This window comes from Hippopotamus amphibius, chromosome 4 (assembly GCF_030028045.1).
Source record: "Hippopotamus amphibius kiboko isolate mHipAmp2 chromosome 4, mHipAmp2.hap2, whole genome shotgun sequence".
Taxonomy (NCBI): Eukaryota; Metazoa; Chordata; class Mammalia; order Artiodactyla; family Hippopotamidae; genus Hippopotamus; species Hippopotamus amphibius.
The window spans coordinates 167220061-167508418 of NC_080189.1; positions in this window are offsets into that span (position 1 = coordinate 167220061).

The following is a 288358-nucleotide window of genomic DNA, read 5'->3' on the forward strand; positions in this document are numbered from 1 at the left end:
CAAGTCATGGAATCAGCTGTTAAAGGAAGACCTGCTTCTGGCTGATGTATTGAGCCAATTTGTGTTCCGACTTGAGAACAATATGGCCACAAATGCCAGCGCATAAATTAGCCCCGAATGTAGGCGGGAACACTTTCTCACAAGCTGACAGAATATCACCCCAAAATACCTCTGATAGCTTATAAATAGAGAAGTCTGCTTTTCTTATCCAGCCGACAATCAAGCACAACAGAAGGAAGGGGCACTTTGCAGTCTCTCAGTCCAAACTGGGGTTAACACCCAGGGTTGCTATTTTTTGGGTGATCTATCACAAGTCAGTTCATTTCTGTGAACCTCAGTGTTTCTCATCTGAAATCTTAGAAGCTGGATAAAATTGGTTACCCTGCAGTTGTGGAAAATGGATAATGTTTGTAAATATTCGTTGTTACTGAATACTCATTCCTCTCCCACCCTGGGTATGTTGAGGGTTGTTTCTTGCAGAAGCCAGATTCTGGTTTGGTAAGGATTGGTATAAGAGAAGTTTAAGGATTATTTCAAAAACAATGCTCTTATAACTGCTATTTACCAAGTGTTTAGTTTATGCTATGCAATAAGCAACATTCCTAGCATATATGTATCCCTCACAAAACCCTATCATATGGCATCCCTGTTTTGTAGTAAAGAGTGTGCAGCCCTGAGTGGGTACAGTCCGATTCATTGCCAATTACTCAATAATTAAAAACTTATTCTCCAGATATTTGTGGAGCCTACTATGCATCAGACAATATGCTCCACGTTGAATACACTGATGAAAAAACCAGGAAACGTCAGAGCCGTAACATTCCTGCGGAGAAGAGAAACTGTGGAGAAACTGTGAACAAATGGTAATAAAGCCTATGGAAGAAACACAGCGGGCTGCTATGGAAGTGGGTAACAAACGCAGTAACGTGGAAGAGAAAATGGTAGAAGGTGGAGCGGGGCCCAGGCACCCGGACCTCTGTGAATTCCCCTGGGACCGAGCAAATGGCGGAAAGATTCAGGCAGCAACCCTATGACCAGCAGAGACGCTTCTTCAGGAAATCCTACCACTAAGGAAAGGAGTTTCCAGGAGAATACTGAAATCCCTGACTTTAATATAAAGATTGAAGTAAAGAGTCAGCTAGAGATAAATACAAAGGAATAAGCGCCTTTGTTAGGCCAGAGGTCAGAATGGCCCAGGGCTGCCCCAAAGGCACCTGGTTGAAGAGGGAAAGAGGAGGAGGTTCCAGACCTGAATTGGGCCCTAACTGGCTGGGATGCATTGAAAGATACCCTAAATCTCTGGGCCCCCCAGACTTTTAGGCATAGGCCGAATGTCTTTTCTATATTACGTGAACGATATGGTCATCACAGGGACACATAGTCTTATAGACCTGATTCATTGCTCCTTTGGTGCTACGAAATCCCAAACATTCAACTCACAATCAACGGTGCTTGTTTTCAAAGAGAGCATGGATTACTACTATTTCCATGCAAAGCACTTTTCACACAATATATAGGAGTTTGCCAGCTGGTTCTACACATTCTAATCTTGCCCCTGTTCTTGGATCTTGTCGTTTATCTTTTGTCTGGATTGCTGATCTTAAGAAAAAGTCATTTTCATTTTTGCAGACATGCTGTTCTGCCAGCAGATGCTGCCCTCCTGCACTAAACTGCAGAGCTGCTTGTCCTGCAGCCTGGGCTGTCATCCCTTCCCTGCTAAGCCAGCTGTGGAGGATGACAGATACATTCACGGGCACTTGAGGTTTTAAAGAGCAAAGTGCTACCAGAGGAGTCTTTCAGATTCTCAGATACATTTTGGCTTAAATGGTATGCTCTTGCTGGGAAATATTTAGAGTGAATCTCCTTAGTTTATTAGAGAATAACAGGTGGAGGAACACTAGATTCTCAGGCTTGGGATGGAATATAAATAAAACAATGCATGATCAGTCAGAAGAAAAACTCCACATGCACATGGATTCTGAACCACTTGACACTAATTTCAGGGGACAGAGAGACCTGCTTCTCCCAGAGTTGAGCTATGACTTTGGGCAAGTTACTTTGTAGTAAGTAACTTCACTCTTCATATTTCTTTTGAGAGTGAAACAAAATAATACATGTAAAAGTGTGAGCATAGTGACAGGTCAATAGTAATCACTCAATAATTTTAGTTGTTCACATTGTCCTTAATATTAATTATAATGATTACTATTATTAAAGTGTCAAGTGACAAGAAAAATGATGGCTTGAGATCATCATGAGGTCTTTGGATTACCCATATGGAAAGATTTTTGAGTATGTGTTTAATTTTCTAAATAGAGCACCAGAAATGATCTGGGAAAAGGTCTGTTTACTGTGCAGTCAGTTCTTATCCGACCTCTTAATCTCCCTTCCAAACTTAGTTTGTTTTTAGCACTACTTAGTGATTTTAGATTTGTAAATAAAGTACAGAAGTCAAGATCTGAATTCTGACAATAAGCTTCTTCCTAATTCTGAATAAACTGAATGGTTGTGGTCTCATCTCACTCTGCCACTCCTCAGTACGGTGGAAAATTGACCTTTTGGTTTCTCAGTTTCTAAATATTACAGAAAAAACAATTCCTGCCTGCCTCCAAGATTTAGAGAAAGAAAATGACACTTTTTAAGATAAGATTAAAAATGACAATGAATCTGAAGTTTTGCAGACAAATATAGTTTTAATTTAATAGCCTAAGAATGGGCTTAGTTTCTTTACCAAAAAATAATTTTCCTTCCTTAGGAATAAAAACAAAATGTCTACAAAGATGGTTAATTCATTAGTGCATAACTGGCATATAAAAGGCAACAAAACACTATCTTATTTTGTGATTTTTATTTCTCATAGTTTTCTTATATTCCCTTTTCTTTTAATTATTTGTTTTGACTATATTACTTTTTCTCACTATTTTTTCCCTCTATAGTTTGGAAATTATGCCTTCAATGCATATTTACTTAGAACTTATCATAAATTTTTTAGAGTTTATTTAACCTAAAGAGTTAAAAGTTAGTCTTCCAAAATAAAGATAATTTAACTACATTACCTCTCCTCCAACATGTACTCCATATTTTTAGTTCTAACATGTGTTGGTTTAACCCTTTAAATAAGACATTATAATTATTGTTGTCTACATTCAGTGGTTACTTCTATTTACTCACCTATCTTTTTTTTTTTTTTTTTTTTTGATCTGTTGTCTTTAAAGGTACATTCATCACAGTCTGGGTTACTTGCATATAACACTTCATGTGTGCTACTCATATATCATCACAATGGTTAGCTGTATATGTTTAGTTGTATATTTGCCTGTATCCTATGCTACTCCATAAGCTATTTAAAGGTATATCACGTGTAACTCATCTTATATACCCTGTACACCCTAAGTAACTATGTCTGTTACTTAGCTGTTATTTTTTGGTTGCATCAAATTATGAGACATTTTTTCTTAATAAAATATATAGACACCTAATCTCAGACATTAGTTTCCACTATATTTTATAAATTAATGATACATTTAATATTTTTATGATACAGTTGTTTCATTGGATATTTTGCTGCTGTGCAGAATCCTTGCTAGCTCTTATTCTAAACTTGTTCATTTGAGAATAATTATTACTAAGACCAGTGGGTCTTGAAATTTCTTAAGTTATGGACTTTAAGTGAAGAACCTGCTCAATATTCTGTAATAACCTAAATGGAAAAAGAATTTGAAAAAGAATAGATACATGTACATGTATAACTGAATCTCTTCGCTGTACACCTGAAACTAACATGACATTATTAATCAACTATACTCCAATATAAAATAAACATTTTTTAAAATAAAGTCATAAAAAATAAATCTGAAAAAAGGCAACAAAAATATTGCTTTGTAAATGGATGCTTTTACTTGATGATGAATTCCCTGAAAAGTGCTATTCTGGCATCTATAAATTTTAGTGCTAAGTGAGAGGGTATGGTTCATGTAGAGAAGTTGGCAGCTTGGGAATCCCTACAAAGAAACCCAAATAAATGTGTGTGGGAGATATATATATATATAATGTAATTATATATAATGTAACTATATATAAATTTACATATATATTATATATATGTGTATATATATAATGTAATTTTATCTTAGAAAAATTTAAAGCCTGGCTCTCTGGCAAATAGCAAATTCCTTTTCTAGACCTAGCATTTTGAGATGATATCTATTTACATCTGAGTGTGAGTGAGTCTCAGATTCTTTTACAATAGTAAGTTCAGTTGTGCATTGATTTGAAGGAAAAAGAGGAACATCATGAAAGACTAGTCTTTGAAGCAGTGAGAACAACCCTTTTAACTTTCCCAATATTAGATTCCCACCACGAAATAGAAAATGTAATTTTGAATTAAAGGAAAAATACCAGTAAAAGGTAGCTAAGGCAAGCCAGATATTTAGAAATGAATTACATTGTTTAGAGCCACAAAACCTGTCTACATAGGTTTCCAAATTAATGTTTGAGAGGGAAAACCATCATTTAAAATATAGTGCCTCCTAAATACAGTTTTTAAAAAATCTATCTCAACTTTAAAACAATATTAAGTTTAATTAAACTGACTTACATTTAAAATCAATAAGTACAAGTGCCAAACATATATATACTCACTCACACACATAATTATCTGAGATAAGAAAAAATATACATGGAGGAAAAGTCATAAGAGTGTTCAGACCCACAGAATATTTTTCTCCCTGAGTAAAATGAAAATAAATCTCTATTCAAACACCTTTCAGGCTCTGAAGGTCCCATCTCCAGTATCTACGGGGCAGTGATGGGTTGGGTGACTGCAGCACTTTTCGCATCCCATGAATAATTATCTCTGTCCTGAGTGCTTGCCAGCATGACGCATCTTCATTTCATTAAGGGAAAGAAGGACAGGTTGGAATTGCAATGGCAGAATTCATTTATCACATTTTAATGGAGAAGCAGCCCAGGAAGGGTGAGCCTAATGAGACAGTTCTAAAGAAATTAGCCAGTTTCTATTAAAGGACTATCTTCTCTCTACCCGTGCTAATGATGGATAGCAGGGGCAGGGTGCAGGGAGAGTTCCCACCCTTTCCTCTGCTTTGCTTTCGTTTTCCGAGGCACACGATTACTTCTGGATGATCTATCTTTCAAATGCTTGAATGAATCATAATCGCGAAGTTATACCAATTTTTAATATGGGGAAAAAGGGACCTGGTTTGATTTTTCTGAATTTAATTCACAGAGAGAGACATATCTGTAGACCCAGGCTTATCCCGACATTAATATTGCTAAAACTGCTCATGATTCAAGCTTGCAAAAATACAAATAGAAAAATTCTCACTCATTTTTGTTATTTTTCTTGTCATTATATCAATATACTCAGTTTGGAGTATATGCAACTAAAATTATTCTAACAGAATCCCCTTCCAAAATTTCTGACTATGACAAAACAAAAAACAAAAACCCTTTAATTGCATTTTGATTCAAACTCAATTTCGCAAGGTATAATATACATAGTACTTGTATCAGGTGGTATCCTAATCTTGCATTCTATGTTTTCCCCTATTATTGCTCCAATGTGACTAGCAATAAGAAATTCTCAAGTGCATCGTATAAATGTGAACGAGTAACTGATTGTGTGCCTGATTCACCACTGTTCTTCTATTGAGAAAGGAGTTTTATGCTGAGAGCCTGACATAGTAATTTACATAAAATCTGTGATAAAGAGCAGAAAATTAATACAGACTCCTTTCGCAAAGACTTAGAAAATATGATCGATTGTAGTCTGTGCTGAAAAGCAACAGACCAGACTTTTGGTGGTTTATTTACCCAACAAATATTTATCGAGCTTCTACTTTAGGCCAGAGACTATGCTAGACAATGGGAAGATATTAGTGATTAGACAAAGATTCTGCTCCTAATACACTTACATGCTCATGAAGAACACACACAACAAACAAACAAAAATAAGCTGTGTGTTGGCTAACTCATCTATAGAGTTCATTGGGTTGTTTACATATTAGATACACGAATGCTTTAAAAATCAAACATTGATAAATGTTGTTAGTATGGTCAATATTGAATCAAAAGTTTGACATCAGTATATTTTTTAGTACATGAACTTGAGAAGAAAACTGAGAATGTATATGAATTTAAGTGTGTACCTCAAAGTCAAAAAAGGCCCCATTCAACACTATGGATAGTTTCAAAGGCAAAAAAAAAAAAGACTAACATTTAGGAAAAATAAATTATAAATAAGGTCCTGGGACAAGAAATCAGAGAGACAGACACATTGGCAAGAAAGAGCAGTGATCTTGGCACAAATCTGTTGGATAGATTCAAATGAAAAGTGAACAGCTAGGAAACAGAAGGTTATAATAAGTAAAGCTGGAAACGTGTTGGGTATCAACTAAATGTTTGGCTTTCTGCCTTATCAGGTTTCCATCTGTTGTCCAAACTGCAGATTCTCAAAAAACCCTATGTCTTGATATCTTTCTCCTACAAAAGTATGTATTTTTCCTGGGTCACTATAGAGTCTGTAGGGGCTGTCCAACATGGTAGTTTCCAGCCGTGGGTGACTTTTAAAAATTTTTATACACAAATAAAAAGAGTGCTCTGAAGGACTGGGAGATGGTTTAATGTCTCTTTCACAGAGTGGAGCTTGGTGGACCTGTTAAATGGGTGTTGAATAAATGTAATATATACTGTTCAAACATCATCTCCTCAGAGATCAGACTGGAGCAGGTCCTATGCAGCATGTTCCTTTTCCCTGCTATATTTCTCCATATCATTTATAAAGTGTCATTAGTAATTGTTATTAATATGTAATGTCTGCCTCCCCCAAGTAATTGCATAAACTGTGACAACAAAAGTCCATTTCCTCCTTCTTGCACTCTTTCCTATGTCTTAACATTATGTGCTGCAAGGTTATGTTGTTTTAATGAATAAATTTTAAAAGTGATGCAGGAAGGGATGGCATATTCTTATGAAATTAGATATCAATGCACACAATTTTGTGTGCAGCTAATTATGTGCCACAGAAACACCTAAATCAGATGGGGGACTAGCAGGACTTACAAATGTGCAGGTTATCCCTCTTCCAGAGCTCTAACCCTATTTAGCAAGACCAAGGTCTTGCTAACGCATTGAGCTCCTCAGCGGAGGAGGTAGGAGTGGCTTGGACCTACTGTGGCATCCTGAACCACGATGAAGGATGACTAGCCAATGAGGAGAAACTGAATATACATTTTGTAGATACTAGTCTTTGGGAGGCAAATCTGAGCAACAAAGCATGTTCCCTGGTCCATGCAGTGACCACCGGTGCCAGGGAAGTGCCATCCTACATAATGACTACTCAGGAATAGACCGTGTCCCAACCTAGCACTACATCAAGTAGAAAAGTTTGCAGTCACACTTGCAAGAGTTCTGAGTTCTGACATGTTATTACTTATGGTCACAGGAGGGAGGCATTGAGGCCCTGGCTGAGGAGAATCAGTACAGCTGCGTTGTTGAGCATCACTTTGAAGAAGGGGGTAAATGTTCCTGTTTGTCAGAATAAACAAAAGGAGGGGATTCAGTGAAAGAACCTGACAACAAAGAAGTTACAGTCGATGGGGAAGTGTGGTCCTGTGCTGGCAGCAGGGGCATCTCTTGAGAATTGTTAGAAATGCAAAATTCATGACTATGGGGGTGTGGTCCAGCAGTGTGTGTTTGAACAAGTCCCTCGGTGATTCTGGGGAGCACTAAAGTTTGAGGACCACTCAGAGGACAGTGAAATGCTGCCACATCCCTGCCCCCACAGAGCTTGGGGATCAGAGCCCAGTGATGGAGGCTAGATCTGCTGCTCCTGCTCCCACAACATGCTGAAGGACCCATTTCTTAGTATATCCTTGAGGAGAGATCATTCCCTGGCATCAGTGCTAAGTGACTAGATCCTCAAGCCCTTGCAAGACTAAGCCTGGAGAGGAAAAGCTTCAGATGATGACGATTTCCCATATAGGGGAAGAGGGTTGCCAGGGCTCAAGTGGATGCCTGGAGCATTGGGTCAGGATTTATTCCAATACCTAGTACATTGAGGACTGAGGAACACTATCTTTCCTGTCTCCACAATAATCCTCTCAAGATAGAACAGCTTCTATTTTTCAAGTCCATAAACCCAAATATCCTGTAATATTGTCACTCTTTCTGAAAATCTCCCCTTTAGCTACTTTAAAGGATTTCAAAATGGCATTTTGTCCCTATCAGTCCTATGTAGTTAATAAGCTAGTCCTTTTGGAGTGAAAGAAGATGAAAAACCCAAACCAAACCCAAACAAAATTAAACATTACTCTTGGGTGTAATTTTCTTGTAGAAAAAAAAAAAAACTAAAATATTTGAACTCAAAAGAATGAACCTTTTCCTCCATCTTATTTTGATGTTCTTGAAAATTTGGCTATCACTTCCTCTTGACTATATCCAGAAAATAAAATTTTAGAACTTGCCATGGTTAGACATCTCAGTCAGTAAGTTAATTCAATCTAACCTAAATTCCTGACCCTAACAATTTCCCCCTCTATCTTCACAGTCAGGACTTAGCAGATAAAGGAAACAGCTGGCTAGCATCTTATATGTGATTGCCTTAGGCACTGACTTACTTCTGGCAACAGAGTTGTTTAATCATTGGCTGTGAGAGATGTTGTAGGGATGGGCACTATAGAAAATGACACCGGATCTCAATCAAAAAAAATTTCCTGGTAAATTTCAGTCAGTTCCCTGCTGGAAGAATGATTATAGTCTTTTGATCATGAGAATCAAATGGAAAGGTTATCATGACCACATTCTCACAGTGAGCTCCATCTGGAGGTAACCAATTCCTTTGAGAAAAACAGTATGGTAAACTCCATCAAGAGAACCTTCCACATCAAGGCAATTTCTTTCCAACTAGCATAAAGCATGATATCAAAATACTCCAATTTTCAAAATGTGATAACCTCTTACTGTAATGCAAAGAACAGAAAACAATAGTTCGATTTCTCTTTTGATACGCCTATGATGTCATTACTATTCATGGGTCAAATCCAACAGACTGTGTTTTGAAATTGTTGTAGGCTATAGGAAAGGGTCATTGTTTCAAAGCTACTTGAAACGGGATCCTTGTAACAGGACCTTTTAAATCATCTAAGTTTTCTTCTTTGTCACTGTATTAGTGTTCAAAGAAGAATAATGTTCAAAAGATGACCCCAGAGTTTATGAGATCCTTTAGTATCAAAGAAAGATTAAATTACCCTTATTGAACTGTATCTGTAAAGGAAAAAAGAGAGTTAGCAAAGTTTTAAGAGGTTTTCGAAAAAGGTTTAAGTAAAAATAAAGTGAGACAGTAGGATTATCAATGGTTACTAAAATTATTAGGTAAAATATTAGAAAATAGGATGGTCACGCAGTGTCAAAATATTATCCCATAGATGTCTTGACAGTTGCAAAAGGAAAAATATACCAGAGATATCTGGTGGTGGCCACCTTAACATCATCAAAGTTAGTATTACTGATAACAGCACAACCTGACAGTGCATGTCCTCCAATGTGATGTAACTCAAAGTTCACAGTATCTCCTATAAATTATTTTTCCCAAAAGTGTTTAGCCTAAATCTCATCAAGCCTTAAGACCTAATCTTTATTGTATAAGAGATATGGGACGTATAAGAACAAGTTACATGACACATTGAAGTAATAATTAGGCAAATCCAGAGTGTGGGGCATTCTATAAAACAACTGGCCGGATCTTTTCAAAGAATCAGTATCACCACACACTGTAGTAGGCTGAAAATGGCACCCTAAGATCTCCAGAAATTAAGATTAAGAAATCTGAGTCCTCAGCACCTGTGAATGTTACTTGATATGACAGAAGGCACTTTGCGTATGCAATTAAGGATCTTGAGATGGGAAGATCCGGGTTTATCTGAGTGGGCTATAAATGCATCACAAGTGCCTTGTCAGAGGAATGCAGAGGGAGATTTTACTACAGTAGAGAAAAGGTGATGTGTCAAAAGGAGCAGAGCTTAGAGTGATGTGGCCAGGAGCTAAGAAATGCTGGTAGCCTCAAGAAGTGAAAGATGTAATGAATGGACTCTCTAAGGAGCCAGTCCTGATGATACCTTGACTTTAGTCCATAAGACTCATTTTGGACTTCTGATCTCTAGAACCGTAAGAGAAGAAATTTTTAAGTCACTAAGTTTGTGGTAATTTGTTACAGTAGCAACCGGAAATACATATAGAAGGGAGAAAAAAAAAGACATGAAGGAGGTGGTGCATTTCTGGTTTAAAAGATTAAAGAGATATTAGCAGTTCCTAAATTTTGACTGGAATCCTAATTTATCTAAAGCAGCTATAAAATGCAATTTTTGAAATATTTGTGTATGGACTAGATATTAGATAACTATATAAAAATCATTGCCATTCTTTCCCTGTCTTAAGAGATACATTCTGAAATATTTTGGGACAAAGGCTCATAATTTTTGTATCTTAAATTTTTAAAAATTATATAAAAATATATACAGAGGGAAAAATTTTAAAGCAAATATGACAATATTGATAATTGTTGAAACAAAGTAATTGTGTGTGGCTTCACTACAAATCTTTAGTTTTTTTTATTTTTTTTATTTTTATTTTTTTTATTTTTTGGGGGGTACACCAGGTTCAATCATCTGTTTTTATACACATATCCCCATATTCCCTCCCTTCCTTGACTCCCCCCTCCTCGAGTCCCCCCCACCCTCCCTGCCCCAGTCCTCTAAGGCATCTTCCATCCTCGAGTTGGGCTCCCTTTGTTATACAACAACTTCTCACTGACTATTTTACAGTTGGTAGTATATATATGTCTGTGCTACTCTCTTGCTTTGTCTCAGCTTCCCCTTCACCCCCCGCCCCTCCCAAACCTCGAGTTCTCCAGTCCATTCTCTGTATCTGCGTCCCTGTTCTTGTCACTGAGTTCATCCCTACCATTTTTAGATTCCGTATATGTGTTAGCATACAATATTTGTCCTTCTCTGATTTACTTCACTATGTATGACAGACTGTAGTTCTATCCACCTCATTACATATAGCTCCATCTCATCCCTTTTTAGAGCTGAGTAATATTCCATTGTATATATATGCCACATCTTCTGTATCCATTCATTTGTTGATGGGCATTTAGGTTGCTTCCATGTCCTGGCTATTGTAAATAGTGCTGCAATAAACATTATGGTACATGTTTCTTTTGGGATTATGGTTTTCTTTGGGTATATGCCCAGGAGTGGGATTACTGGATCATATGGTAGTTCTATTTGTAGTTTTTTAAGGAACCTCCAAATTGTTTTCCATAGTGGCTGTACCCACTTACAATCCCATCAACAGTGCAGGAGAGTTCCCTTTTCTCCACACCCTCTCCAACATTTGTTGTTTCCAGATTTTGTGATCATGGCCATTCTGATTGGTGTGAGGTGATACCTCATTGTGGCTTTGACTTGCATTTCTCTGATGATGAGTGATGTTGAGCATCTTTTCATGTGTTTGTTGGCCATCTGTATGTCTTCTTTGGAGAAATGTCTATTTAGGTCTTCTGCCCATTTGTGGATTGGGTTATTTGCTTTTTTGGTATGAAGCTGCATGAGCTGCTTGTATATTTTGGAGGTTAATCCTTTGTCCGTTGTTTCATAGGCAATTATTTTTTCCCATTCTGAGGGTTGCCTTTTAGTCTTATTTATGGTTTCTTTTGCTGTGCAAAAGCTTTTAAGTTTCATGAGGTCCCATTTGTTTATTCTTGATTTGATTTCCATGATTCTAGGAGGTGGGTCAAAAAGGATGTTGCTTTGATGGATGTCATAGAGTGTTCTGCCTATGTTTTCCTCTAGGAGTTTTATAGTGTCTGGCCTTACATGTAGGTCTTTAATCCATTTGGAGTTGATTTTTGTGTATGGTGTTAGGAAGTGTTCTAATTTCATTCTTTTCCATGTTGCTGTCCAGTTTTCCCAGCACCACTTATTGAAGAGGCTGTCTTTTTTCCATTGTATCTTCGTGCCTCCTTTGTCAAAGATAAGGTGCCCATATGTGTTTGGGCTAACTTCTGAGTTCTCTATTCTATTCCATTGATCTTCCTTTCTATTTTTGTGCCAGTACCATACTGTCTTGATCACTATGGCCTTGTAGTATAGTTTGACATCAGGAAGCCTGATTCCACCAACTCCATTTTTCCTTCTCAAGATTGCTTTGGCTATTCGGGGTCTTTTGCGTTTCCATACAAATCGTAAGATTTCTTGCTCTAGTTCTGTGAAAAACGCCATTGGTAATTTGATCGGGATTGCATTGAATCTGTAAATTGCTTTGGGTAGTACAGTCATTTTCACGATGTTGATTCTTCCAATCCAGGAACATGGTATGTCCCTCCATCTGTTTGTGTTGTCTTTGATTTCTTTCATCAATGTCTTAAAGTTTTCTGCATACAGATCTTTTGCCTCCTTAGGCAGGTTTATTCCTAGGTATTTTATTCTTTTGGTTGCAATGGTGAATGGGAGAGTTTCCTTAATTTCTCTTTCTGCTCTTCCGTTATTCGTGTATAGGAATGCAAGAGATTTCTGTGCATTCATTTTGTATCCTGCTACTTTACTAAACTCATCAATGAGTGCTAGCAGTTTTCTGGTAGAGTCTTTAGGGTTTTCTATATATAATATCATGTCATCTGCAAAGAGTGACAATTTTACTTCTTCTTTTCCAATTTGGATTCCTTTTATTTCTTTTTCTTCTCTGATTGCTGTGGCTAAAACTTCCAAAACTATGTTGAATAATAATGGTGAGAATGGGCATCCTCATCTTGTTCCTGTTCTTAGAGGGAATTCTTCCAGTTTTTCCCCATTGAGAACGATGTTGGCTTTCGGTTTGTCATATATGGCTTTTATTATGTTGAGGTAATTTCCTTCTATGCCCATTTTCTGGAGAGCTTTTATCCTAAATGGATGTTGAACTTTGTCAAAAGCTTTTTCTGCATCTACTGAAATGATCATATGGTTTTTATCCTTCAAGTTGTTGATATGATGTATCATGTTGATTGGTTTGCGTATATTGAAGAATCCTTGCATCCCAGGGATAAACCCCACTTGATCATGGTGTATGATTTTTTTAATGTGCTGTTGGATTCTGTTAGCTAGTATCTTGTTGAGGATTTTTGCATCTATATTCATCAGTGATATTGGTCTGTAGTTTTCTTTTTTTGTGACATCTTTGCCTGGTTTTGGTATCAGGGTGATGGTAGCCTTGTAGAATGAGCTTGGGAGTGTTCCGCCTTCTGCAATATTTTGGAAGAGTTTGAGAAGGATAGGTGTTAGCTCTTCTTGAAATGTTTGATAAAATTCGCCTGTGAACCCATCTGGTCCTGGGCTTTTGTGTGTTGGGAGATTTTTAATCACTGCCTCAATTTCCATACTTGTGACTGGTCTGTTCATGGTTTCTATTTCTTCCTGGTTCAGTCTTAGAAGATTGTATTTTTCTAAGAATGTATCCATTTCTTCCAGGTTATCCAATTGATTGGCATATAGTTGCTTGTAGTAGTCTCTCATGATGTTTTGTATTTCTGAGGTGTCCGTTGTGACTTCTCCTTTTTCGTTTCTAATTCTGTTGATTTGCATCTTCTCCCTTTTTTTCTTGATGAGTCTGGCTAATGGTTTATCAATTTTGTTAATCTTCTCAAAGAACCAGCTTTTAGTTTCATTTATTTTTCTTATGGTTTCTTTCCTTTCTTTTTCATTTATTTCTGCTCTGATCTTCATGATTTCTTTCCTTCTGCTCACTTTGGGGTTTCTTTGTTCTTCTTTCTCTAGTTGTTTTAGGTGTAAGGTTAGGTTGTTTATTTGATAATTTTCTTGTTTTTTAAGGTAGGACTGTATTGCTATAAACTTCCCTCTTAGAACTGCTTTTGCTGCATCCCATAGGATTTGGGTTGTTGTGTTTTCATTGTTGTTTGTTTCTAGATATTTTTTGATTTCCTCTTTGATTTCTGTAGTGATTCCTTGGTTGTTTAAGAGTGAATTGTTTAGCCTCCATGTGTTTGTATTTTTTGCAGTTTTTTTCCTGTAATTGATATCTAGTCTCATGGCGTTGTGGTCTGAGAAGATGCTTGATATGATTTCAATTTTCTTGAATTTGCTGAGGTTTGATTTGTGACCCAAGATGTGATCTATCCTGGAAAATGTTCCGTGTGCACTTGAGAAGAAAGTGTAGTCTGTCGTTTTTGGATGGAATGTCCTATAAATATCCATGAAGTCGAGATGGTCTAATGTGTCATTTAAAGCTTGTGTGTCTTTATTTATTTTGTGTTTGGATGATCTGTCCATTGATGTAAGTGGGGTGTTCAAGTCTCCCACTATTATTGTGTTCCTGTCGATGTCCCCTTTTATAGCTGTTAGCATTTGCCTTATGTATGGGGGTGCTCCTATGTTGGGGGCATAGATATTTACCATTGTGATATGTTCTTCTTGAATGGATCCCTTGATCATTATGTAGTGTCCTTCCTTGTCTCTTTTAATAGTCTTTACTTTCAAGTCTAATTTGTCTGATATGAGTATTGCTACTCCAGCTTTCTTTTGACTTCCATTTGCATGGAATATCTTTTTCCATCCCTTTCCTTTCAGTCTATATGTATCCCTTGGTCTGAAGTGGGTTTCTTGTAGGCAGCATATAGAAGGGTCTTGTTTTTGTATCCATTCAGCCAGTCTGTGTCTTTTGGTTGGAGCATTTAATCCATTTACATTTAAGGTGATAACTGACATGTGTGTTCCAATGACCATTTTCTTCATTGTTTGGGGTTTGTATTTGTAGGTGTTTTCCTTTTCTTGTGTTTCCTACTTAGAGAAGATCCTTTAGCACTTGTTGTAAGGCTGGTTTGGTGGTGCTGAATTCTCTTAACTTTTGCTTGTCTGGAAAGCTTTTGATTTCTCCCTCAAATCTGAATGAGATTCTTGCTGGGTAGAGTATTCTTGGCTGTAGGTTTCTCTCTTTCAGGGCTTTCAGTATATCCTGCCATTCCCTTCTGGCCTGTAGAGTTTCTGTAGAAAGGTCAGCTGTTATCCTGATGGGTTTTCCCTTATATGTTGTTTGTTTCTTTTCTCTTGCTGCTTTTAATATTTTTTCTTTGTGTTTAATTGTCATTAGTTTGATTAATATGTGTCTTGGTGTATTTCTCCTTGGGTTTATTCTGTATGGGACTCTCTGTGCTTCTTGGACTTGGTGAATTATTTCCTTTCCCATGTTGGGGAAGTTTTCCACTAGAACCTCTTCAAATATTTTCTCAGACCCTTTCTTGTTTTCTTCTTCTTCTGGGATGCCTATAATTCGAATGTTGGTACGTTTAAGGTTATCACTGAGGTCTCTGAGACTGTCTTCTAATCTTTTTATTTTTTCTTTTTCCTGCTCTGTGGCAATTATTTCCCCCATTCTATCTTCCAACTCACTTATTCGTTCTTCTGCCTCAGTCATTCTGCTGGTTATAGCATCTAGAGTATTTTTAATTTCAGTTATTTTGTTATCCATTGCTGTTTGTTTTTCTGAGTTCTTATGAACTGTTTCTTGTACTTTCTCTATTTTGTTATCGAGATTTTGTATCATTTTTACTATCATTACTCTGAATTCTTTTTCAGTCATTTTTTCTATTTGCTCCTCATTTATTTGGTCTTGTGGGTTTTTTTCCTGCTCCTTTGCCTGCATGGTGTTTCTTTGTTTCCTCATGGTTGTCCAAACTTTTGGGGTTGCTTGTCCTGGCGATAGAGGTGTTTATAGAAGACTGTCCAAGCCTCACACTAATGTCCAAGTATTGGATTAAATGAATACTAAGTCTAGGAAACACATACATGTATAAGACACACAATTACTGAATCCGTTAGGACATAAGGCTCTAGAAAGACCTGACAGAACCCCAGTGTGCTATCAGATATTCAAAGAGAAACCCAACAGAAATTGACAACTGAAACAGAACAAATCAGAGACAAAAGCAAAAGCAAACAAACAAACAAATACCACCCTACACATACAAACATCAATCCAGGGAGATTTTGTAAGCTAGGATCAAATATAGAAAAGAGCTAGAGTACCACCAGAGAGAATGGAGATTCTCAGAATGAAATTAGACAACTGTACTAAGAACTAAGATAAAGACAAAAGCCTAATATTAAATACCAAGGCAGTGCGTCATCTGGAGAATAGAGCAAGGAGTCTGAGCAGATAGATAGTGTTGCTTATAAGTATGTTAAGATAAAATAAAGTTAAAATGGCTGGAAGAAAGGGGAACAGAAGAGCGTAATGTGGTTGGAAATATGCAAATAAAAAGAAAGGAATAGAAGTGTATAAAAGATAGGGATGAAAGGAAAGTATGAGAGATATATTGTCCATACTACCAAAAACTTAGCTAGATATAGAAGTGTATAAAAAGGCAAAAAAAAAAAAAAAATCATTAAAAAATTATGGTATAAAACTTGTAGATCCCTTAGGGCTAAGATCGTATTTAATAAAGAAAAAAAAATAGAGAAAAAGAAAAGAAAAAAAAAAAAATCCAGAACTGATCCCAGAATGGACGAGTTCAATAGGTATTGATACTACTATTTCTGTTTCCTTAGTGTCTCAGCTGTAAGTGTCCTTCTCCTTGCCTTGGGTTTTTTTTTTTTTTTTGCGTTATTCTGTGACCAGCAGAGGTTCCTTTATTGTTTGTCTGTAAGCGTCGGTGTGTGGGGAGGGAGAGGGTACAATAGTGGCTCCTTCTCCTGGGAGTGAGTGAGCAGTGGCGCACTGTTGTTTCAGTCAGGCTTGGAGGTGCCTGTTGCAGAGGGCGCTGGTGGCTCAGGCATAAACAGAAAGTCTTAGAGTTGGGCCTCTCTCGGGGTTTTTTTCTTTTTGATGCTGTTGTTGTTGTTGTTGTTGTTGTTGTTTTCTCTCAGCAGCCTCCCTGCTGCTGGCGTTGCAAGGGGTTTTAATCTAGCCCTGCCCGAGCGCCTGCGGATGCTTGTTATCCCTGAGCGCCTTAGGTGGCCCGCAGGGCGTCTCTCCACTGCCTGCTGCAGAGGCGCTGAAAGAGAGAGAGGCTATGTGCGCAGCTCCTCCCCCCCGCCCCGCCCGTGAGCCTGCAGCCTCCAGCCGCCATCATGGCCGGGCAGCTCTCAGGGACAGGCACTCCTCTCCGCGGACCTCCTCCCTCCTGTCCTCTCGGTCCGTCACCCTACCAGCAACAATGTTTCTCACCCTGAACCAGCTCTCCGGTTCCCACGCTCCTGCTCCCGGACCCTCCGTTCAGCCGCGGATCGATGTCTCGGTCCGGGAACGCTGAGCTGCGCTGCGGACCCTCCATGTGTTTCTCACTCCCTCCCGTCTGCCACAGCTCCGCGCTTCACCCTCTTTGAGCCCTCGTAGATGCCTCCCTACTGGCTATGTCGGGCTCCCCGCAGCCCTTTCTGGTGTCCGAGGCCATCTGCTGGTGTTCAGCTGGTTCTCTGTGGGAATTACTGCATCCCGTGCATTCCCAATGCATCTGTGCAGAGGGATGCACTCCACGTCTCTCTACTTCGCCGCCATCTTTTCTCCTCCCAAATCTTTAGTTTTTAGTGTAAGTTTGAAGCTTATTCTTAATTTAAAAAACAAATTTTTAAGATTGTTTTTGTGTATTTTTTGTGTATATTTTTATTAATCAGTTTAAAAAATATTAAATAGAATTTTTATTAATATATTATGTTTATATTTTGTGTACATTTTTATTAATCAGTTTAAAAAATATTAAACAGAATGTCATTGTATTAGGGTATCAATAGCTGAATAAAATGAAATTTCATTTCTCAACCATGTAACAGTCCAAAGTGGGCTTCTGGTTTGAAAGATATCCTGGGCAGTTTACCTGAAAGTGATGTCACAGGGTCCTTGGCACTTTCCACCTTATATTCCCGCCATTCTCCAGGATCCTTCACAGCTGGTGGCAGGGGACAGAATGGGAGGAGTCAAGGACTGCACAGGTAGTTGTCCATGGCCTGTCCTGGAAGTGTGGCCCACCACTTCATCCTATAGTCCATCAGCTATAACATAGCTCTATCATCAACTACATCCAACTGCACAGAATTTCAACTTTGTCATCACTAGTATCTTCAGGAAAAGGCTCTTGATAAGATTTAGCAGTCACTGCCCAAATCCCTTCTTTTTTATATGACAGTGTAGTACCATGATTTCCTCCAAGGATGCATGTTAGGAAAATCTAAACTGCCCACAGCATTTTATTGACCACTAAAGTAAAATCATTGAGAGAAGCCATAAAATAATCCTACTGGAAATTCTTTTTAATGTTTTATCTCCTATGTATTTCCTGAGAGTGAAAAAGTTATTGAATTAGGCTATTACTGAAACATTTTATAGACACATGTATGTACACGTACACACTCAAACTTTGCCAACAAAATGAAAAAAATGCGTTCTGGGATATTAACAAACATTTTTTTCTGAAATGATGTAAATGTCACCACATGTGACTAAAGACCTGTAGAACAATTGATAAGATCATTTTGCTCTGTGTTTCCCTTAGTCACACATTCTTCCTTGCATCTATTTTGCAGCTTGAACTGTAACCTCAAGCAATTGTTCCATTCTTCGTTCTTTCAAATATTTGTTAAGAATCTGCAGTTGATCAGTATGGTAGGAGCCCTGTGAGAAGAGGGACATTTCCATGTTCATTAAAAAAAAAAATAGTTGGAGGGAATATGGGCTATAAGAGTAAAGAGACAAACGTAATAACATTTTAAGGTGCTCTCATAGACACAAATGCAGAATGAAAATAAGAGTTGTCCATGCTATAGGAGTGGACTGAGGTCAAGAAACTTGCTAGAGGCAATGATGCTGAAGGGGAGTTTTTAAATAGCAATATGGTATTTTCTAGGCTAATCAATGAAGAAGTCATTTGGGGCAAAATTTTACCTGGCATGAAGTGTCTTCTATAGAGTGGTGCTAGTGATCCTTTCTTCTGGGAGATTTTTCTACTCATCATTTGGTAACTTTCTGAGCACTATCTGTATTTAGTATCACTGTTTTACAGTGAGGAAAACTAAGATGCAAGGTTAAGGGCAGGTAGCTATTAAATGTCAGAGAAGAATTTTGAATCTGCCTTCTTCCAGAAACTTTGCCCTTTTTACCATACATAGATGCATCTCCAATGATATATAAGTTCATTATGTGGATAAAAAGAGTAGAATATAGGCTCATTTGTTTAATAAATGACATGAAGTAAAACAGTTGTAACTTCACATGAATTGATTTATACTGTCTTGCAATTTATCTTGTAAACATAATCCGTCATTGCAAGCTGCTTCTTTGCTTTATCATTCCAATTTTGCAAAGCCTCGGGAATAGACTAATAAACTGAAGAGAAAATTATGAGGATGTGAGAAGGGGATCAAATTCACTGTGTTAAGAGAAAAGAAAACCTTAGTCCACCCAACATTTCTTGTTTTTAGTAAAGGTGAGACATACAGTGTAAACACTTAGCAACATTCTCTGACTTGTCTGAGCCCCTGAAATATGTCTGAAGATATCATTAACATGCATGCATAGACACACATTTCTCATAATGCTTCCTGTGATCCCGCTCTCCAAAATGCAGCATAATCTGTTACACACCATCATATCGAGGGTCAAACTTCACAACTTTATCTGAGGGTCACAGCTCTACCAGGAGTTTAACCACCATTGCTTATTTTCCAGTTTATGAATGGCATTTATAAATAAAAATATCTCTTTAATAATGAGGTTTCCTATTTTAATGAGATTTATGGCAACAGCTTTGTCTTTGGCATTTTAGGAATTCTAGCCTTGCTATAGAAACTTGTCCTAAAGGATGGCATGTCCAGATGAGGTTAATGAACCACAGTTAACAATTTTCATACTTGATTTGAGTCACTCTTATGTGCACTGAAGACCATGAGGGACTGGCTTGGCTAAAATCCAGTCATTTTACTCCATGAAACCTCTCTCCCATGGTCTGTCTTTTTCTACATCATTTATGATCTTTGTAATTCACTCTTTAGATTTAACTAAAATACAGATGTACTAAAGAAGTCAACATAAGCTATGTGCAAAGGTCTCCGTTGCAGAAGAGAATTGGGTGAATTTGATAAGCACTGACATTTTTACATAAGTGATCACACTCACAAGGACTGTTGGCCCAATTTCCAACCAAGAATAATGAACCAGGGACTCTTCAAACCTCAGATATTCAGTCTATGAAAGTGATACAGTGAATCACAATTATTGTGATAAAGATAGCTTTCAAAAGTATTAAAATCAAGAATGGAAATTTTAGGAAACAACTAATGAAAATACCCAATAAACATAATAACTGAACTCCTTTTTTAAAAATAATTTAACTTTCATATATTTGTCAATGTACTATCATAAATAAAAGTTTCTAATGAGCTCAATCCTTCTGCAGAAATTTTTATTCCATTTAGGCATTATTCATGTAAAAGGTATGGGAACTTCTGCAAGAGTCTTAAAACCAATTCTTTGTGTTCTTGGCTTGTGGTCAGAGAAAGTGTCAGTGAGGATGTAATGTGAATAAAAAGACTAACCTTAGATGCACTATAAATGATCACAAGTAAAAAACTGATGAAAGAGAAAAAAGTCATTATCAACTTTTTGTATTAAAAATGTATAAATAATCAAATGAGAAAGTACAGAATTCAGAGAAACAACTACCAGGTATCAGAACAATAAGTCAAGGTGTATACGATATATTTCTATAAAATCCATTTAAGGAATATATCACACCATTTCGAGCTATTTATTTATTGATAGGTACTGGTGAAACAAACTACCATTACTCTCTCATGCTTAATCTGAACTTTCAATTTTAAAACAAGTTTATATTTTGCCCTATTTTTTTCTGGAATCATTCCCATCAGCAAGTAAGTCCTCCCATGCAAAGGCATAGAAAATCCATTGTCATTTGTTTTCAGGCTACATTGATCTCAGTTTGAAACAAATTGTCTATACTCCGTTTTGTGCTGGAGGAAGTTTATTTTTCTCTACAGCTGATTAGTGTCTCTTTCTTATTTATTTTTCAAGGGTTACACTTTCTCCCAAAGTTTTGAAGTCATACTTATTAGAGACTAGACTGGCAATACAGTATTCTAGGACTCAAGGGGGAATTTCATTTTTTACCATTTTAGCTGTATAGAGTAGATATTATTTAACAAACAAAATTTTTGTAAGATTATGAAAAGCATAGAAGTGATAATTTCACAATAAATAGTTCCTAATTTGGAGCACCCTTGGCCTAAATCAATGCAGAGAAATCCTTGCCTTCAGTTCTTTGCCTAAATAAACATATAGGGCATTCGGTCACTTATTAGAAATAGTGATACCTGAAAGTAACTTTTGCAGGGAAGGGAAATGTTTTCTTCCTTAAAAATCACTTACTTGAGCTCTTGTGGGTTTTTTTACATCATCTACTACAAATGTGTGTTGAAAATATGTAAGCAAAAATTTATGAAAATAACTTGTCCCTTTTTTTCTTCAATACAATTAAACACTGTTATTGTTTCATATGATGTTGTGGAAAAACCCTACCTTATAGCCAGGAAAAAAAAAAAGTCTGCAAATGAGAAGATTTCTCTAGTTTTAAAGAAACAGCTGGAACTAAGAACTACCTATGTATCCACCCAGTAGCAGGATGGATAAATAAATTTGGGTTATATTCTCACCATGAAATACTACCCAGCAATGAAAATAAACACTAAAACTATATCCCACAATATAGATAGATTCTCACAGACAATGTTGAACAGCAGAAGACAGATCCAAAAGAAGACATATGCCTGACTCCGGTATAAAGCACAATAACTAAACCATGCTTTTAGATGTTAGGATAGTGGTTATTCTCGAGGAGTGGGTTATAACTTGAAAGGGGAAGAATAAAGTGAGACTCTGCAGTGCTGTTTGTTAACATTCTGTTTCATAATCTAGGTTTGGGTTATTCAGGTGTATCTAATGTGGGAAAGCGTGCCAGTTTTTACATGCATGTGAAATGCACTTTTTTTTCCATATATTATTTTAGACCAAAACTGGACACAAATGCTTTGTTCCTTCCCCCACAGAGGGTCAGTGTTTATTTTCCATCCTCCTGAGTGTGAGCTAGTCTTAGTGACTTAATCAACAGAATGCAGAATATGTGATATTCTGAAACCTTTAAGGGTGAGTCACAAAAAGACAGCAGCTTTTACCCAGGCCTGCTGGAAAACAATTCTTTGGAGTCCTGGGCCGTCCCGTACATCTGATCACCCTGAGGCTGCCATGCTGTGAGGGAACTCAGGTCACTTGGAGAACCCAAGTCACGTTTCTGGTTGACTGTTTTCCAGTCATCACCAGTAAGGCAAAGACATGTGAGCAAAGCAGTTTTAGATCCTCCAGACTAGACCATCTGTCCGCTGATTATCACGGAGTGACTGAGTTGATGTCATATAAAAAAGAATCACTTAGCTGATTGCTAAGCAAAATCCTGTCCCTCAAAATCATGATACATGAGAAAAAGCCTGTTGGTTTAAGCTAAGTTTTAAAGTAGAAGATAGTTTGATACACAGCAGTAGGTAACTGAAACATATACTTTTAATAAAGAGAATTTTTATCTCCAGAAAGTATTTTACAATCTTTTGGAAATGTAAATTGCCCCTATGACTGACAGAATGCTGCCAGTTTATAGGCTGTAGGAAAGCTTTCAACTGAAAGTGCATATAATCCACTGAAATTACTTTGAGACTAGGGCTTAGGTCTAGAGATTGTTTTTTCACAATATCACACTGTTGCCAGTTGCAGAAATAAAAGTTATTTAATCAATATTTTTGACAATAATTATAACAAAAGCCTAAATTCAATACATGTCCAATCACCTGAAATTTCACCACTGAAAATTAAATTAAATGTTAGCAATGGAGTTTTTATACAATCATACACCACAGACTTTGGGTGATTAAGCAACAGCTGATATGATTTTCCCATTTGGTATTTTGATTTTTTGTTACCTTAAAAAGGTTGGCATCATGTTATTTTGTCAAAAATATTCAATTTGAAAATGTTGATATAATCAACCCTCTGTTTCCTAAATTTATATTTTAAAAAATAGTGAACCTTAGAATTATTTTTTATAGTAACAGCATTTGAATTTTTTTTCCTATTGGTAAGTAAAATGAATGTTTTGGTCTTATCAATTAGCTAAATAATGATCTAAATAAACTATTTTGAAAATGATTAGCTAAGAACAGAAAAATCTCAAATTTAGCATGCTATTAAAAGGAAAAAAAAAGAAGTAGATTTATTATAAGCATTCCGTGCAAGTAATAATAGAATATAAATGACTTTTGAAGAATTATTCTAATACTTTTAGGGACTCAGAGATAGAATCGAAAGTGACCTTAAGGGAAATATTACCTGCTGGCAGTTACCCTGCTCTTTGGTCCACATGACCTATACTTTCAGGAGAGCTGGAATTGGTGCACTTGCAACATTGCAACAGAATGAAACTCCAGATGCTCACAGATGGTAAGCCTACAAACTTAATTAAAACTCGTGCTTTATTATCCCAAAACAGGAAAATTGAGAAAGCCTTGCCCAAAGAAAATGTTTATGTTTCCTCTGTCTCATTTCCAACCATCCAGAAAATTTTAGGGGTCATGGAAATGGAAAAAAAGTCAAAAAACAAAAAACAACCTTCTTGTTGCCAGGCAAGGGAGTAAATTAGAATTACAGGCCATTAACCTAAGTACTGCTTCAAATTCAAGTTCAACAAACAATTATGCATTGTGTACTATGTACCTAGCACTGTATTATTGATTTAATCAGGGTTTAATGAGAATATTATCAAAAGGAATTAAAGGACAAGCATCCATCAGCAAACATGTATTGAGGACATATTCTGGACACAATATATGTTTGTACATTTTTCTTATTGTTAAGGGCACAATATTACATTCTGTACAAAGATAATGAAATGAGATTAACTGACCATCCTATGTGTACTTATATGCACTTTAGACTCTTAGAAAGTTTTTTTCCCCTTTATATTGCAAACCCATATTGTTTTTACACAGGCTTGCATCTAGGTAAATAATAGTGAAATTTAAAGATTCTGTTCATTGGTAAATGCAGTTGCTTCTCTGTATGCTCACTGTGGATTTGACTGTCCTGTAGCCAGAAGAGTAGAAATACAGAAAGAATGGTCTCTCAGAGAACCACTTCTTTGACGGGTTTTATAGTCTGCTGGATCTTTCTTTAGTCAGTAAGGAAGAGGTGTGTCACTGGAAACAATATTACCCCTACTGAAAATAAATACTATGCTCGCCCTATTAACTCCATTAACTTTCCTCATAGAAATACAAAAAATCTAAATTGTTTTCTTTTTGTTGACAAGGTGCATATCATGTACTAACTATAATTTTTTTTTCTAAAAACGAACATCTATATTTGCAGGCATCAAGAAGAGCAGAATTCAAATTCCCTTATACCAATGATTCAACACTTTAATAAATAGAAGCTATTTATCTGAATATCCAGATTCTATTTTATCAAGTTATTCTAGTATATTTAAATCTATTGATTTTTTAAAGATTAATTTTGAAGACAGTCACATATTTAAACCATCTTATCTGCTCTGATCATTCCTTTTGGTCCATCTTTGACAACTTTTCCTGCTTTTTTTACGGTCAACTGTGATTTTTTTAATCTAGGATAGTTATTGTATTTTCTAGGCAGAATAGTTTATTTTAGGGGTTATTTGTTCATTTATGTTTCATTTTGTTTCAGCTCGAGAGTTTAATTCCTGGTAATGATCATGATTTTTGTCTTCATTTTCCCAATATTTCTGTATTTAATTTAGTTTTCTTGCCTTATGATGTGACTAACACTTCTAGAAAAACAGTAAATAGTGATGTTTCTAAACACATTTTTGTCTTTTCCTTATTGCAGTGTGAATGAATGCACTGCTTCACAATTTAAATGCTCATTGGCAGGCATATATTCAGCAGCAAAGAGTGCCTCGTGATCACAGATAGACTTTTAAGACTGTGTATGGTAGATTTATTTATAAGAATCCCAAGTTGGAAATACCATCAAAGATAGAATGGATTTTAAAAACTGTGGTATATTCATACAATTTAAAACTACACATCATACAGTACCGATATATACAACTGAATAGATAAATCTCAAATTAAAAAATAATATCAAGAAACCAGACACAAAGAAGAGATATTTTATAATTCCATTTATATGAAATTCAAGAATAGATAACAGTAATTGTTGGAGATAAAGGTTAGAATAATAGGGTGGAGGATATTATCTGAAACTGAAAGGGGTCTCTTGAGACCTTCTGTGATGCCAGAAATATTCAACAATTTCATATTTTGATCTGGAGGGGTAGTCACACAAATGCATAATTATGTAAGATGTAAGAGGGTGAGTCAAAAATTACCCGCACTTGGTTATATTAAAACTTCTGTTGGCCACACTTAGGATAATATTTGACTCACCCTCGTATTTAGCTCTGTAATTACAATTTATGCATTTTATTGTATATATTTTATCTCAAAAATGAGTAATACCAATGACAACAGCAGAAGAATAATACAGAAAAACTTTCCCTTTTAGCTGAGATGGAGTAGTTTGTGGTAGGTAAGTGATCCCACTTAAAAAAAAATAGACTATGTAAAATTAGAAAAATAAGGGCATTGGTGAGGCTTTCAAGGCAATTAAAAGTTGAGGAGCCAGGACCAGTACATTCTATTAGCCACTTTCTGTTAGTGGCAGTTGCAATTTATGGAAAATAAGAGGTGGAGAAATCCAGGCAGAGGGCCTTGGCTAAGAGGCAGGAAAGCCAGCAAAACTTTGAGGGATGGCATAAGTCTGAGTAAATCAAAACAGAAATTCAGGGCACCCAAGCAGCTAGGATTTAAAGGGACAAGAACATGGTGAGTCAATCTTAATTCAGTTTTCTCTTTATGGTATTTGCAGATTATTTGTTTCAAAGCAGGGACATAATGAGCTAAGCAGAAAATCATTAAAAAGTAGAGCAAGTTATCTTCAATCTTACAGAGCTTGTTACTCAACCAAACGTGGGTCCACTTGCCCGATGTGCAGCAAAGCCAATCTACTGATGCCCAGTTGTGGTGAAGGAAAGTACAGCATTTATTGCTGGGTCAAGCAAGGAAAATGGGCAGCTCACAGTTGAAAGATCCAAACTCCCTGAAGACTTTCAGGGAAGGGTTTTAAAAGACAGGGTTAGGGAAAGGGTCATGGAGTTCATGATCAATTCATGCTCAATTATCTGATTGGTTGATGGTGAGGTAACAGGATGATATTTCAGGAATCTCTCAATTGTCAACTGTTTGTTTCCAACTGGTTTGAGGTCTATGTGCTGGTGGTCAGCATGTAGTTAACTTTTACCTGATGGGGTTTTACTGTATGTAGAACAACTCAAAGATATGTCTCAGGATATTACTGATAGCCCTAAAGGAGGAACTAAAGGTTCTTGACTTTGTTTTATGGCCAAACTCTTATTATTTTGTCTTACTTGACTGTTTTCCTTTGTTTCTACATTTTCTTATTTCTCTGATTAAATTTGCTTTTTGGAACTCAGAGAAGGCTGAGGAGGCTAGAGCTTTCCTACAGACAAGAGGAAAGGGACATGGGAGGGTTTATCGCTAGGAAAGTACAAGGTCCTGTTTGGTTTCAAGGTGAAGAGACCAAAAAAAAAAAAAAAAGGCGGGGGTGGGGGGGGTAGGGAGAATACACAGACAATCAAATAAGAGAAGCCCTAGTTATCACCAGAGACATTCAGGTGGGGTCCCTGGAGAGCTACTTCTTAATAATACAAGAGTGCAAGATGTTGGTAAAACTGAGCCTCTAAATTAGGCCAGTCACTGGTTTAGTATCATCCCCTTCAAGCTACCTATCAGAGAATAGAATGGACTTTCTCTGGATAAAGAATATATCTTCCAGGATTTCCACAATTTTTCAAATATGATGGCTGATATTAAAAAATAACACCAAATATCCCAAGAAAAACAACTGAAAGAAAAAAAAATATTTTAGAGAAATTGACTCATAGAAGACCCATTATTGAAGTTATTGGACATAGATATTAACATAACTATGATTAGTAAGTTGAATAAAACAGATTCCAAGGTGCATTACACTGGGGTCCCAGAAAATATAATAAAATTCTAGAATGAAAATGGAATAATTAATGTATCAATAATGGTTCATTAATTGTGGTTAAGTGTACCACACTAAGGTAAGGTGTTAGCAACAGGGGAAACTGGATATAGGGTATATGGGAATTCTCAGTACTATTTTTGCAACTTTTCTGTAATTCTAAAACTACTCTTAAAAGTTTATTTAAAATGAAATAATTGAAATTATGAGCTCAAATGTGAGTTAAGAACAAATTTTATAGAGAAAAAGAAAGGATTTATCAAAGAATGACAAATCAGTAGAAAATACGTGGATTGAAAAATGAAGAACAAATGAATAGAAAAACCCAGAAAAGAATATAACTATGAAAAAAAGTGAAAAATTCTAACTTTTGTAATTTAAACCTCAGTAGCAGTGGAGAGAGAGAAACGGGTATAAACAATATTGGAAGGGATAATGGACAAGAATTTTCCAAAACTGAAGACATCAAACTACAGATTCAAAACTCTACAAAACAGTCAGGATACATATACAGAATATCACACCTGGGCACATTGATACATCACTCTTGAAAAGCAAACACAAAGAGAAAATCTTTACAGCATCTAGAAAATCAATACAACTTATACTTACTTCTCAACAAGAATGAAGAATAGAGGATAATAAATTAACATCTTTAAAATGCTAAAAAATAAAATCAGCCATCCTAAAATTCTACACTCAAGTGAAAGTGAAAATGAAAGAGGGACATTTCCATACAAACACAGTGAGAAATCTTCACCAGTACATTCCCCCAAAAAGTTTAAATGGAGTTCTTCAGGCAGAAGGAAAATCATACTAGATGGAAAAGTGAAAATAGAGAACACTAGAAAAAGTTTATATGTGACAACTGACGATATAAAATAGTAATATGAATATTAATGGTATAAAGTAATAAGTAGTACAATACAGGGCTTAAATATAAACCCATATATACCATACATATATATACACACATATACTATACATATATGTTTATGTGTATATATACATATATGTATAATTTAATAACAGCAACACGATAAAAGTTGGGATTGGGATTGTGGGTAAACGGAGTTAGCATTCTAAGATCCACACCTCGTCCACTGAGTGAAAAAGAAACTAAATTTAAGTATAATGAAATAATACCTGTCTACTGAGATATATATATGTGTTCCTTTTCATTTATCTTTTAATTTGTGTACACACAGACATATAAATCTTCTTTCTCTGTCTCTCCTCCTTTTCTCTCATCAATTTTTTTCGCTTTAAAGATTTAGGTTATTCAGGGATACGCTATTTTGTTTGGAGTGGATTCTTGATACAGAAATTGGAATATCTGTGAAAAATCCTGTGCTGTTCACAGCAAGGATACCTCCAATAAACATTTATCAGGCAACATGACATGTTTTTCTGTTGCTACTGATGCTGTCTCTATTCTATGATTTAAATAAAGACGTTAAGTCTGTGCTGGATAATTTGGCACCTTTCAAATGCATTACATTCACTTGAAAGGGGAACAAGAATTAATAAAAAGTAAGTTATATAAAAAAGTGATAACTCTGAGTTTAACTAGAACCAAAATAACTTTATGGCAACTGGTGTTTTGTCCCCCAACTTGACACAAATTTCCACACATATTTAGATATTTTTGCTAACTGGTACGTTTGAAGGTTGCAGTAGGCTTGTGATCATGTGAAAATCTGTAAGGATATATAATACAAAAGTAACAAGGTGGCAGTGACAGGGCAAAGGTATCTCATGATTCCAAGAGGATGGAATGATAAATTATCTGATTCGATGGTTCTAGGTGGCCCAGTTCTTAGAATTACCTATTTCCCATCTAGCACGGAGCTCTCATTGCCTTACAATGGGATTCTGATCTTGAAGAGAAAACAGGAGTCAGAAGAACTGAGTCCATCCTTATGCCCTATCTCTGCAATAATTTTAAACGATATATGTCTTTCAAATAATTCTGTTGGACTTGAAGGTGGCAACAAGAGGTCAGTAAATATATTTACGATAGAAGGAAGAGATAGAAATATACAAAGGGGAAAATCCCAAATCACAGCAATAAACCCCTCTCACAGAGATGAACATAGAAAGGAATACCTTCAGAGAAGCTTAAATCAGGAACCCTTGGAAATGCATAAACTTTGTTTGCATAGTTTTTTTTTTTTTTTTTTTAATCTAACATAAGAATCTTTGAAAGCTTGTCAGAAATCGTTTATTACTTCACAAAGTTCCACTTATTCAGTGCAATTCAAGCAAAGGTTTGGAGAGGCATGTTTATCTGGTGGTTTTGGCATCCCCTATACTTAGGGTGACTCATGACCTATGAGAATCGATGAATCTTTATTAAATACCTTCACAGCTTGCTGCCTCCGCTGCCTCTCCCAGCACCTTATGCGTACTTGGACCATGAGACTGACAATGCTTACTTCCACTGCACTCTGAGTTCCTTAAGGGCAAAGATTATTTCTCTAGCATCTAGCAGAGTACTGGCTCCAAGTAGAAATCAATAAATGTTTCCTAAAGAAATAAATGATTAAAGGAAATTTTAAGCTGTGGATGGAATGTGGTATATTGTTTCATCTCTTTTAATTTGTAAAGGAACACCTGATTTTGCACACAGATTTTCATAAACTTGTTTGTTTGGAATATCAAGAAAAATGAGGAGATGAGACTGGGAGTGAGACATAAAAGGCAGTGTTAGAAGATAGTAAGGGTTTTGAGGTCAACATTTATTAACTCAGGCATTTATTCCTGATTAATATGAACTATCAAATAATCAGGATTGGAAATTAGCTTAGTGAAAGATATTTACACAGTAGGGATAGAGTACTGAGGAAGGCAATCATTACAAAACATACCTTCTAGAGGAGGCAGATAAACCAGCAGCCTCTTGTCCGGACTTACACAGACAAGGAAATTAGATGCAAGTAAATGCTATGAAGAAGATAAAAGAGGTGAAGGGGGCACAGAGGCATCACAGCTAGTGTGGTCTGAGAAGTGCTTTCAGAAGAGGTGTGATTTGATTGGAGAAAGAAGCAGTCATATGGGGAAAAAGATTCTGAAATAGGAAGAACAGCAAATGGAAAGGCCTAATATTGGAAGAAGCTACATAGGTTCAAAATACAGGGGAACAAATGCCACTGTGGATGAGTTTGTTGAACAAGGGGTAGAGTGGGGAGATACTAAGTTGGAGAGAGAGACCTATAATAGGTCTTAGGGGGTTTCACACACAAGGCTACTATTCACTAGTACATATTTTAGGGTGCTAGCTGTTAAGGTGCTGAAATATTTCTATACTACCTGATAAATAGCCATCGGCCAAAACCCTCAAAATGCCTACTTTGATGACTTCAGTCCATACCTGGGACCCCACAGTCCTCCTCATAATTTGGTAACTGAAGGGGAGATGAGATCTACAACAGGCAGCCTCTATGGCCTCGCTTCAGCACTCCCACCTGAGTGCTCACCAGAGCATCACTTCTGATGATTTGGGGCAGTGGAGGGGGATAGAAGTAGATTTTATTCAAAGAGCAATGGGAAGCTATCGAAGGTTTTTACATAAAAGAGAACAGTGACCTCATTTAAACTTTAAAAAGATTACTCTGGCTACTATATGGAGGGTGTCTAACTCGTAGGAGGAACTAGAAATGAGAGCCCTGGCAAAAGTACATTATTTATAGGTGAGAGGTGATGGTGGCTTACATTGGAGTTGAAGCAGCAGAGATAACAAACGATCAGATTCAGGATATAATTTAGAGATAGAGTTGTTTATTTTTTAAAAGCAATGTCTGGGATATGGGATTGGAAAGACAGAGGAAAATAAAGAATGACTCAATTTATTAATTTGAGCAACAGGGTGTGTAGTAATGCATGTTACTGAGGTTGAAAAAAGCATGGGGAGTCTGGAACAAGTTTTTAGAGGGGGTAGGAATCTATAGTTATACTTTCACCAAGTTAGGTATGAAATACCCATTAGATATCCAACTGGAAATGTTGAGTTGGCAATTGGGTATTTAGGGCTAGGGTCAGGCAGCAGAGAAAGAAAATAAGTTCTGTGTATAAAGAATATACACATAGGGATTATGAAGATGGGATTAATAAATAAAACAGCGTTTGAAGCTATGGGGATTCATCTTCACTTATTCACCATAGATAGAGCACATGTGGATAGGAAAAAAGGAGAGCCAAGGACCTGTTCCTGGAAGAAGCCACCATTTACATATAAAGGAAAATCCAGTAAAGGGGACTGAGAAGGAGACATTAGTGAGGCAGGTGCGCAACCAGATAAGACAACCAGATAAAATGTCTTTGAATAAAATAAAATAAGAAGTAAATATCTAAATTATGAGATTACCTTGAACTTCAGAGTTTGATATTTTCCCCTAGTATTCATCCTCCTTAGTTTCAGTAACAGTGCCATCCCCACACAGTCTTAGCTGGGAGCATCACCACCTATCTAGAAACCACATTTCCTGGATCCCTTCTACCCAAGTGAAGCCATGGAACTAAGTCCTGGCCAGTGAAATGTGACCAGCGTGATGTGGGAATGTGTGCCATGTCTGGGTCAGATTCTTTAGGAAGTGCTTGCTCTCTGCACTCTCTCCCTTCCTCCGCTTGCTGGGAAATGGAGACCGCAGGTACGGCTGCTTTGAACCCAGACATGGAAACTCCATGTTGAGGAGGGCTGCACCACAACACTGGCTGAGGACTGCCAACTTATGGACTGTTATAGAGACGAAAAATAAATAATAAATTTCTGCTTCGTTTAAGCCTCTGTGGTTTCTTTTTCTTTTTCTTTTTTTTTTTACAGCAGTTCACCCATATGCTAGCTAATTCAAGAGGTAAGGTTGCTGGTGTTAATAATCTTACAGGACTATTGTTAGCAGACCTCTTACCTGGAAGGAGCTCTTCATTATACAAATATTTACTGACCTATGCATGAGGTTCCAGGAATCATTTTAATTGCTTGGGAGACAACATTGAACAAAACAGACAAAACCCTCAGCCCTCACTGAGCTCACATTGTAAGCAGCGTTTTCTTTCTGAGGTTAACTCTTTTAACCTATTCTTCTTAATCTTTTCCATCCTTCATTTGTGTTGGCTGCTGCTTCTTGCTGACAATAAAGATGTCCAAGCTACCTTTTCCTATTACTTACAGATACTAATTAAGTAAAGTCTACTCTGTGGAGAAAACTTCCCTTGAATTCCATTAAGCAAGTTATGCCCTCCAAGCTCGGAGCATTAATAATACTAACAGCACATCTTTTCTATTAATTTCCACACAATAATTGTATTCTGCCTTTCCATATCTGTGTAAACTACTAGATTTTTCATATACCTAGAGCAGGGGCTTATTTTTTTATATTCCGTGTACTTGTGTAACATGCTAAAAATACTCTAGTTGAATATATGATCCAAATTCTATCTTCAGCATCTCTTGTCATTTATCATTAATTTGTTGATTTATTCATCAAACAATTATTGTCAGCTATGGACATGTCTTAGGTCTGGTAGTTATGCATTCAGAGGGCGCACAGAGAAGGAAAGACAAGAAAGAAAAGTAAAAAGTTGAGTTCAAACCCTAACTATTTAGGTTTTTTATTGTTTTACTAAAGTTTCTTTTTAATATGTTAAATGATATATAGAGAATACTATCACTGCTGGCTGTTCAACCTGCCAACAACAGAGACCAGTGCTGAGCCTCCAATATGGCACCACTGCTTGAGAAGATGAACTGGGCACCTAATGGCAAGTTGATTATATAAGCATATTCCGAGAGCAGGGAGGGTCTCAGCCAGCACGGTACCCGAGGGCTTATGATGTGTTTGATCCACTGGCATGGGATCCCATAAAACACCACATCACACGAAGCAACTGACTTCACAGCAAATACAGTGCATGAAACAATGCACAATCGTGGTATCAGCGGAGCATATCTCATTCTGCACTCCCAAGAAGCTGTCTATCAAATAGAACATTGGAAAAGCCTGAAGAAGACAGAGACAAAGCTCCAGTTGGAGGAAATACTTTTCAGAAATAGGACACCATCCTCAGGACACAATGTGTACCTTGAATCAGTGAGCTAGCTTTATGTGCTACTTTTTCCCCAGAAGAAGGACTACACGTGTTTAAGATGTGCAAATGTTCCCACTCACTGTCACTTTCAATGGCTCACTTGGGGAATATGTGCTTCCTGTCCCTGAAACTCTGGATTGGGAAGGGTTAGATGTCCTGGTCCCCAGGACATGGCAGGGGTGTCACTGAATTGTAACCTTGACTTCTAGCAGGGCACTTTGGGCTCCTTGTGTTCAAGGACTTTCAGGGAAGAAGAGACATCATCATCTTGGGTTACTAAGCACTGATCATTGAAAAGACGGTGGGATTGTTGTTGTACAATAAAGGTAGGGATATACTGAGTATCCAAGCCATCCACTTGGTTTTTTATTGCCTTGCCCAGTTGTCATGGTAAATGGTCTCGTTCAGTAATCACTGCCTGTTATGGACTGAATTGTGTCCCTACCATATGTTGAAGCTCTAATCCCCATGTGACTTTAAGATAGGGCCTGTGACGAAGTGGTAAAAATTGATGGATGGAACTCCATTCTGATTGGATTGGTATACTTCTAAGACGATGAATAGACACCGGAGCTCTCACTCACTCATTCTCTCCACATGCACACAGAGAAGAGGCCAGGAGTCTGCTTCCCAGGGAACCCAAACCATGACATGCTATGAACGACATCACTGATACAAATTGTCATTTAGTCCAGACACTTTGAAATTATTTTTTTTAAGATTCCATAAGTAATGTTTCATGTAAAATAACCAGATTAAACACTTTTGTTAAAAAATCAGAATAAGGACATTTTTTATGTCTTTATTTTAAGGTTAGTACTGGAATTTATAATATATAATTAAAGTTTACATCTAATGATAGAATGATGTTTCTAACTATTAGATGAAAAACACCCAATTCACTCAAGTGGAAAACATTACAAAAACAAATTCATTTTTAAAAGAATTTAATTTTGAAGTTTTAAGTCATCTAACATGACACGTATAGAACTTACATTTTATACTTCTGAATCAATCTATTATCTTAATATTTTATTTGCAAAGAAAGGTAGTATTATATTAAAATAGACAAAGTAAGCCAAATTTTCATATAAATTCAAAATTAAGGTTCAATTTATGTTTTGGACCAAAGATCACATTCATTCCTTTATCTCAAATCTTTACTTAATTGCATCTTAATAGTTGTAGCAAAACCTCCCATATGGTGCTACCTGCATAATATATTTATGCAGAGGCAGTTTTTCATATATGAAATGTGTCAGTTTTCTAAGAACTTTCTTAATTACTATGCTTGTTCCTATTTGCTACTTCAGAAATTTCCTTCTCAATTCAAATCTACTGGGACATAGTTTTTCCATGCAAGGCAACAACTCTAAGCTTCAACACATATTTGCGTATGTGAAGTAGAACTCATGTTTGCACCCCACGCTTTTTATAGTTAGCTTGGTGGTCTTATGCAAATCCATTCACAAAGCAAGTTTTCATGTACATTTATGGAAACTGCAGGTACATGGTTAGAGTCTGCTTTTCTTTAGAGTATCTGTAGAGATTTATGAGGCCCTTGGCAAAGGTTACTATGCAGAGAGAGTCCATACAAAAACAATAAGGCATATGCCACATATTTGTTATACTTCAATGTGTAAATAGAACTGTCCCTCTTGGGATTTACCACATGTGTTGTTTGATTTTTCTTTTTCTCCATAACTAAGAAATATTCTCAGCGAGTTTGAACTTGTTTGAATGGATCATCTAGACTCTCGAACTCATTTCTTTGGTTTCATATTCAGAAGTGTGGTGGTGGTAAAAGAAAAAAGGTCAGGATATTATCAATCTGAATACAGATAGATATAATAGATATGAAATAGTTGAGCTCTCAGGGCATAGAGATTGCACATAGCCTGGGTCTCTACAAGCCAAATACCTCTAACTCCAGATAAATGACAGTATCCAGGTGTTGGAAAATAAAGTGCAAGGGAGTACATTCTCTCTAAGGGCAATCAAACACAATTTAAAAAATAGACTAATACTTATGCAAGTCTTAATGGGGCAACATTGATGACCCCTACTAGTCTACCCAAAATCATTTTTTTTACTGATGAGTTTTTTGTTTTTTTTTAATGATTTCTGAGTATGGTGATTGCAGAGACTATAATATTGAAAATGAATCTTTTCCTAAGGAATTTGAAGGGAATGGTCTGGAGATGGAATTAAAGTCTCCTGACAGCCAATTTGGAGTTGTTTCTCTCAGAGGTTAATGTCTTTGAGATTGAACAAAGTTTTCTGTCTTCAATTGGACATTCCCAATTTCCATTCAAGATTTAACAATTATTTTCAAATGCAACTGTGATGTATTAGATTGTATTACATTTACTACCATCTAAGCCTCTTAGAACTATAAGAAGATAGATATTCTTTCCCAGGAGTATCCGGATTGTGAGGCAAATATGATACATGATGTCAAAAAGAAATTCTGTTTATATATTTCCATTGGTGAAAAATAATTTCTGTTTGAGCAACTTTGTTAATTTTCCCATGTGGTGGTATTTTTAGTTTCTAAGTCAGGCATGTCAATGCACAAGGAAAAAAAAGCAATTTACAACTCTGCAAAGAAATACAGCCTCTTCCACTTCATTTGTGTTTCATCTTGATTATCAACACATTTGTCATCCCCCTGTAATTTATTCATTATTTTTACCAGAGGAATATGAAGAGAAAAAAGAAGATAAGTGCACTTGTCAAAATGTGAAACAGATGCTCTAACAATGATTGGAGACAATTAATGTTCTCAGGAAGAAGCAACAGGCTGGGTTTGGGTTTAGGTTCAGATTTTTACAGCAAAAAGACATGGGAAAATGCAAATGTGAAGTAAAGGTTTTATTTTCCAAGCAAAGGAAAACAGTATTCTCTGACTACATTGTTGTGCATTTCTGTTATGATCTGACAGTTTAGATCTTTTCTGCAAAATCATTAAGAACAATGGGAGTAAAATGCAAATGAGCAGCTTTGAAGAGTGATTCAATGACTTTTCCTTCTGAATCACCAAATTGAAAATGTCCTGCAATTGAAATGGCTGTGGGATGGCAGACTAACAAGCGGAATGAAGATAAATGTTTGTGTCTGATGACACTTTAATTCCAATTGGACACCACAAAGTAAGAGTGCCTCCACTCACCTTTGTGATATTTCCATTTGTTTTTTCTTTTACTGAAGAGATTTCAGTTCCACCACCTTTTGGACTCTGACACTAATTTCCTCCACATCATTTAGCAACCTACTCCTATAATCTTACTCTAGCCCTTGTAAGCAACATCATCTCATTCCCTGATCATTACCTCTTATCCTTATAGCTCACTTATACTTTCCACTCATTCCAGTACTTCCATTTTAACAATTTTCCAACCACATGGAATTTATTATTGCTGTAACCAATATCTGTTAATCCTCTGCTTTAAGATTTTTGGCAGGATCATACCACCCCCAGAATCAGGACTGGACTCTCTTCAAAGTTATAACCACAAATACCAATGTGCCCTCAACACTGACAACAAATCTGAACATGTTAGGATAGGTTAGGCTGTGCAGAAAATATACACGATGGCTCAACAGAAGTTTACTTCTTATTGGCATAACAGTCCAAGGTGAACCTTATGATTAGGTCATGAGACCTCCTAATCAGAGGAGACCTCAGAGGTCTCCTCTACTGGTGATCTAGGGACAGGGACTTCTTCCATCTTCTGGATTTGCCTCACCAGAGACCTAGTTGTTGTCTGCATCCAGCTGGCACAAAGAAAAGAGAGGGCATAGAAAGGGCCTCTCTTCTTGTCTGAAAGTAGCACATGCCCCTTCTGCCTACAGGCTGTTGGATAGTGCTCATGTTATAGCCACCATCTGAAAACTGCAGTCTAATGCTGTAAGCAGGAAGAAGAGGAAAAAAAGAAAACTACCTTGATGGTCAGCTGACAATCTCCACCACATATTTTACTGTAATTTCCTGAAATTGTATTTTTCTACTCTTAAAGGAAACTATTACTTCTCTCTCTTCAAATCGTAAACCTCCAAACATGATCTGACTTCACCGTAGATACACTCAGATGAGAATAGCCATCTTCTTCCCACCTTCTGAGCCCACATACTTGATCCTCCCTTACCTCATAACATAGTAAACATCCCTGTGTGATCTAAGGACATAGCTAAGTTTTGTTCCCTAGGTAGAATTTCCTCTATATTTTTCAAGGAATTTACCTCTGCAGTCATCTTTTCTCTAACCTCCAACATCAGTTTCTTCTGTTGGACTAACATCTGCAGTGTGCACACATGCCTAATATCACTCAGATTTATACAAGTAAGCAAAATAAAAACACTCCCAAAAACCCCTCCTTTACCCCACATCCCTCTCCAATTATTGCCTCATTTCTCTACTACCCTTAATAGAAAATTGGTAAAATATGCAAATACATTATTATTTCTACCCTTATACCTCACATCTTGATCACCCTTTAATAAGGATTTCATTCAAATCATCTCGATAAAACAGTACATATCAAAGTCACCAGTGATCTACATCTTGTTCATGTCAATGCCAATTATGTGTCCTTAGCCTACCTTTAATAATATAGGACATGCATCATCTAGCAAAATCAAGTTTAAGATGGTCCAGAGTAAGGAACACATCTATTTACCTTCTAAATCCATTGAGCATCTGAGCAGTATCTGCCTGAGGTTAATCTATATATGTTTTACTCACTTACATTCTGATATTAGGTAAACTTTATGATTTTCCAAAGGACAACCAATGTTTCTTTGGTAAGAAATGGCAGACACAACACTGGTATAATATTTTACAGACTTTGTTTCTAGGCACCTCTTAGAATCATTATGTGCATCATACCACATGAGTTGGGTGCTTCAGTCAGAACACTGTTCAAGTTAATGAGAGTGGTAACATTCTTTAATATAATGAACATGCATATGTACTCATCACTGCACTAGATGCTTCAGATATTATAACAATGATTAACTGAGCTCAAGGAAACTAACCTGAAGGAGAGAATAAACGTATATTCATTCTTACAAAAACTGAGAAAGTACTTCTTGTGAGACTGGTTCCCTGTAAGCTACGGCAGATTGTATTTCCTAAAGGCAGTTGCAAGTATGTCTGTCATCCTATGTGGTCTCCAACACATGATGTGTCTGTTTCTCTAACTCTTTGAAACTTGGTGGTCCCTGTGACCTCTTTAACCAACAGAAACTGCTGCTTTGAAAATTCTGGTTGTAGCTCTACCTACTTTGGGAGTTTCTGCTTCCCCTGCTTGACATTCTACTCTTGAAACGTCACTCTCGGTACCCAGCTACCATTCTGTTAGAAGCTCAAGGCAAATGAAGCAACCATGTGGAGACTCTTTGATAGAGAGCCTCCAATGAGATTCCAGCTGAGGTTTGGCATCAGTGGTCAGATGAGTGGGCCGTACTGAATGTTCACTCGTCAGATGATTCCAACAATAGCATCTGAGTGAACTGAATGAAAGCCCATGCGAGAAAATGCACAGATGAACCCAGTCAATCCACAGAATCATGAGGAAAAATAATAGTTTGTTGATTCAGCTCTTAGAGTTTTGGATGGTTTGTTTTGCAGATTGTGCTGAATAGATAACCTGAAGGTTAGGCCTGAGCAATGAAGGGCATTTAGGTATATTTTCTACACCTGGGAACCTACAGTATAATGTAAGACGTTGAGGAACCATTAAAATGTGAGGAAGTTGTGGTGATTAATATATGAGAGGTGTGATTACATGTGGATAGAACAGGAAAGTCTAGTTGAGTTATTTGAGTTAGGATTTGAAATGGGTGTGGAAATTTTCTAATTGCTGTTTGATAAGGCAGAAATTTATGGAATTCTACAAAGAGTAAACAGCTTGAGGAAAGAAAGGTATAGTGGCCAAAAGCTGAGTAATATTAGCTCGCATTAATTAAGTTGTTTCTAAGTTTGGGAACTTCACGTAAGTTACTTCTGGTCTTTATCAAAACAATCTAGCAAGAAAGGAATTAAATCAGGGTTCAAAGGTAGTGCTAGAAAACTAGACTCTTTCCAGGATGCTACCATGCCTCATGGAAGGTGGGAAGAAACATTTAAGTAGTAGCTTGGGGCATGGCGGTAGAGAAAGTTGAAGGTCCTGCAAGAGTTTGTCTTCAAGCAAAACGGACCCACTAAAGATTTCTCAGTAGAAGAAACTTGTGTTTTCATTAAAATATTTACATGATTTCCTTTTTCTAAACGTTATTAGTATTATTTTCTGGTTTGATTGTGTAGATTTTTAATGTCTAGGCAGTCTTCGGTTTCTTATTTGAGTAACAGAATTATATCTCAGTAATAATTTAGCTTTTCTTCAAAAGTTAGGGTAAGAGTCTCTTTGAACTTATTAAATGAGACAACTGACTAATATGACATGCATTTAAGTTAGTAAAATGAGGCATCTCTTCTAAATATTCATTTTATTAATGTAAACATTAAAACAATTAAGCATTATTAAATTTGGTGGGAGAGGTAAACTTTTTCTGGGTAACAAATTTAAATCTTTACACACCATCTTGGTTGATTTTAGACTATTAACATATACAAGAATTTCTATTTTATTCCTTTCATCTTTTAGGTAGGAATATTTAAGCTCAAATTGTGAAGGTTCATACAAATAAGCAACAACAATGATGGAAAAAACTAACTAGGAAACAAAAGAATAGTCCAGCTAATTTGACTTCCACTTGAGAGTCCTGCTATGTTAAACTCACTTATTTTTAAAGACTTCTCTTGAAGAAGTCATGTATTTGTCTCCTCCTGAATAAATAACAATATTAGAAACATCACATGTCTTTATTTGATTTTCAGAATGAATTTCTAGAAGATTGACAAAAGGCTCAACTATCATTATTTTAAATTACAAATATATAAGATGGAAAAAAAAAAAACCTTTAGTAAATCTTTACCAGCTCAAGGCCACATTTTGGAAGTATATTTAGGTGTTTAAACGATTCCCTCATATAATCTTTTTTCTCTCTCCCATTCTTTAGTGCAGTAGTTTAATTTTATGAAACTCTATTTGCATTTTTCTTTTGTAAGAAAAAAATACAATATTATTGACTATGAAAGTAAGGCATGAGTAATAGAAAACATGGAAAATGTGAAAGACTATAAAAAATAAAGAATTACATTTAACCTGTCCACCTGGGCATGATAGCTTCAAACAGTATTGTTTATTGCCTACTATTATCAACTGACATACCTTATTCCTTTCGCATCCAGAATTGTATCAGGTTGATTATCATGTCTCCAACACTACCACAGTTTCAGGTCTACAGTAGGAGCTCAAAGATATATTTTGAGTAGAAAATAATGGAATTCATTCCCTTGTTTCTGTCTAAAGATTTTTTAACAGTTGGGGTTATTCTGTATTAATGAACTTATGCCCACCCAACATCTTTCACACAACATAGCTCTATGTCATGTTATATATCATACGATTCCTTCATATGGATACATCAAATATTATCCAACTAATCCCCTCATTTTAATCACTTAGATGGGTTCTAACTGTTTGCTAGTATAAATCATTTGGTTTTCAAAAACCATAGATGGGGACTACTCTTTATCCTCCTAAATTCATTACTCACCTCCACCTTTATTTCCAATTGTAAGTGAGTTGTAATCGGGTGGTCATTCAGGGACTGCAATTTCCAGTCTCTCCTTTGCAGCAAGGTATACTCATGTAACTAAATTCTGGCTAACAAAATATGAATGAAAGTGTCCTGTGCTACTTTCAGAACAAGTCTATATTCAGGAGAGATAAGCAGCTTGGGTGTCTAAGTTTCCACAAGATGAACACTCATCTCTGATGATTATAAACAAGATATTCTTTGTTTTGTTTTTGTTTTTTGGCTGCCACACATCACGCGGGGATCCTAGTTCCTCAGCCAGGGATTGAACCTGTGCCCCCTGCAGTAAAAGTGCAAGAGTCCTAACCACTGGACCGGGACGAATTCCCCAGGAATTCTTTATTCTTGAACCAAAATTATTGTCGGGTCTTTTGCAAGAGAAGCTGATACAGTCACACACCCCATCACTAAATATGTTTCAATTGGCTCATCTGTTGTAATCTTGACTCACAAGTGTCCCTGTCTAAGTAGGAAACTATGTTTTCAAGAATCACTTCTGTGTTGCTTCAGGTTAGAGCTTACCGATAAAGGGACAATAGACCAGAGGTTGGGTTCCACTTGGAAATCTACAAAGTGTGCATATGCCTGACCATCTGCCTTGGTGGATCAGGCATACTGGAACAGTGGTTCTAAAATATTAGTGTGTTTCAGAATCACCCGGTGGGCTTAAAGTACAGATTGCTAAGCACACCCCCAGTGTCGCTAGTTCAGTAGATGTGGGGTGGATTCTGATAGCAGGTATTTTTAACATGTTCTCAGGTGATGCTGATGTTGCTGGTCCAAGATTGCACATTAAGAACCTCTGTTCTTGAAGAACCAGAGCTCAATTCTTTGCTAATGGCAAAAAGAGGGGGAAATAAAGTAAATAAACCCTTCCCAAGTTTATTTCTGTGAGTAGGTTTTAAAGAAACTTTATAATCAGCCTTTCTCCAAGTGGCAATAATTATTCAAGCTATTTCACTTGTCTTTGTATCTCTAAATAGGTGGCAAATACTTTGAACGCACAGTCTGATTGCTGCCTTTTGTTTTTTTCTTCCCTGAGGCAGCTCTAGTGAACACAGGGAGGAACACTGCTGAAATCAAATGATCTGCGTATCTACTGGATCACTGATCTGGAACAGAGTGCTTTTTTCCCTACTAGCTTGTTCCAACCATCAGATGGTTAGCTTATCACTGATGCTTAAAACTTCAAATGATCCACTTGTCAAGTAGGGCTATTAATCTTCATGGCTTAACAGAGGATTCTAGACATCAAAAAATGGGAGAAACATCTGACTGCTGAAACTACAGCACATTTCACTCCTGCATTTTGCCCATTTCATTGGCTTAGAGAACAGAAGTCCCAGTTCAGAGTGTGGGAAGGTAACATTCAGAGACCTATCTCAAGCCTACAAGGCATTCATTGCAAGAGCAGATGCCTTTCAGCAGATCCTTTCTCTGATGTTTTATATTGCCAGGCTACTTATGAAACTTTTAAAACATCTTGTCACTTTCCCATTCAGGAGACTACAATGTCACTCCTACTGTCCTCTGGATAAAAGTGAAATTTTTTGTCCTTATTCTGCCAAATCAGTATATGGTGATGGGGAGGGTATCTCATCTCAATCATCAATACCAGCTACCTCTACAATGCCTCATAACACTTATTAATAATACAAAACAGATATTGGTGCTTATTTTTAGTCCAGTTCTTTCTCTGCAGAAGATATGCCATAAGTAAAACAAATGATCATTGTTATATAATACCACACACTTCAGAAGATTAAAGAGTTACTTAAAAAAATGAACCAAAAATCTTTGTACTTTCTGATTAAGACTCACCTGTATTAGGTGTGACATTGCCAAGAAAGTTACTTGCCCTTTATAATACCATATGTAATTATATGCTCCATACTCTACAAGGGCCAATGCATGAAAAAGAAAACAGTGTTGGCAACTGTGAAACTTTTCTTGGACAAAAATCCTCAGAGAAGTAAATCATGGGTTTCTAATTCAGATCTTGTAATCACATAAATTTCACTTACTGACTCTTCATGCTGTTTATTCCTAATGTAAATTCACATTTGGTACTTGCCCTAAAAGTGAGGCAAAGTCACAGGCATCCTGTATTTCCAGGTCTAAAGAGAAATACCACAGGTCACTTGTATGACCAAGATAGATAATCATCTTAGCTTTGCTTTTAAAAAATTTAAATAGGTCACAGTAGTAGTGACAGTTATTGGCATTTGACATATTCCCTGGAGGCATCAAAAGAGTATCTGAGTATAAATGGCCTAAGGTACAGCAGCTGAATCAGGAATCTATGAGGCCAGCCTCAATGGTCCAGTAAACCTATGTCTAGATTGTTGGGTAATGACAAGTCTCACTGGGAGAGGTTCTCTAGCAGACACCACACCTAAATTCCCTGATTTGTGTCTTAAGTATATTATTTTTGGAGTATAAGATGAGATAATGAAGGAACCGCACATAGCAAGTGCCTAATGCAAGTTAGGTACTATGTAAATTTAGCCAATATTATTAGAACATGACTAATCTTTTTACCTAAATATGTGTAAGGCTACTTGAGGGAGACAGAACATGCCACTGACAAATATATCTTTCTCATTGAGCAATTGTTTATGCAATAATGTTGCTTTGGTTAGAGGAAATATCTCTGATTAATATGTAGATGCAACTGAAGATATAAAACTTCAGTTGGTATCAGTTATGTATCTCTTTAAGATAATTTTTGTCATAATTTCTGATAGAAGAATGAGCTAAGAACAAATGCTATTAAAGGGAAAGAAGCATCTTGAAACTATGTCTACAGGATGATTTGGTATATAGTGAAGCAAACCATTTTTCCTTTAGTCATTTATTCAGTACGTAATTGTTGAGCGACAGTTATGTGCTAGCCAAACAGACAAATCATCTAGGGTAAAACCATACATACTGCATGCTAATGACTGTCCTCATGGCATTTGCATTCTACTTCAAATCTTTTCCAAAGTGCTGTCCCCAGTTGAGTATGATACACTAATTTCCACTAAATCTGAATTGTGCATTTTCTGTTGTAATTATCAGACAGGCTTCACCTGGGACTTTTTGTTTTAAGGAAATTGAATGAACGCTCTTATTTATTTGATAAATGCTCAATATCGCCTAATCTCTGCTATTTTATAAATGTAAATGTAATATATTTTCATAGCAAACATATTAAATAGGTATTATGATTACCCGATTTTATAGATGGGAGACTGAATCACAGAAAGGTTAAGTAACTTGCCAAAAGTCACATAGCTAGAAAGTGGTAGGGCCAAGATTCAAATCCAGGGAAACTGATTCGATAATCTGGGATCAGAACCATTAAATTTGTTCAGGCAATGTTAAGCTTGATTCCACTGTGAACTAAAAATGTTGCTCTGAGAAAGGTGAATGACATTTGTTCAATGTCATTAGGAATCTCACCTTCACTTCTAGGAGCTTCTCTTGTTTTGACTGAATATACTCATTATTCTTTAGAAAAGTGCCACTGGCTGATACTATACTTCTTTTTTCTGCATTTCTTTTTCTTATTCCCCAAACAACCTCTATAGGACTATATGAGATTTGCTTCAGTGTTAACATGCATGTCGCTTTTAACATTATTTTTGACCTCTGCTTCTTATAAGTTGTTCCAAACTTTTCTTGTTTTGTTTCCCTTCTTGCAGCCCAAATGCCATTTGTGTTTCACTTGCATTACATGAAGAGACAGACTGATATGGTGGAATATTAACAGCTAATACACATGAGGACTTTTTTTAAGCTTATACTGACACTGGAATAAATGCTTGTTATATGTTATTTAATTCTCACAATAATTCACTAAGTTTGGATTTGCTTTTATCTACATTTTACAGGTTATAAAGCTGAGACTTTTAAAACAGAAATATGTAGACCAAAACATTCTATAAAGTTTTTGGCATACAGGATGGAATATGGACATGTCAGAATTTAAGTACAAGTTCACGAGATGCCAAAGTCCAAACTCTTAACCAATGATGATACTTAAAAAGCAAAGACCTGGCTTGACGTCTGAGTCCTAACTAGGCAGTGTGTTCCTACGTGAGTTACTCAGAGCATCTGCCCTTCAGTTTAGCTATCTTTAGTTCAAAGTACAAAGCATTCCTTTGTTGATTATACATTTATTCATAGTAACACTCTATGCCAAAACCTGTGATATGAATAGATGGTACAGCATGAATAAAATATCTTTCATTAATGACCTTGGAAGGTAATGGTAATACAGTATTTACATCATAGAGTTATGTAAAGACTGAATAAACCAACAGATAAGCTCTTCAGGATAAAATCCACATTATGATACACACGCATGCATTATTAATATATTGGTAAAGACTAAGGGCGGTAAATAACGTGTGTGTATGTGTAACAGCCTCATATAGACAATGTGTGTTTGCTTTCTTAGTATATATGGCAGAATTTCATGCCAAGGGGAATATTTTGAATGATATAGAAGGTCAGTTTTGAAAATGCTTTTCTCCATGGAATCTGCCATAAAGTCACATATCTACAAAAAAAATGACACTTGGCACTTCCCAACTACATTTCAGGGAGGATGTAATAAGATAGGTGGAAATGTATGCCAAGTTGAGTGTAGTCTATCTTCAGTTTGCGAGTCACATTTATAGCCTACACAAGTAACAGAGATTCTTAATAAAGAGACAAATATTTTTATGGTTTTTACAGTGTTAATAAGGATTTATGAATGATTAAGTAGCTATTATGTGTTTGGAGACATGTTAGCAACTGAGGACCACTTACTAGATATTATGGCATCATTAACAAAGAATACTAAACATTTGACAAAAAATGAAGATACCTGGATCATCTCTTCAGAGGCTTGAAATAATTATCTTAAGAACTGTTGCAGAGAAATCTAAGTAACTTACATGAATGACTAATGAGATTAAAGGAATTCTATGCAGACAGATACTAATATAAATATCATTTTCCTCAAGAAACACTTCACATAATTACATCACTATGTTAAATTTAGATAATTTTTGAGCTGTATTTACTAGTTCTAAATTGGCATTTCAAAACAGTTCTTAAAACTAACACTTTCTACATTACTATGAGGCAGTGTCACATGAGAATTACAAAGAAAGAAAGAATTGAAACATATTAAAAAAAGTAGCCATTGTTTTGATTTAAAAGAAGAATGGGTGACATTTTCCTCTGTGATCTGGCTTGTTTTGTTTTGTTTGGTAGCTGATTCTACTTCCTGTCATGTACTTGGTCTTACCCTTTGGACTTCATTCGCTTTCAGCTCATTGTTTAATTACAGGACATGGAATCCTCTGGGCTTCATCCTCAGCTTCTGCAGTTCCCCCCTCACTTGACCTCACTAGCTGACTCAGAGCTCCACTTTCTCATCTTGACCTTGACTTAGAGGGATTAGCAGCAGGAGCCAACTCCCTAGGGCTCAGCATCTCTTCAATTATGCTGCGAGTCTGGTCCTGTCTGCTGCCACCTCCTTCCTGATCCCTCTGATTCCAGGTCCTGTCCAGCTGAATCATCTGAGTCCTTTGTTTAAGCGGTATCAAGCAGGGCAATGCTTCTCGAACTTTATTTTGGTGCCACTCTCATGCTCTTTGCCATTCAGGTTCCACTTTTATTTTTATGAACTAGTACACTATTTTTAAATGAAATGAATTCACATTATTTCTTACTAACTTTTTTAAAACTCAAATTGGTTTGAAAAGTAAACCTCATATCCATCTGTTATATGGAAAAGAAATATTCCTTACCTTAAAAAAAAGAGTAACTACAGAATGAAATTTAATGAAGACAAAAATCATGTGATCAAAGTCTCTCCAAATATTGTTTCAGGTCTGAGGACTATTCTCTGCTTGATAATAATAGAGACTAGCAAGAGGTAGAGTGAAGTTGCTGAACATAGTGACAATAAACTGAGTTCTCTTCTTTCCACATCAGAATGACTAAAAGATAACCAAGATCCATTGATGGTGATAAACTAAGACAGCAATGCAGGATTTCCTTACCCTCAAATTCCTAACACAACTTTAAAAATCAGCAATAAATATTTAATATAATAACCACTCGCAACTAAATAAGGAAAGGGGCATGAGAACACAACCAACTTCCCAAATTAATGACAGAGGTTGGGGTGGGGCAGAAGATTCTAAAGCAGAGTAGAACAGTGCAGGAAAGTTTAGCTCCTTACCCTAACCCTGGCCCCCAGAAACCATAGTGATGGGATGATTTGCCTTACTTCCTGGTATGAATAGAAATGAAAAAAAAATAGATATTAAAAGAATTGTTCCATTTTTAAGGGAAAAATGATTCCTAGTTTATGACTATGTATGATATATTTTATGTAGGGTGTCCCGGTTAGCTTTCAGCATTTTTTTTTTTTTGCAATGCTACTTCATAAAACACAAAATATAAAAATTATTAAGGTAAGTCCTGATCATAAGAAAGGTTATGTACTGACCATTTCCATGATTAACTGAAAAGTCTTTATATTACAAAATGCTTGCCTATGTGGTCTCTGAAGTTCATTTTAATTTATATACCCTAAACTATGCTCAGGTTCAGTTACAGATTCCTTTAATAAAAAGAGTTGCCAAAACTTTACACTATTCAAAAGGAAGTCCTTCCAAGCTGAAATTTTACAAAGCACATCTTATAGGTGATGATATATTAAATAAAAGGTTACTTTAATAATAATTTTTTTGCCAGCACAGCTTCAATGCCATATAAATGTTTCCTATTCAATTACCAGCTCACATTTTTCATCCTCACTGATTTTGCAATGATCAGAATATTTCTCTTAAATCCCACTACATTAATCCATCAAAGTGCTTTTTTCATTAGGTGATGAAGTTTCCCACCCAGAATATTGCCAGGGAGGATGATGACATTTCCTATTGTTCCGCCTCTAGACTGTTACTTGTGAGGATATTTTTATTCCTCTAACCTCCCATTATTCAGGAAGCATAAGGGGTTTACTGTGCAAAAGGGAAAATCGGAAATGAACTAGAATCAGATTCCTTAAATCCTTCAAAGGAAGCTTTTCTGCCTATCCTCAGCCCCTTGCAGATTTACTTAATTAATCACCTTTTCATTGATTAATTACTCAGTGCATTTAGTAACTGGAATGTTCATTTAATGCAGAGTCAAGCTCAAAATTTAAAAAAAAGTCTGCATTATAGTAGGCATCAGAACATCAAGCAAAAAATGATATCAAATTTCCTCTAAGAAGGTTGATGGCTGAAAATGGTAAAGTCTCTTGAAAGACTGAACTCAGCAAGACATCCCCTTGTACCAGAGTGTGGGCAAAGAACATTCTTTTTTCTTTTTATTTTTTTAACTTCCATGTTGTTGGTTCCTTCTTTTGTTTATTAAGTTATCTTAATACTTTGATGACATAGAGTTCATTGGTTTGCCAGAAACAGCCACAGGTTCCATCAAAAGAAGGAATTATAAACAACTGCAGCAGAATGCTATTCTGAATTGGTACTGAGAACGATGGCCTCTGTATTGAATTGAGAGGAAATAAAAGATATCTCTGTTTCCAAAAATCTTTTCTTTTTACCTCCTAAAACTCCTATATTTGCATCATTCCCTCTTTAATATCTCAGTGAAAGTTTACACACCTTGACCTTTTGACAGACTGTGAGAGTACCTGATGGGGAGGCTGGGTCAGGTTTGACCCATCTGTTATTTGAAAAAGCAAGAAGGGTGGGAAGAGTAGGGTCACAGGAAATCTGAAGTACTGCATCATCTGTTTTCCAATTTAGCTTAGACTAGTTCTGTTGATGGAACAATTCCTCAAGTAATAGGTATATATTGAGTTCTGTATTGGAAAGTAGACTACTGAAGGAAGGAGCTTTCTTTTGCTACAAAAATACGTTAGCCAAGGGAATGCATAAATGAAATGTGATGTGCTGCAGAGTAAGATGGTAACTCTTCATTCACAAGAAGTTTTGAAAAAGGAAAGTTCAACGTGAGCTGAAGCAGGCAGAGACACTTCCTCGGAAGAGTAACAACTAACCAGAACTTGCAACACAGGCAGGATTTTCTAGGCAGGGATTGTGTTCTGGATGTCTTGAGTGGGAAGTAGAGAGGAGGGCAGAGTGAGAAAGCAAATAAGGGCATGGAATCTATAATAATGGCTACAAACGGGTAGAGCAATTCTTGCTTTCTCAAGTCTGGATTTAACTCCTAAAGCCCTGACTGAAGAATGGAAGGAATATAAGAAAAATTGGGCTTTAGACAGTTAATAAAAATGGCTGCTGACATTGCCCAGTTTTACTATTTATTAGGTGTGTGTTCATTTAGTTTATAATTGAATATAGATAGATATTCAAGACTTGATGGATGAAAGAGGACCAGAAATGGCCCAAAACTTTATGCTTGAGACACAGTAAATGGTCTACTGGAATACAGTAGATTGTCGCTCTGAACCTCAAACTCTCCTTAAACTTGGTAAGTCTTATGACAATTTCTATATATATTATTTTTCTGGGTTTCATTTTTTTCTTCTGGAGCTGCTTTCAATATTAGAAGCTGTTGTATTGAGTGCTGCTCAAGAAACTGAAAAGGAACTAGATTACATATGCAGATATTTGATACGAGAGAGAAACACAAACACACAGATCAAGCATAAGACTAGACGCACGTGCACCAAGAGGAGAACGACAAGGTCCCATAAGGCACATGAAAAATGATGAGTTTGCTATGAAGTATACATAAGGGCAAGTGTGCATTTTGTGTTTAACATTGGGGATTATTAACAGGATAAAGCTAGGGAGTAGTTCCTCCTCCCCTTATTTCACATTGTTTTGGCCTTTAGGAAGCTTTTCCTAATTCCCAATATAAAGTGTTAACCCTTAACTACCCCTCATGACACCCTCCATCCAAACCCACACCCCTCTCTAGCATATCTTCCTGAGATATTTCTACATGACAATATCACTGAAATGATTTCATTTACTGTCTTTCTTTCACAGTAGAATAAAACTCCATGAAGGCAGAGAATTTGATTGCCTTGATTATTGTATGTAGAATAGTGTCGGACACATTGTAGCTGTTTAATAAATATTTGAGTTAACAATCATATATCTCTTCTTGATCCCCTCTTTTAGAAAGAATGTGGAAAAATAATTGAATTAGTAGTAACAACTTCTTGATGGTTCTTTCCCATGAAAACAATATAGAAAAGTAAGCATAAAGACATAATCTCTGTTTTGAACAAAAGGAAGATGGATAATGATGAAATAGGCCCAGAGGGACTGAACAGCACGAAAAGGGAGACTGAAAACTGAGCCTGTCCCAGAGTAGAGGCTCGTTAAAAGCATAAAGGGCTTTATCATGTCTAATTTTAAAAGCTGTAGAGTGCCTTCCAATTGCCAGTTAGTTATATCACTTGTTGGACTGTTCTGGCCTTTAAAAAGTCCTTAAAATGTAAGAATATAGTACCCCAAGATTTATTACAACAACTTCCCTAATACAAAGAACGTACACTGTCTTATCAGGGACCACAACTATGAAGGGACTTTACCAGTCTCACTCACCACTGTTTCTTACGCGCTGAAAAGATTATCTGACACATTGAGGGACTCGATTTCAGTCAAATTAGTAAAACGTTAGTTATTCAGACTGTATACTTTGGTAAATTCAGTCTTGGGAGCAAATTTCCCAGTAGTTTGGGGGAAAAGAACCCAATAAATTAATTATATAACATCCTCTACATGCAAAAACTATGCGATTTAAATGTTTGCTTTTAAAATAGCATTATTACAATTTTAAAGACAGATCTTAAGAACATCATGCAATTATGGAGGTAGTACATTTAATTAGTTAGATTTGACCGGACTTTTAATCTTTGACCTTGAGACAAATAACTTCCAGGTAAAAAAAATTGTTTGCTTAAACAACTTTTGGTGACAATTTTTTTAGTTTATTGTTGTTTTTATTTTCCCCACTTTCATAGCCAATCTTAGGCTCTGGACAAACATCTCAAAATTTACAACTGAAATTTTACAGGAAGGCCTAATATTATAAGGTTTATCATTCAGTTTGTAAGATTTAAGTGTTGTGGACAGTTTGAATTAGGTTTTGCTAGAAAAGCATCAGTGAAAAAAATGAGATTTTCTTTTAAAAAAAGTGACTTTCCTCCTACCAATAAAACTTCTAAAAGTCAGTACATATGACTTTGTTTTCAAAAGCAGACATTAAAAATGGCAGATATAGGGCTTGTTCAGGCAAAGACTGAAAACAGAAGATAGAGGAAATTGGCTGAAATAGGAACATTTCTCCAGTAGAACTGGCAATGAAAGTGTCATAGGGTCAGGTCCAGGGAAATGGTCCATGCATCTAAGATTTGTGTGCAGGGGGATTTATTGGGGAGGGTCTCAGGAAGTTCTAAAGAAAGGGCTAAAGAAAGCAGGATTGGGTGAGGGAAGCTGAAGTGCAAAGTTATTGAAAAACAGGCCTCAGACAATCCCATAGGGAGTTCCAGACCTGGCATCACCCTTCAAAAGTTGTCCCAGTTTGGGGTCAAGGCCCAGGCCCTTAAACTGCTGCATGAAGCAGTATGAGATTAGGACTGCCCTTGTCGGGGGCATTATGGTGGGTCTGACTGAAGATAGGACTTGAAGAGGGACTCAACTCTAAGAACCATTAGCCACGCCACCACCAGCTAAGAGAATAAACAACTCAGTTTTGGCAAAGAATCTGGGCTGCACATCACAGGATCCTGACACAGAATATGATGTTATTGAAAATGATAATATTTACAAAATGCTTCTTTTGATTTTATTCAGGAAGTTCTAGCGCACACACACACACACAACACATAAAAAGAGGACATGTTGCCTCCTGAAAAGAAAAAAAAAAAAGAAGAGAAAAGAAAAAGCACAGCACAGTGAAAAGGAATTGCCTCAATGTGAGCTACTTGAGATAAAGGGCTCTACCTATCTATTGGTAGTTTACCACTTAAAAGTGTTTGAAAATAGTCTGACACATAAAAGTGTTCTAAACTTATTGTTTGACATAATAAATGCATCAATTATTCCTAGGCTCTTTTAAAATCAACGAAAACAGTTTTCCACTAAAACAATAGGCAGAAATTCTCCTTTGATTGCTTGGTTGGAACTTTTGTAGCCTCCTTTCTGTAATGAACTACTTTTTTCCCCATTAGAAACAACCCCAACCAATACAGTTGGCTCAGTGGTCTTCTCAGAAAGGAAAGAATCATCTAAAGGGATGATTGTGTGTTCTCTTTAGGCTCATGTTAACTTGCCCAGTGCTCTGAGTAGAAAAACTTTGTGTGTAGTATCTTTTTTAACTTTGCAGAGAGCTTCAGTTTCTAAAACAAGAAAACATTTGCAGCATTTAACAGAAGGCTAATATTTTAAATACATCAAAGCATTCTGTGAAATACTGAGGACAAGGCCAAGAACCCAATTAAAAACTGAGAAAAGGACATACAGATGTAGTTCCAAGAAAACAAAATATAAATGATATATTAAAATATGGCTAAGGTTCACTATAACGCATAATTTAAAAATAAAAATTGAAAAAATAATGTGATATGAGTTTTCACTTTTCAAAAAGCAAAATCTAAAAAAGGAAAAAGAAATTACAGCATATACGATACCAGTGAAGGTCCAGCGGTTCAGGTTCATGGTTGATAGAAGTGTAAATCAGTGTGATCTCATTGGAGAATAATTTAAAAATAGGTATTAAATATAAAGTAAACATATTTTTTACTCAGCAATTTAATCTCCAGGGATGTATACTACTGATAGATTTGTACCTGTATAAATATCTGTTGAAGCATTATTTGTAGCAGGAAAAGACCAAAAACAAGCTGTATTTACCTTAGGAAGGCATTCACTCAATAACAACATATATGTCATTATATATATGTACATACACACACATATATACATATATAGATTAATTTATGTTCTGAAAACACTAAGGAAGTTATATATATTGCTGTGGAAAGATGTCACAGTAAGTGGTTAAAAAATAAAATCAAGATATGGAAGACTAAAATATACTTGTTATGTAAATAACTATATAAGAATATCCATATTTGTAGACAAATCATATCGAAAATAAAAGAAATTGGAGGTTTATCTGCAAATATTTGCCTCTGAGAGAGGCAACTGGGGGGTTGAGATGAGAAAGAGACATACTTTTTCATTGTAAACACTTTATACAGCTTGATTTTTGAAGTATGTGTGCATTGTTTTTAAGTTTAACATGTAGTTACTAAAAATGAAAATTTCAGAGAGCACTTACCTAGTCTATCTCATTTAATGCTATATCACTATTACCTGGAGCTTAGCCTAGCACATAGTAAACATTCAATATTGTTGAATGAATCCGCGTTTAAAAATCACGAAGGAAATTTAGGATTCCTACTATATACCTCCAGCCCAGATTCTTCTCTTGAGTTCCAGAAATGCATTCCAACTTTGCTTCTGAAACCTCCACCCAAAGGTCCCATAGCTACTTCATGCTCAGCACATTCAAAACTTGGGTCCATAGTCACCTCTCCTCTAATACCTCCTCTTCATCTTTTAAACTCTATCTTAATGGTATTACCATCCATTGAAAACAGAAGCCAAGATTTTGATCCCTTTTATCACTCATGTTATTGACATTGCTTTAGTTCAGTTAAGCTATTGCAATAGAATCTTTCCTCTCTTCTTTGCAATATAGATTTATACAGCTGGAGGGAGATTTCTGAAGTGCAATTATCATCATATAACTCCTGAGTTTACAACACTTTCATGATCTCCCACTACCTGCAGGATAAAGCCCCAACTGTTGCATATGTCTTGTGTGGTGTTCCATGTTTGATGTCCTTACCACCTGTGCAGTCTTACCTATGAGCACTCCTACAAACACTGAACTACTTTTATTCTACTTGTGACATGTTATTTCATGCCTATGTGCCTGTAGACACTCTTCCCTTTGGCTACATTACCTACTCCCCGTTTTTATCCTAGAATATACTATCTCAACTCTTAATGTACAGCAGAGGTGTTGTGTCTTTTGAGAAGCCATTAGTCAGACCAGCTATTCTCATATTCCCAAATGGGCTTCCATTACTACACTTACAAAACAATGAGGTAACTCTGCATGTCTGGTTCTTCACTAGACTATCATTCAGGGGGTTGACTAATAATAGTACTGAGCTGAAAGAAAATAGGGAGATCACTGTAGATATCAGGTGGGCAAAATTGGAACTGATGGAATAAGAGCCAAAATTACAGAAAAGAACTAAAATTTATTATCTACTATATGCAAGTCATTGTGGCTTTCCTAAAACCTTCCCCAGTTTTTGTTAATAGTATCTTTATTAAACCCTCCTGAAATTACCCATTGTGAGGTAGCCATCTATTTTCTGCCAGCACCCTGAATGATATGCAGTCTCATTCCAAACTGATGACTGTGAGTTCATATTCACAGCAATTACTAAGCTGTGTTAAATTACTAATGTGTTTTTCCCAATAGTTCTTGTTAAAAATAAAGTAATTGAGAGTGTACCCTCAGTCACTTTGTTTCATATGAGAGATTCTGTAAGAACTAGTTTATAAGGCAATTCACACTTCCGAGGACAATTTTGTGAAAAGTTGTTACTCATATTCTTGTATGTAGGTTAAACCTTATGGAGAAACTATTTCATCTTACCCCTCACTTCTTACAGTCTCTGCCCTTTGTTCTTATCCTCTTCTCCTGCCCTCAAGAAACCCATGTCTTTATGTATCTATAAGCACAGAATTATTCATCAATTTATTCATTTAAAACTATTTCCCCATCTAATTTACATTATTAGCTATAAGGACCGAGATCCTTTATCAGAATTCAGAATCTCCTTTGTGTAAGTCTAATATCAAGAAAATTCTGAAAAGAAACAATTCATTCAAATTCAACATTTCTGTTAATGTTCAAAACCTGCTAATATCTGGTGAGAATTATTGATGTAGAAATGGAGAAGGAAAATTTTCATTTATATTGATTACTAGTCAAACTGTAAATATACAATCAATTTTAAACAAAGAACTTTTATTGTTCCTGTCAGTGCTAGGTGAAAGTAACTCTTTGATTTTGTGACTTATTTAGTTGATAATGTTGAAATATGGAAAACGAATGCTAAAATGATAACACTTTAAGTCAGCAAAACAGAATGAAAAAAAGAGAAACTATTCTATGTTATAAAAAGGACCAATTAGATTTGTATCTTTAATGGAAGAAAATTAATATCAGTTGAGCACATTACACTAGATATTGTTTAGTATTTTCATGTAATATTTCATTTAACCTCAACAATTTTCTGAGAAAGTATTACTATTTTTCTTTTGTTATGGAAGAAATGATGGCTCAGAGAGATTTGAACCTGGACAACCACAGTGAGCAGGTCAGTACTCCAATCTCAAACTCTAGATGTATTTGTTACCATAACATTACTCTCTGCTGTACTAACTCCCAAATCCTGATTTTTTTCCCCTTTTTTAAAAGACTGGGATATTTCTCTTTATCAACCTGTCTAGCTATTTTAACTAGTTATGTATGTATGTATGGAAAAGTGTCTGAAATGGTAATTGATCTGTTGCTAACCATGGATAGCTTAGATAGTAGGTCTCAAATGACTTTAAAAATACTGTTCTTTATTCTGATCAGTACTGATTCTTTAAAAACTGAGCAGGCATTACTTTTACAATTGCTTTTCCAAAGTAACTAAAGAACATACTGCTTCTACAAGTATTTAGAAGGTCCCAGCCTTAATCTTATGTCAAACCATGGATTTATCTATCCTATTGTGGGTTTTTTTTCCAGTTTTCTTGAGATGTATTTGACATATAACATTGTATCATCCAAGGTGCACAACACAATAATTTGATATATGTACATATTGCAAAATGATTACCACAGTAAGTTTAGTTAACATCCATTGCTTCAGGGTCATAAATTATTTTTCTTGTACAGTAAGTCCCCTACATATGAACCTTCAAGTTGCCAACTTTCAAAGATGCAAATGAGCATTACTAATGAAGACCTGATGGAATTGGAGGTCTAGAGAAAGGACGAAGAGAGCCAAGAGGAAGAAGAAGTAACTGAGGAACTGAAGAGATTCATGACACGGGAAATGGCAAGGGGATTTTCTTTATTTGAGGAGGCACTCGTAAGGCTGCAGCAGCCATTAAGAATGCAATCCAGTGCTACAGTGTCATCTGTGATGAGAAAAAAAAAGCTACTACCCAGACATCTCTGGATCATTTTTTCAAGGGGGTAGATAGAATTGAATCCAGCAAGAAGGGCTTCCCTGGTGGCACAGTGATTAAGAATCCGCCTGCCAATACAGGGGACACGGGTTCAATCCCTGGGCCGGGAAGATCCCACATGCTGTGGAGCAACTAAGCCCGTGCACCACAACTATTGAGCCTGCGCTTTAGAGCCCGTGAGCCACAACTACTCTGCAGCAAAAGAAGCCACCACAATGAGAAGCCTGTACACCACGATGAAGAGTAGCCCCCTGCTCTCCACAACTAGAGAAAGCCTGCAAGCAGCAAAGACCCAACACAGCCAATAAATGAATAAATAAGTTTATTTATTAAAAAAAAGCTTAATGAATCCAGCAAGGAACTAAAATCCATGCTACCTGGAGGGGAATGAATTGGGAGATTGGGATTGCCATATATACATTACTAATAAGAAAAAAATATCAAATTCTACACTAAATATATGCAGTTTATTTTATGTTAAATAAATAAAACGCTATTTCAGTCCAAAATAAAATAAAATAAAATCAGTGCCACCAACATCAGGTGTGAGTGAAACTGCAGTTTGTCCTCCGTCTCCTATTGCTGTCAATCCTTCAACTCTGCCATCTCCTACCCCCTCTCCCTCCTCCAGTCAGCAACTCTACTTGCCTGTTCACTTGATGCCAACCCCTGTATGCCAGCTGTTGTACTGTACTACTGTACTTTCAAAGGTACTGTACTGTATGATTAAAAATGTTTTCTTTTTTTGTGTGTGTTTTTTTTACATACTATTTGTGTGAAAAGTATTATAAACCTATTACAGTACAGTACTATATAGCTGATTGTGTTACTTGGGTACCTAGGCTAACTTTGTTGGACTTATGAACAAATTGGACTTATGACCGTGCTCTCAGAATGGAACTTGTTCATATGTAGGGGTCTTACTGTAATGAGTACTTTTAAGATTTACTTGATTATTAACTTTCAAATATGTGATACAATATTGTTAGCTATAGCCACCGTGCTGTACATTACAATCCCAGAACACATTCATCTTATAACTAGAAGTTTTTATCTTTTGACCACCTTCACGCATTTTATCCAACCCTACCCTCCACCTCTGACAACCATCAGTTTTCTGTATCTATGTTTGTTTTTTTTAGATTCCACATATAAATGAGATCATTACAGTATTTGTCTTTCTCTGTCTGACTTATTTCACTAGCATAATGCCTTTAAGGACCATCCATGCTGTCATGAATTGCAAGATTTTCTTCTTTTATGGCTGAATAATATTCCATTTTTATTCATATCTTTTTTCATCTATTCATCCATCAATGGACAATTCAGTTGTTTCCATATCTTGGCTATTGTGAATAATGCTGTAATAAACATGGGGTGCATACATCTTTTTGAGTTAATGTTTTTGTTTTCTTTGGATAAATACCCAGAAGTGGAGTTCCTGGATCATATGATAGTTTTATTTTTAATTTTTTGAGGATGCTCCATGTTGCTTTCTGTGGTAGTGGCACTAATTTACATTCACACCAACAGTGCACAAGGGTCCCTTTTCTTCATATCCTCACCAACACTGGTAACTTCTTTTTTTTTTGTTTTCAATAGTGTAAGAGCCAGTCTAACAAGTGTGGGTTTGCGTTTGCATTTCCCTGATTTAGTGATGCTGAGCACCCATACCTTTTGTCATCTGTATGTCTTCTTTGGAAAAATGTCTATTTAGATCCTCTGTCCATTTTTTAAATCATCTTTGTTGTTGTTTTGTTTGTTTGGTTTTTTGGTTTTTTTTTTTTTTGGCTGTTGAGTTGGGTGAGTTCTTTCTATATTTTGGATATTAACCCCTTAGATTATGATTTGCAACCTCATTCTGTAGGTTTCCTTACCATTTTGTTGATGGTTTCCTTTGCTGTGCAAATCATTTTTGCTTTTGTTTTCTTTGCTTTTGGTGTCAATGTCCAATCCTGGTAGTTTGACTATATTTTTTTGGCTTGCTCATAATATAAGTACAATTGGGGTGGGAGTGAGAACAAAAGCAAGCCTCTGCCCATTCCATGCAGTTATGCAAGAACCCAAAAGGGGGCTCTGCTGTATTTAACATGTGTCTACGAGGTCACCTAGGACATCAACATCAGTTGGCAAAAAGTGATGAGACAGAGATCGAAGGAGAGAGAGAAGGACCACATGAGAGGTTTTATGGGCCAGGCTTGGCATTGGTGCATATCAAACCCACATACTTTCTCTTGGCTAGAATTCAGTCATATGGTAATATTTAAATAAAAGAAGGCCTGAAAAATAAGTCTTGGTGTGTGCCCAATGGAAAAAGGAAATGGATGCCGTAAAAAACTTAGTTTCTGCTATAAAAAAATGGGATCTCTTTACTAAAATTCAATTATAATAGCCTCTCATCCTCTTATAGATTTATCAGTACTAACTTTCCCAATAAACCATCAATTAAGTTAACATTTACTAGGCCACATTTATATGACTGTACCAGAATTAGGATTTTTATTTCTTTTATTTTTTAATTTTTTTTCTCAGAGGGCCCGATTTTATTTATTTATTTTTTATTTTCTACTAACTTTCACTGGGATACAATTGACACACAGTAAACTGCATATATTTAAAGTGTACAATTTGATTTTTTTTTCTTATTAGTAATGTATATATGGCAATCCCAATCTCCCAATTCATTCCCCCCAGAATTAGGGTTTTTAAGAGTTTCCATGACTGCTTTATTTTTGGGGGAAGTCTCACTAATGAAATGGATCTGCTGCTGACCATCACATTAACTTCCTCTAAGGATGCAATAATGACTGACATCATTTCCAAGTTTATCTATTACTTGTACTTTTTCAATTAAATCTATGAGAAAGCTATCTAGGAAACTCTGACCTACTTCTATCCCAACCCTCAGCCTAAGAATTTAATGTGTCTTAAGTATTAAAAAGAGTTAATCATCCCCCTAACCTATTTCAACAGCTTACTAGAATGAATATGTTGGATAAAAATATCTTAATTGCTGTCTTTTTCACACTCCTCAGTATCTATCATGAAAATGGGATCACTGTTTTAAAAAACTAAAAAGCACTTGGCGAGTCCCTTTCAATGAAAAAACCAACAGCCTATAAATACACCTCTTAACTCATTTGTAATATAAACATACATTTTTACCACATGCGAAAAATATCAGATATAAAAATAATAATTGATTCACTGCAATTCTTGATCCTGCTAGCTTTAATAAAATTTTAAAGATATACTGGATATTTTCCATATGATATAAATAATAATGATTTAACTTTTTGACAAATTAATTTTCAAATATGTCCAGAAGAGAAAATATTCAGCAACAAATATTCTAGCACTGAGATTCACAACTTGAGCTTAGGATCTGAAAATGGATCCGGAATTAAACAGGTCTTAAGAAATTTGATTCAAAATTTCTGAAGTTAGCTTCTACAACATCTGGGGCTTTGGGTTTTTTCCTAGTAATAACTGATCACAGTAAATGTGGTTTGGTCGAACATCTGCTTGGTTAACCCCAGAACTGAATAGGCTTCATCTTACAGCCATCCTTTTCCAGTAGACGATAATAATAATGAATCAACATAAAAAACAAACTACCTGCTGTGTGTAATTTCCTAATCCCCAGAAAGCAGATATATAATTCTTCTTACAATTTTCTTATCTTAAATACATTTTTTTGGTAAGAGTTGCTTTTTATCAGCTTGCTGTGGTCCATATGATAGAAATACTTATTTCAAAGTCCATTTCAATGAAAGTGAAATATGAGTTCAAATCTTTGTAACCAAACTCTTAAAATCTGCTTTGAAGAATAAAAAATACAATAGGCAAGTTGCAACAACTACACAAATATCAGTTATCACACAGTTGAATATATGTGCAAATTTTACTTGGTTTACTTCAGCCTAGAGAAGCAGAAATTACTTCATCATGAATAGAATGATTTTCATAATAGAGCATTCATCACTTACACAATACAAGCCCTTTCAGAGCAGACTGAACACATTGTTACTGCCAACTGAAAGCTAAATTTCGAAAGGACTAAAACTGAAGGTCTTTTTTTGCCATTCTCATTTTCTAAGACTTCACAAAAGCACAGAAAATTTCTAGGCATTATTTTGTGCTATTATATATGTAGAAATTAAGTCAGAAAGCTAATGAATTCATCTGTCATATGAACTTCGCTCATTAATATTAATAAAATTATCATATCCTCTCATTACGTTTTTTGCAATGACCAACAAATTATAGAGGGCCTGATGGGTTCCTGAATGTACATTAGTTTTTATAACTATCTAAATAAATGCCAGCAAACTATGGTCCAGGGCCAAATATAGCCATCTACCTGTTTTTGCCATGTAAAGCAAAAAGGAACCACTTAAAAGCTACATCATAGTTTGTTGCAAAGCATAACACCTTTTGTCTTTTTCACTCAGAAAAAGAGGGTTCATTAGGGTACATGAAAATACGTGCTCTAAAATCAGCAGAATGTGCATGGCACTGTTTCCCCAGATGATAGAATTAAGAATGAGTTTGCCTTTCACAGACCCGTTCCTTGCTAAGTCTCAACACTAACCTGGTGATTAGTTCCTCACATCTTCAACTTCTGAATGCCTGAGGAAAAGTCAGGAGGAGAGGACATGAAAGGAAATAAAGCCCTATAGATTACATCCGAAATGATTTATAGAAATAATACAAACATTGTATTATCTAATAATATAAGAAAGTGAACACATTCCATGTGGTTACGTTTTACTTTTGGTTTACCAAAAATTACTGATTTGGTATAAAGGATGTTCGTTTTACGACGGCCATAACCTGATACCCTTTCTCAGGGGAATGTATAGCATATTTCATCTGAGAAACATGCATGAATTTTGTAACAGTGTCAATAGTGACACAGGAAGATGGTTAAGCAAAATCAAAAGAGATAACACAAATACACAGGCGTCTGAGCAAACTGCAAAGCTCATTACTTCTGTGGTTCTGTGATGTGGCTTAAATATGTTCATCCATCACTGAAACCTATAGAACTTCCAGTGTTAATTTAGACTTGCTGACAGTTGTGTGGGAGGAATGGTGTCAAAAATACAGCCATATACTTTGCACCCTTTAGTTAAATGTCACTCACAGTTTCCAACACGAGCATTTTATTGACTGAGATTTCACCTTGGAGGTGAAGACTGGCAGCCCAGAATGCCTGGTTGTTTTGGATTGGTTATTTGTTTGATGCAGAGTCAAATAAATGCCCAAGTCAATCAAGAGATTTCCAAATGCCTTTGAATTTTCAGAGCATAAATAAAGCTTTGCCTTTGAAAGGACAGCAAATTTAACTTCATGTTACAAGATCTGCATCTATGTCATTAGAAGCACCATTTTGCAAATGGTTCCTAGGTAGAATATTAAAAAAAAAAAAAAAAAAAAAGAAGAAGTGAATCCTGGCCAACATTCTGACATCTTTTTTTCCTCAGGGACTTAGAACAAAATTGTCGCCATTAGTGCACAATGTGAATTGATGCCTCTGGATATTTTTAGGAAAGAAAAACGTTAAAACAAGTGAGATATTATATCCATCTAAAAAAGCTGCAGGCAAAAGGTGTTATGCTTTGTGACAAACTGTGATGTGGCTTTTGAATAAGTGACTCCCAATTTTCAGTTATAACTCTTCTTGCCATTATATATGCTGGGAATTATAGGTAAATTGTCTCTAAAGAACATTGCTTGTCATATTGGTACCCATGGTGAGTGCAAACAAGTAACTCATCTTTACATTTTAAACACAAACTGTCTTAAAAATTTACATGTAAAAGTCTGAAAAATTTGGCTTACATTGTAGCTTGTTACCATCAAAAAGTGGTTGTGAAAACAGTGGATACCTACCGGAAAGTATGTCTTTTGAATAATACATTCAAAATTGATACATTCAAAAATAAAATACAACATTATTCAAGAACATAACTAATGAGTTTATTATTTTATCTAGTTTATTTTAATGAAACTGCACTCAACTTTGTTTTTTAACACTTGGCAAATGATTCCCAGCTGAATTACGAAAGCCCAGCTTTAACTTCTCTGTTACTCAGCCAGGCAGAATAATTTTGTGGTGGTGATAGTAACTATGAGAAGGAAGTTACTATTACTAATGAAAGCATCAGCTAACCCATTTTTGAAGGCTTACTATATGCCTGACCGTGTTCTACATAAACACTGTTAATATGCCTAATGTAAGTAGTGTGAATAACCCCCTTTTACAGATGAGGACATAGTTATTTAGAAACACTAAGGAGTATTACTAAGATTACACACTAGAAAATCGTATGGATATCAAGAATGACATGATCTGGCTAATCCAATGTCTGCATAGCAGTTGTCAATACACACTTTTTTTTTTAATACTCAAATGTTTTGGATTTATTGTAAAAGCACACATGACCAAAATTAGATTTATAATTATATATTTACTGCTAGAAGAAGATCCACAAGAAAGGACAAGTCTCAGATTTATCATGCATACTAGTCATTAATATTTTGAATTTCCCTAATAAAACTGGATTTGGATGTTGGAACTACAGATAAGAGCCCCAAATCCACCTCTTATTAGCTTGGGGACATTAATTAATCTCTCTGAATAAGTTTCTCCTCTTTCAAGTAAGTATAATGAAAATACCCACATACCATTCTTGTGAGAATTAAAGAACTGTAATTAGAATGACCTTGGTAAGGTGTAAAGTGCATATAATTACAAATTATTATTATAGACATAAAGATATCACACACACAATGCTACAAAATCAGAAATATCCTACCAATAAATGCATGGTTTTATACATGCACATATCAGTTTTTACTTTATTTTTTGAGATCCTTCATTATTTCTTATTATAGAGTCAGGTCCCAGAAACTAAAAAGTTTTTTAATCTCGCTATTATAGGTATTGAAGACCAGTTAATTAGCATTACTTGGCTGCATTCTAATGTACAGCATGGTGACTATAATTAACAATACTGTATTATATACCTGAAAATTGTTGAGAGTAGACCTTAATTGCTATTACCACACACACAAAGGTAATTATGGGACAGGATGGAGGTGTTAATCAACCTTATTGTGTTACTGAACCTGGAGTTGGGTCTGCTCATGCACGTGCACAGCAAAACCAACCTACTGACACCAGGTTGTGGTGAAGGAAAGTACAGCAGTTACTGAAGGATGTCAAACAAGGACCCAAACTCCCCGAGCACTTTCAGGGAAAAAGTTTTAAAGGCAGTGTGAGGGTGGGGACCACAGAGCACCTGATAAGTTTGTGTTCAACTCATAAATTAGGTGAAGTTTTGAGCCCCATCAACCTTTCTGGTTTCAGCTGGTCTGGGTGCTTGCAGTAAACAGTTTTCACCTGGTAGGGGTCTGCTTCCTATGAGAACAACTTAGGAATGTGTCAGGCCTTTGTATCTTTCAGGGAACTGGGAGTTCAGTGATTCTCGTATGTGGCAGATTTATCATCTAAATTATTACCAGTTTTCCAGCCCAACAGCTATTTGTTTCTACATCTTCAAATTTCCTTAATCATTAACTCTTGAGCCAGCCTTCTGAGACTCTTCGGAGGCCTGGGAGACTAAAGTCAAAGCTTTTTGCTTCAAAGGACTGGGACACTGGGGCTGGTATATAGTTTCAATCCCCTCCTTTTCTTTTATACACCTCAGTTTTGAAGGGAACAGTTCAGTGCAAGAAAGAGAATAACATTTTGGATAGAGATGTTAATCATAAACTCAGCAGAGGATCTCGCTTTTAAGGGGACTCAGATTCAGTGGTGGTAATCCTTCTGCAGTGCACACATGTATCAAATCATCATGGTGCTCATCCTACACTTACATATGTTATATGTCAACAATATCTCAACGAACCTGGAAAAAAAACAAGATAAACATGGGAGAAATAACCTGACTGACACAACCTGGGCCATATGCCCACCCTGGGTATAACTGCTATGGACATCCAATCCCTTGGCCAAGGGCAATAGAGATGCTGGGCAGACTAGCATTACAGCCATTTCAAAACACAAGCAAACTCAACACACCACTGGGAACCTCATATATGTGTATCTTAAAGAAATGTTAGACAAAAGCAAAAAAAAAATCAACACATGAAGTCCAGGATAACCAATTTTTATAATAAATAAATAAATTGAGCATAATTTTTAAAAAATTCAGAAATTTTGTAAACAAATCTGCTTTGAAAAAAATTCCTGGAAGAAGATTCAATTAAGAGAAATAAATTTGCAGAATACCGCAAGATGTATGAAAGTAAGGACGATAAAATAAAATTTACTATTGTTTAAAAAGTCAAGGGTAAAATAAAAGAAAAAAAATCACCATCAAAACACCCAGAACTAAGGCTTACAGCAATATTAACACAAGCTGAGGTAGGAGGGTAGGGCAAAAAGGGATATAAGATTAAAGTATCAGTCTTATTAGGGGAGGACATAGTCACTGATGACTGTAAGAAATCAAAATGGCTTAATAAATATAAGTACAGGTATTAAGTAAACAGCACTTAACATAAGAAATAGGAAGTATCATTTTTACATTAGCAGAAAATATAATGTAAGCAAGTGGAGAAAAGGAGAAAAGAACATATAAAGTACAAGAAATTTAACTCATAAGATAGCAAAGGATTTCTAATGTCAGTAACTTCAGCAAATATAAGGTTCACAATAGACATCACAGAATCTCACAAATATAAGGTTCACAATAGACATCACCAGAATCTGATTTAAGATAAAATCTAAGAAATCTTATTAACAAAAAGTACATTCCATTAGAAGGAAGTATAAAGAGAAGAAACATTTATAACAGGCAACTGGGGAAGGAAGGAAGGAAGGAAGGGAGGAAGGAAGGAAGGGGAAAAAAGAAGGGAGAGAAAGAGCAAGAGAGGATAAAAAAGGGAAAGGAAATTGTTGTAGTATTTTAATACCAGGTAAAATAGAATGCAAGGCAAAAAAAAAAAAATAACGAGAGACAACAGAGATAGCAATATACTGCTAAATGCAAAATATAGCAAGAACATCCAATCTTCCAGGCCATATATAAACCCAAAATATAGCATGAAATGAATAGCAGCCAGAATTGAAGAGAAATGCTCAATAATTGGTCTAGAAGTTCTAGAACTTCCCTTTAATGAAGTGATAGATGAAGCAGAAAAAGTTAAACGGAATCTGAACAATGTAAGTTATTAACCTGATAAAGATTATACATCTATAAAGATTACTTAAAAGCAATGCAAATAAATTATATTCCGAAAAAATGGAAATGTAGCCCATGTTCTTGTGTGGAACAGCTCATTATAAATCTTTCATTTTCTCCCAGATTAATCCATACATTTCATGAAATGTGGAAATAAATGATCCTACCAAATTAAAATAGGCAAAGGCTATTTTTGCAGAGCTTGCTATACCAAGGGAGTTAGCCACCACTGTCATTTGCCTTCTGGCAGAAACTCAAAACAAAGGCAGGCAGAAGAGTGAGAAAGCTTTACGAGGGAAGGGTGTGCCCTAATTAGAGGTCGATGATGTGGGGAAACTGTAGGCAAGCTAAAAAGAAGCAGATCCGATGTGATTGGTTATGGGTACACATCTGGCTTTCTCTGGTTGGTCCTAAATTGGAAGAGGGGACAAAATTAGGAAAGTTATCAGTTATTAATGAAGTCCTGGCTGTTTTGGGCCTATTGTTTTAGGAGTTTGGCTTCCTTGGCTGTTTACTAGACATAGTGGTCTGACTTCTCATAAACTTAACGTGTAGATAACAGGCTGGCCTCTTGGGCTGATTCCTATAGATAATGGGCTGGTTCATTTCTTGGGCTGGTTACTGCAGATTATGGGTCAGAATTCTATTTTTATATATGATCTGGACATTATTTTTATATTCAGTCTTTCACAATCAAAATCAATGATCCTTGTGGATTTGGGGGGAGACCTTAACAAATTCATTAAAAAATTTGTATTGAAGATTTAAGGACCATAGAAAGCTTATTTAACTTTGAAAATGGAGAAAAGAAAGCTTTATGGTGAAATACATACTCAGTCATATTAATAAAGACAATATATTAATGACACAGTAGGACTTCAATGAACATACGCAGTAGAATAGTTATTTCAAAAAGAGTTTCTTACCTATGTGGGAACTTAATGCTCTGGGATTAAAATGGCACTACAAACAATTGGTAAAGGACAAACTATTTAGCAGATGGCATTGGGAAAATAGCTTCATTAAGGAGAAAAGAAAACTGAACCCTAACTGTAAGCATAGAAATGTCAAAGACAAATCTAAAAGACAACCACAAGGGAAAATATATTTTTTATATAAAACTACAAGAGTACAAATTATAAATAAAGATAATTCCAAAATTAATTCTGAGTGAAGGAAAAAAAAAAAGAGCAATTCTATTAAATAAATGTAAGATTAAGAGAAATACGTGTAATTTCTAATTAAAAACCAGTAATAGATACACTATAAAATTTGCCAGGTTATCAAAAAGAAAATAACAGGGATCCAAACAGAAAAATGAACAAAGAACATGAAGAGGCACTTTATAGAAGAGAAAAACCCTAAGACAAGGAAGCATGTCAATAGATACTCAATTTCATCAGAAAATTAAATAAAATTAAGACAGCAAGATATCTGTCTCACCTAGCAAGTTGGCAAAGATTAGACAGTGTTGGTGGGAGTGTAGACACCGTATGTACTACTGAGGTGGGTGTAGACTGGTGCAGCCACCCAGAAGAGCAATCTGGCAGTGCTTAGTCAAAATCAGTATATGCGTATCAATACCCTCTAATCCACCAATCTTCTTTCTGGAAGTATATCCCAGAGAAATGTTTATAAAAGAACATAGTCATATGAGGATGTTCATCACAGTGTTGTTTACATAGACAAGAGCTGGAGGTGATGAGATAGCCATCACTCAGGTAATGATAAAATGAAACAAAGTAGGTATTTGCTGTGGAATACTACATAGCAGTAAAAGGATTACACTGTATGTGTACATGACAACATGAAAAAAGCATAATGCTGAGTGAAATGCTGTTATTATTTTAACAAAATGAATGTATAAAAACACACATCATGATATAATATGCATTTTATAAGAACACGTGAATAAAATCAGGCACACTAAACACATAAGAATGGTTGTATATGGGATAAGAGTAGGGATCAATATTTTAAAAATGAGTAAATTAATAAATGGAATAAGGAGGACCTAATGCAAGCCAGCGATGAGTGTTTTATTAACTCAGACTTTTGCAGTTGAGGACCAATAAAAAATGCATAAAAACTAAAAGAAATTTATTCTGCCTTGTCCTAGAAAATCACAAATTATTCAAAGGCTCTAATAAGAAGGGGTGTGGTCAGAGCACAGGTGCCAGCATTGTCATTAGGAGTTCTAAAGATTTCACAGGAATGCACAACACCAGAAAATATACAAGTGAAAGGTAGGGAGCTGTAACCAAACATATAATGCTGTAGGAATGTGATGGGAAGCCACATTTTTCCGAAAGCAAAAACAAAAAGATAAAACAGTAAAAAAAGAGCCACAGATCATCTTGCCTGGTTAACTTCAGTCATATCCGAACTGATAACCAATGGATGGATGAGCAAGGGGGTTCCAGGCTGTTTGCACGTTCCCTCTGAGATCCTTTCAGGTTGTGAATCATCTTGGTTAAGCTGATGACTCACTCACAGCTGGATTATCAAAATAGTCCTAGTTCTTTGCAGAAAGATGGATTTTATGAGATTTTTAAAAAATTTTCATTTCTAGAAATTTAGGGAAAATGATACTCACTTCTGAGCTATTTAGAAATGAAATGTAGATTTTTCACTGCACCTGCTTCATTTTAATATTGTCTGCCAACAAATGCATGCCTCATTTGTCCTTAATTCCATCAATATCTATTAATTTTTTGGGACTGACACAGTGTTGGGTGCTAAGAATATGATTATGAAAAAGTTATGTTTTCTTTCCTTGAGGAACTCACAGATATAAATATTTTTCATGCACATTTAGAGCCAAAATTGTAAATAGAGGGTGAAAAAAGGGGGGAATCTCAGTACCAGGTGAGGTGAAGGGACTAAGCAGATTGAAAAAGATGTGCAAAGACAGAAGTTTGAAAGAGTTGAGTTTGTTTGGAATGTTGAGAATTTTTTCTAGCAAGAGGGATTGGTACTTTAGGAGGGAGTCAGAAAGGGGTGTAGTTAATGCAGTTGAGATTGGGTTATAAATGGTTCTTGATGCCATCATCATGGATCTAAACCTCACCAGAAGAAAATGGAGGAAATATCTCAGGTTTTATGAAGAGTGCCAGGATCCACTCTGCATTTTGAACAATAACCCGGGCAATGAACCTTTCTAGGCTGAGAATTAGGGTATAGTATAAATATGGGCAGAGGGCCAAATAATAAGTACATTTCATCTCTAGAAAGAAAGAACAGACTCCTACTATTCCTTTACTCACCCCCAAATACTTGTTAACACATTCCTTTTAAAACTGTGTGTTTTGAAATCCACTCATGTCTCATGGCCATATTCCAAATTCTAAATATTTACCAAACCACCCTACTGAATATGAGGCATATTTCTGTGCTCATCTATTATATCTATTATAGGGGTTGTTCATGCTCTTACTCCTTTGATATTTTTGTGTTGGTTCTGAAAAAGTTCAGTCAAGAATTGGGATATTGTGTTTGTTGTAAAAAAAACCATTTTACTCTCGGGGATGGCAAGGAGAAAGTTAAAGGCCTGTGGCTCTCTGGCAAATGGTTTTATTTCCCTTCCTCTAATTGTTGCATTTTTGCATTAAAAAATAAACAGAGGGAGGGAGAGGAAGAACAAAGATTGATGGCTCAACATTTTGGAGGAATATCTTGTACCTGTGAAATCTGAAAGTGTGTTGAAGTAGAAAAACTGAGTTATGTTATTTTTTATGCAGGTTAATTTTGTGGTATGCCTAAAAGTCCTGGAAATTTTTTTTTGTTACATCTAAGTTCAGCAAGACTTTTTTTTAGTTTCTCTTTCTTTTTAGAAAGAATGTATATTATTTTTACTTCTGTGTCCACCCCTATACTCAGCTCTAGCTAACTCGTTATTCAGATTTAGACCATAATTTGTTGCCACCAGTCTGCCACACGATTTTTTAAAACATAGTCTTGAATAAGAATGTCATCGATAAGAATAAATATATAGTTTATAAATACATACTGTTCCAGGAACTTCTGGTACTGTTTGTTCAATACATCACTGTTACTAGATGATAAGATACCATATAGTAGACAGGTTATGGTACAAAATACTGATCATTTACTGCCGCAATTATTATATGTTTTTATTAAAGTAAGTTTATTTTAGAAATGTTGGGAAATTCATAAGATATAAAATCATTATGAATAACCTATTCCTTCCTCTCTGGAAATACCTTTTGTATAAATCATCCCTGTCTTGGTTTTATGTATTCATATATCTTGCAAAGTAAAATTTTATTTCATGTACCAATATCATAGACATTTTATCATATTATTTAAAAAAACTCTTAAAAGCATACTTTTTATGAATACAAATTATTCTTTAATAATGGATGCTCTCATTTGAAGAACTTTATAGCATAGAGTTTATGAACCTGAGCCTCAGGGCCAGATTGCCTGAGCTTTAACTACTGCTTTACCATTATTGACATGTGAACTTGAGCAAATTCATTAATTTCTCACTCTCTTCAGTTCCCATAGATGAAAACTAGGAATAAAAACAATACCTACTTTATAGGATTGTTCTTCTAATTAGATGGTTTTCATATATCTAGAGTGATTTAAACAATGCCTAGAACATGACACATACTATTTAAATACTAGATAGCATTATTACCATTTATTTCTTAAATCTCGTATTGTGAGCCATTTTAATTGTTTCCAACTTTATGGACTTTTGAATAATGATATGCTCAACAAATTTGAATATAAATCCTTCTAAGAATAACATGGCCAAATGACTTGTGATTGTGATATATAATGCAAAATTGCCTTGCAGAAAAGTTATAAAATTTATCTACCATCTGTCAGCTTGAAAGAGACTGCCTGAGGAGCACTAAGAGGCCCCATAATTAACTAGAATGCATTTTTTTGGTAGAAAAGAATATTTACTTGTTTTATTGGTAATTTATATTTTCCATTTTTAAAATTGCCTACTTATTTCTGTTTACAATTTTCTTCTTTTAGATATATTTGATAGTTTCAATATTCTATAGATGATGATAGTTAACTTATTGCAAAATATCATCCTTTTTTGGTTTGTATTTGAATATCATGGGTAGAAATTATCTGTCTAATTTATGGTTGTTGCTTGTGCATACTTCTTAACATTAATATTTTCCTGATTTACATGCTTTCCTGGCATATTTGTGATCACCATCTCATTTTAGTTTCCCTGTGTTTTCTATTTTAGACAACTTCTTGAAAGTACCATACATTTAGAGGTTGTTTCAGGTTCAACCTGTCTTCTAAGAGTAAAATTTGACCCATTCACATTTATTGCTTTAATTAATACATTTGCTCTTGAGTCTGCCATCTTTTTCTGTCTTAGTGTTGTATACCCCCTGTTCTTCCCATCCTCTTAATTTTTGATAAATATAATACTTTCCTTTTTCTTTCCTTTTCTCTCTGTCAGAAATTATATCTGTTAGTATAATGATTATTATTAGTTAAATTTATTTTTATTTAATTTCAAAGTCAATACTGAAACCCTAAGTTTTTTGATTCAACATAGTGTTTGGCTAAAGCCTTTACTGGAACTTCTTCAGTTTGTCACTTAAATACATACAAAAACTGAAAACAATCCTTGCTAGATAAATGCATTCTAGAATGTTTGAGGAATGCCCACTACCTATTTGTCTGCCACAGATGTAACTCAGGAAACAGATTGCTAGAGAAAAGGGAAGCTGGAAACATTATGTATCTTCTTCCATGTCTAACTGACACAAAAGCTCAGACCCTGAGTCACTGGGAAAATTACATAGCTGCTCATTGAAAATGAAGGAAAATATGGCAAGCATAAGCAGAGAGAGTGTTGCTTCTCTAGAAGAGAAAGAGCAGATTAAAGAAAATAGTTTATTTAAAAAAAAAAAGAAAGAAAAACAGAAAAGACAAAAAGACCTAGCTAACAGGACAGGAACACAGAAAAGCAGCAGTGAGGCTGTCACACTTCTAGGCCCTGGGATTTGATTACCAGAAATTAAAGAGGAAAATGGTGGATAGAGCATAGACATGCACGGTTTTACGTAGTTCTTGACAAATTTTTACTGTGGATGTAAAGTATAATAGTAGTCAATACTGACAATTACTGAAAGCTATTCATTCTCATTTACAAAACTCGCTTGAAAAAGCTACATTCCCAATTATCAAGACAGAAACAGTAAATATTTTATTATTACACATTTTAAGCTACTTGGCCTCCCAGCTAAGGGGTTAATGTGTTCATTCGAAAAAAAAAGTATTATATTCTGGTTCTAAGGTGATGAAACAGAGTATATTAAAAGTGAACAAGTTAGCAAGGATCAGAGCTCTGAACCTGAGGCAGTGTGTAAGTGTTCATAGGTGCAAAAATACCTAGTTGAAGTGCTTTATTGGTGTTTCCAATCAATATAACATGTACAACATCAAGGTGCCATTAAGGCCAATCAGAATTATGCAGGATCATCAAATGCTGTGCACAGTTGATACTTTCTGGGAAAGAGGAAAGAAGGAACCACCCTTCCTGCAACCTGTGAATTTCCTTAACTTCAGCAAGTATGTACGAGTATTTCACATAGTTAATCCCTAGCATCTTTCACTAAAGATAGTCAACCTCAAATCTTCCCATATTGATTTACTAAATGCAAATCTTGTAGGGAAAAATGAATGATGGTGATTATGATGAAGATGGTAATAAAACCCATCATTTAATGAGATATACTTGTGCCTAATTTTATAAGTTATTTATACATACTGCTGAATTAGTATTACAACAATGCTATTTATGTCTCCATTTCACAGGTGGAGAAAATGCTTGTGACAGGAAATAAGTCATTCACAATGACATGGTTATAAAGAGTTAGAATTGGGGGTTAACACAGCTAGTTGATTCCAAACACCAGGATCTCAACTTCTTAGCTATAAGCCCCTTAGGTATTATATCTTACAGCCAGTGTACATCATATAATCAGTTGATGCCACCTGTTTGTTCTAAGGTTTGGTTGTATTTTCAGAGAGGAAAGTGCTATTAGCTAAAGTGTGCCTCCTCCAATTCCCCAGAAAGACGTTTTAACTAAGTAATATCTCCAGTCTACTGCCATTATGAGGTAGGTCCTTCACAAAAAGATAGGGTTCCTTCCATTGTCTTTTCCTACACAGAGTATAATAGTACTTCACTTATTTCACTGAATCAGTCTTTTTTTTAATCCCCTAAGGAAAACTGGAGTATTTCTAATGATAAACTGTTAGGAAAAATCAGTTTTCTAACAAGGAGATCATATTGGTATTTAAGGGCTACAAAATTGCTCATTTACTAGAGTGTGAACCTGATTTGTCAATGTTTTTGTATTTTCCCACCTTCTTTCTGGTCTCCACACTATCAATTAAACTGTCCTGCATTTTTTTCTTCTTAATGAAACATGATGATTGGAACACACGAGTTAAAATAATGTGATTTAGAGTAAATTGTTTGTATTTTAGTAGTAGAGTCTGGAAAAATATTCTGAGGTTCAAGAGAATATACCTAGGAATGAATAATTGGGGGCCTGTAGAGAGATTGCAAAAAGGGCAATTTGGAACAAAAGAATAATCCCATCACATAAGCAACCACCTACTTTTAATTTGTGGATTACTAAACTGATTGTGTTTTCTCCCCATTGACTGGGGAGAAATAGGCAGTCAATGTTGGAGACTCTGTAGACCTGGTAACATGATCCAGCTGAACTACTTTTGATTTGCTGCACAATGATTAATCTTTCTAGGCCTCAATTTCTTCAACCCTAAATAACGTAATAATTTATACAGGATTTGGAGAATTAGACATAATGAATAAAAGTACCTAGCACAAATCCTCTGATTTCAAAGCATGCCTTAGAAGTAATCTTTTATTCCTTTTCTTCTCCTGCTTTTCTTTCTACTCTTCTGTTTCTCCTATTCATCCTTTTTATTATTATATAATTTCTATAAATGAACAATGCTATAGCATTCTTATTTATTTATGTATTTATTTATACATGCCTTCCTCCCCTGCAATGTAGTGATCTACACTATTCCCTCACACAGGGCAGTGCCCTGAACCAAATCATAACTAAAAGATGTCATTTTGGTGGAGTATAAAGGACACAATATCCTGTGACATGGTTATTGGAAGCAGGTTTTTCAATCATGACATTGCACAGTTCTAGTCGCACATCCAATTCTACAACATTACCTATACCCAATATAGAGGTTATCTTATGAGATGCAACAATTTAAGCATATTCTTATTAAACCTTTATATCAAATCTAAACAGTAGCTAGGAATTTAAAGATATATACCTGTCCATACACTACATACACATATATAAAACTAATCTATATAATATATATCACTCAAAGTAATCTATGATTACTTTAGGATGAAATATGTACAGATTCAAAATTCTGACATATATACATGCTTTATTTGGTTTATTTATGTTTGCTCTGATGTTTCCGTGAGCCATGTAAGTGCAGTTTGATATAAGTTCCTCTATATTACTGTATTGTTTATCATATTCATTCTAGAAAATTCTACAGTTAATGTATCTACAGATCCCTTTTTACATATTTGCCTTCAGTTCTGCCTTCTTCTAAGACTTGTAACTCCATATGCTTTCAACCAATTTAAACATTAGTAGACAGAAGCCTAGAATAAATGTATGTGCAAACTTTCTTACGTAAAATTTTGGCCACTATAAATAATATTATGGTCCCTTCTAGTCTTCCTGAGAACATCTCTGACAAAGGCTTACAGGGTCTTGCCCCTCTTACTGTAATCATACTAAGGTCCAGGATTTTAACTGTGTTGTGGAACCTTAATTTGATCAGTATCTTTGGGTTAAGCCAATCTAACCAAACTCATAAGAGACTACTAAGTAAACTAGAATTCCATCATGTTAATAAAAATGTAAAAAGCACCATAATATTTTACTATCTGACCAATACACTTTTTCTTTCCTCTGTAAAAAATTACTTAACTAGTACATAATGATTTTTTATTGAGCATCATTTTAGATCAAAGACTAAAATCCCGAAATCCTGATACATCCATCTCTACCATTATGTATTGTGTTCTTTTCTTAGGGCTCCTATAAAAAAATGACCATAAACTAGGTAGCTTAAAACAAAAGGAATTTATTCTCTAACAGCTCTGGAGGACAGAATTCTGAAATCAGAGTGTTGGCAAGGCCACACACCCTATGGAGGCTCTAGGGAGAATCCTCCCTTGTCTCTTTCAGCTCCTCATGGCTCCCAGAATTCTGTGGCTTCCTTGGCTTGTGGCCACATCCCTCCCATTTCTGCCTCTGTATTCACATCACTTTTTTCTGTGTTTCTGTTTTCTCTCCTCTATCTCTTATAAGGACTCTCATTATTGGACTTAGGACCTACCTGTGTAATTCAGGATCTCAAGATATTTAGTTACATCTGCAAAGATCTTTATTTCCCCCCACCTCCCAAACAAAGTCACAGTCACAATTTTCAGGGTCAAAAACATTATTTTTTGAGGCCACCATTCACCCCACTACAGGCACCATCTACTTGAGAAATGGAATGCCAATAGCTATTTGTCAAAGTACTCTCTGCCTATACATTGAACTGTACTGAGGATACATGAACCATAGGTATATTTAATGTCCTCCTTTCTTAAGTTTAAATAAAACCTGCCTTTTTATGAACTCATTTAATGTACTTTAGAGATTGACAGAAGATTTAGTGTAAAAGAAAGTGAGTGACATGAGATAAGTTTCTAGAGGTAAATAGTGACTAGTTAATGCAGTATCTTGCAGGCTATAGAAAAAATGTGCATTTGATTCAAAGTGCAACATAGCACTTACCACTGGTGAAAGCTGTCTACATTTTTACCTACATTTAATTATAGGTGTCTCCATACATGTCTCCATTTATGTCAGTGTCCAAGCTCAAGAACACCATTTCCTCTCTACATGCAACACTGGAACTTTCAATACTGAACAAGTTGAGAACACCTTCCATGCAGGCCAGTGCAACATGGAGAGAAGATACATTTACAGTTTTGTTTCCTTGTCCTATAATTCAGTTTTTCCATTCATCTTGCTAAGGAGCCAACTGATGTTGGTTAAAGGATGAATAAATGGTCCTTGTTGAAGAGACAGAGTGAGGGAATTGTATCAGCATTTCCAGTTTTGCTACTGCTCTCCTTTTTACTCCCAAACCTCACACATTGTACATTCTTTGCTGTAGACTCCAGAAAGTACTGAAGCACCCTTCCCCTTTCTCTCCCTCATTCCCACTCTTTTATACACTTTTTTGTTTTTGTTAAACCATCATTCCCTTTCCTCCTTTGTTAGCTTCCTCCCAAACCATACCATACCATGACCAGGTCACCACACAATCCACTCTCCCTCACTTGAGCAGATTCTAGAATCTCATCCATTCCCCAGCTAGTCAATGGTTAATTAAAACACAGAGCAATGTCCTGTATCTATGCCACTCCTTTATTCCTCTGCCCAAATACCTAAATATTCATGTTCTTGAACTTCCCTTTCACTCATCACTTCACAAAATATACTGATTTCAGTGTTCATATATAATGTTAAGACTTTATTTTACATTACTGTTTAATGTTTGCACAATTGTCTGGATGGGGCCCTTCGTCCTTCCACACAAATGAACAGACATTTCACATTATGTCAATGGGTTGTTTCTAATGACATGTGGGCTCAGATGGAATGTGAAAACGAGCCTGCAGAAAGTTTGATCTATGTGTGCCAAGAAAAAGAATGTTTATGTTATGTTACTATAATATGCATAGCATTATGTAACTATTAGCAGCATGTGTTGATCGACCCACTGTAAAGTGTCCAGAATTTTATAGGAGGCAGAAGACACAGCCTCTGACACTTGGGAGTTTACAGAACAAATGAATGCACGTGACTGGAAATAAGAAACCATACAGAGGAAACTGGAGAGATCTGGGCACTTGTTGGAGTCGTGGTGCATGAATTATCCATTGCCAGACAGATCTGAAGAGTTTTGAGATGTCACAGGGATATGTGGTGGTGGTTGCCATCAAGAGGCAGGGAGAGGATTTGCTGAAACTTGACTCCACTACTAATAACTATATATCCCAGAGTTTCCTATTTTTCATCTGTAAAGTGGGAATAGTAGTCCCTTTCCAGGACTACTATGAATATTAAAGGAATATATGTATGCAAAATACCTGGGATATAGAGTAGTTTCTTATGTACGTTAATTCTCTGCCATCCCCACCTCAACCAGGATGTAGACTTGGTGTCAGTAACATAACTTGAGCATCACAAGATTTTTGTCTTGAAGGGGGCTATATCCATGTGGCTATAGAACCCATAATAAAAAGAATGACAAGCATCCAACAAAAAAATCTAGGAAGGCACTCATGCATATGAAGCTTTACTAGCTATTTTTTTAATAAAAAGTTAATGACAAAAATAGAACATAGCCAAGTGAATATATTCAAATTTAACCTTGCGATGTCTTCAGAAATAAATAATATTTGTTTTTATTATTTTTAGGAATGATACCATTTAAATGGTCCTTTCTTCCTTTTACTAATTAAAAAATTTCAACCAGTGATTTTTTTGCTTATAATATTCATCAAGGTAAACACAGATATCAGGACAATATGTATCTAACTTTCTACTGTAATATTTCTATAAGCAATGCTGGTGGCTAGGCAATGTGTGATTAAATATGTATTTTTTGTGGCCATATGATCATATTTTTATGTATTTATTTTAGATTAAGCTTGCCGATTTATAACATAATACTGAAATTATAAGATCATGATACCTGAGACATATTATTCTTTAAAGTAAGAAAAAGATGTTATATCCTGGGGAATGAGGATAAGAGATTGTATGGAGGGGATGAGAGATATAAAACAATATTATGTGAGAAAAAAAATCAAAACAAAACAAATAAACAAAAAAACCCCCAACAATCTGGAGGTTTTCTTTATTGAGTTCACTAAAAATAAAAAATAGAAATGCATTTCTATTGCATTTAGATTAAGATTAAAGTTTAGTTATGATCCTGCAGTGTTTCTCCTATTCACCAACTCAGTAGCCCCTATTAAGATGTCAGAAAATTCTGCTGTTATATAAAATGAATTTCCTACTCTATCATCTATAAAGTACTCTCAGTTAATGTTACAATACTCTAAATCAAACCCTGAAAGAGTGAAATGATAGCCTTTGTGACCAGTTATATAATGGTGAGCACAGTGAGTTTGAGAATTAGAAAACATGAGTCCAAATTCCAGGTCTGTCATTTAATCTCTGCTATCTCAAGCAATCACATGGTTGTTTTAAGTCTCAGATACTTCAGCTCTAAAATCAGGATGATATATGAAAATGGTATCTCAGAGGATCAAATGGCACGATAGTTTGGCATCAGAACCTAATTATTCATTCATTCAAAGCAAATCATTTTTCTCCTCCCTGCATCAGATCTAATCTAAACTCCAGACAAATGAGCTCAGGCTCAAATACTTATGTATATAGTAATTGATTCATTCTTACATAGATCATCTGTATGGTACTTTTAGTGGGCAATCAGCCATGGAAATACTCTGGATATCATATTTGAAATTTACCACCAAATCATTGCCCGTGCTTGGAGTGATATTGACCTTGATCACTGTCTATTTTGAAGACAGCAAATCCCATATTCTGTTAAACTGTGCAGAGAAGTTATAATTTTAAGTTTCCATAATAGAGGAATATTATATCATTAACATTAAGGAACTTAGTATATAATAAGGGCAATGGTTAGTAATTCTTACTTGGGAATGCTTCAGAGTAAGGGCTGTTGAGGGAATGCAAAATGTCTTACATATCTCTCATGATGTTATAAAATTAACCTTCTGGGGAGGCATGTCCCCAAATGCACCTCTTCCCTTAGAATAGTATTGTATGATTGATGATGGTATGTTATATCTGTTAGTTGTGTTGGAGTAGAGAATGGTTAAGTAACCACTGATATTAAAAGCATAATTATTGGTTTTTCAATAAAAAATAACTATCACTTATTATGTGGCTTTTTTATAGCATGCCTCTCCATTCCCTGATTTCTATTTTGTATCGGTAATGTTTTTTACATTCTACTACAATCACCCAGTCACTGGGATTCTATCCTAAGTCATCACCAGACCTGCAACAACTACAAAATTTGTTTCAACCTCTCCACTCTTTAGGCATTTTCTGGTATTCCTCCAGCTTGCTTACTGCCTACTTGGACTCTAATCTTTTTGAGACTTTCAATTCATTAACCCTAAGACTTGTTTTCTATAATGCCTTGTTCCCCCAGGTCTTCATATCCCTACTTAGGTGAGATTTTACATTTTAATATTAGATACACTTAAATGTTTCTTATTTGAATGAAAAGAATTGAAAATTTATTTAAACTTTCTCTCGCCTCTCTCAAGAAGTTCTTATATACATCCAACCACATACAGCATCAGAACATTGCTGGCAAAAAAAAAAATGAAAATACTTTGATGACTAGATTCATTTCAAATTTATAACCACAAATCTCAAATGGATACTCAACCTTGCCAGACAATCGTTCAATACTTGTGTGGTAAATTCATTCTCGTATTCTCAAAGAGGACTCTTTCACAACTCTTCTCAAATCTCTCTCATTCTTTTCCAGCCCTCTGTCATAACTTTGAACTGATGGCACTGCAACATTTTTTATTAAGAAAATCGATATGAACAACAAGGTCCTACTGTATAGCACAGGAAACTATATTCAATATCCAGTGATAAACCATGATGTAAAAGAATATGAAGAATGTATATATATATATGTACAACTGAGTCATTTTGCTGTACAGCAGTAATTAACACATCATTGTAAATCAACTATACTTCAATAATAAGAAAATCCATAAAAGAACTGCCACAATTCACCAGCTTTATAAACTTGTACCACGATAGTTTGACTTCCTTATTGCTACAGTAGATAGGTCCTTTTGCTCTCTAAATTGAATCCTCCATTTGTGCTGTTCTGTTTATCAGCTCCTTGCAAATTTTCAAGAATGGTATTCCTGAAATTAGCTCCTATATTTCTTGTATCAACATTTTCTTCCTCTCTACTGGGTTATTCACATTTACCTTAAAACTCTTGTCAGGTTTACCCTTGTCAAAATATCTTGTCTACATTTCCCTTCAGTACTTGTTTGCTTCCCATTTATAGTAAAAATCTATGAGTTGTCTCTATGCTGGCTGTCTCTACTTTGTTCCCATTCTCTCTCAACTATCTCCAATTGGGCTTTTATCCCACTGCACCATAGGAAGTGACCAATGTCACTAGGAATAAAAGCTTGTGAAAACTAAATTTTTCCCTCATCTTACTGAACTTGCACAAAAATTTTACACTGTTGAACATTTCCCACCTTCACTTCATTAAACATGTCCCCTAGTCTTCCATACCTCTACACAGTCATGTTTTCCTCTTGCGCTGCTGAACACTCCTTCAAAGACTTTTTTCAGGCAATTACTCCTATGCTAGGTCTCTAATTTTTGCAGAGATTCTTATCCCTGTTCTGAATTCTCTGAATCACTTTATGCCCTCTGCCTAGGAATTTTATCTGCTTCTATAGCTTCAAAGACTACTCTCTAGGCTGGTGAATCTCCAGTTTATATCTCTAACCCTTACCTCTTCCTTCCAATCTGGACACATGCCCAGATATCTTCTTGGTATCTGTACTTAGAAGCTAAATACTTTCAAATTTAATATGCCCAAAACATGTTCCAAACATTTTCCATCTAATACGCTCACCACAGTTTTCCTTGCAAAATAAATGACACCATACATTGCATCAGACCAAAACTATACAATTCATTCCTTATTCATTCTTTATTTTTACTTCTCACACCATATCCAGTTGGCTCTACCTCCGAAAATATCTTAAATCTTACTATTTTCCAAATGATAGGCATATGTTACCCACACAACAATCTCTAACTGGCTTTCTTATTATCTCCATTTTTGTACCTGGTGCTCCCCAACACCAGAGTTTGTCATCCATGTTCTCCATTTCTAATAGTTGCATTCACATATTTAATCTACTAATAATTTTCATCTGTCATTGCTTTTAAGAGTTAATTATTAATATGTATATTTTTATGCTCACTTATTCCATTTCTTAATATTTCTAACTTATATATTATTATAATGATGTTGTTTGCCTTCAATTCCTTCCTTCCTTTGTTCTCAAATCTCCCTTTTCATCTGTTTTATTATTAACTATAGTTTGAGCTCTTGCTTTATGAAATTTATATTTTTGTCTAGTTATGAAGCATAAAATGATAGGATTTACATCCTATTCTTTGTGTTATATTTTTTCTAGGATGATTCTTTGTCTTTTTGTTTACTTCTTTCTTCTATCCCTCCCGCCTTCCTTCCAGTGTATCAGGCTCTTGTTTATATTTAGTTTATAGAGAAAAAATAAACTGCCTTCTGACCACTGGAAATAAAGTCATGATCAATCAACCAATCAATCAAAATTTCTCAGAAAAGGAACAAAGCTGCAGGATGAAAGTCTGCAGCTTTTTGTGTTGAAGCCACTCTTGTGTGACCAGGGAAATGGAGGAGCGAGCAGGAAAATTCAGTTGAAAATATTCTCTCTTCCGAAAGATTTCTTTATTTTTAACTTCTTTCCATCTGGAAGTGATACATATCATTTTTCTGGGAGGATTGGTAAGGCTATGGGTCCTTTCTCCAACTCAGTGTTTTACTGTTTGGTTTTCACTTACTCTTGTTAGCAAGGCACATTTTGACAACTGTCAGAGTTTTATCAAACCTTAACGAAGACTTCTGTGGAATCACTCCTTGCTGTAGTTATGTGCATTGTGAAGTTCTGGTCTCACCTTCAAGTGTACTGCAGGAGGTTGTGCCCCTTTTCTCAGTTAATTGCTGATGGTGCTTTTTTTGGTCCCCATTTTTACAGGCATCAGAGAAGGGACATGATTCAAGGAATTTTCTATCTTCCAGTTCAGTGGTGAAACCTGCCTGAACAATGCTCTTTCCCCAATATAAATAAGTATCCGTGTCCTCTGCCACTTTGCAGGTTGGCTGCCTCCATATGTTAAAAAGTATTGCTTATTTAGCTATTTCCCCAACCCTGACCCCTTACATCTTCACATAATTCCAGTAAGTTTTGAGCACAAATTGCTGAAAGAGAGAACATGCTCTGAAACTACCTTTCCTTACTTTATAGTTTCTGACTAGTTCCAGCTTAGGCCCATGGGCATCAAGAGAATGTCTGGGGTGGAGGAAAGCCTAGAAACCATTTAATTTAAAAATATCCTTGAATAAAAGCCACTATACGGCTTGGGGTTGTTCAATTCATTCTCTAGACCTGTGTGAAGTTTTCATGGACAGGAATGAAATATGAGGACATAACTTAAGGTTTTCTATTTTCCACAGTTTGGTTTGTGTAGAAGATTTTATAGACGGACGTTAGGTCACCTATACTTCCTTTGGCTTAAGGGAATAGTTCCACTTTTCTCTTGAGAAAATCATGGGCATGGAGAGACAATATGGATGTATGGCTTGTGTGGTAAATGGAAAGTCAAATATGGAAATGCTAATGGCTTCGTATCCCATACACATTTATTGACACACAGTGACAGCTTTAATAGATGAGCAGATTATATGTGTTCATCATGGTCTATCTATAGATTAATACTGAATCATATTTACTCCATTGAACAGAATAAATAAATTCCTCTTAAAGGAGCACTTTGTGACCTACTACGGGAAATTCCTTAAAATGCAAATACTTGAGCAGTTTTTGACTAGCTTGCGAAGTTTTTAGAGTGAAAAATCTCAATAATTACGACTAATATCTACAACTTCTAACTCACTTATTAAACATATCAACTAGTATACAAAGACTTATAGAGGTATGCTTGATGAGACATTAATGACAGACCGTTCTCATAATTATAAACACTATTATGAAAATATTGCGTTGATCATGACCTTGGAAAACGTAAGAGAACCTGGTAAGCAAAACCAGATTAGACATGTTATTCCTCTTGTGGTAATTACACCACATCTTTTCTGATTACATCACAAGTGCATCACATTTTCTTTGCCTGTCTTGCCAGCCCTTTTCTCTGCCCCCACCTTTCCCCAATTTCTGAACACTATCCCTATCATAACCTTTTTACTTATAAATATTACATAAGTGCTTGACTTTTAAAAACTAAGGCAACACACATTCAATGTCTATTTTAGCCAGACTCTTTTCTCATTCTCTGTTTATTAACACTCACAGCCAATTGACAAAACAAATTAATAGAAAACACCTTTTGTATCATTCAGCCCTTTATTTTATTCTGGTAAGCTTTAAATCATTTTAGTAGCAAAGTTATTATTTAGTGGGTACTAAAGACTATAAATGCCTCAAGTTTTACACCTGCTCCAGGTATGAAGTTTATTGTTCTCTGCTGAAAAAGATTTTCATAATTAAAATAAATAAATTAGAAAGGCCAAAAAAATTCATCTAACTTTTCCTTATTACCTTCTCTGGTAGGGCACCAATGCAATTGAGTTGATGTGGTTTACAAGACAATGAATAATTACATTCTTTAAATTTATTTTTTGTGAGAAGTAATTGCAATTGTAGATCTTGAAAGCCCACAGAATAATTTAATTGCAGGGAGTTTTTCAGATTGGGTTTTTAGAGAGAACTTAGGTAAAATAATACGACAAGGATTTGCTAAGCTTGTGGGGCATTACATCTAAATTCAGATATTGCCATTGCAATTTAATGGAAGTCATTTTTTTAAAAAGTAAAATTTCAGAAAATATATTTAAGATTATCACCATTTAGTAAAAATCTAATAATTATGTAATTTTGCAATTCTAATGAATGATTCTTCCTTGAATTGGATTTATGGACCTTTCTGATGTTATGTTTTATCCTCTGGGAACATGGTTCAGTGAGACTCTATTTTACTGATTATTATTCTGTCTGTAAAGTTCTGGACCTACTTCTTTCTCCTGATCTTTGGAGACACAATGCATGCATATCAGTCCTACCTCCAATACACGGACAGCAGCTAAAAAAGGCTCTATGCATTTGCTTTGCTTTTGTTTTTCAAGTTCATAATCAATTTTTTTTGATAATAAAGAAGGCACTTTCCAGTATAGTTTATAAAACATCTTTATTCCTATACCTAGTCTCCTCTTCCTGTATGGTTTACAAAAGGTCTTTATTCCTATGTCTGGTCTCAATTATTTTCCTAATGTCATAAAAATAATATGTACACAAACTCTAACTCCATATTTTACCCATTCACCATATATTTTTGAGAATTCCTTTTGGAGATCAATGATAACAAACATGGAATCAAAAAAAGTTTCAGATCCTGAAAGGTGCTCTGAAGCAGCTTTAATTTAATTATATGAATTATTTAAGAGGAACATCCTTTGATGTACAAATGCTGCTCCTGGAAATTTGTGTGCTAAATCTGGCGGCAGAAGCACAGAAACCTCTTTGTGATTGTTAAAATAAAATTTAAAAAAAAAAAGCCACAAAATCAAACTTCATAACATTCCTTATATTAAAAATTAAAGCTATGCATTTCCATAAATAGAGTGACTAAAAACAGGCCAAAATATACGACTGTTTGGGGCTTCAAGAAAGAATAATAATAAATAATTATAGAACAATTACTCAAGAATTAAACGGAACCAGAATGCACAGAACCTTCCGGAGTCCACCGGGCAAACGGTGACCCAAACGGAACCAGAACGCACAGAACCTTCCAGAGTCCACCGGGCAAAGTGTGACCCAAACGGAACCAGAACGCACAGGACCTTCCGGAGTCCACCGTGCAAACTCTGAATTAAATGCAAGCAGAACTCACCGGGAGCTCCGGGCTCACAGGACGTCCGGGAGTCCACCATGCAGCCTCCCCCGTCAGGCTGGGCGCTCGCGGTTGGTCACCGCCGCTGTGCTGGGCTGTCCTGGCAGCCTGGCTGCTCTGACTCCACGCGGCTGAGGCAGCGCTGAGCCGCTGACCTGACATTACCACTGTTTTGTGTGACTGCCTCTCACTGTAGAGGGGGCGGGAGCCGAATCCTCCCCCTCGTGGACCACCTACCAGCCCACTGGAATCACCTGCATCTTGTGAAAGTACGGACTTCTAGGCCTGTGGCAGCTGCAGCGGATTGTTAAAGAATCTGCATTTAACAAGGTTTCTCAATTATCTAGCGCTACATAACAAATCACTCCAAAACCTAGATGCTGAAAGCAGTGAACATTTATCATCTCCCACCATTTCTGAGGGTCAAGGGAGCGGCTCCGCTGGATGGCCCCCACTCAGTCCCTCCTAAGGCTGCAATAAGATTTGGCAGAGGCTTGCCTGGGGCCACAGGGCCAACTCACTTCCTGGCCAGTTAATGCCGGGGTGGCGCGAGGTACCAGCTCCTCATCATGGGGTCTCTCCATCCCACGGAACAACTCGGGTGTCCTTACAACATGGCAGCCGGGGCCCCCCCAGCAAGTGGTCCAAGAGAGCCAAGAGGAAGTCCCGGTGCCTCCAGAGTTACCTGCATGATTACACAGGTTGGTCCCACTCAGACTGGGAGAGATGACCAGGGTCAGGACTGCCAACAGGCAGGCTCACTGATGTGGTCGTGAGGCTGCCAGCCATACCCTTCACAGTTGGAGAAGCATTAATCAGCTTCTCCCCAAATTTACACCCCTGATGCACGGGGGCTGGGAAGGTTTTTAAGATTCGTTGGTGTTGGTGGCATGGGACCTTCTTCTGGGTAATGGGTTGCTCGCAAAGGCCAGTCCTGGAAAGGTGCTGCAGACACCCGTTGGATGAACACACCGCGACTCAAGCAGACTATTTGAACAGCGCAGTAGCCGGAGAGTACCACTGTCTTCTCAAGGAGTTAAGGTTACTTTCTCTTCCACCGGCATCTCCATTCCTCCACACCCCGTCAGCACTTGGTTTTATCCAATTTCTATTTTTTACTCATTTGGTGGGTGTGGAATGGGTCTCATAGTTTTCATGTGAATTTCCAAGATCACTAATAAGGCTTATTAGCCATTTAGATTTCCATTGTGTGAAATGCCCATTTGCCTATTTTTCAACTACACTGTTTCTTTCTTGACCATTGGCATCCTTTGTATATTTTGGATGTTAATCCTTCCCAGTTGCATGTGTTACAAATTTTAAAAAATGCTAATGCTGGGTAAAACTAGCTGAGGGTGATGCAAGTGGATAATTCTCCCCCAATGAACATTCAGGCCCTGAATAATGATTACTTGGTCTCACTCAGTAGCCATAGTCTTGGAGCAGACTTTTCTTTATAAAAAAATTAGTATTGTAATGAGGTGCCACTTCTACTGTATAGCCAAGAACAGTCCCTTGGAGGGTATTGCTTCATTGTAGAGAAGTATTTAGAAGACCCTGTAAGTTATGAAAATTTAAGGCAAACAGGCAGTCCTTGCCAGTGAAAGTTTGTGTGTAGGTGTAGGTGTAGGTATGTAAAATGGGTGTGTGTTTGTTGCTTAGCAACATTTGCCTTTCCCCTTTTTGTGCAATGGGGAGACCTCTTGTTGGGATGTGCTGAGGTGGTCCCATGCGGAGAAAGCAAATTAGACTCCATGGAGAAGACTTATTCCAGCATCTCGAGAGGCCAGGGCTGGGTTCTTCTCCAGCGTGGCCCACCTGGCACTATGCTAAGCATTAGGGGGAAGTGGCTGAGCGTGTGAGTGTGATCTAAAACAGGTGTCCTCAGAGCTCAGGGAGGCACTGCTGGGGTGATGGGAAGAAAGGAGTTGAATCGATAGGCATATCATAGCAACCGTGAACAAATGTTCTGCCATCAGAATGTGCAGAACAACCCGTAACTTCAGGTGGCAGAGACCTAAGCCATGGCTTTAGTGGACTGGTCACAGTTCCTGGTTTTCTCTTGATTCCTGACTCTTTGCAGCAGGCCTGATCTTCTTTGAACTGTCCCTAGTGTTCCTGCCCAAGTATGATGGTTGGAGGAGGCCTTGGGAAATAAGGGGACTTTTGTCACTGAGGGCAGGTGGGTGCTTGAGCAACAAACTGAAAAAAAAAAAAAAAAAAAGACTCACATTTGTTTTGTTCCTTACGGTTTGCAAAATTCTTTAAAGAAAATCTCATATTTGATGCCGGGGACAACTCTGAAATATGCATTATTAAATCCCAAATTGTTAAGTGAGGGAACTGAGGCTAAGGAAGATGAAGGCATCTAAGTTCACAGAGAGGAGACTGATAGTTCGATCTACTAAATAGCAAAATTCAGTGTTTCCAGAGACTCAAAGTTACTACTTCACTTATTGGCTCTTTTCTTAAATACAAGTCAATACTCTAGCAATGAATGCCACTTTCTTTAGAGAATATTATATTTTTGTTTAATCATCCAGTAAATTATCCTAGTCGCTATGGTAGGCAGAATGCATGTTCCCCATGATTCCTGACCCCTGATATGTACAGCCTGGCAGACCCTGTGAATATATCTCTTTTATGATGATACGTTATATGGCAGAAGGAAGATTCGCCAGACCTAATCAGGTTTGGTGTCGCCTGACTTAATCAGGTCAACCCTTTAAAAGTAAAGAGTTCTCTGGCTGGTGGTAGAGGAAGAAATCAGAGAAACACACTCCTGCTGGCCTGGAAGGAAGTAAACATCCATGTGGTGAAAGTGTCTATGGGACACATGTGGTAAGGAACTGCGGGTGACCTTTAGGAGCTGAGAGTAGGCTCTGACTGCAGCTAACAGGATAAAAAAGAGACCCCAGTTATTCAGGTGCATGGAGACGAATTGCAACAACCAGGGAGCTTGGACGAGGACTCCAAGCCTCACATCATTTTTGCTAGTTTGTACCTTCATTACAGCCTAGTGAGCACCTGAGCAGACAATCCTGCTAAGCCACACCCAGACTCCTGAGACATGGAAACCTTGCTCTGATCAATCTGTGTTGCTTTAAGCTGCTGAGGCTGTGGTAATTTGTTAGGCAGCTATAGAAAATGAATGCAGTCTTCTTTCCTGATGATGTTAGTATGCATGTCAGATGTAACTTAATTTCTAAGTGACTATAACATTCAAATGTGAACTAAAAAAAAAAAAAAAACAAACAGAATTTAAAAACTAGTAAACTGAATGGAGATTTTTGAGGGTTTTTCCCCCCAGTTTTACTGTCACAGGCCACCTTTTGAATGACAAATTTCCTGAAATTATAAAAAAGTTTCTAAGTATCTTGGGCTAACAATTACTTCACCATTGATATGGTGTATCATCTACTCTTCCTGTTACAGATTTCCCTACAGTGTTTTCCTCTTCTTAATTCTTTTCTCTGGATATTTGTTATTCTTTTTCTCTTAAGTAAATACTGGTAATTGGATAGCTTTACTTTCACAGTATGTTAGATTGAATGATAGCTTCCTGGTCCAGGCACACAAGGTGCTTTCCTTCTTTCTTGTAGGTGAAACAATCATTCAGTGTTTCCATAATGTGCAAACAAATGAGAATGTAACTGGTATCTGCTTGTTGTACCTCTGAGAAAGGAGTCATGGGATCATTAGTTTCTCAAAACTCATCATGCTGTGAACTTTGCTACTGAGATTTTGCGGGCCACTGAACAAGTGGGAAACATATCTTGGGCTTCAAAGGATCAGAACAGGGAGCACTGCAAGCCTTTTGTGGAGCTTTTGTCCCTTAAGAACAATGCTACCCTTTGCCATCTTCTTCTAGACTTTATAAACTTTAGAATGAAATGGCAGCTTGCTTTCACCTATTGAGCCAACTCTGCTTAATTGGGAATGCTAGCTAGTTGCTCTCTGGCAAGAAGGATTCTGAGGCCAAAATCCACCTGTGTGTGAAGGAATGCAGCGATTGATTAATAATGTCTGCAATGGTCATGTCACAGGAAAATGCTCAGACCCATACGAAGTACATGGATGATACCTGTGAAATAACAGTAACTATCCACCCATAAAATGAATTGACAATATGGATCATTTATATTATGGATTTTGAGAAATAAAAACATGTAATTGAAGGAGAAATTCTTCTTTATGTTCTTTATTATCTGTGTAAATTTATCCAAGTCAATGGATATTTGTTCTTTCTTAGATATAAACAGCCATACAATTTTCTTGTTATATCTCATCCTAAGATTTAGTCGGACATTTAAAAAAATCATAAATTCCAAAATTGCTTCCCATTTTAAAATTGATATTTTTCTCAACTTGATAACCTTCGAATCTTGTAATGAATTAATTAGATACTGCATAAAGTATCCTCTTTATCTTTAAATACTTTATTTATATGGTGGTGTCTGTGAGCCTACCTCTGAAAGTTGGTGCCTGGAGAATCAAAACATAATTACCATCCACGTGCAGCTCTCTTCACTTCTAATCTGTGTGGTTAGAAATTGCATAGGAACACTGAAATGACAGCATTTACTTTACTTTCCTACACTATGGAATGGGACTAATTTCAAAGCTATGTATCCTACTCATAGAATGAGAGTGGGAGTTTGGTACTAATTTAACAGGTATCTGGGCTGTGAAATTCTTCTAGCATCCTTATGTTTCCTAGAGAAACTAAAAAATGGGAATTAATCATGCTGTCATACAATCCACAAAAGGAAGTTAATGAAACCTATAGGCAGTTGCTGGCCCCCGTAAACATGAGAGGCCCATCTTTCACAACCTTTTAGTACCCATTTTACAGCATCATTGGCATCAGATTAGTATTGGGGCGATATGGATTGTACTAGGGATTTTGCTCTTATCCAAGATAACTTTGACCAAGAGCAACAGACTTAATTGAGGGTCTGCATAGCAGGAAATGCTAACTTTTGCTGACCTCTAAACTATAGAACCTTATGTCATCTTCTTTGATCTTAATGACATCTTAAGAAGGTAAAAATAAAAATGCAGCTGATCATGCCTGAATACAGATATGAAAATTAGCCAAGGTATCAATGGTTTGGATCTACAATGTGGGGTTCTACTACAAGATTTCAGCCCAAATACATCCATGGTCTTCATAGGCAGAGAGAAGGTCATATCACACAGAAAACAGGCAGCCTTGTATATAAATAGAGAAGAACAGCTACTTATATACTATGATTGGACAGAGCATGGGAAGATCCTCTTCTAGAAGGTACAAACCTGACATTATCAATCCACCATTGCAGTTATTGGGTCATAAACACAATCTAAACTTCAACATTTTTTTTTTACTTTTTCTTAACTTTATATCTAAATAGAACTCTATCAATTGTAATTTTAGAAATATCTCCACAATTAATCTACCACCATTCCCTAAACACTCAGTATTTCTGGCATGGCTTATTTTTACGGACTTCCTAACTGATCTGTTCATGTTAATAACAATTGTTAGCATTTATTAAATACTTATTATTTGCTAGACTCTGTGCTAAATCATTTACCTGCATTATATCATTGAATCCTCAGAGCAACCCCATGAGTTAGGTTATTTTTTATCCCCATTTACAAATGAGGAAAATGTGAAGGTCCCACAGCCAATTAAGTAGTGGAGCTGAGATATGTATGAGTCTCTTCCCCACTGCAGTTCACCTTCACTAAATGTCACAAACTCAGAAGTCTATAGCAGCAAGCAGGAAACAAAAGTGCATGATGAAAGCAGATTCTAAACTGTGTTGTGCTCCACCAGTTACTGCCTGATTACATCATCTTTTAAAATACAGCGTGGACCAAACAGTTCCCTAAGGGATAAGGGCCACTAGTTATCAATTTCTGGCATTTTTCTCTATGCAATAATCAGTGTAGTGTTATTAAAACAAATTTAGCTATGTACTCCTTCTGAAACCCTCGCTGGGCTCTGCACCGTATTTGAGATTCAATATACCGGCAGTTGCCCTGTACAAAACCCTTCACAGCGTGATCTTAAATTATCTCACATCTCCTACCTACCTGGTCAGACAGCCTGTGGTCCAACCACAATGAGCATTTGACTTTCCCTGATTAACTCTTTCCTTTAATACGCTGTGTCTCTCCAATTTCTGTTCCCTCTGCCTGAAATACTGTTTCCTTTTTCCCACCCAGATAATGCCTATTCATCCTTTAAGATGCAAATCACACATCATTAGAACTTTATAACCATTTCCAAGTCATATTAAAACCATTGTGTCCAGTTAATACCAACCCAGCATAATGAGTGTTATTCTAGCAGTGTAGACAATATTGCTAGGCAGGTATAGACCCTCTGAGTCGGTCCTTGAGAAGGAGCATTGTTTGAAGCAATTTCAGTCTAAGGAGTTTTATCCAAATACATGTCTGAAGAATAAGTAATTATGTTTTCCAATCAACCTCATGTGTTGTTTGTATCTCAGTTTACCTACTTGGAAAAAGAATCTTTTGTTTCCCCGGAATTTCCAGAGGGCAGTAGATTAATCTATCATTAGAGCAATAAGAATCTTCATTTGTACACCTCTATTGTATTGCTTTTGTGGCTTTGAGGACCACTTGTGTGTATTTTTCTTAATTTCTATGTGCAAGTTGGGTTGAGAATGGAACTTAAATTTCTAAAAATGTGAAAAACAGCATGGTTCTTGTTTTGTCTTCTTTTTTTTTATCAGTTTGTTGAACAAAATGCCATTACATTTTGCCCTCACAGCATTTGAATAAATTACTGACCTTTTGTACATGGCTTAGGAGAATCCTGCTGTACAAATATAGCCATTGCTCTAATGTAAATCACAGTATATAGCATACATTAAAAAATCAATTACTTCTGGAAAACTTGGAAATTTGATTGTTTTAAGACATAACCAACTTAGAAAAAAAATTCATCTACTGATCGTGCATATATATTGAACCGTTTGGTAACAATAGAGGTTTGAAGCTAAATTTATATATCAACCAATATTTGCTATGACATTTTGTTTCATTCCTCCTTGAAATTTTTCCCTCCTACCCTCCCTCTACCCTGTTCAGTGAAAGAACGTGGAGGCATAGGGATGAGAGGCTGAAACAAAAGAGAGAGGAAAAAGATAATATAGTATGATATATATCATGTATTCTGTCATCTGTGTGTATGTTTATCTATATGAGCTATCTTGAATAACAGATACAATTCAAGAGATTTAATCGTAGAACCACCATGTTTTTTTCTTTCATGGTCCTTTTAAATCTGCATGGAGTGAGCTACTTTTTCCTCTGCCCCATGGATAAAATTACAGATGGCCCATAACTAACTAGCTCTTTCTTTTTCTTTTTCTCTTTCTTTCTTTCTTTTCTTTCTTCCCTCCTTCCTCTTTCTTCTTCTTCTTCTTTTTCTTTCTTTCTCTTTCTTTCTTTCTTTCTTTCTTTCTTTCTTTCTTTCTTTCTTTCTTTCTTTCTTTCTTTCTTTCTTTTCTTTCTTTCCTTTCTTTCTTTTTCTTTCTTTCTTTCTTTCTTTCTTTCTTTCTTTCTTTCTTTCTTTCTTTCTTTTTTCTTTCTTTCTCCTTCCTTCCTTCCAATTTCTAACTTTTCATTAGGAAGTAATTTCAGTTTAAAACGTAATGCAAATATTTCTCAGGTCACTTTAAAGTAGTTTTGGTTTAGTAATTTAGCATTACCAGTTCCATGTATTTATGAAAACATGAACTTTAATTTAGTTTAAAATGTCCCTCTCAAGCTCAGGCTTGACATAAGTTGGAGCCTGCAGGCTTGAAGCTGAGTTACTAGACTCTTCTCCCTATGCTTAGCACCTCTACTCTTCTAGCTCTGTCTTATTAACTGTAGTTTCAGATTTTTCAGACTTGGATTAAGGAAGAGGAAAGCCCTTATTTGTCTGACTCGCACATGGAGAGCCAATTTGGGTGCTCTCTGATCTTGGCAGGTGTTTCAGATATTTAAAGTTGACTTTCCTCTTAGCATCTTCATGAATTTTTAAGATAGCCGATCATTTCTCTCCATACTATTCCATGTCCCTGGCTGATAGAGGCCAGGGACATCGAATAGTTGATAATGGTTGATAATGAAGGCAGATCAGTTCTCATGAGTTGTTCACTTCTGGGTCATTCCCGGGCATCCCGCAGTGCTTTCAGCATCCTTCACAAGCCCCCTCTCAGAGCCCTCCTGAAATAGGCTCCAACACCACCTCTCTTTGAGTTTCTCTCACAAATGGCTCTCATCTAGTCCAAGTAGGACTGACAGATCAAAATACAGGACAATATGTTAAATTTGAATTCCCTGAAAGGCAAAAAATAATTTTTAAAGTATGTCCAAAATATCACATACAGTATATTATATTAAACAGATATTCTTTTTTATCTGAATTCAAATTTTACTGACACCTCTAAATTTATTTGCTAAGCCTGACAACCCTCAGTCCTAGATAAACATTCACACAATCTGTCCTAACAGACTTCCAACATAGACTTAAAAGGAATACCTCTCTGTTTGCTTCACAATCAACACAACCAGTTTCTTTCTGCATTAGCTTTCCTAGGCAGGAGTCAGATACCACAGAAACTGTAAGGGCATATTAACATCTGGAAAGGAAACTCTTAAAGAATTTCTCTTTTTGACTTGAGGTCAGGAGAGAAGGAAGGGAAAGAAAAAAACAACTGTCTAAGGACTCAGGGCATATAGGAGGTTTCTCTAATAATTTTAATAATTTAAAAATCTAGTAATACTAAAAGTCTAATAATCCTACTCTAATCTTCAATGTCTGAAATTATTTTCTTTTGTGGGTGAGAGGTTAAGAGACACATAATTGGGCTTGAAACAGGTCCTTTGTAAATCCAGAGTCAAAATCTCTTACCTTGCTTTGGAATGTTGATCCATGTCTTAGTACCTCAGATAAAACTTTTATTTAAACATCCTGTAACACACACACACACACACACACACACTGCTCACAGTTTTGCTTACTGGTTTGAAAATAATATATATGACTTAAGTTTTATATTCTATACTTCAATGATTTTCACAGTGACTGCATATTGCTTTATTCCTTTAAATTTAGCATAAAATAATTATCAATTTTTCAAAAAATATGGTAATGAGTAATTTATGATGAAATAAAGGAAAACAAGATTCAAACTGAAAAATATTCTATTAAAACACTTGATAAAATGCTGGGCAATAAAATAACATAAAATCTTTACAGACCATATAATCCAGGAATATATGTATAACTCTTAAATGTTTCAAATGGTTATATGTTAATGGTGGGATAGTGGATTAGTTTTGTTTTCCTTATATTTATTTTCTTTTGTAATTTTAAACACTATTATATATTATTTTTATAATCAGAAAAAAGCAAAATTATTAATGGCATAATGTAGGCCTAATTCAATCTCAAAATAACTAAGAATCTACTAGAATTATAGCTATGTATGACTGGCAGTGCTAATTTGCTTTATTGAACTTAACATTCAACACACATTATTCTTCTAAAGGGATGAATCTTGCAGTCACTTCTCCACAAGTTTCCATAGAAAAAGATCGTGAAAGTCTCAGTCTTAGACCAAATATATATACGGAAGTTCATTTTTCTTAGTTTCTTTTTCTTTCCCGCAGTCAGTGAGTTTTTTTTTAATACAGAAGTTCATTTTTTTTTCACGAATCAAAACTACACATCCTGCTATTGAATTGGAGAAATCTTACTGTGGGCAATGTAGTTAGCTGCTTTTAATGACTCCACAGTCATGGAAGTGATTAAAATGAGTTAAAATAGGTAGAGAGAAAAGCCATTGGCCTGTCATTGTTTCTGTGCACAACATAGCCTCATTATACTTTGGAAAATAAGTGGTTCTATTCTACCTGTTCAAGTAAGAGGTAAGAATATTCATACCTTCTAATAATTCCTTTAAAAATGAAACATGTGACTATGGATAATAAAACATTGATCCAAGTGGTAGACACAGAACGTAAGACTTAAAAAAGAATAATAAATTCCACATCATAAATTATCATCAATCCTATTATCAAAGATGGTGAAATGACCTTGGAAGTTCATTTATTTTGTATATAACCCTGTTCCGAAATCTGGAAAAGATTATTACAGTTTTGTTTAAAATCGAACTCTTTAATCTTCCAGGATTTTCAGCTTGCATTTTTCACATACAACTAAACTATTTCACTTGGACCCAATCCCCTTCTCATCGGTCACTCAATTAGAAGAAAATGACAATGATAATTGCTCTCTGTAACCCAGATGAGACCATCTTGAGTACATGTTACAGTGATTGATGCATCTTAGGTAGAAATTAAAACAATTCCTTACAACCATGAAAAAGCATAATTTTTATTAATGGTTTCAAAGGCAGGAGCAAGGGTAATATTTTCTGTATTTTTCACTTAATCTGTAAGGGAGAGGCTAGAAGGGTTAAGAAGTGCCCTAGTCAGGAGGAGGTATAAGTTGTGAGGCCTGGCTTTTTGCTCACCACCTGGGCACCCAGGCCATTCCTTTACCATCTGGGCTTCAGTTCTTTGTTCTGTTTTCTCTAAAACAGGGAAAATAGGAATATCTACCTGTTTCTACTGTTTCAAATGTCAAATTGTAAGTAAAAGACTTCAGTATATTGTGAAACACTGAATAAAACACTGTCCATTTTGTTCCTTCCAAAAAAAGAGCTCTGCCATTTCATGGTCACATAGAGCAGGCAAAATCACACTGGTGTTCTTCAATATTTGAAACTATTTGCTCAATATGATTTGAGCAGTCATCAGCAATACCTTCCCACAATCAGAATAACCTTTTTGAAGGCACTTTAACAATCTCTAAAATTCAGTGAGAAGATATTTATTTCTCCAGTAACTATTTATTTCCTTGGGTCAACTTTCAAGCCTCTGTTTCCCTGCAAAGGCAAATAAGACTAGAAGTGGGCAGCTCCTAGGAGTGTTTACAGTTTACTGAAATGAAGGCTGACAAATCTTTACCCCAGATAAGTTTTCGAAATGGGTGATCCTGGGAACAATATGAGGAATTTGGGTGTCTGGTGGTGGTAAGACAAAGGAGGATCATAAGGTAAGGACAAGAGAGCAATATGATGTCCAAAAAGAACGTTGATTTGGTATTGCTGAGTGAATTCATGAACTTGAGCAAGTCATTAAATCTCTCTGAATTTTAAATTTCTCATCTTTAAAATAGGGATATGAACATATATTTCTACCTAAAAGTTGACTATTAATTGAAACAGTGAAGTGCCTACTAAAACTAAAATATTTTCTATAACCTGGGACACAGTATATCATAAATTTTGACTCCCTTTTCCCCAATAAAAGTTATGGATATGTTTACCTAAGATTAACCTCCTGTGGATGGTTCTACTTGGAACTCACCCAAAAGTTTTCAATTATATGAAAGTCACCTTATTTTGCCATGATTTTCATAGCCAAAGTTTCCTGTAACTAAGTTTCACATAATTTAATCGTTCATAAGTGTGTGTGTGATAAATTATATTGACATCGCATGGATATCATTTGGAAGATATAATTAGCATTTACAACATGGTTGAAGATTAAAGTTGACATCTTATGGACTCTGAAAGGCGTTGTATCATGTAAGTCCAAAATAATATTTATCATTCTCTTCAATATAAAGTGATATCCCATAGGAAAAAAAAAAGAACCTGAAATTTGTAGAATAAAAAAGGCGCAGACTCTTTGTGTCTCACGGAAGACAAAAGCTTTCCCTCACTTCAGTAGACATTGTTATTATAGGTCATATATACTTGTCAAGTGTTGAAAAGTTCAGGTAATTATCTGTGGCTCTTAACAGGTGCCATTTATTCTTCTTCATTTTATTCTAAGTGGAGTCATTTCATTAATTTCTCACTGACTCTGCTAGCTCCACTGGAATATTTTTCATTGTATATTCGGGATAAAATAAGTTCTGAAGGAAAGTGTTTGAATTAAAGCAGTGCGATTTTCTCATTTGACAGCACAATCTCAAACTTCTAGACCTTTTGTAACCTGAGCATTTGTTTGTTGTGCACACTTGATTTGTCCAAGAAGATGTTTAAGAAGATGTTTGATAAGTTGTTTTCCACAGCTAAACTCTTCACACATACATGATAGTATATGCGGGAGAATTGGTAATAATCGTAAAATTATATGAAGTGCTGCTTCCAGCTTGAAGTTGCCAGTTATGAGAATGAGTCCTAGATGCCTTTCTGTATCAGGCAACTGGGAAAGGATACACTCTGAGTATTCTATATTTTCCTGAGCTTTAGAGAGAAATCTAAATAATTCAATTTAAATTTTAAAAACTCAACCCCATTTTCAAATTTTATGTACATATCTATTTCTATATAGATATATCTAGATCTATACCTATACTTTATACCTATATGCACATGCACAAAAAAAACCCAAAAAACAAAAACCAAAAAACCTTTAACAGCTTAGAAAACACAGTGCAAACTTACAGCTTCTGGGATTTGAGGCCTTTTTGCATGTGACCCCAGCTTTCACTTCTAATGATAGCACTCCCTTGTTCTCCTGACAGCAGTTGCATCCTGCTGCCCGGGACAGGTTTGCTCATTCATTGTGCCTCAGTTGTGAGGGATAAATGAGGTAATGCCTACGTAATGTGCTTTCAAACCAACAACACATGATACACATCATGAGATGATGGTGATGATTTATTGCCTATTTTTTATATCTAGGTCAAATCTGATTTCCTCCACAGAGCCTTTCTTTACCAGCTTAGGTCACCACAATCAATCTTTTTTCTAACATTCCATTGGAGGTACTTTTTGTTTGCCTCTTATATGACTCATGGCCCAAACAAGAGTGCAGGTTCAGCAAGAAGAGAGAGCAAATGTCACTTCTCTTTGAATCTCCCACAGTGCCTGGCACGAGGTCTCGCATAGAGAATGATAAATGGATATTTATTGATAACTCTGTGCAATACCTAGAGGGCAATTACAGTCTTTCAATAAACAAGTTACATATTTAACTATTTATATGTTTCACTCTTTCAATCTTTTTTTTAAAAAAACCTTTCAAGAAGTTTCTCATGAAAAAACAATGCACAAATATCAAAAATAAAATACACCTGCTATTTGTGTGATGGACTAGACATGAATGTAATTTTAAGGTTCCCTTGTACCATTGCTTCAACGTTTGTTTTTGTTCTAGTTACAAATTCTACTCAACATCACACCCTTCATAGTCACATGTTTTTCTGCCCAGTCCGTGCTTTCCAGTGCCTGGGCGTGGATTAAATTGATCAGGTAGCAGACTGGCTCACATGAAGAGTTTCTTAGTATCATTTTATTTCAAAAACTTTCCATCTTTTATGAGTAAGCACTATTTCTGAAAAATAATCAATCCAGGCCATTTTATTCTTGCCGTTATGTTTTTCTTTTAATGAGGAACTTATGAAACCAGAAATTGTATTTCATATTCAAACATCCCAGAGGCCTTCTACACTCTATTGTATCCCGTCTCCTGTCGACTTTCCAATCCATTTCATGCTGTCACCCCCTCCCATTGCCAAACCAATAAATAATCCTCTTAAAATGCAAATATTGATATTTAAAATAATGGAATATCTTTTGTAAATAGAATTGTGAGATTTACAGGCAAATGAAAATCTAGTCTTTGGAAATTGCTTCAATAACTCTCTGTGACTTTTTTTTTTAAAGCACAATTGCAGGAATAAAAGGATATATTCCTATTGTTACATAAGCAGCACAGTAGGTGGCTTTTGCACTTATCTCTCTAGATGATATTTAGTCCTAGTGTGGACAGGTACAGTTTCTAAGCAGAATATATTGTTACAGAATTATCACTAGATCAAAAACAAAGGCTTCAAACAGTCTTTAAAATTTACCAAGTAATTTGAGATGTTTTGTTATGAATAATTTTAAAAATACCATAAGTTTGTGACAACTTTTAAAATAACAAAAGCCAATACTAATTCAAATTTCCCTTAAAGCTTCAGGAGTTATTTTAATCAGTTATTCACTATAAACTGCCTTTCATATTCATCTATCCTTTACAGCAAACAAACCTGATGAAAAAGTAGAGATCAAATACGTGACTGTTTCCTGGTATTTGCTTATCTTTAAGATAAGAAATATTATAGGATACCAACTGCACCAAAAGCCCCAGTACAATCACAAATGTGCCAGACTAGTTTCTGTACGGAAAACAGTCTTACTTTGCTACCCATGGATTTCTTGTGGGTAATCTTTTCATGATGTTGTCATCAGAAGAAGCACCAGGATCATAAATTTTACTTGACATTGTTATGATGGATGGATTACTAAGACGTTGTAAATGATGTAAACGTCTCAATAGCATTAAGAAGCCAAACTCAAATGTTTATTGCAGAAGATGTGTGGTATGTCTAGACATAACAAAGCAATAAAGAGCTGCAGAGAATAAAAATTAACTCTACTCAAATTATAATTGCAAAAATTATGCATTAATTTGGAACAAATAACTATACTTAAAACTGAAGTAAAGTGACAATGGAAATCTTGAAGCTATTAGGTTATCGTACATTTGAAATTGTTAATATAGAAGTAAAGGGTAAGAGGAGTAAAAAGTTAGCTATTTAAATAATACCCCCCAAGTGTATTACAGTATTATTCATACTACCACAATTTTATCTGGTTTGTGGTCTGTTCTAGAATTTCTATTGAACAACAATAGTAATTTTATTTCTATTTTTGGTTGTGGTAAAGTAGAATTGTCCTGAATCAATTTCTGTGGAGCTTATTTTTAATTTATTAGAAAAGGTCCTTTGCTTTAAACGTTATGTTCCTTTTTTAAATATACTTAGTGGTTTATTCTTATTGAAACCAAAGGGGTTGTCCATGCCATCATACTAATTTAGTATAAAGTAATATCATTCACCAATTATACTATTTAGAGCAAAAATTAAATTTCCTGTTATTTAAACTCAATTGAAATTTAAATAAATGCAATAGTAAACTACCATTACAGTAAAATCCCTTTCCCATACGCTGACACTGAGAAGATAAAAATCTTTGAAAAAGAAAAATGTAATTCAACCCCCACCAACCAAATTTTGGCTACTTTCAGTCATATTTAATAGAATAAAGGATGAGCCCAATCAAATAATTTAGACAGTTGCTTGGAAACTGTTGAAGTGATATTGTATTCTCAGGATCTTCCAGAAGAGGTAGCAGCCTTATCTTGTTTTGAATATGTAATCAACACAGAACTGTTAAACAGAAATTGCTTGGGATATATAGTCTTGATCAAATGTACCTCAGACAGTTACATTAGGTAAATCAATCTTTTGGGACTTTGGTTACATTCAGGTGTCAATACTATGATGGTTAAGAGCCAGGCTCACTTGGTTTAAAGCCTGGCTCTGCCATTTACTAGTTCTGTTTCCTTAAATAAGTAGTTTCATCTCTTTGTGCCTCGGTTTCCTCATGTGAAATACTGTAGTGATATTAGGGTTCTTGTGATGTTTATATATGTTAATATACATAAAGCACTTAGAAGTGTGTCTGTCATAGAGTTTTTGCACAACTATTCACTCTTACAAGTGTGACTCTTTGCCATAACATTTTCCTAATTCACTCCAAAATCTCTGGATCAAACCAGAGTTCCTCATCTGAACCACAGAACACAGAAAATGATTTTTTGTCCATCACCACAGAGTTACAATTTTTTTTTCTTGTGATAAGAACTTTTCAAATCTACTCTCTTAGCAAATTCCACATATAGACTACAGTATTATTAACCATGGTCATCATGGGGTACATTACATCCCCAGGACTTATTTTATGAATGGAAGTTTATACCTTTTGACCACCTTCACCTGTGATTTGAATGCCTATGGTTTCTTTGACTCTCCCAAAGATGATACAAAGCTCGTGCCATTCTAGAGGCATAGGAGAGTGGTTAATTCCTTACATACAGTGTACCTTGTGCTAGGCTAAAAAAAAACACTCCACCCCCCAAGAAAAGATATCTATATCCTGGTTATGGGTTTAATTGCATATCCCCAAAATTCATATGTTGAACTCCTAACCCCAGTACTTCAGAATGTGACTATATTTGGAGATGGTATCTTTAAAGAGATAATTAGGTTAAAATGACATAATTAAGGTGGGCCCCAGGTCTTTTTTAAAAAAAATAAATTTATTTATTTGTTTTCTTACTTATTTGTTGGCTATGTTGGGTCTTTGTTGCTGTATGCATAAGCTTTCTCTAGTTGTGGAGAGCTGGGGCTACTCTTTGTTGCGGTGCAGTGGCTTCTCTTGTTTCAGAGTCTGGGCTCTAGGCACATGGGCTTCAGTAGTTGCAGCACGTGGGCTCAGTAGTTGTGGCTCTCAGGGGCTTAGCTGCTCCTCGGCATGTGGAATCTTCCCAGACCAGGGGTTGAACTCGTGTACCCTGCATTGGCAGGCAGATTCTTGACTACTGTGCCACCAGGGAAGTCCATGACTGGCATCTTTTTAAGAAGAGATTAGGACTCAGACATGCACAAGGGGAGGACCATGTGAAGGGAAAGAAAGATAACCACCATCTATAAGCCAAAAAGACCTCAAAAGAAATCAATCCTGCTATCTTCCATATTGTGAGAAAATAAATTTTTGTTGTTTAAGCCATCTGGCCTGTGGTAGTTTGTTATGGCAGCCCTAGAAAACTGCTGTACAGATTTCATGTAATGAATACACTACAATTTATAATTCATTCTGCTCTTGATGGATATCTGACTTCTTTCAAGTGTTGCTGCTATCAGCTTTTTTGTATATCACCTTATGTAAATAAAATACATGTTTTTTGTGGAGTATCTACCTAGACAGAGATGTATGGGGTCATGAGATGTATGTATGTTCAGTCTGAGCAGCACTATGAAGTACTTGTGAAATATCAATTTCTATTTCTACTAGCAGTGCTTGAGAGTTCTGGTTTTCAGAACTTAGCCTTTCTGATGGGTTGGTAATAATAACCTATTTTGAATTAATTTAAGTATAAATAACAGAAAACAAATTGTATCCATTTTAAATATAGGGTTTGATTAGATAAATACACTAAAATATCTCTTTTCGTTCATTTAGAAAATTTCTGATATTCTTCCTTCTTGTTTTATGTGTATCAACAGTTCCTTTATTTTTATTCCTGAGTAGTAAGGAATTCATTGTGAGGATGTACTACAGTGTGCTTATTTCCTCACTTGTTGATGAACATTTGGGTCGTTTACAGTTTGGGACTATTGTGAATCAAGTCTCTATGAACATTCTTGTACAAATTTTTGTGTTACCTATTTTTGCTTTTCAAGGGTAAATAGGTAGGAGTGGAATATTTGAATTATATGGTAAATATTTATGCAGCCTTATAACACAATGCCACTCTTTTCCCACATAGTTTTACTACTTTACATTACCAACAAAAATGTATTAGAGTTATAGTTGTTTCATATATTGCCAACACTTGGTATGCCATTTTAAATTTACCTATCAAATAGATTTGGTGTCTAATTTTGATTTAATTGGTTTAATGTTTATATACCCTCATCATAGTCCCTGATGACTAAAAGTTATTGAGTATCTTATTACGTACTTGTTGACTTTCATATATTTTATTTTATGAAGTGATTTTTCAAATGTTTTGCCAATTTTTTATTGGGCTCATTTAAAATATTGAGTTGTAAGAGTTCTTTATACCTTCCAGACGTATGTCCTTGGTCAGATAAATGAACTGAAAACACTTTCTTCAAATCTGTGCCTTGGTTTTTCACTACCTTAACAGTATTTTTCAAAGAGAACTTTTAAATTTTGGTGAATTTTATTAATTTTTTTCTCTGTTTAAATATGCATTTTGTATTTATTTAAGAAATTGCCACCTATCACTAAACAGTGAGGATGTTTGTTCTGTATTTTACTCTGGAAATTTTATAGTTTTAGCACTTAATTTTAGATCTATGATGCATTTTAATTTGTTTCCTTTTGAATACGATGTAAAGTAGGAATTTAGTTTTTGTTTTTCTCATATAGATATTCAGCTCTTTCAGCATCATTTGTGGAAATGTTTCTTTCCCTAATTAGCTGCTTGGGCACCTTGATCAAAAATGAACATATAGATGTGGGGATCTATTTCTGGGCTCACTTTTCTTTGGTACTGATATACATATCTTTACATCCCTACCATATTGCATTGGTTACTGCATTGATCAGATATTATAAGTGCTTCAATTTTGTTTTAAATTTTGGCCAGTATAAGTTTTTTGCAATCCCATATAAAATGAAGAATCAGCTTAACTACAAAACAGAACAAAACCAAAAAAATCTGCTGTTATTTGATTTGGCATTATGTGGAAATAATTAATGAATTGGGGAAAAATTGACATCTTAAAAAAATGAGGTTTTCAACTTTATAAATATAAACTTTATAATATAAATTTATTATATTATTCCACTTAATTCTTTCAAAATTTATTTTTAAATTTGTGCTTTCATGGCACAGATCTTGTCTAAATGTTATTAAATTTTGCCCTACTTTATATTTTTGATACTATTGTAAATGTAATTTTTACACATTTTTAATTCATAATACTTTGTTGCTAGTATATAGAAATAGAGTTTCTTTTTGGATATTGACTTTATATTCCTAGACCATGCTATATTAAATAATTAATCCTAGTAGCTTTTATCTAGATATATTATGAGGTTCCACTTACTTGACCATGTTGTTTACAAACAAAGATGGTTGTATTTCTTCCTTTCCAATCCATTTTTCCTTAACTTCTTTTCTTACCTGATTGCACTACCTAAAACTTCCAGAATAATGTTGCACAGGAGTAGTGAGAGTGGACAGTCTTGCTATATTCTCAGTGCTATGTGGTAAACATTCATTTTTTAAAAGCCATTAAGTTAGTTGTAGAAACTTCTAGATATTTCTTTATCCATTCATATTCTTTATTATAAGTGGGTATTGAATTTTGTAAAATGCACTCTCTGTATTTATTAGAATACTCATATTTTTCTCCTCTTTGATATGGTAAATTACATTGATTGCCTTCTTGTGATAAATTCCACTTGGCTATTATGTATTAATTTTTTATAGATTAAAGTATTTGCTTCATCATTTTATTAAAAAAAAAAAAAAGAATTGCTTCCTGTATGTACATGAGGAAATTTGGTCAGGACTCTTCTTATAATGTTCTTATCCAGTTTGCTATCATATTTCTCCACACTATTCTATGAAAGTACTTGTGGGGGCTGATATTTATTTTTTTCCATGAAAGTTCAAAAGAATGCTCCAAAAAAGTGATCTGAGCCTGGTGTTTTCTTTGTGAGACGGTTTTATTTAATAGGTGTAGTGCTATTCAGATTTTTCATTTCTTCTTGATTTTTCATTTCTTCTTCAGTTTTGGTATATTGTGTCTGCCAAGGATTTTTCCATCGTCTTAGTTGTCAAATTTATTAGAAAAAATCATTTTTAATATTTTTATCCTTTGTGTCTGTCAAATGTTTAATGATGTTCCTCTTTCATTCCTGATATTGTTAATTAGCTAGCCTCTCTCTTTTCTCCTTTCTCTCTCTCTCCTTCTGTCTCTTTCCTTGGCCTAGATAGATATTCATCAATTTTACCATCTTTTCAAAAAATCATCTTTGGTTTCATTGACTCATCCCATTTTTTATCCATTTTCTATTTCATGGGTTTCAAGGTTTCCTTTCCTAGCTATTTTAGATAGAAAATTAGATTTGATGTGAGAATTTTTTTCTTTTATAACATAATCATTTAAAGCTATCAATTTATCTCTAAGCATCACCTTAGCTGAGCCCCATAAATAATTATTGGTTTAATTTTAATTCCTTTGAAAATTTTCTCATTTACCTTGTAATGTGACATTTAGAAATGTGTTGTTTTATTTCCCTGTACTTTTGAATATATTTATGTTACTGATTTAATATAATTCCACTGTGTTTCAGAATAATTACTTCAAAGGACATAATGCACACTCTGTATATTTGCAATACTCTATTGATGGATTTCCTTTGGACTAGCATATGGACTTTATTGGTGAATAGCCCATATGTTTTGAAAAAGATAAGTGTTGAGAAATATATTTCTGAAGAGTTTGGAGTTGAGTATTTTTAAGATATCAATTAAGTCAAGTTTTGATGGTTTTGTGCAGGTCTTGTATATCTCATTGATTTTTTTATTTCTGTTCTGTTAGTCATTGAGGTTGTTTGAAACTTCTGACTATGAGAGTTTGTCCATTTCTTCTTACAGTTTTGTCAGTTCTTTAAAAAAAATTTATTTATTGGGATATAGTCGCTTCACAGTGTTGTGCTAGTTTCTGCTGTACAATGAAGTGGATCAGCCATGTATATACACATATCCCCTCCCTTCTGGATTTCCCTCCCATTCAGGTCACCACAGAGCATCTAGCAGCATTCCTTGCTATACAGCAGGCTCTCACTAGTCATCTGTTCCATACATAGCAGTGTTCATGCAATTAGAAGCTCTTTCAATAATCCAGATACAAAATTACAAATACTGTACAATTCCACTTGTGTGAGGTGCCTGGAGAAGTCAAATTCAGAGACAGAGTAATATTCCATTGTATATATGTGCCACATCTTTATCCATTCATCTATTGATGGGCATTTAGGTTGCTTCCATGTCCTGGCTATTGTAAATAGTGCTGCAGTGAACATTATGGTACATGTTTCTTTTTGGATTATGGTTTTCTCTGAGTACATGCCCAGTAGTGGGATTGCTGGGTCATATGGTAGTTCCATTTTTAGTTTTTTAAGGAACCTCCAAACTGTTTTCCATAGTGGCTGTACCAGCTTACATTCCCACCAACAGTGCAGGAGAGTTCCCTTTTCTCCACACCCTCTCCAACATTTATTGTTTCTAGATTTTTTGATGATGGCCATTCTGACTGGTGTGAGGTGATCCCTCATTGTGGCTTTGACTTGCCGTTCTCTAATGATTAGTGATGTTAAACATCTTTTCATGTGTTTGTTAGCCATCTTTATGTCTTCTTTGGAGAAATGTCTATTTAGGTCTTCCACCCATTTGTGGATTGGGTTGTTTGCTTTTGGGGTATTAAGCTGCATGAGCTGCTTGTATATTTTGGAGATTAATCCTTTGTCCGTTGCTTTGTTGGCAAGTATTTTCTCCCATTCTGAGTGTTGTCTTCCTGTTTTGTTTATGGTTTCTTTCGCTGTGCAAAACTTCTAAGTTTCATGAGGTCCCATTTGTTTATTCCTGATTTTATTTCCATTATTCTAGGAGGTGGGTCAAAAAGGATCTTACAATGGAATATTACTCAGCAGTAAAAAGGAATGAAATTGAGCTATATGTAATGAGGTGGATAGACCTAGAGACTGTCATACAGAGCAAAGTAAGCCAGAAAGAGAACAAATACTGTATGCTGACTCATATATATGGAATCTAAAAAAATGGTACTGATGAGCCCAGTGACAGGGCAAGAATAAAGATGCAGATGTAGAGAATGGACTTGAGGACACAGGGCTGGGGAGGGGAGCGAAGGGGAAGCTGGGACGAAGTCAGAGAGTAGCATAGACATAGATACACTACCAAATGTAAAATAGATAGCTAGTGGGAAGTTGCTGTATAACAAAGGGAGATCAACTCGATGATGGGTGATGCTTTAGAGGGCCAGGATAGGGTGGGTGGGAGGGAGTTGCGGGAGGGAGGGGATATGGGGATATATGTATAAATACAGCTGATTCACTTTGGTGTACCTCAAAAACTGGTACAAGAGTATAAAGCAATTATATTCCAATAAAGAGCTTAAAAAAATTCAGAGACAGAAAGTATAACGGTGGTTGCCATGTGCTGGGAGGATAGTGGAATTGGGAGTTAGAGTTTATAGGCACAGAGTTTCACTTTGGGAAGATGAAAAAGTTCTGGAGTTGGATGATGGGAATGGTTGTATAACAGTGTGAATGTGCTAAGGTCACTGAACTAGACATGCAAAAACCATTAGAATGGTAAATTACATATTATGTATAGTTTATTACAATTTTTAAAGAATTTACATTTGATTTTTTTTTAAAGACAGATGTGATTGCTTGCTCTGTTTCTATTGACTCCTTTTTCGTCTGGTTGTTGGTCAAAATGTCCTGTTTCTTCACATTTTAATAAATTTTGATAGAATGCTAGACCCTATGAATGTTACATTGTCGCTTGCCATGTGTCATTAGCTCTCTTTAATTTTAATTTTGTTTTAATGGCAGGCAGTCAAGTTTCTTGGGGTTGAGCTTGATCTCTTTGAGGCATGACTTCAAGTTTTATATTTTAGGTCCTAGGGTAAACTTTACTCTAGGACAAGGGGTCTCAACCAGGGGTGATTTTGTCCTTAAATATGTAAAATTTAGTATTCAGCTACAGAGTCCAGGGAACATTGTATAAATTTCTGGAGCTCTTTCTCAGGGTAATGTCTTCCTTTCTGATTCTCTGCCCACAGATCCCAGATACCACATTCTCTCCTAGGTTTCTTTAATGTTGATTCTTGTTTGGATATCCCCTGCCCTGTGCTGTAGTCAGGAAATGTATTGCCTTCTAACAGAAAGCGGAGGAGATCTTAGTGTTCGCTTTTAATATTCTCCTCTCAACAATCATATTCTTATGCTATGTGCTGTCAATTGTCAAAAATACACATTCCATACATCTTTTCCATATTTCTAGTGAGTGGTAGTGGGACTGAGATGCTGTCTAAATTACTTCACCCTCACTGGAATTTGAAGTACCATATTTTGGTTTGAATTTCCATTTTCAAAATGATTAATTACATTGAAAACCACTTTTTTAATGTGTCCATTGGCCATTTATATATCCTGTTTTACAAATTCCCTATTAAATTTCCCCCATTTGTCTGTTAGTCTTCCTTTTAAATAGTGATACTTAGCATTTATTTTTATATTCTAAATGCAAGTTCTCTGTCAACTAAATGTCGTACAAATAGATTTTCCCAATCTGACTCACTTTCTAATTTTTTTAATGTTTCCTTTTGATGAGAAAATGTTCTTAGTTTTAATAAGCTTCCGTTGATGGTTTACTTTCTTTTCTATGTTAGCATTTCATGTTCTTTGCAAGTAGTCTTTGACAACCTGAGGTCATAAAAATATTTTCTTATGTTTTAGTCTAAAAGCTTTATTGTTTCACTTTGCACATTTATGTTTATAATCCACCTGACATAGACTTTTATGTAAGATGTACAGTTGGGGTAGCAATTCAATTTTCCCAGGACCAATTTATAAGAAGGCCATTCTCCACTGCACATCAGTTTATCATATATGTGTAGAACAGTGTCTGTAGAATCTACTCTAGTAAATAGTTCATTTTGCTATATTTCTGCTTCTTTAATTGACATCATTTAAAATAAAGATTATGTCTTGTATGTAAGTCTTCAGGGTTTATTCTTCTTCAAGATTGTTTTGGATATCTGGACCTTGCAGATTTCCATATAAATTTTACAATCAGCTAATTTTTAGTGGAAGTGCATTAATTCTAGATCAATGACTGGAGATTTGACTTCTTTACAACATTTGACTTCTTTACAACATTACCTGAATCCAAATATTTAGATATTTTAATATTTTAATAGTGATTTGGATTATTCAGAGTAGAGGTTTTACAATTGTTTATTAGTTTCATTGGCAGATATTTGAGATTTTTGATGATGTTATAAACTATGTATTCCTTAAATTTTCATTTCTATTTGTGAGTGGTATATAAAAATAAAATTGAATTCTCTATGTTTACACTGTAACTTTAAATCTTCCTAGATAACTTATTAAATCCCATCATTTCTTTAGATTTTCTATGTATACATTGTGTTAAATAAAAATTGTGACAGATTTATTTCCACTTTTCCCATAATTAAAGTTTTTCTTTCTTTCTCTTACTGATTACAATAGCTCACCATTAAGTCAGATGCTTATTTAAAGTTGTGTAGATACTCTTTATTAGACTAAGGAAGTTCTTTTCTAATTAGAGTATGTTAAGAGGTTTTTTTAAAAAAAATATTTCATAGATGTTAAAGTTTGTCAAATATTTTTATTGCATTTATTAAGGTTGTCATCTTTTTCTGCAAATGTAGTAAAATACACTGGTTTATTTGGTTTTATAAATTAAGACATGATTTACATACAATGAATTCTATCCTTATTCATGCAAACTTTTGCAAATTTTGACAAGTTGCATAGTTAAGTAAACAACACGGCAATCAAGGTATAGTACATTTATATAATATCAAAAAATTTCCTCATGCCTCATCAAAATCAAACTCTCTGTACATCCTCTGGCAAACACTGATCTTTTCACTGTCTAAATTATTTTGTCTTTGCAGATGCTGTGTAAAGAGTGTCATACAATATGCAGTCCTTTGAGTCTGACCTCTTTCACTTAGCGTGATGCATGTGAGACCCATCAATGATTTTGCAGGTGCCAGTAACTACAGTCCAATAGTAATTCATTGTGTGGATGTATCACAGGTTGCTTATTCCAATATTGAGGAATATGTGGGTTGTTACCCATTTCTGTTAATAATGAATAAAATCTTTATAACATTTACATCATTTTTTTTTGTGAACATACATTTCATTTCACTCGAGTAAACACCTAGTTTTGGGATTGCTGGGTGATGTAATAAGTTTAACTTTATTATTATTAAATGTTTTCCCAGTTCCCAAAGTAGTTTTACCCATTTTACATTAATTACAGAAATATATTTGAGTTCTAATTGTTTTGCAACTTTATCCACAATTGATATGGCCGGTATGTATTGTTTTCTTGTTGACTTTTCAGTCATTCTAACAAGTATGTATTGGTATCACATTGTGGGTTTAATTCACATTTTCCTAAAGGCTAATGATGTTGAGAAGTTTTTCATGTACTGGTTTGCCATCTATATATCTTTTTGGTGATGCATGTTTTCAAATTGTATGCCCATTATTTTAATAGGTTGTTTATTTTCTTGTTACTGGTTTTGAAATTTCTTTATGTATTCTGGATATGTCTTTTTCCAGACACGTGATTTGCAGTTATTTTCTAACAGTCTGGGGATTGTTTTAACTTTCTTAATGGTGTCTTTCAAAAAGCAGAAGTTTTTTAATCGATGAATTCCAATTTATCATTTTTTGGGGGTGTGTGTGTGTACCATGATTTTGGTATCATATCTAAGAAATATAATACACCTAATCTAATATTGTAAAGGTTTTCTCCTAGATTGTCTTTAAAATGTTGAAAATAATTTTTGGTCTTATATTTTGGTTAATGATAAATTTTGTATATAGAGCAACATAGTACTGTTTTAATCACTGTCATGTTATACTAAGTTTAAAATTAAGTATAGTGGGGGGCTTCCTAGGTGGCGCAGTGGTTAAGAATCTGCCTGCCAATGCAGGGGACACGGGTTCGAGCCCTGCTCCAGGAAGATCCCACATGCCGTGGAGCAACTAAGCCCGTGTGCCACAATTGAGCCTGTGCTTTAGAGCCCGTGAGCCACAGCTATTGAGCCCATGTGCTGCAACTACTGAAGCCCACGTGCCCACAGCCCATGCTCCACAACAAGAGAAGCCACGGCAATAAGGAGCCTGTGCACCACAACGAAGAGTAGCCCCCACTCACTGCATCTAAAAGAAAGCCCACACAAAGCAAAAAAGACCCAACACAGCCAATAAAATAAATAAGTAAATTAACAAAAATAGGTATAGTGGGTCCTTTAAACTTGATCTTTTTTTTTCAAAATTGTTCTAGCTATTTCAGTTTATTGCCTTTCCATGTAAAACTTAGAATCAACTACTTTTTTAATACAAAAATTTTGGCTGGAGTTTGATTGGGGCTGCAAATGCATAGGTTAGTTTGGGAAGGGCTAACATCCTAATAATCTTGAGTCTCTCAATCCAGTGACAAGGTATATCTTTCCATTTACTTAGATCTTCTTTGATTACTTCCATCAGTGTTTTGTAGTTTAATCATACAAATTATGCATGCATTTTTTTAGATTTCATTTAAGTATTTCATGTTCCTTTTGGAACTATTACAAATGATACTTTTAAAAATTCAATTTCCAATTGTTCATTGCTAATACATACATATACAACTCATTTTTAAATATTTATATTTTGTGACCATGAAAAATCACTTATTAGTTCTAATATCCTCTTGTGTAAATTCTTTTATAATTGTTATATAGGCTTTGCATCATAAGAATGGACAGACTTTTGTTGTTTTCCTAATCGGTCTGCATTTTATTTTTTTCATGCCTTATTGCATTGCATAAGACTCCCAGGAGCCATCGTTACCTTGGTACCCTTGTAAATGACGCTAGCTATAAGTTTTTGTAGATTCCCTTGATCAGGTTTATTCTTAGTTTGCTGAGAATTTTTATCATCAATAGATATTGAATAATGCCAAAGGCTTTGCCTGAATCTTTTGAGCTTATCTTTATTCTTTTTAGCCTGTTGATTTGCTGAATAATATTGATTAATTTTAAAATATTGAAACATAACTTCCATTTGAGAATTTCTATTTGATTATTTTGAAGATTACAATCATCTGGTTAAATTATCTGTATTTCAACTTTGTCTTCATGGGTTTTTTTTTCTTATTGTTAAGCATCTTTATCATAGTCATAGCATCCTTTATGATTAAAAGCAGTATCTAGAATATTTGTGGGTTTGCCTCTGTTGTTTGATATTTTTCGTGGATTTTAGACATGTTACCTATGCTATGACATGTGAAGTAATTTCTGATTAAATCTGAAATTATATATAAAAAGTGCCTGGAGAGGCTATCTTCTTGCAGAGAGGTGTTTGCTACACTTACAAATTGGGGACTGATTACTTTAATGCAGCAAGACATTGTTTAGAATAGGGCTAACTTGTTCTCTTGGTAAGGCTGTCTCCAGGTTTTCAACAAAGAACTTGTTTTCTTTAAGCCTCTAACCCTTGATAAGTATGAAACACTAACCTGTGCTTCAGGAAACAGTTGAAACCTCAATTCTTCTTTTTAGAGTCTTTGTTTTTAAGATTTTTAAATCTATGACTTCCAATCTATGCTGCTCCAGAATATGGCCAATGTATCAATAGGGCAACTAGCTGTTTTTTGAGTCTACCTTCCAAGTCTCTGTCCAGAATTTTGCTGTTTTATTCTGAACACTGGCAGAAGTTTTCAGTGGATAAATTTTCAGCTTTCTGCCCCTACTTATAATCAGAAAATACTTTAAAGGCGAAAGTGACTACGTACAATCAGATCACTTTTGTGAAGTTCTTCCCTTTCTGGAATCTTGGCCCATCCAGTTCTCCGTTCTCATTGTTTCTAACTTTCTGCTGTCCTCCAGCATATATTTTTGAATTCTATGTAGTATTTTGTTCTATTTTTACTGTGGTTGCTTTCAATAACAGCATTGGTCTGTCACTGGGCACTACATATCATCCCAAGGTGTTGTCCCTCAATTTCAGTAAATTTTTTTCACCATGAGATCAGAGGTTTTCTTCTTCATTTTAATACTTTCTCTGATTCCCAGATCATAAACAGTATCTCAAACATAGTGGACTCTCATTGAATATCTGCTAAGTGAATGAATAACCTACATATTTCCAGCAAAACAAACAAGTGCATCAGAAGATAAGTCATCTATTTTGAATGTGTCAGTTTAACTCTAGATAACTCTATTTTATGTCACTATTGTGCCCTAGCATTTTTTGGTAATTATAGGTTTAGTTTCTTTACAATTTTGATTTTTTGTTATAGTAATACAAAGATATTCTGTCACTATCCTATCTTACCCTATTATTGATATTTAAAAGATTTAAAAAGAGAGAATACAAAAGAAGAATAAAGCCTGCTGTAAACATAGATGCACTTACTGGAGATTTTCTGAAATTTTTCCAGAATGATTGGTGATATCTCATAAAAATATTTCGTAAAATGTAGGGAAGTTAAAATCAGAATACCAGTGAGTATGCTTTCTCAGATAATATATGATAATACACAAAGAGTTTAGTTGTTTCTGATTTCTATTAAAATGTATTGATAGATTTTCTCTACATAAATTACTGCAGCAGGGAACGAGAGAAAATTGCCTCCTGAAATGATTTTATTTGAAGAGTATCAGCTAAATTGGTTCCCCTGGAGGTGACTGAAATCAAGGGCAGAGACTAACTAGGAATATTATTCACTAAAAGAATAAAAAGATCTTCCTTTGCAATGTTTATTAGTAGGTCTTGACACAAAGCCAAAGAATCCGAACTTCATTTGAGTCCCTGGGGTAAGAAAGCACTTTTGAATTGGTTATATTACTTTTTATTTGACTGAGATTACAAAGAATTAATAATTATCATGAAACAATGAATTTCTACCATTAGAAAATACCTTGGTGGGCACAGGAATCATATCACAATGAGTCTTAAACTTATAGTTTAGTGTTAAGATTTGGTCATTTCACATATTCTGAGCTGCTGGGAGGTATGTACTTGCATGCATATGAGTGGTGTCTATTTTTTTACATAAATCTTTAATGCCAGGGAGAGAGCCCCAGTCGTTGCTTTTATTTTATTTTAATGTGTTTATTCTCACCTTACTCTCACTATTGACATCATTGGCTTATTACTAAATTCAAGAGGGAAAAAAAGAGTAAGGGACTTTCTCTAGGTTTAGCAAGTCATAAAAATTCATCAGAAATGAGCTCTCAAAACTAGACTGCAAGTTTTGTCTTACATTTCCCAGCGTGAGATAAAAGTTTTAATCTCTCATTCTGAAATATCCAAATGACCCTTGGCTGTTCATTTTAGATTAAAGCCCTAATGGTACCATTGCCTGTTGCAGCACAATTTCATTCTTCACTTTTGTGAGGCACCAGACTTAAAGGAACCGCTGTTATTATTTAAGGACATTTCAAAAGGAAAGCTGACACTATCAAATAAACACATTTAATGAAGTGAGATTACTAGTCACTAAGGTGCTAATGAACTGTAAGATTAGCTGCAGCAAACAAAATTTCTCCCATGTCCCCTCCTGCCAATATCTAGGACTCCAGCTGAAGAGATAAGATGTAGCATTCATGCAGTGTTCAATACTCAGACAGCTGAGACTGTGTTCTTCCTCTATAACCCTACACTGTCAAAATAGCAGCTGAATTCTGGGTCAAAATGAGTATGAGGAGAGAGATATGGAAACTTGATTTTTTTCTTTTTTGTTTCACTTTCACAGAGTTCTTTATAGTCTTTGAAATATATAATTTATAGTTATATGTTAGTAAAAAAATTTATTTTGCCAAATGTCTTTACCACCAAGATTCTGCTTAAAGATATAACATTACTGATCATGGAAGAAATATTGCAAAATTGTCTAGGACTATATTGGGTAAAATATCATAATAATTTTTTTTAATCCAGCACTGGGACTTCCCTGGCAGCCCAGTGGTTAAGACTCCACGCTTCCACTACAGGGGGATAGGTTCAATCCCTGGTCAGAGAACTAAGATTCCACATGCTACGTGGCACAGCCAAAAAACAAAAATAAAAATAAAAATAAATTCAGCACTGACTTGGATATTGCCAAAGAAACTGCATAGACTACATCTTCTCTTAACACTGTACCACCATCCCAAACTCCCCACCCCCCATTAACCCCCTACACAAACCCTGCCCCACCTCAAGACTGGCTAAAGGAACATTCTTCTCTGTTTCCACACACTTTAAGCAAATAATTTGTTTCATTGATGTATTGTTTGCCAACTAACACTTGCAGAGCATCACAGTGAACTAACAAATACAGTGCTTAGATGCACTAAATGTGAACATCACACATGGACAGGTGAATGTAGGGAATAAAAAAGAAGGATAAACTAAGGAGACTGAACAAGGAGGGAGGGTGGTGAGAGGGAGGACAGAAGGAGGGAGGAAGACACAAGGGTTTCAAGTCGTCTACTAATCAAAGATATAGGCATTGTCTGTGGATCGATTTAACACAATAAGTGGCAGTTATGCATATATTTGAAAAAAATGTACTTTCTAGCCTGATAATTTTGGTTGTTTAAAGAATTGCTGTGTAATCAATTTGATCATAGCAGTCAGTATCGATCAGAAAACAGACAGATTGGCTATACAGGGCCCCGTTTATTTGCTCACCTACTGTGTATAAGCAGGGCTGTTTAAAACTGAGAGGATTCAATCCATTAAAACAAAAACAAAAAATCTTTTGTATGACAAATAAGTTGCTAATGCAATTTCACAATCTAGTCAGTACCAAATTTGTATTATCATAATGCTCACGTGCAAGTTACCAACACGAGTAATGCAAGTAATGAGTGATGCATGTTACCAACATTACGAAAGCAATGCATGGCATCTCCTTGCTTCCTCTTCACCTCACTATTTAAGCCTGCACCCACTGGAGCTGTGTTAGGGGAGCATCACCACAAGGCTGCTTAAAATCATAACTTCAAGTCATTCTGATTAGGAAGGTAGAGAGCAAACAAGATCAACATATTTTCCCTGTGGGATCAAATGGGCTTTGCAAGATTTCAACAGTTCAGTTATTTTCAGCTTCCTGGAGGAAATTCATCAAAAGCACTTTTTTTTTTGGTGCAGTTTTCCTGCCTCTCACCCTTTGTTCTGCAAGCCTCCTGTCTTTATACTTTCTGCATCTGCTATATTACATCCCTAGCTGGTTGTGAATTCCAGCTTCTTATCCAAAGAAAAATCTTGCCTCTGTGAATCACCCTACATGATATCCAAGAAGGGAACAGAAAATAAAGCCCATCTGAAGTTGGAACTAAAGAACAGGCAATAGGCAGCAAGGGAGAGCTACAATTTGTATATGGTTTCAAGGACTACTTGTGCTTTTCCTTGACAACATAAGCAATGATAACAAATCTTTGCCTTTTTTTCCCCACTTATTTTTTTTCTCATACTAAAAGTGTTTTATAAACAACCTTACACCACCTATGCTTTCTAGAATGAGGCAGAATATAAATATGAAAATAGAGTTGGACAGGTGTGGAATTTACAAAGACCTTTATATGTAATCTTGCTAATCATCTCCACTTAAAACCCAAGTCCATGAAATTGAGAGAGACTACACAACTTGTCCAATATGATCTTTGGCAGTTTAGAAACTGAACTAAAGTTTTCTGGAAATTAAAGTCTTTTTGATGAAATTTCATAATTTTAGTAGCTCAGCTTCTTTTGGTCCTGGTGGAAAAGCCCAGCAGTTTTAGAATGGCGTGCAAGGCTTTTCCATCATCCGTGCACATCTCCTCTGCTGGCTCTATTTTCCATCAGCCCTCACCTGCTACCATGTTTTCCAAGCACAACAAATGATCATTTAGTTCTTAAAGATGCCGCATCGCTGACAGGCCATAACTTGTGTCTTTTAGTCCCTTCCCTGATCTAATGGTATTCTCCTCTCTGCCTGGACAACTCCTGTTTTCTTCCAGTGATTATGAGCACGGGACCTGGGGTGGCTTGTCTAGGTAAAAAATCTCAATCTGCTACTCCCAGCTAACTTTTAGGTAAATTGCTTAAGTGTTCTGGGCCTCACTGCCCTCCTTCATGATGTGAGGCTGGTAATAAAACCTTCCTCACAGAGCTGCTTGCAGATTAAAAGATTTAATCTATGGAAAACTCTGAGACAGTTGTTGATTAACCAGAGTCCAAAGAGTAACCTAGTTTTATACTTCACACATTTCATACCATAAGCTACTAGATCCTGATGTATTTTTTCCACATTGTGGGCTTCATAACTATTTCTTCTCCTAAATTTCCTCTGCTAGTAGTATAACCCTGTCCTCCTCACTTACTGGTTGGGTTTCCATAATTTTCTGTGACATGCGCTTCCTGCTCATGGCTTCTCTCCATCTAACGTATTCTCCACAATCTTGCCAGTTTAGTCTTTCTAACCTGCAAATCAGATCAAGTCACTCGCTTTCTTAACTCCTCAATAGCACTCTAAAGCTTTCAGCTTCCATAAGGCTCTACATGCTTAAATCTCTACTCTGCCCCCTAATATCATTTAAGCAAGTGTACCTATATCTTCTAACTTGCAGAAAGTGCTAAACAATAGTGAATGAATGGATGAACAAATGTTTCATTTCACAATGAATCATAGTGTAAGTATATCCACTATACAATGATATCCTTTCTGATCTGATGTCTAGGACAAAGACCCAATCTATGTCTCAGGCAGGATTAGAGGAGGAATTTGTTTTACTGAAATGTTTTGGCTGCAGAATAATCATATGTCTTTAAGGACTAATGATCCCAAGAATCATTGAAAGGGAAAACTAAGGAATCTAAAAGCTGTGCTGTTCCTTCTCACACGGTTTCCTTTCATTTCCTTATAGACACAATGCCTTGGGAAGTTATAGATCTCTATGGCATTCCTTCTTAATGTATCCTTCCTGATATTTTTCCTACTTAAAAAAATTGAAGTATAAATACATGCAGCAAGTATAAAAAATGAACTCAAATCTACAGTTGTAGGCTTTTTACATATGTCTACACCCACATAATTACCACCCAGATCAAGGTAAACATAGGAAGCACTCAAAAATATTTCCTCGTGCCCCTACTTCCAAGCCAATACCCAGCCGCACTCCAGAGGTAACTTTGCTATCCTGACTTCTTCCAACATTTGTCAGTTTTGGCTGTCTCGCATAGGTACTTTGTGTCTGGTTTCTTTTATGCCACAGCATATCTATGAGATGTATCCAATATGTTTTGTGTGTCAGTACTTTGTTCTTTTTTATTGCTGCATAATATCCTGTTGTTTAAATATGCTGCAATCTGTGTTTTCCAGTTTACCGTTGCTGGACATTTGGGGTATTCCAATTCTGAGGCTACAATGAGTAAACATTCTTGTATGTGTCTTTTGGTGGGTACATATGTTTATTCTCTTGTGTATGTATATATCTAGGAGTGAAATTATTGGGTCATAGGATCCTATGGCTTTTGATGTTTGGATTTTCCTCTTTCCCTTCTTCCTACTTCTTGTAACCATTGAACAACCCTTCTTGACTTTTGCATCTATGTTCCCACATTATGTTATTTTTCTTAATTGTTCTCCTTTTACACAATCTCAATTTCTCCTTAACTAGACAGCTAATCTTGAACAATCAGGAAATCTAATAACACAAAGAGAAATGAACATTTTCTTAGCTCAACAGTTGGAATATTTTTCTTCTACTTTATAAGAGTATTTTGAAGTATTACACATCACTGACGTATGCCACCGAAAATTCAGTATTTGTTTGGAGATTTCTTATTTTGGAATTTTATCTGTGCAATCACCCTTTTGATTTTTGACCCTTTTTACTAGAGTACCCAGTTATGATTGTAATTTATTTGAGTTTTGTTAATTGATTAGCTTGTCTGTTGCATAGGTAAATGTTCCTGATATATATTGTATGCATGACTGTCTTTCCAAGCTTTCATTTGTTTGTCAGCGCTTATTCTTGGGGAGGGGGAGGCATCAAAAATAACACTTGCAGTTTCATCCTAAAACACATCTCTTAGATTTCTGGCCTCAATCCTTTGAGTCTAATTCCAAGTGGCTAGGGAAAATATTCAGACTTCTCAGTGACCTTCGCTTCCTTCATGGTTTCAGAATAACAGGATTTCTGTCTTTGTGATTCCTCAATTTGCTGTAAGAAACTACTTTGTTGACTTCTGCAATGAGGTCTCATGTTTCACTTTAGCTGCAACATTTTTGGAAGGAAAACATGAGAACTGAAGAATGCTTCAGCAGAATTTGAAACAAAAGGAAAAAAAAACAAGGCTTTCAGTGTTAAGATGCCAGATAGTAGTGTTTCTTTGTTCTTTCTGGGAAATGCAAGTGATAAATATCAGAGATAGAATGAAGCATATGATAAACAGGAACAAACTTTGAGTGGGAAAGTCATCGCTGATACTGCTGAGAGCAGCAATAAAACTCCACCCACACTTCCATGTAAGATGTGAACCCCTTACTAAAATATACAGACTATTAGAAATCACTCAGAATTTAAGCTTTGTTCAGATGTAATGAAACTTTTCACACAGAACTAGAGATTATCTCATAAAAATAATTCATTCCCTCTGATTTACCTCGGACAAAATAAGATCATTCTTTCCTGGCTATCAATCTAGCAAGAATTTTGTCCAATCTGATTTCTCCAAGGGTCAAACCAGTACTTAGGGCGAATATTTACGATGCTAGGTTTCTCAGAAGAGCTTCTACATGTCCTTTCCTTTTTTTCACTTTCTGTCTCCAACCCATCATAACTTCACTGCTAAGAAGTGACAAAGTATCTTCAAGAAATTTGAGTCAGTTCTGAGAGAATGTGTAACAGATACCACAGAATGCAACTTAGAATTTAACACAGATCTGACAACTTCCTACTTTAGCAAGGTAGTACTTTCTCCATGTTGCAGCAATTTATCTCAGACAGCACAGACACCATTAGAGGTGTAACTAAGAGGCAGAATGTCATCATTCCTGTATATTTTGCAGGTTTCTTGCTCCTTATGAAGACAGTGTTACCATGGAAATCAGGCCGACTGACAAATCCTTTTCTGAGTCCACTCTACTGGGTATGCGACCCTTTGTTAGGTTATATACAGTCTATGATCCTTGGTTTCCCTTGTCCATCACACAGAAATAATTATGCTGCCATCTTACAGAATTGTAGTAAGAATTTAATGATGAATATAGAAACTCTTGCATCATGATATACATCATAATACTAGATCCCTTACAAAAGTACTTTTCCATTTGAACTTGATTTCATATGTTTAAAAATCCTGGTAGATGCAGGGAACATAATGTAACTTTGGAGGGCAGTGTGCAATAGAAAAAAAAAAAAAGAAAATAAGGCACAGATTGGAATCATATAAACTCAGGCTGCAATGGAGGTACCACCACTGACTTTTGAAATTTGTCCAACCTCTTTGAACCTTAGTTTCTTCAACTATAAAGTAGAAATAATAACTACCTAACAGGAACCACTTGGAAACACTGACAAGCTGGTTCCAAGGATCAAAGGAGATATAATACACAAGTGTGTTTCTGGTATAATGCATATTGTAATGGCTTAAAATAGTATAAATGTCTTCTATAATAGGATTTAAAATCTTTGGAGATACACACACACATACATACACACACACACACACACACACACACACTCTGGACATACCATAAGATTTTCCCATTACACTTAGAATGATATTAAACCCCCCCTTCCTGGACGGGTCCTGACTGCCTCTTAGACCTCATTTCCCAGTGTCTCCCATATTCACTCTACTTCAATCATCGTGGCTTCCTTGCTGATTTTCGAATAAGTCAAGCTCATTTCCAACATAGGACTCCTGCAGTTGTTCTTCCTTTGCTGAAATGTTTTCCTCCCAGATATTTTCAAGGCTCATTTTGTCATTTCGCGCATGCCTCTCCCAAATATCTACTCCACATTTTAAAATTAGAACCTCACTTGCCAAAACTCTAGTATTTTACCATGTCTTATGTTTTGATATGTGTATTAAAATTTGATATTAAAACATATATCTGTTTGTTTACCTGAGTATTCTCCACCTACCTTAGACAAGAGCAGGTGCTCATTATTTTATTTTTTTGTATCACTAGCTGTAGAACAGTGCTTGATGTATAATAATAGTTAATACACACATGTAGAATAAAGGAATTCATCAATTGGTCAAATCATACTCAATACTTAGGAATACGAAGCATTCTTTTCTGCCCATTTTGCCAGCATCTTGGCTCCAAAACATGCATACAAAGAAACTCTATATTCAAAAAATAGCGTTTAGGATAGCCACTTGCCTTACAAGGGAGATATCTGTAATGTTCACATCAGAGTTAGGGACAGTCAAGTTATATGTTTTACATATTTACACTAGTTAGTGTTAATGGTGGACTAGGAAGAAATAATCATCCTGGTAAATAAATTTTGACAACATAAATACATTTTATTTAAATACCAAGTTCTCCTAATATGAGTTATATTTTTGCCTTCTGATAGTACCTGTGAATTTTCATAGTATTTTTTATTTTCCACAAGCTAGAAAAATAAGTGCTTACTTTTTTTCTAACACAATGCCTCCTTTTCTCTTTAGTCTCTTCTGCTACAATCAGAGAAATACGTGTGGCATTGAAATTTATTCAATGTAAATGACTTCTGTCCTAATCAAATGTCTAAGCTGTCTTATACCGTTTAGTCATCCAAAAAGGAGTTTATTGCCTTCTCTGTTCCTCTGCCATAAATGCTAAACTTTAATTAGTTTGGTAATTCCTTAGGTTTACAGCCAGAATTTCTGCACAAATATTCTTTTATATATTCCAGAGGGTGAATGAATATTATCCCACTTAATTTGGGAAACTGGCGGGGAAAAAAAACTCTGTAGAACTAGGACAGCAAAAAGCAAACAGTCAAGTATGAATTGAAGGCTCATGGAAAACAGCATTTTGGCAGGATATTGATGTATATGTTAAAGAGTAGCAGACATGTGGCTGCTTTCAGCAAAAACTTCTGAAGCATGCTACATTTGTACAAGAACGCACTTATGAATGAAAATGTAAACAGTAAATACATCAACATTTGTATAAGAAGGCAACGAGTGAATGTGGAATAATTTCATGGAGGAATTGAACTGGTGCCATGCCTTGAAGAATGGGTTAAATTTGCTTAATGATCCAGGTAACATCTACTAAATGCTTACTTTATAATGGGCACTTTTACATCCATTTTTATTATTAATTTAATTCCTATGAGAGCAACCCTGTAAAATGGTACTACTATTTTCCCCATTTTATATTTGAGGATATTAGACACAGTCACAGTTTGCTCCACTCCTGACAAACTATCTAAAGAGAGCAAAATCATAAAGCTTGGGGTTAATCTTTGGTCTATATAATTTCTTTCTAATTGGCCATAACTGCCTTAACATTGGATTTCAGAATATTTTAAATTCTGGATAAATCACTTATAAATGCCTGTTAAATTAAATCTATAGGGCTGAGAAGATCCAAAACATTATTAGGAGACTTTCTGCTTCAAATATTTGACTAGAACATTAATTCATTCCACAAATGGGTACCAAGTAGATTTTATATGCTAGGTTCTCTGATAGGAGAAACTTTGTGGTGTGTTTGTTTTTTTAATTTGATCAATTTTCCTTAAACATCATTATTTTCACTTAGTGTTTACTAATTGATAGATCTCCGGCTTTCTTTTTTCTTTTCATTTTAAATTTCCTCTTCTTTTTCCTTGACACCATATGGGAAAAAAAAGAATCATCTTACGGTTTCAATGCATTCACCTTGGGGATAGCTGTGATTGGCTCTTTTATGTGAGTATTTTAACGGTATGACTTCCATTAGGAAGAATACATTTCTATTGCCGCTAACATTTTTAGAAAGGCATTGACACAATAAAATGGAATCTTGCTCTACTTTCCACTCATGGTATAATTCTTACTTATGGAACCAATTCACAATTGGTTCTATAGAGCATAGGGATTATTCAGACAAAATGTGAATCAGTCCATCATCTGGGCATAGGGTAGACAGAATATTAGCAGATTATGGTAGAATTATACAACTAGGTCCAAAGTTTTAAACAAATTTATATTTTAACAAATTCACTATCACTCGATAACTCTTAATTGAACTTAATGCTAGATTAATGACATGCAAATAAGAAGTGATTATGGATTTTCTAGAAACTTATAACTTATCAGGAAAGCAGGAAAACAAACTGTATGGACCTCACACCAGTTTATGAATGAACAAAAGAAAGAAAGGAAGAAACAAAAACTTTCCTGAGTAGAACTGTCCAATAGAAATAGTGTAAGCCATATAAATAACTTAAAATTTCCACATTTTAAAGTAAAAAAACCTAAAATTAACTTTAATAATATATTTTGATTAAGACAAACTTTTCAGCATATTATTTTAACATGTAGTCAATATTAAATTATTGAGATATTTTACTTATTTTTATTCTAAGTCTTTGATGTTTGATGTATATTTTACAATTACAGCACATCACAATTCAGATTTCAAGTTTTTATTGGAAATACTTCACCTATATTTAGATTTTTAAAACTATAGTTTGAAAATTAGATATACCTATCCAAATTGTTTTAAATACTTCTAAAAGAATTCCAGGAAATAAAATGTACTCCAAAAACTCTTTTTACTTTAATATTAATATTTGTATTCACATTGACAAAACTGGTTCATCTTTTTTAGAAGAATTGATTTAGCTTTGAATCAATAGCATATCAGTTTCAAACTGTATCTACCAAAATTAAATGTACTAATTTTTGTATCAACTCATTAATGTTAACATTGATTTCAAGAGTATTGCACAAATTAAAAAGAAATTCTAAAATTATCAATATCAGTAAATTTTTTCTTATAGTTTTGCAGCCAATTTATATAACATTAATTAGAATTAAAATCTCTATTCATAGCATTTTCACCTATATACTTAACAGTTTAACAACTATATCCATGACAGTTTTCTTAGAATTTGTTTCAGAAGACAGAAAAATATTTTCATTATGCATCATGCCATGAAATAAAGCAATCAGATAGATTTCAATCTTTGTGATAGAAACTATTTTTTCATATCTACCTAAATTTCTTTTTTGAAAGATATAAAAAAATTTTTAAATCTATTATTTATTAGTTCTAGCACATTTTTTGGAATCTTTAGGATTTTGTGCATATAAAAACCTATTATCTGCAAACAGAGGTAATTTTACTTTGTGGTTTTTAATTTGGATGTTTTGCATTTCTTTTTCTTATCTAATTGCTTTGGCTAGAACTTCAAGTACAGTTAGCCTCTGTATCCACAGGTTCCACATCCACAGATTCAACTAACCATGGATCAGAAATATTCAGAAAAAATTCCAGAAAGTTCCAAAAAGCAAAATTTAAATTTGCCACATGCTGGCAACTATTTACATAGCATTTACACTGTATTTACAACTATTTAGATATCATTAACATTGTATTAGATATTATAAGTCATCTGGAATTATAAGTTTACAGAATGATGTGTATAAGTTACACACAAATAGTATGCCATTTTATGTAAGGAACTTGAGCATCCCTGGTGGTAGTCCTGGAACAAATCACCCAGGGATACCAAGAGACAACTATACAATGTTAAATAAAAGTGGTGCAAGCAGGCATCCTTTCCTTGTTCCTGATCTTAGAGGAGAAGTTTGCAGTCTTTCGCCATACAATATAATGTCTGCAGTGGATTTTCTATATATCGATTTTATTGTGTTGAAATAGTTTCCTTTATTCCTAGTTTGTTGAGTGTTTTTAATCACGAGAAGGGGTTGAATTTTGTCAAATGCTTTTTCTGAATCAATTGAAGTGATCATATACATATGTGTGTGTTTTACTTTATTCTGTTAATGTGGTGCACTACATTGATCAATTTTTATATGTTAAAACATCCTTGCATTAAAGGAATAAATCCCACTTGGTCATGTTGTATAACTCTTTTTAATATGCTGTTGATTTTGGTTTGTTAGGTTTTTTCATCAGTGTTTATAAGAGATATTGATCTGTGGTTTTCTTGTGATGTCTTTGTCTGGCTTTCATATCAGGGTTATGTTGACTTCAAAGCATGAGTTAATAAGTGTTCTATTCTCTTGAATGTTTTGAAACAGTTTGAAAAGGATTGATAGTTCTTTTTTAACTGTTTGGTCTAATTCACTAGTAAAGCAATCAGGTATAAAGCTTTTTTTTGTTGTGGGATTTTTATTATGGATTTAATGTCTTTACTAGTTATAGGTCTGTTTAGATTTTCTACTTCTTTGGCATTTAGTCTTGGTAGGTTTTGTGTTTCTAGGATTTTGTCCATTTCATCTGTTAGCCAATTTTTTGGCAGTACCTTCTTATAATCTTTTTATTCTACAGAATTGATAATAATATTCCCACTTTCATTTCTGATTTAGTAACTGGAGTCTTATCTCTTTTATTTTTAGTCTGCCTAGCTAAAGCTTTGTCAATTTGTTGGTTTCAAATAACCAGCTTTTAATTTAACTGACCTTTTCTATTGTTTTTTTCTATTCTCTATTTGTTTACCTCTGCTCTAATATTTATTATTTCCTCACTACTACCAGTTTTAGGTTAAATTTCTTCTTCCTTCTCTAGTGCTTAAATTGTAAAGTTAGTTTGTTGATTGGGAATCTTTTTTGTTTTTTAATGTAAGCATTTATAGCTAAAAATTTCCCCTTTAGCACTGCTGTTGTTGTGTCCCATAAGTTTCTATATTTTGTGTTTTTGTTTTCATTCACCTCTAAGTATTTTCTGATTTCTCTTGTGATTTCTTCTTTGATCTATTGGTTAAGAATGTGTTGTTTATTTTCCACAATTTCATAATTTTTCTATATTTTCTTCTGCTATTGTTTTCTACCTTCATCTCATTTTGGTCAGATAACATAATTTGTATGATATCTTTTAAAATAATATATATCAAGACAGTTTGTGACCTAACATATGCTCTAGCTTGGAAAATGTCCCATAAACACTTGAGAAGAATGTGTATTCTGTTGTTGGGTAAAGTGTTCTCCATATGTCTGATAGAACTAATTGGCTTACTACATTGTTCAAGTCTGCTATTTCCTTGTTGATCTGTAGTCTGGTTCTTCTATTCATTATTGAGAATGGAGTATTAAATTCTCCATCCCTGTTTGTAGAGTTGTTTATTTCTCCCTTCAATTCTGTCAATTTTTACTTCACTTATTTTGATAATCTATTATTAGATGCATCCTTTAATTATTTTTTAAATTAGAAAAATAATTTAATTATGATTTAAAAATGGTGTCTTAATTTAAACAATTACAATCTATATAAATACAATTGTAACTCAGGCTCTCTGCATAAATGATTCAAATAAGACATTTTACAATATTATATCAATGTGTAAGAAGACTAATTTAATTAAACCAATCCATTAACACTGATGAGATCAGTGAAGTGTTTATCTGCAAGACTGTATGTGACATAAGTGCCCTAACTCAACGCTAAGACAATGATGCCCTTTGTGATACAATGGTTAAAGTGCAGTGTAGACTTACCAAATAATAAAGCCATATCTAGCATATCACGTTTTACAATTTTTTAATTTTTTAAGTAAAATTTAAATGAAATTTAAAAATTAATTCCTTGATTATATAAGCCACAGTTTATGTGCTCAACAGACATATGTCTAGTGGCTAACATACTGGACCACGTAGCTTTAGATCATTTTAATGTTAAAGGGCATTTACATTTTCACCTGATGAAGTTAAGAAAACTTCTCAACTGAAATTTCAGTCATTAGGTGAAATTAGTGTGACTCTAAATCACAAGCTTTGCTCTATCACAGGACAGGAGTTAAACATATCTATTGTTTGACAAACACTCAAAAAAGAACAGACATTGTTAACAGTATTATTATTATCAATACTACTGCAGAGATACCTTGATGAGACACATGAGATCATTTTAATGCCAATTTTAATGTCTTAGATTAAAAGTGATGTATCATATAGAGCATTAGTTCTAGTCACTTGAAGTTCACCACAAATCTATTTCTAATTTGGGTAACTTCTCTTAATTTTCTGTTAACTTTATATTTTTCTAATTTTTTGTTGTTAAACAAAAGCTTTCTTAAGGTGCCTAATTAAACTAAATATTCATTCTGATTTTTTATGAGTAGTTGTTTTTGAAAAGTTTAACCTGGAAAGGCTAGACAAATGAAGTTTTGGATGGATAAACATAAACAGGAGAAGGCAAATGGAATTTTTTTTAAAAGTTATAAGTTGCTCTTTGGGAACATTTTTATTGGAAAAGACCAATTCTGGAACTTACATGATTAATAGATACAATTAGTTTACAAAGCCTGAAAATCAAGGTTGTCTAATGGCCAGTTCACTCAGTAGAGCAGCTCTGGTCAGAATCAATATGATGATGATCATTCTTTCCTCAACGGAGAGAGGTGTAATTGCAGTGAATGTGTGTGTGTGTGTGTGTGGTGATTAGGGCAGCGGTGAGCTGGGATGGGTCCAGAGCAGAACAAAGGTAGGCATCACTTCAAGGCCACTGTCTGTTAGATTTCCAAGGATTTCAATACTGGACAGAAGACATTGGGCTTATCTTCTTTGAGTCTAATTGCTATAGAGAATAGTAAAAGATTAACAAATAAAAGATAATGCAAGCACATGTCCCTTGGAAAACAGGAGAAGAAATGAACATTGACTTTTCCATTGTTGCTAGACAGACAGATAACCTCTGTAAATTTAAGAAGGGATATCTGTTAACTAAAATAATTCACCTTTACTATCTCTAGCAAAGCTTCAAACCAAAATGGAACATTAAGTACAGTTACTACAAAAAGATAGAAATTACATAAAATATGCTTTTATGAAATGTTAAATGTTTCTAGAACTAAGAAATACATATGTTGCATCCTTTTTGACACCCCTGGTGACTTTGGGCAAATGACTTAAGTTCTATGGTCCTTAGTATCCTTATATGTTTAATATACTTCATGAGATTTATTAGACGTGCTGTGTAAGTCATATAGCAAAGAAGCAGGCAGAGAATAAAGCACTAAAATATTTATTTTTGTGACTTATTATAATGAGTTTTAGATAACATGGTTAGTTCAAATATAGAATGATAGTGAATCATTGTATTGTAGGATACTGTATATAAACATGTAGAAATAGACGATGGATGGATGGATAGCTAGCTAGCTAACTAGCTAGATAATTAAACTATATTTATTGTTAAATATAGTTAAGAAAAAGGTGATTTCTCTAGGAAGTGGAATATGATGACACAATCATTAGCCATTCATCTGAAGTCTTGATTTCTACTTTAGCATTGCTATTTGTTGATTTTTTTGAATGTAGGTTTGTGATTTGCCTTTGGTAAGCATGAGTTTCTTCTCTGGAAAAGATAGCAGAACTAATAATACTCTTTCTGGTCTTCTAAAAATAATTATTTAGAGATTCAAATAAAAGTTGGATGGAAAGTATTTTACGTCTGTGTAAAACTTTCCTATTTTCAAATATTGTTATCAATAAAAATATTTTATTAGGTGTGGGAGAAAGAGCAAAGTAGGTCACTGAAATAAAGTAATTAACATATAAATTAAAGAAGTTTAAAGGAAATTTACTATCTAGCTTGTAAGAATGGAGGAGTTATGCTTTTAATCTCCTTAGACTTTATCTTATATAGCTCATGACAAACAGTAGAAAGGAAATCAGAATGGTCCCAGGCTTAAATCCCAGTGCTGCCACTAACTAATAGTTTACTGGGTATGATACCTAGCTTTCAGGGGTTTTTTTTAATAGTAAAAGAAAGTGTGTTTTTAAAGCACTTGACATAGTGGCTGATACATAGCTCTCAATAATTGTAACTAATAAAAATTAATTATGGAGTAATCCCTCATGCATATTTCAAAAAATAAATCTAAGGATTTACCATGCTCTGGTCTATAAAAAGGCAGAATTTCAGAGATATGTGGGTCATATGGCAATATCTGTCCCAATGATTCAGTATGGCAATACAGTCAATGCAACTATAATAAATTAAAACTAGATTCATCATACCTATAAAAGTAAATACAACAACCAGCAATAATGACAAATATGCATCACACTTTTAGAGTCCACCTCTGAATCGAAATTGCTTGGTCAGCTATCACCTCATTAATTCTCTTACCCTCAAGATAAATGAACCAATTTTATAATCTTAAGAAAACTGAATTATATTTCAGAGAATAATCAGAATTACTGATAGAAAAGAATATACTTGAAATCTCCCTGATTTCATAAGCCTTTCTATTTCAATGCAAAGCCAAGGCCTTCTTAGAGGCTGAGTTCTATTTATGGCTAGATTTTTTTAAATTTCTCGATTAAAGGAAAAAGATTGAAATGCTTCATAAAAGGGCTCTTGGACATCACATGGCCCTCACTTGACTGTATTTTGACGAATTTAGTGTGAATTAATCATACACATAGAGATAAAAATTCCCTTGAAACACATTCACTTTTTAAACTAATAAGATAATGTGCTTAGAACCAATTGCCTTTGGAGAAAGCAACTATAAAATACAAAGTATTTTCAGCCAGCGTCTTGCACCAAATCTAACAAAAAGCAGGACACATTCTCCAGAAGCAAACTCCAGTACTATTGCTATTTGTCTCTTACTGATGTTCTTTAGTATTGCTTCCTGGAATTAATGATTAAAATTGGCCCGTGGTAGGAGAGATACCAGGGTTATATGAAACCTGGGTTAAATATGAAGATGCAGAGTTGTTTTTAGACAGAGTTCTAGGAAGACTGTTCTCTGAGGTGGTATGGAGTGCGGGACCTGGGAGCTGAGAAAAACTGAGGTGGAGAGACCCCTATGACCATGCAACACGACAGCATCATGTATTACCTCTCATAAGTATTGGGTGTTTGTGGAAGATGGCATTTTAGGAGGTAAAAGACAAAAACAACAAAATAACTGCTTGCCAAATAGACCTGAAACCCACCAAATTTGGAGATGAAATTTTTACAGGCAAATGTCTGTAAAAGTAGTCCAAGGTTATGGAGCACAATTCAGATTGAATACGGGGAACTGGAGAAATCTTGTGAAATTCCTTATTAAAATCATTTGCCATGTTGTCTTTTCTTTGGAGATTTTTTTCCCATGAGTTTCCTGCCAATAATGATGATGAGGAGGAAGAGGAGGAGGAGGAGGAGGAGGGGATAGTGATGATGATACGAATAAGAACATAGCCCTGTTCTTACATGTATCATGTTATCAGTAAGTCTTTTCACCACATCACTTTTGTAAAATTTCACGACTTTTCTCCACAGAGAAATCATGGCCTTGTTGACTAATTTCATACTGTTGTTTGGAAATGCTCCATCTGCAGACTCATAATTGAAAGTTCCTGGTATCTTATCTTAAATATATCTTTACATAGGCACAATTATTTTTAATATCTCATTCACTAGGAAGAGGATGTCAACACTCCCCTACCCCACATTATTCTTCTCTTTCCAGATCAGCAACAGATTTGTATGCGTTGTTCAAGGTTTCATTTTGAGAAACAATATTATCAGATAGTCATGCCAAGAATTTAGATGGCATGAGATAGGAAAAATATAAGGTAATAAGGCATTAAGAAGATACAGGACATACTGTATTTCTCCATCTGTGGGACTCTTACTCAGCTGAAAGCATAGTGTGGGATTTTTACTAGACTTATTATCAATGAATACTCTTTTACCATGCACTTCTATCAAAATCTATTGTTTTTTCACCTTTCTCTTTTTTCCTCCCTCTTATGTAAATTGGCTGATAGTTTTACAGGATTATCATCTCCAGGAAGAGTTGCATATTATCTTTTCACCAGGTGATGAAACCTATATTAATATGATTGGGGAAATAAAACATCAGCAGTGGGGTGTAGCATTTGGTGGGAAAGGGCATGAGCTGAGATCCCTTGATGGTCAGAATTTAGAGGAGAGCTGATTTATACAGATCTGGATTGGATACCTGCCTAAGAACTTGATATTCATGTAATGTAGGAAGTTATTTCACTCGAGCCTCAGTATGCCTTGCTGTAATGAATATGCAGTGCAAGCGAAGTGCCTAGCCATGTCCTTGAAGATGATAGGTGCTCAGTGAATAGAATGTCCAGTTCTTCCCAAGGCATTGTACCTGGGAGGCAATTACAAGCACCTGGCTACTATTCAGTTAAATAGCCAGAATGACCTCAAACATTTCTTTTTACCCCAACAGATGAATAATATATTGGTTGAAAAGAGCCTAGAGATAGTCTTTTGCTATAAATAATTTGTATAATAATTGTAAATAAATCCTGTCTTCTTGTTTTTAATATTGTAATCTATTATAATTCACTTCATCATTGTAGGCAAATTGCTCTTTATGTTTGAAAGTGTTTCTCTTTATCCTTAGACTTAAAAATTTTCCAGAACTCTGGAAATCCATAGTCCTTTTAATCTGCAGATACAGGACTTTTTTCAGTTCAGGGAACATCTTTTTCTATAATTTGTTATTATTTCTTTCTTATGCTTCCTTTCTCCTTCTGGGATGCCTATTCAAGATATTAGGTTTCCTAGATATAGCCAAGATAAGTCACTTTTTTCATGATTTTATCTCTTTACATTTAAGTTATACTGAACTACTTTAATGGCAAATCATGTTTTAAACTCTAGAAAGAGGTATTTTTGGGGGGACAAGAGAGAGCTATATTTGTATGTGTACAAGAGAGAGCTATATTTGTATGTGTAATATAAAATCTATTAATCATCTTATTAGTTTTCCTTCTTAACTTACCATTGGAGTATAGCATATATAAATTTCAAAATCTTACATGAACCACAAAATTAATTTTACATATATATCCAAATTCTAATTAATATATGAAACCATCATATATATAAGAACCCTCATATATAAAAGAAGCCTCCTTTATACCCTCACACAGTCAACCCCCTCCCTCCAAAATTACCATTCTGACTTTAGCCATAATGGAATGGTTTTGCTTGTTTTTGAATTTCCTGTAAATGGAATCGTATAGAAGGTATGTGTCTGGCTTATAGCATTATGTTTGCAAGATTCATCCATGTTGTTCTGTATAGTCATTTATCACTGCTGTGTATCATTCCAAATAAACCATACATCAGTAAAACATCTGTTTACTCTAATGTTGAGGAACATCTGTGTTGCTTCAACCTTTTGGCTATTATGAGTAAAGCTATTGTGAACATTTGGTACATGTTTCATGGAACACATATTCATTACTGTTGGAGTTCTGAAGCACTGAGGAAGGACATTTCCACTTCCAGAAAATATAGCCAAACAGTTTTCTAAAGTTATCTACCAATTTTCATTTTTATCAGCAGCATATAAAAGTAACAACAGCTAAATATTCTTATTTATAATTTAATTTTAATTTTTGTCTTTTCCTAAAGTTCTTGTTAATCCAATGTATTTTCTGCCATTTTTTTGGCAATGTATTTCTAATCTTTTTCTCTTCTATTTAGCCTCTTTAATGGATTTTTATTATTAGTTGTCCAGGTAGTAGGACTTAAGCCTTTAATTTGCAGTTTCCTGAGTGGCAGCAACCCAAGAGGAAGTGGAAGAGGAAGCGTTCCTTTAAACAGGTCACACGACTCAGCAAAAATATCTGAAAGGTTCATGCCAACTTATTTCTGTACCTACTTGTACTCCTCAGTCTTAGGGACACAGAAAATAGCCTATATCAAGTTCATTTTTGACTCAGGCAGACTAAGGACTCTTACACAAGGACAAGGTCAACCTGCCCAGTGGGGTCAACAGATAATTGCAGGCTAAAGTCTTCCTGTCATGAGGTGAGGTTTTCAAGTCCTCTTCATGAGGCTATAATTCTATAATGTAAGCACCACCCATGTCCACAAGGGATAGAGCCACACACTACTCACTCCACTTAACTTTTATAAAACATTCATGTCTCTTAGGGTAATATGTAAATCAGATTTTCAGCAAGCTAGTTACCCTGGCAAACTTGCTTCCTCTTTCTAACATATTTTCTGTTCTGTATTTCTTTCAAATCGCCTGAAAATTTCATTGTTCTTTTTTCATTCGATGCTAAGGGAAAAGTAACATTTCTTATGTTTGTTAATTCACTTAAGTTCCCATTAAAATAAGTTGCTCTTTTCAGGGACAAATGATAAATTGGTATGCTATTGAAAGAAGAGATATTCCACGCTGCGCCTTGTACCTGTTTAAGTTCCGGTACAATGGCAAACAGAAATATTTATAAGATCAAGTATATTTGAACAGAGAAAGATGTCAGTTGTTAAGTACAAAAGGTAATATTTACTTGATATCAGCCTAGGCTGTCTTGCTAGTGGCTGACTTTTTAATACTGTATTGTAAACAAAATATAGTCAAATGTTGATCTCTGGAGCCACTTGAGGTTTTTACAGCTCTCTGAAACCTATCATAAAATGTAGACTTGCATATTTCCCTTGATATATATTTTGTAGCTCAGTTGATGGACGGTTTACAAATCATCATATATATGTATAGAAATGTGGATGAATTATAAGCACACATATTCCTCCTTCTACTATATAATTCTAGAAATAATTTAACCTAAACTCTTTACATGAGTTTGAGATTATTTTTACTTGCAATCATTTTAGTCTAGAATATTAATTCAAGATGTTCTCTATCCTAGCCTTCTGCCAAGAGTAAGAAGTTTTAAATCATAAGCACATAAACCTGAAGCTATCCCAAACAATAATTTATTGATCCATGCTCAAAAGAAACTCTCTATTTCAGAGCTTTGGAAGTAGAAAATAAATATGTCGAACAATAGATTCTCAAGGTAGAGTAAAAGTCTAGATGTCACCTAAACTAAACCACCATTTCACTGCTTGACTGTCTTCTCTGATCTCAGTTAAGGATTAAATACTTCCAGAGTGCTCTGCAAAAGCTCTCTATGTTGAAGTAAAAAATTCTCTCTACATTGAAGTAAAACACTTCATTTAATGGTTGTCCTGATCCTAGTTGTGCCTTCAGGATCAAATAACACATTTTTTAACTTTCTTTCAGTGACAACTCTACCAATATGTAAGGGCCACTCTCCAGTCTTCCCTGTAACTTACCCTCCTGGATTAAACCCCTAGTTCCTTCACCTGTTCCTCATACATTGGTTTTTGATTCCCCTCCCAGTTGCCATCACTATTTTCTGTACACATTCTAGTTTGTGGCAAAGATAAATATTGCCAGTGTAGTTTTGAACTGTTCACGAGAACAGAATGCATTAATTCCTGACACTAGACATTCTTTGAAGTGACAGTCTACATTTGCCTTACCGTTTTTAGCAAATAAATATATGTATATACGCAAAATATTGTGCATGCACGTGGAGCTTATTATTAAAAAAGTCTAAGGCTGTTTTACATGTTGTTGTTGAGCTATGTTTCCACCATTTTAATTTGGGAAATTTGATTGTGGGATATCAAGGGTAGCACTGGTGGATGGCAGTAAATTGTGGATTGAAATGGGCTAAAAACAAGTATTATATTTAATACTCTATCTTTTAAATTCAACTTTTTTTTTTACTTTGTTAAGCTCTTGTTGAATCCTGATAAATCCTTCCAGTTTTATAGCATTAAAAATTTGATCAAATATCTTAGCAGTACACTTATCTAAATCTTAGATTAAGAATTTTTTAAGAAAGCTTAGTTTTAAATAGAATCATATACAATTTGATACATACTTTATGTTGTTTTGATAAAAACATTTTATTCAGTTGTAAATCCATCCAGATAACTCTAGTTCTCCATCTTATCTGCATTGATAACAGAATTTCTTAAAACTCACATCTCTCTGAGGAGATCTCATGGGAATACATGTCACTAATCACTGGTGTACCCTGCCCTTGATGAAACTGGTTACTAAGAAGAAGGCGTCTTCCCTCATCAAAGCTGTTATGTCTTCTTCCTAGTACTCTATGTTTTGCTGAATAAAACAAACTTCCCACATAAAAGTCAACCATCAATGATATGTTTTCCACATAGAACATTTAAATAATTAGAAAATCTAATTCACTAACATTTATGTTTTACTGTTATAGAAACAAAAGTGAAATTAATCTGATATGACCTGTTCTTATTTCCAAGTTTTCTCAACTCCTAGAATATGTCCCATGCCAATCAGAAATTTGGATTATCATTTATTCTTAGTAGGTAATTGTTTCATTACCTAATCTATGAGGTAGTTAAAAACTGATGATTTTAAAACACAGGTTACTACTCCTGTCCTTAAGAAATTTACCATCTTAAATAAGAAATTAGAAGTCAAAAGTGACTATTTAAACACACTTTTTAGTAAGGACTGTGAAAATTAGTAGGCTCTGATTGAGGAATTTGGGGGAGTAAGTTGATAAAAAATAAATGAGCATCACATAGATAAACTTCCATGAAAGTGTAGAATTTGGCAAATACAAAAAAGGTAACCAGAGAGGAATTTTAAAGTTTTATTTTTTTAAAAAACATGGTAATTTAATCCAACTGCTGTAATTCTTTTAATTATTTAGTAAAGAATTAGATTTCCTTTCAGTGATTTTGTTTGCTTATTTTGGTTATGGCTTTTTTGATGTCTCAGTGTACTGAGGTTACTATCGCTATGAATGGCCTGGTGCACTTAAATGGAAATCTTATCGTAGCCATATTTCAGAAGAAATTCTCTTTAAATTTGAGATGTCTACCCATCCATATCTTTATCTCTCTTCCCAAATACCAATAATCCAATAAAAGAAGTACTTTATTTCAGTTTACCAGTTTAGACCTCATAGTTCCTAAAGACAGCTCCTAGGCTCTGGAAGTGTCAACATGAAGTTCAACAGTGGCAAGTAGACAGTACATTTGATAGGTTTAGGCAGAGTTCTGTGACATTCTGTGACAAAATGCCTAAAAAGGCATTCTTTTTTGAATTGACCAGGTCAGGTCTATCTTCATAAATCTCTTCAGTGAGCTAGCTACTAATGTGATCCACTTCTTCTTTTCAGGTTTGGAACAGTCTAATAATTAAAGATACTCTTAATTACTCCTTTTAACACTGAGAAGACTGCAAGGGAGAAGGGAGGTCACCAATATTTCAGAACTTCATACTTCTACAAAATGATATGTATCAGACTTTTGGAACCTTTTGAAACTAAAATATTTCAGCACTTTCAAATGTCCCAGACATTTTTTTAGACATTTTGCACCTCTCCATTTACTTTAATCCTCACAATAACCCTCTAAAGTAGATATTGTTGTCTCTATCTTATAGAAAAATTAAGGCTCATGGAGTTTATTAAACAAGATATCTTGATTCAAGTCTTACAGCTATAAACTATTATAGGCAGAATTTCTTAGTTCATTCTTAATTTCTAAATCTCTACTCTTTATAAGAGATACATAGACTTTTTTCTGAAAGGTCTGGGTTATCCATGAATAAATTATCTTATATATTTCATGACCTTATCACTTCCGTTTCTGTTCCTTTTAGACAAACAAACAAACAAATAAAAACAACAAAAGCAAAACCCTACCAACCCCTTAGCATCAGTTTTGGTGCTTTGGGTTGGAAATGAAATATTTCTAGAACAAATGGAATAGCTGAGACTATCAAAAAATGTAAGCTGTTTTCTTCTCTTCACTGATTCTTTCATGACTGAGTGAAAATTGCAAAAACAGTGAAGCAGTGAGAGAGGATTCATGATTCAGTCCAGGATCAGAAATCCAAACCTCTTTAAATAACTCTTAAAGTAGGTGAGAAGTTTCACAAGACCCCACAAGAACATTGTAGAAACCTCTCCTCCAATGAAGTATAATATTAAAATGATGAAAAAATGTAACCTAAAATGAGATAACAAATTTTAAACTTTGGCAGTATTTCTGATGCAAGAGCAATTATTGGTCATAGGGATGCAGTTTAAAAGGTCTACTAGTCTTGTAAGACTTATTTTGAAGAAAACCAGTTGTCTCCTTTACTCCTTTTATTTCCCCCATCCTTCCATCTTCAACATCATATATCAAAATGACTTGCTTATGATGATGCTTCTTACAGTTTTTTCAACTTTAGAAATTATCAACCAAGTAACTACTACATTAGTTGAGGATTTAGCTTACTTTATTTTTTACACTTCCACCCTAACATGAACATTCTTGTACCCAGTATTTCATAAATCTACATACATGTATATATATGAATATATATGTGTATATTTTGGTTTATATCAATATTTAGCATTTATATTACCATGGCTAAGTAAAGAGCATGTATAACTAAGCCAGACATAACACTTTGTGTTTCTCTAAAATTTTTATTTTGCTTAGATTTTGTTTTGCCTGCAAATTTATTACTATACTATTTCTCAATTTTCTTAGAAACCTCTCAGTAGAGTCACACATCTCAAATAATCTCTCAATTTTATCCTTTTCTGGATCTCTTTCTGAGATCTTCCTGACCTGCTGTGGGATGGACTGATTGCTGTTTGAATAGCTCACGTCCTGGACTCTCCCTTCAACCTCATCTCAAGGAGTTCCTTCTGCACTCTTGATTTGGATTCCCTGTTGATTGCTCCTAGTGCCTATCACTGTGTAATTTGTTTTCCTCTTCTGGAGGAACGCATTCTCAAGCAGACTTCTGAGAAAGTGTGCTCTTACGAGAGTGAAATACGTCTTTTGGCCACCTTTACAATTAATTGACAGCTTTCCTGCATAGAGGATTCTACATTGTAGCCAGAGAATCCCCCTTCTCTCTCTGTTTCTTCTACTTATTTTTCTGTTTGCTTGCCTTTGTGTCTGCTTTTCATACAGTGACAGTTTTGTGAATCCTTGGATGTTTACTCACAAGCTACAGCAGAACGCTAGATACTAACTAGAAACTGTGTGCCCATGGATCGGTCTTGTCAATATGAAATAAACTGTAAAGTAATCTGAATCAGGCAAGTTTATTGGAGACTAAATAAATAAATAATAAATTTTGTCAAGGAAATTCCACATCTTCTCTTCTCTTACTCTGCTTTGAGCAGCAAAATATACTTGCTGCTCAAAGTATATTTTAATGCATCACAGCTGGTAGAAATGATAGAAAGGTATGCCCCCACTGGTTGGATGGCTGCTATTTCTAAATGTGTACAAGCTTCTGATTGTTCCTTTCTTCTCTTGGCCTGTGGTTAATGCTATTCTCAGGGATTGATAGGATGATACAGTCAGTCTCTCTAAGAAAAAAGGAGATCTTCTTCCCCTCAGAATTGTTCAAGTGCAGGGTTGGACTGGGTTGGAATTGTAATTAAAAAAAAAAAAGCTTTGGAGTGAAATGTAAGGATATAATAGGGAAGCTATAGGATGTATTCATTTAACTCTCAGAGAAGAAGCAGACAGCAGGAAAATGTGGGTGGCTGGTGAATGACCCAGAGATTGCTTCTCGTATTTAAAGGGCTGGTGATACTTTGGAGGGTACTGTTATTATTTTTTAATGACATTATTTATACCAATTTTAAAGTAAGTTATCACACTTTAGTCAGATGCTGACATAAAACAAAAACTTCATTGATTGTTTTTTCCTCTCTCCCTTACAGAAAAAACCGTATGTAAAAAGACTTAGAAAATGTGAAGGCTACTCATCTCTCCCAGTTCTGCTCACTTTCTTATTTTAAATGGCAGCATGAGTAGAGAAATTATTTACATGCATATAATAATTCATCAAACTTGACAATTGTGTCTAGTGATTTACATGCATGGAAATCGATTCTTGATAAGAGATTTCTCTCTTACCATTCGATGCTGTAACACAGACTTCACCCTTACCAGCAGTCTTAGACTAGTCCCTCCAGAAAGCAGAGTCTGAGGCCATGTCTCATGTGCTACCGTTATTTTTTATTGGGGAGTGCAATCTTCATAAGCAGGAATTAGAGATAAGAGGTGTATATTAGATTGCTAGGGCTATCATAACAAAATACCACAGACTGGGTGCCTTACGTAACAGGAGTGTATTTTCTTTCTGGAGACTGGAAGTCTAAGATCAAGGTGTTGTCAGCTTTGGTTTCTTCTGAGGCTTCCCTTCTTGGCTGATAGATGGCTGCCATCTCACTGAATGCTCAAATGGTCTTTTCTCTGTGTTGTGCATCCCTGGCATCACCTTGTGCGTCCAAATTTCTTCTTCTTGTAAAGACATCATAAGATTGGATTAGCGCCCACCTTTGTGGCCTCACCTTAACTTAATTACCTCTTTAAAGTCCTTATCTCCAAATACAGTTACATTCTGATGTACTGGGAATAAGAGCTTCAACATAAGAATTTTGGGGGGTGGATGTATTCAGCCCACAAGATTGGGGGTAAGGTAAGAAAGGAAGAATAACTAATAAAAAGTACAACCAGCACTTGTGATCAAAAATAAAGTATTGCTTTATTTTTCACAGCATCTTCTGAAAAGCTATTTTAAACATGTGCTTCTCAGGACAGTCCAGGCAGAAGAAGGAAGAGAAAATAATATATCCACCAGCTTCAGTCTGCCGTTGGTCAGTGTTTTGCTCCACGGGCTGGTAATTTCCCCATGGGCATTCTTGGGTTACGAATGCTTAGTGCAAGGCAAATCTAGGGAGTACCGTGGAGTACGAAAGTCCTGGTGTGAGGGTGTGGAGATGAAGCACTGCCTGGTTATATTTATAAATGTTGTTTGGAGGCCCTCGGAGCTGGCCAGGGTATTAGAGGCTGAGGCAGGAGAGTCACCTGAGCCCTGGAGTTCTGGGCTGCAGTGTGCTATGCTGATCAGGTGACACACTAAAATGGTGTCAACACGTGAAGCACCTGGAGCAGAAGACGATAAGCTGACAAAGTGCAAAAGGCAGATGAGGTCAAGGGAGTCTGACTGTGGTGCTTTTGTGACTTCTCTTTGTTACTTATTCTCTCTCTCAATTTCCATTTCTGTAAAATAGGTTTCTTGCAATGCTTACTGCAGATAATGCATGGCGAGTGCTTAACCTGAAGCCTGGTACTCAAAATGTATTGAATAAATATAAAGTATTATTGCTAAAATCCCTAATCCACTAAATGGGAAGAGTTATTTGTGGGGTTAGAAATAATATATGCAAGGCACCAAGTACTTGCAACACAGTTGATGGCAGGTAGCTTGTTGTCATGTTTCTCATTATTATAGTTGTTATTGCTTTTGCTATTAAGCCCTACATAGGTTAAAACGCATCTTCTATTAGGGAATTTTGAAGGTTCGTGGAATTAAAATACATTTATCAAATTTCCAATGAAAAGTCAGAAGAGGGCTATGAGGAAAGGCAGAAATTGTTTTTAAAGGCATTCCTATTGAGGGAGAAAATTAACCAATAAGGTGTCATCTTTTAAGATATTGAAAGTCTGATGCTTTCTGTATAGGTTAAGCTAAAATAGATAAATAAAATGCACTCATACATATGGAGTTCCCAGCGAAGTGTAAGTTCTCACCAATATCTAATGAGCACCCTGGCTTCCAATGGATTTTTGAGTGGAATTATTGATACTATGGTGATATTCACGTGGTATTCAAGGTCTGGCTTAAAGGAAAATAAGAAACTAGGCAGATACCTTATCATGGAGTCCCAGACATGGGTAAATGTCTTGTAGGAAGCTCTTGCGTAAAAAGAAGTTGCAGGATTTAGCCTCCTACATGTTATGTTGCTTACTTAGAAGAGATTGTTTCAATACACGCATTTGCCATTAAACAGATTTTATCTTCTAAAGACTGCTTAAATAATATTTTCTAAAACAACCCAGAAAACACTGAGAAATACTCTCTGCACTATTTATTTGATATATGGAGATATAACTGTTAAAAATAGCACTTTTTAAAAAAGCACACACATAAAGTGCTATGAAGCTAAGATAAAAAGATGAAACAAAATGTGTGGTGAAGAATGGAATGAATGGAATACTATTGAACAACTGGGAAAAGAGGGAGCTCAACTCAAAATATGCTTTCTAAACTCCAGAAAAGCAAATTTTCCAAGATTTGTATGTATTTTTATTAGACATTTTTATCACTCTTATGGAATGGACTCTGGAGACAAAGAGCTTCTTGGGTGTACAAAAGAAGTAGAGGCATTTCATAAATCTTAAAATAGTTGTTTTGAATAAATTTTTATTAGGGTAGAGAAAATTCATGACAATTATTTAGAGTGGGTATTATCTTGAAAAGACTTGATTGTCAAAATAACAATTATTCTAGAGATGAACACTGTTGAAAGGTTTTTAAAATCTCTTTTATGACATGACTATCATTTCCCATGGGAGTTGCTCAGACATTTTGAATAGGAACACCTATTAAAAATCGAGGCTCAGGCAGGGGGCGAAGGGGAAGCTGGGACGAAGTGAGAGAGTAGCATAGACATATATACACTACCAACTGTAAAATAGATAGCTAGTGGGAAGTTGCTGTATAACAAAGGGAGATCAACTCAATGATGGGTATGCCTTAGAGGGCCTAGATGAGGAGGGTGGGGGGGAGTAGCGGGAGGGAGGGGATATGGGGATATGTGTATAAATACAGCTGATTCACTTTGGTATACTTCATAAGCTGGTACAAGAGTGTAAAACAATTATATTCCAATAAAGAGCTTAAAAAAATCAAGGCTCCAAACAAAACAATTTCTATTGCCTTTGTTTAATTTTACACCATTTTTAAAACCATATATGCCATTAGATTACTGTTTTTCATTGTTAAAGGTAGAGTTTTGATGGCAAAGGCATACTTCCATGTCCTCCAAACTATCTCTTGAACTATGATCATTTTTGTAATTTTATTCTATTTTATTCCTCTTTATGTACCACAGATAAATGAATTAATGAATATATGTATGTAAAGTATAGTCTCACTGCTGTGGCCATCCTTAAAGCCCAAATTTACAAAACCACCTTACTAATGATTGTTGACACAATTGACTTTAATTTCTCCAGAGAGACATGCAAATTAACTATTCATTGAATTATATCCAGATGCATTATCAAATGTAACCAGCTTATATGCTACTGATATTTTACAGCTCTTCAGGATGAAATAAAATCTTCTTTATAACATTGTACAATATTTTAAATATTTCCTTATTTTTTTTCTGAAAACTTTGTTCTCTAATCATCTGAAATTTTGCAAAACAATAAATGTGAAAAAAAAGACTTACATTTATTTGTTATATTTGAGTGCTTTATGTTTATTATTTCATTTAATAGCTGTTAACAAGCCTATTTCACAAATGCAGAAACTAAGGTTCAACAGCATATTTGTATGCCTTACAGTATATTATGTTGATAAAAGATAATCTTTATCCATGTTTAATTATTTCTCTTTGTTTCATGGCCTACCATCTGAAATGTATTTATCAATAGATATTTTATGTTAATCTTGCTTAAAATAAGCGAGGAAGATGTCAGTCCCTAACCTACCTCAAGAGGTGCAAACTATCCAGTATGGTTGTCCCAAAGCCTAGTAGTAAATTTAGAATTTCAAGGTGCATATAAACCAAGACAGTGTTCCTCATTCAGTACTTATATCTCTTAGATTTGTGTATTTAGATCTAATTTAAAGAATATACATTTTTTTAAAGAAATTAGAAAATGACAAAAGAGAATGGGTATGTTTAAGCATTGTGCGCTATACTCAGAAATAAACAACAGAAATGCACTTACAATCCCATGAGAAAAACCAATGACTTCATAGATTCAGCTTTTCCCAAAATGCTTATTCACTAATTGACACTATAAACGCCCACTAGGAGACTTTGTCAAGAAGTGTGTGAATAAAAACTCAGCAGGGTAAAGTTGAGGAGTAAAAGAAATAAAATTGAAGATAAAAATACTTTTCTTCAAAACCACTTTGTAAATCTTTGAGCATTCCCTGAGCTCCTATTTATCAGTCCCACTTGACCAGATCACCTGGAATTCCTTAATTGTTCTCTATAGTTAGCTTCAGATTTAAAATCAAGTGTTTGGCAAACTAGGGTCTTCAGCCTCATCAGTCTGCTGTACGTGATTATGGGTAACTGGATAAATTCAGAAAATAAAATAAAATTTTAGCTTGCATCATGAACTATTTGCTATATTTGCTATAGGGAGGAAGGAAGAGAGAGGAAAATATTGAGTGAGTAAAATTATCATTAAATGCAAAGAAATGAATTCATAGTGTCCATAATTTGAAATCAAATTATATAGAACTTCAAAGTTTGGGAATTTATTAAATTTTATGTCTTGGATCAGCAAAAATGGAAACTGGACTTTTCTTAAATAGAATTAACACCTCTATCCATTACACAGTCTCTCATTAAACCTTCATGAATGATTGATTTCCTTATCACAGTAGTTATTATAAAAAATTTAGGGTGGGTCAAGATATATTCTTAATTCAGAAATTTTTAATCCAATTATTATATTTTTTAAGGTAAAGATTGCAGTGTTTTCATTTCAGAACTACTCTGACTTTAGCGAATGGTACCTTCAATAAAGCAAGACCACTGCAAATGCTTTTTAAAGTTCAACCTTGCCTTGCATAATTCAAAGACTCAGTACATAAAGCAGATGATGAATTTTTAATTAAGATGTGTTTTTTAGAGTATTAGCTTCACAGAAAAATTAAGGGAAAGGTACAGAGATTTCTCATTATCCCCCCACCCCCATACATGCACAGCCTCCCCCATTTTCAGCATCCCTTACCAGACTGGTGCATTTGTTACAATTAATAAACCTACATCATAATTGTAGGTTTTGACACATCATAATCATCCAAAGTCCATGATTTATCTTAAGGTTCACTCCTGGTGTTGTATATTCTGTGGGTTAGGACAAATGTAAGATGACATATATCCATTAGTATAATATCTTATAGAGTATTTTCATTGCCCTAAAAATCTTCTGTGCTCCACCTATTCATCCATCCTCCTCCCACCAACCCCTGGCAACCACTGACTTTTTTCCTATCTCTATAGTTTTGCCTTTTCCAAAATGTCATACAGTTGGAATCATACACTATGCACCCTCTTCAGATTGGTTTCTTCCACTTAGTAATATGCATGTGTCTAAATCTGACTCAACCTAACATATGAAAGCATACATTTTTAAATTGAGATAACAGCATTCCTCCAGAAAGGGGAGAGGGGTTGTGACTAGAGTGAACAATTAATTATGCCTATGTGAGGGAGCCTGCATAAAATCCCCAAAGTACAGGGTGCAGAGAGCTTCCAGGTTTGGAGACCTCTGGGAGGTGACACATCCCGACTCTGCGGGACAGAAACCCCTGCACTTAAGACCCTCCCAGACATTGCTCTCCATGTATCTTCACCTAACTCTTCATATGTATCTTTTATTATATGCTTTAATAAACTGGTAGGTGTATGGTATTTCCCCAAGTTCTTTGAGCCACTCTAGCAAATTTATGGAATCTGGAGGAGTTGGGGTGTCATGGGAACTTCTGACTTATAGCCAAATCAAATAGCAGTTGTGAGTAATCTGGGGACCTCCTACTTTTGATTGGCATCTGAAGTAGAGTGGATGCTGTCTTGAGGGACTGAGCCCTTAGCCTCTGGGATCTGATACTATCTCCAAGTGGATAGTGCTAGAATTGAGCTAACTTGTAGGACAATCAGCTGGTGTCATAGAAAATTGCTTGGTGTGGTGGAAAACTTCCACACACTAGGTGACCAGAAGTGTCAGAAGTGAAGTGTGCTATGTGAGTAGAAAATGAGATGCACAGTGGGGAAGACTGGGTAGTCTTTCTAATAGTAATTCATTCCTTTTCAGGGATAAGGTCAAAGACAAATATTAGAACAAGAGAGTCTCCTAGTGCACTTATTATTTAGGAAATTATCAGTACAAGAGTTTTAGGAGCTCTCTCTGTGCCAGGAACTGAGGGCAGAGACCAATATGTATTTTCTATTTTTTCTTACTGATATATACAATAACATGGATGAATCTCAAAGGCAGTATATTAAGTAAAAGGAGCCAGAGTCATACATACTCTGATTCCCTTTATATGAGATTACGACATAGGCAAAAAATTGAGGACAGAAAATAGATTAATGATTGCCAGTGCTTGGTGATAGTGGGAGAGAATGACTACAGAGGGGCATAGTAAAATAATCTTGGATGATGGAACTGCCCTATATCTTGATCGTGCTGATGATTACACAACTGTAGGGTATAACTCATAGCACTATGTTTTTAAAAGGGTAACTTTTACTGTATGTAAATTATCCTTCAATTAAGCATGCACATATTCCTTAAAAATCTGAGATTTAAAGCTAATGGAAAAGAAGGGGAGTGTATTTGTCAGTTACTATATCCCTTCTTGTATTAGTTTACTAGGGCTGCCATAACAAATTACCACAAACTTGGTGACCTAAAACAATATAAATTTATTCTCTCTTAGTTCTGGAGCCTAGAAATCTGGAATCAGGGTAAATAATAGCTGGGCCATGCTCTCTCTGAATGCTCCAGGGAGCCTGAAGACATTAGGGCCTATGCTAATCTGATATTACCTCAATTTAAATGAACAAATTATATCTATAAAGACTGTATTTGTTATCAAACTCAGGTTCTGCTGCTCACCATTCAAAAGCAAATACTGAAGAGGCAAGTGTTGGTAGAAAGGAAAGTTGCTTTAATCAGAAAATCTGGCAATCTGGGGAGAAGGTGGACTTGTGTCCCAAAACCGAGTCTGAAGATTCTGCTCAGCCATGAAAGATTTTAAAGGGAGAAAGGGAAAATAATTTCAGTTAATCATTAAGATAGGAGCTCAGATTCTTCATCATTTTTCCATTGAATGCAGACCTGCTGACTTCTCCTCATCTTCCTTTGGATGCTATTGATATCTTGCTGCCCGATTCACCTGCAGCTAGATGCTATCTTGCCCATGTGATCTGCTTGCAAATTTGCTAAGTGGGAGGCCAAGGGTGGAGAGTTAGTCATTCTTTAACTATTTAATTCTTCATTCATACTCCTTTTAATCTAGGAAAGGATTCAGTAGGTTGGGCGAGGCATTGTGTGCATCCAGTAGAGCAGAAGTCAGGAGTTAAGTTAAATGTTACCTAGTGATCTCATTTTTATACTTAACATATAAGGGGAACAGAAATAGGCAAGCAGGGAAGGGACAAAAGAGCTGCTTACATATTTCCAAATAAGATTAGGTTCTGAGATTCCAGGTGGACATGGAATTGGGAGGAGGGCAGTATTTAACCTATTACACTCCTCATAGAAACTATATATGTTAAGTTATATTTTTGGCATGGTGATTTTATGCAGATATTTCCAGATATTTTCCTATACAATTAATTACCTTGAGAAAAATCTGAATGACTGATTCCCATATCATAACTGTGTACAACAAATTTTGAATTGAGTAGGGATGTGAACAAGAAGGTTAGATTCAGCATCCAAATGGAACAGCTGGGGCACTTTTGGCAAAAGATTAAAATCTGCTAAAGAGATACTGCAACAATATTTCAAATAGTGCTAGCTCTTTTTATGAAAGTGTCAGAGGACCATTTTATAATTGGTCAGAATTTCTGCGTAGCTTTTATCTAGAAGCAATAATTCCAGCAGTGATGGTTCAAATGGCTTCATCTGCCAATCTCCCCAAATCCCATCTGGTTCTAATACTCTGGCCAAATCCGTACCGGACAAATAATTATGGTTACATAATGCCTCCCTGAGCAAGAGCAGATAAGCCTATTTCTTAATAAGAATATCAACATTTCTTTATATTCACAAAACACTTATTTACAAATTCATGTTGCTTATATAAAAATTCAACCTTAATTCTTCACCTTTGGGCAATAGCATAAAGCAGATATGATATTTTGGCAATTCCAAGCCTGTTTCAAATGGTTACATGCTTCTACTCTTTTCCCCTCCTGGAACCAAGCCTAAACAAATCGGGGCTAGACTACAGTACAATGAGAAACATATTGCCTATTCACCCCATCATTTTCATTGACAATCATTTCTCAGCTATGTTAGTACGGCCATCTCTGTCCAGTTGGCCCCAGCCAAGCTAACCCTCAGACGTACAGACTGGTCAAAGAAGTCCAATCAAGAACAGCCAAGCCTGGCTCAGATCAGCACAACTGCCTTGATTACCCAAAGACGTGTGAGCAAAACAAATGTTAATTGTTTTAAGCCCAAATTTTACAATGGTTTGTCAATAGCAATGTATATTAATACAATAGGGCTAAGAAATACCCATAAGCACCATAAAAGAGTATTTGATGAGTCCCTGTTAGGTCAATGTAGATGTGCTTCCATATTTTATTTCAGTAGAAGAGACACGTGGGGGATCACTAGCACTTAGTTAATTGATATCAAACGTTCCATAATTAATTCTTTTCTAAACCCAGTGGTCAGTCATTTGCTTTCCATGTGTCTTCATCATTTTGTTTTTATTAAATTTAGATTCTGGAAAATGTTTTAATTAAAAACAGAATTCATTAATTTTTCTTTTTTGCTTTATTGTGTATCTTCTTTTGTTCTTTAAAATATGACCACAACAAAAGTATTGTGTTCACTGTGGGCAATATCCACCTGAAACATGCAAGGGAGGCCACCAGAATTACTCATTCAGATTATGAGATGAAAAGGTCATCAAGAGTGATAGAACTATCTTTCATTAAATTATGTGTGCCTCTTTTTTTTCCCCTCTAGCCATCTAATGTTTGGCTAATTCTCTTTCCTCTTTCCTCTTCACCTATAATTGCTTCAGTCAAAGAATCTCACTGCAGTTGTGTTCGTTTTAAAGCAATTCATTTGCACCTTTCAGTTCACATAAAAATTGTAACAGCTAAATTATTTTCTAGCTCCCTTAATTCTAAACAATTTTTCCCCCAAAGATTGTCTTCCATCTACCTTCTAGAACAAAAGAACACAAAACTCGCCATGTATTTTGAAGAAAAATCATTTACTTCGTTGTAATATGTTGTCATCTCTTGATAATGCTGCTGAGAGTAAAACATAACCACCTCCAGGCCAGTATGTGAAATTATTTCCTGTAGAGAGCTCGTCTTCTTTGTAGAATGGCATTTCATGATTATTATTTATTAGCAGGGTCTTTTCAGATATAAAGTGAAGGTGCATGACAGTGCCAGATTGCTAATAGAGACACTATGAGGTCATACTAGGTTTTTTTTTTTTTAATTAATGTAGGAAATATAGAGGTTTCTGAGAAAATAAGATTGACGTTGACATCCAAAGCCCTCACCCTGTGTCAGTAGTTCAAATCAAAGCTACACATGTTTAAAAGTCAATTACTCTTGGGCAATTATGGTTTGACAAATAGACTGACTTGGTCTGATTCCAAAAGTCCATGGATCTCTCTCACATTTGTGACATTAATTGACCCTTCTGTGGCTTTACAGAGGCCACAGTTTGAATAAATCTCAGAAAATGGGCTTCTTCTTTACCACAGATATTGTTCTTTGCTTTATTAGTAAAACAATGTGAAAGTGTTCTGCTTTATTTCTATATGCAGAGTGTAGAAATAATGAAAATCACTTTCTGAGTAGAAGTAATGAAAATGGAGCCCAACAGTAACAACAAAACCTCATTTTCAGTCATGACCCTCCTAAGCTTCTGTCATCTACTTCCATTCTCTATAAAATTTATGGGAATATTTTCAAATTCTATTTATTGTTCCCAAGATTAAGGTCTTCTATTACAGAACCTGTGTAAATTTCAGCGCCTTTCTTCCAATTTTATTTTTCTAAAAGATAAAATAATCTAAATATAGCCTCGAGTTATTTTACTGTTTGGTTTGTCTTTCTGTGACAACTGTCATCTCTGGCAATTTTAATTCTGCCACTCTTGTCCAAAATATGGCTCCAGAAGTGCAGATTAATTTTAGAGACCAGACATGGACATGATGGGCAAAATTAACCCTCAACACAGAGCAATTCTATAAAGGAAACTTGAAAGATCCTCAAAGTTGGCCTCAGCGCAGTTTTCCTACTTATGAGGCAGTGTAACCTTTGCTTCATCCAAGATGCTTCTTGTCAGAGTATAATAGGATGCACTAAAGCCTACTTATAAAGCTACATTAACCTAATTACACATCTCTCAGGCTACTGCCCTTTAAAAAAGAAACAATATTTGTAATTTGGGGTATCTGATCATTTCTCTTTTTTTCTCTAAAAGCTGCAGAGCTATTTCTTGGCATGTGGTTATTATCATTTTTCCCCCTTCTGGCTACTGTTTTTTTTCCTCCTAATTCTATTCAGCATTATGCTTTCATAAAATTACTGTTTTTTAAAGCTTTGTATATTAAATGATTTTCTTCAAAGTGCTTTCTTTCTTTTAATTGAGAGTGTTTCTCTACCTTATTTAACATTCTATAAACATTCAAGAAACAACAACAACAAAAAAACAGGAATGGTAATTTACAATGTTACTGTAGGGTGAGTTATTCTATTTGAATAAGAGTGTGAAATCTGAGTTGTTAGAGAAAGTTATGGGATAAATCCAATGCTTAACAAAATTAAAAAAAAAACAATTAGAGGTTGTGGACAGATAGAGATCTAATGACAAAAATAAGTCCGGATGAAATAGAGTATACTTAGAATGACATGGGAAGGGTATATGAAGTTCAGAATATAGTTTCTGAGAGCTACCCAACAAACAAGCAAAAAGGCAAGTGGAGAGTTCAGCAAAGTGGCTAACGCTGAGATTTAGGGAAAGAGTATAAAAGCTAATGCTTTTGCCTTGTCTAATTCATGGTGGTCTTTATTGAGAAGGAGATATAAAAGAGAAAGGATGGGCTTGACTATTTTCAGCAGAAAACTAGGAGTAAAGTTTTTTTGATTTTTAAAATTATTATCATTTGCCTGCATTGGGTGTTCGTTGCTGCACATGGGCTCTCTAGTTGTGATGAGCGGGGTCTACTCTTCGTTGTGGTGTGCAGGCTTCTCAGTGGGGTGGCCTCTCTTGTTGCTGACCACAGGCTCTAGGCACGCAGGCCTCAGTAGTTGTGGCGCACAGGCTGAGTTGCTCCATGGCATGTGGGATCTTCCTGGACCAGAGCTCGAACCCATGTCCCCTACATTGGCAGGTGGATTCTTAACCACTGAGCCACCAGGAAAGCCCAGAGTAAAATTTTAACAATGTTAAAATCCCAGATCAATCACTTACTTTTTGACCTGAAAACTTTCATAAAGAGATGCTGTGAGGTGGATGCTATGGGTCTCTGTTGAATGTTATTTTAATGTTTGAATGAAAGTCCTATAGAATTTGAACATATCAACCAAAGAAGTCAGAGACGTAACATAAATTCACACACACATGTAATACATATAAAATATGTAATATCTATGTTTAGAGGATGGAAAGAGGGAAGAAGAGAGTATAATAATCAAATTCATGTTGCCTTTTTTTCAGTAGATAAATATGTACAATTTTGTAAACATTTGTGAAATGTTTTCTACCAATTAAAGATGTCACTTGAGAGAGGATAATTTATTTATCTTGTGCTTTGGCATGTATTTTGGGAATGTTTATACAAAATGTTTCAGCTATACTACACATTTATTACCAAAAAAAAAAAATGGTAATTCACTTTAAAGTAGTATCTCGGACTTCTTGACTCTACCTGCTACTCCTGAAAAAGCAGCAGTGTAGACTTAAGGAGCCCCAAGAAGTGGAGTTCTGTGTCTTAGCTGAAAGGTTGTGTTCCTATCTGTGTAACTCAATTAACAATCTATAGGCAAATCTGCAAATGATTAAAGTAAAAACTGTACAAATTCAGTTCATAAAGCTGGGTCAGAATTTCCAAATTTAATACAATTCCTGTTTGTACTGCAGTTAGCGGTAAGGTATATCATACATTAGATCAGTCTTTCAGCTCAAATGAGCTACTGTTCTCAATTCTGCATCTTTCACCTAGAATCTGATAGCACTTTGCAGAAAGGCAGTTTACAGGCCACTCAGTACAATAAAAGGAAATTATAATTTGTTGTGCAATTAAAATACATCTAACTCCACACAAGCTGATGATCTTCAGCTTTTCAAAATTCCTCAAATTACATATCAGGTAATTTTTTTTTTACTTTTGATTTTATTTTAGCACAGAAAAATTTTGAAAAGGAAGGTTTTTTTTTTTTCAGCTCTTGTTGCTATTGTGCATAGCAATTTACCCAAAGAATAATATTTGCTTGATACTTAAGAATCCACAGTGATTTTTAAATATTTACTTTGGTAAACATGAAAATACTTTTAGTTGCTATTATTATGTTAACAGAAGAACAGAATTATTTCAATACATTTGTAGAGTGTTAACCTGTTAACACACTGTCATTCATACCCACTAAGAGGCTAAATACTATATGAAAAACCATATGAAAAAACACAGATGTGGGTTCTGAGGGGATTTAGAAAGTATGAAGATACATTCTTCTTTTATCCTTGCCTACATAGGGAAAAAACATAAATTAATACATAAAAACACAATTTAACAATATTGGTTGGAGATTTAAGAGATATATTGTAAGAAGCCTAATATCAATCTGCTACTAGTCAGCTATACATTTTTTAAATAAATTTACTTATTTATTTGTTGGCTTTGTTGGGTCTTTGTTGCTGTGCGTGGACTTTCTCTAGTTGCGGCAAGTGGGAGCTACTCTTCGTTGCAGTGCACAGGCTTCTCATTGCGGTGGCTTCGCTTGTTGCAGAGCACAGGCTCTAGGCACGCGGGCATCAGTGGTTGTGGCACGTAGGCTCAACAGTTGTGGCTCATGGGCTCTAGAGCTCAGGCTCAGTAGCTGTGGCACACGGCCTTAGTTCCTCTGCAGCATGTGGGATCTTCCTGGACCAGGGATCAAACCCATGTCCTCTGCATTGGCAGACGGGTTCTTAACCACTGCACCACCAGCGAAACCCCTAGCTATACATTTTGAACAAGAAATTTACCTTCTTTGTTTCCTCAATTAAAATTCATTTATTTATAAATATTTATTAATTTTATATATAACAGGGTGTAGGCGGAAGGTTTCTCAACTCCATGAAATTGGGACACTCTAAGCTATGCTATGGACTTTAGGAAAAAATAATAAATATATGTACATTTACATTAGCTTCTATGAGAGATATAATTAGTCGGAGTGCAGTGGTATTACCCTTGGGTGAACATCCCTCTCCTGTCTGAGTTTCCTTCCTGTCTGATCCTGACCACATGTAACTTAGAGCATGTGTACTTTGCTAAAGCACTATGCTTTTACTTTCATGTGAACACCTTCAACAATGCAGAGGCTTCTTTCTCGAACAGAGAAATTGGTAACTATGCACTATAGTAATGGAAATAATATAAACTTTTTAACTGATTTTTTTTCATATTTTCCTTTCTGAATATATCTACCTTTGTATTTCTTAGTTCACAAATCATGAAATGGATTCAATTGTAATGAAAATATAAAAGAAATCAGAAATATAAAAATAGATTAATTCTAATAGACTATTTGAAATCAAACATAAATTACTAAGAGTACCAAGAAACAAAAAGTCTACCATCAAAAATCATTGTAAACATCATCAGTTAAAACTCAGAAAAAAATCAGTATCTCTTTCCATAGGACATCACAAATGACTCATGTCATTAAACTGCCCCAGTATAACCCCAAAGTCAAACTAATAAAATTTACTGAGAGAGACAAACTATTCAAGTTATGTTTCCATATATATCTGTAATTTGGAGAACAATCACATTGAGGTATGATCTTTTCCACTCTAACAACAAACACTTATGACAGAAAAGTATGAAGGGAAAATTAGCCTCTCATTTCATGGAAGAAGAGACCAAGTGTAGAGCAGTTGGTGAGCACATGGGCTGTTTGTGTGCACATGTGTATGCATGTATGCAAGTCTGTGTGTGATGTGTTTGAATTTTCCCTACAAACTTCTTTAAATCAGTTTAAAATTACCAAGCCAGCTTTTTGATGATTTCGTATCTTAAATGTGTTCATTTCATTTTAGTCATCAAAAACATAGTGCTATCATAAATTAATTGAGCTTTAAGTCCAATTTCAACAGAATGTAAACCAAAAAAGACAGACATTAACATTACAGATTGTAAAGCCAAAACCTTTCTTGGGGTGTGGTGTGAGGGAGCAGTGAGGAGATGGAACAAGTCTGGTAATTCTCATCCAAAGATAGAACTACCCAGTGACCTTAATACTAAAAGAAGTCTTTGGGTGGAAGAAAAAATTAGAACTCAACTCTGCAATTTCACTTGACTGACACATTCATCAGTGTCTTTTATGATCCAGCTGACCCACCTTGACAGAAAGCCCAGCTGTATTTCCAGGATCTAATGAAGGGCTGTTATATTGCACTACTCAAGTTTGGGACAATCTTACATTTAATATCATGGGTTAAACAGGACAGAAGCAAGTGTTGGATGAAACTGTGTGTTTTGTCACCAAGGCTGATCTTATTACTTGCCTTTGAGCTGTTGGAATAAAATCTTAAAGATAATTTTAAACTTTTGATAGTTTGTCTGTAACTTTGACCCTACAGGATGAGAAACGGCTGCAATATTGTTCAAGATTATTGTCGTTTGACGATTTCTGCCGCAATAGCAGAGATTCCAAATGTCTGTCTGTGGATAAATCTGCAGGCTTTTATTCCCATGAGAAACAATTCCAAAGAGAGTTGATCATATTTAATATTTCAAGACTAATTAATTAGAGTAGGACTTAGGTTCCAGCTAATACTTACAGTGATGAATAGTGAAAATCATTTTCTACTGAGGACTGAATAGGTTTTTTTGCTGTGCAAATTGAAGATCGAGCAAGATAATTCTACTGCACATTTTTTAAAATTTCTCTTGAGGTAGCTATTGTAATAAATAGACGAAGCTCAAATCAGGACCAAACCCTTTGGCTATAGGTTAGACTCCTTTTAGTAGACATGCTTTGTGGGCATTATTTGGCTTTTTTTTTTTCCTTCTTTTATTTTCCATTTCAAAGATTGTCCTTCCTTGCAGAAAACTGTGTTGTTGTCTTCTCTACTCCCGTGGTTCTCCATCTAAACTGTGGGGAAGTAATTTGATTCTTTTCTCTTGAAATGGACTTGAAAAATCAGCTCAAATGGACTGAGATAAACTAGTCATCTGGATTACGAGAAGGGATGGAAGGTGTCTAGGAGATTTTTACCCTGAGGTCACTACACTAGGAAAATTTGAAACACGACAATTACATTGAGCCTCCCTAAATTTCCCCTGCAGAATCTCTATCCAATATTTACCCTCCATGAGCTCTTGCCTGTAAATTGGTTATGGCACTCTTGGGTTATTTCTGTAGGGTATTTCTCCTATTAGGGGTCCTTGGAGGCTCAGGTGTACTTGGTTAAGTTTTCTGATGACAGAGGCTAACTAATTGAATTTCTTAGTCTTTAGGGTCTGTTTTTTCCTGTGGAAAAAGTGCTCCTTTTAAAGAATATAGCTCTCTAAGACACACATTTACTCAACTTACTGAAATTTATGGAAAACAAACTACTTAAATCTAGGTTTGTTTAAATACCACTTTCCCTCAGAATGAATGTGGAAACTATTTCACATCCTTCTGAAGTCATGGGAAATAAAAAGGGTAAAAGAAATTAATTTATATTTTTATAATTATGTGTTTAATACATCACAAGATTGGTCTCTGCAAAATAAACACCATAGGTGATATAAAAACATAGCTACTATCTTGAATGAGTGGAAAGCATAAGAAACCAAATAATTTGTTGCTTTCATGCCTTTTAGTGAGTGGATTTCTTTTCAGATAATCATAAAATTAAATAAACATATTCTTTTTATATTTATTTTGCAATTATTTATAAAGCATTTTATAATAATAATAACAATACCAAATTTTATTAAGCATTTATTGTCAGGCAGTATATTAAAAATTTTCTAAACATTGGCTTGTGGTATCTGTCAGTTTCATTATGGAGTAAATAATTATTATGTTAAACATGCTGAAATTGAGACTAAGTCACATTAAATGATATACTCCACACTCATACAGCAAGGATGTGGCAGGGCTGAGATCTGAACCTTAGTGGTTGGGACTCCAGGTGCCATGATGCCTCTCTGTGTGCCATGCCCAATGTTAACTGTGTATATCCAAAACTGAAAAATGTAGGATGAGATAAGGTTATAAGGTTAACTGTACTTAGGAAGAAGAAAAAAATAATAAATCACCTAACTTGGGTGTTCCTTAGGGTTAAGAAGACTACTAGGGGAAGGAGACAACTACACCAAGAACCAAATAATGAACAGGATTAGCCAGTGTACTACTGGGAGGGCAGGGTGGTTGTATTAGGGCCCAAAAGGAAATGGATGGTATCAACAAAATAGGATAATTTAAGGGTAATTTACTGAAAAGATACTTACAAAATGTGGGCATGGTATAAGGAAGCCACAGGAATAGTATAGTATCTCAGGACTGGTAATATGAATGAGCTCCATGAACGGCAAGGGGAGGGAGTACTGTGTGAAGAGTGCCTTTTTATGGAGGCTGAGCCCCTCAGTCCAAGTACACAGGCATGGTACTATGCAGGGAGGGGGAGGGGGAGGAGGAAGAAGAGCCCTGTCATCAATCTCCCTCCTCTAACTTTCTGGTGCTGTTCTTCACTGACCAGACCCAAGTGGACGCCCGAGGGCATGAGGCCTGTGGGTGTAATCAAAACAGAACATACTCCGAAGCACTCCGCAGTGTGGAGGTTAGCAGTATCTAGCACAGGAGTATAGCAGAATCATTGCAGGCAGAAGAAACAGAATGCATGAGTCCCAAAATAAGAATATATTTTGCCCAAGGACGTGAGAAAGAGTCAGTGAGCCTAAGCATAGATTATGTTTGGGAATGGGGTGGTGCATAAGAATGTTTGATGCGTTGGGAGATGGTTGGGACTGACACTAGCAAATTAGGCTGTCAGATCATTTACAGACTTGGAAGCCATGCAAATATATTCACATTTGGTCTAAGGAGCATGAAAGAGACTTAGAAGGGTTTTGAGTGCAGGGATTGACATGAATCTATTTGTATTTTAGAAATATCATGCTGGCTCCAGTATAGAGAATAAATATGAGGGGACAAAATCAGGAAGGTAAGGAGTCCATTTAGGCAGCTATTGTAATTCAGTCAGAAAAAAATGGTGGCCATGAGGAAGGGTCCATAAGAGTGCAGAAATAGACAGAGGTACCCATTTAACTCACACATATTCAAATATATGCGCTTAGTCAAAAGAAAAAGAGAAAGTAGGAGAGGAAGAGAGAGCTGCAAAAAGGTAAAACAATTTAAATCTTGTGAGCAACTTCATCTGCCATTTCAACCAATAAATGTTTATGCCCCAAAGAGAATGAGATGAGAGAGCTGAACTTTGTGTTCATCAAGTCAGTCTCAGTTTCTCCGCTTCTCTAAATGTGTAATCCTTGTCTTACTTAATTTTTACCTTTTGTGCTAAAGTTAGAGCTTAAATTTGGTGGAAGAGAAGACTTGACTATTCTTAAAAAGTGGAATCAACTGGTCTTAATGAGTAGATCTAAAGGATGATGAAAAGGGAAGAGCCAAAAATGATGCCCGATGTCTGGCCTGGGCATCTGAGTGGATAATTACTCTGTTTATCAAAAGCAAAGACACAGGAGGAGAGTATATGAGGTAGAGTCAACAATTATCCTCATGCTGGCTGTGGAATTTATTTTAATTAACTTTTAGAAAAGACAAATACATCATTTTTGACATAATCTCCTTGCTTTTCAATACACTTTGTCCATCTGTCAACAAGCTTTTGTATTCCCTCATTGAAAAAATGTTTTAGGCTAAGCTGTGAGCCATAATTGCACCGCTGTCTTCACTTCTTCATCAGAAGTGAATCTTCATCCTCATACGGCTGCTTTCAGGGGACTAAACAGGTGAAAGTCTGATGGAACAAGATCAGGACTATAGGTGACCTTCTTTGCAACAACGCTTTCTATATGCTGCGCACAGTCTTTAATAAATAGCGGCATCACCATGTGGGGAAAGTGGGGGGGGGGGCTGGGGGGTTGAGAGGGAATGAACTGGGAGATTGGGATTGCCATATATACATTACTAATAAGAAAAAAAATCAGATTGTACACTTTAAATATATGCAGTTTATTGTATGTCAATTGTATCAATAAAAGTCCTTAATAAATAAATAAATAAATAACGGCACCAGGTATACCCTCAGACCACAAAAAAAAAACGAATCACTGCACCCTGCTCTTCTTTCATGCAAATCACAAGTGGGGCATCCATTTTTGCTCGCACCACAGTTACAAATGAACTGATGTAACATGTTCACACCTGCACAGCAGTGACTGGGGACACAGTAGCCTTGAACAGAAAGAACTGATAAGACAGTGCCAGCCAACAGAAGTTTTAGTATAACTGGAGTGCAGATAATTTTTCACTCACCCTTGTATTTGGAATGAAGAAAGGTTCAGGTCTGGACACAATGAATTTGATGTGCCTTTGAGTCACCCACACATTGGGTTCATATCCCAGCTTTATCAATTACTAGCTGGGTGGTTATGAGAAAGTTCCCTTAACTCTGCAAGCACGTCTGTTACCTCATTTGTAAAATAACAGTGAGGTAATAGTAGTGAGGATTCTTAGGCTTGTGGTCAGAGTTAAATAAGTGTAACCTCTTGTTAAGCTCAGACTATGATGACACATTCAAGAAGCATATTCTATTATTGAAACTAATTATGAAGCAAATCCTTTTCTGCTCAAATGGTTTGAGACCAGTTGGTGTGTCCCTGGAATCACTATATCTGTGGAGCAGCACGTGTACCCCGAATGACACTGAGATGTTCCCAGCTTTCACAAGCCTTGGCAGCTGGGAGGCTCCCAATGTTTGCTTCTGCATGTAGTGTGATGAAAATCCTCTCTAACCTGGGTATACTGAAAGTATCTGTTTTTGAAACTTGAAAAGAGTTTAAAAGAGCACAGCATCAATTCTCCAAATATCCTTGGCTCTGACAAGGAGCAGCTTGAAGAGCAGCTGCCGGAGAGTCATCCAGAGATACTGCCCAGTTCCTTGATGATGGCCTCCCAACCATTAGCAGATCAGTCCAGAAACTGACCAGCAAAAGCACATGCTGCTAAACCCTGTGGATACTTGTGTGCATGTCCAGGTAGTCAAAACCTTCTGTTAAAACCACAAATTTCAAGAACCTCTAGTGATATTAAGCCACCATATGGAACATTATAAAATAAATCCATTAAGGTATGTAAGCAAGTACTAAATGCTCAGCATTGTACATAACCTTGAGAAATGTGCAAAATGGGATATCTCATGGGCATCACTATCAACTAATATTTGATTAAATTACAACTTTATGAATATCTCTTATGCTCCTCTGAGAGAACTTCAAGTCATGTAGATGTTTGACAAACGTTAAGTCTAAGTTTGTTGCTTGTATGGAATTTGACTATATTGACACATTCCTTCAAAGAATAAAACCATTTGCGGAGGCTTCAGAAACTTTACTTATTGTACAAAGTTTTTATTGTTGCTGTTTTTTCTAACCATCCTAACACTGTAACGGGATGTGATTAGTTAGAATTTAAAAAAAATGCTATATTTTTTATTTTGTACTGGATTTTGAATATTAAAATATAAACAGATATAAAAAGAAAAAGGTTTTTTTCAATTAAAGATAGTTTCACTCTCCCACTCCCAAATAATAGCAAAGACATATGAAGTAAGCAAAATGAAAGCAAAAACACACAGAGAAAAAAAAAGAACTAAAGAAACCTATCTAAATGAAAACAAATAAAAAATAAGTAGAAGGAAAACATAGCTGGTCCAATGTATGTTGATAACCTTAGAATTGTACATTATAAAGCACATCTGCTTTGGAGCCTTCAAATTGACATTAGTTTCTTGTGTGAAATTATGCATATTTTCTTTGCTGGTCCCAAGAAAGATATTCTTTCTTTTATCTATTTGACAATTTTGGAGGGTGGAAATTAGAAAGGAAATTTTTTAGAATTTTTTTCTTGTTTTTCTTTTGTTCTTAGTTTCTTCCTTGTACCAAGATTTATTTTTAGTTAGGTTTTTTCCTAATAAAATGACATGTTATTCAATCAGGATGGAGTGAATCAACTTACAAAACTAAGTATCTTTAGATCTAAATCAAATTGTATTTGACTTGAACTTTTAGGTGAGAGCTTTAGATTAGCTGGAAAAAGATTTTCTTCCTTCTCTTTATGAAATGTTCTATTTTCACATTCTTGGATTCCCAGCAGGGATGAGTATTCATGCATCAAACTACATTTCAAAAAAGACTATTATTTTCCACTATAACTTTAGGCCAAATTTGTTATATGTCTGAGTCTATCAGTCAGCAGCTAGGTTTCAACTTTTTTAATACAAACTGGCAAATAAATGTTTGCATCTACCCGCAACTATTTGAGACCCTTGTGGATAAGATTTATGCCCTGGTCTTCCCTGAATGAGTCTTCCTTGAATCACAATTTCTTAGTACACAAATTCCCAAGTCGTTGCATGAGACAGATTTGACAATCAGTAAAATTTATTGAACAGACTTAATATCATCATGCGTTTGGCACATTCTTTTACTCAAACATTCTCTAAGAAGTAAGGTGTTAGAAAAATAGACAGTCTTCAAAATATTGTGAGACAACAGATTTCATATATTTTTATTATTCTTTTTCTCTTCCTCATACATAAAAAGGTAAAAGGTATCAGGTGAAAGATTACCAACCATCCTTTTCTCCAGAGATAAATGTAATTTTCCGTAACCTGTCTTATCTCTATTCACCTTTAAAATCATGCCTTACAAGTATAACATCTCATAAATTTTTTAAATGTTAGTCATTGCTTGCTAATACTTAGGTCAAATTAAATGTCTATTTTAGCTTACTTTAAGCCATAGATATAAACTTAGCACCTACTCTCTACAAGGTGCCATGAGATGTGCTTTATTCATGCAATTGATTTTTAACCTTACGTCTTGTGCCCTTGCTAAACTTGCTTATAAGTTCTAGAACTATTTTTGTACATTTTTTTCATATTGTTCTATGTAAACAACCATTGCATTGTCTGCAAGTAGAGACAGTTTCATTTCTTCCCTTCAAATCTGCATGTTTTTACTTATTTATCTTGCCTTGTTGAACTGAGTAGAATTTCCAGCACAATGTGATTAAGAGCGGTGAGGGTGGAGATACTTCTCTTATGACCAATCTCAAGGGGAAAACACTCTTTCACCATTATGTCTACTGTTATCTAAAGTTCCTTGTAGATATTCTTTACAAGGTCAAGGATGTTTCCTTCTATTCCTAGTTTGCTGAGTGTTTTTATCATGAATGTGCATTGAATTTAGCAAATGATTTTTTCTATCTATTAAGTTGACCTTATGTATTAATATGTTTGTTATGCATTACACTGATTGATTTTGAATGGTGAATTAGCCTTCTATTCCCAGTGTAAACTCAGTTTGGTCAAGATGCATTGTTTTAATAGATTGAAGGATTTATTGAGGGTATTTCCTTCTCTCTTCATACAGGGTATGCTTTTACTAGCATTATGTCTTTCTTTGGTTTTGCTATCAAGGTAGTACTGGCCTCGTAAAATGAGTTGGGAAGACTACCATGATCTTCTATTTTCTGAAAGAGATTGTGTAGACTGTGTTATTTTTAAAATGATTCATAGAATTGACCAATAAAAGTATACTGACCTTAGGTTTTCTTTGAACTATGAATCCATCTTATTTAATAAGTAAAACATAATTCAAGTTATCTTTCTTGAGTGAATATTGATAGTGTGTTTCTTTCCATGACTTGATTGGTTTCATCTATGTTGTATTATTTATGGGCAGAGAATTGCTCTTACTGCTTTCATTATCTTTTTAGTAGTTATAGATTCTATAGTGATTTTCCACTTTCAATCCTGATATTGGTAAATTGTATCTGGCTAAAGGTTAATCAATTTATTGAACTTTTAGAAAACTGGCTATTGGTTTCAGATTTTTTCTTGAGAGATTTTCTTTTTATTTACTTCCATTTTTATCTTATTAATTCATTTTTGATTGCTTTGAATTTAATGTTTCTGTTTTTCAAGTTTCTTATGGTAGAAGCATAGATTACTGACTTGAAATATTTATTTTCTTTTCTAATGTAAACCTTTGATGCTATGAATTTTATTTAAGCCTTTTTTTAACTGCATCACACAAATGTTGATATGTTGTTGTTTTCTTTTTATTCAGTTCAAAATATTTTCTAATTATCCTGAGAGCTTCTCCTTATATTGATGTGTTATTTAAAAGTGTTTTATTTAACTTACTTTCCAAGTGGTTGGAGATTTCTCAATGATCTTTCTGTTATTAATTTCTTGTGGAATTGTATTATGGTTAAGAAACATACTTTGTGTGGCTTATATTCTATTAAACTTATAAAGGCTTATTTTATGGACCATATTATGATCTGTCTTAGTAATGACTCATGCACACTTTAAATGGATGTATATTCTGCAATTGTTTGTTGGAGTGTTCTATAAATATGTCAGATGAAGTTGGAGAATAATGTTGCTTAGATCTCCTATATCTTGCAATTTTTTTGTGCTTTTCTGTTCTACTAATTATCAAGAAAGGAGTATTCAAGGATCCATAAAAAATTGTGGATTTGTGTTTTTCTCCTTCAAATTCTATAAGTTTTGTCTCAATTATTTAGAAGCTTTATATTTAGGCTGATACACTTTTTATTTTGCTATGTTTTCTTGGTGAATGGACCTTTTGTCTTTATGTAATACCCCCTTTTATTTTCCCCTGGGTAATGTTTTTTCTTCTAAAGTCTATTTTGTCTAATATTAATATAGCCATACGACCTTTTTAAAAATTTGTTTATATGATGTATTTTTTATCCCTTTTCTTAAAATTATTTATGTAATTTTGGGCGAATGTGTTTATTTTAAACAGCACATAGTTTTATCTTCATTTTTAAAATCCAACCTGACAATCCCAATAATCAGTGTATTTATCACATTTACATTTCATGTAATCTTAATATTTTTTGATATATAAACCAATTTATAATTTGGTCTGTTGTTTACTTGTTTTTTATTCCTCTTTTTCTTCTAGCCTGCATTCTTTCAGTTTATTTGAATATATATTTTAGTAATACATTTGTTGATGGAAACAACAAACAATCTATAGCAGGTATAGAAAAGAGTTTAATTGAGCCAGACTGAGGACTATAGCCCATGTGACATAGTTTCAAGAAGCACTTGAATTATGTTCCACTAGACTACAAAATGAGGGAGGCATATGAAGGCAAAAACTGCAAAATTACATAAATTTTTTGTCAAGAATTATAATTGGAGTTGGCAAGAAATTAGGGTACTTATGAAGCAGATTGTTGGGGTCTGAAATGGTTGCTAGTTACAAGGGGGGAACTTGACACCATAAGGTTGCAGCTGACAGCCAGCAGATATTGTTTTGAGAATAACTGGTGGTATCCTTCAGTCTAATAGAGTTCAGAAAATTCAAGTTCTCAGTGTTGCAGGAACATGTCTGAAACCATTTCGGCAACAATTACCTGGCTCCATTTCGGTTGCCTGAACCCACAGTTATATCATTCTGATTTGTAAGTACATTCTTTTCTTTAATGGTTAAAGCAGATGTGCAATGTATGTTTGATAGGCTACAGACAGGCTGTTTTAGTTAGCATAAAGTTTAAGTTAAATCATGTATAAGCCAGAATGATTCCCTATATCTCAATACATAAAATTTTCTTCCACCACGTTTTCTCTATTAACTTTTTAGGTTGATCTGTTGTATTATTTTAAAGAAGTTGCCCTAGGGATTGCTACATATATATCTGATCTTTCACAGTTTATTTAGAGTTAAGCTTTGACCATTTCAAGTAAAACATTTATGCTATAATTGCATATTGTACCTGTATACATTGAAAAGCCATCTAAAATGTGTTACATTTTAAAGACCTTAAAAGGAGAAAAATAATCTGTAATATTTACCTAGATATTTACCATTTGTGTTACTATTTCTTTATTCCTAAACTTACATGTTCTCCTCTGATAAAATTTCTCTTCAACCTGAGGAACCACTTTTAGCATTTCTTTTAAAGCATGTTTATTGGTGCTGATTTCTTTTAGTTTTTCTTCACCTGAGAATGTCTTTTTAGTTGCTATCACTTCTGACAGGTCTTTTCACTGAATGTAGAATTAGGAGTTGACTCTTTGTTTTGACTCTTTAAGCACTTTAAAAGATATTCTTCCACTGTCTTCTGGCCTCCAAGTTTTCTGATAATAAATCTGCAGTTATTTAAATTTTTGTCCCCATATATAAAATGCTAGTTTTCTCTGACTCTATAATGATTTTTCTTTATCTCTGATTTTCAGCATATTGATTATGGTTTGAACGGATGAAGTTTCTTTGAGCTCCTTCACTATATGCCTTTATGCTTTTCCCCCCATGTTTACAAGGTCATTATTTCCTCCAGTTTTTTCTGAACCAAATTTTTTTTCTTTCTCTGGGACTTCATGATATGAATAGTCATGAACAGTCATTTGATATTGTCCCACAAGTCTTTTACAGTATCTTTTTTAATCTTATTTTTTCTCTTTCCTCTGTCTTCTGCTATTGAGACCATTCTTGTGGGGGTGTTGTAGTTGTGTTTTTACTTCAAATGTTGTAATTCTTCTTTCTAACATTTCTAACTGATTACTTTTTAATAGTTTCTATTTCTCTGCCAAAAATTTATATCTTTTCATTTATTTCAAGAATGTTTATCTTTACCTCATGGAACATATTTATTAACAGCTGTGATTAAGCCTTTGACTAATAATTTCAATATCTGGGTCATCTCAGGGTTGGCTTAGCATCTGTTAATTATTTTTCTTTTTGAGAATTTGTCACATTTTTCTTTCTTCTTTGTATATTTAACAATTTTAGGTTGTACCCTAGATATGTTTAATTTTCTTTTGAATCTCTCGGTCGTTTCACAATCTTTTGTGAAATGTTGATTTACTTTTATTTTAGTAGCCTATCAACCAAGTTGGGTTTAGATCAAATTTTCTGCCTTGTTTTTGTAGATAGTTATTTCAATGTTACTTCAACTTCCAAAGCCTTTGCTCTGCGTCTTTTGGACTTTCCCCTACATATGTAGCTCAGGCATAAGCCCAGGGCTAATGTTGCCTCATATAGAATATCAGAAAACCCCTTTTCCAGGTCTCCAGGATTTGTTCCACAATCTCTGTTCCCAGTCCTATAATGAAAGGGTTCTTTTTTTTTTCCTCAGAGTTTTATTTCTAAGCAATGTTTCACATTTCTTGCAACTAAAACTGCTATCTGCACGATGTAGTGTAAAGAGAAACAATAATGAGGTTCCCATACACCCTTTTGTCCACCGGGGATAATTTTTTTTTCCAGTTTCTCTGTACAGAAAAATGTTTATTTTGCTTTATTTTGTTTTTTTGCTTTTATATGTGTGCACCATAGCTGTTGCCCCTGTAAATGCAGTTCTGCAACCGAGGATATCCTCAGGGTAGGGCTGGTAAAGAAAGCATATTTAAAATAAATAAAATAAAATAAAATGGAATTGAAAGCAAAGAGAAATAAAAAAGGAAAAGGAAAAGAACATAGAAGAGAAGGAAAGAAAAGAAAAAGAAATGAAAAGAGATTCCTATCCCTGGTCGTCTAGCCAGAAATAGATGGGTACTGTTGCTGTCCAAGCCCACTACACAGTACTACAGAAGAGCTGCTTTTAGGTAAAATATGGGGAAGAAAAGATATAATTTCACTTCTTAAAGACTATTCTTCAAGCTTGGCTCCCACTTTCATTCTGCCTACTAACTTTTCAAAATACAAGGTAGTTGTTTTTTATATTTCCTTCAAAGATTTTCATCATAATTATGCTGTAGTGCGTCTATTCTAGCTTGGCTGCCACCAGAAGACTTCTCTAGAAATTTTTCATGTAAAGACTTGTTTTTTTTTTTCCTTTGTATTAACAGGCTTACATTACTCTGTGTGTGTGTGTGTGTGTGTGTGTGTGTGTAGTTGACCCTTGAACAACACAGGTTTGAACTGTAAGAATGAACTTATATAGATTTTTTTCCTCTAAATATATAGTCAGTCCTCCATATTCATAGGTTCAAAATTGTGGGATTCAACCAACTGGCGATCATGTACTCTGTTTACGAAACTTGATTGGTTAAATCCATAGATGTGGAATAGAAGGATATGGAGTGCTAACTATGGGACTTGAGCATTCCTGGATTTTGGTGTATGTGGGGACTGCTAAAACCAATCCCTCACAGATATTGCGGTATGAGCTGTATATATATATTTATATCTATACTGATATATAGATATGTATATATACACACAACTTAACTCATGACATCAATAAACACATTGATCTTTGTATGGTTTGTATGTTGCCCTATTGTTAGACATTTACATTTGTACAATGTTTTCATTTTTTTCCTTGTCATAAAAAATGTTATGAATATTGTTATATACACATTTATGACAGGTAGTCTCCATTTTCGATCACCTTTCTTGATTGTTTGCATAAAAATATTTCCAAAGTGAAGCAACTGCGACAAAGTTATGGTCAGTTTTTTAAAATAGTGATACTTTTTGGTATATTTCCCTCTAAAATAACATCCTACCACCAGTATAGATCATAGAAAGTTTCTCCTTCTCCTGCTCTCAAAAAACACTGGGCAAAATCACTTTTAGAAAGAGTTTTTAGTCTGATAACGAAAAGAACATTTTTTTTTAAATTTGTGCTTCCTCATTCAAATAGGTTATATTTTAAAATGATGGCTAATAGGTTTTGACTTTTTTGTGACTTTCCTGTTCTACTGATATCACCCTTTTTGATTCATAAAAATTCTCTATGCTGTGTTATCTTAACATTGTATCATTTTTTATTTACCTATGATTGTCTGCCTTTTAACTTTATTCATGGACTTTTTTTGTCAAATAATTTTTTAAATGTCACCAATCTAGTACTAATTTTTATACTGTTTCTATTTTGATGTCACACTTAGAAAGAATTTTACACCCTCATCATAATGTAAGATTCACATGCAGATTCTTCTAGCATTTATAGTTCCTAAATTGATTTTGGTATACTGTGTGAGACAAAGATGTAACTTTTTATTTCTGTTTTACTCAAATGTTTTGGAAAGCTTTCCTAGTAAGCAGTAGGCATTTATTGGTATAACCACATTTTATTCGAAGCATATATAAAATACTTATTAGATAGCAGCTGTTTTTAGTTAACAATATTCTAGCCAAAAGTTAAGAATTTTTTCTAGACAATCTTATATTGGGTTTAATTTTTAATTTTTTGTAACACTTTTGAAATATTGTAAGTACTACTCAAACTCCTTTGGTAACTTGCAGAGTTCTAAGAGGCCTACTCTTTGGTTCTTTGGTTACACAAATTGGAAAACAGAAGTAAACCACCATCTTTTATTTTTGGAAAAGATAATGTGTTTTCCTAAAGAGGGAAATTAAAAGGCAGAGGATATTTTGTTTTGGGAGAGGAATAGATCTAAATGACTAATGCCTGGGATATTATAATATTTGAAGACCACATTCATTTGAGGTTTTTTTTTCAAGGCTCACTTTTAAAAAAAAATCTCAAACCATAAATGATATAGGCCAGCAACAAATTGTATGAACATTTAATGGAGGAAAAAATTCAAACAATTGAATCACACCAGTTTTCTAACTTAAATCTCTTTATGAATATCTGAACTTACTTCCTCCTAAATATTAACAAACTGTAGTAGAGCATTCTTTCACCTGCCTCCTGACTGGCCTGAGCAACAAGCTTGTGACACAATGACTCCAAATTTAATTTGAAGATAGAGTCAGACATAAGCAGGAACTCTCCTATGAACTTAAAGAAATAAAATAGCCTTAGTATTCACTGTATCAGCTTCAGTATTGCCTTTTATTTTCTTGTGCAATTTAGATTTCCAGCAACTCTGGGTGCTTGGTTAGGCTTTGGCAAATCAGGGCGACAGGCAAAAGGTAGAAGGGTAAAGTGAATTGAGTCACAGGTGGAAAATAACACTGGATTCTGGCAGACATACGGCAATGGGGATTTTAGCTGCTGAGTGTTGAAATATCCCATTAAAAGTTACAGTTTGGATGATCTCATCCCATTATTGTAATGGGATAGGTTATTAGGTGGATGGTTTTCTTTTATTGCTGGGCTGGTCTTACATGATGCTTGGGATTTTAGTATTGTATTCACAGTATTGTATGCAATAGATTCAGAGCAGGAAGAAAATGAGGAAATAACTAGTTCTGAGGATAACTGATGTAATCATGCATAGCTTTACCTGGAATTCCACTGAGCAATGTGCCAAAGAATGACTTATATAGGACAAGGAGAGCAACTGAACAAACGCTGCAGTGTAGCCTCAGGCTTAAATTAAATTTGGACAGAGGCAAGATTGACGGAGGCAATTGGAGCTGCGTAAAATGCCTATCTGCAGTGGGTCAAGAGAGCTGGGAGTTAGAGAATTCTAAAGCGGTCTGTGAAAGACAAGTACAGGAAGCCCAAATCACAACAGTAACGTTTCTGCCCCAGCTTGGCACGGAAATATCTGAAAGCTAGCTTTAGTGTTGCCGGGTTTAACAAATATAAATACAGGACCCCCATATTTGAATTTCAGTTAAACAACGGATAATGTTTTAGTGTAAGTTATGTCCTAAATATTACATGGGACATACTTATATTAGGAAGTTATTTGCTGTTTATGTGAAGTTCAAAATTAACTATGAGTCGTATATTATACCTGACAACTCTGTGCCTAACCAAACCCTACTTTCTTATTAATTCATGATTCTAGAGGTTAGTAATCTCAGGTGGCCTGGGAGGCATTGAATCTCCTGAGATTTTTACACTTCTCTGAAGTGTGGGTGGAGTAAGCTGAATAAGATTCAGTGCAGTTGCAGAGCTTAAAACAAACTTCTCTTAAGAAACAAAAAGATTTATCTGAGTCCTCTAGTTTTGGAATGAATGGCTTATCAATATATCAATAAACCTGAGTTAGCTACCTCTTTTATAAGTAAATTTCTTAATAATGATGATGCAAAATTCTATGTTAACATGTGTTTACTCCCGAGATTATCTCATCAGTATATTCAGCTATGTAATACAATAGAAAGGCCATATCTACAAATATATATATACATTTTTGGAGAAATGAGGTAGTTAAAAATATTTGAAATGGTCTCCTTTTGACCTATAGGTTAGAGCCATTTGGGATCTCAAATAAATAACGTGCCCAGGTGATAGTAATCTTGACTTTCCACATCCTACATGAAGCTTTTTCCAGTTATTTCTGATTTTACTTTATTCTATAGTGCACAGAGAGACATGCATATACAATCATGTGTGAAATAATTTTGCACATCTTGACAATGAGACATCATCCAATATTTATTGATAGGCTAATGCTTTCTGACAAGTACATGTAAGTTATAATAGGATTGCAGAGTAACTGCATTTTAACCCAGTTTGGGCTCTTGAGTAACAATTTTTTTTGAAAAATAATCTATAAAATATAAAATGGCATTGTCATGGTGATAAACTAGAAAGAGTGACATGGCATAAAGTTGTGGTCAACACACCTCCCGCCCAAACCTGTCTTGCAGCTTAAAATCAAGAAATCGTTGGTCCAGGTGTGTGGCCTCCATCCTTCTGTCTCTGAGTCATAGTTGCTGTAGAGAGTGGAAAATGAGTTTATACTGTTCCTAGGATGAGACACACAGCTGTGTCTGCCACCCACTCTGACTTGCCTGATTGAGGGCACATGAATCCTCCCAGGTGGCTCAGTCTCTACTTATTGACGACGATACCACTTATCAGCTTTGGCTATAATAAGCTGCTTTATTGACTTCTGCCTTGTCACTCTTCCAGCTAGCTCCTTGTCACAGGCACCACTGCTTTGCATCAGTCTGCCTTTGCTTTATTGGCTTATTGATAGTTCCATCCATCTTCTTCAAGGAGGTTGACAGGCCGGCATTTGACTCTTCTGTCTTCCTGTGATTTTACAGACTGCAGGATGGCTGCGTGAAGTCCCTGGTGTTTTGCCCAAATAGCCAGTATGCAAACCACTGCTCCCCATTGTACCTAGGGATGCAACAAATTCTTTATTGCAAATTATGGAATCATTGACAAATCTTCATCTGCATGTGTTGAGGTGCAAGAGGGAACTATTATTTGACCTAGTGACAGCTTGAGACTGTTTTCCCAGCTTCTCCCTGTGAGAGCTCTCTGATTGTTGCACCAACAGAGCACTTTTTTCCCCCAGGTATCCAAGCAAAGCCAAATAGCTGCAGGGGTGTGAACTGATTCCCTTTGGCTTTGAACAACATCAAAACCATGTCAGAGGAGCTCTGACAAGATTCTTTGGTACTGAGGGAAAGAAAAAACTAATTCCTAATACTAAACTCATTGATTTTCAAAGACAGAATAGTAACAACTTGATTTTTTTTTTTTTTTTAATTTAAAGTCAGTGTTTATGCCTCTGGCATGTGGGGAAATCATTTGACTTGTAAACTGAGTGTGTTTGATTTGGAACTAAGCAAAGAGTGATATAGCATGATGTAATGAGAGCTTTCATGGAAAAAGAAAAGACAGATTATATGGTGAGAAAGCTTTCAGGGGTCCACACTGTTAGATATCATTAAAAATGCAGCTCTGTCTTATCCTTAATCTTATTCATGAAAATCATCTAGGCAGCATCTGTTAAAGATGAATTAAGGAGTTATATCAGATGTAACCAAAAGTCTAGTAAAAAAGTTTTTCTTTAATCTAATTGATCTCTTTAGGAATTTGCAGTACACCTGGATGAGTTTCACACCAAAGCTTTTAAAACATGCTCTTTTCTTTTGAAGAACTGCAAATGCCTTTTAGGGAAATAAAAAGGAAATTAAAAAAAAATGAGAACAAGAGCTTCCACTTACTACACCATGATGATGATTATTACATGATTATTATATGATTTACTTCTTATTGAAATCCTTATTAAAATTTATGTAAAGTAAATATTAATTTACCATTACCAGATATAAAAATTGAGGCATCAAGCTATTCTCTTCATCTCCAAAGCCCAGTCTGGTAACTGCCGTGTGGTTTTATCTGCACCCTGCACATATAGATTTCTGGTTTTTATTATGAAAGTTTTGAAACAATAAAATCTAAATATCTAAAAGGCAGACCATGTTATGCCTGGGAAGAACAATAAATACAAACTTTAATTTGATTTCTGATTATAGTAAGGAAACAAGGCCAATAGAAAGTAATTAGGAAAAACTGGTAAAATATGAATAGATAAATCTTTATATTTTATTCTAAAAAAAAATGGCAACATTAATTTACTTTCAAGTCACTACTCCTTGTTGTTACAAAAACAACTGAAGAATCCCCACCCCAACCACCCTCTTTAGGAGTCTGTCCATTACATGTTTGTTCCACACTGCTAATATTTTTAGAATAAGATATTTAACATTCCATACTCTCCTCTCTTTATGAAACAAACATTTATAGCTCATTTGACAATTTGTTTTATATTTTCTTCTAAAGTGGTAGAACAGAAAAATTTTAACGACTTGCACAGAACAACACAACAACATTATCTGTGGGAGCTTAATGTCCACAGCAACACAGGCTCAACATTATATATTCAACCAGCCCCTTGAAGTCAAGAATAGTACCCTGATATCAGAAACCAAATACAGTTATACGATAATATACCAGTGTTTCCACAAAGTCTTTTTTTAAATTTATTTATTTATTTATTTACTTATTTTTGGCTGTGTTGGGTCTTTGTTGCTGCGTGTGGGCTTCCTCCAGTTGCCGCTAGCGGGGAGCTGCTCTTGGTTGAGGTGCTTGGGCCTCTCGTTGCGGTGGCCTCTCTTGTTGTGGAGCACGGGCTCCAGGCATACAGGCTTCAGTAGTTGTGGCACGGGGGCTTTCAGTAGTTGTGGTTCGCGGGCTCTAGAGCACAGGCCAAGCAGTTGTGGTGCAGGGGCTTTGTTGTTCCTCGGCAGGTGGGATCTTCCCGGACTAAGGGTCAAACCCTTGTCTCCTGCACTAGTAGGTGGATTCTTAACCACTGCTCCACCAAGGAAGTCCCTTCCATGAAGTCTTAATAAATTATAACAAAGCGAAAAATAATCCTTGCTCCACAAAGCTGGTAATAGAGACCCCTGAAAAACAGAATTGAAAAGCCATGTACCAAGGAAAAATATGATGTGTGTAGATATTTACAAAAATGATATTTCAGTCTTGACAACCTTGTGGACCCTCAACTATCTGTATAGCAATGTGATTCATCTCATCTACTATTGTTGTATAGAGAGAGCACTAAATTAGAACAGAGTATTCTATTTTAGTTTGGTAGGGACACCATCACAAATTACCATAGACTAGGTAGTTTCAAACAGCAGAAATGTATCCCCTCACAGCTGTGGAGGCAGGAAATCCAAAACAAAGGGGGTCAGCAAGTCCATTCCCCCTTCCAGGGTGGAATCCTTCCCTCCCTCTTTCTAGCTTCTGGTGTGGCTGTTAACCCTTGGCGTTCCTCGGTTTGAAGCTGCGTTATTCTAATCCCTGCCTCTGTCACCACATTGTCTTCCTTCTGTGTGTGTCTGTCTGTGTCCAAATTGCCGTTTTTCATAAGGACACCAGCCATATTTGGTTAGGGCCCACTTTAACGACTTCATTTAACTTGCTTGCCTCTGTAAAGACCCTATTCCCCCACCCCGTGAAAAAAGCAGATTCTGAGATACTGGGGGTTTGATGCTCAACAAATATTTTTTGGGGAAACAATTCAACCCAGGACATATATGATAAGGGACAGAGCAAATATACTTCACGCCGCAGTAAGAGGGCTAAAAAACACCTTGATTGAAGGAGGAAGTAGGGCAGAGTGGGGAATCAGGGCAGGCCTACTTTTTGTGTTTCTGCTTGGATTAGAAATTCCTTACGTAAACAGTCACGATGCCTTCTTTCCACATAGTCTCTGCCGTCTCTCAGCGGATCAGGGAATGTCCCTCACTATACATTTGGAAAAGAGTCTGTAACATCTTACATTAGGTGCCTGCTGCATCATCCCTCCTCCTTTGGTAAGGAAATCAACACAGTCTCCATTCATTTCAGCCTGGTCACAAAAGGTTTAGGGAGGGACAGTGAAGTGACACTTTAGAGAACCACTTGCCACCAATATCCAATTGCCTCAGAGTTAAGGTAACACGATTCTCATTTATATGGCTGAGAAATAATCAGTCCTTGAAGTTAGATGGTGTCTGGATCATTTAACATGAAGAAATAATGGAAAAAGAAGTTACTCTACTTAATCTGAATCTGCTAAAAAGGACTTAGTTTGACCTCCAAAAAATGAAGGAGTGGTGATGCCCCAGCGCTTTTTAAACTGTGGACATGATAAGCATTTTTACCGCAAGAAGCAGTAGAGAGCACAGGGGCCTGCACAGTCTCCATCTGCCTTTCACATTGGGATAAAGCAGACAAGGATCAAATTAAGAATAGGCTGGAGACATTTTGTTGCCAGGAGAACATTCTCATTGACTCAAATTGAATAAAGCAGAAAACTGTTCATTAATAATATTGAATTATAATTTTATTTGGGAAAATGACATCATTTAAAAATGACTTAAGTAATTCACTTCTTTTTTTTGTTTGTTTATACTTTTTTTTAGTTTTAGAAATCATGTGTATACTCAGTGTCTGAAGTAATATTTGCTATAAATCAAACTAACACATATTTATTAAGTGCCTACTGTGTTCAAATTAACGCACTTGGCTCTGGAATACTAAGGTTGAAAGGCCTTGGCTCAAAGTTGTTTTATTTAATGTTTTACCTTTTTTATACTGTGCAATATTGGTATTAAGCAGTTCATCACCACCAATATAGAAAACAACTGCTTTAAAGGAGAAACAAGTTAGGCCAAATGCTGCATTTATGAAATTAAGGGCAAACCGTGTGGGCAGATAGTTCCTCCTGTTAACTGGCATTCTATAAATGAAATTAAACCACTCTACAGAAATGTTGAGATGTTGCAAATAAAGGGACAATTTTCTTTAGATGTCATTCTTCCTCCTCAAATTACCTATCACTTTGAAAGCATCCTCAGACTCTTAGATGTGAGTATTTAAATTAATTTTAAAAACATTTTTTCTGACTCTGGGGAAAAATGTATCAAATAATAAAATAACACCTTTACTCTGTCATTTTTTATTACCTCTGCTGTTGGGTGATAAAAGCAGTTTAAGTCAACTCCCTCCTCTTAAGGTTAATTGGGGATATAAAATATAAACAAATAGCCATAATACTGTGTGCTGTCTTCTGTGTTAGAGCCACATGGGAAACAGGAATTCAGAGGAGAAAGGGTATTATGTCAGTGACCCCGGCAGAGTGAAGAGTGTCCTAGTTGAGGTTAAGGAAACCAGACGTGTGGCTGGTATTATCTTCTCTCACCCACCTCCCACCCACACCCCAGGGCTGCTGAGTCATTGGGAAGAAAACAAAGATATTTGTTAGTGCAGTTCTCTCTCTATATATCATTCTTCCTCCTCAGTGGATCTGAATACTTCACTTTGAAAAATACTCGTGAGTTGTTACAGGAATGATTCATTTTCATTTTTTTAATCAAATCTTATTCACATGTTCCTCTTAAAATATATGTTAAAATTTCCCAGTTCCACTGCACTGTTGATTTGATCCTGCCAGACCAAAAACTCCCCAGCAGCTGACTATTTCCATTTCTTTCTGGTATATTCCAGACCATTAATAGAGAAGCAATAAACACACTTAATGATGGAGTGTACATTGATCCGTTTTTTGTCTCACCTTTCCGTTGTGCAGTTGACATAAAGGACTTTTGGGAAATAGATACAGCATTTGGTCGTGTATTTAATCTTTCAGTAAAGCTAAACAATGTAAATGCTAATGAGACATCCATCTGAGAATTTGGCCAATGTGTTTCTCTAGTTCTGCTAATGACAGGATCCCGGCCTCCTTTGAGATGTTTGAAGATAAGCAAAGGTCTTACCTATCAGCCTTTTCCTTCTCTGCTGTGACTGCCTTTCTTGTACCCTTGCTGTTACTTCCTCTATTATTCACATTCCAAGAATATGACAACCACATAAAGAGCCGTGCTTGTCTACTCTCTTGTCTCTTAGTTCTTTTTCCTACTGTGACTATTTTTTCTATTCTCCTCCTCTCTCAATTTTTCTCATTAGCCAAAATGTTACTAACTTTCTCCTTACAGATTCTCATTATCACCAGTCTTCCAAGGATTCTCTTCTCGAGGGTATTGTACTAGTCAGTGTTCTTGGCTGCAAACAGCAGAAGCCACTTGTGGGAGGTTAAGAAGACAAAGAATTTAGAAAAGAATAACAAAGATCTCACCAGCACTAAGGGAGGCCTGGAGAATCAGACTGTGGAAGTGGCAGGAATCCGTGGTAGGCAAATGGCACCAGGGCCCTCCCACTCACAGGGAGAATCAGGTTGGGACATGGCTGTTACTGCTGCAGAACACCCATGACAGTCACTATCACACGGCTGACTCTGGGCCCTGTCTGTCTGAGTCACCCTGTTATACCAGTGCTGAAATGAATTTTCTATTCCTCCTTGGGTCCCTTACGCCAGGGTCAAAATCGTGGATATGAGTATCCGATCTAACTGGTGAAATCATGTCCATTCCCTCGCTGCAAAGAGTTAAGAAGACTGAGTGGGGGGCATTTATTGTTTTTAAAATGAGAAGTAAGATTCTACACTCTACTAAGGTTTATACAGTGGTTAATTCCCCAGGGTCAGAAGAGTATCACATCCCAAGCAGCCAGAAAAAAAAAAAAAAAGAAAAAGAAAAAAAGGCAGACATCAATTATCAATTACTGGGATATTCTATAACATGAGTACATTATGCAGAATGACTAGGTCATGACTCTGTCCTTGATAAATTCAGTTCATTTGAACAGACACTTATACTAACAAATGAAAACATGAGGTTCTTATATATATCATGAGGCATTTCACAGATTACTTTGGGATTACAGAGGTAGGAGGAAAGGATCCTGCGTATAGGAAGGTGGGAAGACTTCACAGAAGAGAGGTTACTTGTTCAGACTAATACTTGTGCCCATTTAATAACTGCTATTGTTCTTAAGTTACTAACATACGTAAATTCCTCACATGTATTAACATTTTCAAACCTCCTACCAGCAATCAGAGACAGGTGTTACTATGGCCATTCTGCAGCTGATGATCCAAGAAATTTCCTGCAAAGTAAATGGTCAAATCAGAATGTAAATTCAGGCTTTCATAGGCATTCTTCGTCTTCTAACCACCATATAGAACAAGAGGATGAAGATAAGACCAAGCCAACCAAGTGCTATCAGATGGCCTGGAAAATTTGGAGAACTATTAAAAGCCAGTAAAGTAATAATAACAAATATTTTTGAGGATTATTATATGCTAGATGTGTATCCAAGAGCTTTCCATGTCTTGCGCATTTAATACTCACACCAACTCAATGAAATGTTATTATTAGAATTCCAATTTTAAAATGAGATAATTAATAATGTCAAGTGACTCCCAAACTTTCACAGTTAATGTGTGTTTCAATAATCTATTGCTATCAAACAAACCAATATGAGACTCAGTAGCTTAGAATTTAAAAAACAAGGTTTTGTTTGTTTTTTCATGATTCCATAGCATGACTGGGCTCAGCTGGAATATTCTTTCAGCTTGAGTAGGCTGGAATGTTCCAGATGATCTGGCATATCTGGTGCCTTTGCAGGGTTAGCTTGAAGGTTGGGCCTCCTTCTCTATGGAGTCTAAGGGTCTCTTCACTGCCAAATGGTGGATGTCCCCACATGGTCTCTTGAGCAGGATAACCATATCTATTGCATGGCACCTCAGGGCTCCCAAAAGCACAAAAGCAGGGGCTACCAGGCTTTCTTAAGGCTTAGGCCTGGAACTGGAATAACTTCTACTTCTACTATATTCTATAAACAAAGTGAGTTACAGGCCCTGTCCAGATTCAGTGTGCAAGGGGACTATACACGAATATGGATTTGGGAAAGAAATGTGCACAGAGACCAGCTTTGGAGAAAGAGTTACCAGAGTAAGTTGTGTAGCTAGGGTTGACAACCAGTTGCCCCGACCTGGAGGTTATACATTTTAGCATAAATTCTATGGAAGTCAGGAATAGGAGGCTGGGAGGATAAAGCAGAATGACTGGAGACAGGTGGTGGAGTCACACTCTGAGGACAGAAGGCAAAGGATCTGTCTGCCAAGCTAAGGGACATTTTACCTTGCTGTTTACTTGCCCACCAGTGATTCATGCTTAAACTTGTTCTTCATAGGTATGTTATATATTGGAAGAGGGAAATTCTTCAGCTTCTTGAAAATGGTCATCTTTCTCTTTTTTATTAGGAGTACTGCTTCTCTCTATAGTTCACATTAAATGGAGCAATGTGCTGGTTTAGGGGCAGGAAAGGTAAATCCTTCACTGACCAATTTGTTCAGGAAGCAGAGTCTGCATTTCATGTACCCCTCAGTCTTCTGTTCCATCTTTCGTTTTCTTCCTTTCACAATCTTTCATTCTGAAAGTGGCAAAAATATATACAATCATGTGTTTTCACAAGTAAGTGTGCATCCCCCTGCTGTTTATTGAAATGTCTATAAGTACCACATTGAGGAAAAGACAACTGAAGGATTTCACTGAGGATAAAGACAGTATGACCATGAGTCATGGCGGGGTGGGGGGTCTTGAGATAATCAACAGTTGGTGTGACTCCCATTAGAAGGAAAACAGTACAGAGAAGGAACGGTACAGAATTAAGTTCAGCTGCCATAAAGTTTAGAAAAGTATTGGGTTGGCCAAAGAATTCATCTGGGTTTTTCCATAAGATGTTACGGAAAAACCCAGATGAACTCTTTGGCCAACCCAATATCTGATGGTGATGGAGATGATGCAGGGTTCTGCTATAAATTTTCAGGTGTCTAAAAATTTTCCATCTGAAAATGCATTATTTTCACTTAGTATCACATGCTGACTCAATGATAACACCTGAAATTCTTAAAGATCAAATTCTAAATTCTCATGACTTAAAAATTAACAATTTCTCCATTAATCAGCAACACTAATCCAAAGCATTTTTCATGAATTGAATGCCATTGTCTTACTTCATTTAAATGGGGTAAAATTTCCACTCCTTAATAGGATGTATGATTATTTACCAATTTCCCCTTCCTAGAGCAAAGTAATTCAGAAGTTCTTCTAAATATTATATTCAAAAGGGAACATACAAGTTTATGTTCAGGAAAAAGGTAAAGTTCCAAACTGGAAAGAAGTATTTTTGTGAGGCCAAATCAAAGATCTTTATAGGAAATGTGTAGTTAATTAAAAAAAAAAAAAAAAAAAGGCAGGCACACCACCTTTGTAAGTTTCCTGTTAATGAATAGAAAATTTGGAAAAGTTACAGTGTAACTGTCTGTCAGGGAGGTCACTATATGCTTGCTAATTCTATCAGTATTTAACAATTAATTCTATATTAATTTCTCTTATGCCCTTAACTAAAAGATTTATGTGTATCAGAGGGAAATTTCTAAATGGTCCATTTTTTTTTAATTAGAAAAGATGTACAAATTGCAGCGGACTAAATATTTAAATCCCCCCCAAAATACATATGTTGAAATCCTTTACCCAAAGTGTATGTTCCTGTTTCCACAAAACCTAGAACTACACATGAGTATCAGATATCTGTTGTCTTCATATAATTTTTAAAAATCCTCAATAGGTCTTTTCAAGCCTCCAAAAGAATTCACAATAAGTTATGCATGAGATTTAGGAGGACATACTTGTTTGAGCTAAATCACAGCTGATTTGAAACTTAGACTAAAATAAGTTTTGTTTTGATTTAACATCTTGGTGTTAGCAATAATAGTATGGGCTAATACTATAATTTGGGGAAACATAAATTTTTTATATTTAAGAACTCACAAAAATTATAGAAATGAACTCTTGAACTCTCCATCTCTAAATTTTCTTTTTGTAACTTCAGTGTTCATACACTGAACTTATCTGATGTAACTGTACACAGTAGTCCTCTCATCCAAGTTTTCCTCCAAGAGCCACTTTTGTCTTTTCTAAAAAAATTCTTCTAAAGCTATTGTAGAAATATTTTATCCTCTATAATTTTCTATGCATATTTGTTCCTTTTATCTTATACAATTTTGCACACATGTATTCCTTTTTATTCTTATTCTTTAAACAAATGATAGCATGTCCTAAAGTATGCAGTTTGAATATTAGTTAATTTAAGTACATAAGCAGCATACGACTCAATGGCTATTTAATAATCCATGGATGGTTTTACCATAGGTTTTTAAAGTTTTCTTCCATTTACTACAACCTAAATGTCTAGCAGCTTTTGTTGTAACACCCAGTGACCCAATGGGGATCATTACACATGTCATTTCTCAACTAAGTTAGTAAACTACAGAATACATACTAAATGTGAAAAACTTTAAATAACTTTTTTCTTTCTTTTTCCTTCCAGTTTTGTTGATCTATAATTGACATAAGCACTGTGTAAGTTAAAGGTATCCAGCATAATGATTTGACTTACATGCATTATAACATGCTTACAACAATAAGTTTAGTGAACATCCATCATTTCATATACATACAAAAGAAAAGAAAAGAAAACAATTTCTTTGTGGTTAAAATTCTTAGGATTTACTCTCAAGAATTATGAGCATCTTATTTCTTTTCTATTTCTTCTTTGGTAATGATTGATCTCTTTAGAATTTCTACCTCCCAAAGAATAAATTTTGGTAATTTCTATTTCCTTGAAAATCATATATTTCATCCATATTTATACAAAGCTGAGAAGATTGTCCCTGGTGGTATTTTAATTTCCACTGTATCTTTGGTAACTCAACATTATAATTTCTTATTTTGCACGTTTAGGCTTTCTTTCCTTGTTCCCTCTATTATTTACTAAAGATTCATCTGTTTCTTCCCCCGTAATGAACCAGATCTTGGATATTTGTTAGTTTTAAAGATTCTTGTTTGTTTGTTTTCTATTTTGTTTTATTCCTGTTTTTCTCTGTATTTATTTCTCTTTTGTTCCTATCTTTAGTTTTTTTATTGTTTAGTAAAGTTTGAAGTCTGATATTTATTTACATTCTTTCAAACTTATTAATATATGCATTAAAGACTGAATTTTCCTTTTGTCCTTGTTTATTCTTCTTGTATGTTCTGATTTGTAATGTCTTAATTATTATCATTTTCTTTATATTAGGCAATTATGGTTTTGATTTTTATATGAACCCTGTGATACTGAGGCTTCACATTACTTATTACTTTTTTAATTACCAGGTGATGACATTTTAGATTTCTTCTTTTGTCTTTTTCTTTTGTTTCCAGTTCTGTTAATAATTTCTAATTTTATTGCACTGTGAATAGAGAATACTGGTCCTGCAATCACTCCATTTTTTAAATTTATTAAATATTCATTTCTAATTGTAGTACTATACCTTTCAGGTCTTCTCAAAGAAAAAATTGAATTAAGCATGTCAATCTAAAAATAAAGATCTGACTGCCTAAAGAAGAGAAGACCTCTGAAACACTGCTAAGGAAGGCATTCTTGAGGAAATTCTCATCAGGTACTTCTGTCAAACCAGCCACAGCCAACCATGCACAAGGAGGAAGTAAAAATGGCTGGACTCTAGCTAAGAAGTTGTTACAATGTGTCATTTGAAAACATTAAATTTACAACCACACAAAGACCTTCTTGGAAATGAAAGTCATCATCTATCTAGAAATGTCACTTGACTTTGATTTCCAGTCTGTTTTTTTTTTTTTTTTCTTTCTACTTTAAAAGATGTGCCTCACTTGTTAAGCATGACACTGCAGGACAGAGCTTGATTTCTCAAGATCAGAAAATATTTAGTGTCCCGTTGTCCTTCGGTCAACTGTGCCTGGTTCCTTTTGAAGGAATTAGTTTGAAGAGAAAGAATTAAACAAGAATCATGTGATGATAACCAAAGGTGTGATAATTTTTTCTATCATCAGCCTAGCTATAACGGTCTAAGGTAATGTTTTCATCACATATTTACTCTTAACTGAAACTCTGGCATCGTGCTTTACAGAGTCTCTATTCCACAACATAACGCAGTCCCCAAACCAAGGGTGATAACAATAAACGTGGGAAAGAGTTCAAGGCAAATTTGATATACTGTTCCTTCCCCGCATTTTTAAAAATTGAACATGCACGCACGCGCGCGCGCGCACACACACACACACACACACACACACACACACACACACACACATCACTCCATACAAACTTTCTGGAGTCACTCCCAGGGCACACCGGAATTATCATGGTTACAAGTAATCCTAGAAAGAGCTGGGAAAATAGGGTTGACTCTTACTTCCTAAGAAAGACCTGAGCATTAATGTTGGTACTGAGAAATAGGGTTAAATTCTTCAAATCTGATTTGATGACATTCTTTTTAGTTGGCATCCTTTTCGTCTTCATGTTAAATTGGAGCAACTGTGCATGGCTAAAATTCATTCTAATGAAGAGAGAAAAAATGATCAGTGATATTTAATCTGGAAAAAAAATTCAAAGACCGAAGACTACTTGTTTTCCCAAATTTAAGACTAGTTTATATCCAAGAATATTCTTCAGCTTTACTTCCTGGTAAAATGAATCCGTTTCCCTGATCCTTTGAATGCACTGATCCACCCCTTACTCCCTATGGGAACTGACTGTATTTTGAGACCTTAAAAGCCAAAGACAATTCAAATTCCACTATCATCTTCTGACCCAAACAGAAGGTTCCCATGACTTATGTAAATACAATAAACATTTATTGGGGAAAGTTCCATCCTGGACTTTTAAAATTTCTCATGTAAGATTTTATTAGGCTCATCATTCACAGACTGCAATGAAGCAAGATGATTTCTCTAGGAAATGTGTTCCCAGTGAGAACACAATTATTAAATACCATCATCACTGATAATAATTAAATTTTATTACCACAGTTTCAACCTTGTCACATCAGGCTCCCCAGAGGGGTGATTGTATGTGAGAGGCTTTAGAAAAGAGTGTAGTGAAGAGTACAGTGTTAAAACTAATGGAACACCTGACTAGGGACAGCGCCTGAGAGCCCAAAAATTGTGCTAAAGCTCTGTTCGAATAGGGTTGCAACATGGCTCTGCTCTGTTTTTGCTGCCTTTAACCAGTGTTCTAGAAAGGAAATAGCTTCCCAATAAGGAATAAAGCTGCTAGGAATCAAAGTTAAAGCATATTGGAAGGAAGGTGACAGTGGAAGGGTCATTAGGAGAGAATCAATGATAGTCACTATTTTTAAGCATCACCTCAGTGCTGGGCACTTTTTCTCTTATCTTTAAAACACTTATTAGGAGCTAAGTGGTGGCTTATAGATAATAGATGATTTACCAGAAATCCATTTAGCTAATAATTGTAGAAAGCATATTCAAACCCAGGCTACCCTGCTTCAAGATGCATACAATTTTTTTTTCAATTGCACTGTGCTGTCTTTTATTGGTGAGAAGAAAAATATATATATATATATGTGAAGGAGATAAATAAGCAAGATTCTGTTTACTGAATATTGGTAAATATTTGTCTGCAGTTAATTTTAACTCAGCTGCTTAAAGCGCACAATAATTAGCCTGGTTGCCTTGAGAAAAATCTTAAATGAGGATGCCTGGGCTAAAATTGCTATGATGCACAGAGGTAGTCAAACTTGTGTAGTTGGTAAGGATGATTCAAGGTGAACAGGGAAAAGCAAAGTACAATTTTGCATGTTGAAGACTTAAAAACAAAACTCACCAACCTTACAGTCAATGGAAAGTTAATCCAGCCTGGTGTAGCCTTGGGTGCAACTTCTGCCTTTGAATGCACAGGACCTCACATGATCATACTAAGTTAGAAACACAGTAATCATATATTTACAATTCTGTGGGTGTAGAATTTAAAAGGTATCATTTCCTTTTGGGTGTTGTGCTTAGCCCTCATTGTTTTCCTTTATCTGATTTGAACTCTCTAGATTCTGTTTTCTTAATTTTTACAAAATTTGAGAAATTTTTGGTTCCAAATGTCACCCAGACCCAGATTTTGGTACCAATTCTGGAGAAACCGGTGACAAGCCAAGAATGAGAAAGCTTCAGCAAGTGGCCATGAACTTCATGACCATAAACTTCAACTTTTCTACTATCAGTCTAATTAGTTGAAATGGAAATAAAGATAGGGAGATATAAATAGCTGCTTAAAGGTAGGGAAAATTCCAAAATTATAATAGTGGAAGGAAGAGATTAGAAGAGGATATAAAGGGAAGAGGCAGGCTGAAAAGCAAAGAGTGAAAAAGTAAAAAAAAAAAAAAAAAAAAGGCATTAAGATGTATGATTCACAATATGATCATTTAAACATCTTGAGGAACTGAAATAGGGTTGACTTAACTACTACTCATTTTTTGTTTTCATTAACCAATCTGACATTCCATATAAAAATAGAGCATTTTTAACTGATCTATGTTTTTAATGCTGAAACTTCAGGTCATCTCCTCAAAGTTAATTTCAAAAAGAAGACTGAGGAGGCGGAAAGGATGGAGAAAGAAGAAGAGGAAGGGTGCTTCAGAAGAAAATACGAAGTTTTACTCTATAACATGAACTCCCAATTTCAAATAAGTAGTCACTTGTAGTGAGTTTAAAACAGGGACCCATGAGGATGGCTTCACATCTAAGATGGGGACGTACTTATCTCTGTCCTTCCTTTCTTTTGAGCTCTAACAGTCTCCCAGACTTGAAGTATTCTTAAACACACACACAAACACATACACGCAAAAGTAATCCTCCATTGTTCTTCAAGTAATCTTGATTCACACGTTATGTATTCAACATAATATAGGTTACTAGGCAAGTCTCTCAGCTGTGAACTTCACAGTAGCTAGGGAAGGAAGATCTAATACTAGAGAGAAAGTTGCCCAAAGAGAATGGCTTAACGCCAAGAGGAGGAGGAGGAGGGGAAGACCCCTCACCTCTGGATATGGCTAGTATCCTCTTTCTTCTCCAGGGTTTCCTTCCATCCTTCTGTGTTTCTGGGTCTTGCTCCCCAGCCTCTGCTGCCATCACCTCACTCTGGAGGCAGTGTGGGCTGATTTCTGTTTCTAAGAAGACAGGTTTCACCTTTGACAGTGATCCTTTTGCAAAGCTAACGTTTGCTTCTGTATCTCTTTACAGAGGATTTCTTTTGAAATTCCCTAGGACAAATTTTTGGTCGATAATTCCCAGTAGTTGAAAACTTGTTGTGTACCAGTGAGATCACGATTTGGCTCTGTTCTCTGGAGACTGACTGACCTTTAAGGAGGCTTAGCCTCCTGATAGTATGACACATAGTTTCCATGAATGTACAGGAGTTAAGTGATCATCAAGAGATAATAGACCCCATGGTGAGAGCGCTGAACTTAATTTACAATGTGTCAAAACAAAGGCTCCTAAAGAGTTGATGTGCTGAGGCTCCTCAGAAATTTTTGTCCATGGCAACAGGAAGGGTGGTCAGGCTGCTCTGATATGCATCCTACAAATGCCATCCGGTTTAGAGAAGGGCGGCTGTTTTCCTGTGGACAAGCAGGTATTTCATGAAGCTAATGAAGCTTAAGTTTTGGGATCCTCATTTGTATGGGCCATTCCTGGGCTAAATAAAAAATTTAATTTGAAACTTTGCATTCTTTATAAAGTGGGTCTCTGCAAAGATCTGAATTTTGGGGTTCTCCGTAAAATTCACATGATGATATCCTAACCCTCAAAGATAATGGTATTAGGAAGTGGGACCTTTGGGAGATGCTTAAGGCATGAGGGTAGAGCCCTCCTGAATGGGATTAGTGCCCTTATAAAAGAAGCTCTGGAGAGATTCCTAGCCTCCTTCACCAAGTGAGAGCACAGAGAGTGTTGGCTGTGAACCAGGAAGCAGCACTTTACCAGAGGCAACAATGCTGACACCTTAATCTTAGACTTCCCAGCCTCCAGAACGATGAGAAATAAATATCTCTTGTTCTTAAGTTACCCAGTCTGTGGTATTTTATTATAGCAACACAAAGGGACTAAGAAAGTCTGCAAAGTTGTATAAGTTGTAAGTAGGGTTAACAGGCTTATTAAAAACAACAATAAAATAACCAATCAGGAAAAAAAAATACCGGATGCTCAGTTAAATTTGAATTTCAGACAATCAGTATTTGTATACCATAAGTATATCCCATTAAATATTTATCATGCATTATTTAGGGATATTATTATGCTAAAATATTATCCATTGTTTATCTGACAATATTCAAGGCCCTGGGGAATCCGTGGTAAACAAAACAAAGAAACCTGTTTTCCAATGGGATTTATAGACATTAAGCCAAAAAGTAAAATATACAGTGTGTCTGATGTTGATTTTATTTTTGTTGACTGACATGTCAATAAGTGTCTCCCTATAGGTATAAGATAGAAGGAGGAGAAAGAGAAGAGGAGTAGTTTCGGAAGAAACATGGAGGCAATATGAAAAGCAGAATTTTTCTTTAATTATAGTCTTTAATTTTTAAAAAGGTTTTTGATTTACAAAAAACTTGGAAGAAAATCAGAGGATTTGCGTATACCACATACCTCTTTGCCCATTTTATATGCATATCCATAGATATTCCTAAATGTAACCATATGCATCTACATTAAGCTAAACTTCATGCTGTTGTCCCCAACTCTAATTTATTATTGCATAGATGATGCTAGCCTCCATCTTTTGCTTATCTGTAAATTCCTGTTCTAACAGTGAGAAGTCTGGCTCCCACCATCTGCCATTCATTTCCTAATTTTTTCAATTCAGTATATCATCTATATCTATTTCTATAGATATATATAGGAGTTTTATTTTCTTCCTCTTTATTGGAGTATAATTGCTTTACAGTATTGTGTTAGGTTTTGGGTTGTGTTTTCATTATCATTTATTTCTATGTAATTTTCAGTTTCTTATTTGATTCCTTCAGTGGTCACTTGGTTATTTAGTAGTGCACTGTTTAGCCTCTATGTATTTGTGTTTTTCGCATTTTTTTTTCCTGTAATTGATTTCTAATCCCATAGCATTGCGTTCAGAGAAGATGCTTGATATGATTTCAGTTTTCTTAAATTTCCAAGGCTTGATTTGTGAACCAAGATATGATCTATCCTGGAGAATGTTCCATGTGCATTTGAGAAGAAAGTGTATTCTCCCACTTTTGGATGGAATGTCATATAAAAATCAATTAAATCTATTTGATTTGTTGTGTCATTTAAAGCTTGTGTTTCCTTGTTTATTTTGTTTGGATGATCTGTCCATTGGTGTAAGTGGAGTGGTAAAGTCCCCTACTATTATTGTATTACTGTTGATTTCTGCTTTTATGACTGTTAGCCTTATATATTGCGGTGCTCCTATATTGGGTGCATATATATTTATAATTGTTATAGCTTCTTCTTGGATTGATCCCTTGATCATTATGTAGTATCCTTCCTTGTCTCTTGCAACATTCTTTATTTTAAAGTCTATTTTATCTGATATGAGTATTGCTACTCCAGCTTTCTTTTGATTTCCATTTGCATGAAATATCATTTTTCATCCCCTCACTTTCAGTCTGTATGTGTCCCTAGGTCTGAAATTGGTCTCTTGTAGACAGCATATATTGTTTTTGTATCCATTCAGCCAGTCTGTGTCTTTTGGTTGGAGCATTTAATCCATTTACATTCAATGTTATTATCAATATATATGTTCCTATTACCATTTTCTTAATTGTTTGGGGTTTATTTTTGGGGGTCTTTTTCTTCTCTTGTGTTTCCCTCCTAGAGAATTTCCTTTAGCATTTGTTGTAAAGCTGGTTTGGTGGTGCTGAATTCTCTTAGCTGTTGCTTATCTGTAAAGCTTTTGATTTCTCCTTCAAATCTGAATGAGATCTTTGCTGTGTAGAGTAATCTTGGTTGTAGGTTTTTCTCTTTCATCACTTTAAGTATATCCTGCCACTCCCTTCTGGCCTGTAGAGTTTCTGTAGAAAAATCAGCTGATCACCTTATGGGGTTTCCTTTGTATGTTATTTTTTGCTTTTCCCTTGCTGCTTTTAGTATTTTTTCTTTGAATTTAATTTTTGTTAGTTTGATTAATATGTGTCTTGGTGTGTTTCTCCTTGGGTTTATCCTGTATGGGACTCTCTGTGCTTCCTGGACTTGGGAGACTATTTCTTTTTCCATGTTAGGGAGGTTTTCCACTATAATCTCTTTGAATATTTTCTCAGACTCTTTCTTTTCCTCTTCTTCTTCTGGGATGCCTATAATTCGGATGTTAGTGCATTTAGTGTTGTCCCAGAGGTCTCTGAGACTGTCCTCAATTCTTTTCATTCTTTTTTCTTTATTCTCTTCTTTGGCAGTTATTTCCACCCTCCTACGCTCCATCTCACTTATTCATTCTTCTGCGTCAGCTATTCTGTTATTGATACCTTCCAGGGCATTTTTCATTTTAGTTATTGTGTTGTTCATCTCTGTTTGTGTGTTCTTTAGTTCTTCTAAATCTTTGTTAAATATTTCTTGTATTTTCTCTATCTGTACCTCCATTCTATTTCCAAGATTCTGGATCATCTTTACTATAATTACTCTGAATTCTTTTTCAGCTAGGTTGCCTATTACCTCTTCATTTATTTGGTCTTGTAGGTTTTTACCTTGTTCCTTCGTCTCTGACGTATTTTTTTGTCATCTCTCTCTTTTTTTTTTTGTGATGGGTGGGATTGTGTTCCTGTCTTACTGGTTGTTTGGCCTGAGGTTTTAAGAACTGGAGTTTGTAGGCTATTGAACGGAGGTAGGTCTTGGTGCTAAGGTGGGAACCTCTGGGAGACCTCACTCTGATGAATATTCTCTGGGTCCTGGGGTTCCCTGTTAGTCCAATGTTTCGGACTCAGAGCTCCCACCGCAGGAGCTCAGGCCTGACCCCGAGCTTGTGAACCAAGATCCCAGTTGCTCAGGGATTCCTCCAGTCTCCTTGGGCCTTGAGATCCCCCACTAGCATCGGGCAACTGGCCTAGTTGTGGGGAGGTGCAAACTCCACGTCCTCCCACACCACCATCTTGACTCTGCTCCCCTATATAGTAGCTTTAGAAATGTTAATTGGTGCCCCCCTCCCAAGGGGTATAACTTCATCAATTAGAGTACAGTGATTATGTGCAGTTCCTTTTGCCTTTATTCTTACAGACTTCACCCGTTTATACAGTTACTTAGGTCAACACCTTCCCCTACTCTGCATTCAGTGAGATTATCTCATACATTTGAAATACAGTTAGATTCCCTTATCCTGTCTGCATATCTTCTTGGGATCCCCTGACCTCCTCAATGATTGTTTTTTTTAATTTGCATATATTAACAGTTTACTGTTTGTGCTATAAAGTTCTGTGAGTTTTGACAAATCCATAATGTCACCTATCCATCATCCTGGCATCACACAGGATAGTTTCCTGTGCTTCACCTATTCATTCCTACACCTTCCCCCACCCCAGCCCCTGGCAACCACAAATCATTTTACTGTCTCAACAGTTTTGCCTTTCTGGAATGTAAAATAATTGCAATCATACAGTATGTAGCTTTTTTGTTCACTTTGAAATATGCATTTAAGTTTCCTCCATGCCTAAGTGTGGCTTGATAGCTCATTTCTCTTCAACACTGAATACTATTCCATTGCATAGATGTACCATAGTTCATTCATTCATTGATTGAAGCATATGTTTGTTTCCAGTTTTCTGTGATCATAAATAAAGCAGCTTGTAAACATTCACAAGCAGATTTTTGTGTAAACATAATTTTCAGCTGAATAGAGTAAATACCCAGGAGCACAATTGCTGGATCATATGGTAAGACTATGTTTAGGTTTGTAAAAATCTAGCAAACTGTCTTCCAAAAGGGCTGTATTTTTTTGAATTCTTACCAGCAATGCATGAGAGTTCCTATTGCCTTATATCTGCTTCAGTTTTTTTTTCAGATCTTTATTGAAGTATAACTGCTTTACAATGTTGTGTTACTTTCTGCTGTGCAACAAAGTGAATCAGCTATATGTATACATATATGCCCATATCCGCTCCCTCTTGAGCCTCTCTTCCACCCACCCATTTTTTTTGAAATTTTAGCTATTCTAATAGGTATACCATGGTAGCTCATTGTTGCTTTAATTTGTAATCCCCTCATGACAAATGATATTGTGCATTTTTCAAGATGTTTAGAAAAGCAGAGTTTTACTACATATTTTGCTGAGGAGATTTGTAAAAATAGAGGGGAATCAAAGCACGATAAACTCCAGCCTCCAGAATTTCCCTTTAACATCTGTGAAGGTGGACAGAAAAATCAACTTAAAATTTTTTTTCACATTTCAACCTGTGCTGAGGCCAAGTCCTCACAGATGGAGAAAAGAGAAATTTAATTCTATTTGTATAGCTATGGATGGCTACCCAAAGTTAAGAATGGTTGCCCAAAGTTTTATCTGAGTGCTTAGGAAAGCCTTTCTCTTAAAAGAGGACTCCATGGTGTTAGTCCTTAGGCTGGGGTTACCCTCAAAACAGCATTAGTCAGGACTTCCTAGGTGACGCTGTGGTTAAGAATCTGCCTGCCAATGCAAGGGAAATGGGTTCGATCCCTGCCCCAAGAAGATATCACATGCCACAGAGCAACTAAGCCTGTGCACCACAACTATTGAGCCTGCACTCTAGAGCCCATGAACCACAACTATTGAGCCCATGTGCCACAACTACTGAAGTCCATGTGCCTAGAGCCTATGCTATGCAACAAGAGAGGCCACCACAATGAGGAGCCCACACACCACAATGAAGAGTAGCCCCCACTTGCCTCAACTGAAAAGATGAGAAAAATAATGAAAGCCCTTTCCTGAAAATGGAATCATATTCATCTCTTGAAAGAAGACAAATTTTCCACAGTAAGTTAAAAGTATGACAAGGACCCATTTTTTTGTGATTGTAAGAATCTAGAACTTTAGATGTGGAAGAAACCTCAGAGATCACCTTGAATTTTTTCATTTTATAAAGGAGGAACTTTAAGCCAGAAATATTGTCTTACAGCTGAATTGACAGAGTCTTGGTTAATAGCTATAATAGGTCTTCAGAGCTAGTGTCACTTTCACGACATCATTATTTTTTCATATGACTATTACAAAAAATTGTAGATTAAAAATGTTTTCATTTTTTTTCTGGTCAACCTGTCATTTTCTGCCCAGAGCCTCAAAGTGCATTAATGGGAGGGTAGAATCCAGGACTTTACTTGCATTTTTCACCTCTGTTACATCAGGTAAATATAAACAAAGAAGCCATCTGTGTGCCTGGCTGCCATCATAATCTCTAGGCTAATGCTCACTTCATTTAAAAAGAAATTATTCTCTTCCTTCTAAAGGAAGTGATGTAAATCTAACTAGCAGAGAGTATTTCTGTTTTCTTTCCCAAGCGACACAAGCAGCAATGCCACAGTAATTTGGTCTTGATTACTACAATATCAAGAGAAAACTCTTGTGAATGGGGTTGATTTTTTTTTTTTCTATGAGATCCGGGGAAGGTGATAGCTAGCTCCACGCTTTTAATTCCTTGGTTTGCATGCCTGTCTCAATATGAGACCAGAAAATGAAAGAGAGGTAACTGGAAATAATGCATGCAATTATTTTGTTATTAAGACTTTATTGGTGGAGTAGGGAGGGGGAAAGTAGCTAAGAAAACAAAGCTCAAGTTAATTCAAATTCATAGCTTTTATAGCATTTGCTAAATCTTCCCGGGAAATAAATGACAGCAAGAGATAGTAAGCTGGGGAATCCTTTCAGTTTGTTTTGTAAATGAAGAAAGTATATTGGAACCTAATTAAAAGTGTTAATAATATAACTATTGCAATTTTGAATGTGTCTATCATTAGATATTAATTATCTTGTAGTCACTAGAACAGATAACGATATTGTTCTTCATGATTAGCATGCCGCACATCTTCTGAATATGAATGCTGTTGAACTAAGAGAAATTAGTTACCAAGCTAAATCTTTTTCTAAAAAACAGACATCTTCATTAATACTAGCTTAAGGTGATAGAAGTAGGTGGAATCTGCCAATGAACCCTTTTTCTTCCTGGCCAAAAATCAAATCCATGAAGAGTCTAAAGAAAAAAATAAATTCAATATGGAAAGAATATGATGCAAATAAAAATAATGCCATGGGAGAAAAACATGTCCTTTAAAGGTAAAAAAAAAAAAAAAATAGGATATACTTGTTAGTTAAACAAGAAGACCATTAGAGTGAGATGGTTCTAATGCCTTAGCACCGACACAAGCAAACCAAAACCTAAGCCTGTAGACGCCTCAAGTTTTAAGAAATTGAAACCTAAGGATAACCAATCATAGCAAATTAAGGTTTCCCAATAAAGGCAACCACTTAAGCCAATCAAATAATGTCCTTACTTTCCTTCCTTGTCTTCTCAATAGAAGTCCCTCCCTGTTGGGAGAGTGATCCTAACCTCTTCCAGTCTGGCGCTGCCCAAATGGAATAAATTTTTTCTCAAACTCTTAGCATTTTTAACATACCTAGGTTTATCTTTTAACATACTGAATTAGGAGAACTTTTTGTTTTCAATTACTATCATTTATTCTCTCCATCCTGAACTTTCATAAGTCCTGATTTCATTTTGACAGGAAATCTTCATAATCTATAAATCAAAGGGTAATACATAAACAAATTCTCATGTTTTGAAGTCTTTTCTCTTAAACCCATCTTAGATTTTAAGTAAATAGTAAAGTATTAATTCTAGAGGATTATTTTAACTTAAGAAAATTCTAGAAGTAGTGTGATAGAGTATGCTAAGTTCTTTCTATATCCTTGCATATCCTACATGCCTGTAAGGTAGATGGTATCAGAATACATTTTACCGCTGATAAAGCTGATGATTTAGAGGTTAAGTAATAGACCCCGAGCACTCGGTACTGAAAATTACAGATCTGGGATTTGAATTGCAGCCTCTCTAATACCAAATGTCATAATACTTCCTTACCTCTGTTACATGTTAACCAAATATTTTGCCAGCTTATAAAAGAAAATGTCTCAAATTTGGATTACAATTTATCATGAGATACTTTATAGGCCTTGAGGAACAACATTGTAGGGAGCACAAATCGTTTCAAGGTGTTAGATTTTTACACAGCAAAACTCTTGATTTAAAAAAAGTCCTGGAAAAAATGTAATCCCCCCACCCCACTGTCAAAGAACAAAATTACCAACAAGTTATGGTTGTTATGGCTTATGTCATGAACTATTTAATAGTCCTATCATGTTTGTTAATCACGTTCCCTCACTACTGGTCCCATGGTAGCATACCCTCAGCTTCTGGGTGGGATGAATGTGGCTGGTGTCAAATGAGGCTGTATTTGTTACTTCTGGACTCCAGCTCTGCTATAGGAGACTACCACCTCATCCCATCTCAGAAAGAAGTGTGGGTTGTGGCTCATGACCCAGTGCATTGTTATTCTTTAGGAAGGACCAGCTTCTCTCTGGCTTCTTTTCTCCAAGGTTGATCCATCAAAAGCAGAGCCTTAGCTCTCATTCGCTTACTTCCCATGACTTTAAGAAACCCAGAAGTCCATTTGTTTATTTTATTTTTTATTTATTTTATTTTTTATTTTTTATTTATTTATTTATCATTCTATTTTTGGCTGTGTCAGGTCTTAATTGTGGCATGGGAGATCTTCATTGTGGAATGCAGGATCTTTCACTGCAGCGCATGGGCTTTTCGTTGTGGCACACAGGCTTCTCTCTGGTTGTGGCGTGGGGGCTCTAGAGCACATGGGCTCTGTAGTTTGCTGCACATGGGCTTAGTTGCCCTGACCAGGGATCGAACCAGCGTCCCCTGCATTGCAAGGTGGATTCTTTACCGCTGGACCACCAGGGAAGTCCCTCAACTGTTTTCTCACTTAAAGCATTAATATTTAAGAATTAAACATTCATGGCTGACTTCAGTGGTAGAACTGAATCCCAACAGAACATAAATCCCAGCAAGAATAATGGTAATAAAAACAAGTAAGAAATAGAAAGAGGTGTTCTCATGCCTATGTTCTTACACAATTAAGTTCATTCAAAAAATGGCATGTGCTGGCTTGGCCCTCTAGAAACTCAATGTACTCAGACATGACTGACTCATGTCTGTGTGTCTGAATCACAGAGTACAATGAGCCATTAAAGATAAAAATGTTCTAGTAGGTATATTGGAATGCTAATGCTGCATAACAAAGCACTGGAAATCTCAGTAATATAGAACAATAAAAAGCGATTTCTTCTGCATCTGCAGGATTCAGCAGTAGGTTACCTTATTTAGGCTGTGTACAACTGGGCAGCTCGGCTTCACACATCCCTTCCCCTCCTTCTGAGCCTAGCAGGCTATTCCAGGCATATCCATCTCTTGACCATGGCAGAAGCACAAGAGTGAGTCCAATTGCACAAGTACTTTCTATGAAAGTACCTTAGCTAGTAACATCATGCCTGCTAAATTCTATTGGCTGGAATGAGTCACATGACTGAGTCTAGCCTCAGTGGGAAAGAAATACACTCTACTGTTTTAGTGGCAGGGGCTGCAGAGTCAAATGGCAAAGGTTAGCTTTACAGAGAGGGGGAAGAATTGAGGCATTTAATGCAATCTGTTATGGCAGGAAATCAAACACATAAGCAGCCAAAATGAATGCAGAGTCGACAATAACATTAAAATGGTTTCCCAAAATAACATTTAAGTTACTCTGTTGTTACAGTGATTACTTACCATCACATACAGTTATTGTCAGTTGTAAATGTGTTGAGGTTGCTAATTACACAGGTAAAAGGTAGATACTATGCATTAACTTTACCTTTGGTTTTATCTTATTTTCTCTATTTTTACCTTCTTCAACCCTCCTTTGTAAATGTGATTCTGCTATGCTTACTTCTGCAAAACTTTCAGGAATGATGTAAGATTTAGACAAGCTATCGATATGAAATCTTAGATTCAAAGTCAAATTGGAAAATAAAATTAGCATATTATCTGGTTTCTTCCACATTTGATAGATGGTATTACTGAGATACAAAGAAGTAATATAACTTTGTAAAGATTTAGTTGAGATAATTTGGAAGAAAAGTCCTTTAATTAGTGACCTATATCTAATTTCATATTTTAGTTTTATTGGCCAAGTTAAGGATAAAGAATCCAATTGGCTTTACCATTTTTTCTTATACTACATCATACATAACTATTCACCTTCATTTGTGTCTACAAAAATCTTGAATTGAAAAATGTTGATTATATTTTATTGATTTTTATCAACATGGTTACATTTTTTTTTCTAGCTTTAAGCTTCTAAAGACTAGAAGCTGCCTTTCTCTGTTTAACTATATTTCTGGAATTGTGGATAAGAATTTAGTCAAAATCCTTTGGATATGTGATAGAAGTACTTTTGCCCATATATACTCCCAAAAGCTAAAACCAAGATAACCCAAACCAAACTAATTCTAAGAATATAGGTGTTTCCCTGGGGCTATGACTCCCTCCCAAGATCTCTGGAACTCAAGTTTGTATGAACCAGAACTAAAAAACAAGATATATAGTGATTTCACCTGGACAGGGGCACAGGGATTCTGAAAAACATGACATTCATAGGTGGCTCCAATTATTTGCTTCTCAAACAAATAACAACAGTAGCTGTTGAAATAATGGTAAGAAGAATGGTTCTAGGGTTTTCCCCCATGACTCAAGACAAGCATTTACATTATTTAGACACTCTGTGTCTTTTCTGACTTATGATTGCCTTACAATCTGTGGAATATATTTAGTGTCCCCATGGAAGCAATTACACATGAAATATCAACAGATATTTATTTAGTAGACAGTGTTTTCATAGGTCCCTGCAGTGTATTTTAACAGTAGTAAAAACTAAAATTTTGATGTAATGTGTTTTTATCTATCTTTCAGATCAAAGAAAATCCAGTACTTGTAAATTTTAGAAAGCAACTGAATGTTTCACAAAATAGTAGAAAGTACTAAAATAGTGGAAACTAATTAAAAGCATTAGGGTGTAAATGTAGTAAGTAGACCTGGTTTTTGCTTTTTGTTTTAGTTTTTTGTGTGATAAAATACGCAGATCATAACATTTACTGTCTTAACCATTTTTAAATGTGCAGTTCAGTATTATTAAATATATCCACATTGTTTGCGAAATCATCTCCACCATCCATCCCCCTAACTCTTTTCATCTTGTAACGCTGAAACTGAAACAGTAAATCCCCTACGTACGAACCTTCAAGTTGTGAACTTTCAAAGATGCGAATGTGCATTCGCATGTCCAATCAAGTAAGTTAGTTCATGTGTCTGGGGTACCTGTTCATGTGTGTGAATCCGCTACAAGTGGTTGTGCTTTTGTGTACTTTACTGTACAGTACTGTATAAAGTACAGTAGTACAGTATCTTTATTTCAAGTCCAGGATGTCTAGAAGCAAGTATAAAAGCAGCAGTGATGTAGCTGGTATTGCTAAGAAGCTCCAAGAATTGGAGGCCCAGAGAAAGGACAATGTGAGACAAGAGGACGAGGAAGTAACTGAAGAACCGAAGAGATTCATGACACAGGAAATGGCAAGAGAATTTTCTTTATTTGAGGAGGCACTGTTAAGTTGCAACTTGCCCTCTATCTCCTATAGCTGACAATACTCCAGCTCTACCATCTCCCACCTCCTCTCTCTTCTCCAGTCAGTAACTCTTCTTGCCTGTTTACGCGATGCCAGTCCCTGTATGCCAGCTGTTGTGCTGCACTACTCTACTTTTCAAGGTACTGTACTGTAAGATTAAAAATGGTTTCTTTATTTTCTGTTTGTTTGTTTTTTATGTATTATTTGTGTGAAAAGTATTATAAATCTATGACAGTGCAGTACTATATAGCCAATTGTGTTTGTTGGATACCTAAGCTAACTTTGTTGGACTTATGTACAAATTGGACTTACAAACGGACTCTCAGAACGGAACTTGTTTGTATGTAGGGGACTTACTGTACCCATTAAAAAATAACTCCCCATTTCCACCCTCCCTACCCCACTAGCTTCTAGCAACCACCATTACACTTTTGTCTTAATGATTTTGATTATTCTAAGTACCTCATATAAGTGGAATCATACAGTATTTGTCTTTTAATCACTGGCTTATTTTACCTAACATAATGTCCTCAATGACATTAGCATATTGAAGAATTTCATTCTTTTTAAAGCCTCAGTACTCTTCCATTGTATGTATATGCCACGTTTTATTCCTTCATTTGTTGATGGACACTTAGTGTGCTTGTATGTTTTAGCTATTGTGAATAATGCTACTGTGAATGTGTGTGTATATATATATATATATATATGATTCATATATATGAGTGAATATTCATATATATGAATCATATATATATTCATATATATATAATATGTAGGTGTACAAATATCTCTTGGAAACTCTACTTTCAGTTCTTTTGGTTATATATCCAAAAGTGGAATTTTTGAATCATATGGTAATTCTATTTTAAAATTTTTAATGCACCTTCATTCTGTTTTCCACAATAGCTGTACCATTTTTCAGTCCCCCCCACCAATAGTACATGAGTTCCAATTTCTCCACAGTTATTATTTTCTTGTGTGTGTGTGTGTGTGTTATAGTAGCCATTCTATTAGGTGTGAGGTGGTATCTCATTGTAGGTTTCATTTGCATTTCCCTAATGATTAATGATGCTGAGTACCTTTGCATCTGCTTGTTAGCCATTCACATATCTTCTTTGGAGAAATGTCTATTAAAATCCTTTGCCTATTTTTAAATCCAGTTGTTTTTTTGTTGTTGAGTTTTAGGAGTTCTCTATATATTCTGAATATTAATCTTTTATTGTGGGATTTATTTGCAAATATTTTCTCTCATTTTATGAATTTTCTTACTCTGTAGATTGTATGTTTTGATGCACAATTTTTTAAAATTTTCATGAAGTCAATTTGTCTATTTCTTCCTTTGTTACCTATGCCTTTGTTATCACATCCAAGAAATCATTACCAAATCTGTCATAAAGTTATGCTCCTATGTTTTTTCTAAGAGTTTTATTGTTTTAGGTCTTACATCTAGATTCTTGATTTAAGTTAGTTTTTGTACACAGCGTTAGGTAAGTTTAACTTCACTCTTTTGCATGTGGATATCCCATTTTCCCAGCACTTTTTGTTGAAAAGACTGTCCTTTCCCTACACATAGTTTTGGCACTCTTGCAAAAATCATTTGACCATATATGTGAGGTTTGTTTCTGGACTCTTGAATCTATTCTATTGACATACATGTCTGCCTTTGTGCCAATACCACATTGTTCTGATCATCGCAGATATAGTAAGTTTTGTAATCAGGAATTGTGAGTACTCCAGTTTTGTTCTTTCCCAAGACTGTCTTGGCTATTCAGTGTCCATTGAGATTCCATATGAATTTTAGGATACATTTTACTATTTCTGCAAAAAATATCATTGGGATTTTGATAGAGATTGCATGGATCATTGTGTGTACTATTGATATTTGAACAATATTAAATCTTCCAATCCATGAACATGGGATTTGTTTATGTGTTTTTAAATTTTATTTCGGCAGTATTTTATAGTTTTCATTGTACAAGTCTTTCACCTCCTTGATTAATTTAATTTCTAAATATTGTGTTCTTACTGATGCTATTGTAAATGAAATTGTTTTTGTAACTTTCTTTTCAGATTGTACATTGCTTGTGTATAGAGATGTAACTGATATTTGTATGTTGACTTTTTAACCTGCTACTTTGCTGAATTCATTTATTAGTTCTAACAGTTTGTATTTTTGTGTGTATGTGCATGGAATTTTGGGGGTTTCCTACATAAAAGACCATATTGTTTGCAAACATTGATAATTTTGTTCCTTCCCATGGAAGTTGCAAGCCTTCAACAGATTCCAGAGCTCCAAAATAGTTACATCAGACAGATTCTTCAGTAAAATCGTTGACTAGGTATGAAGATAAATTCCTAGTGCTTCCCCTTCTGTCATTTTCCCGGAATCCTCCTAGTAGAGTTGGTTTTAATATTTAGTTTCCAAAACATTTTTAAAATTTTAATATAGACCCCTAAAATAAAAATTGACAATTAAGCAGATTTATTGGTAATTCATGGTTGAAACAATATTCATTACACAAATATCCAGGTCATTAAGTTTAAATGCTGTAATTTTTAGTTATTCACTTGATGATAGAAGACTTCCTTAGAATTCTGCACATCCAGAATAAAATAATAACACCTAAAGTGGGATTATCCCAAAATAATTATCATCTCCATATTGAAAATGTCCACTTTCTCTTCTACAATTTAGGATTTTTTGATTATTGATACAAAAAGCATGGAAACAAAGAATAGTTGGCTATTCACTGGCATTAAGGTCATCGGTAAACATGTTTCTCAAGGAGAAGGTAGATATTTGATTGATATGAGCTTCAGGCTGTATTTTGCCTGGAATGTTTCTCCATTCCCAGATTTTCTCACTACTGTAATCAGTTCTATAGAGTTAACCCATGCCTGTATGCCAAAGGGAGAGGTGTTACTAACTACCTACGTAACAAACTTGCTATGATACACTCAAATTTGGATGAATAAGAAGCCAATAAAGAAATCACTATTTGAAGATACAGTGAATGTTTCAGTTTCAAGATAGACTTTATTGCATGAAATTAATTTAAAGCATAATAACCCAAGTGGCATTAGGAACTAATTTGCTACTTTCTAACAATATTAAAAATAGTTTATTCATAAAAGTTTAAAGACATTAACAGTAATCAAGCAATCCAGAAAATGTCTTGTATATAAAATTTGACAAGTAGTTATTTATAAAGTAGCTCCAGCGGCTGAAAGCAGGATACCATAATAATTCATTTGCTAAACTTCCATAAATTAGATATAACCTTAAAGTTCAGCAATAAATATTCTTTATGAATAAAGAGAACTGAATAAAGAACATAATTGTTTATATCCTTTGTTCCAATAATTCAATTTCTAAGAATAAAATCCAGGGGGATAATATTTTCTTTCAAATATTTATACACAGATAAATTACACCCAATATAAATACTATTTCTAGAGGAAACATTTAAGTAAATTGTAGCATATCCATACCATGGAGTACTATGCAGCCATTAAAATGATGTTTATAATTTTAAAAGAAATGAATAAAAATCTTATGATATCATTATAAGTGAGAAAGAAGGCTACACAGTTTTATGTGCACTATGATATTATAAAATGGTGCATAATATATAGAGTAGAAGGAAATAAAAATTACCACCTTTAATAGTGATCATATTATAACTTATTGCTATTTTCTTTTCATACTTTTCTATATTTTTCAATGAACCCATGTAATACTATTATCTTTAAATGTTTTAAAAAATGTTTTTAAAATCCTTATCATTGAACATCTACTAAATATAAGGAACTGACTGTGCTAAAAAAAAACTTAAATTTAGTCACACTGTCTTTACCCACAGTTTGGGATGTTTATTTTGTTTTAGAAAGCTCGATTACTATGCTGATTAGAGGTACAAGGGATTATGTTAATATTTACTCATCCCGCCTAGTAACAATTTTGGAACTGTTATTTTTTAAGAACCTAGTTCATTCTGTACCTTAACGAAATCTTTAAGGTGCTTGCTCCTTTACAATTAAATAGGCCTCATAAGACCAAAGATTAACTATAATCTCTTGGCTATCCAAGGAACCCAAATAATTACTTATTAATGTAGATTTCTTAGGTCACTTGCTTACTGCAATAGTTGCTTTAGGTAATACTTCTTCATAACTCATAATGTACTAATATTTTAAAAGTACTTTTTAAACAACAGTTCCTGTCTTCTGAGTTGACATTCCCATAAGATTAGACAGCTGTAAAGCTGATCTTCCTGTCTACTTGTTGGAAAGTGATTGCATTTTAGAGTTATGTCTTTTTCAGGTGTATTTGCAATTATTAAGGAATAAATTGTACTGTTTTCATGACAGAGTTAGAATTCTGTCTGAACCAAACACAATTGAAAGCAGCAGTCAATCCCAAAGACGAACCAGTCCCTTCACCTTCTCCTAGAACTGTTCTCACTGATTTCCTAAACTGAAAACATAAAGATGAGTTTTCTGAAATCATTAAGACAGCACCAGTCTGCCAAATTCAAGCAACTCAAAAACCCTCGTCACTGAGTATTTTTCATTTTTTTATGACTGAGCCTAAAACAATAATGAATGGTTCATAATGTTTTGCAGTGTAGTCTGAGATGAAGGTGGGGTTGGATGGATTTAATGAAATTAAAGTTGGGAAAGTCCTCCTCTTAAGTGAGTGGTGAGAACGGTCAAGTGGAGATGCTCCTGTTAAAGAACCATACTATGAGGGACCATCATTTTAATTGTTGTTACAGATTTTTTTTTTTACAACTTATGCTCCTAATGTGACCTTAAGACTGTATAACTCCTGAGGCCCTATCAGTAAGCACTCAGGGAGAAAAAGGGCTTCTGCTGAACAACCTCCTTAAGAATATTCTATAGAATCAGAGACTGCTTGAAGAATTGCCCTACAATCAAGGGGAATTTTATTAGAAAGAACTTACTCACTTGGAATGAAAATAGTTCTCCAGAGGCTAATACCACCAATCATAGAAAAAAGGATGGTAGAGTCAGAACTGGGAAAAAGTGTAATTTATCTAGATCCTTCTTCAGGCTCCAGAGAGGATAGTAATTAATTCAAGGATTGTGAACTAAATATTTCTCCTAAGTGTAAAGTTGACCAGAGCTAGTTTGTTCCCCTATGATTTGGGGTCTAATGCCATTAATTTTGTTGACATGCAATAAATATTAATTATTAGTAATGATTCTGTATCTTCAGTGAAATATCATTGTACTGTACAATTTTTTTCACTGTCTAATGTAAAATTTTTCTGTGACAACTAATTTTAATCTATTCTATACTTGTAAATGAAACATCATACATTGAGAATGACTAATGGCCTCCTTAGACAATAGTTTTTGTTTTTTTATTATTTTTTTATTTTTTGGGGGGTACACCAAGTTCAATCATCTGTTTTTATACACATATCCCCGTATTCCCTCCCTTCCTTGACTCCCCCCCCTCGAGTCCCCCCCACCCTCCCCGCCCCAGTCCTCTAAGGCATCTTGACAATAGTTTTTATATACAAGGTCATAACATAGACATTGTTTTCCCTGGGTTTAAGTATTTACTGTTTGTCTCTATTTTTAGTCCATCATTCTCTACATCCTCTATGAAATCCATGAGAATAAAATATCACTGAAATATATTTTCTACAAAATATTATCCTGCACTAAAATCAGGGCATAAAAGGAAAGCTGTTATTTATATTTCTTATTAATAAAATTTAAGGAGGCCCTTTCTGAACATTTTAACTATGTAGCCAACATTAAATTCCATTGTTCAACAATTATTTATTGCTGTGTGTGCATGAGGGACACTGAGTTTTAGGCTAGACAAAGCTGTACCTTCTTAAATCATAAACCACCTGTCAACATATTTGGGTCTTCTCAGATATCTCCCTTGTCCCAAATTATGAACTCTGTCCTTTTGCATTTCCTATACCTCATGATATGATTGGAGAGCAAGGACAGTTGGCTGCAGATTATAATAAAATTGTTGAGATCTATTTGAGTGTCTTGCAGATAGTTCAAGGGAAAAAAAACCTCATCCAGTTGTATTACATTTAAAAAAAATGCTCCAATAATTTAATTCTTAATATCTTCAAGAAATAATCCTATCCTAATTTTACCCTTAATGTATTAATATGGATTATTAATGTACTGGGCACATATAATAAGAAAGTATTTTACCTTTCTAGATTGCTGTTAATAAATGCAGGTGCCACCTATCGCTTTGAAAGTGTGGGTGAAAGGTGACTGCCACTCATGCAAGCTTTGGAGGTCTGCAAGCTCTTTGAAAGCCTAATACTTCTTTACATAAATTTATACAATTAGATTAACTAAGGTTGAAAAATAACCAGGTCTAGCTTAGTACCAGATAAAATCATGAAATTTTGCAGCTACATGCTATAGTCTCTGCCTTAGAGAGCCATACTTCATATTATCATATAAAGGCTGTTGGGTGATTCTACAGTATATACAAGTGTTTAACTTTCTTAACCAGAACATTTACTTGAATTAAATCTTTTTGCATTTTATAATAACTATGTTCTTCAGAAAAGCATTCATAGAAGGTAAGCTAAGCCAACTTCTTTTTGACAGATAAAGAAAACAGAAGAAATGATTGGCTAAATATCTTATCCAAGATTACAGTCTGTTAATGGCAGAAATTGATGTCATCTCAGATATCCAGACATAAATATATACATTCATTCATTTCTTTGGTCAGCCTCTGTTCATTAGTCATTATTCTGTAAATGTAAATTAAGTCACTTTTCCAAATATTTCAGGGATTATCAGAAAATTATCTTCAGGTTGGGTTTATAACTACAATCACTGAAAGGATTTCCACCTTTTAATGATTTTTTGTACATTAGCAACTACATCATATTGAGTGAGATTGATTGTCCTGCATAACAAACAGCAGTATCATGCTTTTCCAGGGAAGTTTCCATAAAGCATACAGCTTGAGTATTTGTCTCAGTTCCCACATTTTAAATTGGATAAACAACTTCACTCATATCATTATACGTCATGTCCATCCTCTGGGTTTACTTTAATTTTTTGTTGTACCTATTTGCAATGGCCTCTGCAAAGAATCAAACAAAAGAAAGTAGTCTTAGAATGTCTTTCTTTATGAAATCAGAGTAGTTACATCATTTTTTGTCTACATCCTGCTTATCTTATGTCAGACAACTGAGCCAAAGCTCTTTATCCTAAATAAGCCAAATGAAATAAAATTGTCATCTTTGATTCTCCATATTGTGTTGGAGGTTCGTGTTCAATCATTCAGGATTGAAACCACTCTCACTTCGGAGTGAGGGCTCACTTTAGGTGGAGCCATTCATATACTCTCAAAATATTGATTTCATGTAATCCTATCAGGCTTGTATTGAATGCCTACTATATATCAGTCACTGTGCTTATGGAGATCAAGCGTACAGGCCCAACTTTCAAAAATCTCATATTTTTAAATGGGAAATAGATAAAGAAGTAAACAAAATGTGGTATCATAAGTACTATATAACAGAAGTGTGCATAGGGTGTCAGGAGTGGGAGAAGTTCAAGAGGACCTGATGTCATGTCTGTGACAAAGAATTGCAGCACCATTTTCCATGCTTTTTTTCAATTTTACTTCTTTTCCTGTCTGAAGGAATTAGAGGAGAAGGTGATTAACAAATATGTACTGAACAAGCAAGGGGATGAGTGAGTGTGTGTGTGTGTGTGTGTGTGTATAAGTAAACAACGGAAAAATATTTGTTAGGATCAAAAATCATAAATTTTAATATGAAAATAATAACTGCATTCCAGGAAATGGCATCCACAGTCATTTATTAACCTGCATATTAAAAGCAACCCCATTCCTTCAGTTCCAGCCCTCATGAGTGCCTCTGTTTGGCAATGTTAACATGGAACGCCTTTCCTTTCTTGCCTAGTGTACACTCATCAGAGATTGTATTCAACTTTCCCACAGACTACATGAAACAGAGATAAAATCTAAGCAAAGGCTCTAATTCTCTCTCTTAAAGAGTCAATAAACACTCTAGCCAGTTATTTATGTAGCTGATAACTTGTCTTCCATTGGATTACCTTGCTGCTAAAATTGAGACAGGACTCCAGATGAGCTCAAGCAAACTCTGAGAAATAAATTTATAACCTAGATCATTTCATTCTGTCGAAGTCCCATGATCAAGAACTGCTTAACAGCTTTTAAACCATAAGATTCCTAATATCATAGAGAGATGGCATTCTGTTCAGTAGCTAATTATCAGAGGAAATGAACAAGACTTAGTCTAAGCCATGTAAACATTTAAACAAATCATAAACCTTGTGGAAAAAGCCCACATAATGAAATAGACCTAAGATAGGAACATTTTTTCCATTCCCATTTTAGATACCTAATAACAGTAATTATAATATTTGAAAACTAGAAATTAGTGTGGTAAAAATGTTTTAACTGCTAATATTGAAACCACATACTACACTTCATAATTTTATCAGGGATTAGTAGTAAACTTGTGTGTCTGTTCCAAAATTCTATATTCTCCCTCCATCCCCTAACCTGTAATTAAGGCATCTGTTGTTAAAATAAGTAAACCAAAAACAGCCCAAGCCTACCACACACTGCATCCTTAAACCACCAAAATGTGTTATGTTTCACTAGAGGCTGCATGATCTGGACTTCATGTGTTTTCTCCTAAAGAGGATGAGGCAAGCATGGGGAAGAATAGCACGGGGAAAATGAATTTCACCAACCCTGTTTCAACACAGTGAGAGGCTGTGGGTAACATCTGGAAGAGACAAGATTTAGCATAGAATTTCAGCTTTTTCATTCACACTGTATCCTTTCCTACATTCCCAAGTCTCCTCATATCTCCCTCAAGACATCTATTATATATTCTACCCTGTATTATTGATATTTCACTTGGATAAACAGCAGAATGCTACGGGTATCAGAACTTTGCAGTGGGCATCAAGAATATTTGCATCCAGATTTGCTATTGATGCCTAAAACTTGAAGCTAAAGGTAAGGTATGGGTCAAGTTATTTTCAGCTTTAAATAAGAACAACAAAATAATGGGAAAGTGAGTTAAGCAATAAAGGAAAATTATTGCTACAAGACATTGGGATAAACAGGCATTCACCTGGAATGTGTATCAACATTGCTAAGGATACACAGATAGTTTTTTTTTTTGATCTAGCATTTCTATATCTAAGAATTTATTGTAAGAAAATAATTAATTTTATGAACAAAGTTATATGACTAAGGTAATCAAGTGGCATTATAAGTATTATCTTTGTCATTAGCGTTAGTAGATAGTATTAGTATTAATTTGCATGAGAATTACATAATTACTGCAGTGTATTTGCTATGCTGAGATTTGAGTTAGACTAAGAACCCGATAATAGGCCTAGTTACTCAGTACTAGTACTCTTCTATTGCCTATGCTGGATGTCTCTTGACATGATTTCTGCTGTCTTTGTACTATAGTGATGACCTTATGATCTTAATGGGGTTACTGTTGGGTGAATGGACCAACAAGAGGTGCACACCAGACTAAATAGCTGCCCATCCACAAGATTAACTGAGCCTACGCAGCCAAAGCCTCATTCACTGTAATCATATCTCCTCTGTTCATCAGTAGCCCTGAAATAACAAGAAATCTAAAAATTATCTTTATCATAAGGGACATATTAATGAATATATATATATATATATATAGACTCTGTTCTGGGCATGGACATATGTTTTATAGTCTAATTTTAGTGACAGAGGAAATTTGTGGATCTGTTGAGTTCACAAATAACTGGTTTCATCCTAGGAGTTGCTTTTCTTAGTGATTTCCAGGTTTAAATATTTTTAATTCCTAAAAGTGCCTGCCATGGTAGCTTCTGTATTCACTGAAAAGTATAAATTTCACTTTGGGAATAGATATTCAAACTCACAGCCCAAGATCACAGTAGTCCTAACTAAGTTGACTTCATTCTTTATATTATCCCAGAGTCCAAAATCTGTATTTCTATTTAGAAAAACTTCTGTTGTCTATTGTGTCACTACAAATGATACTAGTCCTCAAATATTACAGTCACATCACTTCAAATAATGACCTCACCTTTCTACCAACTAATTTATTCAAATGGAACATGGCACAACTTTAACAGACAAAGGTAAAGAATACATAACGTGATATACTTATCAGTGATAAGATCAAGGGTTAAAAAGTTCAATGAGCTGAGTTATGAGGAGATGTTGTAAGGCAGAAAGAAATTGAGTATCATTTTTTTTTTTAATCAATGAAAAGCTCAGTGAAAACCTGAAGAGAAAGTTAACCAAGAAAACACCAAAGATTCCAATTCAATATTATTTAACATATCTAGATAATGTTACCATTCCAGTTTGAAATATATCACCTTATAGCTGGGACAAAGAACTGAATGAAGTAGCTTACAAATAACAAGACAATGGACAATTTCAATATGGCCCATGAAATTTTATACAAAACCTAGGTATATCCAATTGAAGAAATGTATGAAAATTCAGAATTACCACTTCCTGACCATTCACAAACAAAAAATGGCCATGTTACTCAAGAAGTAGAGATAAGAGAATAAAATTTGAAATAGGATTCTGCCTATGAATTATTTCTGTTAATGCCTTGTGAATCTTATTAAGCTTTTTCTCTAAGGAAAGATAATATAACTATTTATATCATGGGATTTTTTTTTCTCTATTCAATTTTGGTTATTACTAATCTAAGAAATCTGAAAAAGTTATTATGATTCCAAGTTACATTCAAATATGACTAGCTTAACAAAAAGGCGATCTCAGATTGTTTTAGGACACATTTTCTTTCAGATAAAGCAACATTTCAAAGAATGCTATCGTCAGACACTTGGCAATTCCCCTGCTTTCTAAATAAGAGCCTTGCTTAGCATATGTGGGAATTGAGAGATTGCACACATTGGTTAAACTAGAATTCAAATAACCAACATGTGGAAGCCATCAGCAAAAGTTATTACTATGATCTCACATTGGCAACTTTGGTTCTCTGACTGTTTCCAGAATAAACAGTCATTCTGCTTGAATGTGCACACCCATGTGTGAACATATGTAGACACACAGGGAACTGAAGGTATGGAGTAACGAGGGAAGAGCAGAAGCCCAAGGAAGAATAAAGATGTGCACCACTGAATGGCTATCATCATGCAAGGTAACCCACACCCTTGAGTCATGAAGATGGGCACTCGGTCAAAGGAAAATATTGCAGGAGAAGAGAGAAGAGTGAGAAAATGGAGGAAGAATCCATTTTTCACTTCACCTGAATCCATTCGTATGCATGGCAAGCCACACTAAAAATTTAAGAATTAGTTAAGTTTGGAATCTAATTGACTTTTTTTCTTAATATTCAACTTGGTAAAATGTACAACTGGGGTTGCAGATGTGAGAAGTGCAGGAATAAAACACGTTGACTGCTTAGATAGCAACTCTGCTGGACTGTTATTTCCTGAAGGCATTTGGCTGCCTCCTTTTACTGACAAGTTCTCTTAGAAGTAATACTAATGTGAGAAGAAAGGTACTTGTTTATTGAAAGTTCCTGACCAAAGAAAGCAAGAAATACCTTGGGTGCAGCCAGGCTTTGGACACTCTTCAAGGACTCCTGAGAGTCAAGACAGAGGTTTGCCTTCATGCAAGTTCTTTATTTTTTTAAAACATTACTTTTGATTTAGGAAGTCCGTTACTAATGTTACCAAGACTAAGAAAAAGAAGATATATACCAGCTTTGCTCCCATTTTCTGTTTTAAACATCCAAGTGATATTTTACTGATCTTTTGGGAAAGAATCAAAAAGTTAAGACTGCAGCTTGAGGATTTACCTGAATTGTGGAAAATAACACAGTACTAAGAAAAAGAAAATGTGTCACTCCACTATCCGCCATCCGCAGCCCCCCAAACACCATCTCTTTAATGATTTTATATTTCATTCAGTCAATACTGTCAGTAGCCACAGGACTTCATCTATAAAATTTTGTCATTAGATTATTGTAAATTTTTCTAGTAGGAGTTCAGGCCAAATTGCTTGTTTGATCGCAGGTAAGTAATTCTTAAACAGGGTGTAGTCTATCAACAAATTCTATATTTTAAAAAATGCAAATTCTGGGCACAAGGAAATTGGATGTGGGTGAGAGGAAGGAATATTTACTTTGTTTACTTCTTTTGAGTTTTATTATTTTCATTATTCTTTTTTTTTTCCATTAATGTTGCATAAAACTATAATGTAGGAAACAGTAAGTACAAATTAACTTGGCTTATCTGGTAAACTTCTAAAATAAGTGTATTAGTTAATATTCCATTCAGTGTGGTGTAAGAGAAACCCCAAATTGTCACAGCCTAAACAAGGGAGGGGAATATTTAATGCCCACACCAAGGAAGGGAAGTCATCTATTACTGCATTGGAGAACTGATGGTGAGGTTCCTGTGAATTTCAGTTTGATGACTTCATAACACATTAGGTACAGTGCCATTCCTTGTGGTCCACAATCGTGGCATCTGTATCCTACATAGCTAAATGAAGTCAGAGAAGAAGGCAGGAGAGACGTGGCAAGGGACAAGCACCGTGGTATTTTAAAGATGATCTAAGAAGATGATATAAGTAGCCCATATTTATGTCATATTGACAGTTAGTTACATATCTAAGTCTTGCTGCAAGGAAGGTTGATACATTTGATTGTTATTTTAGGTGTCTTGAATTTTATTGTTATGGAAGAAAGGCACATTGAGGGGCAACTAACTGTTACCAATCTATCCCATACTATTTCTAGTTTGGAAGCCTATGACAAGCAATTCATATTTTTCTCTCCAAGGTCTAACAAAATCATGAAGAGTACAAAGAAGTGTCTCACACGTTTATTAATATCCCATTAGAGAAATAAATAGGTAAATAGAACTTTCACCAGGACATTCTGAATCTCTGTAGCTTAGACATCATGAGGAAACAATAGAATGCACTATCATGTTAACTTTAATTATATTTATTTTTTAATTCCCTTGGAATTTATACAGATTTGACACTGGGATACTTCAGTTATGTTCAGTGAGTAAGCATAAAAGACTTTTAATGTTCATAGGATCCAAAACTCTAAGTTGAAATTCCTATTAGGTCAAGTACTTTTATACATAACAAATGTGAGGTCTAGAGACCGAATTAATCAAAATCACATAATTAAAACCTTTTGCTCTTCTGAATATGCAGGGTGAGGGGTTTTCTACTTTTATATCCTGACTTATCTTTATGGTGAACCTGAGTGTCTTAAAATTTTCTAAATTTAGAATACAAAAAGATAAGGTAGTATGAGAGTATATAAACCAAGAAATCAAAATACGGCTATATTCAGTGCCCCAAATTAGGCTAAGCTTTTTATCATTAGTAGTTTCCAAATGACTCAAATAGTTAATAGCCAAAGAAGGTTTTTAAAAAGCAGGAAAGACTGAAGTTGTTCATTTCTCCTGATTCAAAAAATCTCTACTGAATGTTTATATAAAAGTTATTTCATGTGCAGAAAGAGACAACTTTCATGTTCATAATTTCAGATTCACTTCAGCTTAGAAAAGTGTTGTAACATTCAGGAAAAGTAAAATGGAAAACCATATGCTTACCCGTATGTGTGGAGTCAAAATGTCACGGGAAAGTTGGAGCTTTTCAGAAGGGTGGGTATTACATTAATCTTCTTACTCACTGTAGAATGTTTTTGATGATGCTATTATTACCTTAAACTTCCTTTATTTGGGGGGCTCTATGTTTAATTTTTAAATTGTAAGATAGTGGTCAATTAAAAAACAAACAACAAAACCTAATAAGATATAGTGCCATTTTTGTCAGGCCAGAGTCAAAAGTGTATCTTGGAAGTATAGGTCATGACAAAATGTGTTTTATTTCAAGCATTCAACTTGGGAAAGATCATCCCACTTGCAGAGAGAATAGCACCTGCCGGATGTACTTGTATCTTCAAGGGCAAAAGCAGTCGTAGCAGAAACATGAGCCACTCCTTCCTGCTGGTTACTTCTGTTTACTCAGAGACTAGGTCCTTTCCTTGTCTGAGAGGAAGAAATTAAGTATGCCTTAGATGTAAACACATATCAGGCATTCTGAAAGAGTTTTCTTAGGCATTGGTATATCTTAGATTTAGGGCCCTCAAAGGAAATCTGATTAAGTTCAACTAAGAGTTCTTTTAATTCTGTATCTCTCCCTGATTATTAGGAAGCAAACGAAATATCTTGAGATCATCAGTATTTAATGGTGATTCAGCTGAGGTTCAGACAAGGTAAAAATCCCAGAGAGGGTTGATAGCTGAGTGCTTAAGACAACAGCAATTAATAATTTCTTTAGTCTCAAAACAGACCTGGATGACATAGTACCTCACCCACTATAACCCACCCTTATGTCACTTAGATCTATTTGTATTAGTTCTAGAAGCAAATTGTCTAGGATGCTTGAGCCTCTTTGATTGGGGGGTGGGGGGACTTATGAGAAAAAAGGTTTGTGGAAAAAAATATAACCCTCACAGAAGCAGCTGGCCATAAAATCACAACTGATTCTCAGTGTTTCCTCCTTTCTATCACTTCTGAATTCTCCTCAGGTTTGGACCATCCCTTTGCTAATCTGGGTAATTCACATAGTGGGGTGACACAGACCCTTAGGGTCTGTGCCCTCGTCACCATTTCTTCTTAGGCCATGCCTGCTCCATTTGTACATTTGCCAACAAAACTGGGGAAGGGAATAATAAAAGACCCTCAAGTAGATCATTTGAGAACCAAAAGCTTTCCTTCTGACCCCATAATGTAATAGAAGTCCCACCTTTGCCTTATTTTAGTCTCTGTATGGAGAACAAATTATAGGCAAGGAATGGTGAAAGCAGAAAAGCCAGTCAGCTATTATTCAACTACAGAACAGGAAGGCATAGTGGGGCCTGGGCAAGGTGGTGGTAAAGCAAATGGTGAAAGGTAGTCAAGTTCTGGGTGTATTTTGAAGGTAGAGCCAACAGGATTTGCTGAGAGATTATACATGAGGTATGAGATGAAGATTGCAGTCAAGAATGATTATATTCTAAACTGTGCAAGACTTAAAGCCTCCATTTTTTGGCAGTGAGCTTATTTTATACACCAAAAGATTTATTTTAGAAACAAGATTATTCTCTGTTTCTATGGAATGGGATTCCCACCTTAGCAACATGTTTCTAACAGTAATACTAACCATTTTGTCTAGGAATGTGGAAGTACAGTCTAGTTGGCTAATATTAGTTCATCTTGTGTAGGATCTATTGGCTAAATGAGTTTAGCCAAATAAAGTATATAAAATAAAATAGTACAAGAAATTTCACAAGTGACTTCAGTAGACTCCTTCAGCTCTATCTCTCATTTCTACTTTCATTTTCTGATGCAGTAATAAAGAACGAATTGCAGTATCTGAAAACATCACAGTCTCTCTCACATCAGTGCATAGCTCCCCATCCCTTATCTTTTAGGACCATGCTGTGATGTAAATTCCTCCAGATAAATCTTTCCTTATGCCCCTATGCCCACTCTTCTCTGAGGTTCTCATGGTATTATGTCTTAACATGTCTCCTGACATTTTTCTGATTGTGTTGTAACTGAATTCTCTCTCTAATTCTAGAGCTCCCTGGAGACAAAGAAACAATCTGATTAGTTACTGTGTTCCCAGCACCTTGAAAATTTTATAGCATAAAGAAAGCAGCCAATACCTACCTACTCAAGGAAGTATCAAGTAAATGTCTTGGGAGTCAAATCTAGAGCAAGAGTCTAAGCTTTATTGCTCAAAATAATCACCTAAATAATTTAAAATAAAGATTCAGAAAACACATTTTCAAAGATTCTGATTTTGCATGTTTGAATTGATAGAGATTTTGACATAGATTTTCAGCAGACGAAACTGATAGACACACTGGCCTAGGGTTCTCAGAAAAAAAATGAAAAACAAAAAACTCTCCCTTCCAACCAGGTCAAGTAGTATAATTGGTAGTTGAAATTAAGAGAAGGGAATCTGAATCCTGAATTCGTATTTTTATCACAGAAGGTCAAAATCTACTTAGAACAAAAATGCTTACAAAAAGTTAGAGCTAGAATTGAATTGCATTATGGGTAATACATAAAAGATAGGGCAACCTCACATTCTTATACCTATAAGTTTAAAGACCTTTGTTTTGAAAAAGCTGATTTCACTAAAGTTTATTGAAAATTCCCATTGTTTATTATTTTTTAGCTGTCAAAGAGATCACAATTATATAAAGGATTTTAATTGCTAGGTAGCTGTTCAGCGTGTTGCAACTGAGATTTTATATTTTGCTCATTGTATGTCATTTTAAAAATAAAATTTGTACAAATTAAAATTGTGCAAATTTTAATGTGACATACCGTTTCAAACTTTTTTTTTATTAATTTTACTTATTTATTTATTATTTTTGGGGGGTTACACCAAGTTCAGTCATCTGTTTTTATACACATATCCCCATATTCCCTCCCTCCCTCCACCCTCCCCACCCTCCCTTGAGTCCCCCGTAACCTCCCCATCACAGTCCTCTAAGGCATCTTCCATCCTCGAGTTGAACTCCCTTTGTTATACAACAACTTCCCACTGGCTATTTTACAGTTGGTAGTATATATATGCCTGGGCTACTCTCTCGCTTCTTCTCAGCTTCCGCTTCACCTCCCGCCCCCTCCCAAGACTCTAGTTCTCCGGTCCATTCTCTGCATCTGCATCCTTGTTCTTGTCACTGAGTTCATCAGTACCATTTTTAGATTCCGTATATGTGAGTTAGCATACAATATTTCTCTTTCTCTTTCTGACTTACTTCACTCTGTATGACAGACTCTAGATCTATCCACCTCATGACATATAGCTCTATCTCATCCCTTTTTATAGCTAAGTAATATTCCATTGTATATATATGCCACATTTTCTTTATCCGTTCATTTGTTGATGGGCATTTAGGTTGCTTCCATGTCCTGGCTATTGTAAATAGTGCTGCAATAAACATTATGGTACATGTTTCTTTTGGGATTATGGTTTTCTTTGGGTATATGCCCAGAAGTGGGATTACTGGATCATATGGTAGTTCTATTTGTAGTTTTTTAAGGAACCTCCAAATTGTTTTCCATAGCAGCTGTACCAACTTACATTCCCACCAAGAGTGCAGGAGAGTTCCCTTTTCTCCACACCCTCTCCAACATTTGTGGTTTCCAGATTTTGTGATGATGGCCATTCTGATCGGTGTGAGGTGATACCTCATTGTGGCTTTGACTTGCATTTCTCTGATGATGAGTGATGTTGAGCATCTTTTCATGTGTTTGTTGGCCATCTGGATGTCTTCTTTGGAGAAATGTCTATTTAGGTCTTCTGCCCATTTGTGGATTGGGTTATTTGCTTTTTTGGTATGAAGCTGCATGAGCTGCTTGTATATTTTGGAGGTTAATCCTTTGTCCGTTGTTTCATAGGCAACTATTTTTTCCCATTCTGAGGGTTGCCTTCTAGTCTTGTTTATGGTTTCTTTCACTGTGCAAAAGCTTTTAAGTTTCATGAGGTCCCATTTGTTTATTCTTGATTTTATTTCCATGATTCTAGGAGGTGGGTCAAAAAGGATGTTGCTTTGATGGATGTCATAGAGTGTTCTGCCTATGTTTTCCTCTAGGAGTTTTATAGTGTCTGGCCTTACATGTAGGTCTTTAATCCATTTGGAGTTTATTTTTGTGTATGGTGTTAGGAAGTGTTCTCATTTCATTCTTTTACATGTTGCTGTCCAATTTTCCCAGCACCACTTATTGAAGAGGCTGTCTTTTTTCCATTGTATATTCATGCCTCCTTTGTCAAAGATAAGGTGCTCATATGTGTTTGGGCTTACTTCTGAGTTCTCTATTCTATTCCTTTGATCTTCCTTTCTATTTTTGTGCCAGTACCATACTGTCTTGATCACTATGGCCTTGTAGTATAGTTTGAAGTCAGGAAGCCTGATTCCACCAACTCCATGTTTCCTTCTCAAGATTGCTTTGGCTATGTGGCGTCTTTTGCGTTTCCATACAAATCGTAAGATTTCTTGCTCTAGTTCTGTGAAAAATGCCATTGGTAATTTGATGGGGATTGCATTGAATCTGTAAATTGCTTTGGGTAGTACAGTCATTTTCACGATGTTGATTCTTCCAATCCAGGAACATGGTATGTCCCTCCATCTGTTTGTGCCGTCTTTGATTTCTTTCATCAACGTCTTAAAGTTTTCTGCATACAGATCTTTTGCCTCCTTAGGCAGGTTTATTCCTAGGTATTTTATTCTTTTGGTTGCAATGGTGAATGGGAGAGTTTCCTTAATTTCTCTTTCTGCTCTTCCGTTGTTAGTGTATAGGAATGCAAGAGATTTCTGTGCATTAATTTTGTATCCTGCTGCTTTACTAAACTCATCAATGAGTGCTAGCAGTTTTCTGGTAGAGTCTTTAGGGTTTTCTGTATATAATATCATGTCATCTGCAAAGAGTGACAATTTTACTTCTTTTCCAATTTGGATTCCTTTTATTTCATTTTCTTCTTTAATTGCTGTGGCTAAAACTTCCAAAACTATGTTGAATAATAATGGTGAGAGAGGACACCCTTGTCTTGTTCCTGTTCTTAGAGGGAATGCTTTCAGTTTTTCCCCATTTAGAATGATGTTGGCTTTTGGTTTCTCATATATGGCTTTTATTATGTTGAGGTAATTTCCTTCTATGCCCATTTTCTGGAGAGCTTTTATCCTAAATGGATGTTGAACTTTGTCAAAAGCTTTTTCTGCATCTATTGAGATGATCATATGGTTTTTATCCTTCAGTTTGTTGATATGATGTATCACATTGATTGATTTGTGTATATTGAAGAATCCTTGCATCCCAGGGATAAACCCCACTTGATCATGGTGTATGATTTTTTTAATGTGCTGTTGGATTCTGTTAGTTAGTATTTTGTTGAGGATTTTTGCATCTATATTCATCAGTGATATTGGTCTGTAGTTTTCTTTTTTTGTGACATCTTTGCCTGGTTTTGGTATCAGGGTGATGGTGGCCTCGTAGAATGAGTTTGGGAGTGTTCCGCCTTCTGCAATATTTTGGAAGAGTTTGAGAAGGATAGGTGTTAGCTCTTTTCTAAATGTTTGATAGAATTCGCCCGTGAATCCATCTGGTCCTGGGCTTTTGTGTGTTGGGAGATTTTTAATCACTGCCTCAATTTCCGTACTTGTGATTGATCTGTTCATAGTTTCTATTTCTTCCTGGTTCAGTCTTGGAAGATTGTATTTTTCTAAGAATGTATCCATTTCTTCCAGGTTATCCGATTGATTGGCATATAGTTGCTTGTAGTAGTCTCTCATGATGTTTTGTATTTCTGAGTTGTCTGTTGTTACTTCTCCTTTTTCATTTCTAATTCTGTTGATTTGCATCTTCTCCCTTTTTTTCTTGATGAGTCTGGCTAATGGTTTATCAATTTTGTTAATCTTCTCAAGGAACCAGCTTTTAGTTTTATTAATTTTTGCTATTGCTTCCTTCCTTTCTTTTTCATTTATTTCCGCTCTGATCTTTATGATATCTTTCCTTCTGCTCACTTTGGGGTTTCTTTGTTCTTCTTTTTCTAATTGTTTGAGGTGTAATGTTAGGTTGTTTATTCGATCATTTTCTTGTTTCTTAAGGTAGGACTGTATTGCTATAAACTTTCCTCTTAGAACTGCTTTTGCTGCGTCCCATAGGTTTTGTGTTGTTGTGCTTTCATTGTCGTTTGTTTCTAGATATTTTTTGATTTCCTCTTTGATTTCTGTAGTGATTCCTTGGTTGTTTAAGAGTGAATTGTTTAGCCTCCATGTGTTTCTATTTTTTGCAGTTTTTTTCCTGTAATTGATATCTAGTCTTATGGCATTTTGGTCTGAGAAGATGCTTGATATGATTTCAATTTTCTTGAATTTGCTGAGGTTTGATTTGTGACCCAAGATGTGATCTATCCTGGAAAATGTTCCGTGTGCACTTGAGAAGAAAGTGTATTGTGTCGTTTTTGGATGGAATGTCCTATAAATATCAATTAAGTTGAGATGGTCTAATGTGTCATTTAAAGCTTGTGTGTCTTTATTTATTTTGTGTTTGGATGATCTGTCCATTGATGTAAGTGGGGTGTTCAAGTCTTCCACTATTATTGTGTTCCTGTCAATGTCCCCTTTTATAGCTGTTAGCATTTGCCTTATGTATGGAGGTGCTCCTATGTTGGGGGTATAGATATTTACCATTGTGATATGTTCTTCTTGGATGGATCCCTTGATCATTATGTAGTGTCCTTCCTTGTCTCTTTTAATAGTCTTTACTTTCAAGTCTAATTTGTCTGATATGAGTATTGCTACTCCAGCTTTCTTTGGACTTCCATTTGCATGGAATATCTTTTTCCATCCCTTTCCTTTCAGTCTATATGTATCCCTTGGTCTGAAGTGGGTTTCTTGTAGGCAGCATATAGAAGGGTCTTGTTTTTGTATCCATTCAGCCAGTCTGTGTCTTTTGGTTGGAGCATTTAATCCATTTACATTTAAGGTGATTATTGACATGTGTGTTCCAATGACCATTTTCTGAATTGTTTTGGGTTTGTATTTGTAGGTGTTTTCCTTTTCTTGTGTTTCCTACTTAGAGAAGTTCCTTTAGCACTTGTTGTAAGGCTGGTTTGGTGGTGCTGAATTCTCTTAACTTTTGCTTGTCTGGAAAGCTTTTGATTTCTCCCTCAAATCTGAATGAGATTCTTGCTGGGTAGAGTATTCTTGGCTGTAGGTTTCTCTCTTTCAGGCCTTTCAGTATATCCTGCCATTCCCTTCTGGCCTGCAGAGTTTCTGTAGAAAGGTCAGCTGTTATCCTGATGGGTTTTCCCTTATATGTTGTTTGTTGCTTTTCTCTTGCTGCTTTTAATATTTTTTCTTTGTGTTTAATTGTCATTAGTTTGATTAATATGTGTCTTGATGTATTTCTCCTTGGGTTTATTCTGTATGGGACTCTCTGTGCTTCTTGGACTTGGTGAATTATTTCCTTTCCCATGTTGGGGAAGTTTTCCACTAGAACCTCTTCAAATATTTTCTCAGACCCTTTCTTGTTTTCTTCTTCTTCTGGGATGCCTATAATTTGAATGTTGGTACACTTAATGTTATCACTGAGATCTCTGATACTATCTTCTATTCTTTTTATTCTTTTTTCTTTTTCCTGCTCTGTGGCATTTATTTCCCCCATTCTATCTTCCAACTCACTTATTCGTTCTTCTGCCTCAGTCATTCTGCTGGTTATAGCATCTAGAGTATTTTTAATTTCAGTTATTTTGTTATCCATTGCTGATTGTTTTTCTGAGTTCTTATCAACTGTTTCTTGTACTTTATTTTGTTATCAAGATTTTGTATCATTTTTACTATCATTACTCTGAATTCTTTTTCAGGCATTTTTCCTATTTCCTCCTCATTTATTTGGTCTTGTGGGTTTTTTCCTGCTCCTTTGCCTGCATGGTGTTTCTTTGTTTCCTCATGGTTGTCCAAGCTTTTGGGGTTGCTTGTCCTGGTGATAGAGGTGTTTATAGAAGACTGTCCAAGCCTCAGACTAATGTCTGAACATTGGGTTAAAAAAATACTAAGTCTAGGAAACACATACATGTATAAGACACACAATTACGGAATCCATTAGGACATAAGGCTCTGGAAAGACCTGACAGAACCCCAGTATGCTTTCAGATATTCAAAGAGAAATCCAACAGAAATTGAGAACTGAAACAGAACAAATCAGAGACAAAAGCAAAAGCAAACAAACAAACAAATAACACCTTACACATACAAACACTAATCCAGGGAGATTTTGTAAGCTAGAATCAAATATAGAAAAGAGCTAGAGCACCACCAGACAGAATGGAGATTCTCAGAATGTAATTAGACAACTGTACTAAGAACTAAGATAAAGACAAAAACCTCATATTAAATACCAAGGCGGTGCATCATCTGGAGAATAGAGCAAGGAGTCTGAGCAGATCGATAGTGTTGTTTATAAGTATGTTAAGGTAAAATAAACTAAAAATGGATGGAAGAAAGGGAAACAGAAGAGTGTAGTGTGATTGGAAATATACAAATAAAAAGAATAGAAATGTATAAAAGATAGGGATGAAAGGAAAGTATGAGAGATATATTGTCTGTACTACCAAAAACTTAGCTAGAAATAGAAGTATATAAAAAGGCCAAAAAATAAAAATAGAATAAAAAATAGCATTAAAAAATTATGCTATAAAATTTGTAGATCCCTTAGGACTAAGATTGTAATTAATAAAGGAAAAAAAAATCCAGAACTGATCCCAGAATGGACCAGTTCAATAGGATTGATACTAATATTTCTGTTTCCTTAGAGTCTCAGCTGTAAGTGTCCTTCTACTCACCTTGGGTTTTTTTGCATTATTCTGTGACCAGCAGAGCTTCCTTTATTGTTGATCTGTAAGCGTTGGTATGTGGGGAGGGAGAGGGTACAATAGTGGCTCCTTTCCCTGGGAGTGAGTGAGCAGTGGCGCACTGTTGTTTCAGTTGGGCTTGGAGGTGCCTGTTGCAGAGGGACGCTGGTGGCTCAGGTGTAAACAGAAAGTCTCAGAGTTGGTCTCTCTCGGGTTTTTTTTTTTTTTTTTCTTGGCAGCCTCCCTGCTGCGGGCATTCCAAGGGGTTTTAATCTAGCCCCGCCTGAGTGCCTGAGGGTCCTTGTTATCCCTGAGTGCCTTAGGTGGCCCACAGGGTACCTCTCCACTGCCTGTTGCAGAGGCTCAGAAAGAGAGAGAGAGGCTATGCCCGTGGCTCCTCCCCCCCGTCCGTGAGTCTGCAGCCTCCAGCTGCCATCATGGCCGGGCAGCTCTCAGGGGCGGGCACTCCTCGCCGCAGACCTCTTCCCTCCAGTTCTCTCTGTCCGTCACCTTACTGACAACAATGTTTCTCACCCTGAACCAGCTCTCCAGTTCCCACGCTCCTGCTCCCGGACCCTCTGTTCAGCTGTGGATCGAGGTCTCAGTCCGGGAACGCTGAGCTGTGGTGCGGACCCTCCGTGTGTTTCTCACTCCCTCCCGTCTGCCACAGCTCCGCCTCTTTACCCTCTGTGAGCCGTCGTAGATGCCTCCCTACCAGTTATATCGGGCTCCTTGCAGTCCTTTCTGGTGTCCGAGGTTGTCTGCTGGTATTCAGCTGGTTCTCTGTGGGAATTATTGCATTCTTCGGTGCATTCCCAATGCATCTGTGGAGAGGGATGCATTCCACATCCCTCTACTTCGCCACCATCTTTTTTTCTTCCTCAAACTCTTGAAAGAGAACATTTCTACATAGGAATCAGGTACATTTCCATCAATTCCTCTTCCTTATGGTGAAGTGTAAAAGTCAGCATTCTCCAGATAAATTTATGACTTGATTTTTGTTAAGCTTGAATTCTCTCCCTATTGCCTTTCTAAGAAAGAAAATAATAGTTTTTTGTAAAGGGAAACATCCCTAAAAGTGGAATATTTTTCAAATCTACCTTTGAACAGGAGAAGAATAACCGTCCAGAGTAAAAACACCTTGAAATATATGAGCTTCTTCACTTTTTAGCAACATGAGAAGATGCTGAGCTGGAATGTCTCTAGGGAAAATTGAAATGCTGTGTCTGTTAATATTTCTATTTCTTCTGTTCAGTCAGTTCTTAGCAAATGGCCACGAGGCTTCAAGTTTACTTCAGTACGCAAAGCGCCACCTCTAAATGTAATGTCTTTGGAAGTTAAAAAAAATATATCCCAAGGAAATTTTTTCTCAGAAGAACAGATCTCACATTCTACCTTGAATTATTCAAACTACCTTGAATTGCCAATAAATTCAAATGAACCTGTAAATATGTGGACAACTCGCTGGAACCACTCAGGTATCAGTACCATCCTAATTCCATTCCAGGTTCATTCTATTTATCCTCCTGCCATCTGCTAGCAGGCCCCATGCCTCTGTCCTTAAACAAACCATCCTATCACATTGTGCCACCCTCATGCATTGCTGGAAATCCCAAACAAGTAAATGGGAAACAGGAGGAGAGTTTCTGATGAATCTCTGCTTCCTCATTTCCTTACTTTTGGTTTATCATGGCAGGCTTAAAATGACTTTCCTTCATCTAGTTTGTCTCCAATTTATTTCCTCCTATAGGCAGAGGCAGATAAATCTTCCTAGAACTTCACTTTGATCATGTCACCTCATATTCAAGAATCCACACGACTACCCATTGCTTATAAACTAAGGAATATGCTATATTCTTTCCTCTCTGTGCCTTTAATCACACTATTTATTCATTTCTATAAAGCATTCTTATCAAACCTCAAGTGTGGTTGATTAAAAACATATCCACAACATTTTTCAGCTTCTTCCATTAAGAATAGAGTTGGTTTCCCCACTCCTTGAATCTGGGCTGGTAGCAAGACCTACTTTAACCAATCCAGGCAGTGGAAGTTATATTGCACAACTTCTAAGGCTGGGCTAGAGAGGTTTCACAGATTCTGTCTTCACCCTCTTGGAGTATGGCCCAGGGAACACCACAAAAGGAAGCCAGTCTAATCCGATGGAGGATGAGAGACCATGTGAGGAGGTAGGAGGCATCCTAGCTGACAGCCAGTACCGACTGCCAGGCATGAGTGAGATCAACTTGGATCTTCCAGCTCAGGTGACGTTACATCTAAGTGCAACCACAGAAATAAGTCTATGTGAAACCAGCAGAGGAACTTCCCACTGCACCCCTGAAATTGTGATAATAATGTAATGTTTTAAACCACTAAGTATTTGTTGCTAAGTATTGGTATTTTATTATGTAGCAAAATAGTTCATACATCTAGTATGTGCTAGATACATTTTCAGGTGTCAGGTATTCATTACTAATAAAAAAGGTAGGCAAGGACCTTGATTTCATGGATTTTTTAAAGCCTAGTAAGCAGAGAATGACAAAAATGAATAAATACATGTCCAGGAAAATACTATACATTAGTATATCACATAGTGATATATTTTGCACAGGGAATTAAAAGAGGTTGACATAAAAGAGACAGATTAGAAGTAAGGAAAGCCATTTCAAAGTGATATAAGAAATCAGGGACCCAGCACTGCACCAAGCCTGTAAAATAATTTTGGTTTAATGGTACAGTGTTTTCATTTTGTTTGTGTTATTGTTGTTTTGCTTTTAATAAATGTGAAATGCCTTTAAGTTGCACATGCTGTATTTACTTAGATCACACACTCCCCAGTCCTTAATGTCTTATATTTGGATTCTTCATATGTTTCTTATCCATCTCACCTGAGGGTGCCTGGTATCCTGCATTCTTTGGTTTGTGTAATTCTCCTCACATAGGCCACGGTGTTTCTTTCTCTCTGCTTCCAACAGCTCTGCTCATTCTTTACAACTCAGTTCAAATCTCATTTCTTTCAAGAAAGCCACCCTTCCATTTTCCCAAGCCCAATCTCCAAAGTGCATGCTCTCTTCAAAGTTATAAAATAGAGATTTCATAGAGATTTTGTCTCTCAGCCAAGAGTATAATACCTATCCTGGTGGTTCTGGTCATGATTAGAGATAATTTATATAAAGTATCTAACATAGCTCCTGGCAGAGAACACAAATGAAATACATGATAGAAATTGTCATTACCACCATCATCATTTTCATCGTTGTATTTAAGGCTTTGTTCATTCAAATATCATTTATTTAATGCTTTTAATGCATCAGTTATGGTACTAGGTGCTGGAAGACAGAAATGAGATGAGATATCGCTCTGTTATGTTATTCATTGTGGGTTAATGATCATAATCAGTACAGCACGTAGACCTGGGCTTCTGGGGACCCCTATCCAGCCTTCTCCCATTCATGTTCCTCCTCATGGGACCGGAAGATAACAGGGCCAAGGAAGCATGCCCACCAAATGCACCATTTCTAGACCATGCTTCTCAAACTATCTGTGATGGCAAAACCATTTCTGTTTCATCTTTTCATGTTCAATCTGCTGTGGAGAAATACTTCCGTAAAATATAATAAAAATGAATTACTAGGTAAATTAAATCTAAAAAGCTGACATAAAATGCAAACTTCATTTTTTAATTATTAAATTAAGCAGAAATTAAATTACTTTGCCAAATTGCTTTAAAACGTTTCTAAATTCTTACATCAATTTCTGCCCTTACTGTGTTGCAGACCAATAACAAACTTTTTCCAAACTGACAAGAGTCTGCAGAAGACATTTTCAATAGCATTGTAGGAAAAACTATGTTCTGGGTTCCTAGGACGGAAGAATTCCATTCCCAAAAAAGCAACAAGTAATAAATGTTTGGTTTAAGTAACTATGGTGGAAAGGCAAAAAGTGGAACGAATTTAGGAATTATTGCTGAGGTGGAAATGACAGGATATCAATTACTGCTGATAGTATTTATTTGACTCCTCTCTTAATTTTATTCTATTAAAGTAAATCTTTTCTCGTGCCTCTAAGATGTGGCAAGAATTGGCACACATTCGTGCTTAGAGCAGCACTAGTATCATTAAGAGCCTCAGTGCAAATTTAGGACAATCTTATTTCTAAGCCTCTACTCTTCATCTTGCACCATTCTCATCATTTCCCCATTTTTACCATGTCTATGCCTTAGACTCATGCTTAGCTTCTTCTAACCTGAAAGTAAGGACTATATGTTTAGTCCTTGGAATTCCCAATATTTTATACCACTGTTCTTTGCAGACAGCACTTTGCATGAGGCTATTAAGCAACAAGACTATGAACAACTGTGCACTAATGCATGTCAGGGGGCTGTGATGTATTCATATGATCACCATAGGATATGTTAAATATCCCAAGGAAAACAGATACATCTTCTGGATACCTCCAGCACTGTTAGCTCCAAGGTGTTCAGTTTCAAGATTAGATCACACTCCTTTGCTTCTGGTGACATCATAACTTTGTGACGCCTTTTAAAAGGTTGCTGAGATAAAAATTATGCACCACATGAAAATCAATGTGGAGCAGAGATTAGTGTGGTTGGGACTTCCTAGGTGGCACAGTGGTTAAGAATCCGCCTGCCAGTGCAGGGGACATGGGTTCAAGCCCTATTCCAAGAAGATCCCACATGCTGTGGAGCAACTAAGCCCGTGTGCCACAGCTACCTAGCCTGAGCTCTAGAGCCTGTGAGCAACAACTGTTGAGCCCATGTGCTGCAACTACTGAAGCCCATGCACTTAGAGCCTGTGCTCTGCAACAAGAGAAGCCACCAGAATGAGGAGCCCGCACACCACAAGGAAGAGTAGCCTCCACTCACTGCAACTAGAGAAAGCCCGTGTGCATCAATGAAGACCCAACATAGCCAATAATTGAATTAATTAATTAATTAATTAAAAAAAAACAAGAAAAAAAAAATTTACTGAGCTCCTGCTATGTGTAATTCCTTTAAAAAAAAAAAGCAATTAGGGTGGTCATAGCCAACTGAATTCTAAGAGAGAGGCTAGGCAATACCCAACAGTTGTATACACCTCACTAGCAGGTAATTGCTGTTATGTAAGAATGAAATAAAAATATTTCTGTTTCAATTTATGTTTATTATTTCTTAAGTGGCTACTAAGTTCAGAGGACATAAATTCTTTCTAAAATTCTTAGATGTCATTACTTAACCAATGAAACTGTGTGTTCCATTTCTTATGGCACCATGAAGAAATTAGTTGAGTGCTAAAGACAATGAACAACAACAACAACAAAAAATTGGGAAGGCTCTGGTGTAAGGTCTTTAAATCCCACCTTCATTACTTAGTGATGATGTGATCTTGGACACATTTCTTTATCCCATGCATCATTTTTATTTTTTATAAAATGTGGATAGTTGTAGTACCTACTTGCTAAGGTTTTCCATAAAAGATTAACTGCAGTAATGTAATAATATTTTCTGTATATAGTAAGTGCTCCATAAATGCTTGCTATTATTATTTTTTCTGTTTTCACCCCCAGTTCACATTCTTTCAATGCATTTAGATATACTTTGTAAACCCCGTGTCACTACTCATGCTTTGTGGTTTAAACAATCATCCAAAGATAATTTTTAATAAAAAATAATATGGTATATTACTACAGAAACTACAGTTACCCCTTTTAGCTTTTATAGGATGAGATAATTAGATGAATGGATGTAGTGGAATACATATTTTGTTTCATTTTGTCATTTTCCACTTTATTTGGAAAAGGTAGAGGTACTGCTAAGAACAGAGATGAATAGAACTATATCATTAACAAAGCTGTACAAAGAAAATTTCTTCATTTGCTACCTGGATAGTGATGCTTAACAAGGAAGACTGAAAAGGCATCTATAGGTAGCTTTATGGAATCTACAAGCAGGATGCTATTTGTATAAGAGCCTCTTTTCCCAGCCTGAACTGCCTGATTAAAACCCTTTCCCAGGAGTGAACGAAACAGATAGGAGTGAGTGTAGAAGCTGAATTGATATTCAAGCTTCCTTCCAGACAGGAGAGGTCAGTAAGGGTAACCACAAAGCTCTTTCCAAGCCAGAGACCTCAGAATTGAACACAACACACATGGACAGTTCTCCCTTAGAAATCATGGGAGGAGATAGATATTTCTTGAGAAAATAAAGAATTATAAGGACTCAGGGTAAGAAACAAAATAGCCAACAGGGAATATAACAGATGGATCTAATCTACCCTTAGGAGTTGGAAGGTAGTGGTGATGGTTAAGAGTTAAACTACCTGAGGAAGTAACATTTGAATAGAGATGAAAAGGATGACTAGATTAATTAGGCAAGACTGAGGCTTTCTGGGCATAGGAAATAGCGTGGACAAAGGTCTTGATAACAAGAGGGAACATATCCTACCCCAGGGTCAGTCTGGCCTGAAACAAGGGTGAGCATAGAGGTAAGAGAGAACATAATGCTGGAGAGGAAGGAGTCAATCCATTAAGGGGCTGGTGAGCAGTTTAAATATAGGTGTTATTTAAGGAGCAGAGGGCAGCCCTTGAAGGTTTTTAAGCTACCTAGTACAATTCCCGGATTAATTTTTTAAAAACTAGAAATAAGGCTTTAACTGGGGGCAAAAGTGGGTGCCGAGTGAAGATTTAGGAGCTTTAATCCTTAAACCGCCATCATTCCCTTGTTCCTTTGAATATATCCTGATGACTGTGATTCATATTTCATTGAAATGATAAAAGAAATTAGAAGAAATTTGCACAAGCTTCCATCATCACCTCTATTAAGTTCCATGTGTCAATATTCATATCCTCTTCCTCCCCTTTTGATACTATGGAGGGAAGGTCATTCTTCCTATTCAAGGCTGATTCCTCTATTTGTTTAGTAGACCACATTCCCACATCCCCCATCAGCCATCAGCCTTTCCATTTATCAGTTTTCTTCATTAGCAAAGCTTAAAGAAGTTAACTCTATGTACTATCCATTTCCACACTTCCAGTATCCATTTTCTCTTGAACTCACTCTCATGCTTTAATTCCCACCAATCTGCCTAATAGCTATCACAGTCACCAATAGCCTCTACACTAAAAAACCCTACAATATTTGACTTACTAATATTTGCCAAAGTTGATCACTACTGCTTTCCTGAAATTTTTTTCCTGATTCCTGTGATTATACTTCCTCTTGTTTTCTCCTCTATATTATCGACTGATCTTTCTTCCCTATTTTCCAAATCTTGAGAACATGGTGGGAAGGGGAAGCTGGGATGAAGTGAGAGAGAAGCATAGACATATATACACTACCAAATGTAAAATACATAGCTAGTGGGAAGCAGCTGCATAACATAGGGTGATCAGCTCAATGCTTGGTGATGACCTAGAGGGGTGGGATAGGGAGCAGGGGAGGGAGGTTCAAGAGGGAGGTGATAGAGGATATATGTGTAAATACACCTGATTAACTTTGTTGTACAGTGGAAACTGCACAACATTGTAAAACAATTATACCCCAATAAAGATCTAAGAAAAAAATTAGAATGCCTGAAAGATCAGTTCTTAGATCTTTTTCCTTTCCTTTCTTTCCCTTTTTTCCTTTCCCTTTTCTTTCCTTATCAGTCTACACATACTTCCTTGTGGTTCTCATCCACTCTCAAGGCTTCACATTCTACCAATTTTTTTGTTGATGGCCAGAAAATCATTTCCATGAATACTAAATCCATATGTCCAACTGCTTCTGCAAAATCTGTTCTTAATCAATCACCTGTCTCCCCCATAGACTACCAAACTGGCCCACTCACAGAGTTTCTCAGTGAATGGAAACCATTCTCCTAACTTCAGGCCCAGTTCTCTTGGTGGTGTTCAATCCTCTGTGTATCTCTCACTCATATCTAATCACTTAGCAAATCCTTTTGGCCATACCTTCAAAATGTGACCAGAATCAAATGATTTCCCAATTTCTATATAGTTACCATCTTGTCTCAAGCCAGTTCTCATGTCTTTCTGCACCATTGCTATAGTCTCTTTCTGTTGTCCCTGTTTCTATCCTTGCCTTCCTACATCTGTTCTCCACATACAAGGGAGAATAATAACTTCAGCAAACACTTAGAAAATATAAAAACGACCAATCAGAGCTGAAGAGTACAATAACTGAAATAAAAAATACACTAGAGAGAATCAATAGTAGATTAGATGTACAAAAGAATGGATCAGCAATCTGGAAGACAGAGTAGTGGAAATCACCTAAGCTAAACAGAAAAAAAAAATTTAAAAATCAGGATCATTTAAGAGACCCCTGGAACAACATCAAGTGTACTAACATTTGCATTATAGGGATCCTAGAAGGAGAAAAGAGATACAAAAAGGAAGATAACATATTTGAAGACATAATAGCTGAAAACTTTCCTAACTTGGGGAAGGAAACAGACACCCAGGTAGAGGAAGCACAGAGAGCCCCAAACAAGATGAACCCAAAGAGGTCCATACCAAGACACAGCATAATTAAAATGTCAAAATTTAAAGTTGAAGAGAGAATCTTAAAAGCAGCAAGAGAACAGCAACCAGTTACATACTAGGAAACACTACCAGCTGAACTTTCAGCAATAACTTTACAGGTCAGAAGGGAGTGGCATGATGTATTCAAAGTGCTGAAAGGGGAAAAAACAATTAAAAAAAAAAAGAAAAACAACCCCCTCCCCCAACCTAGAATACTGTATCTGACAAGGTTATCATTCAAAATGCAGAAAATATAATTAGTTTTACAGACAAGCAAAAGCTAAAAGAGTTAATCAAGACTGCCTCTTTGATAAACAATATTGGGAAAATGGGACAACTACATGCAAAACAATGAAACTGGGCCCTTTTCTTATCCCATATACAAAAATAAATTCAAAATAGATTAAAGACTTAAATGTAAAATCTGACACCATAAAACTCCTAGAGGAAAACCTTGGCAACATGCTCTTTTTCTTAGCAATCTTTCTTTTGGATCTGTCTCCTCAGGCAAGGGAAGCAAATGCAAGAATGAACAAATGGACTTCATCAAAATAAAAAGATTTTGCATAACAAAGGAAACCATCAACAAAGTGAAATGGCAATTTGCTGATTGGGAGAAGATGTTTGCAAATGATATACCCAATAAGAGGTTAATAGCCAAAATATAAAAGAACTCATACAACTCAATATCAAAAACAAACAATCTGCTTTAAAAATACAGAGGACCTGAATAGAAATCATTCCAAAGAATCTATACAGATGGTCCACAGATACATGAAAAGAGCTCAACACCACTGATCACCAGGAAAATGCAAATCAGAACCACAGTAAGATATTACCTCACGCCTGTCAGAATGGCTATTATTAAAAAGATAACATATAACAAGTGTTGGCAAGGATGGGGAGGAAAGGAACTATTGTGCACTTTTGGTGGAATTGTAAATTGTTGCAACCACTATGGAGAACAGCACAGTGGTTCCTCAACAAATTAAAAGTAAAACTGCCAAATGATTCAGCAGTTCTTGGTATTTACCTGGTGGAAACCAAAACAGTAATTTAAAAGATATGTGCACTCCAATACCTGTTGCAGCAGCATTCAGCTAGGCAAGATATGGAAGCAACCCAAGTGTCCATTGATAGATGGCTAGATAAGGAAGATGTGGTACATATATGCAATGAAATATTACAAAGCCATTAAAAAATTAAATCTTGCCAACAACATGGTTGGATCTAGAGCTAAGTGAAATAAATCAGAGGAAGGCAAATACCATATGATCTCACTTATATGTGGAGTCTAAAAGAAACAAAATGAACAAACAAAACGAAAACAGATTCATAGAACAAACTGGTGGTTGTCTGAAGGAAAGAGTGGGGGCTGAGGTAAAATAGGTGAGTATTAAGAGGTACAAATTTCCAGTTATAAAATAAATGTCAGATATGTAATACGCAGCATAAAGAATGTGGTCAACAATACTTTAATAATTTTGCATGGGAACAGATGGTTACTAAACTTATTATGGTGATCATTCATAGTGTATTTAAATGTAGAATCATTATGTTGTACACCTGAAACTAACATAATATTGTAAATCAACAATACTTCAACTAAAAAATTAAAATTTGAAAAATCCCATTTATACCCCCCAAAAAAGTGCCATCCTTGACATACTAAACTGATTTCAGGACCTCTTTTTTGCAGTTTGAAAACTAGTGCTATAAAAAAATGGTACATACCTGATGGTCATCCTTCATCGTATTTATTCTGCTTTAGTTTTATGGTAGCACTTATCTTTAGCTGCTATATGTTTACTTATTTATTTGCTATCTTTACCTCCACTTCACTAGAATGGACACTCATGAATGCAGGAATTCTGTTTTGTTCAGGACTATATGTCCTACAGTTATTATAATGCCAGATACTTAGAAGGCCCTCAAAAGACGTGTGCTGATAAATAAATACTTCAGGAACCATACTATTCATGAGATATTTAGTAGGCTACAGTAACAAAAATGTTTGATGGATTAGATTTGAAGCATGAACAGGAAGAAAGTTTAAGAATCTGCTCTATGATTCTGGCTTGCTCAGTTAGCTAAGTGGTGGTTATAATTCCCTAAGGAAAAATACTCTGCTTTGGACAAAGTTTTGAAGGAAGATCGCAAGTTTGATTTTGGACTAGTTAAGGTTGAGCTGCTTTAGAACCTGTAAGAGGAGACATCAAGTCCTGAATCACCTGAATAAAATCTGCACAGGTCCCCATGCAAGACATTCAAATTCAAAAGTTCAGATGCAATATATCATTTTTTTATTATCTTTTCTTCTCTCATTTCTTTTCTATATACAGCTTTTTTCTTAAGTCACAAATCTAAGAATATAAATTACTCTCTTTTCCACATGTTCTGAAATATGAGATTATACTTTCTCATTTTAGAAGCCACAAAAGATCATATTTTTAAAATTCTAAAACTTATATGGTTACGTGGGTAAATGAGGAAAAGATGAAATTTCCCACAATTTCTCTGACAAAACATATTGGAATCCACAATGTTACTGTCAGAAAGAGATTTGACTTTTTTAATTCAGAAATTGGATGAGGCAGATATGGGATAATCCAGGGCCAGAGACTTCTTATAGATATGAATATCACTGAGTGAAGTTACTGCTGTGACAGGGACTGAAGTCCCAGCTTCCTGGCTGGAGGGGTCCTGGAGGGGGATTGTGAGTCAAAGAGTGGCAGCCTTTCGCACAGCATGCAAAGGATCCAGATTGTTTCTAAAGCCCAGCCACACCTCTCAGGCTATGCCCTGCTCTTGTTAGCAGCTTGCTTTTAATTAAACACTGACAACAGAAAACAATACAAATAAAAGGTTTTGTTGAGAAAGACTTAAGGCAACATTCCCTGTATGTTCAATAACAGTAATTATGCACTGCAGGAAAAGTACAATCTTGATTAAATGCATTTGAAAATTGCAGCGTTAAACAGGTAATGTAAGTTGACTTACTTCAGGACTCTTCACTATATAATGTGCATTTTATGTCTCCAAGAAAATTATCTAACAGTCAGATAATTCAAAACATTTTTTGACAGTGAAATGTTTTTTTTCCAAGAAATATCTCAAGAAACGTGCATGGGACATATTTTGAGACACGCCAGCATGGATTATTTTGTGATAACTGTTATATTAAAAATTGAAAATGGATATATCATCAAGAAAGACCCAGATTATGGCAGGAAGAGCATCAGGACCTACTTCATACTCTTATAAGTCTTGTTGTGAACATTGTGTTTTTTATTTGTGAAAAAGAGATAATGGTAATCATGGGATACAAAATTAAAAACAGGAAAATATTACCTTCTGCAGTGTCACAGAGTTTTCATGGGTCTAAGGATATCTAAGTTTTGAGGATCTTGTTTTTCACTTTCCATTTCCTCTTATTCACCTCTTCTAAACTTTAAACACTTCAGAGTCACTCTTCTTTCCTGCTTAGCCCAGGAATTATTACAGGGGACTTCTTCAAGTCTTACAATCAAGACAGAAATTAAAGACTTTCTGTATTGTTTTTAATTTTCAAGCATGGCTTCTAAAATCAAGGTTCAAATCTTTTTTAATATCTATGGCTAGAGTTTAACAGCTCTTCTGTGGGAAAATTATCTCTGTTTTAATCAAGGCAGAATCTCTCACCAAAGCTAACCACCATTCACAGGATAGATAAGGAGAGCAGGAATATCTCCCATGCATTTCCACAACATTTTGGATGACTAGATTCAAATGCATTTATTAGAGATAGAAAGGGTTTGATTGCAGAAGGAAGTTGCAGTCACAGAACTCTGAGGGACTGTGTTGTTGTTATAGATACAATATAACAGTGTAAGGATAACAGTACTAAATATATCCTTAATAAGAGTGCTTGATTTACTTGATATGGGGAGATTGGGGGCGGAGAAGTACATTTTACATAACTTGTGTTGTCACTTGTCACGAGAGGATTGTTTGCATTTATAACTGAAGAAAAAAAACAAAGTAGACATGTTAATACACTTTTTCCTTTTTTAATCCAACTTGTAAAATTTTTGAAATAGAGTAGCTGTCCAATGGTAGCTTTTAACATTTTTATTATTAGATTTAAAGCAGGTTACAGCTTTCCAGAGCAAGTATAGATTTCTAAGCAAACCTGAACAAAGTGGTTAACAGGGGAAGTTAGTGTCTTTTTTTTTTTAAAGGTGAGAGTTGGGGATGAAGGTATCAGGTGAGATGTGCAATTCATGGAAGGACTAGGTACACATCATTGTTGTAAAGTTTTAAGAGCTATAATGATGACATATATGCTACAAATACCATTGATACTGAAAATAATTGTTATTTTCCAACTATACTAATTCCTAAGCAAGTCGCTGCATAGGAATCATCCATTACTGAGAGAGAACAACATTTGACAGTTGATGAATGCATATCCAACCACACCACGCAAAGCTGACCAAAGCGAGAAGTCTGGAACTCTGCAGTGGTCCACCTGAGTGTTCAGCTGATACTGATCAGCACTTGCACGTGAGGAAGTCACACAGTGCTGAGAAAAAAAACCACCTGAAAGGATTAGCAGGGACAATGCTCGGCATTCACTTAGGGCCTGGAAATGTATTGACTTCACCAGCAAGACTGGAGACCCTATGATTAGTGGAGCATTAGGTAGAACCCACGGAAGGTTGTTGTCTCAGCTTTTTTGGGGGGTGGGGGTGGGGGGGGGCAGGATAGCCCTAGAATTAGCATAGCCCTGGTCTCTCCTAACAAATATTAAAAGCAAGACCTCCTCTTCCACCAAAGTCAGACTATTTCCGATTAACACAATTATGTCGCAGAATGAAGTTCAAGTATGCTAATAAGAATTTTTGAAATTTAGCTCCCCAAAAGACAAAATCAAAATGTCTAACACCCAATCAAAAATAACAGGCATTCAAAGAAGTAAGAAAACATCACCCATAACCACAAGATAAGTCAAATAATCAGAAACAAACTAGAACTGGCATAGATTTAGAATTAACAGACAAGGATATTAAACAGGAATATATATTCAGGTATATTGGTGGAGCAGACTGAGGGAGGTGGAGCTCAAACTGAAATTAAAGATCTCCATCCACAAGCACTATTTTGCCCTTTCTGCATTCCCACAAATCTACACTAATGACAGAGGGAGGTGAGTGGATTAATACTCCAGCTTCCTCATCCCCAATTGGGACACCTCTAAGGCTTACTCTGTGTCTCCTAGGAGCTGCCTAATAAAATGAGTTCCAGTTGTGCAAAGTGGATACTCTCTTGGTAACACACCCTTTATTTCTTTTCTCTTCTCATTTCAACCTCATTTTCTTACCTCCCCTAATTGTGTCTCATAGTCTCATCTCCCAAGTAAAAAACTTGAACTCAAATCCTTGCTTTAGGGTCAGCTTCCAGAGAAATCTAAATTATGACTGTGACTATTTTGGAAGATCTATATTAAGTATTTAGCTGGAGTGCTTGTTGCTGTCAGGAAAACAGGTGATGAACTGAATCAAAATTCCCACAGTTCAGACTCTGGTTTCCTTTTCTCATAAGTGTTTGGATATATCAGATAAAGAAGTGATATTTACCTCCACTTTCTTCTCTGAATTCTGACAGAATTGAGGTTAACCTTTTTCATTATGTGCTGGGTGAAGGAACAGTAGGAGAGAAGCCTGAGCACCACTTTCAATACTAGCATCCTCTAGCAAACTTAAGCTTTGAAAATAACCTGATGGTAGAATTAAAACACTCAATTGCAAACTAGGACGTTCACCTTCATACTAGTTGAATTTTAAGCAAGAGGCTGACAATACGTATTACCTTTGGACATTATCTTACTCTTTTGTAGTGAAACAACAACAAAAACAAAAACAAAAACCCAAAAACACTTTATTCCCGCTAGATATTTTCCCCATTTCTTCATTTTTCTATAGGCACCAGAAGTCTATTAAGATAAGACTCATGGAGTTATCTCTACAATTTTTGTCACTGTAAGTTAACATGTTAGCATTATTAAAATGTAGGTTTTTTTTATATTAATGAGTATTTCATCAATATATTTCATCTGAACTAAGGTGAAAGAGGTGACTTTTTTTGTGAGTACTTATAGAATGCAGTGAGGGAAATATTCTGTAATAACTAAAGGGTCCTCTGTTGAGAGAATATACAGTAAAACTTCCTACCATGATCATGAATAACCAAAAGCACTTCCTTCATTTTTAATGTAGTCTGAGGAGTTCACATCTCCTCAAGTGTTAGGGAAAAAGTTTTGAATTTTTGTTCATTAAAGAGCGTGGTTTGTTTGAAATCAGTTTGCTCTTTGATAGAACAAACCACTGTATTTCAACTAGGGAATTATTCCTAGTCCTGTTACCTAAATATATGTCCTAGGGGAATTTTTATAAAAATTTGGAGAGACTCCCAACTCCTCACCAGGTGCCATATTGAATAAGTGTTTTTATAAAGCAGTGAGAAAAGAGCTCAGAAATCTACAAAAGACAATATTCAAAAGAATATTCAACAAAATCCTTTTATTCAATGACTAAAATGATATTAATTAATAAATAGTTATTACCTATAATTATTTTTTACAACTCTTTAAATGGGGGTCCCTTTCTTTGAACTATTTCAAAGACCTGACCAGAACTGGAGTCCCTTACCAGCTTTACCCACTCATCACCTTTGAAAGGGTGGACCAAGGGAAGATCATGCACCATCTAACACTATGGACATAATCTTGTCACTACTTTTCTCACTAGGAGGAAATCTGTCTTTTTCTTTTGTCCTCAAAATGGTTGAGGGTGAGGATTTAGGATCATAATTTTCCCTTACTATTTGGAGAAAATTATTTCAAACAAATATTATAGAGCAAATATTATGATGTCATGTCATACTTTCTTTCTTCCATTTGAAATTAATTAGGAATTATGGTTCCATGCTCTCCTAGTGACAGTATATATCAAGTCCATTTTCTCAGAAACGAAACAAGCATTGCCAAAGGGTTAAGGGGTATCCCTATTGGCTGATGCAACACTTCTCCCCTGGCATACTCCATCATCTAAAATAAAAATAATGATGCTTTAGTTATTAAATGAGTTCATTTATGCCAGACATTCAGAATAGTCAGATACATAGAAAAAATTCAATGTCAGTTGCTTTTCTTGTAAATCTTTGCATTGGGACATTATCCAAGACAACAATGTAAGAAAGAGGTCTTTGTCTTTCTAGCTTTTCAACAATATAGGTTAATAAATTAGTGTCATTGGTGTAATAGTAACAAGAATTCAAGCATGGGTGGTAAGGGTATTTTTACCACTAGCAGATTCAAAACATTTTAAATTATTAATTTGGGTTATATACTTGCTTTGGAATTCATTTTATGAATTTGAGTTCCAACATTATGGGCTTTTCATTTTGTATTAACTTCTTATATAATGCAGATAAATGTATTTCACTTAGATTTCAATCCGATTAAGGTAATCTATAAACCGGGATTGCTTCCAATTCACCAGGGCACCACTATATTAAACCTGGCCTATATTTAGTGATCAAAGCATTGCATACTCTTGAGCTGTCCATTTTTCCTTATCTAAAGAGAAAGGCTAGTGATTATAGTTTCCCTACCTTTGTAGGCTTGGGCCTTCATGGGGACTTTGAAAGTAACATTAATTTTAATTACATCATAATGCCCTAGTCCAGTGTTAAATTATCTACTCTTTTCCTAATATTAAAATATTTTACCTTAATATTTATTTAAATTCAGTGACTGATTTCACTCATTTCTTTAGTAGAACTGTTTTATCCTTTCAAGAGTTGAGTGGGTTTTCATATAGTCTAGTCTCAACCCTCAGAAAATTTCCAAGTTTATTACTGGATATTATTCACATTAAGTGCATTTAGCTACAGATATGTAGATGTAGATATGGAACTAATTATGCTTGGCAAATAGGAGGTACTGAATAACTTTTGGTCATTATAATTGTTCGAGATCATGATTTTTGACCAACCCCTTGCTCTGGCATAGGGTCTGGTACAGGGCCAGTTCTGACAGGCAGCTCCATTAGAGGGACCCTGTGCCCTGTTGCTTCCCGCTAGAAGAAAGAGTCACTTATTCCAGACCTTGGCTAGGGTAGCCACATATTGGAAAGAAAAAGAAATGTCAAGTAAATAATTTTTCATTCCAAATGCTTATAAGGTCTTAAATCGTATCTTTCGTTACCACATCTAGCTCTGTAATCAGCCTTACCTGGGGTCTCAGCCACTGCATTCACCTCTGTGGGGTGGTTCTCTGGTAGTTAATTCTAACAATTTCCAGTTTTGATAAAGATGGTTTTAGACTTGGTTTATTGGCTAAGGAGTATACTATGTCTACCCAAACCGAAATGTTCTAGGGTCCCTGACAGAGGTGGTGAGGAGAAAAAGGTTGCAACTGTAGCCATGCTTCTCTTAACCTGAGTATGCGTTCACTTTAATACAAGGACTATTATAAATATGCTTCCTAACTTGTAACCCTATAAAAATGTGCATATCCAGATCCAATAAAATGAGAAATTAGAGTTACTATTTTATTGGATATCCACTGATGTTTCCTTCACCCTGCATGTCATATAGAAGTCATAGGCCCTAGATGCATGACTGCATGAGAACAGGAGCATCTGTGGTTTACCAACAAGCTCAAAAGGCAAGGCCTAAGGCAATGAGAATCACAGAACTCAAAGTCTATGCAGCAAACGTGTTCATGTTTACACAGTGGGAGAGTTGCCCTGACTCTCATATATGTAAATCCATGACTAGCTGATGGCAGTAGACACGCCCCTGACCTTAAAGTCAATGCTCACCTATCTTCACGGATGGGGGGAAGCTCTGGCTAGTACTCCTCATGTAGGTATCCAAGTGTGATATTACTAACAGTGATTCAGAGAGGTCCACATGGGAAAAAGCTCAATGTGTTCCCCACAGTTGGTTTCATAAGAACAAGACAAGGCCTGGGAATTTTTTTTTCTCCCCTTATCCACGGATAAAAAGGAAAATGACAGGATTTCTGATTTTTGATTGTTTTGGCCTTGGAGGGTCTATGTGACATATCATATGGTATACAAAGTACTTTAAGACCTAAGCAAAATTATGTGTCTTTCTAAATTTTACAGATTACTCCCTTTCTCAAACTCTTAGCATATATCATATCTGTATCACTTATTTAAACACTTAAAAGTGCATCTTTTGATTCCATCCTTTTAATTGCTAAATGGTATTCCATTGTATGGATGTACCACAATTTATGTATGCACTGACCTACTAGTGGAAATTTGGACTGTTCTCAGATTTAGTTATTACAAATAAAGAAAGAACTTTTAAATCTTAAAAAAAAGAGAAAGTGCACCTTTATAACTGTCTCTTTTGTGTCTTTGTTGCTGTTGTCATTGCTTCTGGATTGAGCCCAAACCTCCTTAGGGGTAAAACACAATTGTTAGATATTTTTCTTAACATCCAGGTAAACACACAGTCAGTGCTTTGTGTAATTTCTGCAATAGTTTGAAGTTGAATCATTTTCTTTGAGAAGGCTCGGATTTTGATTCCTCCTTATTTTCCCACACTAAGTAGAGATGATTTATCTTTCATTAATCCTCTTTAATATTTTCTCACTGTTTCTGGGTAAAATAGAGCAGACAAATACACCAACTTTAAACTTGTGTTTAAAAAACTGAGATGCCAATATACACGTCAGCTGTAGAATCCAGGAATAAAATTTGAAAGGCTGAAAAAATGGTGATAAGTAGCCAGAATAGAAGCATTTAAGTCAATGAAGAGTGGTTCAGGAAAACAGATTTACACTCTATTTCTGCCTTTCACATCAGGAGTTATTCCATTTATGCCAAGCTTTAAAAATAAAGGAAACATATAATAATAATTTCAAAAATTATGAATTGATAACAAAAGATAATACTGGCAAGGAGACATATAAATTCCAGGAACACCATGTTACTGCCCCTAATTTTGTGCCCCAGTAAACCACAGTATGGCAGTATTACTTCTAAAGACACAATTGGTCTTTCCTTCCCAAGTATGGGTAACACTAAGAGGTACTTTGTATATAAGCTTTACCACTACAACATTCTCTCCCAATACAATGTGCCATCTAAACATCAGGCTCTTTCCTGCATATGACATAGCTACTCAGAGATACATACAGTTATAGGCAAAACTCCACATAGTATCACAGTAACCAGGCAATTACAGTATGTACACCCATAAGAAGGTTATTAAATTTGATGTGAGAAATAACAGATTAGTTTAATTCTTCTTATATGCGCACACACACATTAATTTTTATTAACAGTGTTCTTAAATTCATGAATGTAAGTTGTATTTTACTTTTTAATGTAATTCTAACAAGCAAACCAAAAGAATTTGAAGCAACTGTGTTGCAGCTTAGAGGAGTACTGAACTTAAAACACAAAGGCATAGAACTTAGAACACGAAGACCTAGACTCAAATCTTATTTCTGCAGTTTATTAACTATGCAACCCAGGACAAACCATTTAACTTTCTGAACATCAGTATTTTCATTCATAAAAAAGAAGCAGTATTTTGCAGTGTCACACAAACTGCCATGTATCCCTTGGGAAGACTAACCTCAGTGTTGTACAGACAAGCTCATGGTCTAAAAGAGTCCTGACATTCTTTCCCCAGGTCCAACATTCATCGGGTATATTGAGGACCTTTTATGTGCAAGCACACATGCTAGGCACTAGCAATTAAAGGGTGAGGTTGCCATACATCACAGTACATATTTTATTATATGATTTGTATAAAAGTATGTATACAAATACAGGGACACAAACTCACACACATGCAACGCATCCTAAAATATTAAGTTGTTGACTGTAGGTCACGGTGATGCTAAATCTCTTGGTAAAAGCATTTTCTATTTCATAAATTTTATATAATATACAGTTTTTAAAGATTTGGAATCACACAAAGCAAAATCTTTGTGACAGTAGTTAATCACTTAACAGGGCATTTTTTGTCACTCAGAAATTTGCAGCATGTTTGAGCTTATTTTATAACAGGAATTTCTGAGAAGCCTCATTCTTCCTTCCTTCCTGTCACACTCAAAAAAAGTCTTGATTTCTCATTTCCTCATCTCTAAAGACTGAAATAATAAAAATTCCTCCTGGGGTCACTTGAGCATGGAATGTGTAGTCTGGACAGGTCTATTCAAATGTTTCCTCTTCTGTATTCATTTCTATGATCATTGGAGGGATGACTTCATTGCTTGTAGAAGAAGAGGAGTAAAGTATTTTTAGAAATGTGATTAGTAGCTCCTCGATGCCTTCACTGGTACTTTCACTGTTGATTTATACAGCAGCGATGGTCTGGAACCTGAAGGCAGAGATGACTTGCTTTAAGAAGGGGTTAACTCAATGTTAATTAACTACTACTGTTAAAAGCCAAATTAATTTGGATTTTCAAAATGAAAATAAATAATTTCAGAATTTAAGTTGGTACAGATTTTCTGAAAAACAACTTTGAAAAAGTTATATATACACAAATACATACATTTGTGTGTCTATAATCTTAAAATCCTAAAATAATTGAACTTGGACCCAGCATTTTTACTTCCAGGTAATTTCCACTTACTTGTACAAAATTTTTACCACATAATTTTTATTTTGTTTTATATTATATATTGTTCATGATGTTCAAAAAGTAGAAGACACCTAAATTGATGATTCTCAACAGGATAATATTGGCACTTTAGAGGTGCATTAATTGTCTTTTCTATACTTTTCATATTTATTCTTTATTTTATAAATTTATTTTTATTTATGTTAGTTATTGGCTGTGTTGGGTCTTCATTGCTGCACACAGGCTTTCTCTAGTTGTGGTGAGCAGGGGCTACTCTTTCATTGCAGTGCACAGGCTTTTCATTGCAGTGGCTTCTCTTGTCTCAGAGCATGGGCTCTAGGCACACGGGCTTCAGTAGTTTTGGCTTGCGGGCTCCAGAGAACAAGCTCAGTAGTTGTGACACACGGGCTTAGTTGCCCCGCAGCACATGGGATCTTCCCAGACCAGGGCTTGAACCTGTGTCCCCTGCATTGGCAGATGGATTCTTAACCACTGAGCAACCAGGGAAGTCCCTCATATTTATTCTTGATTATACAAGTATATTAGGCATTGTAGTTCCTTCCTAACATCTATGCTACCTCTCCCTATTGGGTACATGCAGCAAAGACCTTGGATCAAAAGAAGTCATTTTGCCTCATTGAAAGGAAATTGAATGTAAGCACAAGGAAAGATGAAAGAACATGGAAAGACCATGATTCAAAGAAAGGAAGCAGCCCATCTCAAATAATGTGAGGAAGCAGGTGCCCTAGGGTGGGAGGGACAATTGAGAAGACCCAGTAGGAAGATGTGGGGACATTTCTTAGGCTAGGATAACTTGCTAACACAATATTGAAAAGCTTAAAAATGGTACGAGAAATTGGTAAGATGCCGTCATATCATTAAGCTTCCTTTGCAGTCCATTTCAACAATTTGAGCAGTGTTGTGAAGGCTGATAATACTGGACTTTCTGAAACTTATTTCCTGGTTTTAATCTAATTTTATTACCAAACTTTATTTCTCATTTTTCCCCCCTCTCCCGGGGAGCTTCTTCGTGAGCAGGACTTATGAAAATGTGAAGTGACAACATTCTGCTTTGAGTAGAATTTTGTGAGAGGAGAAAAAGGACGGCCTTTGATACTTTCCTGTTTTCAAAAACTTCTCAGGGGTATTTTCAGGCTTGGAAAGTGCAAGCCAGTGAATTCATCTATTTTAAGGAAATGAAAAATGTATGTCTTCTTGTTCCTTCAGAAATCTACAACACACATGAAGACTGAATGACAGAAAAATAAATTTAACCTTTTTTATTAAGCTCATTGGCAAAGTCTTAATTAAGCTCTTTACATTCTTATTCCTTTTTTTCTCCACTAATGTGCATGAAACAAAGAAAAGTTAAAACTGCATAAAACAATGGAAACATGAGAAATGGAGGTATTAAGTATATTTTTCTTGATTAAAAGGCCCATTGGTAAAGGACTACCTTTGGTTCCATACCCTTCCTTTTTACTTATTGGACCACCATTGGCCATGTTTCTTTATAACTCAAACTCTTCAAAATAGCCATTGAATGATCATTCTAGCAATCTACCTTGTGAATTCCATGATAATTTATTTCAGTCTAACATTGCTGTTTCTCCTTTAAGTATATTTTTAGCCATAAATTCTGTCTTTTATATTTTATTTTTAATTCAAGATGATCTAAGATCTTTCTCTCTCCTTCTCTCTCTCTCTCTTTCTCTCTCCCCTATCATCACAATAGTACATTCAGTGATATATTTACTAGGATTCTTTTGGTTGCAAGAGACAGAAAACCCAACCTAAACCAGCTCAACCAGAATCTCAGACAACAAAGTTAGAACCTGTTCTTATTCATCTTGCCTCTATTTCTCTCTGTGTTGGCATAATCTTCACTTAGGCTCTCTTTTCATAACTGTAAAGGATTGTGAGCATCTCCAAGCTGACATCCATCAGGGTTCTAAGTCAACTAGGAAAGAAAAGGTACCACTCTATTGATTAGTCATTGCTAATAGATTTCAAAATCATGCACCAGTTGATCAATTGGGGTTACATTACACTGGTTTAGTCAGATCTAGACCATACTTATAGCTCTGGAATAGGGTGAGGCCGGGCTTTCCCAAAACAATATAATTCAAGACTGATAGTGGTAATAAAAGGCAATTTTAAATTCTGGTATAAGGAAAAGGATATATATGTTTGGGAAAGTTGAATGGCAATGTATATGTACAACAGGATTTTCTAAAAGCCGTTCTAGTTTTGAAGCAGTAAGGATGTGTCTTAGAGCTGTTTAAACACAGATTGAGTTACAGAATCTTCTACCTCTGTCAGTCTATAGAACTTGAATCAGTATCTAAATAATAACAAATCAGGAGCCTAACTATATACAAGGAAGGGAAAGAATATGGTGTTCCATGCTCTCACTAGGATATTCTTCTGCCTTATTTCCAAGTTGGTTGTAGTCCCACAGATGCCAAAGTTGACCATCTGGGGCCTGAATATAGGCATAGATTAGTTATGCAATTATCTTTCTATGTCCAGGTTCCTGTGCACAGGCTGAATTTGATTGGAGTAAAGACATAATATGGAATTTAGAAGACAATATGTTTTCTCAGGAGATTTAAATATGAACTTCCGCTGGGTACTACTGTCATGCTGTACCATATACAGGAAATATAAGAATGCCAAAGCTATGCTAAGTTGTAGTGCTTTTTGATATTTCTTTCTATCCTCCTCTTAATTTTTCTTATAAAACAAAAGTCAGATTTGTTATAACTTTCTAATGAAATCTGACTTCAGAGCCAGGAGATCTTGGGTTTAGTACTGACTTGGACTTGCTATCTAGACAATTCTGGTCAAGTTATCTCTACGAGCTTCTTGTTTATCTTCAAAACTAGCACTTAGGAGTAAGCAGACAAAGGTATTCCTTGAAAAGTGATGTGACTATTCTAGGTTTTATTAGAAGCTCTATCTTCCGCTTTAGCATAAACCGATCAGAGTCTTACACCAAAACTTCTATTTCTTCTCATCGTGTAATTACAATAATCAAACTTAATGCTTCTCTGGAAGAAAAAGCCTCAAAATAAGGAGTTAACTTATTTCAATTTGTAGTTCTCTCTTTCTGGTTACATTGGTACTCATTTTTCTTTCTCTACACCTTCTTTTATTCCTTCCTGTTGAAGACAGGACCCCAGCTTCCAACATGTGACAACTGACTTGGGCCAGCTGAAAGCTAATAGCTGCAATCCTGGATCTTTGCCCAGCTGAATCAGAGAAGCCCACACAACATGTTTCTGTCTTGGAAAAGCCTCTGGAAACAAAATTAACACAAGTTAAAAAGAGAAATTCCTCTTTAACTGTCTTATGTTTGTTTCAAATTGCATAGAAAGAATTTGAGGGGCATAATATTAAAATCAAGTAATTTGCTTCAACCAAAAGAACAAGATGGGAATTACTAGGGCACCTACCAATGCATGGGAAGAAACATCCAAAACACTTTATCACAGCAACTTCTCAACACTTTAGAGCAGAAGAAATATTTTCAATAAAGTCCTGCTAAGAAACATACTTTTGACACTTGAAAAACCACAGAGTTGGAGGACATGAACTTCCTGATTTCAAAACCTATGGCAAAGTGTAATCAAGACAGTGTGGTACTAACGTAAGGCTAGATATACAGATAAATGGAACAGATTGGAGAATCTAGAAATAAACCTTTATATTTATAATCAATTAATTTTCAACAATGGTACCATGAAAATTAATTGGAAGAAATTTTTTTTCAACAAATTTTCTGGACAGCTGTATATTGACATACAAAAGAGTGGATTGGACTTCTTCCTTATATTATATACAAAAATTAATTCAATCTAAATACAAGAGCTACCCTCCCCCCACCAAAAAATATTAAAAAATAAAAAACAAGCAAGTTTAAAAACCTCTTAAAAGAAAATATGGAAGTAAATCTTTGTAACCTCAGTTTTGGTTTAGGCAATGTTTTCTATACACCAAAAGCACAAGTAACAAAAAAAATTAGATAATTTAGACTTAATCAAAACTAAAATATTTTGTGCTGCAAAAAGAAAGTGAAAAGATGAACCCACAGAATGGGAAAAAAATATAGGAAAGCTGTATAGCCGGCATTAATATTTAGGATATATAAAATATTCTTACTTCTTAATAATTAAAAGGTACATTAAAAAATTAAAATTTTGCCAAAGGACATGAATAGTCATTACTTGAAAGAAGATAAAAATTGCTAATAAGCACATGAAGCAATGTTTACCATCATCAGCCATCAGGGAAAAGCAAATTAATACGATGAGATACCACTTCATACCCTAGCAAAGTTATAATAAGAACACAGAAAATGGCAATATTGGAGATGATGTGGAGAAACTGGAACTCTCATACATTACTGGTGGGAATGTGAAACAGTGGAGCTGCTCTCGAAAACAACTGGCATTTCCCCCAAAAAGTTAAACATAAAGTTACCATAAGGCCAAGCAATTTCATTCCCAGGTATGTACCCAAGAGAAATGAAAGCGTATATCCATATAAAACATATATATGAATGCTCATGCATTATTAATAATAGCCAAAAGTTGAAAGAACCCAAATGTCCAGAATATGATGGATGAATAAATAAAATGGTACATACCCACAATGAAATATTATTTGGCCATAAAAAATTGAATTTCTGATGCGTGCTACAACATGAGTGAGTCTTGAATACATTATGCTAAGAAAACAAGTCAGTCACAAAAGACCATATATGGTATGATTCCATTTATATGAAATATCCAGAAAAGGTGACTCTATAGAGACAGAAAGTAGCTTAGTAGTTCCCTTAGGCTGGGGATGGAGGAGTGAAAGAGGAAAAGATGGGTGTGTGATTGCTAATTTGAATGGGGTTTCCTTTTGGGGTGACAAAATTTTTCTAAGTTAGATTTTGGTAATGGTTACACCACTCTGTGAAACATTAAAGCCACTGAATTCTACAACTATAATGGCTGAAATGTGTAGTGTTTAAATTTATATCTCAATAAAGCTGTTTTTTAAAAAAAGAATAAGATGGAAATGATTAAGGCAACCATCAATGCACAGGAAGAAACAGACAATAAGATTCATTTAAAGCAAAGACATATTCATTTAAAGCAATGAATTGTTCAATTGAGAAATATACTTTTGGACACTTGAAAAGTTGGATAATAAGTAATTAGCTTTTTACCTGTAGAATAGAAATTTTGTTTTTACTATTTCTGTCATAAATTTAACTCTACTCTTTTAAAGCAGGAAGGACTAGACGTTATACCTTGATTATTCCAACTTCTCGGTTCTGTAGAATACTATGGGAGTCCAAATGGATACATCTACAATCTAACTACCTAATTAATAGATAAAGAATAAATTATAGATAAGTAGGTGGATAGATCAAAATAAAGGGAGTGCTCATAGAATCAACTCTAAAGTATTACCATCGAGATATCTTTGAATTCTAATTCTATTAATAAGTGGTGTTTTGAATGTTTGGGGTGGGTATATCTTCATAGTCTTATGGAATCTTTTTATTAGTATAGAAATACAAGGACTTGTGTAAAATTTTGTGAGAAAAAAGCAAAATCCCGGCATCCATCTAACCAGCAATTTTAAATAACCTTGTTTAAGAGAATATTCTTTCTCAAGAATAAGTCAGGCGTTAATTTTGGCTTCAAATACATTTTTCAACTCTGAGTTTTGCCAAGTGGCATGAAGCCAGGTGCAAGAATATTTGCTTTTCCTTCACTGTGTTGAAAACTTGTCGAATCCAGAATTAGAGGAATACACACAGCTGGTGGAAAAGTAGTTCACTACCTCTATACATATGCAGCTCCTACAATTTTTTGAGGCACATTAATAACCTAGAAACTGCTGAGAGCCTGGTGATGTTGACAGAGATATCCTTTCTTTCCTGCCAAATTCATGCTCATAGATTTTCTAGTGTATGATTCCATATGCTATAAATACAAATAAAATTCCAACTCCCCTATGACTTAACATTAATGGAAAACAGGAGGGAAACAGGATTTTACATTTAACAACCCATGAACAACTATTTCAAAAGGGAGGCAGCAGACTGATCCTACCAATTACAAAATGCAGAGTTTTTAATATTCTGAGCCAGAATAGATCACACTGACTATATAGGAAGTAAAGTCTGGGACTGAGAACCACCTATAGTTGAAACAAACCAATGAAATTTCAGAGAATGTTTCCCCCTTAATTATAGAAAAGCAAATGGCATAATTTAACTGGCCTTTTGCTTTGTTTTAATTTTCCCTCCCTTAGCCATGAACCCATAGGCTTGATGTCCACGGTACACACACACACACACACACACACACACACACACACACACGTCCATATCATCTGTCCTTGGTTTTGCCAGGGATAAAGAAGTATCAGTATAGAAAATGGTGAAAATCTTTTGCTGAATTAAATTCCTAAATGTAATAGATCTTCTGTTAGTGTCCTTTACCTGCTGGTCCTGCAGCCAGAAGAACTGCAAAAATCACAAAATTTGCCTATTACCCTGGGATTAAACACATCATGAGGATGGTCCCACCAGCAGAGGGCAGTGCCATACCACGTACAAAACTTGGCCCTGGGAAAAGCTTCCAAACCTGCCTTACAACCTGTAGTTAATAAAGAACTGGGCAGGAGGGCAAAGTAGCTGGGTTTAGAAGAGATTTATTTCAACTACATAAGCAAGAAAGTTATACTGTTACCCAAGAAAACTCCATCCGTGGAATTCACAGCAGGGCAAAGTGTGCCAGTGATCAAAGGCTACAGTGAAGCTCTAAATCATTGCTAAATGTCCCAGAGCCCATTTACCTGGTGCTGCCAGCCTCCATCCCAAGGTGAAATGCTTGCAGACGGGCCTAAAAGATATAATCATTTCAACAACAAAAAGAGTATCAACGCTGTGACTTCTGATTTGGAAAAGTGGAGAATTTATAAATAAATATGAATCAAGAAACTATGGACTTTCTCCAGACAAAACTGAGAAATGTGAGTTATTGTACCAGCTTTGCTACTAAATAGCTGTGTGACTCTGGACAGGTCTTTTAACCTCTCTGAAAGTCAGTTCAATAATTTAAAAAAAAGAATTGGACTGGACCATTCTGAAGGCAATTCCAGCTTTAATACCTTTTTTACCTGTGTCTGTGATGGGGAGTTCCAATCAGGCGTCCTCTCAGTATATTCTAAAGAAGAAAATAATTGGGATGAGGAAACTAAACCCAGAGAGGCTAAGATTTTAGAGTGGATTTTGCATTGCATGGCCCCAGTAATCCAATTAGGAATCCTGAAGTAGGCTCCTTCCTGTACTATCCTTGGGCATTCTGTTGTATTAATCCCCTCTTGTTATTTACGTTTATGTCCACCTCTCATAATGGAGGGTTAGAGCCTTTGGGGGAGAAGTCCTATATGTAATTCATCTGTGTAGCTCACCTCAATAATTCTTGTGAGACTTGCACCCTGATACTTTGTAATACTAAATCTCAGAGACCACACCAGGGCAGATATCCAAAGCCTGTGGCAGACAGTTAAGTGGCTATATGACGAATGTTGCAAAGCCAAATGGAACATCTGAGAGAGACATGGCAGGGACACCCGGGATGACAGCTGTACACACAGCTCCAGCTGAAATTTTCCAAGCACTTTTGAGGAAGTGGAAAGAGAATAAAGTAACAACATTTGCAAATAAAATGCCCTGTGGGCACATTCTGTATATTCAAGCTGCCATGCCTGGAAAAAAGCAGAGTGCATAAAGAGAGAAACCTCCACCAGTCACCCTTTCAAGCCTCATTGATTTTTATGCACAAAATAATGATACACATGAACAGGATAAACTGATGGAGCCAGTAAGTCAGGAAGGGAATAACCACAAGCCACTATGGGGGTTGTAATTAGTGTTGGACTTTTAAAAACAGAAGCAAGGTTCTGTCCAAGTATGTGCTTCTCCTATTATGAACATGTGAGTACCAATATGCTTTCCAAATAAAGCAATAGTTTTGGATGGCTTCAAGGACAATAATAGTAAGGCAAAGTTAGAACTGAGAGGAGGTATTTGAAATGGACTAAGTATTGGTGTTTTCCCAAAATTCATATGTTGAATTCCTAACATCAGGGATGGCACCAAGATGGTGACATATGAGGTTCCTGAATTTTCCTTCTCCCACAGGTGCACCACATGTACAACTAAGCATGGCTTGATTCCTTCTGAGAGAAATCCAAAAACTAGATGAGTGACTCTGCACATTGGGTACTGAGAAAATACCCACATCAAAATGGTGGGACACACTGTTTCCACAAACCGCATCCTGGATACGGAGCCATAAAGTTGGAAGAGAGCTCCAGTTCTCAACTTTTCCTTGAGGAGTAAAGGGTTTGGACCACATATACAGGGCCCCAACTTTTAAAGCTGGCACTTGAGGGACAGGACCCCAAATCACCTAGCTCTGAGGGGCCAAATAGGGCTTATGTTCATGATTCCGACAGGACTATAGCAAACAAAAAACACTTGTTAAATGCACAGGTGGACATTCCCCACAACTAAAGAAACCTGCCTCCAGCCCCACACCCCACCCTCGCTCGTACCGCCACACTGGCTCAACAAAGAAGGAGCGGACAACAATGCTCATCTCCCAAGTTTTCTCAGGAGTTTGCATTCTTTACCAGCTGCTTTGTAAGTGTCTGGCTTCTAATTAGTGAGTATCTAGGTGCTGACAGGGATCATCCGCTGGCCTGAAAGAGCTAATGGGCACTTCTCCTGCCTTCTCCCTCTGGATCCTTCCAACAGTAAAACCAAGTCTCCAGGGTCTCTCCAGAAAGACGTCTAATACTCCAACTGCTATAGCTGCCACTTGAGGGACTGGTTGCCAAATCATGCAGCTCCAGGAGCCAGTGGGCTTGGCATTCGTGACTCCCCTAGGACCACACACACAGAAAGGGTGGTTCTGTTTGGGTGCATGTGCACTCCCAGTGCCTAGTCCCTCTGGCTCAGAATGGATTGAGAAGCATAAGCACCCAGCTCCCCATTTCTCTTGGATAGGAGCTAGAATGCATATCTAATGCTCTGACTTTCCCAGATGCTGCCTGAAGATTGGGCTTCCAATTAGCCTGCACTGGGGAACTGGAGGGGCAGACAATTAATAGTCCTTTGGCAGCTTAAGCAGGTATATGGACATTTCCCACAAAGTTAGGACACTGGCAGGTCTTGGCACATCCTCAACTTCTAGGGGCCACTAAGAACAAAGAAGGGGGCTGTACAATCACAAAGGTCTCAGAGGTAGCCAACCAAGAATATGCTACCCAGAAAAATTGTTCTACAGAATTGAAAAAGAGATAAAGATTTTCCTAGACAAGCAAAAGCTGAAGGAGTTTATCACCACTAGACTTGTCTCACAAAACACATTAAAGGACTACTGAAAAGAGAAATTAACAAAACAGTCCCATTTACAAAGCATTATGTAATCATTTGGAATAAATTTAACCTGTGTTGAAAAATATGTACATTGAAAATGATAAAATATTGATAAAAGAAATCAAAGAAAACAAATAAATGAAAAGATAATTTGTGCTTATGGGTTGGAAGAATCAATATTGTTAAAATGTTCATATATCACAAAGTGAGCTACAGATTCAGTGCAATCTTTATCAAAATTCCAAAGGCATTTTTCACAGAAATAGAAAAATTCCCAAAATTGTTTGGAAAATTTTGTGTAACCACAAAAGATCCTCACTACCAAAGAAATCTTGAGAAAGAAAAACAAAGGTAGAGGCATCATATATTCTGATTTCAAACTATATTACAAAGACTTTGTAATTGAAACGGTATGATATTGTCATAAAAATAGACACATAGATCAATGAAAAAGAACAGAGAGCCCAGAAATAAACCCATCCATATATGGTCAATTAATTTTAACAAAGATGCCAAGTATATACAAAGGAGAAAGTATATTCTTATCAATAAATAATGTTAGGAACACTGGATCATCACATGCAAAAGAATGAAATTTGGCCTCATCTTTCACTATATACAAACATCAACTCAAAATGGACTAAAGACAAATACAAGGCCTAACATCATTCAACTGTTAGAAGAAAACATAGTGAGGGAAGCATTTTGATATTGATCTTGGCAATGACTTTTTGGTGTTTTGACACCAAAGTCAAGGCAACAAAAGCAAAAATAAACAATTGTACAGCAAAAGAAGCCATCACCAAAATGAAAAATCAGCCTGAGGAATGGGAGAAAATATCAGCAAATCACATATCCAATGAGAGATTAATATCCAAAATATAAAAGGAACACATACAACTCAATAGCAAAAAAGCAAATAACCCACTTAAAACATGACCAAAGAACCTAAATAGATATATTTTCACAAAAGATACACAAATGGCCAAGAGGTACATGAAAAGGTGCTGAACATCACTAATTATCAGAGAAATACAAATCAAAACTACAATGAGATTGCGACTTCCCTTGTGGCAAAGTGGTTAAGAATCAGCCTGCCTATGCAGGGGACATGGGTTCGATACCTGGTCCGGGAAGATCCCAAATGCCATGGAGCAACTAAGCCTGTGTGACACAACAACTGAGGCTGTGCTCTAGAGCCTGAGAGCGACAACTACTGAGCCCATGTGCCACAACTACTGAAGCCTGTGTGCCTAGAGCCCGTGCTCCATAACAGGAGTAAGCCACCACAGTGAGAAGCCCACATACCTGCAACAAAGAGTAGCCCCTGCTTGCCCCTAAAGAAAGCCCGTGCGCAGCAGTGGAGACCAATGGAGACCCAACACAGCCAATAAATAAATTAATTAATTTAAAAAAACTACAATGAGATATTTCTTCACACCTGTTGGGGTGTCTATTATCAAAAAGACAAGTGATAAGTGCTGGCTAGGATGTAGAGAAAAGGGAAACTTTGTGCGCTGTTGATGTGGATGTAAGCTGGTACAGCCTTTATGCACAACAGTAGGGAGGTTCCTCAATAAGTTAAAAATAGAACCACCATGTGATCCAGCACTCCCACTTCCAGGTGTATATCCAGAGGAAATAAAATCATTGTTTCAAAAAGATATCTTTTCACCTTTGTTCATTGCAGCATTATTCACAATAGCCAAAGTATGGAAACAAACTAAATGTCAGTCAACAGATGAATGGATTAAAAAATGTGATATATATCTATTTATCTATCTACAAAAGTATATTGTTCAGTCTTAAAAAAAAAAAAAAAAAGGAAATCATGTCATTTGCAACACCATGGATGAAAATGGAGGGCATTATGCTATAAAGTGAAATAAGCCAGACAGAGAAAGACAAATGCTGGATGGTATCACTTATATGTGTAATCTATTTTTTTTTAAATCCAACTCATAGAAACAGAGTGGAATGGTGGTTACCTGGAGCTTGGGGTGGAGGAAATAGGGAGAAGTTGGTAAAATAGTGCAAACCTTCAGCTTTAAAGTGAATGAGGTCTGAGCATCTGTGAATGAGGTCTGATGATCTAATCGTCATGTTGTACACTTTAAATATATCACACACACGCAATATTGCAATTTTATTTGTCAATGGAACCTCAATAAACCTGGGCGGGGCGGGGCGGGGGAGGAAATCATAACTTGCAATGTGACAGTGTTAGGAGGTGGGGTCTTTGGAAGGTAATTAGACCATGAATGAGATTAGTGTTCCTTAAAGGATCCCAGAAGGCTCTCTCATCCTTTTTCGGCCATGTAAGGACATGATCAAGAAGATTGCTGTCTTTAATGCAGGAAGGAGACTCTCAGAAGACACGTAATCTGCTAATGCTATGATTTTGGATTTCCAGCTTTGAGAACTGTGAGAATTTTTGTTTCTTTTAGTTACTTAGTCTATGGCCCTTTGTTATAGCAGCCCAAATTAAGAAGTATCCTTCCTTCAAGAGGTTAGAATGTATTAACCAACCAGTTCTTATTCCACTTTCCGCAACTGCCCACTGGTGATTAGCATGCTGCTTACACAGTGAGTGCCTTATGCACAGGAAGCACTCAACAGATAGTCTCACATTCAAGAACCAGAAAGGGCCTTTGTTTTGTGCATTAGAATTTTGACTACTAAAACCACTAACTTGATCCAGATTACCCAAAGTTAGTGTCAGAGTTTAAATCTTAGTCTTCTGACTTCAAATCAAATCTATTGGTCCCTAGATGGCAAATGTATTGTTATTTCTGGGAATGAACAGTATGAAAACTTAAAAAAAATACAGATTTATTGTACTTATCTACTTTATAACACTTGCTTTCAAAAGAAAAGCATGGCCATTTGTTTTAAATGCAATAAAAATCCTTAAAAGCTTTTGTTCAGCAAAGAAAACCATTAACAAAACAAAAAGACAATCTACAGAATGGGAGAAAATATTTACAAATGATGCAATCGACAAGGGATTAATTTCCAAAATATACAAACAGCTCACACAGCTCAATATCAAAACAAAACAAAACAAAAAACAACCCAGTCAAAAAAATGGCAGAAGATCTATATAGACATTTTTGCAAAAAAAAGACATACAGATGGCCAACAGGCCCATGAAAAATTGCTCAACATTGCTAATTATTAGAGAAATGCAAATCACAACTATAATAAGGTACCACCTCACACTGGTCAGAATGGCCATCACCAAAAAGTCTACAAATAATAAATGCTGAAAGGAGTGTGGAGAAAAGGCAACCCTCCTACACTGTTGGTGGGAATGTAAACTGGTGCAGCCACTGTGGAGAACAGTATGGAGGTTCCTTAGAAAATTAAAAATAGAGTTGCCATATTGTCCACCAGTCTCACTCCTGGATGTGTATCTAGAAAAGATGAAAACTTTAATTCAAAAAGATACATGCACCTCATGTTCATTGCATCACTATTTACAACAGCCAAGACATAGAAACAACCTAAATGTCCATTGACAGATGAATGGACAGACAAGATGTGGTATATATGTACAATGGAATATTATTCAGCCATAAAAAAGAATGAAATAATGCCATTTGCAGCAACATGGTTGTGCCTAGAGATTATTATACTGAGGGAAGTAAGCCAGACAAAGACAAATATCATATGATATCATTTATATGTGGAATCTAAAAAAAAAGAAAGAAAGATACAAATGAACTTATTTACAAAACAGAAATAGACCCACAGACATAGAAAACAAATTTATGGTTACCAAAGGGGAATGCAAGGGAGGGATTAATTAGGAGGTTGGGATTAACATATACACACTACTATATATAAAATAGATAACCAACAAGGACCTACTGTATAGCACAGAGAACTATACTCAATATTTTGTAATAATCTATAAGGGAAAAGAATCTAATACTGAATACTTGAAACATACTATATTGTAAATCAACTATACTTCAATAAAAATTTTTAATTAAAATTTTTTTAAAAAAAGAATACAATACAAATCCAACATCATTTTTTCCAGATTGCCCTCAAACCAAATATTAACATTTTAAAATCCTTATACTTTCCTCCCATTTCTTATTAGAGAGGAATTATGGAGAAGTGACCAGCAGTTCAGATTCTGCGAACTAGGTTACCATTTATCTGTTCTGTAACCTTGGACAATTTATTAACATCTCTGTGCCTTGTTTCCTGAGCTGTAAAATTGTGATAGTAATATCTACTTTATAAGGTTTTTGTGAAGATTAATCTATATATCTCATAACAGTATCTGGCACATAAACTATTATTGTATTAAGAAATATTTTACATATGTATTTTTAAGAAGTCATTACCCCCAGTTTGCCAGATTGACTTAGCTCAGAAGGGCTCTTAAAACTATGCTATCACTTCAGTCATCATGGTTAATCACCAAACAGTTCATTTCAGGCCATTTCTTTAACTGAATTATATATTTCTGCAAAAACATCTGAACTGCTCTGAGGCAAATAAATTTGCTCTATCATAAGAGCATACTAAATTTCCTCTCCTATTCAGGACCTGCTTTTAGTTTTACCTAAGATGATAAAAGTCAAGGAGAATGATCCAAGCACGGAAACATATGGCTTTCCAGGACATAGAAGGGTGGGTCTTTGTGGAGCTGTGAATATTTTTGTACATTCTAATTATACTAGTGTTCAAGGAGTGTTCTCTCTCTACTCTGCAAATGTGAGAATGCCCTAGTACCAATTCCTTTTCCCCTTTCCCATTATTCTTCAGTGCCTGAATGTTGCCAGTGGTGGGGGGAGGGCAGAAATACAAGGAAGTTGAGGTGATCTGAGCCTATCAAGGAGGGAAAATTGTAAAGGGATTATTTGGGTTGGTTGGTGGTATAAAAACTAGAAACAAACAATTTAATTAATAGGAATTTAGTTGAGTTCTTCCCTCTTTTGGGGAGAAATGGTAATGGAATTTCCAAGACATATGATGTCCAGTGAAAGACTTGACACAGACACTAGTTATGGCCACACTGCTATACAGTAGAGAGGAATCCATGCTTACCTCACTCTTCTGATGTATCCAATCCATCTCTCTCTCTGTTTCTCTCCCCCTCTCTCTTATATTCTGCTGCCATAAATAAGAAAATAAAATTTCCAAGTAAATTGAGGAGGCGTGAAGTAAAAACAGACAAATAAAAATCTGGCCCCACCCTGTTTCTGATCATAACTAACTTTGCTATCTCTGGCAACTCTCTGAACTCTACCCCACCCATCCCACAACACACACAATTTCTCACAGTCCTCCTCTATCAAAGGAGGAGGCTGGGTCTAGGTTTCCTTCCCGTTCTGACATTCAGTGACTTCTATGATCTTTAATAAAGTTATTCTCTATCCAGAGTGATTTGTCAGTGGATATTGTTGATCAGGAAAAGAGCTGGTTAATGGCAGAAGATTATCAAGGTAAAAATGAAGACAGGACTGGATAGGATATTCAAAAACTCAGTTACAAAATCTTGGGGATTGATTTGAAGGTAAATTTGTAAGGTCCTCATATTGGGAGAGTTAAACAAGGTCTTATCCACTTGGCATAAAGTGTTAATTCCCAGTATAATGCAAATGAATTACGGAGGTAAGAGAAAGTTTATATTCACCACATCAATCCAAATGTGAATAATGTTCTGCACTACTATCTGTCAATGTATATGTGTGTCTAAGCATTAGCCTCCAGTGTCGGCATATGTGTATTTTATACATATTTATGATATACATGAATCGCTATAAATTATATACATAATAAGCATATATCAAATATTCTTTTTTTAAATTAAAAAAACCCAGTAGTAAAATGGGCAAATAACTTGTTCAGGCACTTCGTAAAAGAGAAAATAAAGATGTCCAATAAACATATAAAGGGTGCTCGATTTTATTGCAACCAAAAGAATATCTAATAATAAGATCACAAAGAGATACACTTTCACACCTACCATATTGGCAAAACTACAAAGTCTAACACTTCAAGTGTTGTTTAGCATGTGGAGCAAAGGGACTGAACCAAGTGTTGGTGGAATATGCAGAACGAGAATTTTCATATGCTGAAAATAATGTGTCAATTGTTTAAACTACTTTAGATTTAGTTCAGTTGACAATACCCATAGCCTATGATGCTGCATGTTCACCTCTGGGAATATACTTTTTAGTATCTTATATATGATCCATGTGTAAGTATGCTCATAGCAAAGATATTCATATCTCTTTGTAATAGCCCATCTGAAACTCTATGGCCCCCAAGCCAAACTTTTTTTCTTGTTTGTCTCCTTTTCTTCTATCTTGGTCAAAAGAGCACTGTCTGGCTTTTTAACAAAGAAAGTTCTCTGACCACTGGTAACAACTAACAACTAACAGAAAGAATGAGGGAACCTGCATCCTCAGCAGTGGATAGAATATTCGAGTTGGGTGGCAAGGGACCAAATACAACAATGCCTACTTCACAGGTTCCCTGGAGGTTTCTGCAGAAAGATGTGACACTCTTAGCAGCATTTATCAGAACTGTGTCACTCAGGCTTAGAAGTACATGAACAGCTCTAAAGTCAGAACAGGCTTCTCTTCCAGGCTTTAGCAGAGGCTGCATTCACCTGAAGATCTGCCTTGAGTGTGGCCAGCTAGTGGAAAACAAGTGATCAAATTAGTTACATCCTGTCTTTGGCAAGTCCTGCCTGTGATTTTTCAAGGAGGACTCTGTTTTCCTTGTCTGTCCTTTTTTCTCCTATATCAGAAATCCTCATACTTTTGTTACGTGTAATGTTCCATCATTGAAGGAGGTCAGAAAGCAAAACTTATAGTACAATAAACTGATCTTTCAAAAAATAGTAATTCAAGCTCAGTCACAGAAATTGGAGTAATTCTTGCAAGCAGCATGGATCATAAAATTTCTGCATTAACTGAATTTGGGAAATATTTACTGAGTTCCTACTACATGCAAGAGACTATTCATTTAGCATCCAGTTTATTTGTTAAGTTCAATTGCATTCTAATGTAATTATTTACTAGATGAAAGAAAGTGATTGCAAATATTGTAAGAAAAGGGAGGATATGTATGGGCTGTCTTCCACTCTATTTGGGGCATCAGTCTTGATATCCACTTTTTTTTCTTTGGCCACGCCCTTTGGCTTGTGGGATCTTAGTTCTCTCTGACCAGGAGTGGAACCCTGACCCATGGCAGTAAAATCACCAGGAGTCTTAATGACTGGATTGTCAGGCAATTCTCCCACTTAATATCCTTATACACATGTTTTTTAATCTTATATTTCTTCACAATTTTCTGATAATTTTTGATTTATTTATTTATGTATTGGACATGGAAACATCTTTGAATGAAGGGGGCGGACTGCCAGGTGTCTCATATTTAAAAGGTTGCTTCCATAAAAATATATCCATAAGTTAAAATTGTATATGGTTTATTTTAATATAATTATGTGCCAAACTTTTATAAAGTAAAAAAAAATTATAATGCATACTGAAGAGCATAAGTAAACAAACAAACACACTTATCTTCAGGCACATCTCAGTCACACTAAGATTCACTCTTCATTAGTCCACACGTTTGCTGGTTAACTCAACAAGCATCTACTGCCTGCCTACATTGTTACGGGGTGTGTGCTAGCATTGCTTGGACAGAAATAAAGGTGGTGTGATTCCTGACTTCAAGAAGCATAGCATTCATGTGAAATTCCAATATAAAAAATATTTAGATGCTGAATTTAGGAAAATGTAAAAGTAATTCTGTATAGTAGTTAGGTTTAATCAGCATACCTAGTAATTGAATGCTTTTGTTTACTCACTCCTTTTTCTTCCTTTTGATTTTACGTATTAAAAAATCACAAGTCATGTACAGAACGCACAACCAGTTGTAGATGAGAGGAGGGAGGTAAAATTTGGAAATTATATTTGTTACATACTTTGAAAGGCAAATGCCAACCAAGACATTAGGACTTGGTTAAATGAGAGACACCAAAAGAATCCAGACACGGAAAAGGGACATTCTTGCTGATGCTTATATTTCTGAGTCACAGGTGTGCCTGCATGCCACTGTCAAACCATGATATAAACGTGGAACTGCATGAGCTCTCTGAAAAGGGAGAAAATATACTTTGAAAATAGTGTTTTGCACTAACTTTGTATGAAATAATATTTTTATTTTGATCTTTTAAGGAATATCTTTTGTTCTGCTGTAATACTAAAAACTTACTATAGAATATTTATAAAATACAGAAAAATATAAACACTCAACTCTAGGCCCCATAATTAGCCATAAACATTTTTAATATTTTCTAAAGATCCTCTTTTTTTAACTAGAGAAACACCCTTGAAAATCTCACAAAATCTTATAGAATTAAAAAATGTTATCAATGCATCTGGCTGTTTTTCTTTTATTCATTATGTTATGGTAATTTTACCATCCAATGAAATATTCTTTGAAAATATGCTTCTTAGTGTCTGAATAATATTTCATTCTATGTGTGTCAGAATTTATGTATATTAGCAGAAAACCACTTACAACCTAAACCTCAGAACACTTTTTAAACATTAAATAACTGTGCAAAACACTCTTGAAGTAGATCAAAGATAATTAATCCACTATCAAATGCTCTAATTGCCTCAAATATTTTCATCATTAATTAGGAAAAGAAGAATGGGATCTTTGAACACTGCTTTTGCACTGCAGAAACACTTGTTTAGCAGACCTATTAATTTAAATTTTTCCTTTTTATTTCACTGCTGTTTTGTTTTTCTTTTTAAATAAATGTATTTATTTACTTTTATTTATTGGCTGCGTTGGGTCTTCGTTGCTGTGTTTGGGCTTTCTCTAGTTGTGTCGAGCAGGGGCTACTCTTTGTTGTGGTGCGAGGGCTTCTCATTGTGGTGGCTTCTCTTGTTTCAGAGCACAGGTTCTAGGTGCGCGAGCTTCAGTAGTTGCTGCAGGTGGGCTCAGTAGTTGTGGCACATGGGCTTTGTTGCTCCATGGCATGTGGGATCCTCCTGGTCCAGGGATCGAACCCATGTCCCCTGCATTGGCAGGTGGATTCTTTACCACTGTGCTACCAAGGAAGCCCTAGCAGTTGTTTTTCTAAAACACTTGAAAGTTCTGTGCTGCTGGGGCAATGCTCTGGTTACAGATTCTTTAAACTCTTTTGTCTGGTCCTCATAATTGTTTTGGTTTAGGGGCATATAACTTTAGAATATATGTGGCCCTAAGTTTATAAAATATGTTCAAATCTATTATCCCATGAGCTTTACCACTATTTGGCTTTATTGTGGGTATTAACTCTTTGGAATCTTTAGCATCCATTTCTCCTTCCTTATGGTAATGATACTTCAGTTTTTGTACTGAATTTCTTCTCCACATACTCAGCCAATGTGATCTGAGGGAAGCTGATCCTAACAGCAGCTCCAGGGGTGCTAAAAAGCCTTATTCCTGTGACTCTACTGACTGATTGATTCAGGTACTGGACTCATTTGGGTATGATGACATCTGTGTAGATGTTTGCTGAGAGCTTTGGGAAAAGAGCTTCTTTCCTCTTCTGAACTACCTGAAAAGATACTTTTCCAGGTTGGATGTTGGATGCTTTTCCAGGTTGGATCCAGCTACCAATCCTAGATGAGGATTGCCACCATGTAGAGGACTGCAAAGATCACAATTATGCCAATCCCCAGATGTGGGAGCCCACAGACCTCAACCCACTGTAACTTCTATGGGTTAGGAGTCACCAAGGAGGATTCGACACACAGACACAGGTTGGAATAATGCTTTACTCTCATGAAGGAGAAGAGACGCAGCAAGATCAACATCTGTAGAATGGCCAGGTCTCTCATGGCCAGTGGGTCCTTTCCAAAACCCTTCAGAGGATGATGGCATGTACCCACCCCTTTCCTACTGCAAAGACCCTATTTCTTTCCCACAAGGGCTGAACAGACAAATAAACTGGTGGGGCTGACAGGTACCATATGATCCACATGCTTAAACAATACAAGGAAGTTCACTGCGCACCCAGAACAGGGGAAAGGTTTCTCTTAATAAGGAAGAAAATCTAGGGTCAAGAAACAGCTTATTACCCAGCTCCCATATTGGTGAACGTTTCAGGCCTAAGGCACTCGGGCAAACTCAAAGAGAGGTGGCAGGTCTAGTGATGGCTGCCTCCCCAGCAGATATGATTAAAAGTAAATGGAGGGACTTTGTAAGTGGCTCAGTGATTAAGAATCCACCTGCCAATGCAGGGGACACAGGTTTGATCCCTGCTTCAGGAAGATCCCACATGCCGAGGAGCAACTAAGCCTGTGAGCCACAACTGTTGAGCCCGTGCTCCACAACAAGAGAAGCCATCGCAATGAGGAGTCCGCACACCACAATGAAGAGTAGCCCCCACTCTCCACAACTAGAGAAAGCCTGTGTGCAGAAACAAAGACCCAATACAGCCAATAAATAAATAAATAAATAAATAAATAAATAAATAAATAAATTTTTTAAAAAAGTAAATGGAGAGTTCCAGGAAGGAAGCATGTTTGGTTCTGCACTTGCTACATATTTGATCCTATGTTTCCCTATTATGTCATTACCAAAGTAATTACGGTTATCATTGCCATCTGCCCTTCTTTTATTCCATTCCTTTGTTGACAGCTATGTTGGACCAAGATAGCAAAAGTTTGCTGAAAAGGAAGCCAAACTGAAGAAGAAGAGGCACGAAAACGAGAGAGAGAGAGAGAGAGAGAGAATAATATAATGTCCTCTTCCTATGATTTGAGCTGCTGGATGAAGTTCTGCCTATGGACTTTCCAATACTGAGAGCTAATAGATTCCTTTGCTTTAAGCCAGTTTGTTTCAGCCAGTTTGAGTTGGTCATTTTAACTATTTGCAAATTTAATATTCCAAATGACACAAACATTAAATTTGCAAAATGAAGCTTAGAAAAGAGCCTGACATCAATAGAAATGACCTGTCTAAGTTAACAAAACTGGGAAACATTAGAGCCAGGTCTTAAATTCAGGACTGAAATCTAAATCCAAAGCTTTATTAACCTCCCCTCATAGCTGATTTCTTGGTTAGGCATATTTGGGGTTTAAAAAAATCAGAATGAAAATTGGTTATTACTCTCAGAGAGAAGCTGTTTGTTTGTTTTGCAAATACTTCTCAAAGGTTCATGAGCTATTTGTCTATCGATTGTCTAAAAAATTGAGCTAACGATTATGCTTCTCTGCCCACCAGGAGCAGTTGAATGCAACAACCAGATAAGGCTGTTTTTCCTCCTTTTCCTTTGTGGGAGAGGGAATGGGATTTGGTGACTTAACAGGTTGTTGTTTCCAATTTCAATAGCTGAAGTCTTAGACTTGATAATGACCCCTCAGGAGTCCTCTAATCTTAGTCTACGCGTGACCAGCATACACCAAAGTGAGCAGGGTTTCAGAGGGCAGGAAGGCTCCCCAGGGATCAGGATTTCACACAGGCTCTTCCTTCTTGCAAAGCAGTCATTTGCCTCCTTTTTACTCTAACTCTGCAGGTAGAAGCAGCAAGCCTCCAATTCAAAGGCAGAGGGGTCCTTCCTTTCAGACAGGCACTCTCAGAGGGCAGGATTGCTCTCCCCTTACCTTAGCCAAATTCCTCCAGGCCGGGGCTGCAGAGAAGCCTAATAGGGCAGAGATGTATTTTTCTTGCTGGCTGGAATTGTTTTCACTTAGAATTCAGCTAAAGCAAAGCCATCTATTATTTTCTGCTGGTTTTGAGTGTTGGCTGAGGGAGATGGATAGATAGCCCAAGCTCCAACAAAGAAGATTTTTAAATCAGGCAATGTGGATGTTTCTCCCCAAGCCTCACCACAGCGGCTCCAGACTGACTGGTTTTTGTCTTGGGTTCTAGTTCAGCCTGAGGCTTTTCAACAGTGAAGGCTGATTCCCTAAATCAGACTCTTCTCTCAGTGTACTTATGATTTTTTTTATCTTATATTTGTTTTTATATTGCCAATTCAGGTTGTTTGTAAGTTTTAATTTATCGAGTCATTTATTTTTAAACTCCTTTGTATTTCATGGAGCCTACCCTAACATTTTATAATGAAAATGTTCAAATCTACAGAAAAGTTGGAAGAATTGACCATGAACGCTCAAATATGTGCTCTCTAAATTCAACGATTTACATTTGCTGTATTTTTACTATATAGCTATCTATCCACCTACCTTGTTAGTCATTCATTAATTAATCGTTTTTATTTTTAGAGCATTTCAAAATAATTTTCAGACGTCACTACTCTACAGGTCTAAACACATCAATATTTATAGTTTACAGTTCTTTTTTTGATATAAAATTTATGTACAATGAAATGCACAAGTTGTAAGTTTATCAATGAGCTTTAACAGATGCATACACCTGTGTAAACCAATTCCCTCATGCAACCAAGAAAGTTCCCTCATATCCTTTTCCAGCAATTCCCATGCCCATGTCCTCAGAGGAAATATTATTTTGTTTTGTTTCAACATAGAATGGTCTAGCCTATTCTAGAATTTTGTATAAATGTTGTCATACAGCAGGTGTCCTTTTGTTTAAGGCTTTTTTATACTCAGCATAATATTTTAGAGGTCTATCTATGTTCTGTGGATCAGTAATTCATTCCTTTTCATTAATGAGTAATGAATTTTATTAAATGAGTATATTTCAGTTTGTTTATTATTGTCTGTTGATGAACACCTACTCAATTTCTAGACTTAGGCTATTATTAATAAGGCTCCTTTGAGCATTCTTATACAAATATTTTGCGAACATATATTTCCTTTTTGGGGGGAGAGATTAAGTACCTAAGAGTGAACTTGTTGGATCACAGGGTTAGTATACATGTAGTTTTATAAGAAACTGCCAGACGCTTTCCCAAAATGGTCTTACCATTTTACACTCCCACCAAGAAGAGGGCATTCTGAATGTTTTAGGTTCTTGCCAACATTTGGTGTTATCAGTCTTTTTAAAATTTTAGGCTCCTGGGGGGTAATTAGTGGTATCTCATTGAGGTTTTAAATTGTATTTTCTTAATGATTAATGATATGCGGCACTTATTCCTGGGCTTATTGGACATTTATTTTCTTCCTTGTTGGAGTGTCTGTTTATACATTTTGCCCACTTTCGTTTTTCTTTTGATTTAACAAACGTTTATTGATTGCCTATCATGACACTGTTAGAATATAGAGAAAATGTTTTGAATTAGTGTTCTCCAGAGAAATAGAAACAGATGATACACACACACACACACACACACACACACACACATATATGGAAAGACATTTATTATCAAGGATTGGGTCATGTAATTATGAAGGGTGAGAAGTCCCATGCCCTGCCATCTGCAAGCTGGAAGCCCAGAAAAGCCAGTGGTGTAGTTCTAGTTCAAATCCAAAGGCCTGAGAAACAGAGGAGCCAATGGTTTAAGTCTTAATTCAGGTTTGAAGGCCTAAGAACTAGTGAGTTGATGATGTAAGTCCTGCTTCGAGTCCAAAGGCCCAAGGACCAGAAGGATGAATGTATAAGCACAAGAAAAGATGGATGTCTCATTTCAAGCAGATAGAGAAAATTCACCATCTTTTTGTACTATTTTTTTTTTTTGTACTATTTTTTTTTTTTCCATCTTTTTGTACTATTTTTTTTCCATCTTTTTGTACTATTAGGGCTCTCAGTGGATTGACTGAGGCTAATTCACACTGGTGAGATCAATCTTCTTTACTCATTGTAGATTCAATGCTAATCTTTTGTAGAAACACTCTCACAGATACGCCCAGAAATAATATGTTACCAGCTATTTGGGAATCTTTGAGCCAGTCAAATTGACACATAAAATTAATCATCACAAGTATTAAAAACAAACAAATGAACAAACTGACATTATCCTTACTCTCAGAGAGAAGGTGAGCTGGTTGGATAGTCAGAAAATTAAATAGAAAAATCACAGTGAGTGATTACTTGGAACACATGCATCAGTGGAACACTTGACTTTATCTTGTTGGCAGGAAGCAGGGAAAGTGTTGGAATAGTTTCTTATTGAATGTGATAGGGTAGTAAGGTTTGCCTGTTATTAATGGACAGTGGGTTCATTTTCTAAGGTGGCTATAACAAATCGCCACACACTGGGTGGCTTAAAACAGCAAGAATTTATTCTCACACAGTTCTGGAGGCTAGAATTCCAAACTCAAGAGTTCAGCAGACTCACACTCCCTAGAAAGACTCTAGGGATAAATCCTTTCTTGTCCATACTTAGCATCAGGTGGTTACCAGCAACCCTTGGTGGTCCTTGGTTTGTAGACACATCACTTTAATCTCTGTCCTCCTTCTTTACATGGCCTTCCTCCCTCTGTGTATCCCCTGTGCCTATATGCAAATCTCTCTCTCTTTCTCTCATAAAATTACCAGTCATTGGATGGAAGACCCACTCTAATCCAGGTTGATCTCAACTACATCTGCAAAGATCCTATTTTTGAATAAGGTCACATTCACATGCACCATGGATTTGAATATATCTTTTTTAGGGGACACAATTGAACTCACAACAGATAGCAATGCAAGAGTTAATTAATGGTAAATGGAGAAAACCTGAAACTAGGTACCTGGGTATATCAAGTCCTCTTCCAAGGCTGCTTCTGTCAAGCTCTGAGGGACTGAGTAATTCATTACACCTCACTAGACTTCATACACCTCATTTGAAAAACAAATGAACAAACAAACACAAAACGAAAACCAAAAATAAACCCTTGACATCAGATTTGATCATTTATAAGGTTATTTCCAAATCTAGACCACAAAACACTATCTTATCTTGCTCTTACCCTTCTGTCAGCTCCTACTCTCTCCTCGTTATAGCTTGTGTGCCCTTCCTGTATGGTTCTATAGCACCCTAGGCATGTTGATATCATAACATCTAACGCGGTGTTTTATCATTACTAAAATGTACTATGCAAACTTTCTTTTGCAAGAAAAACACTGATGTTATTTTATTCTAGTTCATTGATGTTGCCTTTTATCTTGGATCAGTTTCGTTGCCTCTCTTTTTGTGTATGGGAAATATATTCTAGACTACTGAATTCAGTAAATGCACTTTGTTCACCCTGATTCTCATTGTTTCATGTCTATCAGTTATCTTCGTTTTAGCCCCTGAGTTTATTACTCTGACTGCTCAAGTGAAGAGAATATCTAATCTAAACAGTCAACTCTCATCATACTTTGTTCTCCTATTTTGACAAGTGTGGTTTAGTTTTTATTTATAAAAATGCCTCCCAGTAACCCGTAAATGTACCACAATATATCGTGTGAAAATAACAGCATCTGAGTAATATGAGCTGATGCAATTTCCTGAAAATAATCTAGTGTACATATTGGTCAGGAAGATTAATGTGATTTGCATAAATATGTGAAATTACATTGCATATTTAAATTAGTCATGCAAATGACCCTCTACTGTATTCCTGTGAGAAGTAAAGAAAATAATTAGAAATTGAGGTAAGTGCTAAAGAGGAAATAAACAAAGGGCTAAAGTAAGAATTAGGGATGAGTGGAATACTCAGAGCAAGTGATCAGGAAAAGTCTTGCTTAAGAGGTGACACTGAAACCAAGACATGAGAGATGAGTAAGATCTGACTGTGTGCAAAGTGCATGTGGGGGTGTGTGGGGGTGTGGGGGGGTGTGTTGAAAGAGTGTCCAAAAGAGTGGGAACATGACATACAAAGACCTTGAGTCAGGACAGAACTTGGCATGATAATAATGTGGTTGGACTAATTTGGTAAAAAAGAAAACTGTGCAAAATGAGGTTTTTCATTAAGCAAGGGCCAGATCTGCAAGGACTTTCTTTTTTATATCATGCAATGATTTGGAGGTTTTTTCTTAGCGTTCTGGGAAATCACTGAAGGATAATCAGATGAGACATGCCCTGATTTGATTTTCTGGAGAAATGATGGTGGATTGAGTTGGATCAAGAAAACAAGGCTGATGGGATAGCTAGATTGAAAGATGATTTATAACACAAAATGCTGCAAATACTCAAATACTAAACATATGAGTATATTCTGAAAATGGAAGTACAAATGATACTGTAGATAGGAGCATTGTTTGAAAATTTGTATAAGAAAGACTTGGACTCCTAAATTGCTTTCCTCACTGATCTCAGACTAGTACAGTAAATCCTCTACATATGAACCTTCAAGTTTTGAACTTTCAAAGATGTGAACATGCATTCCATCAATGTCAGCATGAGTGAAATTGCAGCTTGCCCTCTGTCTCTTATTGCTGATGATCCTTTCAGCTCTACCATCTTCCACCTCCTCTCCCTCCTTCAGTCAGTAACACTTCTTGCCTGTTCACATGATGCCAGGCCCTGTAGGCCAGCTGTTGTACTATACTACTGTACTTTTCAGGATTAAAAGGTACTGTATGGTAGGATTAAAAATGTTTTCTTTATTTTTGTGTTCTTCATGTATTATTTGTGTGAAAGTATTATAAACCTATTACAGTAAATACTATATAGCCTATTGTGTTACTTGTGTACCTATGCTTTGTTGGAATTACAAACAAATCGGACTTATGAATGTGCTCTTGGAATGAAATTTGTCCATATGTAGGGGACGTATTGTAATCAGATGTCCTTCACCATCACAGAATATTTTAGGGATTTACTCTCTAAAGAGGTTGTTAACTTGAGAGATTCTTGACTCAAGGACCCAGATAAAGAAGAAGAAACCCTATTCATAGAAGGAGATAATGTGAAAGTCTACAAACAAAAGAATGATTGTTCTAAGTTTCTCCTACTCAGCTCCAAGGACATGGCAGCAAGACTCACACTGAAGGAGACTGAAAAATTCTTCTGAGTAAACCAATGACTTGTTCAAGACAAAGAACCCTCAGATACTGACAATGGGAGGTCCAAGAAGAGTCCAGCCAGATCATCCTCACCGATCTAGTACATGTGCCTTCCAAAGAAATTTTTATTGCATCATTTTAAAATGTGACAGACATCAAATGATTTCAAATACTTGAGGAAGATCTCAAATGTACTAAGAGTGAAACAGAAATTATGTCAAAAGCAGTAAAATATACAGACATGAGAAAAATGTCACATTCATTAAACAGTGTTGGATTGCTACGAAAAATTGCAACCATTCAGGGAGGAAAAACAAGTTCTTACAAAATAAAAATAAGACAGCAGATATAAAAATAAAATAGAAAAGTAAGAATAGGAGTACAGTTTAATAAAAGTTATGGAAAAATAGAAAGAAAAATATAACTAGAAAATCTATGATAAACTGTCTTCTCAGTCCAGAGACTCAGCATCTGAAATATAATTGTATCTGAACAAATTAAAGGAAAAGACAAAGAGATAAGCATTAAACAATTGAAGCAAACTTCCCACAACTGAAGTTCATGATGTTCCAAATTGAGAGGACTGACCAACAGAGTGACCCACTGTTTTGGTTTACCAGGGACTGGGGGTCAGAATGTGGGACTTATGGTTTTAAAATCACAATAATCCCAGGCACACTGGGAAGAATTGGTCACCCTACTCACCAAATGTCAGTTTAATGGGTAAAAGACCCATTCCAAATCACACACCATCATGAAACCCATGGGAAAAATGATGATCTTATATAAAATCAGAAAGAGGAAAAGGATCAGATACAAAGGAGATAGAATCAGAAAAGCATCAAACTGCTTAATAGTTCCCTGGCAGTTAGAAGATAATGGTACAAGGCTATCAAAATTCTAAGGAGAAATATTTTCCAACCCAGAATTCTATAGCTAGAGACACTGTCATCATGTATGATCTCAAAAAATTTCTCTCCATTTTTCCAGAAATATACTGGAGGATACACTCCACTAAGATAAAGGAGTAAGCTAAGAAAGTGAAGGTCATGGTATCTGGAAAACTAGGGATCTCACATGCAGAAAAAGGAAAAAATAATTTCCAGGGTGATGGCAAATAAATATCCCCAGATGACATCCTTTCAGCAATCATAATGGAGAATGAAGATCTCCAGAAAGGAGAGCACTAAGAAAAAAAGTGCTTAAAATTAATGAGAGAAAATTTTACTTATGACAGTACATTAAGAATAGTCAAGAGAGAACAATTGCAAATAAAAAGTTTGAAAAAAAAATTTTTTTTAAAAAGAAGACATACACTGCATGAATTATTTATGATTATTTACCCAGCCATAATCATATATGCAGGGTGTAGTGTTTCAACTAAAAATTATGGTGTAACTTTATCAAGTGGATAGGAAAGAAGTGAGTCATGTATATAGGTATATGGGGGCAATGCAAAAATTTATGGGAGTATCAGCTTTCTTAATAGGAAGTTGGTAGATTTTTCTTAAACTGAAAAAGTCAGGCAAAAAGTATTTTAAACATATTATTTAGAAATTAGTCTACTGATTCTAGGGGAAAAAGAAGTTTGAACGAGTTGAAAGCCATTGTTTCTAGAAAAATGGGAATTGGGTATGGGGAAAAGCAGTGTAGGAGCTATTTTATATAAAGTTTGTAAAATTATTTGGCATGTGTTACTTTGGGAACAATGATAACAGTGCAGAACAATCTGTGGGAGAGGAGACTAATCAAGAGTGGTGGTGGGGATGCCTGCTGAGAAGTTGAGTAAGATGAGGACAAAGAATTGTCCATTGAATGTGGTAACAAAGAAGTCATTGGAGATGTTAACAAGACCATAGCAACTGGAGAGGTGCAGGCAGAAGCCAGACCCTACTGGCTTGATGAGCAGTTTTAACATTAGGAAAAGAAAGCAAACGTCAGATAGCCTAGAACTAAAGAGTCATTCTAGACCCAACGTGTCTTAAGAATGAATATCTAGAAATCTATTCTGTTAATTCTGGTTCAGTCAGGCTTTATGAAGGAAACAGGTGACATATTTAAAAGGGTTCGTTGAAAGGAATTTTTTGAAGGGGCACTTTACATTAATGTAGAGAGGTTTAAGAAAAACTCACATGGGATGGTGACGCATCCTGGGTTTAGAAAGGGAAGGAAGCCATTGCCACTCTTAGTCCAAAAGGGACAAAGGAAAGGAGTGGTTACTGAAGTCCAGTGAAGCCTGTAGCTATCTCAGTGTGCTTCCCGTCCATTGTCATGGCCCTTTGTAGCACCTGCCACAGTTTTGCAGAGGAGAAGCTGAGTGAATACAGTCCCCATTATCTCTCTTCATCTTTGTTCAGTCTCCTACCCACACCTGCCATGATGAAGCCTAATCAGAAACCAAAAAGCAAAGCATCCTGGGTGGTGCAAGCCATAGGTAATGGATGTGTCCTTGGGAACAAAGCAGGTCAATAGAAATTGAAAACTGCATTTGGAAAGACAAACAGCAACCGTCCAATACAATATTATGAATTTAAATGAGCTATTTTCTCCATCAATTTTTTTTTGTCTTTTAAGTCTTTTCATTGCTAGTTGACTTTATCATGTTCTTTTTTATAACTACTATGTAATTATAACTTTGGCTTACTGATTTTTTGACTCACTAATGATTCACACGGGATTCTCTGGCTTACATTTCTTCATGATTATTTTGCTTCATGTCCTGCCATAAACTGCTTGGTCATCACTGTTCCCCACTTCAATTTCATAAGTAGAAGAATCTCTTTGAACCCTGTGTTTTCTGTTTAGATAAATTTATATAGGCTTCTTAAGCCTTTCTTTCGAAACGGACTCAAGGATGACAAGAATGCCTCAGAGTATATGAGATGATTCAGAATTAGCATGTATAAGACTATAAATTTACATTTGTAAGGAGCTTTCATATGCATCAACTCTTGTATGTGAATAAAACGTATGAAAACATATGTTAGATGACTTGTCGAAAATCACTTAGCAAAATTCTAGGAGAACCAGAAGAGGTAGGAAACCAAATTGAAACTGTAAGATACAGTATGTCCCTAGGATTTATGTCCCCCAGCTCATACACAGCCTTATCAATACAAAGACCAGATGGTGCAGATGGAGTTGGTGAGGAAAGATGGGGGTGATACAGTTTAGGAGGGAAATGGGAAATAGCAAAAGAGGAAAAAACAGGACTGTTCAATTCATGTGCTGGAAGAAGATAGGCCAGGTAGAGAGTTAAAGGATTAGAACTTGGGGTCCTATGTGGCTCATGAAAAAGGCACTCTGTGCTGAGACTGGGAGTTAAGAGATGAGAAAGGCCAAGGGAAAAGGGGCAGAAAAGACCACAGGGAGAAGAAATAACACACAGGGCAGTGTGGGATTGAAAAAACTCAGATGATGTATGCTTTTAAAAAAATTCTAGAAATTTCTATGTATATTCTGTACACAGAGCTGGGTCTTATGCCTGGACTTAAAAGGCAGAAACTAACCTCAGCAAATATGTCACAGCATTAGATCTTTTGATAAATCCATGCTCACTGTGACTGACGCAGGTGAAATCACAGAGTGACTTCTGTCTCAAGTGTTCCACCAGAGATGAAACTGAGGTAGAGTAGATGGAGTCAAAGGTGTTCTTATCTAGTTGGCATTGTGTAATGATTTTGCCATGTTTTTAATCCATTCTGTTCTAACACAAGGAATATTCCTTCTCCTTCTTCTTCTTGTTTTTCTTGTTCTTATTCTTCTCTTCCTCTTCCTCCTCTTCCTCCTCCTTCTGAACTGTCTCATCTGTTGTAAGGTTGTAAGTATCATACTGTGAAGAAATCCCTCATCCTGAATCATTGTCTGACTCAAAGAAAATGCCCAGTCAGTCCTCTCCATCCCACCCCAGTCATCTCAAGTAATAAAACCATTCACTATTTGAAATGAGACATTTGTGAATTGAAGGTCAATGATTGAGAAAAAAGCTATCAAGAGAATAAACATATTTCCAGGCCAGTGGTTAGACTCCAGATAGGCTGGGAATGCAGAAGAATATCTGTCATCTGGATTTAGAAAATATTGTTACCAAGGGACTTATGAGGTCTGATCACAAATATATTTAGTCTAGAATCAGAAAGAGTGGAGGTTGAAAAGCAAAATACTTTAAAAATTTCTGTATTATTACACCTTGGAGTCTATTATTTCTCTTATGTCCCAATTGAATCCCTTAATATATTTTTAGAAGTTGAATCTTAATTGAGAAATACTGAATTGTGTCAACGATGGGCACAATTTTCTTTTTCTTTTAACCAAATAACCTTTATGGGTCAGGTTTTAGACAGTAATACATTCTAGTCACTTTTTACATGCAAATACAGTGAAAAGCCAAATGGCCTCCAGTACAATCCAAATGAGTAGTCTTAACTGGTCATTTAACCCAAGACAAATCTTTTAATTTGACCTCAGTTTCCTCATCAATTAAAAAAAAAATGGCTATGAGATCCCTTTGTATTCTTAGATTTTATGTTTCATTTAAAAACAGGGCATTTCTGAGGTTGGTTTTTATGTTTGGTTTGGTTTTCATTGATGAAGTCAGGGGAAATTATGAAGATTATGAAAACACATGCATTTGTATTCTCCACAATACCCAGATCCCTGGCAGGCCCTTAAAAAAAAGTACACAAATAGTCTACATTTAGTTGCTTGCTAATATATGACCTAAGACTTGGTTATTAAGGCAAGAAAGCCCATGTCTCAGGATAGTATTTTCCGGTGCTTTATTTTTTTTTTCCACATAGAGTTATGTGTTTTGATTCTTAACTTGTAAATTTAATTTATATTTCAAAAATGAAAAAAAAAAGAATAAGAGCAGGGTGTATAGTGAGGTAGATACTGATTTTTAAAAAAATGACAGTCAATGAAATGATGAAGCTATTTGGCCTCCCCTTGACGCCTCTGCCATCAGCTGATTTACAAGTTGGTCTCAAATGCTAAAGATTTAGGAAATGATTTCTTTTTTTCCCTATGAAGGGGAAAGTTTGCTGCCAGTGGTATTTCTCAGAGTACATCCATCCTATGTTTCTGAGAAGCAATTTTTTTTGTTTGTTTTATTCTCTCCTCTGGGATCCTATTCCATGAGAGGAAAAGCAGACCTGATGGGAAGTAAGAGCAGGCTTTTTATGGGCTGTAATTGATGAAAGAATGAAATGCATTAACTAATTGAGAACAGAAAATTGGAGCCTAGGATCCCATTAGAAATCTCTTCTACATTCTAGATATTTTTAAAGATTTCCACAGTGCTTTTGGTTGGCCCCCTCACTGCTTTCCATCTGTTCTGATTTTCTTACTAGCTTCCCATTTGCCATGAAACAATGAATTTTCCCATACAACCAAGCAGATAATGTATTTTCAGATAGATTAGAAAGAATGAAAAGGAATGACTTCTTAATTAGGTACTCATCCATCACCTCACACAACCAAGGATTTACCATTAACTACTTCCAATATCGGGGTAGGGTGAAAAGTGGAACACAATGCAGTATCACGGGATTTCCCTGAAGCAGAAATGTTTATCCTGAAGAAATGGTTATGGTCTTCAATATGCTCTGGAATAATCAGCTGTTGTACTTTGGGTGAGAGCAGGATTATGGATACTAACATGGAACTTGATAGTTTACAAAATATTTTGCATGCTTTATTGTATTCAATCTTCATGTTGCCCCTAGAAAATAGCTGGTATCCATCCATTCTGTGGATAAAGAAATGATGGCAGGAAGATTTAGGAAAATTCTCCAAGATTATACTACCAGAGAGCATGCAAACTCAGCAAAGTTCTCTCCATCACAGAGGAAGAGGATGTTATGACTCTCAAACTCTGGAGAGGAGAAAGGTCAGCGTGTTCCTTGGAGTTCAAAAGCATGTGCCTAGGCAACCTGTACTTGTCCTCTTTCAGAAGGGGCTGCTCAGAAGGTGTATTTTATTAATTGGCATTTCAGTCTTATCTTTGCTTTGTTTCCAGGGGTGACTCCGATTCCTAGGAGTCTCATTGCTGGAAGTTCAGCCAGGAGAGTTAACACCGCTTGGATGTGCTTGTTTTGGAAAATTTTTCCAACTCAAATTGGAAATAAGTATTGTGTAGCCAATACTTTCAATGTTAATGGCAGGTTAGATGTACAGAGATCTGTGCCACATTCTCAGTGTTAAGCTTAAATAAATATGAACATTGTGGAGAGAGGACTGAGTCTAATTAGAGCTTGACTCTAAAACCACAAATATATATGAGACAACTTTTCTAGTTTCAGATTCTTCACTTAGAACAATATGGCGATATAAACCCTGTGAAATATCAGTTCCTGTCTTAAAACTCAGTTTACCTTGTACCTTTGAGGGGAGCAACATTTGTCACCCCAAAATGTATCTCTTTGGCATGAGGGTTTATTTAGGCTGATTATTTTTAAGGTCCAAAATACTCAGGAAAAACCTTTGTCCTTTCCTCTCACTGCCTAAAAGAATTTAAATAAAGGGCTGGCTTCCAGAATAGAACTATCACAGAGATATCTACAAAGAATGTGGGCTCCATGTCCTGGGGAAACTCAGGCAGAGGCTACTAACTATCAGAGTCCTCTCTGTATTCCATTGTCTCTACACAGGCCGGCAAACACTTATTTATCAAACGTTTGCTTTTCTATCTTCTTGTCAATTGCCTTTCTCCCCTTTTAAGTCCCAAGCCACTGCCCCCAACATGTTCTTTTATTTAGCTGAAGATGATATTTAAAGTGAGAGCTTTGGCCATTTTTGGTGAGTTACTCAGTTTTCCTGGGTCTCTCCCATGTATACATGTTATCAAATTTTTGTTCGATTTTCTCCTGTTAATCTGTCTCATGTCAATTTAATTATTAGACCAGTCAGAATAACCTAGAAGGGTAGAGGAAAATTTCTTCCCCCCCAGTACTTTTTTTCATAAAACCTTTTCTAAGTACCCTCCAGCCATACAGTAGTGACTACTCCCTCTGTGATATCAGCAATATGCCACTTACATACGTATCGTACATTTGTAAGAGTTAATATTTATCACCATCGACAGCATGATTACCTCCTCTCTATGGCAACTGAGATTCAGAATAGTTGAGTGACTTGCCCAATGCCATACAGCTCACGTGTGCGAGGGTCAAGACTTAAAGTCAGCACTCAACACTGGCTGATTCCAAAGCCCCTCCTCTTAATTATATTCAAGTTGAGACTAAAATTTCCCACACATATTTTAAAGTGATATTTATTAGTTTAAAATTTTAACTCATTGCTTGCTCCTGGTTACAATTTTTTAAAAAATTAGATCAATGAGGAAACTATCTCAAAAGTGTAGAAAATTTATATAGTAGGTCTGCTTATATATAATTTATATAGTACTGCATATATAACAGAAGCACTTAATAAACATATCTGATGAGGCAGATCTGAAAATATTTCCCAAAAGCATGATACAAAAGTAGAGTACTCCTACTTTATTGGGCAGCAGTGGAAGGCTGTGATATACTAGGAAAGAGATGGCTTTTCTCTCCCTTTTGTGGTATAGCCACATTGCAGTGGGGACAGAGTCCAGAAATGTTATCTAATTTTATCTACATGGGCAGTCAATCTTTGATTCAGGAATCAATCACTGTGACTAATTACTCACATGAACTGTATCATTGAACCTCAGGCAGGTCACTTTATCTCTCTACATTCTTATTTGCCTCATCTTCGGAAAGAGGTAGTAAACTAGATCATTTCAAAAGCAGTGGTTCTCAAATACTAGTGCATATTAGAATAATCCCACAAGTTCTGAAAAAAATCCTAGTGTCTATGCAATACCCCATAACAAATAAATCTGAACTTCTGGGTGTGGAATCCAGGTATCAATATTTTTTAAATCTCCCCAGGCAATTTCAATATGTAGCCAAATTTGAGCACCAGTGTTCCAAAGTCACACCTAAAGATTTTAGGTGTGTAGTGTAAGTCCTGACAGTCAGTTGGTTTTCTTTTTTCTTTCTTTCTTTCCTTCTTTCTTTTTCTTTTCTTTCTCTTTCTTTCTTTCTTTCTTTCTCTTTCTTTCTTTCTTTCTTTCTTTCTTTCTTTCTTTCTTTCTTTCTTTCTTTCTTTCTTTCTTTTTCTTTCTTTCCTTCCCTTCCTTCCTTCCTTCCTTCCTTCCTTCCTTCCTTCCTTCCTTTCTTTCTTTCTTTCTTTCTTTCTTTCTTTCTTTCTTTCTTTCTTTCTTTCTTTCTTGCCTTCTTCTTCGTCTTTTTTTTTTTTTGTAATACAAATATCTAACTTAAGCTTTGATTTCCATCCACTTTAAAGAGGCATCCACTTAAAGGTGGCTGTCTCACATAAATACATAGCCAGCCATAGGACTGAACCCCCCACGCCTCCAGCCTCCCTCCCAGGCTCCTTTGGTTTAGAAATCATGGCTGATTTTGATAACTGACCATTTGGTTCATTTGTTTTCTCTCTTCCCTTGCTTTAACTTCCTACTTTTACTTTTTTATAAATTTATTTATTTATTTTTGGCTGCATTGGATCTTTGTTTCTGTGTGTGGACTTTCTCTAGCTGTGGTGGGCAGGAGCTACTCTTCGTTGCTGTGCGTGGGCTTCCCATTGCAGTGGCTTCTCTTGTTGTGGAGCACAGGCTCTAGGTGCATGGGCTTCAGTAGTTGTGGCACGCAGACTTAGTTGCTCCGCGGCATGTGGGATCTTCCCAGACCAGGGCTCAAACCCGTGTTCCCTGCATTGGCAGGCGGATTCTTCACCACTGCACAGCCAGGGAATTCCCCTACTCTTATGTTTTAAATTCACTACTACAGAATGAATTCTCAAAACCCGAGGTTCTCACCCTTGACCCCAATAAAAACTGAACCCCAGGACCTCCCTTTTGCATTCTTCCTTCCTCTCTCTCTCTCCTCTCCCCCACCCCCAGCAACCTCACTGTGTGGCAGCAGGTGTGCCACGTGCTTTCCATAACGTGCGAGTAATAAAACCTTTTTTGTTTCAAAAATCTTTTGACAGTTATTGCTGAAGGTATCTTGCTATCATAACAAGGGCTGCAAGAGTCAGTCCAGCCACCACACTGGTTATCAGCAGGCTGAAACCAGCACAAAACAGAGTGTTCAGTTGGCCTTTCATATCTATGGGTTCTGAATCTGCAGATTCAGCCAAATGTGAATTGAAAATATTAAAAAAGGAAAATTCCAAAAAATTCCAAAAAGCAAAACTTGAATTTGCTGTGCCCAGGCAACTATTTACATAGCATTTACATTGAATTTACAACTATTTACATAACATTTACATTACATTAGATATAATAAGTAATATACAGATGATTTAAAGTATACAGAGGATGTGCGTAGGTTTAATGCAAATATTATGCCATTTTATGTAATGGACTTGAGTATCTGCAGATCTTGGTCTGGTGGGGGGAGAGTCCTGGAACCAATCCCCCGGGGATACCAGGGGATGAATGTATATGCATTAGTTCAAATGGAAGGAGTTAACACATTACCATAGAGTGTTACCCAAATCATGGTAGTGATTTTGGTGATGAAATAAGAATGAACATGCAGGGAAATCTCTCCATCCCTATTTTTTACTGGTAGTTGTAAGAAAGTTAGCATGCTAGGTTGCTGAACACTGTGGGATTACATTCAATGTGACCCAGGGAGAGAGGGTGGAACAAGATTTGAATTTTAGTTCTGCTACTGACTGGTTTTGTTGTCTTAGGCAACCCACTTAAAAGCAAAGAAGCTCAAACAGAGAAAAATAAAGAGGAAATTAGCATGCTTGTAGGTCATAAGTGCTGCCTGTAGTAGAGTTACGTGCCACGGAAAACCTCTGTAGAGGAACCATACTTAGGGAAGGCTTCAAGTGGACAAAATGGCATAGCTAAGGGTAAGTGGTATTTATGAACTCAGGGAAGACATGGAGAAAGGATGACCTTGACAAAGGGCCTGACAGGTGTTCCCACTTAGAATCTACCAAGAACATGACATGTTTACGAGGGACTAGATTTTAGAGTGTTTGGAGGAGGGGAGAGAGCAGTTGCAAGCAGAGATAAATGAAGCTGGTGGAGTGAGCAAATTCAGAATGTGAAGGGCCTTGTGTACAACATTCACCAGCTTTGAATTGATTATAAGGCTAATAAATAATCTCTGAAATCTTTCAAGGCAAATAATAGCCTGATAAAGTATACATTTCAGGAAGATCCCTCTGATTGCAGTGTAGGAAATGGATCAAAGGTGAGGAAGACAAGCAGAAGGGCAAGCTGGGGAAGGTGTCCAGGAAGAGGACAATGGTCATCTCGAGTAAGGAAGTAGAGGTGGATTTATGAAATATTTAGATTAGAATCAACAGGTCTCAGTGATTAATTGGCAGAAGGGCCTAACGGTGAGAAAGAAGTCAAAACAGAGAAATTAGGTGAATGGCAATAATAATAGGAATGTAGGAGGAGGAAGGCTTCTGAGGGCAAATATGACTTATCTTTTGTAGATGTTAAGTCTTTGCGCTATCCAAGTAGATGTGTCTAGAGCTCAGCTGATCTGATTTGGGAGTCATTAACACATTTGTGGAATTGAACCCATAGAATGATGAGCTATGCTAGGAAGGTTAGAATGAGATGAGAACCAGAGAGGACCTCCAGAGGACAAAAGAAAAGTAAAGAACGTAAACCCATAAAGAAGAACAAAGAAAAACAAGTCAGGAGAAATCACTTAAAGGATTATCATGGATGTAATTCTGTTTCCTCACTTCCCCAAAATGGAGATAAAGCCACAGATCTCCAAAGGTTGTTGAAGAATAAATGACTAAGGGGAGTGTCCCTGCAGCCAGCTGGAATTGTAAAGGATCTAAAAGTTCTTACACCTATCATCATAGATTTTTCATTTACTCTGTCGCCCTGCACTCCCTCAGTTCTTTTAAAATGTCAGATAGGCAATAAAAATGAAGCTCAGATTTTGTGTTTAGCAACCTGCCTCTGTGGCTTCAAATACTATGGCACTAGCAGTCTAAGCTAAGATCAAAAAATCGGCCCAGATCCTGCCAGTCATTAATGGCTATACATCTGTGTATCTGCCTAGGGAGCTGGTCATTAGAAAGATCATGATTTAACTTGTACAGTGGAACCAATTAAATCTGGACACCATCCACAGATTCATATCCCCAGTCTCTTCCCTGCCTTCCAGTGCCGTTTATTTCTTGTTGCTGGAATACTAATCAGGTATTTTTTAGTTCTGCCTTCTCTTGTGGCTGGTGATCATTTGGCCCCTACAAAGCAGACAATGTGTTCTCAAAGTATCAGGTTCGTTTCTTGGCCTCATCTAAGAGTATCCTGAAGCACTTAGGACAGTTTCTTTTTAAAAATGGTGATAGACTAAAATATTGGTTGTCACTATTCAAATTCTGTAACTCTGATGCCTTGATTTCCGATATACTTTTACAAACATCCTTTATCTTGCTCAGGAGCACAAAGTCTGATAATTCAGCACGATATGCCAAATACTAGGAACTAAGTTTTCACAGTTTGTCCATCACTGAAATGCTTTGAGAGGTAACAAGAGCAAGATCCACTAAGTTCATGAGAAGAATTCAGGTTCTTGCTGACATATAGTCTTTTAAATTTCTTATATCAAGGCTTCAGATATGCTTTTGTGATCCACAATTCAGCAATACATTCTTGCTCCTTTATTTATATTCTCTCTCTCTTTCTCTCCCTCTCTTCTCTACTTTCTTCTCTTCTCCTCTCTTCTCTCTGGATATCGTATCATATCATCTATAGCTACTATCATATGTCTTGTTCATTTTTATCACACTTCTCTGAATAGTTTCCTGCACACTGAGTTTCTCTTTTCTTACTTGTCTACAATCCACAACTTGCCATCTGGCCCTTGTCTTTGCACTGAAACTCCTCTCATTGAGATCATCATGGCATCCGAATTTTCAATTCCAGGAGCCCAAGTTATGATCTTCCTGGACCTGAGTTGTGCATTAGCCTATGTTCACATTACCTCTCTGCTGTAACTTTTCTTTGATCTCATAATACCACTCTGATCCCTGCTTATTTCTCAGCATCCCTTCCTCTCCCTGTTTAGACAAGCATCCCACTCTCTTCTGTTATCAGCCTAGTACTTTCCTCCTGCTCTGGAGTTCTAATCCTCCTACACCATAATTAACAATGAAACACAAAATCCCAAATTTAAATGCCAAGTTGAGATATCTGCTTTGGTTTTAGACCCCTACCATGCTACATGTAAGACATATGCACTTTGTATGAACACAGCAATAGAGGGTCACATCCTCAGATACAGCTTTTTTCTTTAATATGATGAGTTTGTTGTTTTCTTGAATGTTCCTCATTCTACCTCACAAATCTGATTGTGCTACTCAATTCTTGATGGTCTACTTTACCTTTGCTCTCAGCATCCAGAAATGTCTCAGAAAATTAGCAAACAAAATATTTTAAACAGAACTTTGCTCCTTCCTCCTCTGTGACTTCCTACTTTCTTTCATTCATCAAAGTTGCTTGATGTTGACTCTCTGCAAACCTTTAAAATCATAATTTTATCACTCTTTCACAGGACTGTGAGTTCCCTTTGTGGCTGTGACTCATCAATGACTTTTTCGTTTCTTGAGGTGGTGACCTTGTAACCATTAGTTGATTGGGCATTCCTGGAGCCAACGTGATGAGGGGTAGAACAAGGCAGCCATTAGAGATAGCCAAAGATAAATTTCCGTCTGACTATGCTACTACCAGTAACCTGACATTCAATAACTGCTTAGTAAAAATTGAAGATGTTGTAAAGAACATATGAGATATGTTTGTAAGATGTTTAGCAGTGTGCTTAGATGAATAGCTGGTGATTACTGAGGTTTTCCTGTTTTGTTTTTTGTTTTTGTTATTGTTACTATTATTATACTTCAGGTCCATGCCCTGGTTAGCAAAACTAGATTTTTACTAATTTTTTTAATACTCTTGTACGGTCCTTGTTTAAAAATTGTGTGTGTCTCTGTGTGTGTGTTTCTGTTATGTGTGGTTAGGGAGAGGTTGGGAGTATCATGATAAGACCATGGTCTCTATCTGTGCAACAAATACAAGTTAATGTTGAGATTGAGAGTAAGCACGGCCTACTTCATTGTTTGTTCTAACAAATGAGCAGATACCTGCATTGAAACAGCCTTGTCATCATGTTTCCACATCACTAAATACCCTGGATAACAGGGTAAATTGAGGGACATGTGCGTTCACGCGTTAATATGGTTGTGGAGATGTCAACTTTGAATCTAATTATTTGCATCTTGCCTCTCTTTGGCTTTACACTGAGGGTGAATGTTAGAAAGTCTTTCATTCTCTCTGTCAGTTTCTGTGATGATGTACCAAAATGAAACAAACCGTGAGTGGCCCATTACCAGCAAACAGAACAGGACTGCAAACATAAAAGTTATGTGTCTCCAAGACTTAGGCTTACTTTTTAGGCAGAATATAAAATGTTTAAGTGATAAATTTTAACAATGGTAACTCACAGGCTATGTTTCCTGGGTGACACTAGACTTGAAGAAGGACAGTGATTTGGGAGCTGTGCTGCTCCATAAGCCCTCTGCTCATGATAGCACATGACAATCAGAATACAGTTCCTTGTGAAACCCAACACCCCCCAGAACACGGCAGCACCACCACAACTGGGCTGCCCTGATTCACTGCAGAGAAGAATGGAGCCCTTATGACAGACTTATTATGCCATTAGCTCAGCTTGTATTTTCAAGGTCTATTGCAATTTCCTTTTATTATTGAGCACTAAAATATAGGAATAAGTTAAACATGTGGAAAAAAATGTCTACCCAAATATGTTGTACACTGGAGTAAGGGTTGTTTTTAGTGGAACTCTCTTACCAGGACATGAGCAAAAGCATCCCCAGCCATTTGACGTAGCTTTTCTGTCTTCTTCCTTGCCTGTCTTCTGTCTTCTTTGATACAGCTCTCTAACTGCTGAAATTGTGAATTCATTTTTCATCTTCTGCTCTGTTCTTTGTTTGCTTCATTTAATAACTTACTTGCTATACTCGGTTAATCTTTTGTGTGAAAGATAATGTGTAGAGTGGTGTTTTGCAATGTTTTACACTGGTATGCCATTTATAGACAACCATAGTGGTTCATACCTGAAAGAACTAAAATAATTGCACCGTTTTTTGGTTTTGTTTGTTTTGTATTGTTTTAAAGCAAAGGCTTTGGCTATTTTATTTTATTTTATTTTAATTTTTGGCTGTGTTGGGTCTTCATTGCTGCACATGGGCTTTCTCCAGCTGCAGTGAACAGGGGCTACACTTCGCTGCAGTGCACGGGTTGCTCATTGTGGTGGCTTCTCTTGTTTTGGAGCATAGGCTCTAGGTGCATGGGCTTCAGTAGTTGTGGCACGTGGGCTCAGTAGTTGTGGTACATTGGCTTAGTTGCTCTGTGGCATATGGGATCTTCTCGGACCAGGACTTGAACCCATGTCCCCTGCATTGCACCACAGGGAAATCCTAAAGCCTTTGGCTTTGAACTGACCAAAATTTAAACTTCAACTCTACCATTCAGTCAAAGCCAGGCAACTAGTAAGTTATGTAATCTTTATAAACCTGAGTTCTCTGAACTGTCATGTGGAAAAAATTATATGTATTTTCAAGGCCATTTTAATAATTAAATGAGATAATCATTATATAGTGCTTAGCACAGAAACTTGGTGAAATATGTTCTAAATAAATGAACAATATTGTTGAATCATATCATTCTAATTAACTAAAATTTATTTTGATTTTGTTATAAAAGAAAAAAAACATAGGGAGGCATTAAGCACCACCTGATATCAGAATAATGTTGTAGGAATAGTACAGAGACAGTAGTCATATTATATGGGTTCTATTTATAATTTTACCACTTACACACTTGCTGACTTTAGGCAAATTACTTATACTCTTTGTCTACAACACTGTGACAATAATGCTGAATTTTCTGAGGGATCTGAAGAATACAGATGACAAAGTGTTACCGGATCAAAGCTTGTACTGCTTCCCACAGGACAGGCCAATAAATTGAGAGATGAGGTGTTGGGTCAAGGAGTAGTAACTTTATTCAGAAATTCAGCAGACAGAGAAGATGGTGGACCAATGTCCCAAAGAACCGTCTTACCAGAGTTAGAAAATTCAGGCTTCTTTTACAATAAAAGGGGAAGGGGTGTGGCTGTTACAAACTTCTTGGTACCGGAATCCTTTGTTCTTGCAGCTGTGCATGTACATCTGGTTATAATGTTCCTGTAATCCTCCAATGTGACAATTGTTATTTTCTGTTCTACAACTCTTTATCTCTATATGAATGGAAAAGTGTTATACCTTTAAATGTCAAGCCTAAGAGGCAAAGCCTTGAGAATGGCCTATCATGTATATTTCAGGCTATAAGCAACATTCTGTTACAAAGGTTCAGAGCCAACATAACTAAGCACAGGCAACAGAGCACAAAGGTTAGAGTTAAAGGAGTAGATCCTATATGGAGTCAGGTTTGTTCTTTTCTGTTACAAAAGTGCTTAACTGTTTGTCTTCTATCCCTGAGTAAAGAGGTTTACAAGTACATGTATGGGTTGATGTTCTCCCTAGTAGGTCCTATGCAGACAATAGGAGACAGTTGGGTGAGAATTCCAACTGGGGCACTAGTAGCAATGAATTCTCTAAAGGAAACTTAGCCATGTTTTTTTTTTTTTTTTTTTTGCTCATAAGTAAAACCACAGCAAAGAAACTCTCCCATTTAATATAATAGCAACCCCATCAATGAAGAGTTAAAAATCAGGAATCTGATTTCTCTTTTTGTCCTCAACACCTATCACAGTGCCTAACTGTTATGGGAGCTTCACAGACATTTCCCAGTGAATGAATGGATAAAATAATGGATAACTATTGCTCTTTTGCTAACTTGGCAGGTATACTTTCTGGATTTTTATATTAAGAAAAATTTATGATGATCTCTCTCTCTCTCTCTCTTACTCACTCCATGTTGGACCTTTGATCAAAACAAGTGAATTATTATGTCCACCATAATAACATAACATGGTTTTAGACCTTGCCCGTTTATGAATTAAGAATCAAGGCAAGTAACATAACTGTCTAGACTTAATGTGAAAATCAAAGAGCTGAACTATATCCTAAGGCTGTTTTAACTTCCAAATGATGTTATAATTAATATTTTTTGGTTAGAGTTAAAATTTTACTTTGTGGTTCCAGAAAAAAGCTAGGTAATCAACCCAGAAGTCAAACTTTTAAATACAGTGTGCCAAGTCTTAAACTTCTGAGATAATTAGTCCTGTTTAAGCATTGACTTTAGAGAGTGCACATCTAAAGCAAAGAAAAATAATCAATTCTTCTGTCTTCAATACTGTGTTCTACATATGTCCATGTTCTTTCTCAGAGAATGGTACTGCTTTCATTCTTTTCATTGAGATAAACAGTAGGAAAAGAGAAAATGATGAGTACTTTCCTCTAGAAACTTGTCTCTGCTGTTTGTTTGGGGAGTGTGGATATTTTTAGCTATTCATTCTTCTGGAAGTTGAGCATAGAACATGAAAGGTTGAGACTTTTATAGAAAATTATTTTGCCCTTGTCTGAGAAATCCGTGTGTCATGATGCTTTTCAACCAACGGTAATGAGCCAATTCGTCTCTTGCTCCTCAGAGCCTTTCCTGCCTTATTAAAAAAAAAGTTGTTCGTTATAAATAAAAGTAAAGACTTAACAATAGAACATGCAATTAAAATTAAAAGATCCCAGAGTCCAAAAAAGACCTAATTAATTTAAAAAAGAAAAGTAAAAGGCCAGAAGAGACAAAGATGCTCACTTCAATGGTTTGGGATAAGGTCTCACAAACGGAAAAAAAAAAAAAATTTGTTTAAAATATTTAGTGATATATGGGAATTTATTAATTATTAGATTATTTTTGTTTAAGAAAGGCCAAGAAATATCTCTCAACCATATCATTATGTTGTCTTCTAGCTGTAAGTTTTCATCCAAAGTTTGCAAGTTAGGAAGGAGAAATGGATCCAAAAAATGTGTTCACGGCTTTTTTCCTTTACAACACCATTAGAATAAAAAAAGAAACTTTCCCCCATTTCAGATCATCTCTTTTCATGTGACTGTGCCATCTATACATATCTATGTGGCAATTTGTATTTGTAAAATACAGTGCCATTATTCTGTATGATAAACTCATCTGGTAACACAGACCAATATAGGCGTAAGAAAATAAAATGCTATAAATATTGTGAAATAATTGGAAATGTTGATAGTATCCCTAAAAATGAAAATAATACAGAATCAGCAGATATTGATGCACAAATTTTCATGTAAATAAAGATCTCCATATACCTAATTTTTACAAAGGAGATGTTAAAGATAGATTATAATCATCTAATTTTTTCTGAGAAATGGTTTTCTGGGATAAGAATTATTACTTCATAATTTAATATTTTTGTGTTTTAAATTGGGCACTATACTTACATTGCCATATAGAATTGACAAATTTAAACCAGATAAATTGTTTTAAAAGTATAGTTTAGTTAAAAAAATTCAAAATCATTGCCATGAATATTTTGCTTAAAAACTTGATAATATGTATATCATTAGAAGTGTAACTTTCCTTTTAAATAAAATATTTGCCCAGTGTTTCAAAAAGGGAATCATGACTCCCTAGTAATGCCTTTTACAGTTGTTTGCATTGTGGTTTTTATTTCATCTTGGTGTAGTAGTTTGGACTACAATTTAAAATCTCAGAAGCACATAAACTTTCAATTTAATCACTAGGCAAGGTTTCTTTTTTAACCAGTAAATATATACTAATTTGTAGCAGAAGAGATATAAAAATCTAAAGAGATTAAACCAAGGGTAAAAGTGACTATTTTATTATGTCACCTGGGACTGTCTGACCAGTAGAACAAAGAAAGCAGGAAGAGATGATCTATGGATTCTGAAATTATAAAAGCATTTTTTGTTTTTTAATTCAAGATCCTTTCAGTGTTTCTTGCATGGTATTGAGTACCACTGTGATGGTCACTTTTGATTTTAGATTAGGGATACCTAATCACACAAATAAGTAAATAATTGACATTTTTATTTTTAATTAAAAAGTAATAGTTAATACAGAATCCTACTACCAAACCTGGATATCTCCATTTGGGAAACTATTTTTTCATTAATAGTAATTCATATAAAATACACTTAAAGGGATGATGCTAGATACGAAATGTAGAGTCTGCAGCCTTAGATCCTCATTAACTGAACGTGTGTGAACATGAAAAACTTAAATGTCCCTGAGGGGCTTCACAATGCTAAATAAAACATTCTAGCTTGGTTACATTTTATAACTCTAATATTCAAGTCAACTGCATTCATATAAAGTTAACCTGCCCAATATTTTCATGTTCACTCTGTAATTAAAGGGATAATCAAATTTCACCTTTAGCTGTGGTCTTAAGGACTTTTCTTAAATCACATAAGCCATCTTAACAGAAATAACACAATCTGTTATACAGATAATATTTTACTTATAGCATATTAATCTGAAATCAGATGAAATTAAGAGTTAGATAGCTATATGTTTTCAAATTAGTTAACATTTTTTAGTGCAGTATCAGTACATTGTGGCCAGTTCCTCTAATTCTGTCAAGCATTACCTGACTCTTACAGTAAGGAGGTTATTGTTAGTCATAGACCATGGCTCTCGAATTTTTGAAATGATATGGAGTTCGTGTTTAGAAATCTAACATGGGAACAGCTCTCTTTTACATCATTAGTTTTCATGGAATCAGGGCCTTTTATATTTATAGTATAACAAAGAAATTCTTTTGACCCAATAGTGGTGATGATGATGGTGATGATGGTTGCAGTGATGTTGCTGGTGATAATTCCGGCACGCTGATTTCTGCTATGTGTTGTTGCGGTAAAGCCTACTTTAAATAGAGGATTTCTAATTATTGAAACAACCTTGCAAGGTAGAATTTTTCCTCCAAGTTATGAATGAGGAAGCTAACATTGAGAAATAATAAACATATTCTCCAAGACAGGCAACAGGAGAAAAACAGCTGGCTTCAAAGCCAGACTTTATATGTGACTCTGTCAGATAGAACAACCTAAGATAAATAAAACAGTCAAGAGAAATAAAACTGGATTTACAGGAAGTTATCAGTTCACTCAATGACATTTGTTTGAGCAGAGTTGAACTCAGTAATGAAGAATGAATCAGTGACATATAAATGCAAAGAAACCATCAGAGAATAATTTTGCTAACTTATGGAAAATTCAAAACATGACTAGGAAAAACCTACTGAAAAGGGTATTCCTTAAACACTAATTATTTAAATAATATCTTATCTGTAATGGTTTGAAGTTTGAAGACATTTTTCAAGTGAGATTGTTACTAAAACTATAGGTATACATATGCGTAAAATGAATATTATCAAGAAAACTATAGGTATACTTATAAATAATGCAGAAATGTCTTACATACACAGAAGAAAATGTTGGATATCTCTTGTAAGTTTAACATGAACTCTTGGGGAAAAAATGTTTAAGACCATTGCAGATGTTCTCAGTCAACGTAATACTCTCGTGAAACATTATTTCAGCTGTTTAACTGATATAACGTGAAACCTGAGGGGAATTTAAATGGACTTGCTTTATGGAATTTAAAAACTAAAAAAAAGAAAATTAAATCTACATGTGCTGCTAGTCATATGCTTTGGAACTGGTCATCCTATCCCATGAAAGTTATAAACTTAAAGTTGGAAAAGGCAACTTATTACTGATTAATTTGCCTTCTTCTCCACTTTGACATATTTACATATACAATTTAAGAAAATTGTATTTACATTTACATTTGAGAAAAATATTGATCACAGAGGTATGCCAATCTTCCGTGGCATTGAATTAAATACTTCTTACATGTCTTCCTGCTGTTAGGACAAGTAGATCTATAAAATGTCCTTGTGCTGAAGGGTAGTATAGCATCGATGTGAAAAGTAAGTGTTCTGTAGCAAGGCTACCTGGGTACCTGCTTGGAATCTCTTTCCTCTGTTAGCTCTGTGATCTTAAGCAAAGTATTTCATCACTCTGTGCCTCAGTCTCATCTATGAAATGAAAATAAATTATTTCCTCATAGGTTTGTTGTGAGGATTAAATTACTTGTGTAGAGAAAGTGCCTTGACCAGTGCTTGGCACACACACAAATATGTTATTATTATTATCATTTTTCTGGGTCTCACGATTTTAGTACACATGCCTGAGTTGTGAAAAATCTGGATAACGCTGAATCTTTATGAAGCTTAATCAATATCTAACCAAGAAAGTAATTAAAGAATGACTGATATACCTAAAAGTGAACAAGATGTGAAAGGCAATTGTTGGAACAGGCTGAATAAGAATAACAGGTGAAAGAGGAAAGATTTGAAACAGAGGGAGAGAGGTATGGTCATCCAGAAGGGGAAGAGGGAAATGCTGTCAATATCCATTTGCCCAGTAGTTCCCATGAAGGGTGAAAGGAGCATTGCTAATTGGGAGGAAGGTCAGGGAGATCTATTATACAGTTCACTTGTTTTTCACCAGCCAGGAGGTCTTAACAGTAGCATAATTCTGAGGCTCAAATTGTTGGAAATGCTACAACCTTATTCACTTGTTTAATTTTATTTAAAAGTATAATTGGTGATGAAGGTGGTGTTTATCACAGATGCTCAAGGTGAAAAAAATAATTTAAAATCCAAAATTATATAAAAAAAGTAAAAGTTATTATTGGTGCTGCAAACTCTCCAGTGTTACTTATGTAACCAGCATTAAGAGTGACACCACAAAGATTTTTAGTGGAGTACATATATGCATAGACGTTCATCAGACAGGATGCCAGTATTGGATTAGCTCTGCCTCCATTTTGGATGAGTTGCTCATAAAATAGAAACCAGGATATTAAAGTTAATATGATACAACCCCAAGCACCATAATACATATATGGTATTTGTTACAAAACATGAGGGGAATAGTTTATAACTTTTGAACCCTGTAATTCACTTAGAAAATATAGAAAGATGGAGAAAGTGGAAAGAATATTGTCAGGATGTTAGAAAAGAGAAGACATTAACAATAATGGACACATAGGTGAAAGAATCAGCTTGGGGCTGCTTAGGGCCCTATAAAATTGAGTTTTCCTGAGATGCAAGGTAACTGCAACTGATAAACACTGCCAAAGTATCACATGATGCTTAGGGTATGAGGAAGGGTCAACTTGACCCATCTTCTAGGCCCACAGAGCTTTATATCTCATTGCATCTCATCTATCCCTTTTCAACCTCCCCACTGCATCTGGGAAAGAACAAGCAGATAAGGTAGGAGTAGGGGAGAAGGTGAACGGGGGAGAGAAGAGATTCAGCAGGACCCCATCCTCGCTCTCCACTGCTGGCTTCCAGAATGAAGTAGGTCCTAATTGGGGATGAAGGGAAAAGTTTAACACTGTGTCAAGTTAGAAATTTCCATCAACATTTTGACTGATTAAAAATGATTCCAAAAATGTCTGCATTACCTGCAAGTGAGCATAGAAGCTACAGATTTGCAGAGTACTAAAAAAAAGGATCTGGGGAACACAACCTTCTCAGAATACATTTTAAAGGGACAGTAAGGAATATATATTAACAATTTTTTAACACAAATGGGATCATAATACATGCAGTGCCTTCACTTCCCCAAGTCTCTTCTTTTATTAACCTATTTGTTTAGAAGAAATATCTTTTATATCAGCATATGCAGATAACCCTAAAATATCTTTCAGAGCATAGAAGCAAATGGAATAATTTCTAATTCATTCTATGAAGCCAGCATCACCCTAATATCCAAATCAGACAAAAACATTACAATAAAAAAACTACTGACCAATATCTCTCATGTACGTATCAAAAATCCTCAAGAAAATATTAGCAAATCGAATCAAATAACATATAAAATAATGTATACACCATGACCAGATGGGATTTATCCACGAATGTGAGGCCAGTTCAACATTTTGTTGCAGAAAAGGGAGATGTCATGTCTTGGTACCCACAGGAATCCTTAGGATGGGCTGCCAAGTGAGTCCTTGGCTTTAAGCAGGAAAGAATTCAGAGTGAGCCAGAGTAAATGAAAAGCAAGTTTATTTAGAGATGCGCATTCCATAGGCAGAATGTGGACCATTTCTGAAGGTGAGAGTGGCCCCAGGGTTTTTATGGACTAATTTCTTATGCTAATGAGCCAGAGGAATATTCTTGCTATTTTGGGGTAGGGTGGGGATTTCTCAGGAATTGGGTCACTGTCCACTTTTTGGTCTTTTATGGTCTACCTTGGAACTGTCATGGCATTCAGGAGAATGATTTTTAGTATTATAATGAGGGTATAATGAGCTAAAGGTTAATGACCGGACTATTCTCAAAGCCACCTTGGTTTCAGCCGGTTCCAGCCAGTCTTTATCGCATCCCAACAGCTGCACCCCTTCTTCATTATCTAGCATTTGTGTCCTGCGCCGTCCCTCCTGTCTCAATTTGAAAATCAATTCATGTAATCCATGACATCAACTTACTAAAGAAGAAAAATTACATGATCATATCAAAAGACACAGAAAAAATTTGACAAAATCCAATATCCGTAAACAATAAAAATAAAAACTTTCAGTAAACTGGGAATAGAGAGCAACAGTCTCAACTTGATGAAAAATATCTACAAATAACCTACAATTAACATCACACTTAAGATTAGAAACTCAAAGCTTTCCCATTAATCAGGTACAAGCCAAAAATATACCCCCCTTACCACTCCTTTTGAGCATTATACTGGAAATTGTAGCTAATACAATAAGACAAGAAGAGGAACTGAAAGGTATACAGATTGGAAATGAAAAAATACAGCTGTTTTTGTTCTCAGATGACATGACCATCGATGTAGAAAATCTGAAAGAACTGACATACTCATGGAACTAATAAGCTACTATAGCAAGGTTGCAAGATATAAAGTTAATATGTAAAAGTCAATTGCTTCCTATATACCAACAATGAACAAGTGGAACTTGAAATTAAATATACAATACCATTTATAATAGCAGCCCTCAAAATAGAACACTTAGGTATAAATCTAACAAAATATATACAAGGAAAATTTCCTTTATGAGGAAAATTATAAAACTCTGATAAATAAAACTAAAGCAAAATTAAATAAATGGAGAGATACTCCATATTCATGGCTGGAAAGACTCAATATTGTCAAGATATTGGTTTTTCTCACCTTGATTTATAGGTTCAACAGAATCCTAATCAAACTCCAAAAAAAGTTATTTCATGGATATTGACAAACTGTTTCTGAAGTTTATGTGGAAGAACAAAAAACCCAGAATAGCCAGCACAATATTGAAGGAAGAGAACAGTTGGAGGACTGATGCTACCCATAGTCAAAGTTTACCATAACACTACAGTAATCAAGTTAGTGGCACACTGGTGAGACAATAAACAAACAGATCAATGGAATAGACTAAAGCTCACAGAAAGAGACCCGCATAAATATAGTTAACTGCCTTTGACAGTAGAGTACAGGCACTAAAACAGAACAAATAGAGTCTTTTTAACAAATGATGTTGGAACAACTGGGTATCCACATGCCAAAAAGAAAAAAAAATCTAGACACAGACCTTACATCCTTCTCAAGAATTAGCTCAATATGATCATAGATCTAAATGCAAATTTATTAGAAGGTAACATAGGAGAAACCTAAATGACCTTGAGCATGGCTTTTTAGGTACAACAGTAAAGGCACAATCCATGGAAAAAATTTTGATAAGCTGGACTTCATTAAGATTAAAACCTTCTGCTTTGTCAAAGACAATTTCAAGAGAATGAGAAGACAAACCACGGACTGGAAGAAAATATTTGCAAAGACACATCTGATAAGAACTGTTATCAAAAATATGCAATGAACCCTTAAAACCCAAAAGTAAGAAAATAAACAAGCTGATTAAAAATTGAGCTGGAGACTTTAACAGATACGTCAACAGAGAAAATATATAGATGGCAAATAAACATATGAGAAAATGCTCGACATCATATATTATCAGGGAAATGCAAATTAAAATAATGAGATACCACTAAGTATGTATTAGAATGGCCAAAACTGTGACACTGACAACACCAAATGCTGGCATGTATGTAGAGCAACAGGAATTCTCATTCATTGCTGGTGGGGATGCAAAATGTTACAGCTAATTTGAAAGAGAGCTTGGCAGTTTTTTACAAAAGTAAACATACACTTACCAAATGATCCAGCAATTGTGCTTCTTGTTATTTATCCAAAAGAGCTGAAAATATGTCTACACAAAATCTTGCACAGGGATGTTTATAGCTGCTTTATTTATAATTGCCAAAACTTAGAAGCAACCAAAATGTTCTTCCACAGGTGAAGAAATAAGTAAGCAAACTGTGTCATATCCAGACAATGGAATATTATTCAGTGCTGAAGAAATTAGCTATTAAGTCATGTAAAGCCATACAGGACCTTTATATGCATTTTCACTAAGTGAAAAAAGCTAATCTCAAAAGGCTGCACACTATATGATTCCAACTATATGACATTCTGGAAAAGGCAAAACTATGGAGTCAAAAAATCAGTGGTTGCCAGGGGTTGTAGAGAAGGAAGGATGAAAAGATGGAGCACAGAGGATTTTCAGGGCACTGAAATGATCGATACAGGTCAATATACATTTATTCATCCCACAGAATGTATATCACCAAGAGTGAACCCTAAGGTAACCAATGGATTTTGGATGATTATGATGTACTGATGTAAGTTCATCAGTTGTAATTTTGCGGTGAACCTAAAACTGCCCTGAAAAATTAAAGTCTTAAAAACAAAGAACACTGCCTTGAAACTAGCACCCAGATTTAGAAACAGAATGTTACCAAAACCCAGAAATTTTCCTCGTGCTTCTTTTCATTGAATAATTCAAAGGTAGCTATTATCTTGACATTTAACAGAACTATACTGCATGTGCTATTTTATCTGGCTTCTTTCCCGCTATGTTACGCTTGTGACACCCATTTATACTTTTGTGTGTGGTTCTAGATCATTCATTTTTATGCTGTATTTGTGTGTGAATATATCACATTTTAATTTTTAAATTGTATTTCTGTGGGTATTTGTGTTGTTTCTAGTTTGCAGTCTTATAAGTAGTGCTGCTTTAAACACTCTAGTATATGCCTTTTGAGGTACCTTTTATTTCAGTCTTTAAAATTAAGTATGTATCTTTGATAAGAAGAGGGAAAA